This window comes from Pelodiscus sinensis, chromosome 1 (genome assembly GCF_049634645.1).
Source record: "Pelodiscus sinensis isolate JC-2024 chromosome 1, ASM4963464v1, whole genome shotgun sequence".
In the NCBI taxonomy this organism is placed as follows: domain Eukaryota; kingdom Metazoa; phylum Chordata; order Testudines; family Trionychidae; genus Pelodiscus; species Pelodiscus sinensis.
In genome coordinates this window covers 154,857,676-155,093,147 of record NC_134711.1, presented here as the reverse complement: position 1 = coordinate 155,093,147, position 235,472 = coordinate 154,857,676, and the positions used below count along the sequence as shown (strand labels likewise).

The following is a 235,472-nucleotide window of genomic DNA, read 5'->3' as shown; positions in this document are numbered from 1 at the left end:
AACCTTTCTAAATGTAGCTTTGCAGGGGCTAATGCCCTTGTTTGTCACTGTTGCCTAACTCAATCAAGTTGTCTCTTTTAGTGAGTAGTAAAACAAAAGAGAGAGAGACACCTGACAAAGCAAGAATAACAGATGTTCAGTGACCAGTCATGTGAGCATTTGTGAAGAAAAATAGTGTGATTGTGTGGCACCCAATGCTACCTTACGCCTCTTAAAAGTGACACAAACCATGAAATGGCATTGGCATCAGCTGCTCAACAGCCTTTTACTGCCCTTTGCATGAACATAAGTTTAAGGTGGATTAATATGTGCAGAACAGAAGATATAAAAATAATGCAGTGGGGCTATAAAAGTCATGTTCTTAATGTAATCGGATAGTGTTTAATTCTGTGTTTGAAAATATAGTTACTAACATAGTATGAAAGGACACATTCGATGACAGGACAGAGTCACGAACTTGGAAGTCTTTGACAAAGCAAGAATCACAAGCATTGAAGCCATGATTCTGAAAGCCCAGCTTTGTTGGACAGGGCACATCATTCGAATGGAGGAGTCAAGAATTCCTAAGAAACTCCTCTATGATGAACTCTCTCAGGGCAAAAGGAGTCAAGGTAGGCCTCACAAGAGGTATAAAGACTGCATAAAGGCCAACATTGCTCGTGCTGGATTAAAGCCAAAGCAGCTAGAGCAGCATGCAGAAGACCGAACAGGCTGGCGTACGACATGGTACAACAACTACAGCAGCCACGCATATGCCTGATTGATGTTCGTGAGAGGAGAAAAGCAACAGTAGCAGCCACACCAACAGAGCCAGGGCAATTCCTTTGCACCCACTGTGAACGCCCATGCCGTTCAAGGCTTGGACTCCTCAGCCACATGTGAGTCCACAACCGATAAGCCTGTGCAAGCTGAAGACATCATCATCCGACACGACGGACTACCAACAACAATGAAAGGACACATGGGAAGAGGGGCTGGGTGTTTTATGACTCCATCCACTAGTGATGTGAGCATTCCCAGTCTTCAGTAGCAGATTAAGAGTATCCCCATAAATGTTAATCTGGACCATGTATACAGTCTACCATATTTTTGCATAGCACTATCAGGAGAGTCCAATCAAGTTTGACAGGGTCATTCATTCATTATACATCCAACTAGTCTAAATCCCGAGGGTGAAATTTATTTGTTCAGAACCAGTATATAACAGTAAATCACAAAATGCGTGGCCTTAGAAATCATTTCTGAGCACAAGATAGCTGGAATGTGGGACTGAACTGGGGAAAACACAATATTAAACAGTTGTCCAGTGTTCCGGGTACAAAAGTTGGAGTCAAGAACAGCTGAGTTGTTTTTCACCTCTGCCACTAACTCCTGCTGTAGTCTTAAGCAAGTTTCTTATCCATCCTCATGTTGTGTGGATCATTAGTGTTTAGGTGTTGAAAAGTGCTAAGCAGATCTAGAGCAGTGCCTTGAGAGAGGAAATGAAATGAAACTGTTTCAGTGGATATGTGAAAAACACATTTGCCACAGCACTTTGGACTACAAGGGACTTGTAGCATATAGCTTTATATACAAATGCACGTTGCTTGTATGGATGCGCTCAAATTAAACAACATATTGAAACTTTTTCCTTTATCTCCTGAGCTCCTTTAACTCAGTCACACTGGGTTTCTAGGTAAGGAATATTGCTTTTCTATCATGTAGCAACCTGCTCCGTATGAAGCGATGTACTCCCCTCCTGGAACTCTAAGCATATCTTGTCAGGAAAGCACCCATACTCTCAAAGCATAGCACATCATCTCCTCTATTAGTTTATCTATTCTGAGAGCTCTTCTCTTCTCATGTCCTCCCCTTGACTTTGTAACCTGTCCTGATCCATTCCATTAGAGCAGCATCTCAAAAAAAAAAAAAAAAAAAAAAAAAAAAAAAAAGCATATTTAAATCTGTAAGTCTTTATTTTGGACTGATTACAAACAAAAATAATCTTAGTATAAATCTAGGAATAAAACATTTGATGTTTGACTTTCTTAACTCTTGGAATTCTGTTTTCAAACTAACACTCTCCAGATTTGTCTTGTAGTCAACCAACAGTATCTGCAACTTTCACATTCCGTTAGTAATGTATGTTCCAATTACACTGGAACCCAAAGAGACTCAGAAAAGTTGGCATGCTGGTGAACCTAATAAACCTGGATATCTCAATATTTGTAGGGATTTTGGTTTGTTTAGCTATTTATGGGCTGAAACAAAGTGAGATCAGGATTTATTAAACTATTTCCACTGTCCAGGCATTGAGGACTGATCTTGGACTATTTCTTGAAGCATAAGATGGCACATTCACACTTAATTTTTACACTACTGCTTTAAGTACTATCTGCTGGTTAACTTTTCTGATAGGAACATTATATTCTTCACCATCTTCACTCTCCAGCCATTGCATATAATTAGAAGTTGTATAGTGCTTATGTTTGGTTTTGATGCTTTAGGGCCATGGAAGAAAGAAGGAAGGATTGTTTTGTAGCTAAGGTACTGGAGAACTAAGGAGATCTGGGATCAGTTCCTAGCTTTGTTATTTGCAGACAGTGTATATTTGGTCCATAGTCACTAGAGGTACATAGAACCCAAAGCATCTTTTGATCATTTATCTTTTGTATAAGAAATTAGGGCAATTTATTTTCCAAAGTAATTACTTCTGAGTTTTTTATTTCTCTTTCTAGCCAACAGCAATTAGGTTCTTTGACAAAAGTGGCACTTGCCATTGTTCAAATACAGGCAGTTTGGCAATGATAGGAGATATTCCATGAAGTCATCCAGCAAGAATGGAGTGGGTAGGGAAGCAACTCAGTAGCCTGTCACTCCCCCCAGTCTCTAGAATCATACCCTCACATGTACACTCTGTAGAATTGCCTCCTCTTCCAGGACTCAGGAGACAAATATAGAAACAGGAAAACTACTGATGCTCTCACCAGTGACCTTGAAGAAGGTGTATAAAAAGTCAGCATCAAGCAGAACCCTGATGCTTTTCTTCTTTGCTTTACAGGGTAGGTACTTCTCTCTCTTACTTCTAAACCTACTTATTTGTCATCAACTGTGTTATAACCATTTATAATTGGTTTATATGCTGCTATCAACTTAAGTTTTTAGTAGTGATGCCAGTAAATAAACAGCCCTCTATTAGTAACCCTAGAGTACTGTCTTAATGGTAAGGTACTAAACAAATATTGCTCTTGAAATGTTCTCTATTTAATGCTTGCTTATTCATTTAGCCAGCTGGCAGAGCCAAAACGGCAGGTTCTTTGCTGTTATGCAGCTGGTGAACAGATCAGCTATTATATGTTAATCACATTTTCCGTGTTCCCCAACATCTAAGGAAGATTATGTATTATGCATTTCAAACTTTCAGGAAGCTTGGATACCCAAGGAGTTCTAAAGGATGGCCTGAATTTGCAACCCTTTGAGACTAATTGAGACTCAAATATATGCTCTGATTGCCTTCATTGATCCTGCTAATCAGACTTCCCTGTCTGTGTAGTCTACTGGCTAAAGGCAAAGCAGGGTTGGTAAACGAGTGCTCTTGCTTTCCAATCTTGGACCTGATTTATTGATGACATTGGATGAATCATTTAACTACTTTAACTATCAATTACTCCGTTTAGAAAATGGATATACCAAAATTCCCAGGAGTGTTGTAGGGCTCAGATAATGTATACAGTGCTTCAAGTCCTTCAGATACAATACAAGTGTGAAGCATTATTATTATTTTGTTACAGGTTAGGATGATTTGAGATGTTGGCTTTCAGAATATTTGGGTCAAGCCAACATGTGCTGATTACAATAACTTAAAAATATTTGTGTGGATGCAATGGACTGAATAATAATTTATTGTGTCTTGTGATGGTTTTGTCTTGTTTTCTCCCAACAGCCATACAAGGGCCTAATTTTAAAAGCCCTGTACTCATGGAACACCAATTAAAGTAAATGGGAGCTTTGCACACAATGGTGTCGCAGGATCATGTCCCCTGATTTTAGCAGTGCTGTTTTATAATGTTGTAAAATGCCTAGCTGATGTGCTTGTCCAGTATTTACTCAGGGTACGTCTAGACTACATGCCTCTGTCGCCAGAGGCATGTAGATTAGGCTACCAGACATAGTAAAATGAAGCGGCGATTTAAATAATCGCTGCTTCATTTAAATTTACATGGCTGCCGCGCTGAGCCGACAAACAGCTGATCAGCTGTTTGTCGGCGCAGCGCGATAGTCTGGACGCGCGGGTGTCGACATCAAAGGTATTTGTCAGCCACCCATGTAAGCCTCCTGGGATGAGGTTTACCTGGGTGGTCGACAAATACCTTTGATGTCGCCACCCGCACGTCCAGACTATCGCGCTGAGCCGACAAACAGCTGATCAGCTGTTTGTCGGCTCAGCGCGGCAGCCATGTAAATTTAAATGAAGCGGCGATTATTTAAATTGCCGCTTCATTTTACTATGTCTGGTAGCCTAATATACATGCCTCTGGCGACAGAGGCATGTAGTCTAGACGTACCCTCAGTGTTGAGAGGGTGTAGCTCAATAGGGTACCCAAGAACTGAGAGAGAAGCCTTGTAACAGCTATCATGAGCAAACATATATAACATTAATGTTGTGAAAGTAACTTATTTTATATTGTAGCCTTACAGAATCATATACTGGGCTGATATAAAAGTGACCACATTTGTACTCAGACATTTGACACTGAATTGATACCCGCACATTTGTCTCAATTCTGTTTCAATAAATGACTAGATGTGGTTTCAGAAGTCTTTTGGATATGTCTACATGGAGTTAAACACCTGTGCCTGGTCTGTATCACTGGATATGGGCTCACAGGGTTGGGCTGCTGATCTTTAAAATTTCCCTGTGGGCTTTTGGGTTCAGGCCGGAGCTCAGGCCTGGGGATCCTCCCTGCTCATGGGGTTCCAGACTCCAGCCCAAGACTGAAAAACTACAATTTTACTGCCCTGCTGCCTAGGCTCCATGAGCCCATGTCAGCTAACAGGATCCAGCCACAAGTATTTAATTGCAGTGTAGCTGTACCTTTGGTGCCATAACAAGTCTTCTCCTGACATCCTGATACAGCCCTCTCAAGTGATGAGGCCCTAGCAATTCAGATGGTATCATGAGGATCTTGATGTTAAATCACTTCAGGGCTTTTCAGTCAGCTCAAAGTGACACTGAAGTAGTTGTCAGCAGTGACCATACGCTAGTTACAAGACCATAGGCTAATTTAAGGAGAAAGAGATGGATTATTATGTGGCAGCTAAAACAGGGAGCTCTAGAAACACAACTGTGTTAAATATATAAAGCAATACAAATAAAAGTGATTGCTGGTTTTTGTATTTAAGGCATGTATCCAGACATGGATCCTTGCGTGGCTTCTTAAGAATTCCGTAAAATTAATCAACTAAAATAATCAAAACTGAAACCTCAAAGAGGCTTAACTTGGGCCTGTTGCAAATTTCTCTTTAGCTTCTGGCCCTGGCATGGTCATTAAAGCTTCTGAAGTGAATATCTGTTGAAAGAATCAATATATAGGCATAAAAAGTGTTTAATTATGGATTCTTGAGTAAATGAAAATCGAACAAATCTGGTAAATGTGACTGAAAACCCTCTGGGAGTAGACTGTCTTTTATTGTCCGTACAGCATGCTGGACAATAGTTCCCTAATCCTAGCTGGACCTTATGCATAGTACTGTAACAGACCGATCTTTCTGAAAAGATTAAACTTTAAAGATATATGCAAACAAATTAATCTCTGATGACTTCCCTGGAATTAAGGGTTACTATTAAGGGTGACTTTTATGAGCTTTAATATGGAGTGTTTAACAGGTTTCCATTATATCAATGCTGCCCACATATCTCAAATGAAAATAGCAGAGGCATCATGAGCTATCCAGCTAGCTTCTAAGCTTCTTGCACTATTTTTCACATTTGTGTTTTCCATTAGTCTCTCTAACATATGCCATTTACTGTCTTTCTTCAGCATTAGGGTCATTTCAATCCCAATAACTTTGCTTTTTTTAATATGGTCTAAAAAGGAACACTCATGGACAGTCTAATCCTATAGTTCTTGCTCAGTCAAAATTCCTGTACAGCTCAGTTGGAGTTCAGCCTGAGCGTGTGCGCGTACTACAGGATTTATCTTGAGAATGTTAAGGACAAGCAAATATTTAGATAAGCAAAATGGTTAGGAAACAAATATTTGTTTGGCTCCCCACATCTCTGTTTCTGGAAGAGCATGTTAGAGAAAACAACATGTACACTTAACGGTTGCCCACTGAGCTGCCTCAAGACTATGAATCCATTGTTTTAAAATGTGCTTTGATACTAAAACAAATTGAATCCTGTTTAATATTCATGTCAAGAAAACTCATTTACGTGTAACATCTAGCAGTTAAACCATCCTAAGAAGATAGGATCGAATTTTCAAACAACTCAGCCAACTCCTAAGGACTTCAGCAGGAGAAGAATTAGGCAGTTCTGAGTGGATTTGAAAATCTCCCCCTCAAATGACACTTCATTGTGAATGACTCTCAAGCAGGACTGAAGTGCATCAGTTTTCACATGCAAGAGCTCAGATCTCCATTTATATTCTGAACTTCCATTTAAAATGATAGTTTACCATTTGTGCCAGTGGAAAAAAAGGCCTAGATCAAATTCTTCCATGGAGAAAATTGTGATTCATAACTATGGCTACTACTCTGTTGACTTCAAAGAGCTTTGAAGGGAAGAGGTTAACTCAGGATACAACCTGATCCATAATCTTTGGTTGACTTATCAAGGTAGCATTTGAAATTTGTAGGCACTGTTATTACAGGCTTCTCTGACAGCTTTAAACCCTATCATTTTGTTCTGTATGTTTTGGAACATACCTCAGATTTGTTCTAAAACACTAATATTTTCTATTTTATAGCCTAGATCCTTTTGTTCTCTCTCTGGGTTGCACTCTAGAAAACTTGCCAAGATGATGGACATGTCAGATTTCGGGGAAGCTGCACCCTTCCTCAGGAAGAGTGATAAGGAGATAATGATATTACAAACTGTGGCATTTGATGGTAAGACAGAAGATGCTTTCCTCTGCTGTTGTCCTGTTAATCTGAAATAGTTGGTGAATTGAATATTATCTGGATTTATAGATGGGGAACATTGTGACTATAAGCTCTTCAGGAGAGCGACCTTTTCATATTTGTTAAAAAGTATAGCACACTGACACAACTATAATAAAAAAAAATTGCTCTCACCGGACTCTATTATTTACATATCCACCTGACTTCCTATTGTCTACATATCCACCTGAAATCTAGTCTGTATACATGGACTTAATTTTTAATGACACTGTCTGATTTAAATTTAGTCTACAGGCCTCATTTTATAAGATTTGTTTCCCACACTTATTTTTCTTGCAGTGCTTTCATACAGGATCCTGAGACAGAGTAATGCATAGGATTCTGCATTAGGAGGGATTTATTGTGTAAAGAGTAATATTTTTAGACACTTTGGAGATAGCGTAATTACTTCTAGCTCAGGAAAGAAGAGGCTTGTAGCTGAACACACATTGTTACTACTATTAATGATTTACATAACAAAGACCTCAATTTAACAGAATGTGACAGTGTGGTTAAGCCACATGGTTGGAAGGCAAGAAATATGAGGGTATGTCGTGGAATGAGGAGTAACGGTAGTTCGGACTAGGAAGCCTAGTCCGAACTACCTAGTCCGTGCCGCGTCTAGCCGCGCGGCACGGGGTTCGAACGAGCCAGGATTTAAAAACGGCGGCGCCTGGTTTATGCAAATGAAGCCCGGGAAATTCAAATCCCGGGCTTCATTTGCAAGTGCGGTATGCCTACATTACCCTCCTAGTTCGAACTAGGGGGGTAGTGTAGACATACCCTGAGACATCTGCTCTTGGTTCTGATAGTGGTTTGCTGTAGGACTTTGGAGAACTTACTTAATACGTGCCAGGGTTTTCCCAGCTATCGATTGGTGATGTCCACCTATCTCCAGGGTTGTTGACAGTTAATTAATGATTGTGAAATATTTTGTATACTCTGATGAAAGAATCTGTAGAAGAGAAAAGTTGAATCTGCAAATGGGAAACAGAAAAGGAATATTCAAGGACTTTATACCTCACCTCTACATATGCAGTTCCCACGGCTGTTGGTGGATGTTAAGCTGTTGGTTTGAAGGAGTGATATTGCTTTAAAGTGTTTTGGTATGCTTACAGTATGAAAGGAATCTCAGCAATATTAATCAATAGCTATGCAACATGATTTCATTTAAATGCAACTGTTGAACTATTACCTGTTTGATTCCATAGGTAAGAAGAAGTGTTGGATTCCCGATGAAAAGAACGCTTATATAGAAGCTGAGGTTAAAGAGAGCAGCGGTGGCAAAGTCACTGTAGAGACTGTGGATGGAAAGGTATTGAATCTTTTTTTATATGTCTATCAATGTGTGCTGGTTGGTATAAACAGAATCAAATCATCACAACCTGTGTATGTGTGATTCTTTTTTTGTTTTGTTTTGTTTTCTGTACATTTTCTTTTTGATATTGAAGAGCCAAAATATGCAACAAACCAACCCTATCTCAGAGAAAACAAATTAAACTGCAATATACTTAATGATTTCCAAGATCATATAACTTTCTGTAAAAGAATGAGCTAGGGAGACAATGTGTACTGGGGTTTGTGTAATATGGAGGTTGTGCTGTACTGGGGCTGAGGAGATGCGTATTTTATTTCTGGCTTTGCCAGGGCACATCTATACAGCAGGGCTAAATTCGAAATAAGCTACGCAACTCGAGCTACGCTAATTGCATAGCTTAAGTCGAAATAGCTTATTTTTCCTTTGGCGCCGTGTACAGAGCAGGAAGTCTGAGCTAGAGCACTCTTCCTCCGACTTTCCTTATTCCTCGTACAATGATGGTTACAGAAGTCGGACTAAGAAGTCCTCCAGCTTGATTTTATGTTGAAATAACTGCTTGTGGGTAGAAGCAGACTGTGTTATTTTGGAATAACACCAGTTATTCTGAAATAACACTGCAGTGTAGACATAGCCCCACTGACCTCCTCTGTCTCTTTTGGGGAAGCCACGTCCCTTCCCTGTACCTTTGTAACCCTGACACCTGTCTGTCCCGCGACATGGACCATTTGTTGCACTTACCTGTCTTTGCAGACCGTCACTGTAAAAGAAGATGATGTTCAGCAGATGAACCCCCCGAAGTTTGATATGATTGAGGACATGGCTATGTTGACCCACCTTAATGAGGCATCTGTTCTGCACAATCTGAACAGGCGCTATAGCCACTGGATGATTTATGTAAGGGTCATTTGTTAAAATCAAGTCTTTTGAAATGTGTTCCACAAATGCCATGCAGTGCTAACGGCTTTACCTCTACTTTCTACTCTGCTTCCAATGCTGACTGACTCTTTTGGGGAGGGGGGGGTAACTCCCACATTTTAGAAAGGAAATGGGTTGCGGGCTCAATTTTGATTCTGAACAGGAAACTAAGGATCAAAGCAAACAAAGGCAGTGTTTTTGCCGCCAGTGGTGGGATGGGGCAGCAGAATGGACAAACACTGGAGACCTGGTTCATTTTATACCATTGTCAGTCCTAATTAAGAGTCCTCCAAAGCCTAGACATGCCTGGTTTCTTAGGCATCAGTGGCTCGCATTTATCTGGTTTGGAGGATTTAGCTTTTTGTTTGAAGGAGGAGGAGCAGTAATAGCAATTGAGTGTAAGGGAAGCTGGCTTTTTATTTTACTCTCAGCAGCCTTCATCCCTCTCTCCCTTCCTATCTGTCCTTCATTCTTATTTGGCTCTAAATCCTTCCCTGGTACCATGATTCCCCAAAAGAAAGATCAATGCAATTTCTATTAGCCACATAGACAAGGTTCAACAGCAGTTACCTTCATGGGCCAGATTTTGCCCTCAGTTTGATATTTGCAATTGTGACTGAAATTACTAGAAGTTACGTGTGCTCCTCTGCTCTTTAGCTTCTTATATATTAACCAGGGTTCATGCTGTTTATCTTTCCTTTGTAAAATTCAATGGATCAAGGACAGTGAGGCTATGTCTACACTACACATTTTTTTTCTGGAAAAAGGTATGCAAATTGCACTCTGCAATTTGCGCACCTTTTTCCAATTCTTTTTTCGGAAGAGGCTTTTCTGAAATTTGGCCCATCTACGCTGGGCCAAATTTTGGAAAAACCTCCTCTTTCGGAAGTGAAATGAGGTTACAGGGCTTCCGAAAGAGTGCATCTGTTCTTCCAAAAAAAAATTTCAGAAGAGCAGACGCGTTCCCTGTCCCTACTCCATAGTGTAGACATAGCCTGACTTGGAGGCTGAGGTTGTTAGGGATATGTCTACACTGCAATTAGACATGCGTGGCTGGCCCTTGCTGGCTGGCTTGGACTTGGGCTATGAGGATGTTTAACTGTAGCAAAGACATTCTGGTTCAGGCTACAGCTTGAACTCTGGGACCTTCCTACCTTGTAGGGTCTTACAACCTGGGCTTCTGCCTGAGCCCAGACATCTATACTGCAGTTAAACAGCCCCACAGACCAATTCTGTGAGCCTGAGTCAGTGGTATGAGCCAATCACAGGTATTTAATTGCAGTGGATAGATACCCTAGGTGCCTAAGCCATTTTTGAAAATGAGACTTACCGGTAGTCATCTAAGTCAGCTAGGCTTTTCAGTGCTGAGTGGAGCAGTGCCTAGATACATTTAAAAATCTGGGTCAAAGGCACTATGTAAGAGCTAATGGATGACTGATATTAAAACTGAGATCTCTCTCTTAAATCTCATTCTATATAAGGGTCACTTACTCTCTACTTGGGTTCCCTTTTAGACCTATTCAGGTTTGTTCTGTGTGACTATAAACCCCTACAAATGGCTTCCAGTCTACAACCCAGAGGTGGTTGGTGCATACAAAGGCAAGAGGCGGTCAGAGGCTCCTCCTCACATCTTCTCCATTGCAGATAATGCATACAACGACATGCTGCGCAGTAAGTAGCATCCTTTGCATTTCAAACCTGAAATTTCTGTGTTTTGCCTATGTGAGTGATGCTGATTTAAAAATAAAATTGGATAGAATTTTAAATATGAGACCTAGCAGCACTGAGTATCCACATACTGTAAAATGGGGTTTAGAATTCAGAACTGGAAGATTAGGAATATGTACCTCAGGTTCTATCCTGGATACTGCCACTGAGTGACTGACTCTGACTTTGGGCTAATGTGCCACTTAATTTTTGTGCTTCACTTTCTCTGTCTACTGGGTGTTTTGAAGGCCAATCCATCATAGGTTATAATGGAACTGTGTTAATACCCCCACCCAAAGTCCATGAGTATTCACTCAAACTTAAAAATAAATTGGCTTCGGCTGTGCAGGAGGAACTCTACCAGAATTTAAATGGGACAAGTTCCTCAGAATAGTTGTGGAGGAGACCTCTCTTGCATATATCTAATGACACATGCCTGAAAGCATAGCTTTGGCTATGCTCATGCAATTACTTTGTGTGAACGAGACAAGGAAACTAAACTTTAAATTCTGCACCTACTCATATCTTATAATAGCTTGTTTCCCCCCCCACACACATTGTCTTATGCAAAGCTGATCTGGCCCAAAAAGGAAAAAGTCCAACAGTTCCTAAAATTCCCTGATTCTTGTTTATAACCCCCTCTTCCAGAAAAATACAATACCCTAGTGGCTTGTTCAAGTCTTGTAAGAAGAATAAGCTTATCCAATCAAGGGATAGAATATAAAAATAGGTTTCAGGGTAATGTAACTGGATTAAACTAGTTTGATCACCTCCTCTACTCTGCGGTTGCAGTCCCAAATGATGAACATTCCTAAAGAATGTTCTGTGCTGAGTGTGGGAAGAGCGGTCTGTGTGACCATTGGAACTTTGAAAATCTACTATTATGTGGAAAATATGATGATGTCAGGTATTGTTGTTGTTAATGTTAATAATAATTAAGAATAATAGATCCTGAGGGGTGGAAAAAGGCATGTACATTTAGATTAAATAGGAAATAAAGGTCTTTAATCTTGCAACTTCCAAATTCTCTGGGGGAAAATGTGCCCCACACTCTATTTTAAGAATACCAATGTGCAAAGATTTCAGTTAATCTAATGAGCGGCAGAGAAGGAGGAAAAATACAAGTTAAAATGAAAATTAACTCTAGATTCATGAGCACCTTCATGATGTGTTATGTTAAAATAAGTATCTGATTTTTTGCTTTGACACATCCTTGTCTGAAATCGTTGTATCTGCCTCTTTCTTCATTATGTCCTAAAAGCTGCACTATTTCTGTAGTTAGGCTGGTGCGCTTTCAAACAGTAATTCATTGCAGAGGATTTTTAACAAAACGAGGAGAAACCAAACCAGAAGTAAAAATGAGGGAGAGCCACAAATCCACAGAAGTTACTACACAGATACCAAGACTGCTTTCTAAACCAGGAGTTATCAAACTGGGGGGAGGCACCTAGGGGAGTGCAGAATGCATTCAAAGAAGGGGTCATGAGACTTTTGGGGGGAAAAATTAGAGCACATTTAACCCAAGGCAATGAAAAATTGGCAAAGTTGATTCCTCCAGACATATCAGTGTCTCAGATGGCGCTGTGCATTTGACTCTAGATGGTGCTGTGCATTTTGACAGATTTCTGTTAAGATTACATAGCATTATGCAAAGTTGTTGCCATTTGTGTGTTAATCCATTTGCTATGATGTGGCATACACATTTAATTGTAAGCATGGACCACAATGGCAGTTTTGCTTTTGCTCGCATGCCAATGGATCATTGTCTCTGTTTTGAATCAAAGACTGACTGATTTAATATTTAGCAAAATTGCATGGTGGATTTTTTTAAATTGGCATATGTACTTGTGTGGCAAAGATGTAACCTATTTCACACACAAAAAAGGGAGATATTATCAAATACATTTGAGAACCACTGGTCTAAACTATACATGCATCATCTATGTTCCTCTTTCACACTAATCACTGTGAAATCTGAACACCTAATTATGGGGGAATGAATACTGGATCTTCTGTTCCCTGTCCACATGCACTGGCTCTTGAATTGGTAGAAAATCTCATTAGCAGTTAGTAGCATTAGGTTTGGTATCCACTAGAAATAAATATTTGATCAAGTCTGATTCCTTCCATTAGAGGGCAGTGATGGTGTACACATGTTATCTACTGCGAGTAAATCTTATTATGGGTGGAAATGCAAAAAAGCAATTACTGGAGCATATGATTTTTAACATATTCTTTTAGAAGATGCAGGAGTCTCATCCTGCTGTTGAAAGGGGACTAGCAACTGGAAGAGAATGGGAGAGAGTAGAGAACTGGGAGATGTTGACATTAACATGGCTGTGAAGGGAAGTTAGTTTATCAGCTTATGGCACAATTATGGTCAGACTGGGCCACATAAGCTCTGGGTGTAATTCACTGAGGTCAGTGGAATTAAAATAAAGATGTATTTGGGCCAAAGTTTGGTGTTTTTTTTTAATCTACGATGAAAATTTAAGTTGTTAATGTACTGAGTGCACTTACAATAATCATGCATATAAAAGAGCTATCTCTGTGTAAACATCAAGGAGAGGGAGAGGAGTTGTTTCGAATGGTCCAGTGAGGCATGAGCAGAAGGGCCAATTGGCAGTGAGCAAAGCTATGCTTAGGATGAACAGAAAGACCATTTTGCTTTTTACATTGTGGCATAGTTTCCTGGGGAAGTGGTGGAATATCACTTGATTGCTGAAATTAGATTGGAGAAATCACTGTAGCATTTAGTGTCTTACTAATACTTTTAATAATCTCCCTTTCTTCTACTTTTCTTTTTCTTTAGATCGAGAGAACCAGTCTATGCTGATCACGTAAGTGGTTTGGTTTTTTTTCATCTGGTTTGGGAATCTGTTATTGCATTTCAAGAGGACCTTTCTTTTTGTAATGTCTGTGAATGGATGGGAAGGAAACTCAGTTAACTCTTGACTGCTGAGCAATTTTCAGGAGGATGACATCCTGAACATCCATTTTCAGTGTGCTTAAGAACACAGTACCCAGTCTAGCACTTCTAGGGTGACTATTTTGCATGTTTTAATTCATATAAATGGTGAACTATCTATCACTTGAAGTCTTTAAACTATGATTTGAGGACTTCAGTAACTCAGCCAGAGGCAGGGCTGCCAACAGAATTGCCAGACCCCAAGGAAAGGGGGAGGGACTAGCTACGGGTCCCTACAGAGGTGGGAGGGGGTGAGACTCTTCAGCGCTGCCTGGCGCACACTGTGCGGCGGCTTTGGCAGTGATTTAAAGGGTCTGTGGCTCCAGCCACTGCCATGGTGGCAGCCAGGAGCCCTGGGCCCTTTCAGATCACCAGGCCCTAGGGCAGCTGCCCCAATTGCCCTCCTTCCCGGCAGCAGCACTGAACAGAGGTTAGCGATGGGTGAGGTTCTGTGGCCTGCAATGTGCAGCTCAGACTAGAAGATCACAACGGTCTCTTCTGACCTTAATGTCTCTGAGTTAGTGATTGGAAGCTGTTGCCATCTGATGGCTGTGCGGTAGCCAGTGTGAAACGAGTAGCTCAGGACTTAATTGAACGTGACCTGTTCTCTAACCTATATGTGGTCTTTGCAGTACAGGCACGAGGCACATTGGGAAAGCAACATGAAAGTAACTTAAAATTTCTTACAGGTCTTGTTCTATTGGAACCCGGATCCCTGCCAGCTCTTTCAATAGCTTCCTGCTGGCTTTTGCTGCAGCTCAGCCAGCTCTTGCTGGAACTGCACACCAGGGCACATCCGCTTACTTTCCCCTCTGGATAGATCTCCTCTTTGCTCAAAGTAGCTGATTTGGCACATTTCACCAGACCAAAATATATTTAAACGAGACAGTCAAGAGTTAGGGAGGGAGCTTACCAGGACAATTAAAACAGGGAGCATGGTCTAGTGGGCAGAGCACAGGATGGAGAGCCTGGTTCTCTGGATGCTATTCATAGCTCAGCTACTTGCTTTGTAATGCTGGGCAAGTAACTTTGCCTTTTTGGGGTCCATTACCTATGGGCTGAACATTCACCTACCTCAAGTGTTGAGACTTGACGTTTGTAATGCGACGGACTGCAATTATTTGGAAGTCACTACACAGTGCAAATTATTGTCATACTTGTGAGCTCAGGCAGGTGAATACTCAGTTATTGCTGTTGCAAACATTCCTCCATGTTTATTCCGTCAGTGGTATGATTGCCACCCAAAAGCCCAAGCATTAATAACAGGAGCATAATAGGCAGCTGAGAAGAGCCTGTCAGAAATGAAGAGTTGGCAGGATTGGAGGGTAGAAGGACGGGTTATGGATGTTTTTAATGGTGTCATTGTTATCCCTTTGCTTTTAGTGGAGAATCTGGTGCTGGCAAGACCGTGAATACAAAACGTGTCATTCAGTACTTCGCCACAGTAGCAGCACTTGGGGAACCTGGTAAAAAGAGTGTGAGTACGCAAAAGGCTATTTTGTGACTTCCAAAATGTTCCTATTGTGTGAAACCTACCTTTTGAGACTGTAACCACATCAGATCTTACAGGCTAAGGAGTAGCAGGCATGATCACTATGTGGACAGGAGATCCAAAAGGAAAAGTCAGGGCACTTGGGGAAAAAGATGTTAGACTCAATAAATGGCATTTCTCCTTCTAAGTCAGCACTAGTCTTTATGAATAACATGGCTTTTGCTGAAGCTGTTGCCTTCCAGATGGGACAGCAAAACCAAGGCTTCTACCACTTGTGATTTTTAAAGACTGCATGGCACTTTTCACTAGAAAGCAATAGTGTTGGTGCCCTGACTGTATTCTAGAGCTGATCAAAAACTTTTCTTTTCTTTTCCATGAAAATTTTAGACAAAACTGTGGGCTGTTTTTGTTTTTAATAACTCTTGTTGCAGAATGTTTTGGTGTTTTGTTTAAAAAACTAGAAATGCTTTTGGTTGTCAAACTTCAAAAAATTCTAATCAAAAGTTCTTTTTATTGTTTATTTGGGGTGGAGAATGTAAAAAAAAAAAAAAGTTGACACAAAATTTCCACCCAGTTCACCTAAATTCCAATTTGGTAAGTTACATTCTGTCCATCATCACTGCCTGGAATTCCATTTGAATATTGTTGTGTAGTAGTTTTGTGAGCTGCTCAACCTCATTTTACCTCTCTATCAAATGCGCTTCTGTGGCGGATTGAGCGAGTCCTCAGTACTGCACATACAAGGCCCAATTGTCTGTCAGTAACTGATGATGACACAAAACTAAGCATACACTCATTTTGTGCATGCAAGACGTTTACCAGGTGGCTGAGGACCCAGTAGCCAAACCAAGTGAGTGCCTGATTTTGAGGGGTGGAGTCAGTTGGAGATACACACTGGGTCATACAGATTTAGAAACTGAAATTGGTCATCGTTTGATAAATGAGGTGACACTTTAACCCCATTGTCTTAATCATGATCCATATCTATATTACAGCTCCAGAAGTTCAGATACCACAAGATCCAGTTTCCTAAAGCTTTTCTATTTCTGCTTGCACCTATACATCTTTGTTCTCTGATGCTGTGTCCTATCTCTGTGTCCAGTTTGTCTGTTGTTCAGATTGGAATCCATTTGGGGCAGCTGGTTTGACTTAGGAATTGTGGGAACAAGCAAGGCTGGTCCCACACTTTCCTATTGCAAGATGTGCCAGAAGCAGGGAGTTACAGAAGCAGAGGGAGGCCAGGGTGTGTGCACTAGGAGAAGGAGCGTTATCAGTGAGCCTCCTCTGCCCACAGAGCTTGCCTGGTTTGTGCGTTCTAGATCTCTAATCCTTGCTAATCTTTCTGTTGTTCATGAACTCTTTCAGGGTAGTAAACATGTCCTCCTTTTTCTTTTCTCTTTGGTATGGCTCCGTTGGTAGCAACCAGCCACCAAGACTGGGGTAAGTAGATGACTATTTTGTCTCATATTAAACTGAGGTTCATTACCTGCCTCGGTCAACTCAATACCAATTTCAGATGGAAAATATAAATCCGTTATATATATTGTCCCATATTTCTCTGAGCCTTAGACTAGTCACTTGATAATTCACTTCAGCACATTGTCATAAATTAATTTAAATTAATGGGAGTTCTGTGGTGTTCTAAATCCTCTAGCTGTGTTTGAAAGTCTCACCCATTTAGGGATTTTGAATGCCTTCAAGCAATAGTAACATGTGTGCTATTAGTCTTTGCTTCTCACTTTATTCTGCAGTGCCTCTCTTTCATGCACACACTTCCATACGCACCTGTACTATCACATTTCAAAAAAAGGATTGGTTTACTTATTTTCAGTGACCATTAGGTGTGAATCTACAGAACAGCTGTTAGGTTTCAGGGACTTGAGCATGTGAAGGGCTGAGAGTCCTGCTCTTGTCTCTGTCCAGATTGTACTAACGATAGATGTGAGCAAAATCATATGCTGTAATTGAAGTACGCATGTTGAGATAGATTTATATACTGTGTTTCTATGCTGAAGTTTTTTTTAACAGTGGTTCAACCCTTTGATTTTTTAGGGAACCTTGGAAGATCAAATCATCCAAGCAAATCCAGCCTTAGAAGCCTTTGGCAATGCCAAAACTCTGAGGAATGACAACTCTTCACGTTTTGTAAGTCCACTGAGTAGTTCTAATGTCTTGTTAATCTGCTCTTAATTATAACCTATATAATCATAATCATAATAATGTGTAATGCAATCATAATAATGTACACATCTTATTTATAAAATATAAGAACATAAAAATGGCCATACTGGGTGAGCCCAAAGGTCCATCTGGCCCAGTATCCTGTCTTTCCACTGTCCAATGCCAGGTGCCTCAGAGGGAATGAAGAGATCAGATAATCATCAAATGATCCATCTCATGTTGTCCATTCCTAGTCCCTGACAGACAGAGGCTAGGGACTCCATTCCTGCCCATTCTGGCTAACAGCACCTCTCATTTCCTTCACTGATGCTTGGATTGCTTTATAGTTTAAGTATAATTAACAATGATCAAGTGATCAAAGAAAAAAAACTGTTGATGATGTAAACAAAATACCTTATATAACAGACAGCGGTATGCATATGCCAGCACTTTGCAACACAAAGACTGAAAATGATTAAACAAACATATGTGTGCATATGTGTGGTTTTTTAGGCTTTGACATGGGTAAGCATAATATATAGGTGTGTTAAGCACTACATTTAGTACCTTCAACATATCTTGTTAGAAAATTTCCTCTCCCTACACCAGAAAGTTAACCGAGCCCTAAGCAATCTGACTGTCATGCACGAATTGTATTTTGATATTTCTTGTGTCTCTTCACAGTTTATTTGCAGTAATTAAAATCTTCTTTTGCAAAATTAGGGTAAATTTATCAGAATCCATTTTGGAACCACAGGCAAGCTGTCGTCTGCTGATATTGAAATTTGTAAGCAACAATTGTTGTTCTTGCTATAGAATCACAAATTCCTGTCTGACACTTCAGAGAGGAAGCTTTCTCTTAACTAAACTCTATTATTTAACCAGATTTACTGGAGAAATCCCGAGTGATTTTCCAGCAGCCAGGTGAAAGAAGCTATCATATCTTCTACCAAATTCTGTCAGGAAAGAAAGCAGAACTTCAAGGTAAGCCTAAAATATTGGGTGTGCAAAAAGACAGGCCTTACCTGATTGGAGAAATGGCCAAAGGAAAAAAAAATACTGTTATGTTCAAAAGGATCTTTATGCTTCCACATGTCAAAAAAATGAAATTGTCTGTCAACATGAAATGTCTGTGGATCTGTAAATCATTTAAAATGAGGTTGTTTTGACAGCAGCAATATACAGGGTAATTTCCTTCTTGACATTCAGGTACAGAATGGACGCTAATGTTGACAAGTGTTACACGATAGAACATGAGAATGAATTTCCAAGCTGGATTTTTTAAATATTTTGTTTTCTGCTAGCTATAATAAACAGTAATACATAACATTTATATAGCCAGGAATTACAGAGATTTTAGAAACAATAAGTCTCAAAACACCATCTGAGGTAGAAAGGTTTTTAGTATCCCCATTAAAATGTGAGGAAACTGAGGCAAGTAAAATTTAAAGGATTTGACCAAGCTCATTCAGCACATCTGTAGTGAAGGCAGAAAGAGAACCCAATATAGTTTTCACATTTGTTGCAGAGGATGCAAATTCCACAGACATTTGCAAAGTAGAGTACTTTCTATAATATTTATCTTTATTTTTTGTTTTTCATTGTGGGGAAAAAAGGAAGCAGTAGAGCAGAAGTTTAGTTGAACTCTTGTTCATTGACAACAATGTGAATTTTTTTTTTCTACTCACCTTGGGATAGTGAGAATTTCCCTTAAACACAAGGCTAGTTAAAAACAACTCAAGTGCTTCTTGCAAGCATGGCAGAGGGCAACACACAGAACACCCTTACTTGGTCCTCTACCTTATTTATTGTCCAGCACCCCTCTCTTGCATCATGCTGAGATCTGATTCTCTGTCTGTGCATCTATCCTATTATCTCTAAAGATCTGGATTGGGCATGTGCCCAGGAACACATTTACACATTCATGATTACTTACTGTTGCTTACTCTGAAACAGCTTTCATTTTTTACAGACACATTTTTGTTCTTGCTCTCTCTCCAGTTCTTGGTCTCTAGACAGAGGCGGACTGGCCCGGTGGGATACCAGGAATTTCCTGGTGGGCCATCGGCCGAAGGGCCGGCTGGTGGCTGCTGGAGGAGGAGGGGGAAACCTGGCAAGCCACTCCTGGGAGCCGCTGCCAGAGGTCTGGCTCTGCACGGCTCTTTCTCCCCTCCACCCCTCTCCCACTCCAGAGGCATAGCAAAGGGAGGGGTGGGAGGGTAGTTGCCCCCGCCCCCCAGGTGCCATGCTAGGGGAGCGTGCCGGGTTGGGGTGGGTCTGGGAGCTGGGGTCTAGTCTCACTCAGTCTGCATCAGAAGTGGGGCAGACACAGGCGGGGGGTGGGGAGGAATTCCTCTTCTCCGAACTCAGCCGCTTAGAACAGAGATGTGGAATCTCCTGGCTCCGGGGGATTGCTCGAACAAGCAGCCCAGGCTCGTTCCCCTTGCTGTGAGGCAGCGACCACAGAGCCCTTCTGGCTGCAGAGCGTAGCGCTCCCTTTCTCCAGCCTTCTCGCCCACCCAGACCCCTAAGGACCTTCCTCGCGTGCTCGTGTCCCCCTGCTCCTCCCAGGCTGTTTCCAGCGGCAGACATGCCCATAGAAACCCTCTGCCTGGAGAGGAAAATGGGGGTGCCCAGGACATTTCCAGACATGTCCGATGGGCCAGTTGGCGCCAAGATTCCCACAGAGAGGATGTGGGGTTGGCAGCAGGGAGGGGGTAAATCAGACTCGTGCAGGATCTGGACTTCTGGGGCCCGATCACAGACTCCAGCCCCGCAAACTGGAAGGCAGAAGGTGGTGGAGAGGAAGGGAGAAAAATAGGGGGAAAGGGTGGGAGAGGAAGGGACTTGTGTTGAGGGGAAGGTGGTGGGCATCAGGGAAAAAGAGGGCAAAGGGGGCAGGGGTAGTGAGGGAAGGGGGAGGCACCAGGTGGGTGCAGGGGTAAGGGAAGGTGCAAGTACCAAGGGATTCCGGGGGTGAAGCAGAAGGGCAGACACCTGCAGGGGAGGGACCAGCACCGGAGGAAAGAGGCAGGGCTGGTGTGTAGAGGGAGGTGTTAGGAGAGGGGATGAGGAGGGGTAGCTCACATGATCAGAATGGGACTACTGGAGGAGTGGGCTCAGGGGGGAGAGAAGGGCTTGTGGAGGGGGACAGGTCTCAGGAAGGCTGAGGGCAATGAGAAGGGCAGGAGTCTGAGTCAGGACAGCAGAGGCGGGTGAGGGGTTGGGGGGCAGCAGGCACCAGGGGAGCTGATGGAGCAAGGGGAGGAGACATGGCAGCGGAGGGAAAAGGTAGAGGTTTATTAGGTATTTATTAATAACTTGGGTGGCACATCCAAACAAGCCACATGAACTTAGTACTGGTGCACAACACAAAATTCATTCTGTTCATGAGAGGAAACTCTTAGAGGGAGCACTTTCCCCCTCTCCTCCTACTCTCGAGTTAATGTGACACACATTGGGTTAATGCAATTGCAGGATAGTTGCCTGAGGGGGATGTGGTGGGGGCCAAACTAATACCTATTGGAAGGAGGATGATAGGAAAAGTTCTTAGAGAGGAGTCACATGATACCTTTTACTTCTGGTCATGTGTCCATCTCGCCCCGAGAATGTTACTCCAGAGGTGTGGCTAATGGGAGTCAGGGGGTGTGGCTAATGGGGGTTAGGGGTGTGGTTAACGGGTCAGGGGTGTGACTAATGGGGGTCAAAGAGTAAATTTTTTTTAAAATTATTTGATGAGGAAAAAGTGGGCCTTTCTCAACCCATTTCCCGGGCCTATTTTGATTGCCAGTCTGCCCCTGTCTCTAGACTGAGAGAGGGTGTAGAGTGCAGTGGTAGAAGTAAGAACTCGGGGAGTAGATTTTTGGGTTTGATGCCACGGGGCTCTGCCACTGACTTCATGTGAAATGTAGGGAAAGAGGCCCTGCCACCATTACCCAGGTGATAAAAGGGCATACTGCCTCCCTGTGAGGCACTGAAGCTTATATAATTCACATTTGTGAAGTATTTTGAGGTCATTGAATGAAATGGCCTATTTTTCACCATTATCTTCTGATTGCATTGCTGTCTAGCAATAACAAATATTGGGAGTGTTTAGTAACAAATCACTGGTGCTGCTTGCTGTGCATGCGCAAAGGCAAATGAAAGATAAGGATGTTAAATATTGAATCATTTACTAATCGAGTAGTCGATGGAATTTCCATCGACTAATTGACTAGTTGATAGGCACTTCCGCATTCCTCCTTTGAAATGTACAAGAGCCCCAGCGGGAAGTCCCGCTGACTCTGGGCTGCACGCAGCATGCCAACTCTGAAATGACAAAGTAACTTATGCAGAAACTCTTCACCCACTTTTTATGCGCAATATTTATAACCTGTGCAACGTATCTTCTCTCCCATGGCCTCCACCTATATGTCTTTGATATACATTTCTTTTACATAGCCACAAGCAATTTTTTTCCTTCAGTGTGCTGAAACTGAACTCAGCGTTGATCTTCGCATATGATTACTTTTGCTTATAGGAGGAATCAAACTCTGAATATGCATTTGCCATATTCTCTGAATATTGTTTGATACTAGAAAGGAAGGAGCTAACAGTTGCTGAGATTTTTCATTGGTATTGCTGTGGCATCTGAGGGTACGTCTACACTACATGGCTCCGTCGACGGAGCCATGTAGATTTGTTTATTGGGTAAAGGGAAATGAAGCGGCGATTTAAATAATCACCTTTTCATTTAAATTTACATGGCTGCCGCGCTGAGCCGACAAACAGCTGATCAACTGTTTGTCGGCTCAGCGCGCTAGTCTGGATGCTCCGCTGCCGACATCAAAGCCCTTTGTCGGCAGCCCCGGTAAACCTCAATCCACGAGGAATAATGGGGCTGCCGACAAAGGGCGTTGATGTCGGCAGGGGAGCGTCCAGACTAGCACGCTGAGCCGACAAACAGCTGATCAGCCGTTTGTCGGCTCAGCCATGTAAATTTAAATGAAGCGGCGATTATTTAAATCGCTGCTTCATTTCCCTTTGCCTACAACCCTCATCTACATGGCTCCATTGATGGAGCCATGTAGTCTAGACACAGCCTGAAAGCCCCGATGAGGTTGGTGCCAGATGCAATACACACATCTAGCTAATGACAGTTCCTGCCCCCAAAGGCTACGTCTAGACTGGCATGATTTTCCGCAAATCTTTTTACGGAAAAGTTTTCTGTTAAAAGCATTTGCTGAAAAGAGCGTCTAGATTGGCACAGACACTTTTCCGCAAAAGCACTTTTCGCAGAAAAGAGTCCGTGCCAATCTAGACGCGTTTTTCCGCAAAAAAAACCCCCGATCGCCATTTTCGCGATCGGGGCTTTTTTGCGCAAAACAATACCGCGTTGTCTACACTGGCCCTCTTGCGCAAAAGCACTTGTGCAAGAGGGCTTTTGCCCGAACCAGAGCAGCATAGCATTTCCGCAAGAACACTGACAATCTTACATGAGATCGTCAGTGTTCTTGCACAAATTCAAGCGGCCAGTCTAGACACAGCCAAAGAGTTTACAGTGTGTGTGAATTTGTATGGAGAGACAGAGAAGTGAAACAATGGATTCTTTTTTCATTTAGAATCAGTTTCAAGCCATTTAGAATGGCACTGCTTGACTGCAGTGGTTCTTTTGCAGATATGTTGCTGGTATCTACCAACCCCTATGACTTCCACTTTTCTTCACAAGGGGCAGTGACTGTAGACAATTTGGATGATGGAGAAGAGCTAATGGGAACAGATGTAAGACCTCCTTAGTTTGGCATTTGCTTGATACATTAAATGAGGGGGGTGTTGAGAGAGAGAGTACTGTCAGTGACCCAGTCATATTCTCACTGGGATTTTTACCGTTGATTTAAATGGAAGCTGGAGTGAGGGGTGAGGGGAGGCACATGTTAATTGTTTCACACCATGAAGTATGAAATTTGATCATCATTACAGTTTGGGTATAGACGCCTTGCAAGTTCATGGACACAAAATCCTTGTCATGTTCATATAAAAGGCCCAAGTGGTGGAGAAGGGGTTGGAGGATTTCCAGTGTCACTAAGAAACACCTGCCTCGATGAGTGGTCTGAAGGCTGAAAGCTCCTGTTCCAGAGAGTATCTCCAGAATAGTGCAACTCTAGCCATTCAGAGATGCTCTTATAGAAAAGCAGGATGCTTATTGAAGAGGCAAGTGACAAAATCTCTCTTCTTTCCTTTTTAAAGCAAGCCATGGACATCTTGGGATTTATTCCAGATGAAAAGTATGGTGCCTACAAGCTCACAGGGGCAATCATGCACTTCGGGAACATGAAATTTAAACAGAGACCCAGAGAGGAGCAAGCAGAGGCTGATGGCACTGAAAGTAAGGCACTAGAAATAATTCAGAAGCCATTATGCACTTTCTCTGGTTAGAAATTGATAGACTTAATTCCTTTTTCTGTCCAGGCAAGTTTTCAAGGTTCAATTACAATTAATTTGAAATCCTGTTTCTCTTGACTAGATACTGACAAAGCTGCTTATCTGATGGGAATTAACTCCTCTGATTTGGTTAAGGGTTTGTTGCACCCACGCGTGAAAGTTGGGAATGAGTATGTCACCAAAGGTCAAAGTGTTGAACAGGTGAGCAGACACTTTGACAGCATTTGATCTCTCCTACAAGCTGACAACTTTTTATAGTAGAACTCTGCACCCAAAAAAGATAACTACAATTATTAATATAATGTCTCTATGCATTATACAAGTGCTGCGCTCTTTTGTAATTTAGGCTCTTTAGACTCCAAAACTGTACTTTATCTCAGACGTATTTTTTCTTGGCAAATATTTTTTCCCTGAATGTTCCAGCCCATTCATTTGTGGAAATAGTATCTCAGACACATACAGAAACTCATTTTTTTAAATAATTGTATTGGGCACAGGTAGATTTAAAACTGAATTGAGCCCGGTTCTGTCAAACTTTGGGCAGCCCTTAAGTTTTTTCACCTTATCTTTTCTTCGAGATTTGTCCTGGCATAAAATGGACTCTCTTGCCTAGCTCGACTCTTGTTTTTCAGCTATTCCTGAGTCTTAGATCTTTTTCCCAAGTAAGCCGCTCAGCCCTATAGTTTGCTGTGTGCTGCATTGCAATGTGCTTCTCTGCCTCTGGTAATTAACAAAAAAAAGATGATAGAGTTAGTGAACCCATGGAAAATGCTACCAGGGAATCATGGAAGGAGGAGACTTTACAGTAGCATTGTTTCCTTATATCATAACAGTACCCGCTAAAGGAAACCTTCTGTGTAAAACACACAAGTCAGTGTATCTAACTCTGGACCTGAATTACACCTAGAAGAATTGAGCCATGGATTATTATTTATTCATGGATCACTTACATGATTTTAGAACCCAAAAGCCTTGGTCTGGATCAGGTCAATACATTAGTATCTCTTAATTTACCTATTAAAGAAGGGATTAAGTTAGTGCTGCTACTTCTCTGGAAAGTTGCAGCAGTATGGATGATGCTAAGGAGCTTAGTTTACAATGAAAATGAGTCTCTGAAGACAAAGTCCTGGTGTGGGATCCAGAATCAGAGCGCCATCAGATATAAACTGTCTTATATCCTGTGCATCTTCTCCTCTCGGCTATTTGAGAGGATAGTGAAGAGCCATTGCCTGGTGCTATTTAATGTGTTTAGTTGTGTTAGGTTGTTTTAATATATCCTTAGCTAGTCATCATGGGTAGAACTTTGAGGACCATGGTACCTTCCAAAAAAATAAGAAGCAGTTAGTCAGTAGTAAACTTTGGACCATTCAGACCCATTAGGATCCTCTACAACTGTGCAGGACTTCTTCTGTTCCCAGCACAGGCAGGGAAATAGGGGCCCTCTCTGACCTCATCACCATGAGTCTGGGTTACAGAGCTCTCCTGCGTCGGTACAAGAGGACACAGCCACCGGCACTTGTCTGCTTCACTCTCCAGATTCCAGCTGCACTCCAGGGTTACCAGGTTATCCCAAGTGGTAAATTGCTACCCAGCTCTTCCGCAAAGGGTGGGGGTAAGGCTGGGATTTGGCCCCAGATGGATAGATTGAATGAAATACATTATTGCTAGTGCTACAGAATTAAGATGCAGCACAGGAGTAAACTTTCCTAATGTTGTTAGACGTTCATCATTCAGAGTTAGGATTACTGACTTCAGACTACAAGCAGAGGTTTAATACTGTAAGTGCCCAGAGATGAAAAGCATTGTGTCCTGGAAATGCATTCTGTCATCCTGATTACTATCTGATAACTGTGTTTGAAAACTGTCCTTTAGGTTCTGTACGCTGTTGGGGCCTTATCCAAGGCAGTGTATGATCGAATGTTCAAGTGGCTGGTATTACGAATTAACAAGACCTTGGACACTAGGCTGCCAAGACAGTTCTTCATTGGGGTCTTGGACATTGCTGGCTTTGAAATCTTTGATGTGAGTATTGGTTGGGAAGGACTCAGCTGAAGGTCACCAAAAGCTATTTAGCAATAGTTCTTGGATTTCAACATTCTTCTAAATGGACAGGTAGGGTAAAAAAGGAATGGAGTCAAAAAAGAGACTCACGAGTGCACGGAGGCACTCACTACCTTGTAAGATTAGGTATGCAGACCATGATTGAATTGGGGAAATGTGGGACCAGCTCCAAAGGTTAGATAGGACTTCTGCATCTTATCTGCCCTTGAATCGTGTATTTGAAGTTGACTGGAATAAGGTGTGCTTTAGGGTATTTTACTCAAAGCAGCCTTCCTCTTGGAAAGGAACTACTTATGTGCTGTGATATTGCTCATGTGAAGGGTGTGAGCAAAGTATCGTGGTCACGCAGGCCTCTTCCTCAAAATGTATTATTGAAGTCTTGGAGAATAGTGTTTACAAGGAAGAAATTCAATATAGCCCAGTGTAACTAGAAAATATACTGAAAGTTTTCCCACCATGGAGCCCAGTCTTCCCATTGGTATCTTTTCCTACTTTGTTTTCTAGGGATGACCTATACGGGGGGCTTAACTGGAGTTAATTCTTTGTTCACTGAAGACCAAGTCATGGTACTCAACTCATTCACATTCAGAGACCTGGTTGTGGTCTTACTGCTTGAAATAATGTAGACTGTGCATGGCAATAATTCTCTGTTTATTTGCCAGGTCAATGTAAACCACTCATTTTGTTAGCCTGGTTTGCCAGCCCTTGTCTGACTCTTTATGATGCTGCTTTCTATTGCTATTGACTTGCCACTCAAATCGAAAGAATGTTGGTGTATATTTTGGTGTTTTGGCAGCCCTGAACATCTTAAATGTCTCTAATGATCAAATTATCTAACCCAGAAAGTAAATTTGATTACTCCAGGGGTCAGAAAAGAAATGCACAGTGCCGCACAAATTGGCTAACATGTTGATTTTGCTTTCCTGGGAAACACTAAGTTTTAACTGCTGCCAAACTAAGCATGTTGAACTTGGCAGACCAGTTTTCTGATCAAATCTGGAAATTCTAATGTTCCTATGTACTGCACATTAGGAAGCAGTCAGCCTGGCAAACAAATACCCCCCCCCCCCCCCCCCATAGCCTCTCTGGCATTTACCTGCCATGTAGTTTTAAGTTTAGACCATTTTTAGACCATTTTTTCCATATCTGATCCCTTTCACTGAACTCTGTTCATATTTAATTTTGTGTGAATGTTTCTTTTTTTCCCCTTTGCCCCAAAGTATAATAGCTTTGAGCAACTTTGCATCAACTACACAAATGAAAAACTGCAACAGTTTTTCAATCATCACATGTTTGTCTTGGAGCAAGAAGAATACAAAAAGGAAGGCATCGAATGGGTGTTTATTGATTTTGGCTTGGACTTGCAGGCCTGCATTGATCTAATTGAAAAGGTATGCACCGGAGCACAAAGTCATGTATGTTCAGACCTGTTTTCATTCATAATGCTCTCTTCAGAGACCCACGAACGCTTATGCCCAAATAAATCTGTTAGTCTTTAGGTTGCCACGGGACTCCTCATTGTTTTTGCCTATACAGACTAACACGGCTACCCCTCTGAGATTTGTCAAACTAAATGGTAAGCTGATCAAGACAGGTGCTATATTCCACCTGTGTGTAGAGCACTTCATATGATGAGCTCCTGCTTGTGGTCTTTAGGCATTATTGTAATAGGAATAATATAATAAATATTAATGTGCAAATCCCTACCTGCTCTATGGTCCAAAGCAGGGTTGCAGAGTTTCTTCTGAACTTCAGTCCATTCATTCCCTATGGTGAGTCTTCAAAAGTCTGCTAGCTGTTTTAACAGAATAAACATGAGTCACCCAGTCAGTATGACGGGGAATTCCATCAAGTCAAGCCTGAGAAACTACTAAAATCTGCTAATCATAAAAATGGAATCCAAAATATTTTTTGTTAAAAATCTGTTTGGATCAACAGCCATTGGGCATCCTGTCTATCCTGGAGGAGGAGTGCATGTTCCCAAAGGCTACAGATATGACGTTCAAAGCTAAACTCTATGACAACCATCTTGGCAAGTCACCTAACCTCCAGAAACCTCGGCTTGACAAGAAAAGGAAGTATGAAGCTCACTTTGAACTTCTTCATTATGCTGGTGCGGTAAGTTTCCAGTCTCATCAGAGAAAGACATTGCACTAGAATTATTCCACATGGATTCATCCCATAGCCACCAAGGAAAAAAGTTATACTTTAAAAATACCCGGGGACAGTGAGAAGTAAGTATAAAATAGCATATTAAGACGTAGGGAGCCAGGTGCATCAAAATGTGGCTATAACAGCCCAAATTAAGTAGGCATGTGGTGGTTTAGTGAAGATTTGCCCAGGTGTATCTAGGCATGTCTGTAAAATTGCTCTAATTTACTCACCTTCAGAAAAGTGACCATATAAAAATGTTACATCTTACTTGGTTTATTAATTCCCTGTATGAATTCAGTCATACTATATTGGTATTCAGTCAAGATTTTACTGCTTTTAACTTCTGATAGTGCTGCAGAGCCAACATGGCTAAAAATAAAATGAATTCTGTTCTCCCTCTTGCACAGTTAACTGGATTATTAACTAAAGTCTAAGTGCGGAATCATTGGTGGATGCGTGGTAATACATGAGTTAGAATGAATCTGATTTCTCGTTCTAAGTTGAGTATTCAGAACTTTTCAGAACATCTTTTACTCCAATGGAGCCAATGTGATATGGAATCATTGAGAAAACGTAAATACCCAATGAGACCACTTTTAAGACTCACTATACAGAGTGCGATTTAATGTTATATTTAATAATAATATAATTCAAATCCAGTTTTTAAATAGTGCTTTTCATCTAGAAAGCTCGAAAGCACTTTACAAAGGAGGTCAATATCATTATCCCCATATTACAGGTGGGAAAACAGAGACACGGAGCGACTGTATGTTGCTTAAGGTCACCAGATGGGCCATTGGCAGAGCTAGGAATTATAGCTTTGTGCCTGCAGTTAAGAGATTTCTTTCAGAAAATCCAACAGCGTTCTGGAATATGAAAAGGTCTATTATTATACTATAGAACTGAAACTTGTCTGTTACACTAGCAGTTCTCAAGATATGGTTCATGGAATACCTGAGGCATATGGACTTTTTTCTAGTGCCCTGCAAGGTCACAGAACACATGGAGACACAGGAAAAAAGAGAGAATTGCAAGACTGAGAAGGGATATAGGGTACGTCTAGACTACATGCCTCTGTCGCCAGAGGCATGTAGATTAGGCTACCCGACATAGTAAAATGAAGCAGCGATTTAAATAATCGCCGCTTCATTTAAATTTACATGGCTGCCACGCTGAGCCGACAAACAGCTGATCAGCTGTTTGTCGGCTCAGCGCGATAGTCTGGATGCGTGGGTGTCGACATCAAAGGTATTTGTCAACCACCCAGGTAAACCTCATCCCAGGATGAGTAGCCTAATCTACATGCCTCTGGCGACAGAGGCATGTAGTCTAGACGTACCCATAGAGGATTCAGATGGGGAATTGTTGGGAGTGGGAACCAAGAAGTAAAGAACTGGAGACTAAATGAGACTAAATGGTATGGCTCACGAGAGTGATTCCCTATGAAGTGTTGTACAGAACAAAGCTCATACCATTAATTTCAAACCAAGATGTAAAGAACTATAGATGCTTGTGAAGAAGAAAATGTTAGATAGACACGCTCCACTGGTAAAATTGTTTATGTGGTTTATATTTTGTGCCGTGTGATTCTTTTTTAGGTGCCTTACAACATCATTGGCTGGCTTGAGAAAAACAAAGACCCACTTAATGAAACTGTGGTGGGGGTTTTTCAGAAGTCTCCCAACAAACTGCTGGCAAGCCTGTTTGAAAACTATGTTAGTGCTGACGCTGGTAAGTAGAATCCTCTCACAAGGATTTTCCTTCACTTCCATGATACATGCTTGAAAAGGAACTTAAAAACTGAACGTATACTATCAGCATCTGCTGACTGACATTGTCAGGCATTTTCTTTTTAATTAATGGGCATGGCTTCTATACTAGTGTGCCCCAATAGTTTAAAAGGAGTTTAATGTAACTTGTCCATGTGCTTGCCATTCACATGTATCATCCTCTGAGCAATTTTGGCATACTATTTTGTCTGCACAAATGCTGAAGTCTGTGCATGCATATCCTGTATGTATATTAGCACATGGTTTGACCATGCCATTGGGGACTGAAGAATACAAAGTCTCACTTGTGTGTGCAAATGATGTGCACAAAATGTATAAATGACTGCATATCAAAAGGAACAGGCCACATCACCAAATTCTGAACCTCTCTCTAGCTGAATTACAAAGTTTCCAAACAGTGTCCAAACTCAAGAGAAACCTACAATTTAGGAGAATGCACTTGCTGTGATAACAAAAGATCTTATGAACAAAATATGCTGTTGGATTAGTGATGGACAAACAATGAAATCTGTCTAGAGCATCTCCAAACTTCTCAAGTCTGCAAAATTAGGTGGGAAAAATGTGCAAGAATAGGTCTTCATTAGATTCCTAGTACTGTAGTTCTGAAATAAACTCTCCTTTCCTCAGCTGTTTTATTTGAGGTAAGGCAAGTCACAAGCTTCCCTAAAATTGATGTTAAGGAAATAGGACTGGTACTCATTACAGAGATGTAACTGTTATGTCCTAAAGTCACAATCACTTACAGCCTATTTATTATGGACCTCATTTATGTAGATGTAGTTGTCATGAATCATAAGATCTCTTGTGAAAGAAGTAAATAGACTGCAGACTTCATACTATGGATTAGAGATGGTGCAGAATAAAAATAACAAAAAGCCTGCCTCTAGCAAACCATTGCAGGTACCTAAGTGCCTATTTGCCTCTGGTAGTCCTATTTGCCACACACCATCAGTCCCAGAAGTGCTACCCTGTCTTGTACATAGTGCCAGTCAAAAAGCATAGCCATTCTTGGTACTGTCACTCTCAAGAGAAATATGTATTTTTGAGAACATCAAACACATGATACTTTTCACTTCCCTGGACATGGCCTGCTGTTCTCAGGTGAAACGTGCCAGGCCATTTACACTCTACTGTTCACATGTTATATATCCAGGTTAGTTATTTTATTTAGTCTGACATTATTCTGAATAGATCTGATTATATGAAATAAAAATAAATTAAACCTGAACTCCCTATATTTTGTCAGAAATTCATTTGTATGACTTTATTATGAGGCATGTTCAGAAATGAATAGTTAACACCATATGTGACTATAGAGAAACTATAATGCAGTAAATTTGCTACTGTTTCTGATGAAAACCACAGAAATGAAGAGAGTACATAGCACATGTCACCAAAAGCCTTAAACAAAATGATAGCCATTATAACATTTATAGTGTGGGAATATTGAATTTCTTTTTTACAACACCTGAGGACCAAAGAAACTCACATGGCTTTGATTTTTACCTTTATTCCAAATATTAATTACATTGTATTTCTGGAAATGTTTTTACTGTCATTATCTCTTACCTAAATACCGATAGCTATTCTTCATGTATTTTGTTTTTTAGTTGATCACAGTGGAGAAAAGAAACGCAAGAAAGGAGCGTCCTTCCAAACAGTGTCATCAATGCACAAAGTAATTTTTTTAAAAAGTCTTACAATTTTTTTCTGTAATTTCAACTATGAGGGTACATTGTACAGGGCATCCCCACTATAAGTCGCTCCGGTATACAGCCGTTCCACAGTAATGTTGTTGACACTTGTACGAACTGATGCATGGTAAGTCCTTCCATTCCCTGAGCTTGTCACGCAAAAAAACCAGCCAAACAATTTGCACAAATGGAAGTCATCCGTGGGAAAAAAATTCCCTGCTTTAAGTTGTTTCACTACAAATCCAAGTTTTTTGGAACGTATCTTGGACTTAGAGCAAGGACGGCCTGTATTCAAAAAGAGGAACCACAATGTCTCTTGAAGTACCTTCCAAATACAACAGCAATTTCTTTGAAGTTGTTTAAGGCTACAGATAATAGGTTTCAGTATCCTGAGCATATCCTCTACATTCCTCTTTAATCCAATGTTAGATACTTTGGATGAGATACTTCTGTCTGTTCAATCACAGTTTTCTTTACAAAGTTTTATGAGAATAGGCCAATTCTTAATACATTGTGCAAAGCAATCAACCACAAAATCCCATCAAACATTTTAGGGATGAATTTGTTTGGATCCTCCTGCTCTCTTCAGTGAATCTGAAGCAAAATGGTTGTTACAGAAGTATTTTGTGACTTCAACAACATCTTTTATTCCTGGAGAAAACATAGCTAAGTCTTTGGCTAAAAGATGCATTAAATGGGCACTGCAGCCATATATTATTAAGGAAAATTCTTCCGTTTCATCTTCTAAGTATCTCCTCATGTTTGCAGTGTTGTTTGTGACAAAACTGCATGTGACAGTTTAATTTTTGTTCAGTTTATTATAGCTTTCACTGTCATTTCTTTTGAATATTCTGTTGTGTGGGCATTTCCTGGTATGCCTATTGTATCTGAAAGATAATGCAAACCCATCTTCTATTGTCACACATGTACATATTACTGGATCATTGTGTAGAGTGCTTCACCCATCAAGATTTAAACTGGCAAATTTTCTCTCAGTATTTCTTGCACAGTGTTCAAGTTCTTCCTCATGCGCTGCATCTGGCAACCTTCTGTCAATGTCTGTTTTACCTGATGGAGTGTAGCCTGGTCATAGGGACTCAAACAATTCATTGAAGATGTTTATTGTTAACAGTGCAGAAAGGAGAATTTGTGGCATAAATTTGTGGCAATTTTTTCATCTATGGTGTCTTATTGGTATTTGCTGGACCTTACTACAAAACCCATCCATGTTGGTAGTTTTACTGTCTCTGAGGGTACATCTACTCAGCAACATTATTTCAAAAAATGAGTGTTATTTCAAAATAACTTAGTCCACGTCTAAGCAAAATGTTGAAATACTGTCAAGCTGGAGGACTTCTTAGTTCAATTCCTGTAACCCTCGTACAAGGAGTAAGGGAAGTCGGCGGAAGAGTGCTCTATTTCAAATTAAGTGCTGTGTTAGACGCTCCCAGTTTCAAAATAAGCTATTTTGAAGTAAGCTACACAATTGACGTAGCTCAATTTGCATAGCTTATTTCGAGTTAAGCCCTGCTGTGTAGATGCACCCTGAGGGCTTCAGGTTATTTGCAACACGCACATACGATATTTCTATGAGGAGGTAATCATACTTGCACTCAGTGCAATAAAACAGGTAGCCCAAACCCTGCTGCTGGACTTCTGTCTGCATTTTTGTGTGGGGCTTTTTTTTATGTAGTCTAAGTTTGGTCATGAGGTGTATCAGCATTTCTGAATTTTGTCAGTTGTTTTGGCAGCTTGGTGACTTTCTAATTGTTATAGTCCCTCGGACTTCTTCCCCGGCCTCCAAATTCTTTTTAGGTGGGCATCTAACTTCCCCCTGTGTCTACAAGAATCTCTCCGAATACACTTATTATGAAGATATGTATTTCATTTGACATATGCAGAGTATTCCCTCTGAATAGTCAGTAGGGGTAGTGTGAATTGTAAGTCTGCCTCCTTTCCTGCTTATTAGATAAATATGTATTTTATAGCATTGCTGCTCACATATACACTTATACATGTATGATATTAGTTTTCTAATGATTTAGCTAATTTTTTATTATATCCTTTTTAGGAAAATTTACATAAACTGATGACTAACCTAAGATCTACGGCTCCTCATTTTGTGCGCTGCATTATCCCCAATGAAACTAAAACTCCAGGTATGGAAAATCCAACAATCTATTTGCATTTTAGTCCTGTTGTTTTTATTCTAGAATCCATTTCTAAGTCATCAGCTCACACTTAAAAGCAATTTGATAGTTCACCTCCTCCTATGATAGCTGCCCTTTCGAGGCATGCTCTTCCAACTCTTCTCACCTACTGGGCAAAATGAAGGTTTAATCCTTATGGACAAATCTCATTTAATTAAATTCTTGAATTTTTTTAAGGGGCAATGGATCCATACCTTGTCCTCCACCAGCTTCGCTGTAACGGTGTCCTGGAAGGAATCCGTATTTGCCGTAAAGGATTTCCAAACAGAGTGCTATATGCTGATTTTAAACAGAGGTAACGCTGAGACCAGCTCCTGACACGTCCCCTTTCTTCAAATGAGCCAATTGCAGTCAAAATCTTTGTAGCCTCTTCATAAAAATGAGCCAGGGCAATTCTTCCCTCTCTGTTGCATTCATACTAATTTTCAGTTCAAAATGCCTGGAATTGGAGAGGAATTATTCTGCTCTTGGATTAATTCTGAAATAATTCCACTGGCATGGCTGAGGTTACCCATATTTTTTACAGTTTAATGAAAGCAGAACCTGGCCCAGCCTCCTTGGCCCCCTTTGCTTATTCTTCCCCTTTTTATTAACAGGTACCGTATTCTGAATCCAGCTGCCATCCCAGAAGATAAGTTTGTGGACAGCAGAAAAGCTGCTGAAAAACTGTTGGGCTCTTTAGATATTGACCAAACCCAGTATCGTTTTGGACACACAAAGGTAACTGGAAAAGAACTTGAGATTCCTTTTTTGAAAGCAAAGATTTCAAATCTGCGGAGTTCAGACCTAGATCTAAATGTTGTTGAAGTTAATGTTTTATATGGTAACATGACCATACCAAAGCCCATATTTGAAAATAAAGAGAAAGCAAATGCACTGCTTAACATAGCAAGAAAAACCCAGCTATAAGTTCTTGTCATGAATATTGATGTTTCCATTGAGAAGTAGCCTATATCTTGATGCAGCTATTTTAAACATTCTGTCTAATAATGGCAATAAAGATGCAACATGAGAGAGGTGAGGGTAGTGAAGTTGATGTGGTTTGCGGCATTGTGGGGACACTTGTTATCCAGGATTTAGATGGACACAAAAATCTCTTCTCATGTAAATCACCACACAGCTGTCAGTGATGGTAATATATGGTTACGAGAACCTGAGCGAGATTAAAACAAGAGTCTTACCAGTAAAAGAAATTATACTGTTAAGCTAGTAATACAAACAATAGTACAGATGAGTTCTGCTTTACATGTCGAGAGGTAGTTGATGCTCTGCGTATTATTTTCTAAAAGAATAATGCTGCCAACAACCGGTAGCTGATAGCACTTTCACTGCCAGTGTAGACAGGACCAGCACTGATTCAGCTGCCTTATTTACACAAAGTGAGACTTGACTACAGTTTATGAAATGGTGCTAACCACAACTCTGTCCTGTCTACCCCAACAGTGAAATTGATGCTAGCACCAGCTCAGATACACCCATTTTCAGCAACAGGAGGATGATTTTCTACATTGAACGAGGCTAGTGAGATCAACAATTATACCACAGCAGATTTGCTCCTATTTTATTTTGCCCAAGTGAAAAAGTTTAAAAACATTCCAGGGGTCTAACATCAATTAGTAGCATGGTTGTTAATGAATTTGGTACAGTAGAAATAGGCAAGATCAGACTATGATGAGTACTGTGGTGATGTCAGTATAAATTTATAACACAATCCCTTGACACAGATCTTTATAGTACCTAACCACCACTCTGCTTCTATATTGTTACCAGTCTTCCCTTGACCACTAGAATCAGAATAAAAATTGACTTATATTGCCCCATATTTTGTGAGTATGGAATTATTCTGAGCTTGTTAAATGACATCTGCTTATATTTTAGGTATTCTTTAAGGCTGGTCTCCTGGGCCATCTGGAAGAGATGAGGGATATGAGGCTATCCAAGATCCTCACAATGATCCAAGCAAGAGCACGAGGCAAATTGATGCGCATTGAGTTCCAAAAAATAGTGGAGCGAAGGTACAGACAATCGAGGGTTATTCCCTCCAGTCTGGGGGATGAAACCATTACTATTGCAGCTGATGACTAAATAAGGTCCTTATAGAAGCACTTACGTCTCTAACTGAATTATATTATGGATAATAAAGTATAGATTTACAACAACATATTGTTCACCCACAATTTTGACTAAAATCAGTCAGCTGAAGATGTTCAGTGTTTTTGGCAGTCAAGCCATAAGGAAATGTTTTGTCTGTATCAGTACAAGTTCCTACTGCTGTTCAGAGCACAAAAGTACAACTGATCTGGAGACTTGTTCAAAGCATGTTCATATCTCCCTCAACTCAGTCTGGCTTTACTTTTTTTTTTTTTTTCTTTTTTTAAACTAGGGATGCCCTCCTTGTGATCCAGTGGAACATTCGCGCTTTCATGACTGTGAAGAACTGGCCCTGGATGAAGCTTTTCTTCAAGATCAAGCCCCTTTTGAAGTCCGCAGAAACAGAAAAGGAGATGGCCAATATGAAAGAGGAATTCTTGAAGCTGAAGGAGGCCTTGGAAAAATCTGAAGCCAGGAGGAAGGAACTGGAAGAAAAGCAAGTCTCTCTGGTTCAGGAGAAGAATGACTTGCTGCTTCAGCTGCAGGCAGTGAGTTAGCAAAGCTATTTTTGGTTCATGTTTTATTTAATGTTCTTTCAGATATGACATCTTGCAAACCAACCAGTCAAAGGGGACTTAGCTTTAGGTATTTACACAAACCGTTGTAAATTATGCAGCTGCTCTGGCTAGGAAATTAGGTTAAATTAACAATAAATATAAATTCTCATGTTTGTGAGTGCAAACGGATAGCCTGCCAATGCAAAAATTCTGGGTTCAAGGTAATATTAATGTCCAAATTAGTTGTGAATTATATTCCGTCAAATTGCTCGCCTGAGAGGGCATGCCTAACATTAAAGCCTCCATCTTGCTTCCATTGAATTTGTCAGGAGTTTTGTCTATGAGAGTGTATGCGATGAGGAAACCCAGAGTTATCATTCAAAAAGCCTTATTAACCTCGTTTTAAGAACTGGTCTGGTATACTCTTAGCATTTTCTGTACTAATGTGAACTGGTCCGTGCATCATGAGAACTAAATGAGTGGAGAATAAATGGAAAAGAATGAAGTTGCTAACTCCCAGACATTTTTGTCCTTTTCTCTGTCCTATGCCAGGAGCAAGACACTCTGGCAGATGCAGAGGAACGATGTGACTTGCTGATTAAATCCAAGATCCAGCTAGAGGCAAAAGTCAAAGAACTGACAGAGCGGGTGGAAGATGAAGAGGAGATGAACTCTGAGCTAACATCCAAGAAGAGAAAACTGGAAGATGAGTGCTCTGAACTGAAGAAAGACATTGATGACCTTGAAATAACACTGGCAAAAGTAGAAAAAGAAAAACATGCTACTGAAAATAAGGTACCATTAGAACTTGGTCATATATCTCCATAGAGGATTTACACATAGGGTGGACTACATTAGGGCAGGAGATACAAGAGATCTGCTAGTTGAAAGGCATAGACAGTAGGCCACCCAGCAAGACCAGATTATATACACAGTTGACTGGTCTCCAGTTTCCCAAGCGATTTCTGCTGCCGCTAAATCAAAGAACTCTGTCTGGTTTTGCCATAGTAAATAACCCTGGTCTAACTCACCTCTTACTCTTATAAAGTCAAAGCTTCTCCTTTCTCCCCCTCTTTTCCCCCGACCCCCGAGTGAAGCTGGAAAAAAAATCAGGGCAGTTGGAAAGCAGCTGTCCCCCCCCCAACCAAACTACTGCAACAATTTGCACTAATTGCAGTTTCAGCTGAGAAGCTAACATTAAAATGTACTCCCCCTTCACTGTAATACCCTAATAGTCGAGTTAACTGCTTTTACAAAAACAGCCATCTCCAACTGATTTAGTAGAAACTACTTTCTAATTTTCCAATATGAGTATTGGTGTAGACAGTTCCTTCAGAACAGGTTTCAATAATCCTCTTTTGTAATTACTTACAAGTAATCCCTCTCACTGCTATTGCATTTCTTCTACCACACCAGGTCAAAAATCTGACAGAAGAAATGGCAGCTCTGGATGAGACCATCAGCAAACTTACTAAAGAGAAGAAGTCTTTGCAGGAAGCTCACCAGCAAGTTCTGGATGACCTGCAGGCAGAGGAAGACAAAGTCAACACACTGAGCAAAATTAAACTGAAACTAGAACAGCAAGTAGATGATGTGAGTTTGTTCTTCTCTCCATGTACATAATACGTTTTTCTCCATTGCTTATAGCTTCCAGGAATCTGGGGTGCTTGGAAACATTTTTTTGTTCTTTCATAAATGAACTAGATTAATGTGGATGTACAAGTGTAACCCTCCAAGAGAGAGGGCATCTACAATAAAAATGTCTCTCTATAGTTAAACTTTTGAAAGAAGTAAAACAATACGAAGAAGCAATTCATTTACTTTGTATTTGCCGTATATTTGACCTGTAGTCAAACAGAGCTGGCTGGGAGAAAGAGGGCTGTAAAGCCTGCACAAGCAGGGAATGTGAAGTGGCCCTTGTATCATATTAATCCCAGTTTATGTTCTTGATATCGGCTGCTGGCAACTGGAAAGCAAAAATGGGAAATATGACAATAGTACTTTAACTCTTCTGCTTCATCATTCATTAGGGTGTGGCACAAAACTGGACTTTAATGACTCGTTTCTCATTGCCATAGCTTGAAGGCTCATTGGAACAGGAGAAGAAAGTGAGGATGGACTTAGAAAGGGCCAAACGCAAACTGGAAGGGGATTTGAAACTGACCCAGGAGAGTCTTATGGATTTGGAAAATGATAAGCTGCAGTTGGATGAAAAGTTAAAAAAGTAAGACACTATTTATATTGCACAAAATAATAAAGGAACCTGGGATTTGCCATTACAGATCCATCAAGCCCAGAATCCTGCCTGTGACAGGGACCAATACTAATGCCTCTTCAGAGAAAGGTGAACCAAGAATACTGGGCCGTACTGAATTAGGGAGAAGAGAATTCCTTCCTAGCTCCAGCAGTTTGTACACTGCAGCATGAGATTTGATTTATCCTCATTTTCATATGCATAAAATGAGTAATGGTAGGCCTTTTAGCTGATTGGAGGAAAAGGCTTACAGAAATCTAAAAAGTATCTACTCCATTTAATCCTCTAATGGTATAGTTGTAGAACCTCAGCCCTATTAAGTATATTTATCCAATGAGTTTGAAAAGGAATTTCATTACAGGTTCAGTCTCTCTGGTCTGGCACCCTTGGGACCTGACCAGTGCTGAACCAGAAAATATGCCGAACCATGGGAGGTCAATATTGTCTAGCAGCATTACCAGCAATTCCACTGCTTATTGGACTCTTAGGGGTAAATTAGAGTTAAATAACAGCACAGAACACTGAGAGCCAGGACTGTAAAACAAACTTGGTGAGACCATGGGAATCTTGGCCACACTCGTGATAAGCGGACATCTGGCTAACTAAAATCAGGCCCTATCAAAAGTCTAGCCAGCACTGATACTGTACAAGGTAAGGACTCTTTAAATGTAGTTGCACATCATATGACTGTATGCAGGCTCTTAGATTGGGAGTACTGCCACATGGAGGGAATTTGATTGTTTCAAACAAACCTTAGCACAGCTAGTGGCAATTCACAAAGAACAAAATGAGGTTTGGAGTCACATGGGCAAGTCATATGTCCATATCTGAGTTTGTGATATTACAGAAGCAATATTCTTTCCATTTTGGGTCTGATTGTGCCAGCAATTTTATTCCCTGATCTTTATTAGGGGACTATAAAAATTTGCTTTAGAAAATCTTTGCTTGGACTGGTAGTTTAAATCTGTCACTGCAGAACTTTCTTTTCTATGACAGGAAAGAATTTGAAACAAGTCAGCTGAACTCCAAGCTGGAGGATGAACAAGCCATAGTGATACAACTCCAGAAGAAGATCAAGGAGTTGCAAGTAATTTTTTTGTCTCCACTTCTTCTGTGTGTCTTAGATACTATACTACTGTGGGGCCCGCGATCTCTGGGCTAGTTTCTGGCTTGCCAAATAGTTCTTATGGCTGACAGCTTCAAGTCACAGTCTTGTTTTGAGCTCAGTTGTGCTTTCAGAAACACATGTGATGTAGAAGGAGATGCATCCATGTACCCAAAGTCAGGAATGAACCCTGACTAAGGCTAGAGAAGCATAGAGAGTGAGGGAAGGAGAGGAAGTGTTTTGACCTCAGATGTTTCTTCCCTGGATACATGGTGTAACCATGCTTTTGTGAGTCACAATTGAAAAGATCAAAATCAGGATACATTGCTGGGAAATAGGATAGATAGACCCCCAAATGCTGTTGATTATTTTCCCATGAGGTATATCAAACCAACCACAAAAGTCAACTTGTCCCCCACTACTCTGGCTAACAAGAAGTCATAAAAGCAATTTCCTGAGGCTCTCCAGTCACACCATCCAAAACACTGGATTCAGAAATGAGTGGTTCTTTACAACCAGTCTAATCAAATAAAGGAATCTTTGATTCTAAATGACCAACCTCACAACCAAGTCAGTACATAACTTAGAATCTTACCCAATAATTATGCTGTTGCCAATTCTATAGTATCTAAAATCTAAAGGCTTTTTATACAAATCAGATATGGTCACACATAGCACAGAGAAGAAAGAGAGTGAGCTGGCTGACCTGAAGCACAAATGCTGAGGCAGACAACACTGAAGCATGAACCATAATAAAGAAGTTTATACCATCTGAGGACGCTCAGGATTCCCTCTCCAAGCCTAGCGCAAGAAGTAGAAGCTGAGGCTAGTTTGCTAAAGAAGAACCCATTTTGGGAGGCCACCATCAAGCACAGAGGACAGAGAAGCCCAGGCTTAACTAGAAGGGCCCAAGGTTAACCAATGACATGGGGATTTGGGAAAGGCAATAAATAGGGACCTACCAAATTCATTGTCCTTTTTGGTCAATTTCACAGGCACGTGATTTTAAAAATGGTAAATTTCATTATTTCCAATATATAAATCTGAAGTTCCACAGTGTTGCAATTGTAGAGGATCCTGACCCAAAAAGGAATTGAGACAGGGTTTGCAAGGTTATTGTTTGTAGGGGGGTTGCAGCATTGCCTTCAGACCTGGACAGCTGGAGGCCAGCACTGAAGACCGAGTTACTGTCAGCATCTGTGCAGAAGGAAGGATGGCCTGGTATGGTATTGCCACCCTTACAGAACTGAGCCCTTAACCAGAAGCCACCATTCTCTGACCATCCTTCAGCAGTACAGAAGTAAGGGTGACAGGGGTCTGGTATTACTACTTCTCTTGATTCTGCACTGCTACTGGCAGGATGCTGCCTTTAGAAGTAGGCACATGACCAACATTGCATCCACTACTCTCCAGTTGCCCATCTGAAGGCAGCAATGCAGATGTAAGGGTGGCAATATTGTGACCCTCCTGGAATAACCTTGTGATTCCCCTTCAACTTCTTTTTGGGTTAGGACTCCCAATTTGAGAAACTCTGGTCTTCCCCATGAAATCTGTATAGTAAAAGGTAAAAGCAGACAAAAAGCCAGATTTCACAGGAGAACACCAGATTTCATGGTCCTTGGCACGTTTTGCCTGTCTGTGAATTTGGAAGGGCCCTAGCAACAAGGAGGGAAACTGAGAGAGAAATCAACATGAGAACAGGTGCAGGAGAACCAAAAGAAGGAAATTGGACACCAGGATGCTCAAAGCCTGGATTTCACTGGTGCAAACTGAAGAATCAGACTGAGACTCTGGTTTTTGCAGATCTTGAGTTACAAGGTGTCAGAGCTTTGTGGGTTCATGAAATGATACACTGTGTAGGGAAGGGAAGGGAACTGCAGTGATATAGCCCAGAATTTGTCACAAATGATTATTAAGATATAAAATCCAGAGTACTTGCTAGAATAAATGGTGCTGATCCATTGAAGCTTCATTACACTCCTGCATTCTATAGCTGCCTGGGTTGTTTCCTGTTCTTCTCTGGGGTGTGCAAGATGCTGCACTAATTATGCATTGGCTCATTTTCAGGGCAAAATGTGTGACTGACCAGCTCTGCTGGTCCCAGTTCAGAGGTAGAGAAGGGATGGAAAAAAGAGTTTGTGAGGCCTGTCAATCACCCATGCACTCCTCAGGCTCTCACATCCCAGGCAAAGGTTGAAGAACACTGGCAACACAATAACTATTGCAGTAAGGAGGAAAAGCCTATTACAGTTTTCTTGAGCAGTAATCAAGAAGGGGGGAGATACTTCTCCGTTCCACTTCCATATTTACCGCTTTTCTTCTATTCCTGGTCTGCAAACCTTGTGCTCGAGCTTGCAGAGAAAGCACCTACTGGTTTGAAAAGGAGATAGAACACAGCCTTTTCCCGACTTACCAAGCAATTGATTGTAACTCGGTTCGTTCGTAAGTTGGACCCCATTGAGTTACATGCGACCGCGCTGTTCATCAGCGCGGATCGCGTTCGTAACTCGGGGTCCACCATTTACGACAGCTTTGGTCGTAACTGTGAACGGTCGTAAGTCGACCGTTTGCAACTCGGGGACTGGCTGTACATAAGGTCCTATTCTAACTCAAACACTGATATCTTGGTCACTGGGCAACGTACTTCCCTGCTTTGCCATGGTTTCTCCCTTTATAAATTGCAGTGCATACAACATCGAGCTGGTGTGAAGGGTCATTCTTTATGAAGCACTTTGAGCTCTTCTGACAGTTGTTATGCAGGTGAAGGGTGTTCCATGCATGTGTGTCTTTGCCTTGTAGGCTCGTATCGAGGAGCTAGAAGAGGAGCTGGAAGCAGAAAGAGCTGCCCGAGCCAAGGTGGAAAAGCAGCGTTCAGACCTGGCTCGAGAGCTGGAGGAGCTGAGTGAGCGACTGGAGGAGGCTGGAGGAGCCACTGCAGCTCAGCTGGAGATGAACAAGAAGCGGGAAGCTGAGTTCCTGAAACTGCGGCGGGACCTCGAGGAGGCCACGCTGCACTATGAGGCGACAGCAGCCACCCTGAGGAAGAAGCATGCAGACAGCATGGCAGAGTTGGGGGAGCAAGTGGACAACCTGCAGCGTGTCAAGCAGAAACTAGAGAAAGAGAAGAGTGAACTGAAGCTGGAAGTGGACGACTTGTCATCCAACATGGAGCAGATGGTCAAAGGAAAAGTAGGGCTTCCAAGACTTTGTATACAAACCTACAAACAGGGGCTTGTTTTAAATTTTCCAGGGAGGCAAAAGAGGGTCAGATTATTCAGGACAGAGCAGAAAGGGTCTGGAGGCTTTTCACATCTAAGTCATCTGTTTCACCCCAGGCTAATGACAGCGATTGAGTGGGCTATCTGAAATGAGTCCTTACCAGTAATATGTTCAAAGCACTATACTATTGTGATAAAGGACCCCTCTTAGCATTCTCAGAAGAGCACCCAAGGGCTGGAAGGTGATGGAGACTAAACTATTCCTCCTTCTCACAAAAAAGTCCCTCTGGGTCACCTTCATTAGCATGAAGGTGTGGTGGGAGGGGGGGGGGGCGATAGCTAACGCAGCCATTTCCTGTCTTTTTAGTGTTGGTAGAAACAACAAGAAGTCCTGTGGCACCTTATAGACTAACAGATTTATTGGAGCATAAGCTTTGGTGGGCAAAGACCCACTTTGTCAGATGCATGTCACATAATAAATCTGTTAGTCTATAAGGTGCCACAGGACTTGTTGTTTATGCAGATGCAGACTAACATGGCTACCCCTTCCATACTAGTTTTGGAAGATTAATGTGGGTTTAATTTCCTATGTGGTTAATCCCATTCAGCAATTTAAACGTTTTAAGAAATGTATGCCTAGGGTATGTGTCTGTGCATGTGATACTTTTTGAAATCATTGCAAGATCCTTCTAGCACATTGTTTCAATTTAGAATCCAAGGCTATCTTTAAAGAAAACAACTATTTCTCTGTCCTGTTAAACCACCACCTCACACTCGTTTTATTTTTAAAAGTTTAATTTAAATATAAATGTCTATGCAGGATCATTGCTTCTGGGTCATCTTAAAATCTGGGCTAATTCCAAAGTTCCTTACTCAAGTTTTTCTCGGCAAACCTTTATTGAAAAAAACCCCATAGTCAGACTGTAAAAAAACTGGCAAATGTCAGAAAAAAATGAAGTACACTCTTGCTGTATAGTACAATATTAACAAAATGCAAAGCGGGTGTTCTTATTCCAAAGCTCATTGACCAGAATCTTTACCTTCTGCCTTCCAAAATTCAACTTGTCTGGGATGAAAATATCATTATTTTTTATTGTGAATCTTTGTATTAAAGGTTAAACCAGTTAAGTGTGAAACTGAGCTGAGAAGTCTTCAGCCTTCTATATCTTTTCTCTTGATTCCATTAGTCGAATGCAGAAAAACTTTGTCGGACGTACGAAGACCACCTCAATGAGACAAAGACTAAATTGGATGAGATGACTCGCCTAATGAATGACCTCACCACACAAAAAGGAAAGCTGCAAACCGAGAATGGTAGGTAGAGGCAGCATCAGTGAACTTCTTTGAGTTCATTGCAGGCATGTGCTAGACCCTGCAGGGAACTGGAATTCTGTTGCATACATATCAGTGGAGGTTAAAAACACCTATTAAGGTATAACAGAGACTGGTCAGGTGTGGTATTGCAGGTGGGCCTTGCCTCACTTCCTGGCATTCAGGTTAGGGCATTGTGCTTCTGAACAGGCCATTTTTGCAACGAGACAGGAAACCAGTGTCATCTTAATGATAATGCAAAATTCTGTGTCACTTTTTGCAAAAGTAGGAGTGTTAATCTCTACTTCTTGCCTACATTCCCACTCGGATCCCTATTTTTGTTAACCTAAATTCCCACGTATTTTCACTTGGCCGTTACGTTTTTCACTTCTTGCCCTACGCTAGTGTGCAACATTGTTGTGCACTGTAAAATGGCTGTTGTGTGCCGCCGCCACTCTGGCTGTATTCACATTACCGTTAAAGTGTTTCCATGTATTCCTCGGACCTATCTCATGGATGTTTTGAGGTTGATGTTTCTGAAGTACTTTGCAATGTTGGAAAAAAGGTCTATGGTAATGGTGCAATGTATGGTAATAAAAATATGAAGGAAAACAATTACAAATATGTCTATTTCATTGAATGATGCAAGAGTCCAGCTAAAATTAATGCACAACTATACATGCCATGTGCAAATAAAATAAAAGAAACATTTTGTTGGGTTTGAGCATTACATATATCTGAGCAGGCTGACTCAGATGCTCTCCTTAACATGAAATCAGCCATATTCATGGCTTTTTTTCTCTTTAGGAGGGTTGGGCAGGTATAATTAAATCCTGAATTTAGCCCAGTGGGACAGCAAGCAGCTCATGTTCCAACCTTGCTTGATTAAAATTCCTTGGCAGGTGAATTTGTAAGACAGCTAGAAGAGAAGGAGTCACTGATAAGTCAGCTTTCCAGAGGGAAGACGTCATTCACTCAGCAAATTGAAGAAATGAGAAGACTGTTGGAAGAGGAAACCAAGGTAATGCTTTGGCTATTTCATCCCCATTAGTTTATGCATCAAGTTTGGGCAATGACACATTTTATTAACTCAAGTTAAAAAAAAAGTGAGATGGCTAGATTGCTTGTTGACTGAAATGAATGGGAATGGATTAATTTTTAATGTAGAGGAAAACATTTGAGCCTAAGCATTCTGACACAAGTACTAAAAGGAATTTCTGCATGTGATCAGGACAAATCAGAGACTGGGAAAGGGGAGTTGCAAAAAAAATGTGTTATGCTCTATCTTTCTAGAAAGAATTATTCTAAAATGTGCTCCAAGCAGTAACAAATATTTTTAAAATCTTAGAATTTTCATTTGACTGGATCTTTATGTCAATGAATTAACCTCTTTGGCCTCAACATTGGGTTGGACATGTCACAGGAACAGGTTTTTTTAGTGGCATTTAGGAGATTTCTTCTATTTGGACCAGCAATATCATGACAACGTCCTTTCTTGTACTCTTCCCCTGCCTTCATCTGTGGCCAAACACTCGGAGACAAAGAGGAAAAAGAACTGAACTTTTTGAAATCTAGAAAGGATTGTTGGGGATCTATTAGTAGGGGCTTATTGTGTCCCAGACTGGTTTACCGTGTTCAAATGGAATGACATAACCTTTTAATCCTGTAGTCCAAGAATGCCCTTGCTCACGCACTGCAAGCTGCTAGGCATGACTGTGATCTTCTACGGGAGCAGTATGAGGAGGAGCAAGAAGCCAAGGCAGAGCTGCAACGGGCACTGTCCAAGGGAAATGCAGAAGTGGCACAGTGGAGAACTAAATATGAGACTGATGCCATTCAAAGAACCGAGGAATTGGAAGAAGCCAAGTAAGTAGTTTGTATCAGCGTTGCTGTCTTCCTGTCCTCCATAGGGAGAACTCCACTCTATCGCATTTTTAGTCCCCTGCATCTACAAAGTTAGAGGATCACGCTGCTAACGGTTTGCACACTGTCAGCCGAAGAAGATATGCCCTGCCTGCATTGTGTTTGCTGTCTCCAAAAGGTTAAGAGAGAGAACTAATCAGAGAGACTAATCAGGAGTCGCACTTACTCAATAACTGGCTTGGAAGCTGTTGTTCATAGTTGTCTTATGGCTTTGCCCCATTTTTTCCCCTCTGTGTTAGAAAAAAGCTAGCGGCTCGCCTGCAGGAAGCCGAGGAAGCAATTGAGGCAGCCAATGCCAAGTGCTCTTCCCTGGAGAAGACAAAGCACCGGCTGCAGAACGAGCTGGAGGACATAATGATTGACCTGGAAAAGGCCAACTCAGCAGCAGCAGCCCTGGACAAGAAGCAGCGCAATTTTGACAAGCTCATCAGTGACTGGAAGCAGAAGTATGAGGAGACACAGGCAGAGCTTGAAGCTTCCCAGAAGGAAGCCCGCAGCCTGAGCACTGAGCTGTTTAAACTGAAGAATGCCTATGAAGAGACTCTGGACAACCTGGAGACCGTGAAAAGGGAAAACAAGAACCTCCAAGGTAGTCCATGCACAACAGGTTCAGCAGTAGTTCAGGGAGAACCTGGTCTTTCTGCGATGTGGAGCTCTACTGGCAACTTGATCTGTGGAAAGGGATAAAATTAGTCTCACTGCTGATTGGAGCAGAGAGGAGTAGATGTTCCCTCCATCATTGAAATCTGTTCTATTCTCCTTCTCTAAATCCAGAGTTAAAACAGATCTGATGCTGTTGAAAGATGCTGAATTCACAGCATTTATCCAAAGGAACCGGAGCAGCATATAGTTAGGGCATGCTTTTCTACACTATTCTGCCAAAGTACCCCAATAGTACTCTATAGCAGGGCCTATCTTCATGGGATAAAGAAGAAATCAAACCCTTTCTATCACTGGTCAACTGCTAAGTCTGCTGAGGAAGGGCCTAACTGGTACTAGTTATGGTGCTTTTTGTAGCATGATATACATCTCCACTAGTATAGGAGAGAGGTAACTAGTGGTGTTCCACAAGGGTCTGTCCTGGGACCCATCCTATTCAACTTATTTATACATGATCTGGAGAAAGGGGTAAATAGTGAAGTGGCAAAATTTGCACATGGTACCAAACTGCTCAAGATAGTTAAGACCAAAGCAGACTGTGAAGAGCTCAAAAAGATCTCACCAAACAAAGTCATTGGGCAACAAAATAGCAAATGAAATTTAATGTTGATAAATGTAAAGTAATGCACATTGGAAAAAATAATTCTAACTACACACAAAATATGATGGGAACTAATTTAGCTACAACTATTCAAGAGAGAGATCTTGGAGTCATTGTGGACAGCTCTCTGAAAATATCCACTCAATGTGCAGTGGCAGCCAAAAAAGCCAACAGAATGTTAGGAATCATTTAAAAAGGGATCGAGAATAAGACAGAGAATATCTTATTGCCCTTATATAAAACCATGGTACACCCACATCTTGAATACTGCGTACAGATGTAATTGTTTCATCTCAAAAAAGATATCTTGGCATTAGAAAAGGTTCAGAGAAGGGCAACAAAAATGATTGAAGAGAGATTAAAAAGAGTTGGACTTTTCAACTTAGAAAAGAGGAGACTAAAGGGGGACATGATAGATGTCTATAAAATCATGACTGGCATGGAAAAGGTGAATAGGGAAAAATTATTTACTTGTTTCCATAATATAAGAACTAGGGGTCACCAAATGAAATTAATAGGCAGCAGGTTTAAAGCAAACAAAAGGAAGTTTTTCTTCATTCAGTGTGCAGTCAACCTGTGGAACTCCTTGCCAGAGGATGTTGTGAAGACTAGGACTTGAACAGGGTTCAGAAAAGAGCTGTATAAGTTAATGGAGGTTAGCCAGGATGGTAGGAATGGTGTACTTAGCCTCTGTTTGTCCGGAAATGGATGACAGGAGAGGGATCGTGTGATTATTACCTGTTGTATTCATTCCCTCTGGGGCATCTGGCATTGGCCTGTTGGAAGACAGCTACTGGGCTAGATGGACTTTTGGATTGACCCAGTATGGGCATTTTTATGTTCTTATGTTATGTAGAGATAAGTAGTTTCACTTAAGCCACTGAACAGCCATTTAGTACTAAATTTTGGCCACTATTCCTTAATGAGTATTTTGAAATATCCAGTTCCGTTGTATTATAATTGTTTTTAATGGAACTGTACTAAGTTCTTCAGCTTTACTGGCTTGTCTTCCAGTGGTTTTGTTTTGAGCTGTACCATCTATCTGACATGTATTGACCAGAATTAAATTTTAAAATAGTAGGTCCTACATTGAAAGATCATGGAATCATAAAGAAACTCTCAGATGTTTGTTACTCTCAGAAAATCCAACCAGTTCTTCATAGAGACCCAAAGGAGTTGACATCACAAAATAATCCCAGCCATAACAGGTGATATTTTTGGGCCTCACCTGAGTGAGCACAAGCATTGAATGAGGGGTGGAGACCTAACATACCCTCACATTCTTTAGAGAGGAATCCTTGGAATAGGAGTGAGGAATATAGATGGAGTGCTGCATGTGACATTTGAAGTTTTTCAGATAGAGCTGTTCCAGATGCCAGCAATTTTTAAAACTGGTTATGAGAGAGTCCCCACACCAAAGATGCACTGGTTTAATTAAACAGATTTAAGTGAAATTGAGTGTAACTTCTGTGTACAGACAAACCTTTTGAAAGTTGTATGGGCATGATTTTGGTAATCACTCTCTGTGCTGGGTGGTAAAATCATAATGTTACAATTGTACCTACTATGTTTCTGGGACTTTCTGATACCTGAATTATTGTCATTTCAGAGGAGATTTCTGATCTGACCGATCAGATTAGTGAAGGAAACAAGAACTTTCATGAGATAGAAAAAATCAAGAAACAGGTTGAACAAGAGAAGTCAGAAGTTCAGTTAGCCCTGGAAGAAGCTGAGGTAAGATGAAGTTTTGAAGGGCGTGAAGGAGGTTTGTCTGTTACTGCATCACTTTCTGCCAATTATTTACTGCCTATTAAGAGATATCTTTCTCTGCTCCTCTGTACTTACACCTCAATCTTGCTGGCCTAAACTTTCAAAAGAGACATGATTTTGACAGCATCAGTTTTTGGGTGCCTAAACTGAGGCACCCGTAAAGCAACCTGATTTTCAGAAACTGCAAGACCCCTTCCTTTGCAAATAAGGCCTCTTCAAAGCACCTCAAATTGGAGCATCCAAACTTCCAGTCATTTGAAAATGCAAGCTGCCCAAAGCAATGGTTTGTTCATCCAATTTAACACCTTACTGAATAAACCAAGTATCATATATTCATCAGCAAATTCTTCTCTCTCATCTTCCTCTTTGAGAATTAAAAGCTAAACGTTATGATTTTTTATTCTAAATAATGTCTTATTATGGATTGTATGGAGATCAGAGCCCTGCGTTCTTTCTACAATGATAGTCTTCTAAGAAAACAGCATCAGTCTCATAAACCCAAATTAAAACAGCCTATTTAGAAAATCTTTACGTCCCAATGCTGTTTGGTAAAAATCACTGAATGTCATTGCAGTAATTTTCTACAGTGATAAGGATGCATACATCCAGGGAGGACCCATATCAATTTCTGGGTCCTGATTATTCATTTTAAAGGACAGCTTGTAGATCTTTTGAGGTTTTGTTGCACTGAAGGGCAAGGTTTGTGCATCAGTGTATCATGCCTAGTGTATAGCATGTGGAAGGGGATTTTTCATTAGTCAAGTATTGAATTTCTTGTGTCAATATCTTATTTGCTCTCCTCTAAACAATGTTTGCAAAACTAAAATCAATCAAATAACTGTAAAATACTAATACATTAAATATGTGTAACTTTTTTTGGTCTGTTACAGGATGTTTTATACTTGGCAGGGATTTCACGGCCATGTAGACAGGTGTTAAAATCAGAGCAGAGGAAATAGCATCTTTTTCCATAGCTCTGGGGTGTCGAGCATGATTATCTGTACTGTGTACATATTTATCTCCTTACAGAGAATACATCAGTTCTTGGGGATATGACAACACACCTGATTTTCATGAATTATGCAAAATACTTCCCACACCCACTAGGGATGTGAACGACGAGTCAACTATCCGATGAGCAAATGCTTATCGGATAGTCAACACACCAGTTGACTAGTCGCTTCCCACCCCCCTTGGTGCCTCTATCAGAAAGAGGCAGTAAGGGGGTGGGGAGAGGAAGGGTGCTTGAAAGCAGCAGCACTGTGTGGAACCTGGGGTGAGCTGGGGACTCCCCAGCTGGCTCCATGAAGCACTTTCGCTACACTTCATAGGTGCCTCCTCTGGACCACTTCAAAGGCCCCATGCTCCCCTCAGCTCTTTTGCCTTTGAAGTGTAGCAACAGCCAAAGGCTGTTGCTACACTTCAAAGGCAGAGGTGCCTTTATCGACTAATCAAGTAGTTGATGCAAATTGCATTGACTATTCGATTAGCCAATTAATCTAAATTTAACATCCCTAACATCTACCCAGAAGCTCAGCAGGATTCTAAGTCTATGAGCAGATCAGGCTAATGAGTAAAGATTGTGTTATGTCCCCAAAATGATGATGTATCTTATTTAAAAGTTGATTTTGGAGTGCAATTTTTAATGTTTTTTTTTCTTGCGAATCTGGGTTGCTGGCTGTTGCTTTGATGTGCATTACTTTTGTACTGTTGCCATTGGTGGCTTATTAGTGTGGCATGTTTGTTTAAATGAATATAGATGGTGCATGGTGACAAGAAATAAGGGATAATTTGCTTATCAGTGTCCCCTGAATATCATTATTCTGTTGATATCATTTCTTGTGACAAATATAGATCAGTGAGTGATTCTGCTCTCTTTATAAATGCCCAGTCCAGCTAATCCGCCTGCTTAAATCAGAGGAAGTTTTGGCTCAGTCGGAATGAGTCTGAACTTCCACTGTCTTCAATGGGAGTTCTGCTTAAGCTTGCAAGTGTAGGATCTTATTGTTTAACCATAAGCTATTATGTAAAATCTCTTGATTGCAATGTATGGAGTATAAACAGATCATGTGATTTAATAAGAGGTTGCCATATCATTTCTGTATTTCAGTGGCAAAGCAGAAGATTTTGTTAGTTAAATCAAGAACATCTGATATTTTTCATCATTTCCTTCTTTTTGGTGTCAAATCAGAGATTGACATACACAGATCCCACTGACAACAATAGGAGCTATGGTTGCTCCTGGAGCAAAATTTGGCAAGGAGGTAGAATAGATCTCTTTAATTGATGACAGTCAGAGTGAGGATAAAATACAAACACATCTACTTACTGATTTAAGGCTGATAAGGAAAAGGTAGGAAACACAGATTTAGAGACGTTTTGCAAACAATCCCGTGGCTCAGTCGCTCCCACCTAAGTCTTTGGAAGTTTTGTCACTGACTTCAGGGGGAGTAGCATTTCCTTTTACCATTACCGTGTAAAGCTTTTCTACATACAGTTTTGGTATTGGTACAAAAACTGTGTAAACAAGGCCTAAGACATCAGTTCTCAAACTGTGTTTTGTTTGACCACATGTAGTCTGATGGAGGTGACTGCTTGTGTTCCCAGCTGCCAAATTTCATTAAAAGACAAGTAAACACATTAGGAAAGCAAGGTTTCTCTTCTCCAGAAGCAAATGCTGTTGCCACAAGTAGATGGTGATGGGTGAGGAGACCGTTGGAAATGAGAAGGAGGTTCTCCATGTTTAATCTGTGTTGCAATTCACACTTCAAAAAAGTCTACGGATACCCTAAGAGTCTTGTTCAGTTGTGTGCATTTTATTTCAGGGAGCCCTGGAACATGAAGAAAGCAAAAGTCTTCGTTTTCAACTTGAACTGTCTCAGATTAAAGCAGAGTTTGAAAGAAAACTGGCAGAAAAGGATGAGGAAATGGAAAACATAAGGTATTGTGTAGTGAGAAAATGGTTTGTACGTTCTGATCCCACCGATAGTTCTGATGTTTCTTTAAGGCTTCTGCCAGTTTTTCTGATCATCCTGGAAATCTGGCTGGAATAAAGTTTTTCATGCAAGCTTTGGGTATTTTCATTTATTGTATTAAGTTGCTAGTCACAACAAGCCTTTAGGCTATCACTAGCCATATCCTTATATGTAGCTGGAGAAAGTGTCTTCTTTATTTGGAAAAACTTAAAAAACAATACATAGTCTAGCAGCACCTTAAAGACTAACAAAATATGTATATGGTATAATGAGCTTTCGTGGGCACAACCCACTTCTTCAGATGAATGGGTTAATTCACCTGGTTTTCACATGCTTCCTAACTGTATTCTGAGTTATGGTACTGCAACCAGAATTAATCCCACTGTTGATTCCACACACTTCCCTTTTAGGTTGATAGAAGAAATTGCAAGTACATTTAAGGATGGCCAAACTGGTTAAAAAGAGTGGACTACAACATGTTCAGCTGTTGATTTTGTTTTTAGCTTTGAACGTCTCTCTGCTTGCTTCCTTCGGCCAGAAATTAAAACAGCCAAAGTGTGCATGAAAAACTTTGTTCCAGGACTCCCTGAAATAAAGTGCACACAACTGAAAAAAGCTAAAAACAAAACCAATAGTTGAACATGTTGTAGTCCACTTTTTTCCAACCAGTTTGGTCATCTCTATATGTACTTACAATTTCTTCTGTCAATCTAAAAGAGAAGGGTGTAGAATCCATAATGGGATTAATTCTAGGTACATTAGCATGACTCCGAATGCAGTTAGGAAGCATATGAAAACCAGGTGGATTAACCAAACAAAGACAACACTTTCTCCAGCTAGATATAAGGGCGTACCTTGTGATAGCATTGGCTTGTCTTCACAAGCAACTTAACACAAAGTAAAGCTCAGTGTGCCTGTTAATTTGACCCCTGTGCAAATTCATTACTTGTGTTTGTAGTGATAGTAATAACATAAATGAGCGAGGTTTATATGACAGACCTTGAGAGACACTAAACCAAAGAATCTGTAGTGTGGAAATAGACTACTGGCTTTAACACTAGCATCAAAGGCTGCTGTTATACTAATGCCTTGCCACACTCTGCCCACTGTCAGGAGGTGCTTATGGTGCCACATCTGAGGATGGCTCTGAGACTAAAGCTGGTTGAAAAATGGAAAAACCATTTCAAAATTTCTCAGTTGTTTCCCTTTTGGGACAATGTATGTGGGATTTTTTGATCTTTATCTGAAACATTTAAAAGTGTTTTCCCTGTTCATCAGCATAATAGAAAATGTCTGATATCCAGATTTTGTTTTCATTTTTCACTGTCTTTTTTCCTTGTGCCACCCTGCAACTTCTAAAAACTTCTCCATGTTTTTGAAGAATTACAGTGGCAGTTTTATTTTGCCTGTAATTCTGTAATTTTCCCAATGTTGAGGAAGTTCTGAAAAGTTAATGGCAGAAGGGAAAAAAGCCATCTAGAAATCATTCTGCCTTATTCACTAGCAAAGAGGAAAGAGAGGGGAAGAGTTGAAAAATTAGCATTCATGAAGTTTGAAATTTTCACTTTTGATTAAAAACCAGAAAAGTTTGAGATACTAAAAGCTTCTCACAAAAGAAAGTTTGCTTTTGAAAACAGATATTTTTTGGTTGAAAACAATTTGGCCTATTCTAACTGGGATCCATCCCTGTGGACATGTTCAGTGGACATGTTCACCTATAGACCTGCATGGGTTTCACCTCCGTAAACCAGGAGTCTCTGGTCCTTCAACATCCATGGTCCAGGACCATGGATGGTTCCCGAGCTAGATAGCCTTGGTGGTCTGGTGTCAGGCATCATGAGGGCTGGTAGAAGAGCCAAGGTCATGGCTGTATCAGTGTGGCAGGGGAGCCCGCGCCATGGCAACCCATCAGCATAGCAGGGGAGCCTGAGCCACCTCAGCCTGGCGTAGAAGCCGGGAGCAGTGGCAGGCAGCCTGGCCGGGCTGGTGGTAGAATGATTGGCTGGGGCCAGAAGTGTTGCTGACAGTGGGTTGGAGGGCTGGTACCAGGGGACTTCCCCTGGTCTAGCAAATCCCCTTGTTCAGGACTGGGCAGGTCCTGAAGGTGCTGAACCATGTAGGTCTAACCTGCACCAAATTGCTGTTCTGCCTGAGAAGTTTCTTCCCTCACAACCTCCCTTCCATATGGGGTTCTGCTCTATTGTCCATCAGCAGCAGGCCTTTAAAGTTGCAAAATGCACCCTGGAAGTCTTTGGGCTGGCTGCTCAGGTACATGCCTTAAAACATGGCTGCGGGGTTCTGAGGAACATTCCTAATGGTTTAGCCCATAACTAAATAGAATCAAGGACACTGCCTTGGAGGGGAAATAAGGACATAAAGGTCTGAATGTGTTGCTGAGCTGGATGAATTAATAGGGAAACACAGAGCCACTGGAAGACACCAAATCAAGGCACTAGGGGTATGTCTACACCGCCACTCTAGTTCGAACGAGGGTGGCTAATGTAGGCATTCGAACTTGCAAATGAAGCCCGGGATTTAAACCTCCTTGCAGGAGGAATAACGGTAGATCCAATTAGGAGCTTTAATTCGAACTACCTAGTTCGTGCCACGTGTAGCCGCAGGCAGGTAGTTCGAACTACAGGGCATTTAAAAATGGCGGCGCCCGGGAACATACAAATGAAGCCCGGGATATTTAAATCCCAGGCTTCATTTGCAAGTTCGAATACCTACATTGGCCACCCTAATTTGAACTAAGGTGGCAGTTTAGACATACCGTTGAGTAGTAAATACAGGCAGGAAACAAAATGATCTGGTGTGGAATAAAAAAAGAAGCTAAGAAGCTGGGTGGCCTAGTGGATAGTGCACCACACTAAACCCAGATTTTGTATCTGAGTCTGCCATTGGACTGTTTCCCTTTTGTGAGTCTCAATCCCCCGTGCGTAAAAAGGGGATAATAACACTGCCCTCTGTGATGGGCTCTGAGAACTGCTGAAGAAGAGCCCAGCAGAAGAGCTCTAATCAGCAATACACATTCAATGGGTGAGAAAAGCCTGGAAAGCCGTAACGGGGGAAGAAACCTTAGGCGTGTGATGGTGGTTATGAGTCTGCAGAGTGATTCTTGAGCTGGGCACATGGAGGCATCACACCACAGAGTAGGCAAGTGATAGATCCTCTGCCAGTGGTTAAAGTAGATTGAAACCAGAGCCCAAGCTCTCACGCTAGCCACCAATGAGGAGCACCCTTATCAGAAGGAGGGGGGGCTGTCCTCATCCCACTCTCTCTGTCTTTAAAGTGCTACCAGACTATTTGTTGTTTAAGTTTATCTTGTACAGACTAACTCGGCTACCCCCTGAAGTTACTGTAGCCTGTGGTTTTTACTGTCTTCAAGACGCACACACATGTAATACTGCAGTTAGTTCTGACCAGCCCGCTGCATCATAAGTTGATATAAATGCAATAACCATGTTGAATGGACTTGTGAGAGGTGATGAAGAGTGAACAGCAAAGGGGTGCAGTTTGGCTCAGCAGCAACAGAATGGGGAAGATTTAAAGGGACAGTAGTTACCAAGGAGAACAAGGAATTACCTGAGAATTAAGGCAGACTTATTAGGAAGCTAGGCAATGAAAAAAGTTGCTTTTTTCTTGTTCCTCCTGTGGCCAACTGTGGGAGGAGGGATGCTCCAAACCAGTTAGGTCTCCACACAAGGGGGCCACTCCAGCCCAACCGCAGTAGGTGGGCGGGGGAAGGGGCACTCCTGCCCAGCCAGGCTGAAGTGCCCCCTCCCCGCCTTCTCCACCCTTTAATAGCTTACCCAGTTAAACATTAGATTTAACCAATTAACCAGTTAAACAGGATTTTATATCCCTAGCCCTGAGAATGCTGACGTAAAGGGCAACTCTGTTATGAGTAATATGAATCTCTCAGCATTTATTTTGCATAACAAAGAACCGGGAAACAGACCAACTAGGTATTGTTATTCACTGCCAGAGGTAGCCTTTAAAAAGTTCACCAAACATATCAGATGTCGTACAGTCTTTACCTTGAATCACTTCCTGGTAGAGGGCATGGATAAAGAATCTGCTGAAATTTCACACCCTGCAGCTCAGAATCATATATTCCTGAGTTCTAATGACTCAGTATATTGCAGAGGTCAAAGTACATAGCTCTCTGTGTCTGTTTCACCATGTATAAAATAGGAATAGCCCTTGCCTATCTCTCAGAGAGGGTGATTGATGAATAGTGATTGATGGTTACTGACTGTACAAAACAGCACAGATGTAAAGTACTGACGTAGTGCTAAGAATTAAGTAGCGTTTGTTAAATTCAAACCCAGAGAAAGGATTTGTGACAATTGTGGGGAAAATCCAATAACTCCAATTGTATCTAAAGGGGGGACTGTGTAGGAAATCAAAACTCTCTAAAAGAAAACTGCTGTAAGGGTTAAAAAGTTTTCCAGGCCTCTCTCCCTGTAACAGAGAGAAATCAAATTAACTCTAATCAAGACCCTTACAATGCCTCCTATCTCAAGTTCCTGGATACTCCTAGTCTGTCACAATTTGTCATGTAAACCCTTATCTTTGTCACAGTTTGCCTTGTAGACTCCTCCACTCAAGTTCTCATGTGGCTTTGTGTACTGTAAAAACTTACTTCTAGCACTCCTGGGGTGAACAGAAGTCTCAGAGTACTTCTGCTGAGACTTTGATATGTTAAAGAAGAACAATCAGCAACTGAACTGTCTAAGCATTCTGTATATAGGATACCTGAATCTGTCTCTCATGGCTGCTGCTTCACTCTTGGAAGTGACAGCCTGCATGCATGCATCATAAAGTTTTCTCTTCTAGGTTTCTCTCCTGCCTCACTGATTTGACCTCCGGCCTCGGACCCTTCTGGGGGCTCTGTACCCCAGGGGAGCGAGATTTCCCCCTCACCCTCCCCAGTATAATCGCTTCAGTGATGCTACTTGGATGTTTCGGCTATTTCTACACTGCACACACATTTTGAAATAACAGAAAGCGCATCTACACAGCAAGCCCATAATTTCAAAATAATTTCAAAATAACGGGCTTCTTATTCCAACTTCTGTATCCCTCATTTCATGAGGCATTAGGGAAGTCAAAGGAAGAGTGTTCTTCCCTCGATGTCCTGCTGTGTAAACAGAGCCAAAAGTTGAGCTAGCTACTTCGACTTCAGCTATGCAATTAATGTAGCTGAAGTTGTGTATCTTAACTCGATGTTGTCCCGCAGCATAGATGTACCCTTAGGGAGGAAGAAGAGGGGAATAACGTGGCTTGGTGTGTGGCACATCATAACCCAGCCTCCTATGGATTAGAATACTTTGTTCTAATTTTGGATGTTGGGTACAGTGTGTGGTTGGTGCATTGCATCAGTAGCCTCTGATATGTCAGACTGGAAAATCTGCTGGTCCCTTAAACTCTGACGCTGAGTGGGAGGGTAGCAGACAGACCTCGTAGTCACAATGGGTCATTGTACTACCACTCAGCTATATAGAAATATGATGTCATTGCTGAAAATGTGACTTTTGGGAAATATAATGTTACTGGAGGTAATTCAAACTTCTGTGGAGGGAGGGAGAACATTCCCTTACCCATAACGTCCTTTGAATGTTACTCCAAAATTAGGAGAAACCAACAGCGTATCATAGAGTCGCTGCAGTCCACCCTTGATTCTGAAGCCAAGAGCAGAAATGAAGCCATCCGGCTGAAGAAGAAAATGGAAGGGGATCTCAACGAGATGGAAATCCAGCTAAGCCATGCTAACAGGCATTCTTCAGAGGCAATAAAGTCTGCACGTATCCTGCAGGCACAAATAAAGGTACCCTCTAGAGCTGCTAGTCCGAGCCATCCAACCACAAGCAGGGACTGGGTTTTATTAATATGTAGCTATTCAAACAGAATCACACACGCAGAGCAAGTGCTTTCACTGTGATGATTATTAGTACAAACTGTGACTCTGTCCCAAACGAGAAGGTGCAGTTAGAGTGCCACGCGCAGTGAGCCCAATCCTCAGTGTGCATTCGGTGCAAAATTCTTCTTCGATTAAAAACCTTTTCAAAGAGCTTGATAAAAATTGAAGCAACAGTACAAGGAACTTGTAGCCATTTGACACAGAGTCTGAATGGCCAGAGCAAATGTGTAGCTTCAGCTACATCTCTAGAAGCCTGACAGTAGGTTTCCTATTAAGCCCTAACACCAGGTTAAAGTCAGGTTTCCTGGAGAAACTCTTAACCCCTCCTCACCTGTGCTCCATAGAGGATGAATGACAAAGCCACACCTGAAGTTCCATTGGCTTGGAAGACTCAGTCCAGGCCCGCTAGCCATCATGGGGTGAATTAAGCCTACGGCTTCTCACAACATGCATTTGTGAGGAGGGCAGGGAGGGAGTCTCTTTCAGTGCTTTTGTAAGCAGGAGCTAAGCCAGTTGTGAGGCCTCCTGGGCGAGCCCCCCACAACACGTTGTCCAGTCAAGTTTTCGGAGGCTTTGGCATCGAGCTACAAAGACTTGAGTTCAAGTCACATGGTGCTGGTGTGTGTGAGCTCGCTGCTGCTTCTGTTCTAGGACCTGCAAGTGCAGCTGGATGATTCGATTCACCTGAATGATGACCTGAAGGAGCAGCTGGCAGTCACCGACAGACGGAACAATCTTCTCCAATCGGAACTTGACGAGCTGAGGGCCCTGCTAGACCAGACGGAACGGGGGCGTAAGCTGGCAGAGCAAGAGCTACTGGAAGCCACCGAACGCGTGAACCTTCTCCACACCCAGGTTGGATTTCACTGGTGGGGTTTTCAAAGTGGGGTGCACACTAGTCTCAACAAGCAGCAGGTGGCTATTGGGGAAAGCTGAAGATTCCACGTGCCAGTAGGACATGAACTCCATTGCCGACCATCCACTCTCAGGGAGGTTTCATTCATTCCACTAAAGGAAACCTCTCTCTCTTTCTCTGACACCACACTGCTAACATGCCCTAATAGACACACCACAGTATTAAAACACAGTTGGCTGTATCTAGACTGGCATGATTTTGCGGAAATACTTTAAAAAGTTTTTCCGTTAAAAGTATTTCCGCAAAAGAGCGTCTAGATTGGCACGGATGCTTGTGCGCAAAAAGTGCTTTTGCGCAAAAGCATCCATGCCCAGTATAGGTGCGCTTTTGCGCAAGAAAGCTTCAATGGCCATTTTAGCCATTGGGCTTTCTTGCGCAAAAAATTAAGGTGCCTGTCTACACTGGCCCTCTTGCACAAGTGGGCTTATCCCTGAGTGGGAGCGCCAAAGAATTTGTGCAAGAAGCAATGAATTCTTACATTAGAACATCCGTGTTCTTGCGCAAATTCAAGCGGCCAGTGTAGACAGCTGGCAAGTTTTTGCGCAAAAGCAACTGCTTTTGCACAAAATCTTGCCACCCCGGTGCACCCAGTTGGGTTTGTGAATTGCATGGATACTATTTTGATCAGGGTGGGGGAGCAGTAGATGAGACCTTTTTTATGTAAGCCGCTTGGGGAAACCTTCAGTAAAGCATGCAAAGTCCATTCATTATGTATAGCTACATTGAGCAAGACAGTACATTGTAATAGCAACAAGGGGCTCCATACCACATCAAAGGTCTTCATCAATATAGGGCTATCAGATTAAAGGAAAATGAGGACGGGGGCAGGGCAAGGAGGATAGAAGGACATAGAATAAGTGATTTGCCATTGTTGCTTGTTATCTCCTTTTTGCACAAGTGGAGACTGTAATTCTAGCAGGCTGTGTCTTCGTAGACTAGTGTTTCTACTTCAAACCCCTCTGAGCCCATCTCTAAATAATTAAACACCAGCTGGCTATGAACGCTTGTCATGCATTAGCAAAGCTTGTACTGCAAACACATTATGTGCTGCCTCCTGAACTGCATCCACAATATTGGCTTTCCACTTTAATCACCTTTTAGAATGACTGCTTACAGGGCCTTCATTAATCAGAGTTGAAAGCACTGCACTAGTCCTTCTATTTCCGTGTTTGGCTGAATTATTGTATTTAATAGTTTAGTTCCCTTTTGATTGTTAAATATGAATATTCATGGCTCTAGGAATTTTATATAAAAGAGAAAATACCCACAGTCTAAAGATCATCTAAAATATAAAGTCAGTCCCCTACCACATTAGTAGGTACCTTTTCCCTGAACTGTCTCCCAGTGAAACTTGGGGAGCTGCAAAAATAGATGAGCCTGGTCCTTGGTTTCTTGTAGGACTTAAACAATTTATGTCCTTAATAATCCTTTCCCTCTTTTTTCCTTGGAAGAACACAAGCCTTATCAATCAGAAGAAAAAACTGGAGACCGATATCACTCAGATGCAGAATGAAGTGGAGGAGGCTATACAGGAGTGCAGGAACGCTGAAGAAAAAGCAAAGAAAGCGATCACTGATGTAAGCAAACTGGCTTCTTGTTCCCTTTTTGCAGGCTTAGCATCAAGTTCTGCCAACACACTTAGGGTATGTCTACACTACAGCGCTAATTCGAACTAAGTTAGTTCGAATTCGTTAATTCGAACTAAGCTAATTCGAATTAGTGCATCCAGACTTTAAAACTAGTTCGAATTAGCGTTTTGCTAATTCGAACTAGCATGTCCACACTGAGTGGACCCTGAACTGAGGTTAAGGATGGCCGGAAGCAGTGCCAGCAGGGCATCAGATTAGGACTTAGAGCGTGGAGCTGCTGTCTCAGGCTAGCCGAGGGCTGTGCTTAAAGGGACCCGATTCCCACCCTGGACAGACAGTTCTCAGGGGTTCCCTGCTTGCAAAGCAGTCCTAGCTTGGAGTGCCCTGAGTGCCCACACTCGGCCCATCACAGCACTCGGCCATCAGCCTGGCTGCACTTGCTGCAGGCTGCCATCCGGGGGGGGGTTAATCGGGGGGCTGCAGGAGAGCTTCCATCCCGAGCAGCCCGCAGAGCCACCCCAGTCCTCCCCATCGGGGGCTCGTACCCCATTCCTCCCTCACCTCCTTCCACTTACCCCTCCCTAGCCCTCCTTCCCGATGTACAAAATAAAGGACACGTGTGTTCAAAAATAGAAACTCTCTTTATTGAACAGAACTCAGGGAGACTGGGAAAAGAAGGTGGGAGAAGGGAAGAGAGAGGGTGGAAGAGGGGAGGGCAACTAAAATGATCAGGGGTTTGGAACAGGTCCCATATGAAGAGAGGCTAAGGAGACTGGGACTTTTCAGCTTAGAAAAGAGGAGACTGAGGGAGGATATGATAGAGGTCTATAAAAGCATGAGTGGTGTGGAGAGGGTGCATAAAGAAAAGTTCTTCATTAGTTCCCATAATAGCAGGACTAGAGGACACCAAATGAAATGAATGCGTAGCAGGCTTCAAACTAATAAGCGAAAGTTCTTCTTCACAAAGCAAATAGTCAACCTGTGGAACTCCTTGCTGCAGGAGGCTGTGAAGGCTACAACTAGAACAGAGTTTAAAAAGAAGTGAGATAAAGTCATGGAGGTTGGGTCCATGGAGTGCTATTAGCCAGGGGGTAGAAATGGTGTCCCTGGCCTCTGTTTGTGGAAGGCTGGAGATGGATGGCACGAGACAAATGGCTTGGTTATTGTCTTCAGTCTATCCCTTCCAGGGCACCTAGTGTGGGCGGCTGACAGCAGACAGGCTACTGGGCTAGATGGACCTTTGGTCTGACCCAGTACGGCCATTCTAAGCTCAGGGCTCAGGGTCGGGGGTCTCACTGGACCACCCTAATTTTCATGCAAACCTGCTCCTGGGTGGCCAGGCTGGCAGCTATCCTGTCCTAGATGGCCACTTTCCTGTGCCTAGTGCGGAGGTCGTGGATGAGGTCCACGATGTCTGCACTAGACCAGGCGGGTGCCCGCCTCTTGCAGACCCGGGCAGGCTCCCGGGAGCCGCCAGCCTGGTCCCGGGAAGAGGCGGAGGGCTGGGTGGCAACGGGTGGCTGGTTCAAGCCATGCCAGGTGCAGGGTCTGCTGGCTGGGTGCTGGCAGGCTTGCACCTGGCATGGGCACCGTAGCCAGCCCGTGCTCCTTTAAGGGCTCCGGGGCCGGGAGGGGGGCAGAAGAGTTTCCCTGGTGGTGCCCAAAGTGGCCACCAGGGCAAGCTGGGGAGGGCTAGCCTCCCACTAGTTCGAATTAAGTGGCTACACAGCCCTTAATTCGAACTACTTAATTCGAACTAGGCGTTAGTCCTCGTGGAATGAGGTTTACCTAGTTCGAATTAAGCGCTCCTCTAGTTCGAATTAAGTTCGAACTAGCGGTTTGTATGTGTAGCGCCTATCAAAGTTAATTCGAACTAATGTCTGTTAGTTCGAATTAACTTTGTAGTGTAGACATACCCTTAGTGCCCTCTGAATGTCCATTTCCGTGACTTGGAAAACCTGTTTAGTCGATGGCTTCAGAGCTGGCTGAAAGAGGTCAATGCTGCCCTGGTGCAGAAAAGATTGAAGGAAGCAAAAGAAAAACATTCTCTCCCTGATCAATTTCTCCTTCTCAGGGGCATATCTGCTGATTCTGAAATTCTGGGTTAGGTTATGTCACCTCCAAACAGATCTGTGCAAGCCCCCTCACCAACTTCCTGCTTGGCAGCTGCTAAATCCCAAGAAAGGCTCTGATAGCAGGGGCTGCATTCCAGGTTCCCCAAAGAGTCACATTGAAGTCAGGTGTCAGCGAGAAAGGTGGGTCCCACGTGACACTACTCTCAGCACAGGACTTATGATCAAGAGAAGAGAGCTCATAGATATCTCTTGGTGAGGACTGAGAGAAGTCAAGCTACTGTTGCCTCAGCTCCAGCTGAAATGGAGAAATCAACGTTGCCAGAGCAGTTATATGAACAAACAGGAAATCCAGAGACCCTGGTTCCTCAGTATAAAGAGTCTCCAGGAATTGTATACCCAAAATTCCTGGAGGGAGTTCCACCTGTGTCCTTTTCCCTGCTATTCCTCAGCTGCCACTGGTCTCTCTCCTCCACATCTGAAGAGGTGAGAAACCACTAATGTCCCCAGTTCAGTTTCAGCTTAGTTTTTGCCTTCTGATGGCTGTTCAGTAAACCATCCAAAATAGGTAGCTGGAGCTTGGTGTTACCATACCCATCTCTTCAGAAATAGACTCAGTGCCGGGAGCAATGTCAACAGAATGCCCCATGACATAATAGGGCCTGGCCTCTGAATGCTTTGTCCCAAGACGTGGTGCTTCCTGGTCACTGCTGGCACAGACTGGAATAGCCTGTCACTGCCCAGACTCAGAGATTTTGTCTGTTAGCCCAGCCGACTTGCCCATGCATTGCATGCAGATCTTTGTTTAGTACAGCCTGTGTAAAATGTATGCCTCAAATGGCAGTTTTATTCAGCAGACCTGAACTGCAAAGCCACCTGCAGGTGCTGAAGTAGGAAGCTAGCTCTTAAATCACAGAATTAGAAGAGAGAGATGGAAAGACCTATTGGGTCACACTGTCTGTCCCTCCAATCTGCTGGCACAGGACAAATCACTACAGAGTGTTCTCCGGTACTTTGTTCAGTCTAGTGTTAAATGACGCAAGCAATGGGGCTCCCCTCACTTCTCTTCAGAGACGCTTCCACAGTCCAACAGGCCTCTCTTGTGATGTCTTTCAGGCAGCAATGATGGCTGAGGAGCTTAAAAAGGAGCAAGATACTAGTGCCCACTTGGAGAGAATGAAAAAGAACATGGAACAGACTATTAAAGATCTACAGAAAAGACTGGATGAAGCAGAGCAAATAGCAATGAAAGGTGGCAAGAAGCAGATCCAAAAGCTGGAGGCCAGGGTAGGTTTTGGGTCCAGATTTATAGGCTCCTGCCTCATAAAACCAGAGGCAAAAGTGAGCCTGTACGGTGTACCAGTAAGAAGTGGTGCTGGTACCAGCCTGTACACAGCTGATAAAAATGTTGCCACAGAAGCATTTTAATGTTGCTACTGCTTCACACCCCTCTTCCCTGCATTGGTGGCCCTGTCAGTATGGTCCATGGCAACGCTTTAAGGTTGCTACCCACCCCTGGGGCTGCCAATGGGGTGGGGCTGGAGATGAGAGGAAGTGATGTTAAAATGCTGCCACAAGAGCACTTTACGGACCTGACTGGGTAGGCAACTTAAAAGGGATTCTGGCCATCACTACTGCAGCAGCAGCTGGAGACCAGGGCCCTTTAAATGCAGAGCTGAAGGGTTGGCTGGGGAGGCTGGTCCCAGGCCCCACCCCTTCCGGAGGCTGGAGTCAGCCCCCATACTGATAAGATGTTTTTTTTTTTTTTTTACTTTCACCCCTTCATAAAACTCAGACAAAATGGTTGCTCTGGACAGAGTTGCCTCTGACCTCGGTTTAGGGACCATCTGTAAAGCTCAAAGAACTCTTTAGAGTTTGATCTAAAGAGTAAATTCTTTGAAGAATTGCACTGAAGCCACATGGTTCCACCTTTCCACGTGATTTGGCTGTCATAGCAATGTGGTAGTTGCAGTTCTCGCCAAATTTATGGTGAAGCCAGTGCTTACAATAAGGTATGAAATCTGAAAATGGCCAAAGCCTCTATGCTTCCTGCACAGCTTGTGAACTCTGGAGTTTTTGTATGTTTGTATAGCACCTAGAGCGTCAGGGTTCCAGTTTTGACTGGAACCACAAGTGCAATATAAAAATTACATAATAAAATGTAGAAAACAGTATAGAAAAACAACATATGCATAGAAATAATGATCTCCTGCTGAAGCACATACTCGGAGATATGTTACGAAGGGTCCTGCAAGGATAAATGTCACTTAACCTGTAGATTAAACTACCTGCTGCTTTAAACATAAAGCCTTTGCTCTTGCAGGTGCGTGAGCTGGAAAATGATCTTGAGAATGAACTCCGTCGCAATACAGAGGCCCAGAAAGGAGTCCGCAAATATGAGAGACGCATAAAGGAGCTGACTTATCAGGTACTCTAGCAAACCCCTAAGCAATACACTAAACAATAGGTCCCTGGAAAAATGTTTTCATTCAACTACAGACTTGAGTTGCATCCTTCTCTCAGTGAAAGTCAGCATTGCCTAAGGCAGTGGTTCCCAACTGCTGGTCCACAGACTGGTGCCGGGCCGTGAACCACTGGTTGCCAGGCTGTGGCACTCTGCCAGGCCATGCCCATGCTGACTCTCCAGGACTGGGGCTGGGGTATACTCTTGGTGTGTGGCCAACAGCGGCTGGAGCTGAAACCAGCTGCTGTGTGACAGCTCTGGAGCTGGGGCTAGGGTATACCTCAGCTCCCTGAGCTGCCGCACAGCAGCTGCCGCAGCTGAAACCAGCTGTTCACAGCAAAAGTGTGAATGGGTTTTCCAGTCCACAGTATTAAAACAAGGTTGGGAACCACTGGGCTAAGGCTTTGTCTGTGCTAGTGAATTTTAGCAAAACACTTTCCAGTACTACCTTCAAGTAACCTATACAATTGTTAGCACTGCTAGGAAGGTTAATATAGTTGGAGCTTTGGCATTTTAACACAGTGCAGCGTAAACCTGCTGAGGGGCAGCTATTGGTCCAACTCTCTCACTCAGGTATGGACTCTGCTAAGAGCAATAAAATGGATTAAACTTACTTTTGTTGTGGGGATAAAAAGATACCTTTCCACATGCAGAAGGAGATGATCTTTACTAGAGAACTATTTTTACTTCATAGAGTAGAAATGCCCTTTATCATCTTTGCATTATCCATGAGGGTGTCTGGATCACTAGGCTTGCTCCTTTCTAAATATATTTCCTGATAGCTCTTTCCACTGTTTTGTTTTCACTATTCAAATACATTCCAGGGGACATTGATCCACTAGAATATTTTTCTTACTCTAGTCATTGTGATAAGCGATTAACATTTTTATTTAAGTCCTACATTTCCAGTGTGATACAAATAATTGCTTCATGAAATGTGCTCAGTTTGTGACCTGCTTATATCTTCTGTCTATACATTCTGGCTACGTCTTTACTGGCATGAATTTCCGGAAATGCCTTTAACAGAAAAGTTTTCCATTAACAGCATTTTCGGAAAAGCACGTCTAGATTGGCAGGACGCTTTTCCGGAAAAGCACTTTTTGTGGAAAAGCGTCCGTGGCCAATCTAGATGCGCTTTTCCGCAAAAAGGCCCTGATCGCCATTTTCACGATCGGGGCTTTTTTGTGGAAAACAGAACTATGCTGTCTACGCTGGCCCTTTCGGGCAAAAGTCTTTCGGAAAAAGACTTTTGCCCGAACGGGAGCAGCATAGTTTTTCCGGAAAAGCACTGATGATTTTACATTAGATCGTCAGTGCTTTTCCAGAAATTCAAGTGGCCAGTGTAGACAGCTGGCAAGTTTTTCCGGAAAATCAGATGATTTTCCGGAAAAACTTGCCAGTGTAGACGCAGCCTCTGTGAATGCATTTTTTCTGTTTGGTGCAGGCAGAGGAAGATAAGAAGAACCTGACCAGGATGCAGGAGCTGATTGACAAACTGCAATTAAAAGTGAAAAGCTACAAGCATCAAGCGGAGGAAGCTGTAAGTAATGGGCACAGTTGTAACATGGAATTTTTTTTTTTTAATATGATTAAGTCATACCCTCACTGGCACACACATCCTTGGTCATTTAAGCCCACATCCTCAAAGGTATTTAGGTACCTCTCATTGAAACCCATTAGAGTTAGGCACTTAAATAACTCTGAGGAGCTGGATCTAGGGGCCTCCATACACTAAAAAACATTTAGCAGCTTTATTGAGTATATTCAGCTTAGCTGAAGTTCTATGTAAAACTGAATTACACTGTATACTTCCTACACATTCTATTTTAAGCAACTTGCACCTAATGTTATAAAGGCCCCACAACAGGGCAACTGCCCTGAGACCCAGCATTTCAAAAGGGCTCTGGGTACCATTGCTACCACAGTAGCAGCACCTGGGAGCTACAGGCCCTGTAAATCACCGCTGGAGCATCTTGCGGTGCACTCTGGGTGACTCTTAGAGCTGCTTGGGGAGGCAGAGCTGGGCACAATGTGCTCCAGGCAGTGTGAGGGCAGAGGGCAGCTGCCCCTACCCCTTCTGCTTGAGGTCCTGCCCCTTCCAGGAGCACGGATCTGCCCCCACACCTCCTTGGTCAGGGGCCCAGTGAAGCTGATGTTGTATAATGTATATGGATATTTTTCAGGGGCTGGCTTTCTCTGTATTCAGGGAGAAAGGTTTTGGCTCAACCAGAGTGAAACTTTTCAGGACATTGTATTAACCTGCTTGCTAAGTTGGTGAACTTAAAAAATGCCCATCAAGTAGCTCCACTTCAGACTATGTTTGCATCACAAGGGTTGGTTAAGCCCCACAGATGTTTACTACTTAGTCACATCTGAACCTTGCCTGACATTGGAGATTACTGTTTTCAAGCCCACAGGGGGAAAATGTGTCTGATCCTTTTTCTTACCAGGAAGCACAAGCCAATCAGTATCTTGCAAAGTACAGGAAGCAGCAACATGAACTGGATGATGCTGAAGAACGAGCTGAAATAGCCGAATCCCAAGTTAATAAACTGAGGACCAAGTCAAGAGACGTTGGGATAAAAAAGGTAAGGTGTTTTTCTGCAGAATAAGGGAGCACGCATGCACACACACACACACAAAGGAAGGAGCATGGATAAACACAACTCTAAAAAGGTACTTGTACAGGAGACGAAAATGATTCCTTGTCATAAATGCAATACAGATTGAAATATGAGTTTCAGTGCAGCCTTTTTTTTTTTTTTAATGAAAAATCATTGGGAGGGTGCCCTGAACTTTCTGACCTGCCAAAGAAACATGTTCTTACTATATCCCAGTGCAAATTTGTTACTTAAGAAGCTATACCCAAAGAGGATTTTTATATGGTTATTCAAAAGCACCATCTCTCATAATGTAACATGGATTTCTACTTGTCTTAGGGTCTTTTACCACAGTACAGTGCAGCCTGCCTGGCACTGGCAGGTTTTTTGGTTACACACAATTGCCCCTTCATCTTGAAACTACACTTTCAGTGGAGGTGATAGCTTTTGGAGTTGAGTGCAATGTTAGTGATTAAGGGTGTTAGCAATTGGCTGAATAAGCACTCAAGGCATTCTTATTTTATTAATATTTGCATGTGGGTTTGCATTTGGTATGAAGGGAACTTACCAACAAGCTGTTAAATAAAGGTTCCAAATAACTAATCCTTAAGGCTGTGGTGTGATTTCTCACTCTTTCAACTTGAAGCCTTTAATTGCCCAAATGCTACCAGGGGCAAATACACTCCTTATCCATACATGGGGCATTGAACAAGAAGTTAGAATGATCTTTATTTTGTAGTCCACCTGATTTGAAGGCATAATCTAAACACTCTGGTGTCTAGACTGGCAAGTTTTTCCAGAAAAGCGGCCGCTTTTGCGGAAAAACTTACCAGCTGTCTACGCAGGCCGCTTTGAATTTGTACAAGAACACTGACGATCTAATGCAAGATTGTCAGTGTTCTTCCGCAAATACAATGACTCTCCAGTTTGGGAAAAAGCCCTCTTGCGCAAATGCTTTTGCGCAAGAGGACCAGTGTAGACAGCTGAGAACCGTTTTGTGCAAAAATGCCCTGATGGCAAAAATGCTTTTGCACAAAAGTGTCTGTGCCAATCTAGACGCTCTTTTCCACAAATGCTTTTAACAGAAACACTTTTCCGTTAAAAGCATTTGTGGAAAATCATGCCAGTCTAGACGTAGCCTGAGGCTCAAGATTTTAGAAATGCGTGTCACGGATGACCAACAGCAGCCATGATGGGACAAAGAAAATCTCTCTCTTCCTCTACCCAGAACGTAAAAAGGAGACTTTATGCAATCACCCTCTTCTTTCTTTTATGAACTCCATTGTGTGGCAAAATTTTTCCAATTTCCTTTGCCTGCCTATACTATAATAAGTGAAGCATACTGGGCTAGAGCCTCAGGAGGTATAAATCGATCTCTCTCAATGACAAAGCCACACTGCTTTACTCCAGCTAAGGATCTGCCTCCTATACTTTTATGTCGTGCTGGAACTGTTGGTGAAAAAGTTGCCTTCCTTAATGTGCAGCATTTGAAAAAAAAAAACCAACAACTTTGGTTTTTTTTTTATTCATTGGGAGTTTCCACAAGTGCATTTCTCCGGTGAATGTCCAAATTGTTCCAGTCCCGTACATTCATGTTACACACAGAGCCAAGCTATTGCATAGATTTGTTGAGATCTATCTTACATTTCAGTCTTAAAAATTATTATAATGTACACAGTTACACATAATTATCTTAAGTTTAAAATATAATTTTTTGAGTCGTATTAATTAACAACAGCATCCATTGTTTCCACTCATCAGTCATGTACCTTGTTCCCGCCTTAAGAAGCTCAGTCTTAAGAACAAATAGATGCTCTAGAGAATGGAATACACAGCTTTCCTTGAAGCAAAATGCAGGACAATGTAGCACTTTAAAGACTAACAAGATGGTTTATTAGATGATGAGCAAATGTAGATGTTCAAGAGGGATCTAAATGCTGAGAGGGTAAAGGCCTTATAGATATAAGCTCCTTAAGTCTGTGCTATGCAGCAGGAGAGTATGGAAAAAAGGCATGGAGGTGCTGAGGGAGGATGGCAGATGAATGGCTGAGGATTAGAAACACCAGCAGGAGGGAGGCAGTGGATGTGTCTACTTTGCACATGCTTTTCTCCCTCAGGGGAGAGAGGGTGAGAAAAACATGTGACCACCACTAGACAGGTCACTTAAGGTATATCTACACTGCAGAGTTTTTCCAGAAAAACAACCATTTTTCCAGAAAAACAATACTTAGTCCACACTGCTATTGCGTTCTTTTGACAGAAAGTTGAAAGAACAAAGGGGTTTTTCCGATGGCGGTAAACCTCATTCTACGAGGAAGAAGCCTTTTTCCGAAAAAGCTTTGTCAGAAAAAGGCGTGTGTGGATGCGGAAGAAAGTATGTGGGGTTTTTTTGGTTTGGTTTTTTTTTTTTTTTTTTTTTTTTTGAAAGACAAGACTTCCAGGAAAAAGCACAGGTGCTCCGGTGGCCTCTCCGTCCACAGTAATCACAACTGAAATGTGAGAGAATTTCCTATGAATGTGGACGTGATCTTTCGAAAAAGTAGATAGCTTTTTCATTGTGCTTTTGCTGTGTAGACACTCTCTTTTGAAATAAGTTTTTCCAGAAGATCTCTTCCAGAAAAGCTTCTTCCGAAAGAAGCCTGCAGTCTAGATTTAGCCTTAGTGAGCTACTGGTAGGTGCTTAGATGCTACAGTGATGTTAGTGCAAGGCAACATAAGAACCTACAAGGCCAGCAGGGCAATGTGCAGCAAGGAAACTTTAGGTAAGTAGTAAAGGGCAGCATTATGTATCATGCTGAAGTTGCTATCCTTGAATTACATGCAGTAGCCAAGAGAGATTTTAAGAGGCAAGTGACATGGTTGAAATAATTGGTGCCTCGGTGTGCACTAATGTTCACCAGTGCTCTTTGATCTTTCCTGCTGTGAAATGGGAGTAGATCAAAAAGCACTAGGGAACTTTTAGTGCATGGCAACAATGTCTACGCAAACACTTAGTGCCCAGGAAGATGGGGAGGGATACATATACACTCCAGCTTGCTACAAACTAAGTGTTGGTATAGACAAGCCTTTGTGAGAATAATTTCAATACAATGGGCTATATGACATGTAATACAGGCAGTCCCTGGGTTACGTACAAGATAGGGACTGTAGGTTTGTTCTTAAGTTGAATTTGTATGTAAGTCGGAACTGGTACATATTGTAGGGGAAACTCTAGCCAAACATTTCTCCAGAGCTCAGTTTTATTCTCCCACACCTCATTTCCCTCAGTCCTTTATTCTCAAGCTGAGGTGTCTGCTGAGAAAAGCCGCTCCGCCTCTCCGTGGTCTGCTGGGGCGGGGGGGGGGCGCTAGCTTCGTGTCTCCCTGGTCTGCTGGGGGGAAGCAGCTAGTGCGGGGTTGCCTCACCCCGTTTGTAACTAGGGATCCGATGTAGGTCGGATTCATGTAACCCGGGGACTGCCTGTACTGAACTGTCATACCTCGTTACAGTGCTGCATGAAATTCATAAGCTGTTAATAACATAACACAGTGGTATAAGGATGAGAAACAGATGGTAGTCCCAGCTCATGGAAATCTGTTTAGCACCACTGACTTCAAGAAAGCTAAGCCAGTTTGTGCCCAGTGAGAATTTGTCCCTTCAACAGGTGAAAGGGAAAAGGAGCTTTTATTTGGTACCTGAGGATTCAGTCCTTAAGAAACAATGTAAATATATTCATTCATAATTGACTTATAACATCTCTCTCACAAAATTGCATTTCAGGTTCATGAAGAGGAGTAAACATATTGTGCTTTGAATAACTTGAAGACCGAACGGTGGTTGATGCTCCATACTAATTGAGCTGCACAGCTGAACAAAAAAGTAGAATAGGCATGTTAAAAAATAAAAATGAAACAGATTTTGATGGTTTTCTTTCCCTTACACTTGTCAGGGCTCGGTCCCAGAGCTCAAAAAATTGCTTGAATCCTGATGACTTGACTGCCTTGCTCATTATCTTGGAACTAGGCCCATTTGTCAGCAATGCAACTGAATAAACAGAACACAAGGACAGAGCAATTCACATTTCCAAAGTTAACATTCTTCATACAGAGAGTTTGAGTGACAAAGACCAAGCATGTGTGGGGGGCAGCCTTCTGCATTTCTGACTGGATGCCACTTACATTTTATATCCTGTCAGCCAGAGTCCCATACCCATTTCATGTCTGAGCAGAAACTGACGCACCCCCAATCTAACCCTCCCTCCTCTGCTCACCATTTTGATTTCCCATGTCTGTGAATGAGAGTCACTAGTGGTTTTGGCTCATTATAGCTGTGACAGGAGACCACCACCACCATTAACTGACTGCAGGCAGAAGGTAACTGAGCTTAGGAAACAGCCCTAGGTATCCAAAGATGCAGGAGCTTGTACAAAAGAGAGGACGGAACTGAATGTGATGCCACATGAGTCACCTGTGGTTCCAAAACCAAAGACTGGCCTGCATTTTAAAATAGTATTGGCATAGCAGACAGGAAAAAGTGCAACACAACTCTTTAGTTGGGCTTGTTTTAGGAAGAAAGAGAAGGATTTTTGGTGTCATTTGTGAATTGAAAATCATCTGGTAATCAGACAGAACAACCTACAATTCAAAACTGGGTTTTAATTCCTCAGGGTAATATAAGCAATGTTGACCCATGGCTTTTTTTTTTTTTTAAGGTTTAGACTTTAAAGCCAATTCTAGGTTTCCATTAACATTTTCCACTTTGGCTTTCCATATTCACTCTGCATGTCAGAACTTTCTTCAGTGCTTGTGTATTTGCTGAACAGCTGGGGCAATGTTCAGAGTGAGTTTTTCTTTTAAAAATTAACTAGGTTCAAAAAGCCTTTCAGAAAAGTAGCAGTTAGGGTTAAATGTGGTTCTGATATTGCACTGTTAAACACATGCCAGGCATGGAAACACTGACTTTCTTTTTCCTCACACGATATGGCTAGCAGTATTATGTACAAATGAGTACCTACTACTGGTAGAGTCTCCAAAAAATTAAATAATCTAACAAACAAGCCTCACCTCCAACTCTTAAAAAAAAATGTATCTTAGCAAACATCCAAAAGGCATGATTTCCAGCCTCTCCTGGCTGAGGTTTGTGCATAATTACAATACTTTACAGGTTTCCCCACATCAGTTACATGCCAATGTGTTAATGGCACCATGGTGTCCTTGGCCTCTGTTTGCCAGAAGCTGGGAACAAGCAACGGGATGGATGATTAACTGTTCTGTTCATTCCCCCTGGGACAGCTAGCATTGGACCCTGTCAGAAGACAGGGTACTGGGCTAGATAGACCTTTGGTCTGACCCATTATGGCCATTCTTATGTCCTTTAATAGCACCTACAACTGATTTTAAAATTTTAGCTATTTTAATTTCAAGACAACAGTTTCTTATTTCTTTGTCCTAGGCATCACCATCAGAATGATTCCTTGGAAACCATACATACTTGGAAACCATTTTAAGTATTACACATTCAGTGTACAGGTAAAGGTTTTCACTGAATGAGGAGATGTCCTTACTACTTTTCAGATCAGATAATTTGGCCCGTTAGCTGATTGGGCTTGTATAACATAGTAATAGATGAAGTATAAATAGGTAGCTGTATTTGGTAGTTCCCCATAAAAGTAACAGTAATTTATGCAAAAAATGGCAACTTATGCAAAAAAAATTCTCATGCCTAGATTGTACAATTGTAGATGTTTTCAGAGCTGACGGTCCTGGCATATTTCATTAAAAAAGTGTTTACCATATCAAATTTAAATAACAGGCTTTTTAATGCCAGTATTTACAACTATGCAATGTCCCCTGACACTAAGCCTTCTCTCACCATTTTGCTGCAAGGACAAATATTTTCCCTTAGAACTGTGCCATTCGTGAGTACAGCTACGACATTCAAATGTTCTGCATATGGTGCCAGAGTGAGGCTGTATGAAACCACTCTCTCATTTCTTTTCATCCACCTCGTTATGTTTTGTTCTGTTGCTGACAGTTCAATGCATCTCAAGTGCTTCCTTCTTTATGTTTGCGAATGCCTCTGTATACATTCATACGTGAAAGAGAATGCAAGGAATTTTCCTTGGTTCCCACTTTCAATTTACTCGAAACCTCAGACAACTATTCTGCCTCTGCTGAGCAAAGTTTGCTTCATATAGTCTTCCAAGAAACTGTTTCCTTGATTTATTTGAGTCCTGAAAGTCAAATCAAATACAAAGCGTGCCCCACTTTATGATGTATAAAATTAGTCTGTTGGCACCACCTCGGAATTTAAAAAATGCCTTTACTGATATCATTGAAGCAGCAAGATTTTTTCACTGTTAATATTAGCCAAGTGCAATGTAACCGAAACGGAACAAGACTAGAGATATGCTCCACACATTTTCGCATTAGCACTTGCATTAATCCTTCAGTGTGTTAACTTATTCCATACTGTAGATAAATAAGATAATTATTACATTAAAATCAAGATGTAATCAATGTTACTTGTTCTGAAAGTTCACAGTAAATTCGGCACGCTCTCATTTTTAGGCTGTTATGCCCTTTTGATCATCTTAAACCATCTTCATTCTTTTTCCCTTTTATCTGTAAATACTTAAATATTTCATACAGTGTCTTCATACCCCACCATGGTCTCCTATTCTCTAAACTACACACATAATATTCCATTAATCTCTTACGCCATCTAATTCTTTTATCATTCAAGTTCCCATCTTTGTATTATCTAATTATGTAATACCAAAGGATATCACAGTTACCTGGAGCCCCTGTTATCGTCTAGTATTGTAAGCTAATCCAGTGGCAGGACACAGTGCAGTAGAGTGCCAATAATAGAGTATAATTAAAACAATGTTGCAGAGTGTTGCTTTCTGGCAACAAACATGTAATTGATGCATGGGCCACAACAGACTTTGTTGAAGCCAAAAGGTGTCTCCCCCATCCCATCCCTTCCACCATCCCCAGAGATCACAGACATAGCTGCTTCTGAATCTGTTTTCATTGTCAATCTCAGAGAGTTCCTTCAGATAATTACCAAAACAAAGAATGGTGGACATTTTTTCAGTGTTGCCAAAAATTCAGATACTTTCTCCTTTTATCTGCTTTCTTAGATGAAACGTACATTCTTCTGTTTAAAAATATGGTGATAGGGACAAAATGCTTCTTTAGAATCTCTTTTATGTCCTTATATTCCAGTTTCATTGGTTCTTGAGGAAAACTCTGAAGCACCACAAAAGTGATTTTACACATCAATGTCAGGTATCGGTATCATCCATAGCATGTACATAAAAATACTGCTCGAGTCTCTTAGCAAATCTTGTGAAAGCTCCTATCTTTTCATTACATTGTAAACTGACCATATACATCCCTCTTATATGACCGACTGTCTTCTCCGCTATGATAGAGGATACACAGAGAAAAATGAGATAAAACGCTAGTGTTATTTTGCAACCTTCCAGCAAAATTATTTAATCTATTCACTGAATTCATAATTTAATAATACACAAAACAGAGAAAGAAAAGCAGGCTGCTCCCTAAGGCAGCAAGGCACAAATCACATCTTCTAGCTTTAAACTGGCTCTTTTCAAACTGACTCCAATTAGGTGCTTTATTAGAGACCCTCTGACTGATTACAATTCTAATGCAGTCCACAATGTGCCATAGTTGTGGTCATGGAAGTAATGGGGATTAATTAAGCTCACAATTCTATATTTTTTGGTTAGTCTCCAAAGTGCCACAGGACTACTCGTTGTTTTAGACAAAGTTTATGAAGAAATTAAGGTAAGAAGAGGCAACTTTTCCTGATGGGCCACCAGAATTCCTCATTGAGAAAGGAATTTGGCCTATGTCAGAATTAGGGACTGAAACCCATAGATTCCTTTATTGCATGGAAAGAAATAAAGCAATACAAACAGCAAGACCCAGTCTAAACCTAAGTCTTAAGTCAACCTAATTACATTGCTCAGCAGTGTCGAAAAAGATGCACATTCTGTGTTGCAGCTAAGATGATGGTGGAAGAATTCTTCCACCAATCCAGCTTCCATCACTAAGGCTATGTCTACACTCGCGGGTTCTTGCGCGAGTAATATGCAAAAGAGGCTAAGCGTGGAATATCGCCGAGCCTCATTTGCATACCTAATGAGCCACCATTTTTTTCACAAGAGGCTCTTGCACAAGAAGGAGCATCTACACTGCCCCTTCTTGCGCAAGAAAAACCCTCTTGCGCAATGTCGCTCTTCCTGAAAAGTAATAGGTGTAATGGCATTGCACAAGAGGGTATTTCTTGCACAAGAAGGGGCAAAGTAGACGCTCCTCCTTGCGCAAGAGCCTCTTCTGAAAAAAATGGTGGCTCATTAGGTATGCAAATGAGGCTCGGCGATATTCCACGTGGAGCCTCATTTGCATATTACTTACGCAAGAAGCCACGAGTGTAGACCTAGCCTCTGGGAGATGGACTACCTGCAGTGATGGAAACCCCCTCTTCCATCTATGTAGGAATGTCTATATTACAGCAGCACAGGTCTATACCGGTACCAGTGTAGCTGCTGTAGTATAGACATACCGGGAGGCTATGTCTAGACTGGCATGATTTTCCGCAAATGCTTTTAACGGAAAAGTTTCCATTAAAAGCATTTGCGGAAACGAGCATCTAGATTGGTACGGACGCTTTTCCACAAAAGCACTTTTTGTGGAAAAGCGTCCGTGCCAATCTAGACGCGCTTTTGCGCAAAAAAGACCCGATCGCCATTTTCGCCATTGGGGCTTTTTTGTGCAAAACAAATCTGAGCTGTCGACACTGGCCCTTTTGCACAAAAGCTTTTGCGCAAAGGGACTTTTGCCCGAATGGGAGTATCATAGTATTTCCTCAAGAAGCACTGATTTCTTACATGAGATCATCAGTGTTCTTGCAGAAATTCAAGCGGCCAGTGTAGGCAGCTGCAAGTTTTTCCACAAAAGCAGCTCCTTTTGCGGAAAAACTTGCCAGTCTAGACACAGCCTGACAGTGGGCAGGGGATGGCCTGTAACCTCAAATGACTTGGGATCTGCAGCAAACCTGAGCCAATCCCTGTGGATCCCTAAAAAATGTGGATCTGAGAGTCAGGAAAGAGCAGCTGTGCTGAGATGTAAATAAGTGAGTTTTCATTTCAATAACAGAGATTGGATGCCAGGGCAAATGATGAAGGGAGTGGGCCACTTGATCTCCCACCCCCACAGCCAGGGGACAACTCCCATCTCCCCCAGACCCTGCCCTTCACCCCCATCCCATCCTCTTCCTCACCCCTGCCCTAACCTTACTTTCCCCCAAACAATACGGCCCGGGGGACCAGCACAGTGAAGGGCAGCACCAGCAGTGTGGTGGAGGGAGGACAAGTCAACCCCCTTGCACTCACCACAGTGGTAGGGTAAGTGGAGCAGCATAGCCCCAGCTCACTTTGCTCCTCCAGCTGCATCACTCTGCTTCCTGATGGTGAGCATGGGGATGGTCCTGTGTTCCCCCCGAGTAACGCAGCAGAGGAGTAGGGTGAGCCTGAGCTGTATAGCTCCACTTGTCTCTCAGCCAATGGTGAGTGTGAGAGGGCAGACCCATACTGCATGTGCTAGGTCCTCTACTGGACCCCGCAGATGCCCACGGACTCTGGCCCTTTGTCACTCCTGCTCATGGCATTTGGGGGCATGTGCCCTCTCATGCCTCCCTCATATATCACCTAAGATGGCACATATCTGGACACGTTATTGCCGGGTTAAGGCTGGATATGCTGGCATGCACCTTCATATTCAAATGGAGAGCCTGCCTGAGGATTGTTTTTTAGCTCAGTGGGGTGCAGAGTGCTCTTGCAGAGAAACAACTTCCTGACCACCCCTTAGATATCTGTAGAGCAAAACGGGCCTGCCCTGGGTCACTCAGCCAAGACAACATCTACAATAGAGCAAGGCAGACACTGCTTGCAGTCTAGGGGTCATTCCCACTGGGGCTGCATATTAACTACAAGGGGTAGCAAAAACAGGAGAATTTTAATTACAATCTATGATTTTATAGCTTCACTCTTCTGCCAGCTTCTTAACTCAACTAAATAGAATACAGCCAGTCCCCAACTTACGAACGAGTTATGTACCAAGCACTTGGTCGTAACTCGATCTGTTTGTAAGGCAGATTACATTCACTTACATACGGCCGCACTGTTTGTAAGTGCAGATTTCATTTGTAACTGGGGTAGCAGCTATATAGGAGGCTGGTCGTAAATACGAACGGTCATAAGTTGATGCATTCGTAACTCGGGGACCAGCTGTATGCTTGTCAAGCATCCAAATTCTAACCACAATTGTAGTTGTATTTGTGCATGCATCTTTTTCTAACATTTTGTGGAAGGATTTACAAAAATAGATAATGAAGCGATACACACCTTCATAACACACCGTGTAACGGCAATCCCCCCGATGATGAGGATGAAGATAAGCATAAGCACTACTACAGAAGTTATCCAGTGGTGAGGTGAAGTGATGTTTTCTAAAAACACATAGTTCATATTAATTTCAAATAAACGGGAGATGTTAATATTTCTCAAATGTCTCAAAAGTTTAAAGCTTATGAGTTCCAGCTAAGTGAAATACTCCACCAGGCAAGCTTGTCTTAATACTCACACCAGTCCCTAATGAGCATCAATCTGTCGCTCTTTTCCATTTTATAATTCATAAAGTTGTAACCAACCTGTTTGTTCCATTAACTCAATTGTAATCTTAACACTGAAGTGACATTTAATGTTTAATAAAAGCTTTAAGATCCTACAGTCTTAAGAGAACATGAGCTTTCAAATGATAAATGCATTTCAAAGCCTAATTGTTGAAACCAGGCTCCCTTACTTACTGCCACAGTCTCTAGTGAGAGCTGTGTGTGTGGCCTCACCACAAGAGGTTGGTGACTTCCAGAACAATCTAATTAACATCAACTGGCCCCATTTTGTAAATGCTGACCTCACAGAGAGTGCTCACTGCCATGAGCAGCCCCCCAGCTTTGCAACAGGACCACTCAGCTGGTAATACAGCTGGCTGGGAAATGGAAATCCCTTCCTGACACAAATCAATAATACATGTTTGTAAGGAGTATTTAGTCATGGACCAGGATGAAATAGCAAACCAGAATTGATTGATTTTTTGCATGAAGGGTTTTAAAGAAAAGAAATTGTTTCAGGAGACCCAAAACAGAACTGTTGGCTTCCCAGCTATCAGCCTAAAAGGACAAGGAGCTGTTCATTTCTATTTTAGCCATTAGCTATATTTATGAATGCATTATGGCCTTTTAAAGAACTTGGGGACATCTGCATCTTCCAACTATAGCCCCTCCCCATTGACTTCTATGCGGGTGTGACTGCTACATCTCCCACTTACCCCATGCTTTGTACATACTTGTTAAGCTTGCCCAATCTGAACCAGGATTTGGACCACATTGGGAAGGTGCAAAATATGTGACAATGCCCTAAATGCTTGGAAAACCTCTAGGAAGTGCCATAGGATGGAGAAAGTTAGAATTGCAACCTGGTAGGTGACGTTAGATGTGGAAGAAAGTCTTCTTGGACCAAATTCAGTTAGTGATATAAAGAAATATATCTTAATAATCAGAAAAGTCTAAACTTGCTTTTCTCATCCAGAGCAATATTTCTCTAATAAAATATCACTGCGTTCTGCTACCACTGTAGGAATAGAGGCCCACGTCAGATTTGGGTAAACTATGGCTTTAAAATGAACTGGGATATTAGCATGAACAACTGACCCAAAGCATGGAACCAAAAAGAATGAAACCTTCAGAATGAAGAGTAATTGCATTATATTCATAGCAACCCTTCAAATTACTAGTGTTACCAAAGTTTGGGCTAAAATAAGAGAAGTATAATTAATTGGGTGCCAGATGCAGTAAAGAATTGGCTATATAAGAAACACTTTCATCTGCCCTTAGTGAATGTCTGACAATTGATCATGACATCACCTGTTTGTTAAAGAGCATATACGAGTAACCTCTTAAAGGGATCCTTGTTAATACTTCTCTGATCATGCTGGAACCAACCAATATGGATCTAAGCACCATGAGTTTAGCCCATTTGTAACATCTTCATCAACTCCTATAAATATTTTGTTACTGTCTGGATGTAGTAAACAGCTTTCTAGGTATGTGTAGAACAATTGTATAAATAGCATTAAGCCTTGGAGGAAAGATTGTATAGTTAAATTAGTTTCCTGGCAATCCCCTGCATAAATAACAGTAATTCTAAATCTTTATCCCTCGGAGGACTTGAGGTTTTTTTCCCTCAAATTTTGCAGTTTTTAAGTTGACCTTTTTCCCACAATCTTCAGTGTTGAAATTGCTGCAACTTACCAACTTTCAACATTCTTACAGTGAGTTGTGTATAGTGTGGTGCTGAAATATTGCACACATATTCTCCGCTGTCTGCCAGAGTAAGATCTTGTAAGATTACTGATTCATTGATTTTCTTCCAAGAGAGTCGTGTTTCATACAGTTCAGGGACTGGTGATGAACTTTTGAAGGATGCCAAAATTGAGGTAGATGCATTTCTGATTATTGTCCAAGTGACTATGAAGTCTTTAATATTTGGAGACCTTTCAGCCTTAAATTCACATGGAATTGAAATGGTATCTCCTTCCTTTTTGGAACACTGCTCTGAAATATACAATTATAAAAGCAACAATTAATGTGAACGCAATGGGTGAGCAAGCTACTGTAAAGGATGGTTCAGGCTTTTGAAACTTTTTCATTTGATAAGCTTTTGTGCACTATTTCTGAAGCAATCTTTTGATATAAGTTTACTCATATTTCACTATGAGCTTTACAAGATATCCTACTGCAGAAACCACTTCTTGAAAAAGTCGTTTCAGACCCTGCAGTTCAGCCTCAATAGTTGGTTTAAGATCAAACAAACAAAAATAGATAAAGATTGCGGGGAGATAAATGATTTTTTCTTTATGCCAGTCACAGTGTAAATAGATGGTGACTCTGAGGACCAATGTGGGGGACTGCAGCCCACATTGCCTCTCGTCTGGTTAGCAGAAGCCACGAGGGTCTCAAACAGTTCAGATAAGCAGCCAGAAAACTGGATGTTTATCCAGACCAAACCCCAAACCCTTCTGAATTTCACTCAATGTTAGTAAGGACAAGTGCTAGGATCATGTGATCTTTAAGACGTGGGATTCCTTTAATGAGCAATGTTAATACATCACCACACACATTCAGAACAAAAGTTTGCTCTGCAGTGGGCCGAGTGGACTGAGAATAGTAAGAATTCTGGGCATGTAGCGGAGGGAGCGCAGAGTAGTGAAATCAAAATCAACCATGCAGATCCGACAGGAAAACTTTGTCTTTCATTGCTGTTGCTCCAATTAAGAAATATTTTTAGAGAACTAAGACCCTCAGGAAAGTGGTGGTGGTGTGATTTGACAAAAAGGATTTGTAGTGAGAGTGCAAAAAAAGCAGCAGGAATAAATAGAGCAGTGATTCCCGACCTTTTTTATACTGTGGACTGGCAAACACATTCAAAAACTTTTGGCAGACTGGTATAGAAAGATTTGCATATTCATAATGGTAATTAATTTATTTGCATATTCAGTGTAGCAAATAATTTTAAATGGTCATGTGGTATTTTACATTGCGTCTGAACGCACACAATACCTGTCATCGTAACACATTTGTTTTATTATTATTCTCCCCACCCAAAGTATTCGCTTTCTACCTTAAAAAAACCATACATAACACATCGCTAGCTACCCAAAGTATTTTATTAAAGCAGCCCAAGAAAACATGAGGCTGCTGCTGGAGAGAGGGAAGGGGAAGGAGACAGGGAGGGCTGCTGGCTTCCTGGGCTTTTTATTAAAGCAGCCAAGGAAAACATGAGGCTGCAGCTGGAGAGAGGGTAGCAGTGCTCTGGCCCCTCCCATCCCAGCCACATCCTTACTCACTCCTTCCTCTGTATGCCCCTCCCCTATCAGCATGCTCTTGTCTAGAGTCAGAGCAGGGAGCTTCTGCTGCTGAGGAAGTGCCCTTCCCCCACCAGTAAGCTCTCTGCAGGTGGGGCTCTCTTAGCAGCTGTATGGCCATGCTGCCACGCAGTTTACAGGGAACCTCACCAAGCTAATTATCAAGCCATGGGGGCGTGGCCAGGCAGTGTGCCACAACCTGGCAGCGAGCAGTTCGCGGCCTGGCATCGGTCCGCACACCAGCGGTTGGGAACCACTGAAATAGACCATAGGTTTCACTTCCATGTGTTTTCTGCCCAAGTGTACTTTGTTATTTAAATCTAGACACTCTATTTGTCTGCTCCTCCTTTCCCCACTCATCTCTGGCCCTTTGGGTTTGGGGAGAAGAGCAGATAAGATATGAGGGAAGGGAGGGATGGAAAGAAGACAGGGAGGCAAATGGTAGTGAATAGACTTGGATAAACAATAGGGACGGGAGTGAGCTAGGGACAGACTGGTAACTAGAACAATAGATGCTACTGCTTCCCCCATCTCACTTCTCCTACTTGTGCAAAGCAGGCAGAGTGAAAGGAGAACGCCTTAGGTCAGCCAAAGGGAATGCCTGGCTGGGTCACAGTGATAGAAATGTAGCCGTGTTAGTCTGGTGTAGCTGAAACAAAAAAAAGGACTATGTAGCACTTTAAAGACTAACAAGATAGTTTATTAGGAGATGAGCTTTCGTGGGCCAGACCCACTTCCTCAGGCTGGGTCACTTGATCAATGGGAGAGAAAGAAGAGGTGGATAGATTGGGAATTTTTTAAAGCAATAATAAATAATAGGACATAATTTTACATTGTCTGTCTAGGCCTGACACGTGAACAATATTTACATTGTAAGTGCTTCGTGGCAGGAAGCATCTCTATGTGATCTTATTATGTACAACAAGGTCCCAAATCCAGACTGGATGCTATGTAATATACAATGAATAAGTGTACTAAACAAGGTTAGCTGTCCTCTGCATACAAAATGAACACCAGCCAAACTACAGTCATTTAAAGTTGGCTACAGGCAAGTCTTACTATTGGGTGATATTTCATGATAGGTTTGCATTGACACTTCAACTCACATTATGCTTGTGTTACAAACTCCAGCCAGGGTCCGTTCTGAGTCTGAAATAGTTCTGAATTCATTGCACAACTTGGAAGGTGCAAAAGCCCCCTGGTCAAAACCTAAGCATGAAGTTACCACACACAGAATAAATACATTGTATGGTTCTGAAATAGGGGGTGAATGTTGAGAGGTTTGTTCATCTCAACCTCACTAGTAATGCTGGTTTTATAATTAGTTGAGTTCTACAGAAGGAGATGTAACCTTAACTATTCTCTCTACCAATCCAGCACAATGTAGACACATTGCACTCATTATGGCTCACTTGTCCTGGATTTCGTATATGTTTAAGGGATGAAGAATAGTTCAATCCTACCTTCCATTCTCCATTCAGCAGTCCAGTTTTGGTCGAAAAGTTGAATGTGACACTGGTAAGAAGAATTTACATTTACAATGTTCTGCTCACTTCTAACGAAATAAGGAGGGCCATCCCAGGTTACGTCCATTTTGGTTCTTTGCATAGATGTATTGTTGTATGCCCATGTTATGTTTGGTTCAGGATAGATATAAAAGGCAAGACATTTCAACAATCTCTCTGTGTCTCGCTTTTCATATTCCATTGCATAAGATGGAGAAACTGTAAAGACAGAAAAAGTCTGGTTCTTTCATCATTCATTTTAACTTCACGTGATTGGCTTTTGGGAATAGTATAGGAAAGAATCTGCACAACACCAAAGCAGAAGTCAAAACCAATTATTTGTGTTTATTTCAGACTACAGTTTATTTCATTTGCCCCACTGTCAATCACCAGTCTCCAAGCTTGTCTCAGAATCCATCCTCCCCACTTGCTATTTCAGTTCACTCACTCTCCTGCAGTGATTTTAACCTCAAATGAGCAGACCATAGCTTTCTATCCTTTGCTTTAACTAGGTGTAATTGTATCTGAATTGTTAGATGTCAGATTAAGATATGGCACACGACCTGAAAGTTTTAACCAGCGCCTAGGGCTGAATGACCTAGGGTCGAACTCTGAAGAGCTGTTGGGAAGATAAGAAAAAACAATTGGGCTATTACATTAGGTTAGAGTAGAACTTTGAAATGCAAACCTGCATAGTTAGACCATTAGAATGTACGTGTTTACTCAGGTCTTGAGATGTGAACAGTCAAGTCTTGTCTGTTACTATAGCCTTGATTCAAGATTGAAAGGCAATATTAACATTTGTGATGAAATGTGATTGAAATAATATTATTGTCTGTGTCTCGCTGAAGACTATGGTAAACTGTATGTGAACTGTTTAATGGATAAATTACCCTATGCTAATCATCACCATGTTTGTAAGACAGAAGGTTATGTCAAAAGTCTGTTCTCTCAGGAAGTTAAATATAAAGGCCCTTTGGACATGATCCTTTTTCATCTCATATCTGCTTGAATGCTCATGTGGAAAACAATAAAGAATGAGATCCCAGGCTATTCTGGTGCCCCTATATTGGACATTGACTTAATACCTCTGGATTGATGCTGAAAGATCTATCTGTATCTATAAAGCTCAAGAACTCTATGAATCTGATGGCACAATAGATTCCTCTAACCAATTTCAATTCACTTATTTGTCTTTCTTTTTATAAATAAACCTTTATATTTTAGATACTAAAAGATTGGCTTCAACATGATTTTTGGGTAGGGCCTGAATTGTATATTGACCTAGGGAGATGGTAGAATCTCCATCCTTAGAGGTTTTTAAGTCCTGGCTTCACAAAGTCCTGGCTGGGATGATTTAGTTAGGGTTTGTCCCGCTTGGGGCAGGGGCCTGGACTCGATGACCTCAAGAAGTCTCTTCCAGCCCTAGGATTCTATGATTCTGGGTGTGTGAAAGGGTTCTCTCTAAGCATGCAGAAAAAATTTCCACCCTGTATACCTCCTACGCAGAGCCACGCAGCTACATGGCAGGCAGTAGGAGGCAGCAGCTGGGGCTGGAGGAGCTATGAAGTGGGAAGCTGCGCCAGCAGCCGGGGCCAGAGGAGCTGCGAGCCATGAAGTGGGAGGCTGCAGTGGGGGCCGGAGGAGCCACAAGCCACATTGGAGCCTGGGCGGGAGAACGGCAAAGGAGGTACCGGGGTCATACCATAGGGGCTAATAGCGGTGACCTGGCACAGAAGCTGGCCAGGTCGGGGGCAAAGGCAGCAGCCAGCTGTGGTGGTGGGAGGTACAGGGCACAGGTAAATTCCGGGGAGGGCAAGGTGCGGGATTGGACACAGTTCTCTGGGAAATGGGGGGAGAGGAGGCACAGGTCTCTGGGGAGTGGTGCTTGGGCTGTGGGCCCTAAGCCCAGGTACTGGCTGTTTGTGTTTGGGGGGCAGATAGCATAGCCCTGGCTTATATACTGGTGGCATATGGGGAAGCAGATTGCAAGGATGGGCACAACTAAAGGATGTGTGTAAGGGTAGGCAGTTAGCCAGGCCTATACTGGTACCCGCTGGTTGTGTGTGGTCCTGATGGGGGCACAGTGTATGTTCGGGGGTGGGGCCAGCAAGCTAAGTGGTTATCAGGGTGGGCGGGTGCAGGGTCATGCACCTTGTTAATTATCTCTTGTTTTAGTATTTCTTGTTACATAACAATTTTAAAGTGTGTGTGTGTGTGTGTGTGTGTGTGTGTAATTTTGTTAGTAACTGGTAGGTGCTACAGTGACACACTCAATCAAGAACACACGACATCAATATTGGTGCACAAGACAAAACTCACTCCACTCATGGATGGAAAATCTTAGAGGAAACACTGGTGTGTGGCTGAACCTTTGGAATCAGAAAAACCTATAATTTGATGAGATTGGTTGTAAAGAACCGTTCATCTCTGAAACCAGTGTTTCTGATGGTAGTATTAGACCTGAATGCCTCAGAAACTGCTTTTATGACTTCCTGTTAGGCAGTGTGGCAAGACGGAAGTTATTTTTATGGCAGGCTTGGTAAATCCTATGGTAATAACTACCAGCATTTTGGGATAGATTTGCCCTGTTTCTCTGCAGTGTGACATAAATTTGATTTTCTCAGTTATGATCCACAAAGGGTTACAGTCAAGGGAGCCAACATCCCTGATGGGCCCCTGGACAACATGGGGGGCATCGACTCCATGCTCTCAGAAAGGATGGAGCCTGGAGCAGAAGAAGCAAGGCCAGAACAGCCAGTCCTCAGTGCTGCCCAGACTGTGGCATCCCCCTTTCCTTAGTGCTGCCTTGAACGTGCCATGCAGTGCTTCAGCAGTGAAAAGGGCCCAGGGCTATGGGTACGCTGGTCACACTAAGTTATTTTTTTTCTATAGCTGAAATGCAACAGTAAAGTACAGAGCTGCCCTTTAGTGCCGATAGACCAGTAGTTTTTCCAGCATGAGGTATTACAATTTCAAGTGGCAGGTAAGAGCATAAGATCTGCTATCTGCACAGTTTATGTATCTAAAATATCTGCCTGACCTGTTACAAGCAGCCCAACTTCCACTTCTGTTTTGTCTTGATTTGTCCCCACATAGCAGGTGTAGGAGCCCTCATCACTCAGGCTCAGGTTACTCAGTTTCAAGGAGGCATTTCCACTGGGAATTTGGTCATGGAAAAGGGACGTTCTCCCCCTGTACGCAAAGTCTTGGCTGTGTAGCTGATCCTCCTTGTAGTAGTAGCTGTGCACATTTTTGTCTCCTTTCTTCCAGTAAATTACCTCACCGTCCGCACGTGCAAAAGAGCACGGTAGGATACAATCTTCGGAAAACGTCCCAGTTACTACTTCAAGACCTTGAAAACACAATGCACATACTATAAAGTGCCTGAACATTTCCAAAATGGGCTAATGAACATAAATTAGTAATATCCGGGCAATTCCTTCCATCTTCCTCCCCTTCTAATAAAATTACAAACACGGTCCAGCTGAATTGATCTTTTGGCCCTAATACATGCACAGCTCCCACCATTAATTTGTTTACAAACATATACCCATTTGTAGAGTTCCATGTCACCCTCATGCATCCATGAAACAGGGAGGATGGAATAACCGTTACATATGCCTTCCTCCAGTATACCAGTATTCTAATGCATGACACTCATGTTCACATATTCTTGACTCTGTGCCACTGACATTCTAGACTGCAGCCTTCCAGTGCCCAAAGCAGTGATTAGGATTTACGTGGTGCTATTCTGCTCCAGTTTGCTGTACCTAAATTAGCTAATTAACCATACAGTTCTAACATTTATAAGCTAAACATAAAATTGCTGAAGGTTCACCTCTCTCTCAGAGAGTGGGGAGTTTGTTGGTTTCAAGTTAGATCCTGGCTGCTCTCTCTGCTGAGACCCTAATAAACTTTGGAGCAACACTGGATAATTGAAGCTGCCAGTATAACCACAGAATCATTAAATTGGTGCCTGATTGATGTGTTTGGAATTGGAACCAACTTTGCCTTTAACTAGGGTGACTGAGTGTTAACCACTTGTACTGAAAACTGCTACTGTCATCCCTGCTCAAGGGTGTGTTATCCTCATGTACTCCCAGGGCCTATAGAACAGAATATATCTGCTAAGAGATCATGAAGAGTCTCAAGTGGGAGGGCCTGCTGCTTTTGGACAGAAAATTCCAGCACACTAAGTCCTACCCAAGAAACCCTGTTGTTATTAAGACTATTGCTTTTTTGTGCTTCATGTTGTCTTCATATACAAAAGCAGAAAAGATCATAGCCAAGTTTGTTTTCTCATTTGTTGCAATGCAATCTATTTATGTGGACAGACTTATTTTTTTTTTTGAGGGCTTTATATCAATTCAACTTACCGGTAAGTTGATTTTACCATGATTTTTATCTTGATCATATCACTTTTAAGTAATTCAGCTCTTGAGGAGGGGAAAAAAAGCTAGATTTTAAACTTCTTGATCATTTCCATGAACACACAACTAAAACTCACCTGAAACCACAACATACAAATGAAACAGAAAGATGAGTATATTCTGCACCTTCATGTCCTCTTTGAGTCACAGCAAGTTCATTTCTCACTGATAACCTAGAAGATAAAAAAGAGTTTACAATCTGTAAAATGCTTATTCTATTGTACTGTATAAGCCATTATTATGTCTGAGGGATAAACATGTGAGTCTGTAACTTTAAAAACAACCAGTAGTCCTGTGGGTAAAACTCACTTGGCTAGATGATGAGCTGGAAGCTGCAGCTCATCTGATTAAATGGGTTTTGCCCACCAAAGCTCATGATACTATGTATATTTTTGTTAGTCTCTAGGGCTATGTCTAAACTACAGCCCTCTATCCGCAGAGAGATGTAAGTTAGACGTATTGAAAGTGCAAATAAAGTCGGGAATTAAATATCCCGTGCTTCATTTGCATAATGGCAGCTGCTGCTTTTTTCGAAACGCGGCTTTTCAAAAAAAAAAAAACAACAGCAGTTTAGACGGGGCATTTTCGATAGAAATGCCCTGTTTTGAAAGATCCTGTACTCCTCAAAGTGCTTCATTTGCACTTTTGATATGTCTAATTTACATCTCTCTGCCGACAGAGGGCTGTAGTTTAGAGGTAGCCTAAAGGTACCCCAGGACTACTTGTTGTCATGATTACATGGTTACATTAATATAGCTCCAGAGGTGTGAGAGCTTTTCTAGGCAAAGTCCAGATCTTTATCAAGCATTTAAAGTCTTTGCAATATTGCAAGTGCATGTTGTGGAGCCCCACTGACTTTAACAGGACTCCAGGCTATCACAGGGGTGTGCCCACAGCTAACAAGGCTATGACCATGGACCTAAATGTGAAATGTAAAAACAACTCTCCTGCTAATCCCAAACTTTCAAAAATCAGGAGTCAGTCCCCATAATCATAAGGGGTTTAAAAATCGCAATCAAAAAGGGGAAAAAATTGTCTTCCGGGGTTTCTGAGTCTGCAGCATGCATATTTCCTCTGCAATTTTGAGGACTAGAAATTTGATTTAACAAAAATAAAAGCTGGTAGTATCACATAAAATAAAGTTACTAATCTTTAATCTGTTGTGCGGAACCATTAAAAACAAGTAACACTGATTTTAAACAAATGTGAAACAATTATTGTGGGCAGCAAAATGATGCAATTAACAGTTGTATTTGGAGTTCAGAGTTTTAATCCAACAGCCTAATTCTACGCCACTTTTAAGCCATACTTAATTTGTGCCAGTGCTGAGCCATGACATTTCTAGGCTTGGCAGTTTATAGCCCTGGAAACTCTGATCTTGCTACATCAGTTATGAACCTTAAGGGGTGGGGGAAGCTTGAGCCTCAGCTTTTCTTTCATTACAAGTTAGGCCTTGTATTAACTTTAAGACAATATTGGACTCTAAAGTTTTTAAAAAGTTTGTTCTGTAGCTACATACAATGTAATGCACTGACTGCTGCTTTTATAGAAGTGTTCTTCTTCGAGTGGTTGCTCATGTCCATTCGAAGTAGGTGTGCGCGCCACGTGCACCACGTCTTCCAGAGGGTTTTCCCTAGCGGTACCCGTAGCGCCGGCGGGGCGCCCCCTGGAGTGGCGCCGCCATGGCGGGGCATAAGTACCCCTGCCGGCGCTGCCCCACCTCAGTTCCTTCTTACCGCCGTGTCGGTTGTTGGAGCATCTCTCTCTCTCTATAGCTGTTAGGCTTAGACAGTTAATGGTTCCCGTTTCTCACACTGTAAATAGTTGTGTGGTTAGATAGTTAGGTTTTTTGTTTTTCGTTCCTTCCCCCCTTGGGGGTAAGGAATGCCAGAGCCGCAAGGCTTCAGGGCGTACGCTGACTGCGGGAAGTTTATGCCCAGGGGCGACCCACACGACAGCTGCCTTAAGTGTCTGGGTGAGGCCCATTTGGCAATTGCCTGCAAAATCTGCAAGTCTTTCAAGCCTCGTACGAGGAAAGAAAGAGTTTCCCGCTTGAAGCTTCTCCTCATGGAGACGGCACTTCAACCGGCACCGCCGGACCAGCCTGCGGTGCACAGCGCATCGGCCTCTATGCGCGAGGCCACACACCGGCACCGGGCATCGACGTCAAGATCCCGGCACCGGTCTCTCTCTCCACCATCTAAGAAGGTGAAGAAGTCCCGGGGCAGGTCTCCGTCTAAGAAGTCGACGTCGGCTTGACACTGCACTGGCAGTTCACCAGTGCGTGTCTCCCCTCTGGTGCACCGTTGGCACCGAGGGGGTCTAGTGAGCCCTGGTTGTCTGCCTTCTCATCGCCCGTCTACACCCGACACCTTTGAAGCGGCGCAGGACCTAATAAGTCTTACAACTTCCCCGCCGTCGTCAGTTGACTCGGATGGGTGGAGATAGCCCCCGGTGCAAGCTCGGAGGGCACCGCCATCGCCCGTGCATGGCCAGGGTCGGCAAGCTACAGGGGCTTATGCATCGGGACCAACCACAGTGGGGTCGGCTCCCGCTACTACTACGGCACCCTTCACGACGCCGAACCGTCATTCTCAGGGAGCGTCGAGCCATGGCAGGTCGTTGCTCTCCAAGTTGCCAAAGCTTGCGTCCGTCTCCGTGCCATCATCGGCACCGGCATCGACCCAGTGGACTACCCCGGTACCGGGCCTGGGCACCCCGGTACCGTCTCAATCGGGCACGACTCAGTCGGCATCGAGCCTGGGCACCCCGGTGCCATACCTGCTGGCCACGCAATCGGCACAGGGCCTGAGCACCCCGGTGCCGCAGCTTCAGTCAGCGCAACCGACACCAGGCCTGGCACCCCGGTGCCGCAGCTGCATGCGACGCACCCGGCACCAGGCCTAGGCACCCCGGTGCCGCAACTCCAGGCATCGCAACCGACACCGAGCTTGAGCACCTCGGTGCCGCAGATACTGGCGATGCACTCGGCACCGGGCCTACGCACCCCGGTGCCACAAACGGTACAGCCGGCACTGAGCCTGAGCACCTTGGTGCTGCAAATTATGTCGCAAACGGCACTGGGCTTGGGTACCCTGGTACCGCAGTTTCTGACTGGGCAGCCGGCACCGGGCCTACACACCCCGGCGCCACAGTTGACTGCTTCAGCGGAGTTCGCTGCACTGGGTCTGGGCCTCCCGGTGCCGCAGTTATCAGCGGCCCTTACGGCACCGGGCATGGGTGCCCCGGTACCACAGATGGTATGTCCTCGCTGCGCCCACGCGGGCAAGCCGGAGTCGATGGCCAAGTTTGCGCCGCAATCCTCATCGGCCCCCCCTTGGTCTGAGTCCAATTACTCCTCGGATTCGGACGCGGTGTCGGTGTGGTCAGGGTCTTCGGGAGCTTCCTCGATCCACAGGTCCAGATCCAGGCACCGGAGGGGCCACAACCAGCAGATGTGGCCCCCTCATCCGCAGTGGCCCTTTTGGAATCCCTGAGCCTATCATCAGTGGCAGGGACAACCACCACTATCTATGGGGTCGGAGGCTTCGGGACACCGTTCCCGCCCCTCTATGTCCCTGTCTAGGGCACCCCCCTCCTCCCTTCGAATGCCGCAACAAGATCCTGCGGCACCACAGCCACCGGTACCGGAGACAGGCCCTCGGGAAGCTCAGACTGTCCAACCGGCTCCGCAGTTGGTCATGACCACTTCCCTGTTGATTCAGGAGTTGTCGTCGTCATCCCGACCTGGGATGGGGTGCACACCTTGGGTGCCACAGAACCCAGGGCCTCTGGTCCCCTTCCGAATGGTCCCTGCACATCAACGTCCGGGAACTGCGGGCGGTGAGGAGGGCCTGCGAAGCATTCCTGCCGAGGCTCTCCCACCGCTCCATTCTGGTACGTATGGACAACACTGCAGCGGTTTTCTACCTCAACAAGCAGGGTGGGGCGCGTTCGCCACCCCTATGCAAGGAGGCCCTGCGTCTATGGCATCTGTGCGTCACCCACAATATCACGCCTCAGGCGGAGTACCTTCCCGGGTGCAAAAACCTACTTGCAGACACACTGAGCAGATCCTTTGGAGCACACGAGTGGTCGCTCAAGGACTCTGTCCTCAGCCAGGTTTTCCACAGGTGGGGCTATCCCCACCTAGACCTGTTTGCCTCGGCTTGCAATGCAAAGTGCAGGAACTACTGTTCCCTGCTGGGGCTGGGGGAATATTCCCTGGGGGACGCCCTGATGACCGTGTGGCCAAAGGGCATTCTCTATGCTTTTCCCCCATTTCCATTAGTTTCCAGGGTTTTGACCAGAGCGAGAACTTTCAGGTCCTCGATCATCTTCATAGCCCCCAGGTGGCCCAGGCAGTTCTGGTTCCCCATCCTGGTGGACATGCTGACACAAGACCTTATAGCACTCCCTCCAGTTCGGGATCTGCTAACCCAACCTTGGGACGGGGGGGTAATGGTTCACCCGGGTCTCCGATCTCTTCATCTAACGGCCTGGTTTATCCGTGGTTGAACCAACCAGAAAGGGAATGTTCCCGACAGGTACAGATGGTGCTCCTTAGCATCAGGAAGCCCTCTACTAGACAGTCGTACGCTGCCAAGTGGAGGTGCTTCTCGTCTTGGGTGTCCCAGAGAGGAGTACAACCGTCCTCGGCCCCTATTCCAACTATTCTTGACTATCTCTTTCAACTCCGTTCTTCTGGCCTGTCCTTTTCCTCTATTAAAGTCCACGTGGCATCTCTCTCCGCCTTCCATGTTGGTACGGCAGGAACCTCTCTTTTTTCTAACCAGGTGGTTAAAAGGTTTCTTACTGGTTTGGAGAAATTGTATCCCTCGGTGAGGGCCTGGAACCTCAACCTGGTCCTTCACAGGCTTATGTCCCCTCCTTTCAAGCCTTTGGCTACATGCTCATTGAAGCACCTTTCATTGAAGGTTGCTTTCATAGTAGCCATTACGTCTGCTAGAAGGGTATCAGAGTTAAGGGCACTGACTATAGAGCCGCCCTACCTTGTTTTTTCACATGATAACGTAAGGCTACGGCCTCATCCAACCTTCTTCCCGAAGGTGGTTTCTCCTTTTCACCTATCTCAGGAGATTTATTTACCGGTGTTCTTCCCTAAACCTCACGCATCCCCTAAGGAGCGCATTCTACACTCCCTGGATGCCAAGCGAGCGCTGGCTTTTTATATTGACCGAACCAAGCCCTTCCGTAAATCCCAACAATTATTCGTTGCATTTGGGGATAAGGGAAAAGGTTCACCTATTTCTACACAAAGGTTTTCCAGATGGGTGGTGCAATGTATAGCAGAGTGTTATCAACTGGCTGATAAAACCCCACCCAGGGTGAAGGCACACTCTACCAGGGCACAGGCGTCCTCGGTAGTCTTTGGTGCCCAAGTGCCTATCACAGACATTTGCAAGGCAGCCACCTGGTCTTCCCTCCACACGTTTGCAACACATTATGCGCTACTTCAACAGGCCAGGGAGGATGCAAGGGTGGGCTCTGCAGTCCTCGAATCTGTGATGTAAATATGTAAATATATAGATCTGGTTGTCTTTGTTCTGGGTTGGTGACTTGTCACTGTTTATTTGTTCAAATAAATCTGTTATTCACCTTCCTTTATGACTCTGGTGCTATGACTGTTCCGACCCCTCCTCCTTGGGGTTAGCTTGGTAGTCACCTACTTCAAATGGACATGAGCAACCACTCGAAGAAGAAAAGAACGGTTACTTACCTGTAACTGTTGTTCTTCGAGATGTGTTGCTCATGTCCATTCGACTCCCACCCTACCTCCCTTTCGTCGGAATATCCGGCAAGAAGGAACTGAGGTGGGGCAGCGCCGGCAGGGGTACTTATGCCCCGCCATGGCGGCACCACTCAAGGGGGCGCCCCGCCAGCGCTACGGGTACCACTAGGGAAAACGCTCCAGAAGACGTGGTGCACGCGGCGCGCACACCTACTTCGAATGGACATGAGCAACACATCTCGAAGAACAACAGTTACAGGTAAGTAACCGTTCTTTTTTCCTACTTCCCTTTCCTATATGGTTGAGGGCAGGTGTTTCCTGTCAGCAGAAAGACATGGATAGATTTGCAAAAGAGCATTGTGTCCCATCCTGGCAGTACCCTCTGAAATCACATATGAAATGAGAAGATAGCAATGATTAAGTTAGAAGTTTGGCTGGAGCAAACAACTCTGGCAGCAGCAAAAGAGAAGTCAGGAAATTTAAGTTATACAGCTGAAACCTCCAAGCAAACCAGCAGGTATTAGCCTATTGCCAATATATGTAAACAGATCCTGTAAAGCTCCTTTGTAGAATCTGCACAACTGACCCTTTGAGAGTTCTTAATCAATTTTAATCTCGTTTGCATCCATGTTATAATTCACAGTGCTGCAGCATCTTTCATCCAGAAAGTTTGCAAGTCAACTTTGATTACATAAAGGAAAAATGGAAACAAATTCACAGACACATATATGCCAAATCAAGGTTACCAAATAAACTGTGCCCATGTGGAGGTGGAGAGGATATGTAGATGCTAGAGCATTATCTGTTTTTAGAAACACAGACCTCTATCATTTGAGCCAAAAGAAAATTATCCTCCATTAGTCACTACTATTATGGCTGTTACCTCTTTGAGGGTATGTCTACACTAGCCCCATAGTTCAAACTAGGAAGGCTAATGTAGGCATTCGAAGTTGCAAATGAAGCCCGGGATTTTAATATCCCGGGCTTTATTTGCATCTTTCCGTCCGGGCGCCATTTTTAAATCTCCTTAGTCCAAACTAACTGGCAGTCCTTACATGAAATGAGGTGTAACAGTTAACTCGAACTAAGGACTTAGTTTGAGTTAACATTTGACTGCCGCGTGTAGCTGCAGGCAGTTAGTTCGGACTAAGGGGATTTAAAAATGGCGCCCGGACGGAAAGATGCAAATAAAGCCAGGGATATTTAAATCACGGGCTTCATTTGTAACTTCGAATATCTACATTAGCCTCCCTTGTTTGAACTAGGGGGCTAGTGTAGACATACCCTGATAGACAATACTAGAGGTCTTGCTGGATTGTTTCTCTTAGGAAGAGAAATTGATAAGAGAATTGTGTTATTTCACATACATTGCACATAAAGTCTTGTTTTCCTGAACACGGTAGAACCTAACAGCAGGTAATTTTCATGCTAAGAAATCTAAGTCTGCCCTTTTAGCCCAAAAAGAAGTTGTCTCTTGGCTTCCTCCCAAGGCCATGTTCACACCTGTATCTCCTGCTTTGTGCTTCTCCTACACTCAGCTACAACCAATCAATTGCCAAACCAGTGTATGTTTCACAATCAGTCCCAGAGAATTCCCACACTCTGTGGCTGGTTGCCTCAGGCAGTGACTCGATTTTTTACAGCTTTCACTACATTAAGGAGTATCTAATTTCTCCTTCCATCTGGTACATCCACCAGCTTTAACAATGTCTGTGATTGTCTATAAGCTTGCTTCATAGCAGCCATTAACACCTCCCAGCTATTAGAAAAGATAACTCAGTAAACAGGGTAAACACCTAAGAAAAGCATGGAGACAGCAGGACCCTTTACAGCGCTATTAAACACAATTACTTACCCCTTATCAAAACTAGGACACTCACAGCTAACCTGGATCTCAGAGGGCATATGTGAAATTATGGACATGTAGCCTAAGGAACTGAACTGACCATAAGTGCTGGCATCCTCCAGCCCTGGGGGAGTCCTCACCCTGCTTCACTGCCCCATTATTCCAAGTTTGCACCTTTGTCCTGTCTCTTTCCATCCCTCTACCCTGCCACTTCCTGCCCCCAAATATGTCCGGTGCCTGCTCCTCCCTCCCACAACTTCTGCATGCTGTGAAACAGCTGACTGCAGTGGGCACTAGGCTCTGGGGGAAAGGGGGAAGACTTTACGAAAGGGGCCTGTCAGTAGCCAGGAGACACTGCTGGGGTAGAGAGCTGGCTGCTGAACACCCACTATGTTTTTCCATGGGTGCTCCAGTCCAAGAGCATTCACAGAATTGGCACCTATGCAATTGTCTGGATTGTGTTGCGAGAGATGTCCTCCTGGTATCTGTATCCACTGATGTTCTCAGTGAATGTATTAACAGAACTGAAGCACTGGGAAAGCAGGATCAAAAATTGCTACCTCTTGGACCAAGCTCTGTGTTCCACTTAGGACAAAATAAATGACTGCCTCTCCACTTGTGGGTTCCAGTACCAGCTGTTCCAATAATCAGTCCTTTGTGGTATCTAGCAATTTTATCTCTCCATTACTTGCTGAGGTGATATTACCCCGCCAATATCTGGATAGTTGAAATCACTGATTATTCTTGTGCTTCCCACCTCTGTGGTCTCTCTAACCTCCCTTACCTCTTTCACTATCACTGCCGCCTTTTACTATTCTCTACCAATAGAGTCTATACAACAAGTCCCTATAGAGGATATATCTATACTGCAATTAGTAGTCCTGGAGAAATTCTGCAGTTGCTGCATTTGGAGCCTTAGTCAAATTGCAGGATTCCCCCAGAGCTAAAGTGGGCTCAGGCCAAAGATGTGTTTAACTGTGAAGCAGATATTCAAGTTTGCATCCTGGCACCTCCCAAGAGGGGGAGAGTCCGAGAGTCTGGGCTCCAACCCAAGCCTGAACACTTACACCACAATTAAAGAGCCCCTTAGCCCCAGCCCCATGGGCCTGAATCATCTGAACTGAGCCAACCACAGATGTCTAGCTGTACTGCAGGCATATTCTATGTAGTTTGCATATAGACGCTGTTTCCTAAAAGGGGACAAGCTTATAAAAGGGTCAGAGACAGAGATTGCTCTCTGGAAATATATGAGTGTTTAGTTTTATTTTCTGTAACTGAAACTGGGAATGCCTTATCTAGTTGAACTTTTACCTGCTCTAAATAGATTTGCTAAGTCAGTTTTGTTTCAAATTTCTCTCTACTTATTCATAAATCTATTGGTTAAAGAATTTAGAAGCTGAATAGGATTTTCCAGCAGTCCCATTTCTGAGGAGAGGAGCACAGGAAAAGTTGAGAGCCAGAAGAATAAAGAGTTGAGAGCCCTAAACAACCCATGCTTGTCTCCAGTCAAAGGACACAAAAGAATACATTCCCAATGAAGTGTATTGAAAAAGAGTAAGGTAGTAAATACCGAAGGCAGAGTAACTGTGTCCTGGTCTACACCAGAGCCATGTCTATACTAGCAAGAAGATGGACGCTGCAGTGGTTGATCTGGCATTCAATTTAAGGGGTCTAGTAAAGGCCTGTTAAATCAAATGCAGAAGGCATGCCTGTCAACGCCAGTATTTCTCAGTTTGCGAGGAGTAAGGGAAGTTGCTTTGAAGGTGGCACGAAAGATCCAATTAAAGTACATCAACTCCAGCTGCGCAATTAACATAGTTGGTGTTCCATATTTTAATTCACACTTCCGTAAGTATAGATGTGGCCTAGAGGAGCTTAGGTCAAACCACAGTAGGTCAATTTTCTAAACAATGAATCCACACCACTAAGCCTGTTCCACCGACTTTAAGGGGTCGTTAAAGTCTATTTCGGTACACCTGCTTTTCACAAGGAATAACAATAAATTTGATCTTGCATGCTTTGCTTTAGGTTAGTGCAGTTGCAGCGCTGTGACAGCTGACATTTTTGGCCTCCAAGAGGTGTCTCTCAGTGCCTCGCTGGGACCACACTGACCAGTACCTTCAACTCTACTGTTCTCCAGGTGCCCAGGAAAAGCTCCGGGAAAATTTGAATTTCATTTCCTGTGCGGCAAGCAGACTTCAGAGCAGGCAGCACACCTAACCAGCACACCTGACTATGAATGCTCAGGGTTGCAAATGAGCTTCAGCCTGGACCTCATTGTTGTGTGGGGAGAAGAAGCAGTTCAGGTAGAACTACAAAGCCGCAAAAGAAATGCTGATATCTATGCCCCAATCACACACAGCTTGGTAGAAAAAGGATATACTAGGGATGCTCAGCAGTGCTGTGTGAAAATAAAGGAGTTCAGGCAGGTGTAGCAGAAGACAAAGGAGGCAAATTGATGGTCTGGGTCCTTGCCCCAAACATGCTGCTTCTAAGAGCTGCTGCATGGGATTCTAAGGGGAACCCGACCAGTTTCCCAACCCAGTCTGTGGATTCCTTCCACGACACTCCTGGCAGCAGCACGGAGGACAGTGTGGCTAAGGAAGAGGAGAAGAAGAAAGGTCAGCAGGCGAGCAGAGCATCCGATCTCACCGACAGCCAGGACCTTTTTATAATGTTGGAGACAATCTCCTACCAGGACGTATCGCTGCTGGGCCTTGATGGTGGGGAGGGCACTTCTGGCAAGTTCACATTTTTAATCATGGTACAGGGGGGTTAAGGCAATTGGGTCTGATCTGTGGCGACCACTCTACCTACACAGCGGGGGCTCCCCGGAACAGTTTAACATGTCTAGAGACGGAGTGGGAATCCTCTCTGTTCATCTCCATTAAGCTCTCATTGAGGTACTCTTTCATCCTTCGCAAAAGGCTTCTGGGGAGGCCATCCTCTGCAGAAGAACACTTTTCCATAGCAGTAAGGGGTCTGGCATCATTGCAGCACAAAACATTGCAGCATAAGGTCCAGGTTTCTGGCTGCATTCCATCAGCATCCCTATCATGCTGTGTGATTCGGAGAAGACTGATACCGCGCATGGCAACCGCGCATGAAGCAGGGGAAGCTATTGTAACGGGTACCACAGCAGTACACCTCCGTTCCCTCATCCCCAACAAAGCATTGTTTGAGCTCCTGCCCAGATGCCATCCCCGGACCCCCTCCTGCCCACAGGCTCCTCAGTGTCCAGGTGATCCTCTGCCCTTCCACCTGCAGGCTCCTGGGGGAAGGGAAAGTTGCACTCTCCCAGCAAATGGGAGGCGCCAGACACATGGTCACCATGTGAGAAACTCACCTGTTGCCACCATGTCCACACCACCTTCCACTCCTGCCCACAGGCTCCATGCTGCCCCAAGCTAGAGCTCCAGCCCAGCCCTGCTGCTGCCTACCTGGCCTCACTCCTGCCCGTGGCTGCCACTAGGGCTTGAGCTCCGCGGCTGCCACTACCAGCCCCAGGGGCCAAAATATCCCTGCTGCTCCACCCACAACTCCGTGCCCCCCCAACACTGGGCTCCCGCCTGAGTCGCCACCTCCACCCCACCCCTTTTATTCCTCCCCCAGCCTCCCTGTACCTGGCCTCTGTTGTCCTGGATCATCTGTGGTCCAACACCCAGACCAGAGTCCAGGTTAAGGGAGGTACAACCCGTAGTGGCGAAATAACAATGACTGACAGCCACCTGATGAGCCTCCATACACCAAGGTTCCCCACATGGAGATGTAATACAATTGATGCTGGACATCTTTTATCACCTCACGTTCTTCTATTGTGGTTCAGTGATTGTGGCACTATTTATGTGTTTATCAGAAGTATTAATAAACAACTGTGAAAATAATTTGTGAATGTTTCTTGTGTTATTGTTTCTTGTGTCACTATTCTTCGTGTGCCCCTAGGCTCTCTCGCTTTAATGATATGCATAATATAACACTTTCCCTAACCCTCCAGATATTGGAGCCAATCAAGGAATTGAACCCTTGACAATCACTGCAGCCAGAGCTGTTCCATCTATAGGATGGTTTGGGGCAACTGCTCCAGATCCTGCACTTTGGGGGGCCCCACGGTGTCCAGGGTGGTCTGGGGGATTAGCAAGGGACATGGCACTGACAGCAGGGGTTGGGCCTGCCCCTGCGCTCACTGACAGTGGGAAGTGGAACAACCTGGCCCCAATCTGCACCACTCCCCAAACTGCATTGCTCAGGGGAGGGGACCTGGCAGAAGGGGTGGGATCACTCCCTCCCTCTTTGGTGGTAAGAAGCAGAGGAACATGGCTGGAAGTTCATGGAATAGAGCGGGCTGGGGCTGGGGCTGGGGCTGGGTCGCTCTGCTTCCTCCCACTGCCATGGGTGAGTGTGGCGGTGGGCCCAACCCCTGCTGCCTGTGCCAGGCCTCTGCTAATCCCTTGGGCTGCATTGCTGGGAGAAGGCGGCTTAGAGGAAGAGGCAGAGTGTGGGTGGGGTGGGAGCAGGGACTAGGGCAGATAGGGAAGGGATCTTGGATTTGTTCCAAACTCTGGAGGTGGGAGTATGCACTAGTGATCAAAGAGCCTTCTGCCAATTCCCTTCAATCTTGGTTCTTTCTGCTTCATCCCCTCCAGTCCCATCTCTTCCACACTCTTGTCTTTCTCACCCCAGTCCTACTCTCACATCTTCCACTCTGCCAATCATTCTTGTCTCTCCCACCTGCCCAGTTCCTTCTCCACAGTTTCCCTCCCCCCACCCACCAGTCCCAGTTTCCTCACTCTCAGCTCCTCAATCTGTCTCCCTCTTCCTAGCCTCACAAGTCTACCCTCTGGACTTTAATCATACAATTACCTGTTTATACTGCTCTATATACCACACCTTGAAATACAAGAATAATATTTATATTCCAGTAGGGAGGTAAGCAACTAGTGCACGGGGCCAGCAGGGGACTCAAGCAGGCCCCTGCTGGCCCCATGCTCCCTGCTTTTGAAATGTACAAGAGCCCCAGGATGGGGGGCCAGCAGGGGACTCAGGACCTAACCCTAAGCCCCCTCTCTTGCACATTTCAAAAGTCGGGAGCACGGGGCCAGCGAGGGACTGCTTGAGTCCCACGATGGCTCCGTGCTCCCCACGGGCGCTTTGCTTTTGAAATGTACAAGAGCCCCAGGATGGCTCTTGTACGTTTCAAAGGCAGGGAGCACAGGGCCAGTAAGGGATTGCTTGAGTCCTCCCACTGGTCCCATGCTCCCTACAGGTGTCCACCTTTCAAATATAGCCAAACTGGCAGGGCTCTTCCTACATTTCAAAGGCAGACTCCCCTTATCCACTATTTAGTTGATTTAATCTTAATTTAGCACCCTTATATTCCAGTTGATTCATTATGCGGGCAAAATGAGAAAGTAAGCAATTGTCCTGTAACAGTGTTCTGTGTTTATATGTCTGATTTTGTAAGCAAGTAATCTTTTCAAGTGAAATGAAACTTGGGATAGGTGAGACAAAGAGTCCTAGAAGGGGTACGGTAGTCTGGAAAGATTTGAAACCACAAGTGGGTATAAGATCCCATAGTACTGATGAAATCCCATAGAAGTAAAAGTAGTTTTAAGATCACTGCCATCATAATACATTTGGGGTTAAATATATGGTAATTTCATGTGTGTGTGTCTAAGGGGAAAGTTTTGCTATAATATAAAATTACTTTGCCCTAATATCACCCTGGATAAAGTAATTTTGAACTGACTCTTAAGTAACTAAGGGCAAATCTACATGAAGTTGGTGGCAAACTGAGGTGTAGATCTGCCCTGCACTAGCCTGCAGGGCTCCAGTTGTCTGTATGGGCCCTGCCGCCCCACACACAAAGTTTCTTAATAATCTAAGTTACAACTGTAAATCCAATGTTTCTGTATGCAAGTCCTATAACTTTTCTGCTTCTAAATTCTGTTTTTCAACTTGTTTTGTTCAGCTGCCATGAGCGATTACATAATGTCATTGGCACAGAAACCTAATTAGTATTAGTAAGAATCTGTATTTCAACTATCCATAATTCTGTGTTGATACCAAAAATTCACCCACCTGGAGCAGCACACAATTAAGTTTGCCTATGTGACAAGAAAAAACCTTGAATTAATTAAAATTATTTTTGATATACAGAAAAATCCCATGTGGAATTTAATCTTTTGAAGTTTGTAAACACCCTCATTTAGCTATCTTTGCCTTCTGTAATTTATTTGCTTTAGATCCTATTTTTCTAATAAAACATTTACAATAATTTTCCATTCTGTACTTTAACAAAGTAATAGAAATCGAGGGACTCATGAGAACCTCGGTATAAGTATCTCATTAAATAAAACTATTTAACCAATGTGTGTTTTATAACATGTTTCCCATAACAGGACAGCAGTTTCAGTTAGGCAAAACTGTAACTCTGAATATTTAACTCTCTTTACTAGATAAGTCTCAAACTCCTGGCTCATGAGCCATCCCCCTTCAGAGTGATTGCACAATCATCCAGTGTGCTCCACTTCTCCATGGCTCCTGATGCTCTGGGGAGTGCGGGGGCTTATTGACCGCTGCTGCCACACCACACCCGGCTCCCTCTGTGATTCCCAAAACTGTGTCCTTGGGAATAGAGTGCCATGGGAAGAAAGGGCAAAGGTGATGGTGGGAAGGGGTGCAGTTTGGGGAGTGGTAACGTACAGGTCTTGGGTGGAGTGTGCAATTGCTCCAGCTGGGTATGACTTGTGGGCTGGAAATTTGAGACCCCTGCTTTATAAGCTTTGACCTAAATTTTACCAGTCTAAATCTCATGTAAGTCACTGGTTGTAGTGGAGTAACTCTGTATTCTTACCAGTGAAAATAAGAGTACACTTTGTCTCTATAAACCTTCTGGTTTCACAATGAAGATAAGGCATTTCAGCTGATCATTACTTCTTTAAGATTGTAACCTGGTAACAGCTGGTTAAAGTATGCATAAGGCTTATGAGCATTAGAAGCATTCAAAGCTTTACAAATTAAGTAAGCCAAACTTGGAAAGTTGTAGATATCCAAAGCAGTATATTAAGCCAGATTACTTTTGTTGTACAAAAAAACCCCACACACAACTACAGTGTATATATATTTAAAATCCTCCACTAGCTTCAAAGAGACCAAACCCTACATCTCCTCTATTTTGATAGCCCAAACACTGGATCCATTTTACATGTTAGAAGCCTCTTTATATATACTGGCCCTGTATTTCAAAAACAGCATGGAAAAAGGGCAACATGATCCTGCTATCAGCGTTTCAGAACCAAGTAATTTTGTTCTACAGTGATAGATCCTTTGTTATTTCAGAATGATCAGAAATCAGCATGTATGTAGCAACTGAGCAGAAGTAGTCAAAAGTTGAGCTGTCTTCTGGGATCCTGTAATATGTTCACTTTGTCCTACTTCCTTTGGCACATTTTTTCCCCAAAAAAGCGGTGTAGGCCAACATTGTAATCTTTCTCCTTTAATAAAAAGTCAGAAATGGCTTAGAATTCAGTATGAGTACTAGCAACTTTTGCCAGTATAGTAACCTTGCTGAAGGGTGTAATTTTTAAAATTTTTATTTTAGTTTGACATTTCTGAACCAGCAAATGCCCTAGCAGAAGCACTTACACTGGCAGAAAACAGCTTTTGCCACTGTATTTAAACTAGCAGAAACTGTACCAGCAAAAGCACTTTTTGCCACTATAAACTGCATCTACACTTAGGAGGGTTCAGCCACCATAACAGCAAAACTTAAGTCAAACGGACCTTAAAGCCAGGTACTCTCATTTATGATTCATATGATATATAGTATAATTGATAAAAAGAATGAACACTGAATTACACACTCCATTTCCCCTCTATTTTCCCACCCCACTGTAGCATTCCACATTCTAGCAGGGTGTCTGTGTGGCCTCCACTTTTTTCATGCCAGGGGCTTCTTCCCCTCACCTTCCTTTCTTATTGACTCAGTTTGGTGAATTTCTGCAGCTGACGAGCGAGACAGTCTGGCAATATGCGATACACACTATTGTAGTTATATAGCAATTTGCGTAGCTTTTTCTGAAAAAAGGCTCTAGTGTAGACATAGCTAAATTCTTGGGAAGCAAGACACAGTGCTGAAAGATGTTCCAAAGGTAGGTTCCACAGCAGCAATAGCAGCTACCTATGTAGCCCTTCAGTGTCATCTGTGGAGACAGTGGGCCACCCAGCTTACAACAAAGCAGCAGCTCTATAAAAACATGGTTGTACCAGCTGTATTGTGGATGTTAAGAGTGACAGCTTCACATTTCTGATTCTTCTTGTCTTTGCCAGCTGTTTCATATTAAGTAGCAAGCCAAGGGCAGCCACCAAAGTATTAGTAGATGAGTAGAACAGTTTCCACCATCAGCATTAATTCTGTTTCAATGACATTATTAGGAAGATCAAAAAATTACAGAACACTTTTACTCTTATCTGTAATGATCCTTATCTGCTTCTTTTAACTATCCAATTTTTCGGTGCTTATAGATTACCAGTTTTGTCTGTTTGGTTTTCCCTTTGATATTTACATACCCCCTCTGCTTCTTGTTTCCTGCCCCCTTCCATTTTTTTCCTTCCCCCCTGTCATTTCTCCCCTATTTATTTTGGGTCTGGACATCTTAAACTCATAATTCTGGCCATCTGAAGAAGTGAACTGTGCCCACGAAAGCTCGTGATACCATCTTCATGTTTTGTTAGTCTATAAAGTGCTACCAGTCTATTCTTTTTTAAGTTTATCCTGTACAGACTAACCTGGCTACCCCCTGAAACTTTTATTACAGAATGCCACCACACAGGTGAGGGAGGGTTATATCTTGTATTTATTGCCCTCTAATATCTTGGGATAGACACAGCTACAACTATAGGGCATACAACAAAGGAAGGCATCAAATTTAATGATCTGAAGTGAAAACAAAAAGACACAGAAACAAGTCCAATAAAAGATATTATCTCACTCATATTGTCTCTCCATTATGTCTATATTAGAAACAGGATCAACAATCCACTACAACTCTTCTTAATGACTGTCTGATATTTTGATTCACATTAGTTTTGAAAAGTTTAGGCAAGACAAACTTAATGGTATAAAATTTAAAAAATCAGATCCTGTATTAAAGTTTAGATAGAAAGACCTATGAGCCTGAGTTCAATCAACAAACTAAATCATAAGAAACACATGGACATGTACTAAAGGAATAAGTAGAACAATAAGGTAACAAGGCATTTTAGTTTTGAAAGTACCCTTTAAGAAGTCAAACATATAGTTACATTACTGACCAAATACATCTATTCTTATAGTGGCACAATTCACATTTCAGTCTCTTTAATCATCTCTGTATTTTTGTTTTTCTTAAGCGTTTGGTCTAAATTGCAAAAATATACTCACAACAAATGAAATCAGTGTTTCAAGTGGCAGCACACAGTCAGCTGTTCAGAAATTAAATGTACGTTTATCTGTAAGGAGTAAACATTCCTTTGAGGTCAAAAGTCTCTTGAGCAATGCAATAAAACGTAAGGCGGAAAGGTGTGTGACTCTTACAGTTACCTAATGAATTCCTGTCACCTGAATGATACGGGGCACCGGAGAAATCTGATCTCACTAAGTGTTTCTATACAGCTGGGGTTGGGTCTGCTGCCAGCCTGAGACAGACACAAGGTAAAATGAACAGAGGGGGAAATGTATCCTTCGGAGCAAGTGGAAGCCACCTGGATGCCCAAATCTCAGCACGCCCCTCTTCTTGAGACTGCAGTGCAGGAGAGCCTGGAGACAGGCAGGGGGAGGTGCAAAGGCAACTTTCACTGGGACAACTTCTGCGGGTGAAAGGAAGGGGCAGAGCCAGCTCCCCGCCGCACAAAGCCTGCAAACCTCGCAGCGAGCCCGAGCCGGCTGCCCTCCCACGTCAGCCAGGCACAGGGCGGGCTGCGGGTGACCCAGCGCATGGCTGGACAGTCCCCTGAGAGGGGGCCGTGCCGCTCTACGCCAGCCCCGCCCGCCAGGGAGAGGGAGGCAGGCGGGGTTGGAGTAGAGCGGTTTCCTCCAATCATCTCTCGGCTCTGCCTTAGCTCCGCCCCCCCTCATCGGCAGCGAAGAAGTTTCCCCTGCCCCGCCCAAGAAGAGGGAGGGGGAGACAGAGAGAGCAGCGTCCACCCGGAAGAGCATCCCTGCTGCCTTCGCGCGCTAAGGTGTCCCTCGAGAACCCTCGAGCGGAAGTGCCACTCTAAAGGCGCCACCTGAAGGAGGAGGGGGTGGGGGGGGGGGGGGGTGCTGCGCATTCCGGCGCGGAGAGGTGATTGGATGAGTGAGCAGGGAACCCGGGAGGTGATTGGAGGAGCGGAACCAACAGCGCGGCCTGAGCCACAGCGGGGAAGTGATTGGTGGCTCGGAGTTGCGGGGGGCGGAGTTTGTTGCCCCGGAGACGCCGCGGCTGGGCTGGGGCCTGGGGTCTGCGTGCAGATGGAGGAGGAGGCCGGCGGTGCCCGCCGCGGCGGGGAGGAGCAGGAGGCGGCGGAGCGGGGCCCGGGCGCGGCCTATCACATGTTCGTGATGATGGAGGATCTGCTGGAGAAGCTGAAGCTGCTGAACTACGAGGAGGAGGCGCTGCGGCTCCACCACTTGCGGCCCCTCTCCAGGTGACCCCTGACCCCGGCCGCTGACCCCTGACCCCGCTGCCGGCACGCGCCCTCTGACCTGGGACCGTTGTCAGCGGCCCTGCCACGCGCGGGCGAGGGTCCGTGGACGGGGCCCCAGGAGGGCTCAGGGTGGGACGGGCGCGGGAGGGGCCTTTTGCTCCCCCGGCCCTTGGGCAGCTCCCAGCGCTGAGGCCTAGTTCACACTCCTGCTTTACAGCGCTGTCACTTGATGCGCTGGGGGGGGGGGGTCTGGGGGGGGGGGCTTTGCACCCCTGAACCAGTAAATTACAGGGTTGTAAAGTGCCAGTGCAGAATGTTTGCGCTGCATAGTGTATGCATGGGCCAGGGAACTGCATGTGGGACCAGGGCTTGCTTGTGAGTGAGTAGGTAGCACACACCCCTCTCTCCCTCCCCGTCCCTACCCCCCATCTCTGCCCACATTGGTGGAGCATTGATCTGTCTTTGAAACCTGGGCTTCTGGTGTACAGGTGGGGATCTTAGGGTCTCTATTCACCAGAGAATTTGTCTGTTCTGTGTCCTTCTGTGGCAGTCTTCTTCGCCTGCCAACATGTCCAGCTGTGGGGTGTTCCCAGCTTTTTACAGTCCACGGGTCCAGTAATGGTGGAAGAACTCTTTTTGCTTGTGGCTTCACTGTGGCAGAACACACACAAGAGGTCTGTGAGATTAGTGACATTTCAGCATTGGCTTCTGTCCTTTGGAAGGTGACAGCAGCAGCTCTTAGAGGGTCCACCAAGGCACTTGCAACACATTTGATGCACTTGATGCTTCCAGCCAAAGCTATGGATTCTCTATATATAGAATCATATTTCGGGAGCAGGGCCACAAGCCCAGGCTTGTGGGATCACATTATTATGAAGACTTGGGAGACGATCAGTGGCTTCAGAAAATTTTACACGTGGAAGCAGACATTCATGAAGCTGTGTGAGAAGCTTTCCCTGACCATTCTGTGCTGGGATAAGCACATGAGTGAGGCCATATCATTGAAGAAATAGGTAGCTAGTTCCATCAGAAGCTGGCTACCTCACACTGCTACAGGTCTGTTACTAACCATTTTGGTGTTGGCATTTTGCTTGTGAGGATTGTGTCTTTAAAAATGGCCAAATCAGCTTAAATCTATAGCTGCTGAGCTAGATGGAACATCTGACAGTGGATGGTGCCATGTACTTCAGGGAATGAACAGAGTTTAGGGTATTTATCAAGTGATCCATTGCCAGCTTCTGGCAGTTAACATCCAAAACGTGGCATTGTACCATGACTGTCTTGTCTAATAGCCATTAATGGACCTGTCCTTGAACTTAGCTAACTCTTTTTTTTGAACCCAGCTGTGCTTTTGCCATCACAGCATCCCTTGGCAGTGAGTTCCACAGGTTGTGTGTGGATAGAAGAAGCACCTCCTTGTGTTTGTTTTAAATGTTCTGTCTGTTAATGTCATTGCATGATCCCTGGTTATTGTAGTATCTGACTATGGAAATGACACCTTCCTGCTCAGTTTTTCCATGCCATTCACAGTTGTAGAAGTTTGTGTGAGAACTTATTACACCCACCTTTGGGTTAATCACAATTCTAATTTTACTGAAATAATTGCTGACTCTGAAGAAATCGATTTCCCACACAGAGCTAGGTCCATTGATGATACTCATATACCATAGTTCTTCCCAAGGAGCAAGTGAATGTCATCTGCATAGGGCACTATTTCATACTTATGCAGACCTTGGTCAACCACACAGGCAGATTCATGGACACCAGTGTGGAGTGTACTGGCAAAGTGCATTGTATTAGGGTGCTGAGGTGAACAGGCATTTACCCTTTTGGACAAACATGGGCTATTTCTCCAAGTGACGGGGTCTCTATGTCCAATAAGTTTAGGAGATTCTGCTTTTCTTGCCCGGGCTCATTAAATCATAGTTTAACTTAAGAGATGCTGGCAGTAGAAGATTGTTTCACACTTAGAATGATGATGGTGTGCACATTTGACAGACTCAGAGAAAGACTGTGCTGTCTGCAAAACCACTTGAATGCCGGTGTTGCTGATTCTGTCCATATCGTAGTAGCATGCTGCATATTGCACAACACCTGTAAGGCATCAGGAGAGCATTTTTACTTGGAGTAGACTGAAAATGCTGCTGGTTTGCAGGTCCAATACAGGCAACCATAAGCAGCACCAGTTATTATGGGGGCTGTATCCAGACAGGCAAAGGATTTCACACATGACTTCTATAATCTCATCCTAAGGTCACGGGTGACGGAAATAAGGGTATGTAATGCTGGTGAACTGTTATGTGCCTTGCATTTTATTGCTACTGCTATATTTTATGTGGGCTTTGCAGTATATTAAGGGCTTCCTGGAGGTTTTTTTGTGTACATGAAGTTCATTTTGGAGGTTTTTTAAAACAATTTTTAACTTTTATATCTAGGTCTAAAAGTTGGGGAAGGCACTTTGTTAGTTTGTGTTTGAAACCAGACTATGTTAACATGAACAAGACACTGTTTTAGAGCATGCCAGCAGCGTCCAGTGTTTAGCTGGAAGGCAATACACCCTTCTAATGTGCTCTTCTACTCCCTGTGGAAAAGTACTTAGATGCAAGTCACAGATCAGAGGCTGCTTGGGTAAACATAAGCTGCTGGGAAAAGGGTGAAGTTGGCACAAATTGAGTAACCATTTCTGGTGGTTTTTCATTTTTCACTATAAATTATGTGAATATTATTCTATGTGCAGTTTGGCAGTATTGCAATGATACTAGTTCTGTATGAGTTTTGATAATTGTTTAAAATATCGTTTTAAATTTTTGTATTGTTATAAATAGCTGTACATGCAAATATGCATAAAATAAAACACATTTTTTTATCTTTTTGTAGATGATATATAAGATGGCACAGTGAAATACATACAACTTTTACAGATTTGTTAAAATATGCTTTGTCCTGTTAAGATCAGTGGTTCCCTAATTGTGCTCTGCAAACCCCTGGTGGTCTGGAATGGTACTACAAGGGGTCCATGGAAAGTTTCTTTTCTTTTCTTTTCTTTTCTTTTCTTTTCTTTTCTTTTCTTTTCTTTTCTTTTCTTTTCTTTTCTTTTCTTTTCTTTTCTTTTCTTTTCTTTTCTTTTCCCTCTCCACCTCCCCCTCCCTCCTCCTCCCCCAGGATGAGAGGGATCTGTGAAATTTCAATTGATTGAAAAAGTGTCCATATGCTCAAAAAGGTTGGGAACTACTTGTTTAGATTATTTACTTTCAGGAACATTTTGCATAAACTCTTGCAAGATGATCACTTGATAGTGATATCTTTAGAATAATAGGGACCAATTCTGAATTTAAAGAAGTCAGTGCAACGAGGGAAGAGAATTGAGCCCATTGTATTTTAAGGGCCTGAGTGTGATGTAGAAGAGTAATTTTATGTTTTATAAAGAGTAAATAAAAGCTTAATTCAGTTCAGAGTAATTGAAAGCTGGAGAGGAACCTACATGAGCAGGCTGGAGAGGAAGGACCAAAGTCTGTTAAATTCCTGGAGGGGCTTTAAAAATAGCTTGCAGATTATCATGTTAAGACATACTTGATGGCTTGCTCATTCACTTGAGGCAGGAGAAGTGAATTGCCTGTAAAACGTTCAGTCCCTTGGCCCTGGCCTATAATAGGGCATTATTTCGAATTAACCCCTTTTAGGATGAATTTATAAGCAGAGTATCCACAATATCAAGTCCGTTATTTCAAAATAACAGCCTACTATTTGAAATATTTACTTCTGCTTTCCTGGGGGAATAATGCTAATTTTGAAATAACTATTTCCCAGAGTAATTTGAACTAATTGCTTCCTGGGGCTCTAAGTCAAGACAGCATGTCCATGTTAACGGAGTGTGCCTTGGACTAAATTTGAGGCTTCCCTGTCGTGTGGACATGCTGTTTTGATATTTGGGGAGTTATTAAATCAATTTTAGTTATTTCAAAATAGTTTCCTAGTGTAGACATGCCCTTAGAAATTAGTCCTTCTCTTTGTGTCATATACATGATAGATAGCAGTGACTTGGGTGATCTCATTTTGTAATTTTATTTATGATAGAAACTGCTAAGCTTGAATAGTTTATCACAAATTGTTAAGGAAGCTGCTTTCCCATGCTGTGTTGCCCTATAACTGAAGGTTCTCAGTTGTTCAGAGAATCCCATATTTAACTTTTTTCCCTTTTCAAACAGACACTACTTTGCATTGCCGACTAATCCTGGTGAGCAGTTCTACATGTTTTGCACTCTTGCTGCTTGGCTGATTACGAAAGCTGGGCATCACTTCGAACAGCCACAAGAATATGATGACCCCAATGCAACAATATCAAACATACTTACAGAATTGCGATCATTTGTAAGTGTTGAACATATTTTTGTGTTCAAATGTGTTACATGTGCTTATATACTTCAGAAAGTGTACTAATTGTGTCTTCAATCTCTATGCCGACATTTCTGAAGACTTACAGACTTGTGTTGTTTGTAAATTTTATACCACAAAATTTAACATGTAGATTATAAAATCTGGAGCACTAATTCCCTGTACTGGGACTGCAAAAATTGGTTCATTCTCTGTTAAGGTTTCTCTTCGTCTTGGCTGCTATCCTCACACATCAAGCTCTGACTAGTTCATAGGTTCCAAGGCCAGAAGGGACTGTTATGATCACCTAGTAAGACTGATTGCCTGTATAATAGGCTATAGAACTTCCCTAAATTAATTCCTGGAGCATAACTTTTTTAGACAAAACATCCATTCTTGGTTTAACAATTGCCAGTGATCCAACCAACTCTTGATAATTTGTTCCAATGATTAGTTACCCCCTCTATTAAAAATTTACACTTTTTTCCAGTCTGAGTTTGTCTGACTAGCTTCCAGACACGAATTTTGTTATACCTGAGTTGCTTTCCTCATACCCAGAACTATAAGCAACTGTGGGTTTGAGCTGGAGCCTTGATGTCTACACTGAAGTTTTATAGCCACAGTCCTGGTCCTACATGTCAGAATCCACTTACACAGGCCAGCCAGGGTTGTTTTACTGCAATGTAGACATGTGTTAAAAGACAGGAAACAAAGGGTAGGAATAAATAGTAAATTTTCAGAATGGAGAGGGGTAACTAGTGGTGTCCCCCAAGGGTCAGTCCTGGGACCAATCCTTTTCAACATATTCATAAATGATCTGGAGAAAGGGGTAAGCAGTGAGGTGGTAAAGTTTGTGGATGATACCAAACTGTTTAGGATAATCAAGACAGAAGGAGACTGTGAGGGACTCCAAAAAGATCTCACCAAACTGAGTGATTGGGCAACAAAATTGCAAATTAAATTTAATGTGGATAAGTGTAAAGTAATGCACATCAGGAAAAATAACCCCAACTATAGGTACAGTATGATGGGGGCTAATTTGGCTATGACAAATCAGGAAAGAGATCTTGGAATTATCGTGGATAGTTCTCTGAAAATTTCCACAGTGTGCAGCGGCGGTCAAAAAGGCAAATAGGATGCTAGGAATTATTAAGAAAGGGATAGAAAAGACACAGAATATCTTACTGCCCCTGTATAAAAGTATGGTACGCCCACATCTTGAATACTGTGTACAGATGTGGTCTCCTCACCTCAAAAAAGATATTTTGGCCTTGGAAAGGGTTCAGAAAAGGGCAACTAATATGATTAGGGCAGTGGTCCCCAACGTTTTGAGGTTGCTGGGGGCGGGACCACTCACGGGCCTGGGGGCGGGGCCAAGCATGCGCCGCGCGCCCGGGGCCGGCACCGGCATGCCCCGTGACCCCGGGCAGGGGCCGCCCAGGTATACCCCGGGCAGGGGCTGCCCATGCACCCAGGGCTGGCACCTGCTGACCGCCCGGGGGCAGGGCCAACCGAGATTGCTCCACGGGCGCACATAAATGGCCCGGCGGGTGCCATGGCGCCCACGGGCACTACGTTGGGGACCACTGGATTAGGAGTTCGGAATGGAGATTTAAGTGATATTAAGAGAAAAAGATACATTTATAAACAATAGAAAGCAAAAGAAAACATGCTTCCTAGTGACTCAAATTTTAAATTCCAGCAAACTGTATCTTTGCCTAAAACAGTTTCTCATTTACAGCCAGTTAGCAGCAGTTCCTTCCCTGCAGTCCAAGAGAATACACTTTCACAGTTCTCTTCCCCCCTCCCCTTTTTTTAATGGTCCATTGAAGCTTTGAAATGTATGCCTTTGAAGTATATGCCTAGATAAAATGTCTCCCTCCTTTGCTTCTTTTCCCATTGATTCCCTTTGTCCATATGCTTCCATTATCTTTTCCCTTACCTTGTTTAACTTGTGTTGAAGATAGGGTTGCCAGATGGTTTAACCAAAAATACCGAACTCCCCTTCCCCTCCCCCCCCAAAAAAAAACACCAGGGAAAAATTCTGTTGAAGGGGAAAAAGCGGGGGGGGGGGGGGGGAGGGGGGTGGAAGAGACTCCAAGAGTTATTAAGCAAAAATAAAAAATTAAATTAAACAGCATTAAAACAGCATGGCCCCTTTAAGTGCATGCAGAGTCAGAATAGGGATAGGAAGAGAAGAGGTTGAACACTAAGACTCAGGGAAGGCATTGCTTCCTCTTGCTCAGGTCTTTAGGCTTTTTTACCGTCGGCCATCTTGTTTTCTTAGTTGAGCCAGAAGGGAACTTCCCTGTGGAACCAGGTAAGCGGGGGGGGGGGAGGGGGGCTGGGCCCCATTATTGAGTGTCGTAGGGTTGCCAGGTATCTGGTATTTTCGCCTCCTGGCAGGGGGAAAAAAACAAAATACCAGACATTTTAGGTGTCCGATATTTTCTGAATTTTTTTTTACCAGACAGGAGGCGAAAATACCAGTGTGTCCAGGTCAATACCAGACACCTATCAACTCTAGTTGAAGACGCAAGCAAAATAAACATGTTTGTTCTAGGCAAAAAGTGCTATCTGCTATGCTTGGATTGAGTATATGTTAGGAACATAAATTTCCAGCACATGTATAACTCTTTATATTCTTCCTGTACGTGTATAATATAATAATCAGCAAGAATAATAATTCATAAAAATAAAATACTGCTTGATACACTTGTGTAGTATAATATTATATACAATCAGTTGATTTGATTGCTCATTCTTTGGAATTCAAACTCCCTGTTCTCCTCCTGTGGACTCTGATTTTCCTTTCTCTGCTAGATTGAGGAGCCCATTGAGGAGTACTGTATTTGTTTCCCATGTAGATTACTTATACACTGTAATCAAGTCACCGCTTAAGCTTTTCTTTGCTAAGCTAAATAGACTAATTCACCATAAGACATGTTTTTTCATCTATAACCAGTCTCGTCTCTTTTCTGAATGCTCTTCCACTTCTTAACATCCTTCCTTAATTGTGGATACTAGAACTGGACACAGTTCCAGCCGTAGTAAAACTGGGGCCAAGAATAGGGTAAAATAATATCTTCTCCTATGCAGGTTTCCCCTGTCAATATATTAAAGGATTGCATTATTGCTTTTAGCTGCAGCAGTGTCCTGGGACCTCATGTTCAGCTGATTATCCACAATGTCCCTCAAGTCTTGTTCACAGTCACTGCTTACAAGGATGGAGTTTCTTCCATTCTATAAATATGACTTACGTTTTTTGTTTCTAGACGTGTATGTTTACATATAGCCATATTAAAATAGCAGCTAGTGAGCTGGGAAAACAAGCAAGCAATTCAGATTGTTTTGTGTCAGCTACCAGTTCCCTTCATTGTTTATCTCTCCCCAGTTATTAGTTCATAGGCAGACTTTCAGTGATTATTTGTTTTCTTCCAGTCATTGATAAAAATGGTAAAGAACATAGACAAAAACTGATCACTGCAGGACTCCACTAGAAACTTGCCTGTTCAATGGTGATTCCCCATTTGCAGATACATATTGAGACTGAGTCCATTTAATGTGTGCCATGTTAATCTTTTAATATTCTAATGTTTAAATCAAAATGTTGTGTGGTATCATGTCAGAGATTATAGAGTTGTAAGTCTATTATATCAACACGATTATTTTTATCCACCAAACTTGTAATTTCATCAAAAAGACATATCAAGTTAGTTTGACAGGATATATTATACACTCTGATTGGCATTAATTAAATTACCCTCCTTTGATTCTCTATGAATTGGGTACAGTGCAAGCCACTCTATTATCTTGTCCGTGATCACTGTTAGAAAGACAGGCGATATTTATTTGTGTCATCCCGTTTATTCTTTTTAAATAGTGACCCAATATTCACTTCCAGTTTTCAGGAATTCCAGTGTTCTGAGGCTCATTTAATTCAGTTTTAATGGTCCATTGAGCTCCTCAGTCAACTTGTATCCAAGAATTTTAAAAAAAGCTATCTGGGCTTGCTGATTTAAAAATGTCTAATTTTAGTTGCTGCTGGAGGTTTTTCCTCCAAATAGAGAACAGATTTTTTTAAATTGAACATTTATGCCTTTTTTGCATTATTATTGAGACTTCTATTATTTCCATCCCATAATTAATCAGTACAATATCTAGGATTCTCTTTGTTCCCAGTATGCATAAAAAACACCTCCTTTTTATTGGCCTTAACTTGGTGGACTATAGACTTCTTGTGTCCTTTTATTTTGCTTACTAATTTTTCTGCAATTCCTAGCTTCTGATTTATATTCATTACTATTGACTTCCTCTTTCTTCCATCTTTAAAAATTTGTAATATGTATAGCTGCCTTTATTCCCTCTGTAAACCAAGTCAGCTTTATTAATATAGCCATTTTCCTCAGTTGTGGAATTCTAGCTTTTTGGGCATCTAGTAAAATGCTCTTGAAAGTACCCTATTCATATGTTTTCTGATTCAATTCTTTTTTTATATAGCTGATATAGTTTATGTCTGTTCTCAGCTTTGTGAAATTGTCCCTTTTCAAGCACTAAGTATGAATATTAATTATCTGGATTTATTCTGCTATCTTTAATTTTTAGTTCTGTGATCAGTTCCTCTTTATCTGTCAAGACAACGTCTGCTGTTGAATAGAAGACTTTTTGAATTAGAAATTCCAATGATTTTCTACTTCTGGCAGTATGAGACCTCCAGTGCGTGTCATTCAAATTGAAGTTCCCCAGGATCACAAAAGCTTTCCCTCCTCTCCCTCCACCAAGACGACACAGATCGGTACGGAAGGAGCTCTCCCATAGTGTGATTGCATAGTCCGTAGCAGACAACCAACTTGTACTTTATCTGTAAGGAGGACATTGATCCATGAGCATTCATTATCATATCCTTCCAAGTTATCGGTGACTCAGAAATGCCATTTTTGACCTAGAATACCACTTTCCCTCCCATTTTGTCTACTCAGACGTTCCTAAATAGGATTTAACTTTTATCATGCACTTTGGAGTGGTTCACAGACATAAGTGCCATCTATAGGATAACACCTATAATTAGGTTTTTCCAAATAAGACCTTGTCTTCACTAAAAGGGAAGATCACCACTGATGCAGTTGATCTTCTAGAGTTCAATTTAGCGAGTCTAAATTGAACTCAGAGGACACCGCTACCAACATTCAGTACTTTTCCCTACTCTGGGGACACCACCAACTTTGGCTTAAGGTATTCTACCTAGTTGAAATTGCGTACCTTAAACCGAACTGCTGAGTCTAGTGTAGACGTGGCCTCAGTAACAAGTGGAAGCACCAGGATCACTGTGACAGTCTTACCATTGAGTCACAGACAGTCCTCTTGGACACTCCAGTCTGTCTTGCCACCAGGCAGGCTAGACCTAATGAAAAATGGTAACTTACACCAAAACCCACACAATATTCAGAATGTTTCCAGTCCTAAGAGTCTGTATCATTTATTCCAAATCAATATCGATCTTCGATCTCACATCAAAGACCACACGGGAGCCAATTTTGTAATGAACTACAGGTTGAACCTCTCTAGTCTGGCACTGTCTGGTCTGGCATGATTTTAGATAGCTAAAGGTTCACTTACTATGGGCGTGGCCAAATTTCCCGAAGTTCCATAAAGTGTGTTTATTCTGTGCCGTTATTTAGCTCTAATTTAACCCTAACTGTTTTCTAAGAGGCTAATAAGCAGTGGAAGTATTGGTAATGCTGCGAAACAATATTGACCTCTCATGGTTCTGCAAAGTCTCTGGTTCAGCACAGGTCTGTTTCCAAGAGTCCCAAAAGATGCATGAGAACGTGCCGTGCACATACAGAAGATTTTTCTCTTAAACCTTTGTACAAAAGTTATTGTTCCTACTCCTGTTGAAATCAGTAGCAAAATTCCATTGATGTGATTCAGATTTGGGCTTATATTTTGGGGTTCTTTATTTTTCTGTTGAAAAATAAAAGAACACAAATTGCTCTTTTTTTTTTTTTTTTTCAATAAAGTATGAATTACAAAAAATAACTGATGTGGATAGATCGGCCATGGTTAGGAAATAGCGGAGAGTTGCAACCAGAGAATATAATATCTATTAATAACCTATTGTAAAAGAGAAATTATATAATGAATACTGTTTTAAAATGTTTAAAGTATCATCCTATGGAAACATTTAATAATGGAGCATTTTCTTGTAATGATAAGGATTCTCTTCTATAAACTAAATGGCAAGATACACAACTGTTTTTTCTCTAGGACAGTAATAAACAGAAAAATCGTAAATAAGAATATGAGCAAACAAAGTGAACAGTGAGAACCTATTACTTTTCCTCCCATGGCCTGATTTCTAATCTGCTTGCTCTTTGTTTGCTTCTTATGTGCCCCACCTGCTTCCTTGCTTACCCAGCTGCTTTGCTGCTCCAGAACTACTTTTACCCTTCGAAAGATACTCCCAAGGCCCACCTCTCATCAGCTGTTGATTTCTCCTTCCCCATATGGTTGAAGATCTTTTCTTCAAAAGTGTGTGTTGGGGATCCCATGTGGAGGGTATCTTTAGTGCCATTCTGTTATGAAATTCTGCAGCTTATTTCTCTAATATTTTCCCTAAAATTGGAAACAGTCTTATCTTATACAGCTCTTGCAGGTCTATATATTACTGCTGAATCATGACATAATTATTGTAGCAAAAATACTAGCTAGCCAATTGCAGTCAATGCTCCCTCGAGTTTGTATAAACCCAGATCAAATAGGATAAACAAATGTCAAGCTCTGTTCAGTGAATTCTTGGAATCCTCCATAATTATAGATTTAGAAGGGGGGAAAAAAAACAGAAACAAGATCCCCATTTGTTTTGTCATCACTTGACATAGAGCTTTTCAAATAGAAAGTTCCACTCTTAAGTCCTGTCCTATATGGAAGTTGGCACCCCAGTTCCTTACATGGATAAATTCTCTTTTCCCAAAAGGAGCTGTTCTACGAGTTAATGGGACTCAATCTCTCCGGTGAGAATTCAACAGGTGGCCTAGGCAGGAATGTCAGTTGTCTGCTTTTTTGTGCTGGCCATAGAACTGTTTAAACGGAAAATGGGAACAGTGGTCTCTGACAAGAATGAAACTTGAAGAAACAAGTCAGAAAATAGCTTTATTTGCTGATTATATGAAATTATTTTTATCTAACGCAAACATTTCTCTAAAACTGGTGTTTAAAGGAATCCATGATTTTGGGAAAGTGGACTGAAAGTAAAGTATGTCACACCTGAAATGTTAGGTATGTATTTGCCAAACTCTAAAGTCATTTGTCCAGAAAATATGGGGTACAGATCAGCAACAAATTCAATAAAAAAAACCTGGAAATTCAAAATCTCAAACAAGGTAGAGCACTATTATTTATTATGTCAGGGCACTATTTCATCAAATAAAAAAGATCTGCTATTCTGGGAGAAGTATTCATTTCCATCCTTGGGGGAGGAAAAAGCTACAGTCAAAAGGAATATTTTGCCAAAGATTTGTTTCTTGTTTCAAGCTTTTCCTGCTGCTCTGGGATGATTACTGAATACAAAGAATGTTAGAATTTATATGGAATAAGAAAAGACCAGTGCTACAGCTACACTACCATCAATCTACTGGTGGTTGATTTAGCAGATCTAATTAAGATAGCCCTTACTGTACCCCAGATGAGACGAGTAAGGGAAGTTGGCAAGAGAAATTTTCACATCGACCTTGGTAACTCAACCTAAATTACGTTGACTCCAGCTATGTTATTCACATGAAGTTGTTGACTTCCTGTGGTAGTGTAGATATAGTCCTAGAGTGAGTGGAGATTTTTTTTCTACAATTCATTGAACAGGGTGGACTAGCTGTGCTAAATACTCTCTGATGGCACTATCAAGTCAGCCAGCGGAAAGCAATATTGGATTGGGGATATATTCAAACACAGGGTTATGGAACAAGAAAATTGTAAAAGTGTTAATATTGCTAGAATACACAGATTAAAAATAATAGTAAACTCTCCTTTCATAAATAGCAACAGTTATTATATGGATTTGGGATAGCGCTGAAGATGAATTATTTTCCTTCATTGAGGACACCCATTGCAAATAAACCATATCATGAACCAGAGAGATTTAAAACACGAGTGAGCCATGGAATACATATAGTTGGCCAGTTGCTCAGCAAAGAAACTGTTCTAACTTGCTAAGAGATGAAAATTAATTTTAACCACCCTTCTGTCCCATGGTATCACATAAGACATTATATGTCCTAACTTTCTGGAAAAAACAGTTGTATCCAGAAAAGTAACTGGTATTCAAGTGATGGTGTCTGGCCAATTAAGAAATATAAAAATAACTAATTTTATATCAGTCTTTACAGACAACTTTCCTAACAAAAATGTCTATGTTGGTAGACAAATTACCCAAGGAGAATGGGATTTGATCTGCAAAAGGGAGCTATCAACCTTTAGTTTATAGCATGAAAAACATTTCTTTAAGATAACTCTGTTGACAGGTTAACTATGTTAACCTCTTGCCAGTCAGGTTAAAAATGTATCCCCATTCAATCTTTATATGAGCATTGGAGAAACTGTGGTAAAGGTGGTTTTTATGGGTACATGATGGATGTGTTCAATCATTAGTATTGGACATGATTCATAACTAATTACAGCTTGTTGGATACTTAATCCTCCTGTGATTTTTCTGGTGGAAATGGCCACCCAAAAGGAAATGAATTAATTTATCATCTGCTAGTAGCTGCTTCACTATTTTTCTTTTTCCACTGAGGGGATATCAATAGTCTGTCCAGCTCTAAAGGAATTGTAAAAAAATATGGGAGTTTGTTGTAGAAAAATAATACTGGTTATGTACCCAGCATAAGAGACAAGAGAGTACATGGAAATCAAATATCTATCTACAGTAAATCTCCATTAGTCCGGCATCCAATGTTCTGGGACTCCGGATGGTCCGGCACCATCAGGAACCCGGAAGTGCTGGAGCAGCCGGACAGGCTTCCCACATACAGCTGCTGCTGAAACTGACCAGCAGCTGAATCGGGAAGCCAGGAGCAGAGCAGCTGGGGTGCTGCCAGGTTGGTCCTGTAGCGCTGCCCCTCGGGGCTGCGGGACCAACCCGGCAGCACCCCAGCTGCTCTTGGGGATGCCTGGGGCAGAGCAGCTGGGGTGCTGCCGGGTTGGTCCCGCGGCGCTACGCGACCAACCCGGCAGCACCACAGCTGCTTTGCTCCAGGCGTGGGGATTCAGCCGCTGCTGAAACTGACCAGCAGCGTCAGTTTCACCAGCAGGCTGAATCCGGACGCCTGGGGCAGAGTAGCTGGGGTGCTGCGGGGTCTGGGGTGGCATCCCCTCCCACCCTACTCCAGACCCCTCATAGCCCCCCCTTCTGATAGTCCGGCATATCTGATAATCCGGCACCCCCTGGGTCCTAAAGGTGCCGGATTATCGGAAGTTTACTGTATCTACACAATTCTCAACTTGAATTCATTTGCCCAAAACAAAACCAGCATTCCTAATGAGAATTATTGTAATAGACATGCCTCATTTGTTAAATATGTGTAATTAGTGGTTTCACTGCATAAAATAATTGGAAACAACATGTCATGGAGTAGTGTAATGATGCTAACTCTGAAATATGGTAATAAAAATCTGATGATTATATTACAGAATAAAGTTTCTCTAAATTAAAGCTCCCTGTTATGATTATTGTTTTGTCTCTCATATTTATATGGCAAGAATTTGTAAACCTGTTAAAACTTAATAAAGAGATAGTTAATTTTAAAAATGGGTAGAAATTATAGAAGCACCAGATGCTGTGAATACTTTGGTATTAGTGAAGAAAATCTGGTTACCTGTCTGACAGAAAACAGTAACTGCTGGCCGGTGATCATCTCTCTCTTTGTTTTAGGGAAGGTCTGTGGATTTTCCTCCATCAAAGTTAAAGGCAGGCTATGGAGAGCAAGCATGTTATGCTCTTGATTGTTTAGCTGAAGAAGCCTTGAAACATATTGGCTTTAGCTGGAAAAGGTATAGTGTACTTATAAGAATCCCTCTGTAAAACTTGTTTTCAAATGAACAAATGCCAATTGTACAAGATAGCAGATCCCATGTACACATAATAAGCCTATAAAAAGTGTTAAATCTTTATTTGCGGTTACACACTAGGCTCACAAGATGAGTACAGTCAGGCTTGTAATATTGGAATACATTAATTCCTAATATAAACTCCCACTTAGTTGGGTGAAATTACACCAGATCTGAATTTGGACAGTTGTTTGCTTCTTTGATCTGACTAGATTAGATTAGGTAAATTAGTTCAATAGCTCTTATTTATCATCCTGTATAGAATTATTTTTTTGCTCCTCAAACATTTGAGTGAGTGATGTTTTGTAATAATCTTATTACCTAATTTTTTACTCTCTCAATAGAAAGTAAAGCATACTTTTGAGTCTAGATTCAATTAAATAATAAACTGAATACATATTGTGATCAGGTGGAAATTTTGGAAGAAAGGTAAATGGAAAAAAATTTCCAGGAAGTGAAAATTCATTCAAGAACACTTTTAAAAAAAAGTTTGGGTCTGAAATGGTAGAGAAAAAATGAGTGTAATGGTTAACATATTATACTGTTTACTATTATGTATTACTTAACCTCACAAGGTTCAAGCATGAGTCCCCAGAGATTAATTTTTTTATTAACAAAGTTTAAGTCATAAGAGAAAATGAATCTGAACCTTCACAACAGAGAAATTCTAAGGTTTGGCACAATAATGAATCCATGCTCTGAGTTCTAAGCCTAAAGTAGCCACATTTTTTTCAGGTCAAGTTTGTTGTGTGTTGTGTCTACATCAGATTCTTCATCACTGTGCTTCATTATACCTGGGCATAGACAGCATCCATAACTCTCACGCCTAAGAATTGTAGAATAGTGATAGAGATGTAGCCATGTTAGTCTGGGGTAGCTGAAGCAAGATGCAGGAAAATGTAGCACTTTAAAGACTAACAAGATGGTTTATTAGATGATGAGCTTTCGTGGGCCAGATCTGAGGAAGTGGGTCTGGCCCACGAAAGCTCATCATCTAATAAACCATCTTGTTAGTCTTTAAAGTGCTACATTGTCCTGCATTTTGCTTCAGCCTAAGAATTGTGTTTGCTTGTAATTCTTCCTGAGAAGTACATTTACTGTGTGTTTTGAAAGCTATTCTATTCTGTGAATATTTATATTATTTCAGACCAGCATACCCAACAGAGGAGCTAGAAGAAGAAGCAATAACAGAAGATGATGCAGAATTGACCCTTAATAAACTGGAGGAGGAAATTGCAGTAGGTCCATATGACTTTTCTTTTCCTGTTTTACTTGTACTTACCAACTGTAAGCTTTTTCTTTTAGTTCTAGTGTTCTGTATTTTATTGTTTTGGTGGGTTGTTTTTATTTGTTAATTTTTCCATTCCCTCCTCTTTCCTTCCCCCCCCCCCCTTGACTTTCCTGTGTTTTCAGCTCCTTTTTATTTCCTCTTGTTCTTATTTTAATTTGGGGCATGGTGCTGTAGTTTGTGAACCTTACAAGGCAGGACATCTGTATTCATCTGCATGAGCAGATATTGTAAAGCCTCATAGAAATTTATTGTGATATAGAAATAAAAATAAATATATTATTTCCTATGGGACTGAGTCCTGAGGTGCTTTGTTTCTATTAAGGCAAACTCTAATTTATGTTAATAGATGTTTTTGTTTGGACTTCAGAAACTGGTCTATTGCCAAAAAGTCACATACCTCTGCACAAATGCAGGGCTCACTCCTACAACTCTTTTTACGCAAATAGTCTAGAAACCTAAATAGTAGTTTTAGAACAAGATATATTTTCTGAATCAAGCATTTGCAGTCTGAGGTCCAATCCATCTCCAAAAGAAAGAGCTCTGTAAGAAAAAACAGTGTCTACAGAACAACAAGGAGTCCTGTGGTACAAGTTTCTGTGGATAAAAACCACTGTTTGATGCAAAATAAATAAATTGCGCAAATAAATCAGTTAGTCTTTAAGGTGCCACAGGACTACTTGTTGTTTTCATAGCTACAGACTAACACATCTACCCTAAAGACTAACACATCTACCCTTCTGAGTGTATACAAAGGTAGACTTCATGTATGATTCAGTTATTTCTATTGTAAATTAATTCTTTGCTGATATACATCAAAGTACTTTTTCAGTTAAGTTTGAAAGTTGTTCTCGCCTAGTTCCAAAGTATGCAAAATATTGTAAGGTTGCAATATAAGATGTACAAATGTATTTTTAATTTATGTTGATAGCTGTATATTGAGTAATTATTTGATTGCTCTGGGTCTATTTTATTCAGGTATTTTTGTAGGATTTGATGTCTTAACTGTTGATAAATTAGTGGTCTGACATCACAGAATCTTTTCTTCTGGATGAGATCACGTTAGCATCTTCAAATGGCCTCCGTTCTACATGTTTTGGGTTTTTTTGGTGTCATGGATTTGCAGCCTCTGTGGACGCAAAGACTGAATATTTTTTTTAAATCATTGGCTTAAATAGTACTTATCCCCAAATATGATGCTAACTGAAACATGATGTTACTCAAACATGAGTTAGCTTGGCACTTGATTTGTCAAAAGTCATTGGAGAGAGGTGTACGAGGCTGAATAAGCAAAACTCACAAAGCTAAAGAATTAAGGATAAAATAGAGACGTTTCCCTGTTGGGTCAACAAACCACCTAAGGGAAGGCCAGGTGTTCTAGGTAGATGAAGTAAAGACATTGACTAATACGCTATGCAAGCCTTTTGATCTGTCCCCCTACCTTCAACAAGGTCTCACTAGTGAGAAGTGCTGTGCCAATAACATCTGGCTCTTTGACTGCAGTCTCAGTTCCTACTCCAGCAGAGTCTAAAGGACTGCAAGAATTGAAGAGCTTGCAGATCCTTGTTATCTTAAGTATCTCATTTTTATTTTTGTTTCTATCAGCTGGGAAACAGCCAAGCCTTTTGTTCTTTAATCTTAGGGTGGGAAAATGTGGTTGTATAGATGCATGTGAGTACCCATACAATCTACACAAAGAAGGCACAAGAAAGAAAATTTTATAGATTTAAACAATCCTAAACTCAGCTTCCTAACAGTGCTCAGTAAAATGTGTTCTCTTTTTGAGAAACCTAAAAAACACTATGCTGTCAGCTGTAAACTGTAAGAGTTGTCAGACTTCCACTTGCTGGAGTATTTTATTGGGGGCTATATGATTTGTGCTGGTAGCAAGGAAAACCACACAGTTAAAATCTAAGAGGAAGCTTTTATTTGGCTTTGAAGTTATGATTTAAAAGAATTTAAACAATAATTTGTTTTCAATTATAAAATATTCAGCCAGCTCTAAGTTTAGATTTCACTGCCATTGGTGGTAAAGCTCTTTCTTTGGAATTTTTAGCCAATGGGAAACCACCTACTTAGATTTCTTTTTGGAATTATAAGGAATATTTGTTGTATTAATGTGAAGATTTAATTCCCATCTGGCATACTTTTATATTTAGTTTAGTAGTGTTTAGATTTAATGATACGCTTTCTTGATTTTATGTTTAATAGTTTTATTAAAATGTAGAAAACTGGTACTGAATCACATTTCATTTAATAAGTAACACGTTTGAAGACTCCTTCGGGAGAATTAGACGGTCTATTCTACAGCCCTATTTAGCCTTTGAGTCTTACAATATTATTATTTATATTACTGTAGTACCCAGTCATAGATCACACCCTCACTGTGTTTCATACTTGGCAAAAACAGACCCAGCAGAGCTTAAAGGTAGCTGGATTGTGCTTATGGACCAAATTTTGCTCGGGCACAAAGTGTAGATTTAGTCATTTACACCAGAGCTGAGCTGATCATTGGCATAGATCTGTCTTGTGGTGTTAATGTGAGATATCATATTACTTGTGCTGAATAGACTGTTACTTCCATTTGGCAAATGAATTAAGGATGTAATTTTTCAAGAGTCCTGGGAATCTGTCTTATTTTTCCCTTTAAAATTTCAGCTAAAATCTAAAACTTCTATAAAAGAAACATGCTAACCAGAGATGCTGCATGTGTTAATATGAATTTTAATAAACACAAGCTGTACTTTCAGAAACTCCTGGCTATTTTACAAAACCTTGAAAAATATTACTTGTTCTCCTTTGGTTCAGAAAAAGCTGAGATTTTTGAAGGAAAACAATGCAATATTTACTAATTAAATATTTTGCAATTTTTCTTTTAAGGAAGAAGAGACAGACAATGAAGAGAACTTTATTGATCTGAATGTTCTAAAAGCACAAACATATAGATCGGTAAGCTGTTACCTATTAGCATTTTGATAAAGAATAGCAGATCTTTACATTTAGTTTTGCAGTTTGTTATGAATAAAGGCGGTCACTTGATTTTTGTCACTTGAAAACACTGATAGTCTAAATACAAAAAAAAAATTACAGAGGACCGACTTATTGTAAGACACTATTATGTCAGGTTTCTAAACTGCAGAATCTTTCAAAATTATATGAATCCTTGAAGAATCAGCTTCCAAGAACTTTAATAACACCATGTTCCTATGTTGTATTTTTCTTAATTGGGTCTAGAATAGTTTCATATTTGTTATTTTACCAGTAGTATTTTATTCATTCATTTTAATGCTTAATAAAATCAGAGAAGAGGTTTTAAATCCTAATACTTACAGGTACAAAAACAACAATCATAAACTAATAAAATCAAACAGTTGTAAGTTTTCCTAAGCATGAACATTTCTCCCTGTTCTGAATATCTTAAGCCATTGTAACTTGATCGCCTAGCAATTGTTTTCTTTTGAAATTTAGAAAACTTGACATGTTTGTTTAGGATATGAATGAATCCACAAAACAAGAAGAGATTTTAGAGTCCACAACAGATGCAGCGGAGTGGAACCTGGAAGTGGAACGTGTTCTTCCACAACTGAAAGTTACAATTAGAACTGACAATAAGGTATGTAAGATAATGTGTATGCCTTGGTATAAACAATTTATGATGATCTGCTCCCCCAGCGGGGCTTTTGTGCATTTCAAAGTCATGGAGCCTAGGAACAGCGGGGGACTCAGAGTCCTCCACTGATCCCGGGCTCCATGTTACACTGTATGCCTCTAGGAGCCTGGGGTCAGTTGGGAGTCCCCAGCTGCGCCTTTGAATCACGCAGCTGCATGGTTCAAAGGGACAGCTGCCAGACAGCTGATCCACAGACCAGCTGATCCCTGATTCTAGGGAAATGCCGCAGGGAGCCCAGGATCAGCTGGGGAATCCCCCGCTGATCCTGGGCTCTATGGCTCTAAAATGCATGAGAGCCACAGGCGCTCTTGTGCATTTCAGAGAAAGCATCCTCATGCAACCCAGAGTCAGCAGGTCTTCCCGCTGGCCCCGGGCTGTACGCAGAGTTCCACATTCCTCCTTTGAAATGTACAAGATCACCAACGGAAATTCCATCGATTAGTCAGTTAACCCCATTTTAACATCCTTAGTTTACAGTGAGATGTTTCAAAACTACTAGTAACTTCTTATCCCCTCCAAGTGATCTGAGAGAATTATTTATTTTAATGATTTTTTAAAATATGCTGTAGTAATTACTATTGTACTAATATCAGAGCATTTTAGTAATTTGCTAATGTGTGCTTGCATTCCAGTGGAAAAGTTAAAAAACATGAAAAACACTTTTCATATTGAAGCTTTAATTTAGCTTCTTAAAAAAATGTATTGGGACAGGATACAGAAATACAACAAACACATGGATTATTGTTGGACGATAGTTTTGTGTCAGCAACATAAGGCACAGTTTCTAGTTCCAGCTGTGCTACAGACTTTTCTAAGTTTGGGCCACCTCCGTTCCTCTGTTAGCCTATTTTATTATATGGCAAAGAAAGGGAGCATGAATCTTCTCTTTTTTAACGAGGCTTCATTCCCCTGCAGTATGTGCTATGAAAGGTAGAATTTTGTTAAAGCCACTCAGTGCAAGAGTCAGGAACAAAGAAATAATGCAAGATAGACAATGCATGGCCTGTGGTTCCATGTGGCTCCACATCTCTTCCTCCTGTGTTTAATATGGGAGCTAGTGATTTCATTATCCTAGGCTGTGTCTACACTTGCATGAATTTCCGGAAATGCTTAAAACGGAATACTATTCCGTTTTCAGTTTTTCCGGAAAAGGAGCGTCTACATTGGCAGGCTGCTTTTCCGGAAAAGTCCTTTTTCCGGAAAAGCATCTGCGGCCAATGTAGACGCGCTTTTCTGGAAAAGAGCCCCGATCGTCATTTTCGCGATCGGGGCTTTTTTCTGGAAAAGACTACTGGGCTATCTACACTGGCCCTTTTCTGGAACAGTTTTCCGGAATAAGGACTTATGCCCGAGCGGGAGCAGCATAGCTTTTCCGGAATAGCGGCTGATTTTGTACAGTAGAGAGTCGTTGCTTTTCCGGAAATTCAAGGGCCAGTGTAGACAGCTTGCAGCTTATTCCAGAAAAGCAGCTGATTTTCCGGAATAAGTGTCCCAGTGTAGACACAGCCCTAGTGTTTGTGCTTTAATGTTCTGAAAGCAACCTACCTGGAGGCAGGTTTCCTTTTCGGTCTGGCCTTTCCCTCTCAGTATAAAATATAGCACCACTCTTCGTACTCCACAGTTTCCTTAGATATACATATATGCACAGAACCAGTGGAAGGTTGGCAGATTATGCACAGTACCTGTTATAAAATAAATAGTATGCACAAATCCAAAGTACTACTACTTTTTTGTAGTTTATGTATGTTTGCTTTGATCCAGCAGCTAGAGTTGTGTTTTTCTTACCTTCTTTCTTTCCCCTGCCCTCCTAAGGAAGGGGAGTAAGGTAGTCTTGCTATTTCCTTCCTCCTGATAACACTGTAAATGAATTGGAAAGAAAGGTCTGAAAGTTTGAACATTGGCAGATCTTTTGACATTTAGCTGTTCTCTTTCTTTGCCTGCGACCTAGCAGAGCTAGTGGAGTGGTAATCAATAGTCTCAATATTTGTGCCTGGAAGGCATCATCACAGTATTTTCTAGCAGAAGCACTTTCATGAAGATCAAATACACTCCTGAGAATACAGCCTCAGATCCATCTGTGAGTATGTTCAGTATTTGGTTTTGGACATGAATGTCACAGTGTGACATTTAGGAGTCTGACAAATTACTTCATCCTAAAGCGGCTGCCTGAGGGGGATGGAACATGGCAGCTGTGTAATTGCACAGAGCAATAGTGCTCAATAGATATGGGCAGATATGACAATAACTGTGAGTTGCACACAAGTCACTTTAGCTCTTTGATGCTTACCACCATTATCTGAATTTATAATTTAGGCATTATATTAACTTTCTGATGTATTTTTAGGATTGGAGGATCCACGTAGATCAAATGCATCAGCACAAAGATGGAATTGAATCTGCTTTAAAAGAGACGAGGGTATGTTTTATACATGCAGAGTATTCTACTTTAATAGCCTCTCAGATGTTTTTTTTAAACTGCCCTCTTTGATAGATATTAATTGCTTGAATCAGTTTTCTTGAGAATGTTTTACAGCACTATGGAGAAATGAAATCAATATGATTGAGGGCTGGGGATTGACAAAGGAGAAATTATTCAGGAAGTAAAGTATAATTTGCTAAGAATAACTAATTGGGGACACAACTGCATACAAGTATTTGAAGTATGTTCATCCCGAGAATGACGAGGAACTATTATTAAAGACAGTATAATGGAGAACACTTCTTAATAATGGGAGGAAATTTTTAAAAGGAAAATTTATACTAACTACTGTCATCAGAATAACTTTCTGATGGTGAGACTTCATAGACAGGAATAATCGGGGAAATGGTAGGAGCAGTGTTTAAGAAATTTGAATCTCGGCTAGACTATCTGCTAGAGAACCTTATCGTAGGAGCCAAGTGTCCCAGTAATTCTTTTTTCATCTTATTCCTACGATGCAGTATCCTTTCTGGATTAGAGGGGTTTTAACAATGTTTGTCTTCTATATAAAGTATAATCTTACCTGCAGAATATCATTTTCCAGGGTTACTTTGACAAACTTCATAATGAGATCAGTAGGACCCTCGAAAAGGTCAACAGTCGGGAAAAGTATATCAACAACCAGTTAGAGCATTTGGTTCAAGAATATCGTACTGCACAAGCTCAGCTGAGTGAGGTAAAGCACTGACCAATTGCTGAGTTGCTTACCCTATGGCCCAAAGATCCAGTGCAGCCTGTGGAGTTCACATCAGCTTTCTCCTTCTGACTGAAAGGTCGAAGACCAAGGCCTGGACACACAAAAGGAATTGGATGTGGTGACTTTAACATCACATCTAACTTTTAGTAGGGATGTGAAGGACTAGTCGACTATCCGATAAGCAAATGCTTATCAGATACTTGACAGGATACTCAACTAGTTTCTTCCGCTTCCTCCCCCCCCCCCCCACACCCCCTCCCCCCACACTCCTGCTGCCTCTATAGAGGCAGCAAGAAGGCAGGAGAAGAGAGGGCATTTCAAAGTGGCTGCACTGTGTGGAGCCGGGGGTCAGCTGAGAACTCCAGCTGACCCCGGGCTCTCTGCAGTGCTACCACTTTGAAACACCATAGGGAGCCTGGCGTCAGGCTCCTCGGAGCATTTCAAAGCAGCAGCACTGTGTGGAGCCTGGGATCAGCTGGGGGCTCCCCTGCTGACCCTGGGTTCTACATGGCACTTTCACCTTCTGAAGTGTAGCAACAGCCTTAGGGCAGAGGCACTAGGCAGAGGCCCCCTATCGAGTAATCGAATAGTCGATGCAAAATACATTGACTAGTCGATTAGTCAATTACCGATACTTAACATCCTTAACTTTTATGCACCTAGAAAATCACTGTGAAAGAGGGGCAATAGGCTTCCTATACAATGATTAGGGAAAGAGGGACACCTTAGACTGCAAATCATAAAAATGTATATGCTTGGCAGGGAGTTGTCTGAACTAACCCATGGTAGATGCCACTGTGTGCTAAATCCTATCCATTTTATGAAAATAGGTGCCTATATCCAAGCTGCAGAGAGATACCTAATGATTTTTGGGGTGAACCCTTTCCTGGAGTTAGGCACCTATGCCATTTTAGCAATAAGCTAGGGGAGGACAAGAACTTCCCTCCTAACTTTTATCTCAATGGTTAGGGTGCTCACCAGTGATGTGGGAGACCTCCAGTTCAAGTCCCATCTCCCTCTTCCTAGGTCATGCATGTTCTTACCACCAGGCTACAAAGTCAGGCTGTCACTGTTTCATGTACTTTCACTCACTAGCCCAAATGATTCTTTAATTAGTTGTACCCAGAGCAACAGTTTCAACAGAAGGGGCAGCCATACATCAGAATATCCTATAGTACAATTGTTAAGGCACTCAACTGAGGGAGGGATGACATACCTGTTCAAACCACTTCTTCCCCTCAGGCAGAGAAGGGACTTGAACTAAGGGTCTCCCACATCTCAAAGTGAGTACCCTAGCCACGGAGCTTAAAGTTTTGATGGAGCATCTTCTCCTTGTCCCTGCTTCCCCCTCCCCCCCCAGATGTTTTGTATGAACTGGGGCCCAGTCCAGCACGTGGATGTAGCAGAGGTGCAGTTAAACCCAGAATGATGACAAATTACATTTCCTATTTGAGAAAAAGAACCTGAGATTCAGGACTGCTGAGTCCTATCCCAATTCTGAACAACCTTGGGTAAGGCACTTGAACTTTCTGTGCTTCTCTTTATTCACCTGTTAATAACTAATACAACTTGCTTCCCTCACATATTGTAATCTTTAGTTGCCATTTGTTAAGGTGCTTTGAGATTCTTGAATGATAAATATATGGGCCTGATCTTTCAAATTCTTCTCCATTGATTACATTGGCACTACATGTATGAGTTAGGATTTCTAGAACTGGGATCTAAAAGAGCAAATAATTATAAGTTCTCTAAGCAATACATGTACTTCTGCTTTGTCAATAATACAGAAAGTGTTCTCTCTACCAGGCCAAAGAGAAATACCAGCAGGGAAGTGGAGGAGTAACAGAAAGAACTAGAACACTTTCTGAGGTAAAATATGTTCTCACGTAATTTGTGTTATGATTTTAATTCTCAAAAGGTCACCAATCTTTCATTCATTGTTTTCTAACTTCTAGAGTAGTCCACTGGGCATAGTCATTTGACACTTTTATGTTACCATTTTATGAAATAGGATTTTTCTGACATAGAACTTTTTCATATCAATGTTTAGAATTTGTTCATTACTGAAAGTGGCTTAGAAATCTAAGTGCAGTATTGAGAGACAGAGTCTGAAATTTTAGTCCCATCTCGGCTACTGATTCTTTCTGTGAGATGGGCAAGCTACTTCACATCTCCACCATAGTTTTCCTTATCAGTAAGGACAGTAATATGTAAATAAAATATTGATTTTACTTACTTCCTTACAGCTATTGAGGATTAATACTTTAATATTTGTAAAGTACTTTAATATTTATTTTTATTTAAGAAGTTAACATTTGGTACAGCAAGTAAAAAAAATTTCCAACAAAAAGGTTTTTATCAGAAGATGTGGTTTTGTTCAATTTTTCTAATGGAAAATGTGACATTTTATTTATCTGAAGCATTATTTTAAAACCAGGTGTTTTGTTTAAAAATGTTTTTGTGGAAAATAAAAATATTTTGTTTAAAAACATCTATTTGTTTTGTTTGCAAATGTCAATCTTTTGTTTCAACATTCCAAATCAAAAAATGTTATGTCACTTAATAATATTACTGTTTAGACTTTAAAAAACCTTAACCACTAGAAGACTAAAGTTCTGTAATAGCCCTATCTCATAACACCACTAGAAAACATTAGAAACTGTCAATATTTATTGTTTTTTTTAAAAGGGCAATAAAAACATGACACACACAAAGTGGGTCATAGATCATAGAATCATAGGACTGTAAGGCTATATCTACACTGTATTGTAAACTGGAAACAAGGTTACCAGGATGCTAAAATAGCACGTCGGCTATATTTCGGAATAGCGGACGCATTCAGAAGACACTGGGTAGCTATTTTGGGATACCAGAATATCCCAAATTGATGTGTAGACATACCCTAAGGGACTTCAAGAGGTCACCTAGTCCTGTCCCTTACATTCAAGGCAGGACTGCCTATCATAACCCATCAAAGATGGGTGTTTGTCTAACCTGCTCTTAAAAATTTCTAATTATGGAGATTCCACAAGCTCCCACTGGCTATTTCTAGTGGTTAACCCCCCCCCCCACGACAGGAAGATTTTTCCTAATATCCAGCCTAAACCTAACTTGTTGCAGTTTAAGTCCGTTGCTTCTTATCTTATCCATAGCGTTTAAGAAGAATACTTTTTTTCTCCCTTCTCCTTGTAGCAGTCTTATATATATTTGACAAGATGGGTGAGGTGATATCTTTTATTAGTCCATTGTCTCTTGGTGAAAAAGACAAGTTTTCAAACTAGAAGCTCCATGGAGCCTGAAAGCTTCTCTTTCACTAACACAGGTGGGTCCAATAAAAGAAGTACTTCATCATCTTGTCCTTGTAGTACAAATCTGTCTTCTGAAGTGTAGGGCCCTTACAGAATTATGCCTTTTTAAAATAATATTTGTACAATTATATTTCATCTTATGTTTTTAATATTGCCTCATCCTAAAACCAGAAGTAATTTTTAAAAACAAAACACCATTTGAACTTGAAATCTGTATGATCTGCTTGTGCTTTAGTAATTAGTGTGTGGCTTATAAAGAATAATACATGTCTGTGTGGATATTCAACAATATTCTGATCTCTGCTGCACCAGTGCATATCTGGAGTAAAGCCAGGTACAATTTAGATTTTCATGATATAGCTGTGATCAGAACTTGGCCTAGTAGAACATACCTGTACATCTTAGGTGTGCAGTGAATATGTTTTTCTCCCTCTGAACATATTGAAATATAGAGGTAAATGTGGTTTAGTGGTTCCAACCTATTCATTTCCTTGTCATGGTCAAAGTTCTTTATTAGCCAACCAGGTTGCAGCCTTTTCACAATCAGTGCTACAGACACAATATTACTGTAAAAGCAGACCTTTCATTGTACAATACCAGTGCTGATTTTTTGTATTTCTATACAGAGACATCACAACAAAATATGTACACATGCCAGCAACTTTCATTGACTATCTTTTTATTCTGATACCATCTCTCTGGATTCCTTATCCAACCTGATTTTTGCAGTAATCATTATCACCTGGCAAACCACTTTCTAGCTCAGAAAACACAATACTTAGTCTTTTGTAATGTAGATAGACATACTACTCCATCAGCCATTCTATTAGGAGAATAGTGCTTCTTGACTTCTGTCAGTTACTGAAATTATTATTACTGTATAATGAGAGAACCTTCAAAATAGTAACTCAAAGAAACTGTCAAAATGCTGCTTGTTGCATGACTTGTATTGCTGTTCTTTTTTCACATTAAAAATCCATCCTGGTATTAGTAGTTTGGCATTGAAAAGTATTATTGTTCTATTTATGGAGCTGAGCACAGATGAGTCATTTTGTAAAACTAATGTATTTATTCAGAATTTTGTAAATTGAAGTTCAAAAAAATGCACAATTAAAATCGGTTTCTTCAATTTCAGATCACTGAAGTATTAGAGAAAATAAAGCAGGAAATGGAAGAAAAGGGAAGCAGTATGACTGATGGAGGTAAGTATACACTTTCCTCAGAAAAATCTCCCATGACCTGAGAAACAAGTATACATTCAGGCCTAGGTTAAGCAAAAATAGTGTGGCATGCAAAAAATAGAACAAATGCAGCAATCCGTTACTAAATAGGTGAACACATGAGGAGTAAAATTTTCAGATTCCTAAGTGTGTTAGGAGCATAAAAGCTCTATTTTAAAAAAAAAAAAAAAAAAAAACAACTGTCTAAATTGCATTGGGTTCCCAAATTTGGTTTTCTGAGAATTTTATTATAAAATTCTCAGAAAATTCATGGGCTCTCTTAATTTGAATAACTAACCCACTTTTGGTAATGTAAAGACCCAATGCTGCTATTTAAATGTTTAATACCATCATATTGCTCATGGCAGGAAGCATTGTATTTGGTGGTAAGTGTTTACAGGATTGGGCCTTTGCTGGTAGAAAAATTCTTTCTACTTCTGATGGCTGAACTGTTTCTGTTTTAAATAGGTTTATATAACTTTTAGAATCAAAATGGTTTGCTGTCTTAAAGACTATTTTGGTTGATAAACCTGCTCCATTTCAAATATTAAAAAGTATTGTGGTGAAGACATAGAAGGTATCAGACACCTGAATAGGGTTAAGCACAGGGGCCGCAATTGTTTTTAATTACTGATGCCTAACTGGTACAAACCACTTGCAGTAGCTATCTCACCTGGAAGTAAAAACCCTCTCCTCACTTCAGACTTAATCACCTGGTCTCACTCCATCCCCTGTGCCCAATGACAGTAGTGATGGGTAGAACAATCTCCAGAACCTGCAGCTTGTAACTCCCCTATTCCCACCCTCTATCCAACCCTGTCCCCACATGACTTGCTCCTCAGATAGTGGTGTGGAGGGGTGAAGAAGCAGCCTCTGCTTTGCAGAGGTAAAAGCAGGTGAGAGGAAAAAGGGATATCCCAAAATGGGGTATATGGAATACTGCCTCAGCCTCTCCTAGCTGATGTCTTCCACTGTCATCTGCTGATGGGGTTTGGTGGAGCAGCAAGCATTCAAGACACCAACTGAGAGAAAAGAGTGAGCGTTATTGCTGTGCAAAAAATATTAAATAGGAAAACCTGCTCTCGTTTTTATGCACATTATTAGATCCAACACGTCAAAAAGGCAGCAAAATTATTACCACTTATTTCTATTTTAAATGTTATGTGTGTTGAGAATGATGTCTCAGTAACATCACGTCTCCAGAATATAAGATTCTTTTGTTCACTCTGCAGTTAGCAGAGGGAGTGAATTATAAGAAAAGTAATGCTTTTCAAGTATAGGAGACTAATGCTTTTTTTTTTTTAACAGCTCCTTTAGTGAAAATTAAGCAGGCCTTAACCAAACTGAAGCAGGAAACGGTTCAGATGGACATACGGATTGGCGTAGTGGAACACACATTACTCCAGTCAAAGCTGAAAGAGAAATCCAATATGACTAGAGATATGCATGCAACTATGATTCCTGAAACTACAATAGGTGCCTATTAAAGTTGTTTGGAATTTACTTGTATTTCAGACACACCAAATGTTTTTATAACTTGTTTTTTACATTATGCTTGTTGTGCAATTTAGAGTGTTGCAGATGTGTACATAGCACTTTAGGCTCTATAAATGGAGCCATGCTGAATTTTGTGACATGAATGCTTTCAAACTTATTGCAGGTTTTTATAAATACATTAATAAATTCTCATTAACTAACTTGTCTCTTCCACTGTTCTGTCGTATGTTAAATAGTATAAAAGTCTATTGACACAGCCTATAATCTTCAAGCCTTGATTAGATATTCTTTGCTGAAAGAAAATTACTTGTGGAAGGGTTGAAAAGAATTTAAAATGTCTGCTTTTTATTTCCATTTACATATGATTAACATTGGAATTTAATTGCTGACATTGGAATAATACAACACTATCCTTTCTAGAGACCTGGGTTAAATCTGATTCTGGTTGCAAGTGCAAGTAAGTTGTTTGGTCCCCTCCCAACTCCTAGTTGAAGTTATGCACAGAACAAAATAACCTCCTTGTCTGACATAATTGGGAATGATTGATGGATTGTGCTAAGGAGGTTTCGATGTGATTAGCAAGGCTATTGTAAGACAAAATCTCAGTACTTTGCAAGGCAGCTGTTAGCCTCATGATTCCATCAGGACTGGTGTCCCTCACTTTGAATAGCATGGCACTGCACTTGAAAAATGCTTAAAACTTTGCTTCTATTCCTGGCTCTGCCATTGACTTGCTGTGTTACCTTGTAGTGTTCATGTAACTTCTCTATACACCAGTAAAATTGATCTATAAAATTGTGATAATGATCATTAAAGCTCTTTATATTGGTTGTTGAGATCTGTGGATGACAAATGCAAAAGTTTATTTAATTGAAGCCATGTATTGGCAATATTTTATGAGAGACTGTGAATCTATGTGTAGTCACAATTTGGGAAATTTGAGTTTGGTGGGATGTGCCTTCCTCGGTCTTATGGGTTGAACATTATGGTGTATGTCATTGGAAAGGTTATTTTGTAGTAGTTTAACCTGTAACCTTTCTGCCTTAATCAGATGTGTATTCTTAATGCACTGGTTTCTGAAATAAGTACTTCCCCTAGTTTCTTTCTATAAGGTCATATCACCATAGCTACATACCTGTATATGTGAGCACAGCCATTAGTAGCTCTTGGACGGTGAGAAAAGAGTGTCATCCTATGCAGGATTGCTGCCACTTCTCCCATACAGAGGGGTGGGTTGTGGGAGAGCCTTGGCTCCACACCTCATCAAGCAGGTCTGCCATGTCTTGTTGGTGTAGAGGAGGAAGTAATGGGTGTCAAATATCAGATTCATACAGATTACTCCTTCCCTGGAGCAATGGGGGAGCTCAGGACTAGACTGAGACAGTCCTAGCCTCATCGCAGGGTAGCCCAGCTAAACCTTGCCACTAACTCAAGTTAAGAGCAAAGCCCTAAGTAAAAGAGTAGATGCATGACCCCTTACTTTTTACTATTATTCCTCCATGAGTGTTCCTCTAGTTTGCATATGGTTTGTTGTTAGGTGCTGACATTTTAGAATGCCCAAAGCCCCATTTAGCAGATACATCTGAATTAAACACAACTTAAAAACAGATTGGTTTTATGGTGTTTTTTCTTAAACGTGATCACCATAGCTTGACCCTACTTTCCCTTAATTTGCATGGGGCTGGATGCTGCTCTGTTACACCATCATAAACGCAAAGTAACTCTCTTTACCTCATTAACTGTTCCTAATATACATCACTATAATTGCAATCAGGCCCCCTGGTAGTCAGAAATGTTGTGATGTCCAATTGGGGTATGTGAAGCAGAAAGAGAAATGCAGGAGGAAACAAGCATAGCAGCAGAGATGCCCCTCCTCCTGTGAGAGATTAAGACTGACAGTGGTTTGGATGGCAGTAGTGATGAAAGAAACTTTGACCTGGAGTAAATAACTACCCCTACTAAAGCACTATCGTGTAATATTAATTGTGTACTGAGTATGTACCAGCTACATTACTGGAGTTGTGTGACATTAAATACAGCTAATGAATATATCCATGTTTCAGTGTCCTTTCCAACCATTAGAATAGCATAAAAGTAACCTCATCAGTTTAATAATATTTGCATGATCATGTGGCATGCTCACATGACTCAGTCAGAACCCGTTTTGACTTGATATCTGACCTTTTGGCAAGTTTCTTACCTTTGTGCCTCAGTTTTCCCATTTATAAAAAAATCCAGGTAACCACCATTCTTACAGAGTAGTTTTGTAGATGAAAAGCATCATACAAATGCTAGGTATTATAATTAGCTGCACAGAAATCAATTGAGTCACACTGGAAGCCAATTTTCAACCTCTTTTTCTGCCTGCCAAAATCTTCCCACCTTCGGCTTAATTTAGAAAAGTTGTCATTCATTTTCCCTCCTGAATCCACTGCTATATAGAGCTGCTGCGGCATATGATGCCTCAAAAATCTGAATTTCACTCAGGGATAGAGTAATCACATTCTATACAGTCTGACAAGCTCATGGAGATCCTTTTTAGCATTGACTGTGACTGAATAAAGGGGGTGGGTGGGTGTGCACACTCCCCTCTCCCTGTTGTGCTGCTATTAATCAGCTTGCATTTGTGGAAAAAATGGTGATGGAGAAAACCTCCCTTTTACATGAAACAAGGTTCTGAGGTCTCAGCAACTTCTCCTGGAAGGCTGAATGAGCTAAATAAACATCACATGGAAAGCTCAACATCTTGGTGTAAAGATATTTTCATGTAAAGGAAGGAAAAATTAGTTTGTACAAAAGTTACTTTATACTGAAGTAACAGAAAATATAGCTGCTGGGGGAGTGTTTTTGTTTCTTCACAAATGAAAATGAGGGCCCTACTTTTGCACTTTGATCATTGTGAAATTACCATTTATATTTCCATATCCCATATTGATATGTGGCCCTACTTTACAATCTGATCAGTGCAAACAGCTGATGAGCCCTGCATAGCAACGCGGGCACAATTTTGCTTTAAAGGCATTTTTATTGAGCCAACAAATAGTTCCAGTATCCTCCCTATAAGCAGAAGGATAGTGAGGGAGTTCTGCCTTTGGCAGTGTGAAAGTCTGCTCTTTTTAAAAAAAAAAAAAAAAAAAAGCAATTAGCCGTGTCATTTATTTTTATGGATGAATCAATGCAGGAAGCAGAAACAACATTAAAGCTAAATCAGTCACTTCACATGAGGTTCATGTGCAATGCTTGTATCAACACAAAAGATTCAGTACTTATAGCTAATAATGAAATTAAGATATGGTGGTTTTTTCCCATTCAAATAATGCACTGTTTTATGAAGCTGCAGCAGCTGTCCTGGAAAGTGACACAATATATCCTTGTTCCAAAGCATCTTTTATAACTGTGGGGGCAGAAGTATAATTAATAACATTAATATTTAGCATTTATGCAAAACTCTCCTCTTCCAAAGTGTGTTATAAGCGTCAGCTGTCTGAAATAGTACAGAATGTAGAAAACATCTAATTAGAATAAGCAGTATCCGAAATTGTCAGGTCTAGGGACGCATTGTGTTTACAGTTGGAGCAGTGAGCAAGGTCTGACAGAGAGGTACCAGGAGTGCTTGCGGTGCTTGGATAGGGAAGACAAAATCCCTTTCCTTGTGATCATGAGCACCGCTACAGGCTAGTGCTGCCAATCATTGACCCTAGCTGGACAAACATAGAAGGCCCAGCCATCAGGGCCTTACTATCGTGTAAGATGTGTCCTGGAAAATGTACATGTGGTGGAGCTGAAAACCTAGTGTTTGTTCCCCTAGCCAAAAATCCTCCTAGGGCTCCTTCTGCTGTCAAGACTCTCTAAGCCGCATCAAATGACTGACTGTGTTTCTGGCATGATACAGCGTACAACATCTTGCTGCTTACACTCAGTTTCAGGCTAGAAGGCTCTGAGTGTAAGGGTGTGTCTACGCAGTAAAGTTCTTTCAGAATAACGGCCCTCATTCTGAAATAACCATGCGAGTGTCTACACAGCAATTGCAATATTTTGAAATTATTTCAAAATAACCGGGGGCTTATTTCAGCCTCAATCTCCAAGGAATAACGCCTCTTCCGAAATAGCTTTGAAATAGGGGCTGTGTAGACAGGGCAGCTGCAGTTATTTCAAAATAAAGAGCCTCCAGCTCTTCCCAGGGTGCCCTGCTGGCCACTCTGTCTGCACTCAGCCAAACTCTATAGTCCCCCCTTCCCCTGGAGCCCTTAAAGCTGCAGCCTCGGGAAGGGGCTTGTGGCAGACAGGAGGCCCTGAAAGACCTGAGCCACCCTGCAGCTGCCACTACCATATATTTGGCAAAATGAGACAGTCTGCTGCTCCCACCCAGCCCTCCACCTCTCCCAGGGAGCAGTCAGACAGCTCCCAGGAGCCTGCCCATGTGCCTTCCTGGTCTGGTGCGGAGATCCTGGACCTCACTGAGGTCTGGAGCGAGGAGGCTAACCTCCAGGATCTCCGCACCAGAAGCAAGAACGTGGGTGTTTATGGCCAGATGGACAAGAGCCTGGCCAACAAAAAGCACATCCGCAGCCAGGAGCAGGTGCAGATGAGAGTGAAGGAGTTCTGCCAGGCATATGCTAGAGCCTGAGAGCACAGCTCCCATTCTGGGGCAGAACCCCACACCTACCCTTACTATGAGGACCTGGACCGCACCCTGGGGGGCAAGGTAGTCCATTCCCCCCCTCTGGTAGTGGACTTGGGGCTCGAGATGCCTGTCGTCATCCTCCTGGGGGACAGAGGCGTGGAGAAGGAGGAAGAGAAGGAACAAGACGAGGCCACCACTGTCACCCTCCTGACCCTGAACCCAGTACCCCCACACTCTGGATGTGTCCCAGGCATCGTCCGAGGCCGAGGAATCCACATCAGGTGAGTGCCATCACGATCCCTACACACACAGGGTGAGGGCGCAGGAGGTGAGGGGCTGGTGCCTGCTACTCACTTGGCCTTTGCAGCCTGGGGAATCGCGCAGCAGCCTGTGCACATGGGAGCACGTGGAGTGACAAGCCAGGGCACACAGCCCCAGCAGGCTGCACCAGAGGACACTTATGCTATTGGCCATAGGGTGTCCGGAGAGGCCTGCCATGCTCATGACACCGGGGTGGGACACCGTCCCTCCATCACCCACCACTAGAAGGAGACTGGGGACATGGACACACACCCCCTCTACAGTGCCGCACACAGGTATGCCCGCACTCTCAGGGCAGCATTCACTCCCAGGGACAGGGTGGTGAGGTGGAGGAGTGTCTGCTGCTACACACACCTCCCCCTCCCAACACCCTGTGCCCCTCTCCCCCATCGTGCAGGGATCCAAGTCCTCTCCCTGTGGGACCCAGCCACTGCCAGACCTGGTGGGCATGTGTCACGGAGGGAAGCCCAGTGGCCCCATGGCCCCCCTCCCGCCCTCAGGATCCCAGTCTGGCTGGCACCTTCACATGCATGCTTGTCCCCAGGATGGGGGTGGAGGGTTGTGATGCTTCCCCACACCTCCAGGGAAATCTAGGCTCCTTGCAGGCGAGGGCCCCCTGGCTGGAGCACACACAGTTCTCAGCTCAGGTGAAGGCGAGGTGCTTGGAGCAAGGTGCTCGCTCTCAGCTCAGAGATGAGGGCCAGGCTGCAGACAGCATCTCCAGAGATGACTGACCATCTCTATTCTCCACAGCCGGACCAGCTGCGAGAGGAGAGTGGTCGACATACTCAGGACAGCCTCCCAAACCCGAGGGACCCACAGGCGCCAGGGACCCATGGGTGAATTCCAGAGGGAGCACCTCACGGCACTCCGATCCATGGAGCAGACCATCGACTGCAGGAAGACATCCAGCTGTAGCAAGTCCATGTTGGCAAAGCCAGTGACAATGGCATCCACGTTGCCGAGGTGGATGCCCCATGCAGCAAGATGGTGTTGATGGCCCACACCACGTGGAGAAGGAGACCAACAAACAAACAAAGAATCAGAGGGTGGCCAGAGCCCTCAGCAGGTCCCCGAAGTCTTAGAGTGCCATACCTGGTCATGAGCAGGGCCCTGATGGTCGATCTCCCCAGGCGGAACTGGTTCCCAATGAATCAGCAGCTGTCCAGCATGGTGAGCTTCCAGAGGGCTATGGTGACCTGCTTCTCGAGGGGGCTGGCAGGTCTCATGTGAGTGTCCCATTGTCTGAGGGCAAGGGCAAGCCACTCACACAGCTCCAGGAAGGTTTCCTTCCTCATCTGGAAATTCTGGAGCCACTGCTGGTCATCCAAGCGCTCCATAACGAGCTGGTCCCACCAGTCTGCACTGGTGTCCAGCTGCCAGAAGTGGCTGTGCATGGGAGGACAGGCGGGATCCCGCAACATGAGCCATGCCCACAGAGAGGCGAGGAGGGTCTCTGTGGAACAGGGGATTGGGTTCTTTCAGGGCCTGGGCTGCAGGCTACAGAAACTGTTGCGTGGGTTGCAGCACAAGCTGAAGTAGCCATCGACTGCCCAGAGACAGCTCCAGCTCCATGTCTGGCAAGCTGAGATATCCATAAGGGCAATCACAGCAGGCAGAAGAAAAGGCTTTGCTGTCCCTCAAGGAAGTAGGCAAAGGAAAAAAGCTCGAGACACTGCTGTATAGGGGTATCCCTTTAAGCAAGCGCCTCAGATAGCCTCTGGCTATGTCTACACTGCGTTCTTGTTTTTTGTTTTCGGAAAAAGATACGCAAATTGTGGTTCGCAATGTGCATACTTTTTTCTGTTTGTTTTTTTGGACAAGGCTTTTCTGAGATTTGGCCCATCTGCACGGGGCCAAACGTGGGGGAAAAACTTTTCTTTTGGAAGATCCCTTATTCCTCATAAAATGAGGAATAAAGGGATGCTGAAAGAACACACCCGCTTTTTCGGAAACTGTTCCAAAAAAGCAGGTGCATTCCCTGAAAGTGGCAGAGTTTTACCAGGATACCTCTAACTACCGTCTAGACATAGCCTCAGGCAGCAGCTCCAGGAAGTAACTGCTGACCTGATGCTCTGCCTGAAGTGATTCCGGATGGCCTTAAATGTGAGTTACTGTCCAATCAGTATGGACGCTCTATTTCGAAATAGCTGAGCACTATTTCGATGCGCTTTTGGTAGGTAGACGCACTATTTTGAAATAAGCTATTTTGCAATATTTCTTCCAAAATTGCTTATTCCAAAATAATAAGCGTGCAGTGTAGACATAGCCTAAGTGTCACACCAGGATTTAGGCTTTTCCGCCAGATCTCCTGTCTGCCTTGATGTCAGGGCAATGGATGTTTGTCCATTAAGCTTCTGCTCCTTCAGCAGGTCTCTGATGACTATGTACGTGGGATAACAGCTTTCTAAAGGTATATCTGCACTGCATGGCTATAGCTAACCCACAAGCTGCCTGTTATTTCGAAATATTTTGCCAAATAATGGGCACACTATTTTGCCATCCCGGTAAACCTTGTTGCATGAGGAATAAGGGATGGCTCGAAATAGCACGTTATTTTTAAATTTGGCGCTGTGTAAACATCCCCAATTTCAAAATGAGTTATTTCAAAATTGTTTCAAAATCAGATACACAATTTGCATACTGCAAATCGCATATCTTATTTCGAATTTAGGGTGCTGTGTAGATGCACCCTAAGTGAGCAGGTAACAACCGCAGTGCCCTGGTCTCCATCTCATCTTGCTAAGATACCCACTCATATCCATAGCAGCATGTGAGTAGTACTTGTTGGGTTAGCTGGGAGAGTAACTATACTACAGGGATCTGATTCTTATCACTTACGCTGGGATGTAAATTCCTTGAAAGCAAAGGAATTCTGCTAATCTGTAAATATAGGGACTTAGCATTGAAGTATCTCAGGATTTGTTCCCAGTTCTGCCACTACCTTGGTAGGTAGCCTCCAAAAAAGTCACCATGCCCATTGAAAGGAAAAGGTAAGGTAGGTGCAATTAAGAGATTACTATAGTGTATCATGTAAAGAATCTAAACAGAGATGGGCCTGAACCAAAACCCTAGGGCTGTGTCTACATTGGCAAGATTCTGCTTTTGCGCAAAATCTTGCCGCCTGTCTACACTGGCTGTGAGTATTTGCGCAAGAACACTGACGTTATAATGTACAAAATCAGTGCTTCTTGCGCAAATACTCTGACGCTCCCGCTCAGGGATAAGTCCTCTTGTGCAAGTGTTCTTTAGCAAGAGGCCAGTGCAGATAGGTAACATCAATGTCTTGCGCAAGAAAGCCCGATGACCAAAATGGCCATCGAAGCTTTCTTGCACAAGAGAGCGTCTACACTGGCACGGATGCTTTTGCGCAAAAGCAAATCTTTTGCGCAAAGGCACATGCCAGTATAGACGCTCTCTTGCGCAAATACTTTTAATGGAAAAACTCTTCCGTTAAAAGTATTTGTGCAAAATCATGCCAGTGTAGATGCAGCCTAGATGTAGATACTCCCAGCCTCTGGGCTGTTTGAAATCTGAATCCAAATTTAGGAGCTTGGGTCCCTCTCCAGATATGACAAATGCTATTTAAGTCAAATAAATAGATGCTGTTTCTTTTCATTCTGGCTCAGGTCCCACTTCCAGACTGTCAATGCTGCAGTGTGTCTGCACAATGCAGCTGCACGTGCATGCCCACACACACGCTGCACTTACTCCCGCCTGCTGTTCTGCTGAGACTGGTGAAGGGGGAATTTTGTGCTTAGGCAGCTTAGAAGCTTGACTGTGAATGCCGTATGTCCTGACTCCTGCAGCCTCTGGGCAATTCATTGCCTCATCTGGGTTTCAGTTAAAGTGAGATTACATCAGTTTTGCCTGTCCCAAGGAAGGGTTGCAAAGTAGTGAGTGGAAACTGGAAGAGCTCGATTATTTCTGGGAAAGTCCCTTAATAACACTAGACCCATGTAGTTCAAGGAAGTAGACAAGAGAGAAAGCCTTTAAATGCTGACACCCATACAATGGTGCATCATGCTGCACTTACATCTGGATTAAAAATATATATATTTCATTTTCTCCCTGCCTGTTTCTTCCTCCCACTCTGACACATTCTTCACTGCAGCCAAATCCCCTTTTTTTGCTAAGATTAGTCAATATCAAGTTAATATTTCAGGAGGGTACTAAGGGCACTATGCTGCTGGAGGTATTTACCTTTTATCTGCAAAATAGCAGCCCTGGCCTATACCATGTGTATTTGTAAATTATCACTGGATAATTTTGAGCTTTTTTCTCTTGGGCAGATGCACCTTGGAGTGTTACTTTTTTTCCCCCTCTTACATACGACTTCTACAGTTTTTGCTGGATACATTATTCTTTTTTTTTCTTTACTGCCTGCTGTAAGTTGTTGTGTAGTATGATTGTGCGTAGTTATTGTATTCTGCCCCAAATTTGGGTGGTAATTTCTATATACAACTTAGCCAGCTATTGTGAAGGTTGCTTGATGGGAGTACTTTAAGGCTATCAGATGCAAGATGCTATAGAAGCACAAAATAATAGGGTAGCAAAATATCCCCAGAATGAGATGATCCCCTGTGATCTCATTCAAATCATTTTTGTTTGTTTATTTCTGCAGCTGCTGCAACTGGCATAGTTCAAGTTTCTTGCCCTGTTGCTGGGGTTCTTCTTCTTCCTCTGCTTTTTTAACTGTAGGTGTTGCCCACTCTCTGAATATTGCTATCTCATGAGTGTTGAAAACAAAGAGACCATTAGGCAGAGTGTGGAGCTGCCGAATTTGACATTTGGTGAAAAACATGGCATTTCTCTGCTCACCTCTATGTTGAAAACAGCATACAAGTGTCAGCCAAGTTTTCTTATAACTGTTATTGAACATAGTTTCCCTGTCTGTTACAAAAAGAAAACAGTTTTCAACACCTGCTTGTGAGTGGGATGAAAGCGGGGTGACATTTCTGGATGCATAGTTTATTTGTCAAAGAATAGAGTAATTCAGGTCAGCTGAAACAATATGGGAATTTGAATCAAATACAGCAGACAATTTCAGGAGGGGGAAACAATTAGAAAAAGACAACATATTCTGTGTTGACATTTTCTAAATGAAATGGTTCAACTTTTTGTTTTGTAACGCTGTTTCATTTTAAAATGTGGATTTATTTTAAGAGTAACAAAAAGGCAAATACATCTGCACCACGATAAACAAAACAGGAAAAAATGTTTTACGTTGAACAAGATGTTTTCTTTGACCCTAAAAGATTTTTCTTTTCAGCAAGAAAAAATGAAAAATGTCCACTTTGGGTTGACCCAAAACGAATTTTTTTAAAAAAAGTCACTACAGCCATTTAACCAAAAAGTCCATTGTTCACTTAGCTCTAGATGGGTGGAATTGCAGTGCTGTACACATGATGTCACACAAGCTTTTTCAGTGTAGGCACAGCAGAGGGAACAATGGCAAGTTTATGACCTTGAGAGTGTTGTTTGCTAGTTTTCTGTCTGGCAGCCATTTCATTACAGCTTTCAGCCAAATATTTATGCAGTGACCTGCATTCAGATAAAACACACTTATTTTCCTGTTGTTCTTGGAGGGACCACATTTAAGTAGCAGGGAATTAAGCTGTTGTACTGAAAATGCAAGATCTAATGCTAGGTGAGACAAGTTGATAGATGTTTACAAGTACTTTCATCCTCTGACATTTCACACTTGCATAAATTCATTTTCATTAAGTAGAATTTTGTCACATCTCTGTTGTTTGTGTTAAAAGAGAGACAATTGTAATCTAGTTCTTCCTTCTGTGTACCAGATTGATTTCTGGATTATACTCAACTGATGGAGACCAAGAAACTTCCTTTGAAAGACTATTCCATAATACTGTTGACTCTACTACTACTGTGCAGATTTTCCCTGAGAGATTTTTATCTCACTCATTTCTTCTGGTTCTTCCTCTATTTATCACACATGGAAATAGTCCTCCCTCCCCCCCCCCTCCGTTTGTCTCCCTTTAGATAATGTTTGTAAAAAGCGCTTTGAAGATGTTGATTGCTATGGAAATACAATTATTACAGGCAGTTAATGAAAAGGATCTTTCATGTCTATAGAAAGCCTTCTCTTCAAAGATCAAAAAGCACTTTACAAACTGTGAGGTTAGTATAATTTATGGGTCAAATCTGTATTCCACGCTCAGGCAAAACTTTCATCAACTTCAATAGCAGAATGTACTATGCGATACAATATACTATAATGTGCAGAGCTAAATTAAGTCCCAAACCTTGGAGTCATCTAATTACTGAGCTTTCATTAAAACATGGAAGTTTCTAGTTAATGCAATTACAAAGAAAATCTTGAAAATTGGACCTTTGTGTAACTGCTGCAATGGGCCTGTCTGAGTCTACAGCCAGCCTGAAACAATAGCTCTGAGCTATGAACATGCATCTGAATGAGGTGTTAACTCCAAGACCCAGGAGCTGCCAACACTACTTCTATGGAGGCGGGAGAAAAGTATGGCAGACCCACCCCAGTGACCCAAGCAGATACTCCATGGCTGCTGGGCTAAGTACTGGAGGGTTCTCCCTGTTGCTACCACAATGTCTTTGTAACAAGAGAACAGATTCTGCCACCATTGTTGCTCTGAAAAGAAGGAGGGCCCCTGCTGCCATTTCTTGAGAGTAAGTGGAATGCCTATATACCTGTTTCTCAGGGAAGGAAGGTTGGTTTCCTGCTTTCACTCCAGGTAGAACAGAGCCACAGCATGGAAGGCAGAGCCATGATCTGGGAGCCACAAGGGGCCCCATGTCAGAGTGTGAGTAACCCTCAGTTGCCTTAATATGCCCTTGAGTGCATGGGACTGTGTAGTCTGATTTCCCCCCTACATTACTGCCTTATTTCAGTGAATTTACCCCAGCATAGAACCAGAGTAACCTAGCAGAGAATGAGACACACCTCTGAGAGGAGACATTAGTTTGTGTGACTCATCACAGGACAGTGAATAGTCAAGTGAATTACAAAGAAATGGAGGTGGGGCAGAATATAATTATCCAAACTGGAATTTTGCCAAACACTGAGATTGCAAAAGATGCCATGAGATCTTTAGTGGATACTGGTGGTAAAGACCTCACTTTTACATTTTATTCTAAACGGTGATCTTATTCTCTCCTTGCTGCTTTATCAAGCTTCACTATACATACTTTGATCTTTTAACCTTATTTTCTATGCTATTCTCTTTAGATAATCTATGTTGCCCTTTTGTGATTGATCAATATTTAATCTGTGGTTTAATTGTTTCCTCTGGGTGAAAACACATTTATTAAAGACAATGGTGCCATTGCTCATCTGTTCTTACTGGCCATGTGAAAATAAAAAGGCTTCTGTTTCCAGTAGCTGGTCAGGTTAGTACTAGAGATCACACACTGAAGCTTTTCACCCCTTGTTGCCATACAGCTGCCAGAATTCAAGGTCCCTTTTTATTTAATCTGGCTTCTCAGAAGTACAGTAGCAGGAGTCTCTACTCAGCTACTAGGATTCAGCTCTGGAATAACTCCAGCACCAATTTTACCTTCTCATGCTAAGCAGACATCTTTCCATAACGAGTCATTTCCTTTTAAAGTAAAGTGTGTTACACAGTAAAATGGCCAAAAGCATCAAAAGTGAGTCATATTTTGGACGCCTTGATTTTTGTTTGCTCATCCCGAGTCAAAGGGACCTGAAAGCGGAAACAGACTACAGGCACAACCTGAAATCACCTAACTCTGCAGAGTGTAAAAACGAGAAAATAAAGCCAACTGGGATCACCAACAAAGGTGAGGTACAGGTGAAGACAGAACACTCATGGAGCCAGAAGTAAGAGCATGGGGGAAGATAGATACAGAAGCCCAAGGAAGAGAGAATCTCCAGAGCTGAGCAATTTGCCCTGTGAAATTGACAGATCAAGGCAATCCACTGCTGAGAAGTGGCCTTTACCTTTGGCAGGAAGAATTCTCTGGTACCTTTAGTGAGGCTGTTCTTATGGAGTGGAGTTGATGGAAGCCAGATGGGTGGGAATCAAGAAGAAAGTCAGAGAAGAAGCTACAGCTCAGGGACTAGAAGACCTGCTTGGCGATGAAGTCTCAAAGACCAGTAGGGGAATGTGGTAGTATGTGGTTTCAAGGAAAGAGGAACAGTTTGCTTAATGGAGGAAACAGCAGAGAAAGTGAATAAATTATGAGTAAGAGTCAAGGTCGGCCCTTCTGCTCGCCTGTTGCATTTCCCATCATCCCATTTGCCAGACATGATAAAAGAAAGCTTAGGGGAAGCTAGGACCTGGGCAAAGAGATGTGTTACGTCAAGGGGTTAGATGAAGACAGAAGTTAGGTGAGGTCAGAGTTGGATACACAAGTACAGCCGGTCCCCAAGTTACAAACGGTCAATTTACGAAAGTGCGCATTTATGACCAAACCTCCCATTTAGCGGTCGTAAAGGCAGTCCCCGAGTTACGAACATGACCTGCACTTAAAAAAAAGCACAGTCGCATTGTAACTCAATGGGGTCCGACTTATGAACATTTCAAGTTACAGCCAAGTGTTTGGTCTGTAACCCGTTCATAACTTGGGGACCGGCTGTAAAGGACATCTAAAGAAGAAAGAGAGGTGGGGGCGGAAAGGGAGCAAAGCGGAGCCTAGAAAGCTAAAGCCACTGTAATAATACTGTGTTTTACAGAGTCTTCAGTTGTTAGTAGCTCTTTCAGTCCTGTTCCCTGAATAGCTGGAGCTGTTCCAATTATTATGCAGAGAGTTATTACAGATCTGCTGCCTCCACAAAGAGCCAGTGAAGAGAAGTGTAAGCTGATGCAAACGTACAAGCAAGACCCTATTTGCAAAGTCTACAAGCCAAGATAACATTGTCATTGTATGCCTGACTATTGCCTTTTACCTAAGGAGGAAAGGGCAAAAAAATGTTCTACAATAGTTCTTTCCAGGGCAATGGATATTTATGCTGAGGCACAAGCTGCATGTTATGCCTCTGTGTTACTTGTTCCATTGGGAAAGAGAGGACTTCAGTGTTCAGGGCTGCATGGTCAGTAACCTTGAGCAATAAATACAATCTTTTTGGGGGGAAAAAGGGTTCATTTTATATTTTCCAGTTCACAAATGCTAATTGCAATGTGGACATTTGCCTGAATCTTCCTGACTTCCTCTTGCAGAGTGAATGGGTGTAGTTCCACTGAAGTCGGTGACACCGGGAGGGAATATGGCTGATAATCCGTAAAATGCCCGAGAGGTACAGCGCAATAAAACCAAGTGACTGCATTGAAAAAAGTTCTTTCCCTCTACTTTGTTTTAATCACCATTCTTCTTTGGAGACTTGGGACTTGCAGAAACTCGCAAGCTGGAGGAAAGTTGAAGGAGAGTTGCCAGGAGGCTGTCTCCTCCCCCAAGGCGTTTGATCATTTCACTAGTAACACGACAGCTATGAACAAGAGAATGGCAGAATTCCAGCCACTTTAACCTGTGGCACTATTATCTAATAGAGTATTACTTTACCATGGGATCTGAGCACCTCAGATGGATTAACAGAGTCTATTTTTACAATACCACTGAGGTGAGGAAGCTCTACTGCCAGGGTGATCATTCACGCAGCGCCACAAGACTGGACATGATTGTACTTCTGGGAACAGCGCGGTCCTGTCCCCATCTGCGTGACCTCAACTTCACCAGCATGACCTCACAGAAAGCAACATTTTGAAGGGTGTGTTGCCCCACCCCTGCTGGTGTCACCTCACATGCGTGGCGGGCGGGGAGAGGGAAGGAGGCAAGGTCTCACCAGCAGGGGTGAATCAGCATACTTTTCAAAATGGCATCTGCCATTTGCAAGCCCAGCCAAACAACATTTTTTTTCTCAGTACTGGATAGCGGACAGAGTGCCCAAAAAGAAGAGTGTCCAGCTTAAAAATGGACAAATGGCCTACCTAGAGATGGGGAACTGGCTAGATTAAGTGCTTTAGGCAATGTAGTACAGGAAGTTATGGCTAAGCAAGGAATTGGATTCAGGTCTCCCGAGCCCCGTTATGGTATCCTATTCTCTAGACCAGTGGTTCTCAAAGTGTGGTCTGCAGATGGTGGTCTGCAGGTTCATCACCATCTTGCAGGTAAGCTGTGGGCTCAGGGCTTGCCCCCCCCCATGCATCAGAGAGCCTGTGGTGGTGCTCCAACCTTGCCCTCCTTCCCCCCAAGTGGTTGGAAAGCTAGCATCAGCTTCCCGCTGCAGGGGGAGTCCCGAGCTTTGCAGGACAAAGCCGCTTGTGGGAGGAGGAAACAGCTGGGTGCACTGGCATTCCCCCTAGCTGGGGAAATGGCTGTGCAGGAAACGGCTCACCTGGAGACTTTCTCCACTGCTCCCATTGGCCAGAATAACAGCCAATTGGAGTAGGAGGGGGAGTGCCTGGGAGTGGTAAGCTGTACAGGCTCCCAGATAAGTGCCTCCAACCCCAGATCTCCCCAACCATCCCACACACCACCCTGCTGCCAAGATCCCAGCACATCCAGCGTGCTCTTGCATCCTCCCTTCTTCCCAGATCCTGCACCCCCAGTCACCTCCTGCACCCTACCTCCCAACCTGACACCCCCCCACCTCCAGCCTGCTCCTGCACCCAACCTCCAGGCCTGACACACTGCCCCCATCCCCAGCCCGCTCCTGCATCCTACTTCCTACCCAGACCCTCCCCCTCAGCCCATTTCTGCACCCAACGTCTCATCCAGACCCTGCATCTCCACTCCCTCTTGCACCCATTTTGTCATCATCGGCAATTGGCTTGTGGTCTGTGGAAAGGTTTGCATTGAGCAGGGTGGGCCACAGGTCAAAATGTTTGAGAACCAGTGCTCGAGACCAGTGTTTCTTAAACTTTTTGAGACCACGGAACACCAAACAATAATATTTTTTTATGTGGAACACCTATGAAAATTTTCTTCAAAAAAATATTGTTGTCAGACCAAAAAAGACAAAAACCAAAGAAGTAACAAAAACAAAGAAGAGGTCGCGGCACACCTGTGAGTTGTTCATGGAACACCAGTGTTCCACGGAACATAGTTTAAGAAATACTGCTCTAGACCATCCTTTCCATGTAGCTGGTCAAGCTATTCATTACAGATTTAGGGCCCAGTACTGCAAACATTTAGGTTCAGGTTGAAATATACTATCTTCTTATCTGAATGACTTTGCATATATAAAATCTAGAAATCTAAATACTAAGATGGATGAATTTGAGGACCTGATATTAAATGAAAGTAGTGATAAAGTAGGCATCATAGAAACTGGACGGAATGATGACAATGGGACATGATAAGACCGGGGCGCAGAATATATAGGAATGATAGAATAGGTCATGCTGGTGGGAAAAAAACAGAGTCAAATCTAGCAAAAATCTTAAATGAATTTCCATAGTGGTAGGAATGTAGTACCGAGCACCTGACCACGACGGTGATGGTGATTGTGAAATGCTCACGTAGATTAGAAAGGCTTTGAAGAGAAAACTCAATAATAATGGGGGATTTCAATTATCCCCATATTGACTGGATACTTGTCACCGCAGGACTGAATGCAGAAATAAAGTTTGTGGGCACCATTAATGTCTGCTTCTTGGAGCAGCTTGTTCTGGAACGCACAAGCGGAGAGGCAGTTCGTGAATTAGTTCAACGTGGCGCACAGGATCTGGTCCAAGAAAGTAAAATAGCTGAACCACTCAGTAATAGTTACCATCGTCTAATTAAATGTAATATCCTTGTAGCAAGAGAAATAACAAAAGAGGCTCACCATGATAGCATTTAACTTCAGAAGGGGGTACTATTCAAAAATGAGGAAGCTAGCTGAATGCAAATTAAGAACAGCCACAGAGGTGAAAATTTCTTCAAGCTGCCTGGAAACTTATTAAACACATCATAATTGAGGCTCAAATTAAATCTATACCCCCAAATAAAAAGAACTGTAAGAGGACAAAAAAATGCCAGCATGGCTGAACAACAGAATAAAAGAAGCTGCTACAGGCAAACAGGCACCCTTTAAAAATTGGAAGTCAAATCCCACTGAGGAAAATGGGAAGGAGCATAAACTGTGGTAAGTCAAGTGTAAAAGTATAGTTAGATAGGCCAAAAAAGAATATGAAGAGCAATTAGTAAAAGACACAAAAACTAACTACAAAGAAAAAAAAGTCAAGTACATTAGAATCAGGAAGCCTTCCAATCTCTCAATGGGATGCGACCATGATTTAGGCACTAAAGGAGCATGCAGGGAAGATGGCCATTGTGGAGACGCTAAATGAATTCTTAGCAAGTGAGGACGCAAGGAAGATTCCCACACCTGAATTATTCTTTTTAGATGACAGATATGAAGAACTGTTCCCAACTGAGGTATCAGTAGAGGAGATTTTGGAACAAATTGTTAAACTAAACAATAAAAAAAGCCATCAAGACCTGATGATCTTCACCCAACAGTTCTGAAGGACCTCAAATATGAAACTGCAGAAATACTAACAATGACATAGTGATAGAAATGTAGCTATGTTAGTCTGGTGTAGCTGACCCACTTCCTCAGATCAAATAGTGGAGGAAACATGTAACCTATGCTACATGTCACCATAATGATGACATGTAACCTATCACTTGAATCAGATTCTGTACCAGATGAGTCGAAGATATCTAAAGTATTCCAGTTTTTGAAAAATGCTTCGCAGATTAACCTAGCAATTACAGGCCAGTAAGTCTAAATTCAGTACCAGGCAATCTGACACAGTAGTAAAGAACAGAATGATCAGACATATAGATTAACGTGATTTGTCAGAAGAAGCATCAACATGGCGTTTGTAAAGAGAAATCCTGCCTTATATATTAGAATTCTCTGAGAGAGTCAACAGACATGGACAAAGGTGATCCAGTGGATATAGTGTATTTAGATTTTCAGAAAGTTTTTCACAAGATTCCTCACCAAAGACTCTTAAGCAAAGTAAGTAGTCCTGGGAAAAAAGGGAAGGTCCTCTCATTGATCAGTAACTGGTTAAGGCTACATCTAGACTGCAGGCTTCTTTCAGAAGAAGCTTTTCCAGAAGAGATCTTCCGAAAAAACTTCTTCCAAAAGAGTGTCCACACTGCCAAACTGCATCGAAAAAGCAATCTGCTTTTTCAAAAGAGAGCGTTCACACTGAATGGATCTCGCAATTAAGCTGTGCTTTCTATGGACAGAGTGGCCACCAGAGCACCTGTGCTTTTTCCTTTTTCTTCTTCTTTCAAAAGGACTCCCTCTTCCCCATCCACACACGCCTTTTTGCGAAAGAGCTCTTTTGGAAAAAGGCTTCATCTTTGTTGAAAGAGGTTTACCAATGTCGGAAAAAACCATGTGTTCTATCGATTTTTTTTTCAAAATAATGTTATTGCAGTGTTGACATAAGTGACTTTTTTCAGAAAAATGGCCGTTTTTAAAAAAAAAAACTCGGTAGTAGAAACATAGCCTAAGACACAAAACAAAGAAAAACATGGTGGCTACGTCTACACTGGCCCCTTTTCCGGAAGGGGCATGTAAATTTCACCAGTCGTTGTAGGGAAATCCGCGGGGGATTTAAATATCCCCCGCGGCATTTAAATAAAAATGTCCGCCGCTTTTTTCCGGCTTTTAAAAAAGCCGGAAAAGAGCGTCTACACTGGCCCCGATCCTCCGGAAAAAGTGCCCTTTTCCGGAGGGTCTTATTCCTTTGAAGTAGGAATAAGACCCTCCGGAAAAGGGCACTTTTTCCGGAGGATCGGGGCCAGTGTAGACGCTCTTTTCCGGCTTTTTTAAAAGCCGGAAAAAAGCGGCGGACATTTTTATTTAAATGCCGCGGGGGATATTTAAATCCCCCGCGGATTTCCCTACGACGACTGGTGAAATTTACATGCCCCTTCCGGAAAAGGGGCCAGTGTAGACGTAGCCGGTCAGTTTTCAGAATGGAGAGGGGTACAAAGTGGGGTCTCCCACGGATCTCAGCCCAGTGCTGTTAATCATATCCGTAAGTGATCTGGGAAAATAAGAAAACACTGAGGTGGCAAAGTTTGCAGACGATATGAAATTATTCAAGGTAGTAAATCCAAAGCAGATTGTGAATAGTTTCAAAGGAATCTCACAAAACTGGGTGACTGGGCAACAAAATGACGAATTAAATTCAAGGCTGATAAGTACAAAGTAATACACACTGGGAAACATAATCCCGACTACACATACAAAATAATGGGGACTAAATTAGCTGTTACCACTGAAGAGCGATCTTGGAGTCACTGTGGATAGCGCTCTGAAAATAGTGCAGCAGCCATCAAAAAAGCTAGCAGAATAGAAGGAATCATTAGGAATGGGATAGATAATAAGATAATAAATATAATAAAGTCTGCGGTATGCGCACACCTTGAATACTGTGTTCAGTTCTGGTCATCCCATCTTGGAAAACATATTTTAGAAATGGAAAGAGCATAGAGCAAGGCAACAAAATGATTAAAGATGTGGAACAGCTTCAGTAATAAGAGGAGATTAAAAAGACTGGTACTAGTCAGCTTGGAAAAGAAATGACTGAGAGAGGTTGTGAGAGGAGTCTATAAAATCATAAATGGTGTAGAGAAAATGAATAAAGAAGTGCTATTTACCACCTTCATTAACACAAGAACCAGGAGTCATCCAGGATTTTTAGAACGCCCCACAGTGGTAACTTAACTATTTCACTCCAGGCAGCGTCTGGAATAAAACAATAGGAACACAGCAATTCTGTCTGATCAAGGAAGGATTAAGTGAAAGTAAGCATGCTCTCTTCTAAGGGCATTTCTATAATTTCCAGAAGATTGGCACCGCGGCAATCAATTCCTGGGGGGTTGATTTAGTACAGGGCAGGGCATCCTAGGCTAGTGAGTGGGCTGCATGAGTGGCCTTCCTTCATCTCAAAGGGCCGCAAGGTTGTTGTAACCAAGACTATCTCTCAGTATAAATTTTGCTAACTGTGCTTGCATACCTAGAATTTGCGGGGTGTTCCAATTGAACGGTAACAGTGCTTTGATTGGATGCAGAAGAAATGCATGGCTCTCACAGTCAATGTTTTGTGCAGTCAGCATGCACCTCACCTCACATGCCCTTGCATTACATGCATGTCACTTTAGCAATACCGGTAAAAAAAAATAACAGAGATGGAAACCAGCAGAATCTGACAACCCTGTGCGTGGGCAACAGTAAAGAAAATGTCTCATGTACCACACATAAAACCCCAGGGCTACGTCTACACTGGCCCCTTTTCCGGAAGGGGCATGTAAATTTCACTAGTCGTCGTAGGGAAATCCGCGGGGGATTTAAATATCCCCCGCGGCATTTAAATAAAAATGTCCGCCGCTTTTTTCCGGCTTTTAAAAAAGCCGGAAAAGAGCATCTAGACTGGCCCCGATCCTCCGGAAAAAGCGCCCTTTTCCGGAGGCTCTTATTCCTACTTTGACATGCATGTCACTTTAGCAATACCGGTAAAAAAAAATAACAGAGATGGAAACCAGCAGAATCTGACAACCCTGTGCGTGGGCAACAGTAAAGAAAATGTCTCATGTACCACACATAAAACCCCAGGGCTACGTCTACACTGGCCCCTTTTCCGGAAGGGGCATGTAAATTTCACTAGTCGTCGTAGGGAAATCCGTGGGGGATTCAAAGTAGGAATAAGAGCCTCCGGAAAAGGGCGCTTTTTCCGGAGGATCGGGGCCAGTCTAGACGCTCTTTTCCAGCTTTTTTAAAAGCCGGAAAAAAGCGGCGGACATTTTTATTTAAATGCCGCGGGGGATATTTAAATCCCCCGCGGATTTCCCTACGACGACTAGTGAAATTTACATGCCCCTTCCGGAAAAGGGGACAGTGTAGACGTAGCCCAGTGGTGTAGTGGAAATGCGGAAGATGATTGTGAGGTCGAGGAAATTAGGTGGTGTACTACAATCATTCCTTTTGTGCCTGCATTTTCTCACAGGCCTGGATGTGCTAGGCAGCCATTTGTGCTTTTTGCTTCTTATTATTCTTTTGTTATTCTCAAATTTAGCTGTTTGATCAAGATGGTACTGTGTTCGAATGCACTGTTGACTTTCAACAAGTTCTGGGACAGGTTCCAAGGCCATGCACCTGGGCTTGGGAAGATCACATAGCTATCTTTGCTGAATGTTTCCCACCTGATAATGCTAATTATTTGGCCTGGGAAAATATGCAAAGTATCAACAAGCTAATTATTGGATGTGGGAAAATATGCAATGTATCAACGATCTTGTTAGGTTCTCAGAACAGGGGTGATTATTGTAGATCCAACAGTATATAAGTGCTGGGGATATTCCTAACATTAGCCTTCACCTAATTTGTGTGCTTATTGCCTCCGAATCCCTTAAGGGAAGAACCATCGCCTCTTGGCAATACAGATGGGTCTTGTGGCCCTAGGGCCACAGGTTGTTCACCTCAGATTTGACAGGTCTTGTGAAGACCTCGCTCTCTCGTCAGCTGCAGTACTCCACCAGAATGAGAAGCAAAAGGGAAGTAAAGAAGAGAGTTGCTCCCCTGCACTGGACACCCTAAGGCAACTTGACCGAAGGTATGTTGACTCGTGCGATGGTATTCATCTGGCTGAAGTTGCATAATTAGGTTGACAATACCCCATAGTACAGAACTACCTTAACAATGGAGCTTATTAGATGTAAGCACACATAGACATAAGTAATAGGTGTAGAACATCTCCGATATTTTCCTAACATCTTGAATTGGTACTGAGTAATTTATAGCAGGTTCATAGTGGCCCGTTGCTCACCAGCCAGGGAGAAAGGGTGTCAAGAAAAAGGTCGCTGAAAATGGCTTTAGAGGACTATTCCCAAGTACAGGTTGTACCTCCCTGGTCTGGAACCCTCGGGACCTGACCAATCCTGAATGAGGGAATTTGCCAGACTAGGAGAGGTCCCCTGCCACCCGTCCCCCAGCCTGCTGCTCATCAACACTGCCAGTTCCACTACAGCCTCAACTGGCCCCTCCATCTTTGTGCCCTCCCACCCCCCCGACCACCATTCCCAGCCAGGCTGCTGTTTCGCTGCCACCAGACCCGGCCGGGCTGCTGCACCACGGGCTTCAGCCCCATTGCAGGCTGTAAGGGGCTCTGCTCCCAGCCTTGTGCTGCCACGGGCTGACAGAGACTCAGGCCCCAACCCCAAACTGCCACGGACTGCCATGGGCTCCGGCCTTGCTGCCCCTGGTCCTCCTGCCACTGGGCTCCTGGATCTCCCTGGTGCAGGAACATCCATGGTCCAGACCAGAGAATGCTGATTTTGGAAGGTGCAGCCTGTACACTCTATTAGCTAATCATTTATAACTAGCTTCCACAAAACATATAGGTCATAATGATCCCTACTGGATCATCACTTTTCTTACTTTCAATAAACTTTTAATATTAGAGGCGTTTAGATTCAAGGTTTTCAGTTTCAATTGTTTACTTTTCTTCCTTTCCTCCCATTCCGATTAGCTGAAACTGTCAACTTGTTCTGACCTTGCTTCTGAAAGCCTGTCTCCAAATTAACCCTGAACGATTGTGGTGTTCTATTTCATTAATTCAGCATAGCTGCATGCACATAATACGGTTGCAATTAGCTGGATCACATTCTGGGGTACACACACGCTTCAAATCCAGGGAAACAACTCAATGAAATTAATAGGCAGCAGGTTTAAAACAAACAAAATAAAGTAATTCTTCACATAACACAACGTCAACCTGTGGAACTCATTGCCAGGGGATGTGTGAAGGCCTAAAGTATAAATGGATTAAAAGAATAACTAGATAAGTTCACGGAGGATAGGTCCTTCAATTATATTAGCCAAGATAGCTGGAGATGCAATCCCATGCTCTGGGTGTCCCTAAGCTTCTGCTGGCCAGATTCTGGGACTGGATAACAGGGGATGGATCACTTGACGATTACCCTGTTCTGTTCATTTCCTTTGAAGCATCTGGTATTGGCCAGAGTCCAAAGACAGAATACTGAGCTAGATGGACTATTGATCTGACCCATTGTGGCTATTCTTCTATAATCCTGAGTCCATCCCCCTGCCGCTGCTTTTTTTTGTATTTAAAGTAATGAATTTGTGCAAATGGATCCTGATAATTTTCAAATATATTCCGTATGTCTAAGTATTCACTAAATGGCTGTAAATATATTGTTCTGCTTATGAGTTATTCAAAAACAATTTTTGGTTATTTATTACTAGGGAAATGGGGCTAGTTACTTAAGTCTCGCATAACATTGTGCCTCTCCCTGGCTGGGAAATTAAGCTTTTAAAACAGCAGAACAGCAAATGATGAATAATGCAGATAATGCACTTCTGGGGTGATTTTTGGACTAATAATATTGTAATAATCATATTCATGTAGGGCATAATTCCATTATTTATAATGGAAACTGCACCTCCATCCAGAGCATTTGAATTCAGTTCTGAGACGTGTTAAGTTCACAATATACACACTGAGAAGTTAAATATAAACATACTCTTACTAGAAGTGTGCAATTTAACACCATTTCTTAGACTTCAGAATGATAACACAAAAGAACCCAAACACATACACACAATAAAAATCAGGCTGTTCCCTAAAAAACAGAGAGACACAACCCACACCACCTTATTCTAAACTTGCCGGCTGTACACTGACTACTGCTGCAGTGTTAGGTCTGGATTACATACATACTTGCAAAGGCTCCTTGTCTGCAAGCAGGATTAGGAAACCCTTCAGAGTATGTACAAAGTCAATACAGTTGTCAACACACTGGACAAGACAAGAGAGAGACCATGAGTATTCATACCTAACAAAAATCATCGTGAACTATAATGCCTTTCGTTGTGAATATATTTTTCAATCAACTTTACTGGTCAGCCACTAATAATTATTGATGATTACGTATCCAATTGTGTGAAAGCCACTACACAGATGTGTAAGAATGAGACACATACTTGTGTGTAGAAGTTATTCTAAAAGTAGTTGGAAAGGAAATAAAATCACTTACAAGGAAGCTAACCAGCAAAACACACACAATATGCAACCTTTTTGCAGCTGCCAAAAGAGATCAATCAAGTTGCTTTTTTTAACCAGAGCGGGAAATCTAACCAATAAAAGCAACTTGGATTCAAGAAAGAAATTCCTTTAAAAAAAATTAAGCTGGAACAAGCCAAAATCTTATCCAACGTCAAAACAGGCTGTCAATTAAGCTAATACATTGGGCCAAATTCACTGATGGAATTAGAGGGAGTAGCACAGTTTAAATCATTGCAGCTGTACCTATGGCCTTTGCTTCAAAACATTTGGGTTAGAGTTGCAGACTTGCTAAAAGTTATGTACATTGTATATGTATCCCTCCCTTTAAACCTCATGACACTTTTCTTAAGAGTAAGGGATTTGCTGTGGACTCCTTGGCCACATTCTTCCTTTTCCACCATACTGTTATGTTGGTTGGGTTGCTATATTACAATGGAGCCATAGGCTCATGGTGTGTGAAACTGTTTGCAAACCTAAACAATGGGAAATATGTTTGCAGCGCTTTTCCTGGCATCTCTAAATGTTTTTTTTTTCCTCCACACCAACCATTTATCACATGTCTGTAATGTTTGCCTTTATCTTTATGCACATTGCATGGAGGCCACTCATCTGAGGCCACCACGCCTTCTTTAATGTAGTACTGTGCAACTTTTAAAAACAACAAGTAGTCCTGTGGCACCTTAGAAAAAAACAAAAATAGCCCACTAAAGTTTGTGATACTATAATATAATATATATAATACATGTGTAATTGTTGGTCTTTAAGGTGCTGCAAGATGACTCATTTTTAAATGTCGTTTTTCAAGTTACAGACTAAGATGGCTATCTCTCTGAGACTTTTGTACCATGCAACATTTAATCAGTTACTACCCGTACCTCTTTGTTTCCCTATTATATCCCACGGTTAGTAATTTTTCTCTCTATATATAAAAAAACTTTTCCTGAAGGACTGATGTCATTATGTCACTCTACATCCCGCTGCCTGCCTCCGCCCTCAGCCACCCAGCCTCCATCCTCCAGTCCCCTCCCATATGTGCCTGAGAAGTGCTGCCCTGACTCAGGCTGGCCGGAACTGCGCATTGCTGGGGCTGATACGGGGCATTGGTGAGAACACATGATTCACTCTCACTCGTGGCTGCGTGCTGGCTGACGGAGAGACTCCTCCCCCTACTGCAGGGCTTTGAGGGAAATGCCAAGCAGGAGACTGCTGGGGTGACTGGCATTAGGAGAAAGATGCAGGCTGCGTGTCTCCTAGAGCTGCGCTGACGGGGTTCTGGTGGCTGGGGAAGAACGGTCACTCCACAGAGTGGCTGGGAATTTGCCAGGCAGGACCCTTGGTGCCCCTGCTTCTCCCCTGGTGGATGGCTGGTCCCACGTCATGCGGGATGGGGCAGTGGTGCATTCCAGTTACACTCCCACTGATGCAAATCAATGTCCCCCCACTTGGCGTCCGTGGAGTGGGGCTTGGGCTGGACTCTGCACCCGGCTGGGGCTTGGCCTAGGAGGGGCTGCCAGGCCTCTGGGGCAGGGTCTTGTAGTTCAATCAGCTTGGGGGTAGCAGGACAGTCCGGACTGCCTGACTGCAGGCAGAGAGGGTTTCACCCGTGGCTGAGGTGAGGAAGCCATGCAGAATAGAAGTGGAAGGGGGAAGCACATGTGTCCATGGTAAGTTCCAGCCCAAATAAAATAGCTCAGCTGCGCCTCCTGCGTGCTCCAGGGAACTGTGAGCCACATGGCTTCCTCTGTGCTCAGGGAAAGGGGGGTGGGAGCCACATGACTTGCGTGGCCTCCCCCTTCCCTTGTGCTCCAGAGAGACGCAGGCCGCATCTCGGGGTAGGGAGTGCAGTCTCACCACTCCCTCGTGCTCGGGGAGGGGACAGAAGTCACAGGGCCTCCCCCTTCCCTTGTGCTCCAGAGAGACGCAGGCCGCATCTCGGGGTAGGGGGTGCAGTCTCACCACTCCCTCGTGCTCGGGGAGGGGGCAGAAGTCACAGGGCCTCCCCCATCCCTTGTGCTCCAGAGAGACGCAGGCCGCATCTCGGGGTAGGGGGTGCAGTCTCACCACTCCCTCGTGCTCGGGGAGGGGGCAGAAGTCACAGGGCCTCCCCCATCCCTTGTGCTCCAGAGAGACGCAGGCCGCATCTCGGGGTAGGGGGTGCAGTCTCACCACTCCCTCGTGCTCGGGGAGGGGGCAGAAGTCACAGGGCCTCCCCCATCCCTGGTGCTCAGGGTGCACACCTCTCCCGGAAGCCTGCTGCAGAGCAGGTAGGCTTGGCTCTAGCGGCAAGTTCTGGCTGCCCCAGTGTGACCCCGCACTGCAGCTTTTGGAGTGGGGGTGAGGAGTGGAGGGCTCAGTCCCCGGCAGTGGCTGCAGCACTGCCTCACCAGCGCATCCTGCGGTGGCACCCCTGCCTGGATCCCTCCCACCCAAGACGGCAGAGAGCCTCCCTGAGCACAAGCGGATCCTGCAGGAGATCCAGAGCACGGACACGGCCTACATGGGGCCCACCCTGTGGTGAGGGGCTGGGAGGGCGGGGGTCTGCTGATGGTAAGGGGCCTCCTGTCTGGTGACACGCAAGGGCTGGGCAGGGGCCCTGCACTGACAGCTACCCCCAGAGACACCCAGGCTCTAGCGAACACTATGGAGGCACAGCCCTTTGGCGGTTTGCTCCCACTGAGCCTCAGAGCCCCTTGAGCTCCTCAGGAAGACCTTGCCCTCCAGGAGCTCCTTGTCCGTCCCTCTTTCTACAAAGCATTGCCACTTTCCTGCTGGGGACCCAGCTCACCGCTTCCCCTTTCTCCCTGCTCACAGCGCTGTACCCTGGCCTGAAGGGAAGGGGTGCACCCACTGGAGCATCAGAACTAATCCCTTGACTCAGGCAGGCTCTCCTGGGCCTGCCACAAGCTGGGAAGGTTTGGCCACACTGCACACCCAGCCCTTTGGGAACAGTGTGGTTACACTGCACCCCGGTCACATTTCTGGCTCTCTGAAGCGGCCTCTCCATACTTTGGGTTCCCTGGGCTTGCCATGGAGCAAAGCTGCCCCAAATGCTGTCCACATGGCATTACACAAACTCCAACAGGCCCATTCAGAAAGGATGAGCTGAGCCCAAGTGTGCAGCTCAACGAATTTGTGGGAGGGGGCAGAGTGTGTAGGGAGGGAAGAAAGAGGGATAGGGCGTATTTGGAAATGGGAAGAGTGGTGGGGGGATGATCGGGGTGAAGGGGATTATAGGAATGAAGGCAGGGGTTGGGCAGCATGGGGGTGCAGAGTGGGAAGGGTTAGCGAAGGATGGGCATGTAGGAATGGAGGAAGGAGGTGGGGTAGGGATGGAAGGAGGGGAATGGTCAAGGTAGGGTGGGCTGGGGGAGGGGTTAGGGAGGATGGTGGATATAGGGATGGAGGATGAGGGTGTAGGAATGGAGGATGGAGGTGGGGGTAGGAATGGAAGTAGGAGGGTGGGCTGTGGGCCATGGAGCTCCGGGATAAGGCTTAGCAGCCCAGATTACCCCTTTTGGCTCTCTTCTCACGAGACCCAAATCTGGTTCTCAGTAGGGCACAGGCGTGTAAAGCTGGGGGCTTCGCGACGGTTCCATGTCTCTCCATTGTGCCCTGTCTGCATGGAGCATATCCCAGCCTCATAACTGGAGCTCACTTGCCAGCTAGAAGTGCACATCTGGAGGAGCACTGCCGCCCTGCAAAGACAGGCAGTGAGAAAGCAGGTTGAAAAGCAGCATGTCACTACCTGGCTGCTCACACAGAACCCAGTTCCTGGCCCTCACCAGCGAGCTGGGTGCCCAGGAGCACCTGGAATGAAAGGGACTCAGTTGGAGTTGAATCCCATTTGACTGAGGGTACGTCTACACTACAGCGCTAGTTCGAACTAACTTAGTTCGAATTAGTTAATTCGAACTAAGCTAGTTCGAACTAACGCATCTAGAACTAAAAACTAGTTCGAACTAGCGTTTTGCTAGTTCGAACTAGTAAGTCCACATTGAGTGGACTCTGAACAGGGCTTAAGGATGGCCGGAAGCAGTGCCGGCAGGGCATCAGAGGAGGACTTAGAGCGTGGAGATGCTGTCTCAGGCTAGCCGAGGGCTGCGCTTAAAGGGTCCCGACCCCCACCCCGGACACACAGTTCTAAGGGGTGCCCCTCTTGCAAAGAAGTTCTGGCTTGGAGTGCCCTGAGTGCCCACACTGGGCACATCACACCACTCGGCCATCAGCCCAGCTGCACTTGCCGCAGGCTGCCATCTGGGGAGAGGGGGCAATTGGGGGGCTGCAGGAGAGCTTCCACCCCCAGAAGCCCGCAGAGCCAGCCCAGTCCTCCCCATCGGGGGCACGTACCCCATTCCTCCCTCACCTCCTTCCACTTACCCTTCCCTAGCCCCCCTTCTTATTGATGTACAAAATAAAGATAACGTTTCTTCCAACATTGACTCTGTCTTTATTGAACAAAACTGGGGGAGACTGGGAAAAGGAGGTGGGAGAGGGGAAGAGAAAGGCTGGGAGAGGGGAGGGCAACTAACATGATCAGGGGTTGGGAACAGGTCCCAGATGAAGAAAGGCTACAGAGACTGGGACTGTTCAGCTTAGAAAAGAGGAGACGGAGGGGGGACAGGATAGAGGTCTCTAAAAGCAGGGGTTGGGTGGAGAGGGTGCATTCAGAAAAGTTCTTCCTGAGTTCCCATAAAGAAGGACTAGAGGACACCAAAGGAAAGGACTGGGTAGCAGGCTTGAAACTAGTAAGAGAAAGTTGTTGTTCTTGACAAAGCAAATAGTTAACCTGTGGAACTCCTTGCTGCAGGAGGCTGTGAAGGCTACAACTAGAACAGAGTTTAAAGGGAAGTGAGATAAAGTGATGGAGGTTGGGTCCATGGAGTCCTATTAGCCAGAGGGTAGGAGTGGAGTCCCTGCCCAAAGTTTGTGGAAGACTGGAGAGGGATGGCACGAGACAAATGGCTTGGTCACTGTCTTCGGTCCATCCCCTCCAGGGTCCCTAGGGTTGGCCGCTGTTGGCAGACAGGCTACTGGGCTAGATGGACCTTTGGTCTGACCCAGGACGGCCATTGTAAGCTCAGGGCTCAGTGTCGGGGGTCTCAGTGGACCCCCTTGATTTTCATGCACACCTGGTCCTGGGTGGCCAGGCTGGCAGCTCTCCTGCCCTAGACGGCCACTTTCCTGTGCCTAGTGCGGAGATCGTGGACAAGGTCCACGATGTCCGCACTAGCCCAGGAAGGTGCCCGCCTCTTGCAGTCCAGGGGAAGCTCCCGGGAGCCGCCAGCCTGGTCCCGGGAAGAGGGGGTGGGCTGGGGGGCATCGGGTGGGTGGCTCTGTGCCGTGCCAGGTGCAGGGTCTGCTAGCTGGGTGCTGGCAGGCTTGCACCTGGCACGGGCACCGTAGCCAGCCCGTGCCCCTTTAAGGGGTCCGGGGCCGGGAGGGGGGCATAGAGTTTCCCTGGTGTTGGCCAGAGTGGCCACCAGGGAAACCTGGGGAGGGCTAGCCTCCCACTAGTTCGAACTAAAGGGCTACACAGCCCTTAGTTCGAACTAGCTAGTTCGAACTAGGCGTTAGTCCTCGTAAAATGAGGTTTACCTAGTTCGAACTAAGTGCTCCGCTAGTTCGATTCAAATTCGAACTAGCGGAGCGCTAGTGTAGCACCTATTAAAGTTAGTTCGAACTAACGTCCGTTAGTTCGAACTAACTTTGTAGTGTAGACATACCCTGAGTGTGTTTGGTTTTCGGTTACATGTGAGGCCCGCAAACCCACAGGGCATAGCCCTTCCCCATGCTTGTTGCCAGGAGAGGCTTCAAACTCTGCACACGAACCAACTATTTTATTGGCATGTGGGGCAGGAGTGGGAAGAGTGCAGGGGGGAGGGGCTGGCTGGCAATTGAAGGGTGTGAGTGGGCAGGATGGGCCAAAAGGGTTGGGATACAGGGGCCTGATCAGAGATGTGGTGGGGCGGGAGCAGAGAAAGGTGCCAGTCATTTGGGGCCATGGAGAGTGCAGCCAGGCTCAGTGCAAGATTAACAGGCTTTTTGCTCGTGAAAGTGGCCAGTGAAAGGGGGGTCGGTGAACACAGTGAGCAGGGGGCGCAGCCTCCTAGTGTTATTTAAAAATTTGAAGTCTTAGAGATTTTCCTAGCGTTTCTACAGAGAGGATCGATTCATTCAAAAGGGGGTTACAAAAACATTTGGATGCAGACGTGAGATAACAGATAACAATATAGCACCGTGTGGCCAGACAGCCCGCCTCCATATCATCCATCTTATTTGCCTTCCTGAAGCATACAGGACAGAAAAGGAGCAATAAAATCAGCATAGTCTATGCTGGCTCATCTGATCCTGAGAAGCTGAAACACAGATATGTGGATAGAGAGCAGTTAAGTCAATAAGCTGGCCTCGAGGCTGCGGCTGGCACCTATGTTGATTCGAACACACACAGTCCCTGGAAGGGGAATTTCCCACTGAGAAAACAATGTCCTGTACTTCCACTTTAATCATCTCAATTCTCTCTTACAAGTGTAAATTAAGTTCACAACTTCCTTGTAAGAACTGGTCTCACAGCAGACAGACCAGCATCAATTGGCATAAGATAAGAAAGAGAAATACATGACCCCATGAGTATAAAAGATGGGTCCAGCACACACTCACTTTGAGTGTCATTCTACCCTCTACCTGCTGGTCGGGTTAGGTGTTTGACCTCCCGAGGTTCTATGGGGACGCCCACCTCGTATTTTCATCTTTCCTAGGAATTGAGGGACCGGCCCTGGCCTGACATGCTGGAGTCGAGAGGCACAGAAGGGGGTAAAAATGGTACCTGGATGTGGTCCTCTGTCTTAAGTGTACACATAGAAAGAGTAAGCTGTTACTTGGTACCATTATTTCTATTTTTCTATCTTTATCTTCTTTGTAACCATTTTTAAGACCTATATTTTGCTAATAGTTAAGAAATAGAACAATAGCCATTGCAACCATATGATTTATAAGCTTCCTCAATAAACCTGTAACTGTTTAAGTTTTAACCTGACTCCTTCAGTTGCTGTAACAGAACCAAGCACAATTTAAAAGAACTTCAGCCGGTCTAAAGGAACAGTTATAGGAAGAGCTTGGGCGTTTGGATCTGTGTCACTCCCAGGTGACAGGATCCACTGGGGCATCTTTCAGTCTTTCTCCAAGGCTGCCCACTGCGAAGGAATTATGAAATTCTAGCAGCTGAAATCTAAGATGTAATAAGCTCTTCCTATATAACGGGGCGTCTGTTGGCCTGCTGGCCACCCTCTGCGATGGGACCCCGGTCCTAGCAGTAAAGGCACAGACGTTAAACCTTTTCTCGGAAACATACACACACACACTGCCCTGACCGTCGGCTGACACACCGATTTAGCTAAAAAGGCATTTCAGATTAAACAGGTTCTGAATGTTGGGTTTTCATCATAATCCTGTTAAAAAATTAACCCATAGCTCCTGGGCAGCATGGCCGATTGGTTAGCACAGGAAGAAACTGGGAGTGGAAGGATATAGAGTTCATTTCTGACCAAGCCACACTCTGTGAGCAATGCTGTGTAAATTGTCCCATGAAAGGAGAAGCTCCAGAAAGCTCCATGATTCAGAGACACATGTCTGAGTCAAAAATGCCTCCCTTCCTGCTTTCTGCTGGGGAGCAGTAATTTATTACCTAGAACAGGAACAGACTACTACTGACCCTGCTCTGGCTCAGATACTCTGAATGCATGATCTTGGTATCTCATACACCAGACATCTACAGAGCAGCTGGGAGATTACTTCCCAATATGAGTATATAGACACATGGCAGCCCTGTTCAAGATAGATGGCTAATTATAACAGCTAGCCACCAGTGTACACACCCAGGGCCCAGAAACTATTGTAGTTTGGAAACTAGCCTAGGCTGCCACTTTTGCCTTTACGCTTTTATTTTTAGCTGGCTAGCTCAAGCAAAACTAATGAGTGTCTGCCTACATGAGATGCACTCTCAAGGCTATGATGTAGGTATAGCCTTAAGAACTAAAGATGATGCCCTTCTGCACTCTTGTAAGCCAGGTCACAGTCTAGCCTTGTGTGACCTTGGGCTAATTACTTAAACTCTGTGGCTCAGTTTCCACCCCTGAAAAGTGGTAATACTACTCCCTTACCTGTGAGTTCCTCAGATGAAAGGGGTTCTACAGATGCCATCTGTGATCATGTTTATGCCATTCCTCAGGAGACTAGATTTCATTTGTTATTCAGATCATATTTATACCTGTTGTGTAACACTGTTCTGCTCATATATGAATGGTGTTGCTTTCACAACCCCTCAGGAAGGAGTTCTCAGGTTCTCATTCCTTACCTTGTGAGTGCCTCAGAGCAGATGTCATCCACTCTTGGTAATATTTGGTGTTTCATCTTAAAACCACAGTGCCAGGAGTCATGTGATTATATGAAGGTCTCAGCTTTCATTAAGAAAAGAATATTTAATTTCTAAACCTCGTGGTATGGGGAAAATGTATGAAAATGTGAACCATAAAGGCTCAAACCAAAAGATGAAGGGAAAGACCCGGAGTTGATTATTGTTAATCAAGATTTTTAATCTCATGAGGTCAAATTGTCTTTCCTACATATTTCAAGAGTACCTACCTGCCCTATGAAAAAGAATACTAGTAGAACACTGTGCTTCCCGAAAGATAATGTTTCTACAGATACTAATGTAGGAGAGGCATATATTTTGCTACTGCTATATTATGGCACTCTTGGGGCCTCCTTCTACCTCCGCCCACTCCTCTCCCCAGCTGCCCATGATGAAGAAGAGAGAAAATTTCTTTTTCTGTTTCATTTTACATATTTCATTGCTACAAAGGAGGCAATGGTGCTGCCTTGTCCAGGGCTTGTACAGACAGATTGTAAAACTTGTAGTCGCAGAATAGGCTGGCTTGCAAAAGATCTCTAGGGAGGGCTGACTTGCTAAGTGCAAGATGTGCAAAGAGTGTGCTCCATACTTTAAGTATGTGCGTGGCTAGTGAACACTGTGTGGTGAGCACATTGCAGCAGAGTGAATGCTGTAGGTTTGCTCAGCAGCTAAGCTGCCTCTCTGGCTGGAATAGGATCCTTATGGAATAAATCCTATGGAATTGAATTGAAAATTCTTATTTTCCCTTCCTTCCTTGGTTTTTTTTTAACCATATTATAGAACTGAACACAAAATTACATCTGTGTTACAGACTTCTATAGACATATAGGCTACATCTAGACTGGCCACAAATTCCGGAAAAGGGATGCAAATCAGGTAAGTCAGCATAGGGAAATCCGCGGGGGATTTAACTATCCCCCGCAGATTTAAATAAACATGTCCGCCGCTTTTTTTCCGGCTTGGGGAAAAGCCGGGAAAAAAGCATCTAGACTGGCGCGATCCTCCGGAATAAAGCCCTTTTCCGGAGGATCTCTTATTCCTACTTGAAAGGAATAAGAGATCCTCCGGAAAAGAAAGAAAGAAAGAAAGAAAGAAAGAAAGAAAGAAAGAAAGAAAGAAGAGATCCTCCAGAAAAGGGCTTTATTCCGGAGGATCGCGCCAGTCTAGACGCTTTTTTTCCGGCTTTTCCCCAAGCCGGAAAAAAAGCGGCGGACATGTTTATTTAAATCCGCGGGGGATATTTAAATCCCCCGCGGATTTCCCTATGCTGACTTCCCTGATTTGCATTCCTTTTCCGGAATTTGTGGCCAGTCTAGACATAGCCATTGGCTGTGTCCAGTTTTTCCGGAAAATCAGCCGCTTTTCTGGAAAAACTTGCCAGCTGTCCACACTGGCCGCTTGAATTTCTGGAAAAGCACTGACTTCCTACTGTAAGAAATCAGTGCTTCTTGCAGAAATACTATTCTGCTCCCGTTCAGGCAAAAGTCCCTTTTGCGCAAAGCTTTTGTGCAAAAGGGCCAGTGTAGACAGCTCAGATTTGTTTTCCACAAAAAAGCCCCGATCGCAAAAATGGCGATCGGGACTTTTTTGCGCCAAAGCGCATCTAGATTGGCACGGACGCTATTCTGCAAAAAGTACTTTTGCAGAAAAGTGTCCATACCAATCTAGACGCTCTGTTCCAAAAATGCTTTTAACAAAAAACTTTTCTGTTAAAAGCATTTCTGGAAAATCATGCCAATCTAGACGCAGCCATAGAGATGTGATCTTTTTTATTACAAACTTCCATCGTAATACAGCAATTTTTATAGAATCCTCTATCCCTATTAAATTCCATAGGAATTATGCATAAGAGGAGGCCAGTCCCAAGTAAGACTAAGGAATGTTGGCCTGTCTCCATCAGCCCACAACTGCTCTTCGAGAATTTGCTTTGCCTGTCCTACTATGCTTGACTGAGCTCTTTGTTATTGCTGTAATTCCAGAGCTCTTATGGTAGATCAGTGATTACATTGCACCCAAGGGGTGTGTCTAGACTACATGCCTCCTTCGACGGAGGCATGTAGATTAGCCAGATCGGAAGAGGGAAATGAAGCCGCGATTAAAATAATCGCGGCTTCATTTAAATTTAAATGGCTGCCCCGATCTGCCGATCAGCTGTTTGTCGGCAGATCGGGGGAGTCTGGACGCGATGCCTCGACAAAGAAGCCTTTCTTCATCGACACAGGTAAACCTGGTTTCACGAGGCTTACCTGTGTCGATGAAGAAAGGCTTCTTTGTCGGGGCATCGCGTCCAGACTGCCCCGATCTGCCGACAAACAGCTGATCGGCAGATCGGGGCAGCCATTTAAATTTAAATGAAGCCGCGATTATTTTAATCGCGGCTTCATTTCCCTCTTCCGATCTGGCTAATCTACATGCCTCCGTCGAAGGAGGCATGTAGTCTAGACACACCCAAGAAGGCTAAGTCAGACTCTCCCTGACAGACACAAAGATATTTTTTTATTTAACATCTGCCTCTGTCAAACCCCACCGTGCTATGCATTTAAAAGTAAGTAGCTAATTAAGGATCTGCTTAGGAACCCAATGAACTCAATAACAAAATTCTCATTTAATTAAATGGCCCTATGAGTATAGGGGACTTTAAATTTAATAGGCTTGCCAGGGGCCCTGATTCCACTGGAGGAAAAAAATGTGTGACCAACTCCCCATAGGAGTAGCTGTAATAATAATAATAATAATAATATTTGGACATTATTCATTGTATTGTACTAAGAAGCAAAAGGGAATAAAAGAAACAAGATTTTAAAATTTCAAGATTTTTCAAACACAAAAAGTTTTGCAAAAAAGTCTGGAGGCAAGCCAACATTAATCCATTTCAGTCCCTGTGCAATAGAAACAACTTTGAAAAGTAATACTTTTTGCCAAATTATTTTTCTATTTTTGACCAGTTTCACTGAAAACGTTGCTGGATTTTGAACCTGACTTGATGTTTTCATGGACCCTATTACTATGTTGGTCCTCAGATTTACATACATGTGTCAGATGAAACCGAAAAAGGAGTATCCCTTAGTCCTCTCTCATGGCTAGCAGACAGAGAGGCTCTATATTATCTTTATTTAGCATTGCCTATCCAACAAGGTTTATCCTCTGGAAATCATGGTGTGACTGTAATTATTTATGAATACTCTATCTTGACGTTGATCCTATTTACCCACCTCTTGCTTAAGACAGGACCCCTTTGATAATCACTTAGAGCAGGAATGAGAAAAATTTGTCTGCTCACCTGTTCATACTTTGTTTGAAAGAAGTAATAAGGGGCAGGGTTGAGTTTTCCACTTAACTAAAGTCACAGTCTATAGAGCTGTGATGCATAGTCTTGGCTAGTTAGCCTATATCCCAGAACTTGGATAGTGAATAGCTCATAACACTAGAGATCAGGCGAGCTGGGTTCTCTTCCTAGCTCTGCTATTGGCTCCTTATGTACCCTTATTCAAATTATTTAACCTCTCTGTACCCAAATTCCCAATCAATAAAATGAAGCTACCGATTCCATGTTCGTAAAGTACAACAGGATTTACAGATGAGTGCAAATTGTTATTTATTATGATTATGCTGTGCTGTGACTTCTGGACATGGGGCTGCTAAAGTGAGTGTTATGTTCATGGACAGAGTTTATGGTTAACGTATTGTGGAGATGCCAAGCATACAGATGGAGGTCTGACTGCTCTCTTCTCGCTGAAGGAAATAGCACTTGCTCCCAGTCAGTCTGACAAATTGTTATTGCGGATAGCCTTTGAAGAGGCTTCAGGCATGCAGACCTATTTATGCTTCTGAATGACCCTGCCAGCTACACAGTCAGCTGCCTTCTTGACAGTTCTTTGCATCTGTGATACTTATCTCCACCATTTCCAATGTGACTACATCTAATGGTCAACTGCACTCTAGGGAATAAGAGTCTGAAATTGCACGTCAGTCCCTACTGCTAGCTACACTCGAGACTAGATTAGATAGCCTATTGAAAGTTACTGTGCCTCGTAGGCAGGGTGTATATTATGTACATTTTTACAACCATACATGGGTATGTCATCCATTATTACAGAACCGTACATTAAATATGCAGCTCATAGACAGCACAGTTCTGCCTCTGCATTTAAGAATTGCTGCTGCACGTGCCTCAGGAACCAAATGAGCATAAGCACATGGTATCTCATGACAGCAGAAGAAGACAGTGGTCACATGATCATCCACTCCCCTGGTGATGGAAGAGGACTTGGCACACCACCTCCTTGGCAACGAGCAGTGTGTGTGACACACCAGCAGAAGGGAGAAGGAGTATCGCAGACTTCTGGTGCAGAGTAGCAGTAGCGCATGCTGCAGACACACACTCAGTTTAATGGCACGCTAAAGATGTACACAAAGTGTCATCCTTGGGATTCAACAACACAGATTACTATCGCAGTTTACAAATAAACACCTGCCACTAAAGCATGGATCTTTCCCACAGTCAGTAATAGGCCTCCTGGCAGCTGGAAGAGAATGTGCTCTGTATGGTGTGTGTTAGCAGCAAGGTGTTTGGGTGTACTATATATATACTGCCTTTGCCGCGGAGTGTGGGAATGCTATATATGCTGCCTTGGCAACAGGGATGAGTGGGTGTGTGGCAGCTGTACCCCTCTGGACTCTGCAGCAGAAAGGCAGAGTGCATACAGTTTTCTCTCATTGGCAGCATACTATACAACTTTACACAAATCTGACATTGTTCCAGAACTCTGGTCTGCAGCTCTGTGTCCTGGCAAGAAGCAAGATAGCACATGGTTTAGACTGGAAATGGCATATATACTTTTGGAAGGAATTATCCAGAAAAATAGTCCTAAATTTGATCACATTTGGTGAAGAGACATCAAATACACTTAAACCTTTTTAATCCAGCAGCCCTGGGAAACAGGGTATGCAAGATTAAGGAAGTTTTGCAGACCATGAAGGGCACTGGGGCAGGATCTGGGAGGAAGCAGATGGGGTGTGAAGCAGATGGGAGAGCGCTTAGCTAGTGCTCTGCTCCTGGGGACACATGTGGCTCTGCAACCCAGCACTATGGGAGCATCAGGGAAAAGCCTCTAGAGAAGCATTTCACTGCACTGCTGTTCCCCCACATGAGGGAAGGGGAGGCAAGAGTGCACAGAGACAGTTCCTCCTTCCCCTGCCAGGGTCCATACTATGGGGCTGCGTCTAGACTGGCAAGTTTTTCCGCAAAAACTTGCCAGCTGTCTACACTGGCCGCTTGATTTTGCGCAAGAGCACTGACTTTGTAATGTACAAAATCAGTGCTTCTTGCGCAAATACTTTCACGCTCCAGTTCGGGCAAAAGCCCTTTTCCGGAAATGCTTTTGCGCAAAAGGGCCAGTGTAGACAGCTAAAAAGTGTTTTGTGCAAAAAAGCCCCGATGGCGAAAATGGCAATCGGGGCTTTCTTGAGCAAAACCGTGTCTAGATTGGCACGGACGCTTTTCCGCAAAAAATGCTTTTGCGGAAAAGCGTCCGTGCCAATCTAGATGCTCTTTTCTGCAAATGCTTTTAACGGAAAAACTTTTCCGTTAAAAGCATTTGCGGAAAATCATGCCAATCTAGACGTAGCCTGGGTGTTTCCAAATTAGGGATACCCAGAGTATAGAGGTTCAAGTGTAATAACAATAATAATAACAATATTTAGCTCTTCAATAATGCATTTCATTAGTGGATCTCAAAGTGTTTTACAAAGAAGTTTCCTTTTATAGATGAAGGAATCTGATGGCAGTGAAGTGACTTACCCAAGGTCACCTAGCAGACCAGTGGTAGAGCATTGTTTTATTATCCCAAAGAAGACTGATTATAATGGTGAATGATGTTTGAAGATTGCAATCTTTCTCTCAATTTTTTAATTTTCTGGGAGGTAACACTGGGGCTATGTCTACACAACAAAGAAAACATTTAACACCTACCATATTGTTATTTTATTAGCTTTTTCCCCCATCTCTGCTGCTGCCTGATCATACCTGAGATACCAAATGAGATCAGCGATTGACCAGTTAGTAAGGATGTTAAATATCGACTAATTAAGTAGTCAATGCATTTTGCGAACTGTAATTTGCATATCTTTTTCCGCTTTCTTCCGAAAGAGGCTTTTCCGATATTTAGCCCATCTACACGGGGCCAAATGTCAGGAAAAAACCTTCTTTTGGAACATCCCTTCTTCCTCATAGAATGCTTAAAAAACGCATCTGCTTTTCCAAATTTTTTTTTGGTAAAGCAGACGTGTTCCTTAAACATGGCAGAGCTTTTCTGGGATGGTATCCCGGAAAGCTCTGTAGTCTAGACATACCCAGAGACAAAGTTAAGGCTACTCGGTAGAGCTGCCAACTGTCTCATCACACAGACTCAGATACCCTTACTCCTTCCCTTCCCTTCCACTCTTGTCCTTCTCTAAGGCACTGCCCCCGCTCACTACACTCCTCTCCCTCCATTGTGCACTGTTCCCCTCCTTCACTCACTTTCACCAGGATGGGACAAGGGGGTTGTGGTGCTGGAGGGGGTATGGGCAGGGGCTGAGGGATTTGAAGTGTGGAAGGGGGGTCTGGAGCAGGCAGTTTGAGTGCAGGAGGGGATGCAGGTTCTAGGAGGGGGCTCAGGGATGGGAGTGCAGGAGGAAGTGCGGGGGGGGGTGCGGGGTTCAGGGTTGGTGCAGGGTGCTGGGATACGGGAAGGAGTGTAGGCTCTGGAGTGAGGCCAAGAGGTTTAGAGTGTAGGAGGGAGCTCTGGGCTGAACCTGGGGTATGAGGTTAGGGTTAGGCAGGAGAGGGTGTGAGGTGTTGGCTTTGGTAAGAAGTTTGAGTGTAGATGGGGGCTCCGGGCTGATGCAGAGGCATTGGGATACAGAAAGGGTGTGGGCTCTGGAAAGGGGTTTAGAACTGGGGCAGGAGGTTGAGGTGTGGGATGAGATCAGGGTGTAGAGTCCAGCCAGGCAGCACTTACCTCAGGCATCTCCGAGTCCTGGTCAGTAGCACAGTGGGGCTAAAGCAGGCTCCTTGCCTGCCCTGTTCCCACGCCGCTCCTGGAAGTGGCTGGACCATCCATCCATGCAGCCTCTAGGCAGAGTGGGGCAGGTGGCTCTGTGCACTGCTCCCACCTGCAGACACTGCCACTTCAGCTTCTATTGGCTGCAGTTCTCTGTTCCTGGCCAATGGGTGCTGCAGAGTTGCCTCTTATGGCAGAGGTGCTGTGAGGAACTGCCCTCTCCTTCCCCCATACACTTAGAGGCTGCAGGGAGGGATGTGGCAGCTGCTTCCAAGGAGCCTGCCTTAGCCCTGCTTCTCCACCAGACTTTTAGGGTGTGTCTACACTGCACCTGTAGCTCAAAACAAGATACATAACTTGAGCTAAGAAAGTTGCGTATCTTATTTCAAAATAGCTTCTTTTGTAATTTGGTGCTGTGTATACAGCTCCAAATTTCTAAATAAAGCACTATTCCAAAATGTCCCTTAATCCTCATGCAATGAGGTTTACAGGGATATTGGACTAGTGAGCCGGTTATATTTCGATATAACAGTCTTGCTCTTAAGATGTGGAATAGCCAGGGCTCGACAAATAATACAGAAGAGCCAAGTTCGGGCGATCTGCGCATGTGCAGAACGATCTGTACATGCGCAGATCACCGGACAGCACGGCTGGAGAGCGGGGCTCGCTGTAGTTCGGCGAGCCCTGGGAATAGCTCATTCAGAATACCAGAAGTATCCCAAAATAGTTCCGCACTGTAGACGTAGTTTGTTTTCAGGAGATTTTGGGAGATCAAGCCCAATTCCAGGAGACTCTTAGAGAAACTGGGAGGGTTAGCAAACCTACTACTTGGATGAATTTAGCTCTGATGTTTGATTTGTGAGCATTAATTCTCTGGAGAAGTGACTAACCAGTTTGTCCAATAAGTCAGAGGAAGAGTGCTCTATTTCAAAATAAGCGCTGTTTTGAAATAAGCTATGCAATTGACATGGCTCAATTTGTGTAGCTTATTTCAAATTAAGTCCTGCTGTGTAGAGGCACCCTAACAGAGAAAGGGTGTAGGTAGGAAAAAATTTAAAAAACAGGAAAACATTATTCTAAAACCTCAAAATTGGCTGGTGACTTTGGGCAAGGTGTAGGCTATGAAACTATTAAGTCATTTTGTGAAACTGACTAGATAATTTAGTGATGCAACTCTTCTGATTTGATCACATGCCTCCTTGGGGCTTTTCTTTTCCTGGAAAACTCCAGAGGTGTTATTAAAATTATGTTAAATCTTGGAACTACACTACATGATGCCTGATGTGCTGCCATCAACTATGATCATTCTGACTGACTTAGTAGACTATGCTTGTTTGATGGTCTGGTATTAGATGATAATCCCAGACTTCTTTTTTTTCCCTATTTTTTTAAGAAAGAGTTTAGCTCTCATGGCTTGTGGAGAAAAGCTAGAAAATGTGTCCCAAGTTCAGCCAAAAACCTCAAACACCAGATGCCAATCTGTGATTTCAAGAAGACTTCCTTGTTTTGGGAGAAGGAGAGAAAGAGGGAGCAGAGACTGATTCATGAATTTTGAACTCCTGCAGTTGGCAGTACAGATGTACTTGTTGATAGCAGAGCTGTCCCACCCATGAGATGCTTTGGAACAGCTGCTCCCAGCCTCGTGCTTTGGGGGCCCCTGTGGTACCACCTCACCTCTCCTATAGTTAGGTCGAAGGGTGGTTAGAGGGATTATTGAGGGACCAGGCATGGGGCGGCAGCAGGGATCCAAACCCCTACTGCAATTGTGGGAGCCAGAGCAACATGGCAGCCTGCTCCATTCTCTCCTAGCCCACTGCAATCTGTTTCATTAGGCAGCAGGAAGCTCCACTTCATTAGGCACCAGGGTGCTCCACTTCCTAGCACTGCAGAGAAGTGCAGTGCAGTGGGTTGGGAGTAGGGATGTCAACGTGTAGTCGACTACACGATTAACTGATAAACCTGGGATAATCAGTTAATTCTATCAACTACAGGCACTCCCTCCCTCCCCCCCCACCTCTGTATCAGAGGCAGCAAGAGGGGGGAACCAGGAACCAGTGTCCCTTCCCATTGACTACATGTACTCCCCCCTTCCCGCCTCTGATACAGAGGCAGCAGTGCAGAGGGTGAGGAGGGCAGGAAGGAGCTAGTACATGTGGGAAGCTGGCTTTCAAGCCAGCTGCCCACACATATTGGCTCCCATGGAGCTGCTGGCCCTCGTTCCGCCTCTGTATCAGAGGCACCAGCATGGTGGGAGGCAGGTGGAAGTCAATACACATGGGGGCCAGCTTTTAAACCAGCTCTCTGTGCATGCCAGCTTTGCAGAACAGCTTCCCCCTCACCCTCCCACCCTCAGCGCTGCTGCCTCTTTCAGAGCGAGGTGGCAGGGGGCTCCCCAGGAATGGGGCTGGGAAGGCACTGGCTGTTAGCCCTGCCCCTGGGTACTATCATATAGTGGACAATATTTTGGTGTGGTTTACACGATTATTCAGTTACACAGGATCTAACATCTCTAGGTGCTTCAGAGGGTAGCTGAGTTAGTCTCTACAGCAGTGGTCCCCAACCTTTTGAGGTTGTCGGGCGCCAGGGGGCATGGCCGTTTGCCCGCCGGGCGCCAGGGGGTGGGGACACTTGCGCGCCCGGGGGCGGGCCCCCCGGGCCCCCCCCCCAGCCGCACGCCCGGGAGCAGGGCCCCCCCATAGCTGCGTGCCCGGGGGCAGGGCCCCCTCCAAGGGCCGCGCGCCCGGGGCCAGCGCTCCCCCCCTCCCGCTGAGTGCCACGTGCCCGGGGCCGGCGCTCCCCCCCCTCCCGCCGAGTGCCCGGGGCCGGCGCTCCCCCCGCCAAGCGCGCTCCCCCCGCAAGCGCCCGTGCGCCATGTGCCCGGGGCCAGGCCAGCCCCAAGCACCTGGCGGGCGCATTGAAATGCCCCCGCGGGCGCCCTAGCGCCCCCGGGCACCGTGTTGGGGACCACGGCTCTACAGGATAAACTTGAAAAAACAACAACAAATAGTCTGCCTCTTTTGACTATCCAGCCTTTAAGTACTTAGAAACGATTTGCTTTTCTTATTATATTCCAGCTCTTTTCCCCTGGATATTTTTTTACCCACTGCCTCTTCTTGTTACCTCCCCTCTCGTTTTTTCCCTTCTTCCACCTCCCCTCCCGCCTCCCCTGTGTATTTTGGTCCTAGATGTCCAACACTGTGGTCAGCTGAAGAAGTGGGCTGTGCCCACGAAGGCTCAGGAGCCCATCTACATGGTTTGTTCGTCTAGGAAGCGCTCCCAGAGCATTGGTTGTTTTTATAAGTGTGTCCCTAGGGAGGGCAGCAGTGCAGAGCGGAGCAGCCTGTTGAGTCACTCGGGCTCCCACCTCCTCAGTGAGTGTGGGAGGCTGTAAAGGGGGGGGGGGATCCCTGCTGCCGCCCTGCCCAGGCTCCCTGGTGAGCCCCCCTCCCCGCCCTGCAGCGCCCGGCTCAGGGAGGGGTCAGGGAAGGGAAGGGAAGACTGGCACAGGGGGCGGGGCTTGCGGGAAGGGGTGCGGCAGGAGGCGGGGCCTGGGCGGGGGAGGGGCGGCCCGCGCGCTTGGAGCGGTGGTTGGCCCCAGGTCCGCGCGCGCTCGCCCGGGGGGGATTCTTCCGCAGCTCGCGCGGTAACCGAAAGTGAAACCCGCTGGCCCCACCCACTGCGGAAGCGCGTCGGTTCGGGCGGCTCCGGGCTGGGCGGTTGGCGGCGCGGGACGCTTCTCGCAACGAGCGGCCTCCTCTGCGGCCGGGGCCATGTGGGCGCTGGGGGCCTGGATGCTGCTGGGGGCCCTGGGCACGGGTGAGTCCCTGCGCGCCGCCCCCCCCGCCCGAGCAACGGCTCCCGGGCCCTGCCCTGCCCGCGGGGCGGCCTGGCGCTGCCTCCCAGCCCGAGGAGGCAGGTGCGGGCCGTGTGCGCTGCGAGCCCGGCGCGGCAAAGGTCCCTGGGAGAGCCCGGGTCGCCCCCGCCTCCGTGTTTCGCCCGCAGGGGAGGGGGGGGGCGTTGCTGCGGCTTGCGGAGTGTGGGGGTGTCGCCTGTAGGGTGGGGACCTGTAGGACGCGTGGGGGTGGGTGGGGGGGCTGCTCCTTCCCAGCCCGCTGCTTGCCTTAGGAGCAACTTGAGACCCGTTTGTCTGCGCCTCTGCGGGGGGCTGCTCCGAGTGAGCTCGCTGCCTCTACGGGCAGCTCCTGCGGGAAAGGGAACTGACTCTGTGTTCCTTGTTCGACGGCCCCAGGCAGGAGGGGTGGCGGGTGCCCCGCTCATTTGTCATCGGGGGGTTGACGGTCCTGGGTTACCTTAGAGTGCACGAGAGACCTGTGCTGCACAATCTGAAGTGTCTAGGCGCACAGGCCACAGCTACACAATTCTTGTAATTGCGTGTGGATTTAAAAATACATTCTCTGGGCATGTATGGCTTCCTCGGATTGCGAGAAGAAAGCTCAGAGCTGAAACCAGGAATCAGCTATATGATAAGCTGGCTCTATTCAGCAACACGCCTAAATGTATGGTAGTCCCTTTAGCTTCAATATGACTGTTTTGTACAGGATTACCTTGCTAAATTAGGGCACAGGGAGAACTCTCAAGTGTTTTATGTTAATACATAATTTAGAGCAGGGGGCCCCAATGCAGTGCCTGCCATGGCAGTTATGTGCGCCCATCTAGCGACCAGAGCCATTCTTGCGCTTCTGGGCACGTGGCACATGCGTGGCCCCGCCTGCGGGCGCCCAGCAGCCCCAAAAGGTTGGGGACCACTGATTTAGAGGAATAGTTAATACAAGTTAATACAGTAGAACATCAAAATTATGAACTAACTGGTAGCGATGCCAAGGACTAGTCAACTATCCAGTAAGTAAATGATTATCAGATAATCAACTAGTCGCTCTCTCCTCCTTGCTGCTTCTATCTGAAAGACGCAGCAGGGGGGGAGTCAAAGCAGCAGTGCTGCTTGAAGCCTGGGGCCAAATTTTTGGCTCCCCATGCTGCTGCCAGTTTGAAACGTCCTCATCCCCAGGCTGCTCGAGGTGTTGCTTTCACCTTTGAAGTGTAGCACAGCCCTAGGGGCAAAGGTAGAGGCACCCTATCTGCTAATCAAATAGTCAATGCAAAATGCATCGACTATTCAGTTAGATGATATTCCACATCCTTACTAACTGGTCAGTCACTGATATCTTGATATCTCAGGTATGATCAATCAGCAGCAGAGATGGGGGGAAGCAAATAAAATAACAATATGGTAGTGTGTTCAATGTAAACTACAAAAAGGCAGGAAAGTGTAAAAAAAAAAATTACAAAGAAAGGAAACGATTTCTGTACTTTTTCATTTAAATTAAGATGGTAAAAAGCAGAAAAAAAATCAAATATATATTTTAAGTCTGTGCATGAAAGCATAACCATAATATCAAGAATCTCAATGTGCTAGGCACCATATAGAAGTCCCAATCTTGGGACCATTTGTTCATAAAACTTAATCATGTGTATGAGTAGTTGCAGTTCCCTGACTTGGCTGTAAAATCACTGTTTTGATTATCTTGCTTCTCCTGGCACATGATTTGACTTCCACTTCAGACATAGTAGCCAATACCCTTGAGAACGTCTAGGGTTAAAAAGGAGTGTTTTATGCCATTTAAAAGCCTGTACATCGGGGTGGGCAAAAAGGCCTATGCGGGCCGGATTCAGCCTGCCAAGTGGGTGGCTCCAGCCCACGGAGGCCCTGCTGCTCTACTGCCCCCAGGTCAATTACAGTCTGGGGGCGGGGGAGCATCAAAGCCTGTGCCTCTTCTCTTGGTGTGCCTGCCCTCAACTCCCTGGTCCAGACCCTCCCCAGCTGCAGCCTCAGCCCAGGGCATTTGAACTGGACTGGCTTGCCTGGCTGCAGCCCCAGCCTTGGCCCTGTGCCCTGACCATGGTTCTACTCCCCGTTGTGGTCTTGGACCCAGCTATTGCCCAGCTGCCGCCTTTCTTCCAGCCCTGGTAGCCAACAACATCTGCAGGGGTGGGAAGGGGAATGGACAGGGATACAGGGGCATTAGGGGGAATGGACAGGGATACAGGGGCATTAGGGAAAATGTTTGGGGACCATTATTTTAGATAATCTAAGCATAAGTTTATCAGCTAGTCGAGTAGTGACTCGACTAGTCAGTTCTTTTCCCCCATCCCCGCTGCCTCTATCAATGGGGGGTGGAGGGGGAACAGGAGCTGATGCTTTAAAGCAGTTGCCTCCTGCACTGTCTCTGGGGGGGATAGGGAAGGCAGAGGTACAGCAGGAAAATGACACGAATGGGGACTCAAGCAGTCCCTGCTCACACCAGTTCTCACTGCGGTGTTTCAGCCTTTGAAATGGCTGAAGCGCCTCAGTTGGAACATGGGACGAGCGGAGACTGCTTGAGTCCTAGCTCGACCTGTGCTCCCTGCGGTGCCATTTCCCCCCCAGCAGTATCTCCAAGGAGTTGCCTGTCCCTCTCCCCTCGCTGCATCTATCAGAGGCAGCAGGTTGAGATAGAGGAGGCTATGCAAAGCAGCTCTTGTCCACAGGGTCCCAGCAGGGAGCTGGCTCCCTCTTTTCCCCCGCAAACAAGGGTTGCTGCTGCCGTGGACGGGTATTGCTGGATGAACTCAAGTGGCTTAGGCGAGGTGGCCCTTATTACATTTAAAATGCAGAGCTGTAGCGCAGGTGGCTTCTGGAGCCATCACGAGCTATACGATTAGCTAGGCAACCACAAATTAACACCCTTCATCTAAATCTTTTTGGGTGTGCAGCCCCTCTATACAAATTAAGATATAATTTGCAAAGTAAGTTCTGACCCCCCCGGGTGTTGACTCCACCTTCAGAATATGGAAGGTACAAAAAATCATTTTTGTATAAACCATCCTTCTTTCCTTCCATGCTTCTTTAGGGACCATGGCAGAAACAATAGTGGTGTTTATTTCCCTCCTCTGTCCCCTTTCAGCTGCGAAGAAAAATTCTACAAAAGAAGAGCTTAACTCTTATTCCTGTGGGAATTCTGCGACACGGCGCGTGCACAAACAGCAAAATTCTTTGCTTCCCTGCAGAAAGTGATAGGGAAGCAAAGAAAAACTATGTGGGGAGGGGCTGGGCATAGTTTAGAGGGGAGATGAGGTGTGTGGAAATACATGAGGTCACCTTCCACTGCTTCCTACCCCCACATTTCTACAAGCGCAAATCTGCCCTCCTGGAAGAGGGTACTGCTTGGAGGCCACCTCCTCAGTTCTAGTGTTGATCATGTTCCAGTTCTGTGTACTAGGAACCAGCCTATTTTATGTACAATAGTGAGTCATGGAGGAGGGCAAGGGGGGAAGGCAAGTGGGGTTGGCAGAAGAGACAGTGGGGAATGAATGGAGTGGGATTGGGTTGGGCAAATGGGAATGGGGGGAAGGAGATCAGTGGGGAGAGGAAGAGGGAGGGAATGGGGTGGTAGATAATGGGATGGGGCTAGGAGAAGCATCAGCCTAGCATGTGGCATTCCCTTGACAGCAGCTGGCCCGTTAAACTTCCACTCTGATGAGCCCTACCTCCTCTGCGCCTGGACCTTTACCTGCTGAGCCCCAACCTGCAGTACCTGGACCAGTCTGCTGAGCAGCTCAACCTCAGCTTGCTGTGCCCTGTGTTTCCACTCCCAGATGCCCACTGATCCCCACCCACCTTCACCTGGCCTCCCCTGGAGAGTTCCATTGCCCCTGTACCTGGAGACCCCACGCGTTCAGCTTGCCCAATGCACAGTCTCTTATCCCACGCTAGGGCTGTAAGTGACTAGTCGACTATCCGATAAGCATTAGCTTATTGAATAATCAACTAGTGATGTGACTAGTTGCTCCCCACCCCACCCCCCTTGCTGCCTCTATCAGAGAGAGGCAGTAAGGGAGGGGAGCTGGCTTAAAAGCCGGTTCCCTCCAGCACCGTATCCGGGAGATGGAGGCAGAGGCACAGTGGGGAAACAGAATGGGGACTGAAGCAGTCTCCACTCGAGCGGCTTCTGCTTGAATTCTGTTTCTGTAATCTCATCTTGCCTCTTCCTCTCTTCTTGGATATTTTTTTAAAATTCATCTATCCTTCCTTCCTTTTCTTCACTTTTTTCCCCTCAGCGTTTTTTGTCTTGCCGCCTTATCTCATTTTCTTTGTTGTCATCCCTTATGAAGAACATTAGTCTGTGCTTGGTGGCCATCCATTAAACTTTTCAATATTTCAGTAGCTTTCTTCTTGCGCAGGTGTTGCATAAATTCTGGAATACTGTCTAATCAAACTTTTTTCTTTTTCTTCCAGGTTCTTCCCAGTTGATGTTCAATGCAACCAAGTCTGTTGAATCAAGCATTTGTAATACAACGGTCATGCTACCTTGCATCGTGAATAATCTAGAACTAAAAAAGACGGAGAGGATGTTTATTAAATGGAAACTGGGACAAGAACTCGTTTTCGCTTATGAGGGAGTTAAAAGATACAGCCACAGAACCAAGGATTTTCCATCTGCTATGTTAGCATTTGAGGACCGTTTACCTCAGGGCATAGCCTCTTTGAAATTATCAAGGACTGAGGCACCTGCGGGAAACTACACTTGTGAAGTGACAGAATCGAATAGGGAAGGAGAAACTATAATTGAACTTACATACCGTCAAGGTAAATTGTCTGTGATTTTTGTAAGCCTGCTATGAAAGAAAACAAATGAGGCTTTGAGGGAAAGGACACAAAATATCAAATATGAAAATGAGCTATTAAAATACTTAAGACTATAAAGCCCAGTCTTTACTCAAGTAGTTTTTGAGAGCATTGGTGTGTCAGAGTCCAGGGGAATATTTCTGTGACAACAGATAGGTCTGCAGGCTGCCACTGTGTCCATTAACTTTTAGGGATGGTGAAGTTTTCCCACCTTCTTTAATTTTTATAGTGGAAGGTATTTGTGCCATGTTCATTTTAGTTTAAGTATATTGTGATCCATTTTCTAGATTTAGAAACACAGTGCTGGAAGAGAACTCAAGAGTGCATGTAGTCCACACATCCCCCTTGAGTGAATGAACTGAGGTAGAATCAAATATGTCTAGACCAGGCATGTTAAACTTGAAGCCTACGGAGGGCCTTACAAACGGAAACTGATAGCTCTCAGGGCCAGCAAAGAAAATTTACTTCTATCAGAAAGACAAAATTATTTATTATTATACATTGTTTTAGGTATATTTTATAATTTCTCAGGTCGTGTTTTAATATAATACAATAATTTCATGTGTAAAATTATTTGCTCATATAAAAATTTTTATTTTAAATATAAATTTAAGGTACTTTTTTATATGATACATAACTTCTTTTGTTGAAATAAAAAAAAGTATAGACCATGGTTAATCAAATAGAACAGGCTTCTGTGAACATTTCAGATTCTTTGTAAGTGAGATTTTGCATAAACATATAATGTTCATGAAATTGCAAAAAATGACATGTGGACATGGAGAATAATTGATCAGTATCCTCTTCATAACACTACTGAAAACAATGATCTAGGGATGATAATGGTTAACTGGTATTCAGGAGCACTCTGCAGTGGGATGCTCCGGCCCCTCTGGGCCTCCACATAGGGCCTAGAGAAGCCCCTGTCCATGGCAGGAGGGGCTGCTCCAGCCTCTCCCATTTAATTAGTTAACCTGTTAAACTTAACATATTACATCCCAACTATGGTCAGGCCCTTCTGTCTTCAGAGCTGTACAATGTTGAGCTTTATACGCTACACTTGTACCATTCATTGCAGAGATCTCAAATATGAAAATCTTATATTTCTAATTTGTTCTTAAAATTTCTGGTTATGGAGCTTCAACATTTCTTGCTCATTCAGAACTCCTTAATTCATTCAAGACTTATTAATTTCATCTGCAGTTTAGCCAATGTATGAATGAGTGTGTTTGGTCCAGAGTTGTGGTGGTTTTGAGGTGTTGTGACCATAGCATGAGCTATTAATGCACCCCACTTATTGTCAACCATTTTAAAGGAAAATGCTGTTTAAAGCATTTTCTGCACATCACGTGTAGCAGAGCTTTTCTTACTCCCCGGAAGAGCTGGTGCAGAATGATCTTCACGTGTGCAGAATGATCTGCGCAGAACCGCGTGGCTGGTAAGCGGGGCTCGCCATTGCTTGGTGAGCCCTGACGTGTAGCATTCAGTTACTGTAAAATGTTCTGGTTTAATAATAATTGGCATTAAAACCATTTCTCAATTCATGCAGAAGCTCAGTGGTCTCGGAGCCTGTGCGAGCTGGGATTGCTCAGTCTCGGTTTGCATCTGTTCAGGGAGCTACCCCCACTACAGCTTTGCAGAGCACCTCTCCTTATTGACTAATCATGTAGTCGATACAAATTGCATCCCTACACGATTAGCAAAATACTCATTCCTTAACATCCTTATTCAGTAGTGTAACTCAGTTCTCAACAATGATATCTTAGCACTTTAAATACAGGCAGTCCCCGGGTTACATGGATCCGACTTACATCGGATCCCTACTTACAAACGGGGGTGAGGCAACCTCGCACTAGCTGCTTCCCCCCAGCAGACCAGGGAGACGCGAAGCTAGCGCGCCCCCCCCCAAGCAGACCAGGGAGATGCGGAGCGGCTTTTCTCAACAAACACCTCAGCTTGAGATTAAAGGACTGAGGGAAGTGAGGTGTGGGAGAATAAAACTGAGCTCTGGAGAAATGTTTGGCTAGAGTTTCCCCTACAATATGTACCAGTTCCGACTTACATACAAATTCAACTTAAGAACAAACCTACAGTCCCTATCTTGTACGTAACCCGGGGACTGCCTGTATATGAGTACTTATCCCCATTTTACAGTGATGGAAACTGTTCCACGGGGATGTGAAGTAACTTCCCTAAGATCACAAAGGAAGTGCTACCATATCTTCTTCGTAGAATAGTGTAATGCTGTCTCATGCAGTATGGGTAAAAGTACTAAATTATGATACACAGATGGAGCAGCCTCTGTCTGCAGGGAGCTTGAGCCCATCGTGAGTACAGGCTGCTTCAGAGCAGGTTGGGGGGAAGGAGCAAAGGCAGACCACGGAGCCGGTACTAGGGGGAAACATATTTGAAGCTAGTTCCCACTGGCTCCTGCTCCTCCCCCCGGCTATGTCTGATATAGAGGCAGCAGATGGGGAACGGGGTAGATGCGTGTAGTCAACAAGATGAACCGATAAGCGAGGTCTTAATGGTTATCGTATAGTTGACAACAGGTCAGCATCCCTATGGAGAAAAAAAAATTTCATTGGAAAATCCTGGTTAATGGAGAATATTGTGGTGGCAAAGAGATAACTGGATTAGATAATGTATGTGAGGAAATGTAAATCCAAAATTAAGTGTGAGATTTCTAATTACAGAAAACACATGCAAGTCAGACCCCCAAAATAACAGTAAGTTTCTTTTCATGAACTTAATTTTTTTTAGCTTTTTTGCTTTTTACTTACTTTTAAAGATACGTTTGTGAATATCTCAGTTTTCCCCAGTTACATTTTAAAAAGTTTGGCTATGATTTTTTATTATGGACTTTAGAGTTCTGTGTCTGATAGTGGGCTTTTTAGTAGGCAGCTCCTGGTATGCTTTTGTGGGGCAAAATGGGAAGGCAGTTAAATGTGGCTTCGTAAATCCAAAATTAAGTGTGAGATTTCTAATTACAGAAAACACAAGCAGCTTAGACCCCCAAAATAACAGTAAGTTTCTTTTCATTAACTTTATTACATATTTTTTTTAGCTTTTTTGCTTATTACAGTAGACTTCCTATAATCCGGCACCCTTGGGACCCAGGTGGTGCCGGATTATCAGAAATGCCGGACTATCAGGAGGTACTCTGGCAGGGGCGGGTCTTGTCGGAGGGAAAGCGGGGGCGTGGGTGTGCCGAACCCTCCCTCCTGCTGCAGGGAGGCAGAGCCTGGGAGCGGTGGAAGAGGAGAGGCGGTGACAGGCAGGCAGCCGTATTCACAACGTTCTGGTCAGTTACAGTCACTCCGGCTGGATCCACAGCCGACACGCAGTTAATGTAATTTTCCTCTCTACTGCCGGGAGGAGGGGGGACAGGGGAAGGTAGGGGTCGGTGGGAGAGGGGGAGAGGGAGGAGGAGGGGGCGAGGGTGTGCCAAAGCAGCTGCATTCAGGACGTTCTGGTCAGTTACAGTCACTCCGGCTGGATGCACAGCTGACACGCAGTTAATGTAATTTTCCTCTCTACTGCCGGGGGGCAGGGGAAGGTAGGGGTCGGTGGGAGAGGGCGAGGGTGTGCCAAAGCAGCCGCATTCAGGATGTTCTGGTCAGTTACAGTCACTCCGGCTGGATCCACAGCCGACACGCAGTTAATGTAACTTTCCTCTCTACTGCCGGGAGGGGGGGGGCAGAGGAAGGGAGGGGTCGGTGGGAGAGGGGGAGTGGGCGAGGGTGTGCCAAAGCAGACGCATTCAGGACGTTCTGGTCAGTTACAGTCACTCCGGCTGGATCCACAGCCGACATGCAGTTAATGTAACTTTCTTCTCTACTGTGGCGGGGGGGGGGGGGGAGGTGGGAACAGGTAGATCCGCAGGTGACAGGCTGCTGCTGAAACTCACAAGAGATCATCTCCCCTCCCTGTCCCTGCTGCTTTTACCAGTAGACCAATAGTCCAGGATCAAAAGATCAAGTGAGTGAGCTTGCGCAAAAAACCAGAGGCAGCAGTTGAACCCAGTGAACCGGAAGGCATTGAGTCAGTCTGCCATTAGCATTGTGACCTACTGGAGAGTGCTGTTTTGACTTTTGAATATTTTTGCCCATCAGAGTGTACATAGTGATGGAGTCAAAAGTGAATGAAGGTGCTAGTAGTAGTGGTAAGAAAACTTTAAAAAGGAAGCATATAACCCTGACACTGAACCAGAAATTAGAAATTATAAAGATGCTAGAAAGAGGCATAAATCGGAACGTTATCATGAGTAAATTTAAAGTTGGATCTTCGACAATCTATGACAAAGAAACAGAAGGATAAATTGCAAGTATTTGTTGCTGAAAGTGCAGCACCTACTAAACATACTGGGCTACGGCAAACTCTGAAAATGGCTAAGATGGCACAGTTGGTTGTAGCTTTGTTTAAGTGGTTTAGTGCAAAGCGTTCTGAAGGTAAGCCCATTACTGGGCCAGTGCTCATAGAAAAAGCAAAACAGTTTCACAGTCAAATGAATATTAGCGAATCATGTGTGTTTTCAGAAGGTTGGTTGTGTAATTTTAAGGATCGGCATGGGATCCGTAAATTAGATATCAGTGGTGAGCAAAAGTCTGCCAATCATGTTGCTGCTGAGGAGTATAGTGCTATTTTTGAGCAGTTGGTGGAGGAACACAGGTTGTCACCTTGTCAAATGTACAATGCTGATGAAACTGGGCTCTTATGGCATTGTTTGCCAAACTCTACTCTAGTTGGCGGTGGTGAAAAGGCTGCTCATGGCTTCAAAATGAACAAAGACCGCATTACAGTTCTGGTATGTGCAAATGCATCTGGCACGCATAAACTTAAGCTTCTTGTCATAGGGAAGTACAAAAAACCAAGGGTATTTAAAACTCTTATGAGTTTGCCAGTGATTTATGAGGCACAGGGGAATGCTTGGATGATGTCAGAAATCTTTAAGGACTGTTTTTTTTAATCCTTTTGTGCTCGCAGTTAAGGAGAATTTTAGAAAGGAGGGTCTACCGGAGGATAGTAAAGCTGTTATTTTGCTCGATAACTGTCGAGCACATCCGCCCGCTTCAGAGCTTGTAGCGAAGATATTTCCACTTACATATTTGCCACCAAACGTGACGTCTTTGCTCCAACCGATGGATCAAGGTTTGATACAGAACTTTAAGTGTTTCTACAGGGGGACTTCTGTCCAAAAGTTGGTAAACTCAGACTGCAGTGTTTCTGAATTTCAATCTGATTTCAACCTTAAGGATGCTGTGTATGCGGCTGCATTGGCTTGGAAAGACCTAAAGAAGGTTACTGTACGAAAATGTTGGAGGAAACTTTGGCCTAGCATTATGTTTTGTGATGATTCTTCTGATGAAGAGGAATTTTGTGGATTTAATGTAAGGCCTAAGCACATTAGTAATACACAAGAAATAATTGAAAATGTCTCTGAGAAGAATGCTGTTGCAAAGCTCTCAGAAAATGACATTGAACAATGGCTTGCCATGGACAAAGATGAACCAGTTGTAGAAATTTTGAGTGATGCTACGATCATTGAAAGTGTTTTGAAGCCACAAAAACCTCAACAACAACAAGAAGAAGAGGAAGTGATGGAGAGAGCAAAATATACCTGGGGAGAGGCAACTGAATTTATTTCCAAATTTGTAGAATTTGCAGAGTCTTGCAGCCAATATAATGCAGCTGAAGTGATGAACCTTCATATTATTCTGAATAACTTTTATGCTAAGAAGTCACAGACCTCTAGGCAAGCTGATCTCCGGGATATGTTTGCAAGGGCACAGAAGACAGTTCAGCCTTTTTCTTCACCTTCACCACCACCACCACCACCACCTCCACCAGAGCCTACTGTTGTTGACACTCCCATAGAAGCAGAGGAGTATATTGAAGAGGGGGATGATAACAGGGATGAAGCAGCACTGGTTTCATCGGATGATGAGTAATTGTGCAGCATGGCACAATAAAGTTACAGATTTAAGTTTCAGTGGTTTGTTAAAATTTGCATTTTTTAGTGTTTAAGTGAATAATTAACAGACTGTATAAATATCAGCAGTGTATATATGCGCACACCCCCACCCCACTGACTCCTACCTTTCCCTGCCCCCCCCCCCCCCCCCCAGCAGTAGAGAGGAAAGTTACATTAACTGCGTGTCGGCTGTGGATCCAGCCAGTTAATCAATTACTCACAACTTGAAGCAGCTGCCGGAGCACTTCCGGGTTGCAGTTGGTGCTGGACCATCAGGCGTACCGGACCACTGGATGCCGGACCACCGGAGTTTTACTGTACTTACTTTTAAAGATATATGTTTGTGAATATCTCAGTTTTCCCCAGTTATATTTTAAAAAGTTTGGCTATGATTTTTTATTATGGACTTAAGAGATCTGTGTCTGATAGTGGGCTTTTTAGGAGGCAGCTCCTGGTGTGCTTTTGTGGGGCAAAACGGGAAGGCAGTTAAATGTGGCTTTGTAAATCCAAAATTAAGTGTGAGATTTCTAATTACAGAAAACACAAGCAGCTTAGACCCCCAAAATAACAGTAAGTTTTTTTTCATGAACTTTATTACATATTTTTTTTAGCTTTTTTGCTTGTTACTTACTTTTAAAGATATGTTTGTGAATATCTCACTTTTCCCCAGTTACATTTTAAAAAGTTTCGCTATGATTTTTTATTATGGACTTTAGAGTTCTGTGTCTGATAGTGGGCTTTTTAGTAGGCAGCTCCTGGTGTGCTTTTGTGGGGAAAAATGGGAAGGCAGTTAAATGTGGCTTCAGAAATCCCCTATCATGTGTGCTTGGCTACATGGAAAAGACAAAGTCCAATATTTCCTGGCAGAGAACTCATGTGGATTGCTACATTACTCGTATATTTCATCATGCTTGATAGTGTACTGTTCTCCACAAAAATCCCAACGTGTATCACTTGCGATTGTGCCTCTGCTAAAGGATGAAACAAAGGGCCATTAATAAAATCACTATTCTCAGGCCTCTCACTGTGACAGAGAAGCTGATATATTTATTTTCTTCCCTACACACTTTCTTCCTAATTCCTTCAACCCTTTTGTGATTTCTTCATCCTAGCCCTGTTCCTTGCATCCCTCCCCATACCTACAGGAAACATGAGTCCCCAAGCCTGCTACAATCCTACTTCCATGCAGCAATTGTCCTAGCAACTCCAAAATAGCATGCATCTGAAGTGCTGAGCCGTGTGCTAAGTCATAAGGAGTTCTATGTATCGAGTCAAGGATGTAGCAGCTTGTCCCAGTGCAAAATGGTGGTTTAGTTGTACAGGCAGTCCCCGGGTTACGTACAAGATAGGGACTGTAGGTTTGTTCTTAAGTTGAATTTGTATGTAAGTCGGAACTGGTACATATTGTAGGGGAAACTCTAGCCAAACATTTTTTTTAGTTTTGGATAGCATAGGGAAAGGTTAACTCCCCTCTAATGTTTGTTTTGCTGTCTGTTCCCCTGTTCAGAAGATTTCACATCTATTTCTGTCCCTGTGACAAACTCAGGACTAAAGGAGTAACTCATCAAATACCAAACAGCTCTGCACCATGCTTTGAGCTAATAGCTTTATTTCCACACACCACCCAGGGTTCTAGGAGGAGGGTCCTTTTTTTGCTAACACAATGAGGCCAGCACTTTGTTTGTTTTGGTGGAGTCTTTGTTTGCCCAGGGAGCCCAGCATGTATAGGGGGAGGAGGGGCGGAGAGGCTGCTTTTGTCTGCTGTTCGGCAGCCTGTTGCTCAGGGGAGGGGGCAGCCTGTTGCTGGCAGGGGGGAGGGGGGAGGCGTGCAGGATGCGAGGCCGCGGGGGGGGGCAGCGGGCGTGGGGAGGCACTTTTCCTCTGCCCGGCAGCTCTGCGGGATCCCTGTCCCTGTGGCCAGCTGCTGCAGGCAGAGGCCAGTTGGAGCCAGCCGAAGAGGAGGAGGAGGTGGATTCTAGGACCCAGGTGAGCGAGCCCCGGGGACGCTGCAGCGCTCCGGGAGCCCGGCATGTATAGAGGGGAGGAGGGGCGGAGAGGCTGCTTTTGTCTGTTCGGCAGCCTGTTGCTGGCAGGGGGGTGAGGGGGGCAGCGGGCGTGGGGAGGCACTTTTCCTCTGCCCGGCAGCTCTGCGGGACCCCAGTCGGAGCCGGCCCGAGGAGGAGGAGGATCCTAGGACCCAGGTGAGCGAGCCCCGAGAATGCTGCTGCGCATGTGCGGGAGTTGCCTCACCCCGTTCTTATCTAGGGATCCGACGTAAGTCGGATCCACGTAAGTCGGGGACTGCCTGTACTTTACACTTTGTTACTGGGTTTGGGATTATGGCTGTTAGATTGGCGTGTGTGAACAGTATAAATATAGCATGGCTTTTAGAGATATTTTAGAAATTGTGTTCTGTAACTGGGAGGCAACGCTTGGCAAGTATGTTAGATGGTAAAGGCATATGACTTTACCTGGATAGAATCTCTTCTTTTGTTCTCTGCTGCTTTGCATGTGCCCATAAACAACAGAGTGCAGTTGTCAAAAGTAATGTAACTTTCAGATGGCTCTGCTCCTATCCAAAACTACTGAGGAAGGGCTGGCAAACTGGCCTGACACATTAGTGAGAGGAAGTTAAACAAGAGACAGGTGAAATCAGAATGTACTGATGAATAGAAATCAATGTAGAGATCAGTGTCCATGATGATGGTAAAATGTGAGAGACAAGGAGAAAACCTTGTGAATGCCTTCCTCAGTCCACATGTAGATAAGGAACATAGAAAAAAAATCAGTATTTAGGATCTTGAATGAGTAGGAAACAAGCTATCATTTTAGCCAATTGCATCAGAAAATCAGAGATTATAATTACAGTTTTGAAGCTGAGAGTGTTGTCCACAGACTAAATTAAAAGGATCAGTTACAATATAAACACAGTAACCTCCATTCTCCCTCCTTCCTTTTTGTGTCTCAATTCAGAGTCCTGGTTTACATCATTAGAAAATATTCTGATAATTTTCTTCCTGGTCTTGGCTATTCTATCTTATTGGATTCACTTAGGCATTACTGGTAAGTATTACATTTTTTGTTTAAATTCTTAATAAATGCTGACTGTTAGTGCTAATATTTTATATAACTGATTAAGTGAAATAAAATGGCGTAACAGCAAATGGAATCTAGTGTTTTAAAAGAATAGATGGCAAGTAGAAGCCAGTTTGGATTAAGGATGCTAAAATGTTGTTAATTTACTAGTCGACAGGCACTTCTGCATTCCAGTAGGGGCTCTTGTACATTTTGAAGGAGGAACGCAGAACTTCATGTGCAGCCTGGGTCCAGCGGGATGTCCCACTGACTCCAGGCTACAAGTGGGTGCCTGCTTTGAAATGCCCAAGAATCCCCAGCGGGGGCTCTTGTGTATTTCAAAGCCATGGAGGCTAGGGTCAATGGGGGACTCTGTCCCCTGCTGACGCCGGGATCCATGCTATGGGCTCCTCTGCCCCTTTGAATTGCGCTGTGGCAGCAGTTTCAAAGGGTCAGTGGCTGCACAGCTGATCAGCTGTATAGTGGCGCCCCATTTGAAACTGCTGCCTTTGAGCGATCCTGGGTTTGTGGGGAGCCCTGGCTCCCCTGCCCCCCTCTAGGGAAATGCTGCTGGGAGCCTGAGATCTGTTGGGAATCCCCAGCTGACTCCAGGCTGCCCTTTTGAATTCTCGCAGGGGTGTGTTTTAAAGGGGCAGCCCACCACACAGCTGATCCTGGGCTCAGCTGTGCAGCTGCTGCCTTGGGGTTTCATAGAGGCAGCAAGATAGGGGAGGGGAGAATTGACTAGTCAACTAGTCTTTAACATCCTTAGTTTGGGTAGCACTTTAGAAGAAGAAACTTAAGGGGTGACCTGATTATAGTTGCGGAGAATCTCCAGGGGGAATAAATATTTGATAATGGATTATTCAGTTTTAGTGGAGAAAGATATAGTATGTTCCAATTGCTACTGTTGAAGATAAACAAATGGAGACTAGAAATAAGTTGTACATTTTTAACAGTGAAAATAATTAATCATTGGAACAATTAACCCAGGTTTGTGGTGGGCTTTCTATTACTGACTATTTTAAAATCAAGATTAAACGTTTTTCTGAAAGATCTGCCCTAGAAATTGTTAGGTAAGTTCTAAGATCTGTTATACAAGGAAGTAAGATGAGATTCTTACAGTAGTTCCTTCTGGACTTGAAATGTATGAAGCTATGAAGCCAAGGTCACACAGAATGTCTGTGGCTGAGCACAGAATTGAATGCAGGTTTTCCATGTCCGAGGCTAGCGTCCTAATCACCTGAACAACCAGTTTATGCAATATATATAAAAAATTAAAACTAAGTATCTTATTGAAGTGATAAAAAGGTTTTATGGAACTGATCCAGCTTGCAGCAAAATTAGTGGAAGGTGTCTTGTAAGCAAGATGTAAATTACTTTGTGATTAGGAATTTACCTGGGATAACTGATTAGGGATGTAAAGGACTAATTTACAATCCAATAAGCAAATTGGATAGTCAACAGGATAGTCTACTAATCTTCCCCCCTTCTGCCTTTGTCGGGGAGGGGGGAGAATAGAGGGTACTTAAAAGCGGCAGCACCACATGGAGCCCATGCAGCACTGCCACTTTGAATGCCATGGGGAGCCTGGCATCAAGCTTCTTGCGGCATTTCAAAGCAGCAGTGCCACGTGGAGCCCAGGATCAGCTAAGGACTCCGTAGCTGATCGCGGGCTCCACCCGGGGTTCCGTGCAGCACTTCCACTTTGAAATGCGGAGTGGAGACTGAGACTAGCTGGGGACTCCCCGCACAGCATTTCAAAGTGGCAGTGCTGCACGGAACCTGGGGTCAGCACTCCCCAGCTGACCACCATGCTGTGCTTCCTGTTTAAAATGCACAAGAACCCCCTTTGGGGACCCCTGAACATTTCAAAGGTGGCATGCTGTGTAGAGTCCAGGGTCAGCTGGGCAGTCCCCAGCTGATCCTGGGCTCCACGTGGCATTTCAAGGTGGCAGAGCCGCTTGGAGCTGGGATCACTGAAGACTCCCCAGCTGACCCCAGGCTCCAACCAGGGTACTAGCTTTGAAATGTACAAGAGTCTCCAGCGGTGTGGCTGTTTTGCATTTCAAAGCAGAAGCAACTGTAAGGAGCCCAGAATCACCGTGACTTACCGCTGGCCCTGGGCTCTACGCTGCATTCCAACTTTGAAATGCACAAGAGCCCCTCCCCGAGGCTCTTGTACATTTCAAAGATGGAACACAGAAGTGCTTGTCGGGATTTCCATCCACTACTCAACTAGCAAATTAATCTCTACGTAATATCTCAGGTTTTATTACTGTCAATACTGCAGCTGGAAAGATGTACAACATCAAGGTGCTATTCTTGAAGGGATCTTTTTTCTGATTTTATGGCAATAATTTAAAAGCTGTGTATTCTTGTGAACAAGTACTATATTTCTAAACAAATTCTCTCTGATTTTTGTTTTCCTCTAGTATCAAAATTTGAAACTGCATTTTGGAAGAAGAGATTGTTATTTATTGGAGGAGTCGTCATCACAGTCCTTGCTCTTATTGGTTTTATTCTTTTAGTTCCAGGTAAATGCAATAAGTATTTGTTCCCTGACATATTGGGGGCCAGCGATAAGCCTATGGAAAGTTTTTCATTCTGAAATGCATGATGTCAGCACCTCTGAAAATCAGGCCTGTAGTTTATCTGTGCACCATCAGTAAAAATGGTTAAAAGAAAGATGGATAATTTGTGATGAGAAGGTAGAGGGTATGGAAATTTCTAGATAGAATTATGGATTTTAGGTAGCACTTAATTGAATAATCGTGTAACCGCATCAAATTTTAGCGGTTACATGATTATTTGATTGGCTACCAGCCCCACACCTGGTGGCTGTCTGCTCCAACACTCACTCCCAGGAAGCACCAGCTACCCCATGCACCAGCACCCTGTCCCCCCCTACTCCTTCAGTCTGCAAGGAGTCTGAGCTCCCTGCAGACAGTAACTGCACTGGCGTACCACACTGGTGTCTGTGGCAAGCCTGGGCCCACGGGTTCACGGGCAAGGGATTCTACTCCTGGTACTTCCTGGTCCCCAAGACCAAAGGGACCCATCTTAGACCTCAGGGGACTCAATGTCTTCATTGCCAAGGCCAAGTTCAAGATGGTGACTTTGACCTCAATCATTCCTTCCCTAAATCTTGGAGAATGCCTTGGATCTAAAGGACACCTATTTCCATATGTCTATTGCCCCTCACCACTTTATGGTTTGCCAGGACTATTATCAGTTTATGGCCCTCTCCTTTGGCTTTTTTCTAGCTTCTTGAGTGTTTACAAAATGCATGGCTGTAGTTGCTGCTGCTCTGAGAACATGTTGGATCTAAGTGTTTCCCTACCTGAATGACTGGCTTGTCCTGGGCCCTTCCTCGGACTAGGTGCTGGCCCTTTCCTGGTCCAAGACCTTTTCTGGGAACTGGGACTTCTTCTGAACATGGCAAAGTCTACCCTGGTCCATACCCAGGTTATAGAGTTCGTGGGCACCCACCTGGACTCCACATAGGCCTTGGCATCTCTGCCCAAGTCCCAGTTTCTGGCTATCAGAGATGCCATCATGGCCATACAGGTGTTCCCAATGATCACAGCCAGGAATTGCTTGCACCTCCTGAGCCTTATGGCTGCCTTCACTTGCGTCATTCTGCACAGCAGGCTTTGCATGCGCCCACTGCAGTTGTGGCTGGTGCGGGTTCACAATCCATCCTTCCACTCTTGGGACAGAGTGGTGACAGTTCCCCCTGACATCCTCCACTCCCTGGATTGGTGGACCCAGGAGGAGGTGGTCTGCCCTGGAGTCTTTCTCCAGGGCCCTGCCAACCCTTTGCTTGGTGACTGATGCATCCGACATTGGGTGGGGTGCTCATGTCAGCGACATGCAGACCCAAGGTATATTGTCGTGGGAGGAACCCTCCCTGCATATCAATGTCAGGGAGTTGCTGGCACTCCATCTTGCGTGTCAGGCCTTTCTTTTCCCGGCTCAGCGGCAGAATGGTTCTTATCCTGTCTCACAACATGTCAGCAGTTTCCTACATAACAGGCAGGCCCGGGGCTCTTACTACATTTAAAAAGCGGAAGCGCAGCATCTGGGACCTGGCACAAACCAGGACTTTGCTGTCCTGATTTGTGCTGGGTCCCCAGCTGCACTTCTGCCTACCCTGCCCACTGTGGAGATGATGTTGGGGGGGAGTGGGCTTTAAGCAGATACAGCAAGCAGAAATGGCGAAGGGGGAAGAGACTAGTTGACTACTCAACTAGTCATTTACATGCCTGCTTTGTTGCTGAGCATTTCCTTCTTGAGGGTCTCTTGGCTTTCCACATTGCAGCAGTATTAATAATACAGCAGCTATCCTTCTATAGTTTGCCAAGACTGTAGAACTAGCATGTCTTCTACATTCTCTTTTGTCTTGTGTTGACTAATTTTGACTGTGATATTTTGTCTTGATTTTCTTCACAAATTGTCATCAGAACTGGCTAATGCTTAATAAATAGCTCAAAATAGTGAATCAGTGCATTCCATTCTATGTCTGGGAGAAGCATTAATTTGTCCCCTCTATTCAGTGACACTGAAGACAAAAGGGAGAATTTTTTATAGATGAACTGGGCAGGCTTTTCATATGTGGAGCTTTCTTGGAACTAGCTGGTCCTGATTACAGACTCATCCATAGTTTTACTCGATGCATGAGGTAGGCACTCCATCCCCTGCCTCTCAGCTTGCTCCTTCAACCCACCTCCCTCCCAGACCCTGCATCCCCACCCCTAACCAGGGTCTGCACTCCACCTTCTACCCAGATTCTGCACTATTTCCCGCACCTGCATTCCTCCCCTGCTGCCAACATACCCCAATTGCATGGTGATCTTGTACCCTCCCACCCCAGCCAGATTCCCAACAGCCCCCTCCTTACACTGAACCCCTACCCCAGAGCCTAGGGAGCCCCACTAAATCTGTTGGTCCTGGGCCCCCAGAATAGTTTATCTAGCTCTGGGGAAGACCCAGAACCTCTGTGTTCTTCACTATGCAAGGCTTTTTGTTTTTTTTTTTCTCCTCACTTGGGGGACAGGTCATTGAGGGGTTTTTCCTCATGTATATATGGTCCCGACCGAAAAAAGGCTCTCCACCCCTGCCTTACGTATAAACTGGATCCACTATTATTCAGATCCCTCTTTTTTTAAAAAAAAAGATTATAAATGAAAGATTCCTCCTACTGTAGCTATTTGTACCACTTTTTAAATATGATCAATTGTAAACCCAGTTGTGTAAGGAATGTAAATCATAAGGGTTATCTACCACAGCTATTTAAATGAGTATCTGAAACATACCAAACAGCTTGTAACAACATTTTGAAATGTTAAAATTAATAACTTACAGTAAGCTTCTGATAATCTGGCACCTTTAGGACCCAGGGGGTGCCAGATTATCAGATATGCCGGACTATAAGAAGGGGGGGGCTATGAGGGGTCTGGAGTGGGATGGGAGGGGATGCCACCACAGACCCCTCATACGCTACCCCTTACGATAGTCCGGCTCTGCCCCAGGCGTCCCTGATTCAGCCACTGCTAGTCAGTTTCAGCAGCAGCTGAATCGGGGATGCCTGCAATAGAGCAGCTGGGGTGCTGCTGGGTTGGTCCTGATAAGCCTAGGTCCATTCCACGAGGCGTACAGATAGTTCGGAACAGCTACGTAGTTCGAACTATCTAGCCCGTGCCGCGTGTAGCCGCGTGGCACGGGGTTCGAACAAGCTGGCTTTTAAAAATGGCGGAGCCGGCTTTATGCTAATGAAGCCCGGGAAATTCAAATCCCGGGCTTCATTAGCACGTTCGGTATGCATACATTACCCCGCTAGTTCGAACTAGCGGGGTAGTGTAGACATACCCTTTCATATACAGATTAAAAGACTTAATGAAAGGGATTTTTATTTCCTGTTCCATGCTCACCAAGAATTCCAATTGTTGTTGACTTCTGAATGTAGAGCAGCTGCGGTATTAAGTGTAAAGACGTGTAATAATCTTAAAATTTGTTGACATGAAATAGACCTTACTGAGATGTTGTTTTTAAAAAATAACAAATATAGTAAACATACAAGTGACATTTCTGTTTGGGGTAAGAATGTCTTTTGAAATGTATATTCTGTTTTGACTTCTTAATTGGTAATTCTGAGTTCATAAGAGGCACTTTCTTAAATTTTATACCTGGAGTTCCATTTTTATAATGTTTTGAGAAGGGCAAGGGTCAAAAAGTTATTTCATGTTCACAATTGAATTCGCAAGGGATTCTACAATGTGACAACTGCTGAAAGTAGTATCAAACCATGTTAATATAAGTATCCAGTGCAATGGACCAGATCCTGTAAATTGAAGCTGAGGATTTGGCCCATATGTGGTAATATATTTGGAACTGGCTTAGTTGAGATTCTCCCTCTTATGAGACTAGCCCATAAACTGGACTGGGCCACAGACTTTACCAGAATAAAAGAATGTCTTTAAGTGTCAGAGGGGTAGCCGTGTTAGTCTGAATCTGCAAAAGCGGCGAGGAGTCCTGTGGCACTTTATAGACTAATAGAAGTGTAGGGGCATAAGCTTTCGTGGGCAAAGACCCACTTCGTCAGATGCATGGGTCTGACGAAGTGGGTCTTTGCCCACGAAAGCTTATGCTCCTACACTTCTGTTAGTCTAGAAGGTGCCGCAGGACTCATCGCCGTTTAATCTAAGTGAAGTTCAATATAATCTGTTTATGCAGTGCTCAGAAACCTCAGTATATCTTGCAACCAGACACATTCATAAAAGGAAAAGTTGTGAGACAAGATATTAATTATACAAGATAAGCAATGGAAACTTTTTTAAGGGGGGATGAACAGAACTGAGGAAAGAATTGAACAAAATCTTATTGTAAGCAACACAGTATATGAAATTAAATTCCTACAGGTTGAACCTCTGTGGTCTAGCTGTCTCTTGTCCAGAAGCACTATGGATGTTGAGGGACTAGAGAGCCCCAGTGATGGAGGTTACTGGCAGCTTGGAGCAGAACACGACGACAGGGCCAGTTGAGCCTGTCGGGCAGTGTAACCTGCAGTTGGTGGGGTAGGGAGGGAGCTTGTGGGACAGCGGAGCTTGCAGCTAGCTGGGCTTTCAGGAGCTCCGGTGGGGCTGCAGGGCTGCTGCAAGGTCAGGGGGGTGGCAGGATTATGGGGAGACCAGCGTGGCTGCTGTAACTCATGGATCCAGGAGGCTGGGGAAGCTGAGGCTGGGGAGAAGAGACTAGTGGGGAGGCTGGCACCACCCCCACCCCCAACCCCCAGACCTCCTTGGTCTGGCAACCTTCTTTGTCCAGAACTGGTCAGGTCCTGAGGGTTCCAGACCAGGGAGGTCCAACCTGTATACCTGGTACTTAAGTTTGAGCAAAGATTCCCTTATATACAGAACAAACATTTACAGTCCCAGCAGAAATCCAAACCTGCTGTTGACCTTGATGAGGTGAAAGGAAAGAACACAAAATCTTCATCTAAGTTTGATGGGTTATATCGTTACTGGGTGGTTTTTTCTAAAAAATATTACTCAATTGGATTTGATCTAGATCTGCCTTATAATTTGCAGAGTTTCAAGCTGTGGAAATGGAGAATTAGGCCAAAAAACTGATTTCCTTCTCTTGTCCTATTGCCTGAAGAGATCAGTGGTCAAGAAATGAGTTGCAGGGCTGGCATGGGATTTCCAGATCTCTAAAAGTGTGAGGTTACTTGGCTTTGCACGTGTTTAATGTCAGCCATGATTTTTCTCTTTTACTAATTTGTACAATTGTTTACAGGTGGTTTTGGGCCAAAAAATCAAGCTGGACTTAGCTTAATTGTACTTCCTTCTGTGATTTTAGTGCCACTTCAGTACTTTCTGCTTCAAATAGGTGAGGATTTCATTTATTTACTATTTCATGAAATGCTTCTCTATCTACAATTAGAAATACACACACATTTGTCATTCATAAATAAGGCACTATGAGAATATGCTAAAGTCCTGATGATCCTAATATCCCCGTGGTCACCAACCGGTCGATCGCAAGCTACTAGTTGATCGCGAGGCCTCGACCAGTAACTTGCGAGGCATCCTGTCTGCCCCACCCCCATTTCCCTCCCATCCCCGAGAAGCCCCACTACTTACCTCAAGGAGGGGTGAGTTAGCCCCGCGGGAGGCACGCAGGGGGTTTTGCGGCGCGTGGGGGGCCATGGTTGGCCCCGGGGCAGGTGTGTTCGGGACTTCCCTGGGCTGCGTGGGGTCGGCCCCGGGGCAAGCACGGGCTGGTTTCTCTGGGGGGGAGGGGAGAATCCTGGGAGGAGGGAGATGCAGGGAACTCTCCGCCTCCACTGGCACCCCAGCCCCCACTCCCTAGCCACAGAACGCTGTCCCCACTCCCCTGGCCCCAGCCACAGTACTCTGTCTCCATTCCTGTCCCTACTCTCCGAACTCTGTGCCCACCCCCCCGGCCCCAATCCCCGAACTGTCGCCACTGACACTGTCCCCTGCTGCAGAACCCTGTCCTCTGTCTTCCCAGCACCCTGTTCCCTCTCCCCTGCCCCCGCCGCAGAACTCTGTCCCCACAAAATGTATAATTATAAATGCTTCATTTTAGATTTAAATAGCATGAATAAAACAGACCATTTATTTCATAACTATAAACACCTGATTTTAATGTTATGTATCGCATAATTTAAAAATAAACTGTTTATCAGAGTGTGTAAGGAAGGGCTGGGGATAGCAAGTGATGGACAGGAGGAGAATAGAGAGGGCGGGGCTTCAAGGAAGGGGCAGGGCGGTAGATCTTCACCTGTTCTGAAATTTAAAAAGTGATCTTGGGTGTAAAAAGGTTGGAGATCACTGTAATATCCTATGAATAATGGTGTAACCTGAGATCAGCTGCCTTTGGTGCTCAAGAAAAGAAGTGTGAATTGACTGCTTGGGAGATGGAGTAGGGATAGAATGCTTTGGGTAGCTCAGGCTCCTCATTCAGGATCATAGCATTGGGTTGCATCTGACCCTGGGGGATTTTTTGTTTGCTTTTATGCTTGTTGTTTTTCTTATTGTGTGCCTTGTCCTTTAAGGGGAATGCCTGTCTGTCTCCAGCTTTCTTTAGTTATCACTCAAGCTTCCCAGGACTAGGATTCAAAAGATTCTGGTTCTTAGCCCAGTTTAGATCACACACCTTTCATGTTTTCTTCTGTTGTCCTTTCACAAACTACAGTAGACTATATGTTTTCCATCCCCCCAGTGTCTGGAAGCAAGTTATCACGGTTTGACATTTTTCTGCTAGTTGTGGAATCACTTGGTTATGTGATTGCCCTCATCGGATTTGCCCTGTGCGTAACAGGTAAGTGATATAGCTTGTTTCAATGTTAGTAATTTGCAATAATGAGAATCGCTTATTTTAAAAAAAAAAAAAAAAAGTATTTTGTGTCTGTTCATTTTTCCTTTGCCTGTATGTAGTGGTAACAATTTATATGTACGTTAACACTGGAATATTTTGTAAAATGTTTTTTCTGTTTAACGTTTTAGCAGCAATTCGCTATAAATGTAATCCAGGACCCCTGTGTTACTTACTACAAATGTATCTGGTGAAGGAAAAAGAGCGCTAAGGCATTAGGTTACATAGTCTTACTAATGAAACTATACTGTCTAGCATGACTGTGTCCTGAAAGATGTTACCTGAAAAAGGAGTGTTTTATTTTACTATGTATTTTGCAACATTGCATACCCTGAAGAGTCACCTATAACCAGCATTGACCTTCATGACTCTGTTATTTTGATTGTGCTTCACAGTCTCAAAAAGAACACACACATGCGCAGAGGCAGAATCCATTTCTTACTCATTTAAACATAGATCAGGATGTTATATTTAGATAGATTACTAATCAAATAGTCAATGGAAATTCCATTAATAATCTAAGGTCTCCTCTGCCTTTGAACTGTAGCAAGCTTGAGCTCAGCAACATTATTTTGAAATGACTAGCTTTACAGGCAGTCCCCGGGTTACGTACAAGATAGGGACTGTAGGTTTGTTCTTAAGTTGAATCTGTATGTAAGTCGGAACTGGCGTCCAGATTCAGCCGCTGCTGAAACTTATCAGTTTCAACAGCGGCTGAATCTGGACGCCAGTTCCGACTTACATACAGATTCAACTTAAGAACCCCAGGCATCCCCAAGTCAGCTGCTGCTGAAACTGATCAGCGGCTGATTCCAGGAAGCCCGGGGCAGGGGCTTCCTGTAGTCAGCCACTGGTCAGTTTCAGCAGCAGCTGACTTGGGGATGCCTGGGGCAGAGCAGCTGGGGTGCTGCTGGGTTGGTCCAGTAGCGCTGCCGCTCCTCAGCACTACTGGACCAACCCAGCAGCACCCAAGCTGCTCTGCCCGAGGCGTCCTGATTCAGCTGCTGCTGAAACTGACCAGCAGTGGCTGAATCAGGACGCCTGGGGCAGAGCAGCTGGGGTACTGCCGGGTTGGTCCAGTAGCATCCAGAGCGGCGCTACGGGACCAACCAGCAGCGCCCCAGCTGCTGTACCACAGGCATCCGGAGCAAAGCCGCGGAGCACGGGGGCAGGGGGACAGCCCAGACTCGCCGTGGCTGTCCTGCTGCCCTCGGGCTCCACGGCTTTGCTCTGCTTTGCTCCCCGTCTCCCTGGTCTGCAGACCAGGGGGACGGGGAGAAAAGCGGCGGAACACGCGGGCAGCGGACAGCCCAGACACGTCTGGGCTGTCCGTTGCCCGTTTGCTCCGCCACTTCCTCTCTCTGGTCTGCTGGAGACCAGGGAGACGGGCCCCGTTCGTAACTGCGGATCCGACATAAGTCGGATCCGCATAACTCGGGGACTGCCTGTATTTTGAAATAACTTAGTCTGCGTCTACACAGCAGGCAGTTATTTTGAAATAATGTTGAAATACTGTCAAGCTGGATGACTTCTTACTCCATTTCTTATATGCCTCATTGTACGAGAAGTAAGAAGAGTGCTCTATTTCAAAATAAATGCCATGTAGAACTCCCGATTTCAAAAAAAGCTATTTTGACTTAAGCTACGTAATTGGCATAGCTCAGTTTGCATATTTTATTTCGAGTTAAGCCCTGCTGCGTAGATATTCCTTAAGATTCTGAGTCTGCCAACACTTACACAAATGCATGAAGTATGTAAATGTTTGCAGAAATATGACCTAAATGCTATCTCATCCAACATTTAAAGAAAAAAAAATCTGACAACTTTGTTGCTAATCTGTTTCATTTATCATGAATATTGGGTAGTATTTTTGTTTATGGTAGGGTGTAACATTTTCAAACAGAAGTGTTTTTTCCGAAACTGATGGTGTCCCTTTTACAGTCCCCAGTTACAGGATAAGACCGACTTTGTGTGTGTTTCTGAATGTTATGTTCAATATCTTTTAAAAAATTGAACATTTCAATATTTCAGTAGAAACTAGAGATCTTGAGTCTAAGCCTATGTGTAGCTTTAAGCAGATGAGTAGTCTTACTAAAGTTAAACTTAAGTTCTTTTCTTAGTAGGGGCCAGAATGAGTGTGCATTTTGGTGGGGAACCGGGTTAGGCTTTAATAGCCAAGTTCTTCTCTCAGTTTGTTGATGTAAATTTGGGGGATTTTTTGGAGAGACTCCAAATTTAGACTTGTGTGATTGAGAGCAAAATTTGGCCCAAAACATTTACTGTGTTTTTAATTCTCTCTCAAAATTATTTTTATTGTATTATATTTGCACAATACTGTAAATAGAGATTTTAACTGGTAAGCATGAGATTTATTGGTATGCTTACCAGTTAGCTGGCCCTTGCCAACTAATTCTGGCAGCAGCTAGCCACATTGGGCTAGAGCACCCTTGGCCAAGGTGGGGCCTGGCAATGGGACACAATGGCCAGGGCGGGGTTGGCCGGCAGGGCAGACTGCAGGACCTAGGTTATGTTACCAGTTGTAAATAGGCAGTAGAAGTTTTAATCTAAAGGAGAAAAACACTGAATAATTAAAAAAGCTCTTTACAATGCAACAGATGGCTGTAGAATATTGATGCAGAATAAATGTATCTAATTTTTTTTAAATGACAATAGCGGAATCTATTCTAACACTACACAGAAAAAAATCCTTGTAACTTCTGAAATGTCCTTTTCTAGCTGATGAAAGAATACACACATACAGGAAACAGAAAAAATTCAGTTGAGAAATTACATCTTGTATGTTTCTTTGCCTGCTTGAAATAAAATATATAAATGTTTAATTTGTTTTCAACAGCATGCCCTCCAAAAAATGGTAGTGTTGTGATTATTGGCTTAGTCATTATTGCTTTTGTGGAAGTTGCTGGCCTGATTTTGGGGATTGTCGGTAAGTGGCACCTAATATTTTGTATTACGTTCTCACTGGTGTTTTAAACTGAATGTTCAAGAAAAATATTACCTGAATTCATTTTTTGGAAGTGAAAATAATTGTATTTAAAAAAGCATGTGATCTGATAGGTAGTTTAAAAGCATATATAGGGCCCTTAACTCCAAATACAGTTTCTTCTTCTTCGAGCGATTGCTCATGTGCATTCCAATTAGGTGTGCGTGCGCAACGTTCATGCGTTGTCGGACGTTTTTCCCTCAGCAGTACCCTTAGGGCCAGCGGAGAGACCCCTGGAGTAGCGCCAGTATATTGGCCCATATATACCCCCCTCACCCACTCAGTTCCTTCTTACCGCCCTGACGTTGGAAAAACCCTCAGCTCATCTAGCAAATAGTTGTCTTCGGTATTGTTCTCTGTTTGCTCGACTTAAGACACTTTCACATTTCCGTTGCCCCCCATCACCTCAGATTCCTCAGATTTACTATGGTATCAAACCACTACCAATTCACAGCCCTTCCATTTGGTATCTCCACGGCCCCTTGGGTTTTTCGCTGCACTCAGCAAAAGGGGCATTCAGGTGTTCCCCTGTCTAGCCGACTGGCTCCTGAAAAGGGGCTCGCAGTTCTGATTCTTTGACCTAGGTCTTTTGTTAAACCTGGACAAGTCTTCCCTAACGCCCAATCCGATAATAGAGTTTGTGGGAGCCACCTTGGACTCTACCTCAGCGAGAGCCTCCCTGTCAAGCTCCCAGTTCCTCGTGATACAGGCAGCAGTCAGGGAGCTCCAGAACTTTCCAGTTACCACCACCCGAACTTGCATGCGCCTCCTGGGCCTCATAGCCATATGCACTTATGTAGTGCAATACGCCAGACTGCGCATGCGCTCACTACAGATGTGGCTATTGTGAGCCCACAACCCAGTTGTCCATTCATGGGATAGGGTGGTGACAGTCCTCCTGTCCTTCTCGCACTGAACTGGTGGACCAACCTGGCAGAAGTCTCCGTGGGGGTACCTTTTTCCAGGTTGATACCGCCCACCCAAATCGTCACAGACGCGTCGGACACCAGCTGGGGAGCCCACCTGGGAGTCACTCACACTCACACTCACACTCACACTCACACTCACACTCACACTCACACTCACACTCACAGTATGTGGTCTCTGGACAAGATCTCCCTGCATATCAACTTCAGGGAGCTCCGAGCAGTCCAACTGGCTTGTGTAGTTTTCCTTCACCACCTAAGGGGCAAGTCTGTCCTCATCCTATCGGACAGTACCACTGTGGTGGTGTATATAAACAAGAAGGGCGGGGCTCATTCCCTTCGCATGCGCTTGGAGAGGCGATTCACCTGTGGGAACTCTGCATCGGGGCCAATATACACCTGACAGCCTCATACCTCCCGGGCTTCCAGAACGTCCTGGCGGATGAACTGAGCAGGTCCTTCACAGGACACGAATGGTCTTTGAGGTGGGATGTAGCCCAATCTGTCTTCCATGCATGGGGGTCTCCCCATGTGGACTGCTTCGCTACAGGGCAGAACAGGAAGTGCCACCGATTTTTGCTCCCTCATGGGACAGGGCTCACTGGGAGATACTCTCCTTCTCCCCTGGCCGCAGGGCCTACTATATGCCTTCCCACTAATCCACAAGGTATTATTGAGGGTGCGGGAGTTCAGTGCATCCCTGATTTTAATCGCTCCAGCATGGCTCAAGGAGCACTGGGCCTCAATCCTCCTCAATCTGTCATGCGAGAGACCCATGACCCTTCCACTGCTTCCAGACTTGATTACTCAAGACTCGGGCAGGCTCCGCCACCCGGACCTGCACTCGACAGCGTGGAAGTTCCATGGTTAATGGCTGAGGAGCTTCATTGCTTGGAACGGGTCCAGGGAGCAGGAAGCCCTCCAGTAGGACCACATACCTGGCTAAGTGGAAACGGTTCTGTATCTGGGCTGCCCAGAACGGGGGTAATACTCAAGGCGAACTGCGATCCCCTTGATCCTGGATTACCTGTTAGACCTCAGGCTCCAGGACCTCTCTTCCTCCATCAAGGTTCACTTGGTGGCCATTTTGGCCTTCCACCCAGGGGAAGTGGGGAAAACCCTGTTTGCCATCCCAGTGGTCAACAGGTTTCTGAAAGGGTTGGAGAGGCTCTACCCACAGGTCCGCCAGCCTGTCCCCAAGTGGGACCTAAACCTGGTCCTTTCCAAACTGATGGGACCCCCATTCGAACCGTTAGTGACGTGTTCCCTTTTATACCTGTCATATAAGGTGTGTCTCATGGTGGTCCTCACATCTGCCAGGCAGGTATCCAAACTCAGGGCACTCACCTCGGATCTCCTCTACACGGTCTTTTTTTTAAAGACGAGGTTAGGCTCCACCCCAACCTGGCCTTTCTGCCTAAGGTGGTGTCTTCCTTTCACACCTCGCAGGACATTTTCCTCCCGTTTTTTTTTACCCGAAGCTGCATGTGTCTGGGAAAGAACAGGCTTTACACACTTTAGATGTGCTCAGGGCATTAGCTTTTTACTTAGAAAGGACAAAGCCATTCAGGAAGTCACTGCAACTCTTTGTAGCCACTGCCGAATGGCCAAGGGGCTAACCCGTGTTCTCGCAGCAGATCTTGTCTTGGATAATGGTTTGTATCCAGGAGTGCTGTGTCCGAGCAGGAGTACTGGTCCTGCTCACTAGAGCGCTCTCCACGAGTGCTGTGGAAGCCTCCACCGCTTTCATGGCACAGGCTCCCATCCTCGATATTTGCAGAGCCGCAACATGGTCCTCTGTCCATACCTTCGCCAATCACTATGCGCTAATGCATCAAGCCAGGGAGAACGCTGCCCTGGGCAGGATGGTCCTCCACTCCTCTATAGTTTCAACATCCAGCCCTTCTCCGTAGGTTCTGCTTTGGAGTCACCTAATTGGAATGCACATAAGCAATCACTCGAAGAAGAAAGAATGGTTACTTCCCTCGTAACTGTGATTTTTCGAGATGTGTCGCTCATGTCCATTCCAAATCCCCGCCCACCGCCCTTTCTCTGGTGTATTCTGGTAAGAAGGAACTGAGTGGATGAGGGGGCCAGCAGGGGTATATATGGGCCAATATACTGGTACCACTCCAGGGGACTCCTTGCTGGCCCTAAGGGTACTGCTGAGGGAAAAACTTCTGATGATGTGTGCATGCTGCGCGCGCACACCTAATTGGAATGCACATGAGCACCACATCTCGAAGAGTCACAGTTACAAGGTTAAGTAACCATTCTTTCCTTTTCGCCACTGATCTGAAATGCATTCCCCTCCCCCCGTGAACCTTCTTCCTAAAAAAACTCTTTTCTCTGAGGAGCAGGGAGAATGTCTGGTAGATATTTTGTGAATGGAATTCCTGTAGTGAACAATGTGGTCCACTTACGCTTTTCCGAAGGAAAACTTCCAGGAAGGCCTCTGGCCATTAATATAACTCTAGAATTGGTGTTATGAACATAGCCTGATTTGTATTTCTCATATTGCATGTACTGGTCTCATCATCCAATACTGTCAACTAATAAAGTAATCAGTCATATAATCTAATCCTGTGCTTTTGGAGTATATGGTATATACTTGTAGAAAAACAAACTTTTCTAGGAAGTAGATCCAGGAGAGGATCAAAAAGTGAGTAGGTAAAATGACCAAGACAGGAAGGAAACTTATATGCAGAAGGAGAATTGGGAGGGATTACGGTAGTTTGGGAGAGAGCTTTTTTCTTTGTGTATAAGAGTCAGGTCCAGAAGGAACCTGTACCTCTACCTGAATGATGGAATTTGCGGGATCTCCCAGGACGCTGCCTCTCGCTGACTCTGTGCCAGCCCTGCTGCTTGGCTCTGGCTTGCTGCTGCTAGCTCACTGGGCTGTCCGGGGACAGAGCTACCCAACTGTCATGGCCCGGCTTCTGTCCCACCCGCTTCTGTCCCACCCTGCTTCTCAAGGTTGGGACTACACAGCTGCCCTACTGTGCCGTGCCAGGTTAGGGCTCCACGGCTGCCTGCTGTGCCGTGCCGGGGCGGGGCTGTACAGAACAAGGCTCATCCATCTCAGTGGTGGGTCTGCCTGCTGCTGGACTCCCAACCACCTCGCACTCCCGGGTGCTGGGGTCTCTAGTCCAGCAACATCCATGATTCTGCCAGACCACAGATGTTGCTGGATTTAGGAAGTTGAACCTGTAGTTATGGGACAAATTCTGCATTTGGATATTTGCAGAGTGGAAGTTGTGGAGCTGATCTATAATATGTTCTGAATTTTGTATGAAACTTGGTTATTAGGATAGATACTTATGATTGTATGTGATGATTGAAATGTTTATTGTATTCATACAGTGATTTCTTTTAATCGAAAGGCTGTTAGGAAACTGGCAGGAAGGCAGAACAATGACTACGTAAATCATTTCCCCATAAGCAAAGTGAAAGTCATGTGATGTTGCCTGAGCTCTGAACTAGGAAGATGCTCTCCATCCAAAGTTACAAGACTTGTTTTGCTAAGGCTTGGAGCTAGAACAGTTCGAAAGGACAATAAACAGTTTAAAATTATTCTCTAGAGAGAGGGAGGCAGTTTCTATGTAGCTGTTTGCTGAGAGAAGACTGGCAGAGACAGACATTTTGCAGAATGGTCTGAAGAAGCAAACATGAACTGCCCATTACTATAAGGTGGTGCGATTAGGGTAAAATAAACACACACCGCCATTTTGTTGTGTAAAAACTCTCTCATATTCTATTCTGCTCTTGCTAAGATTAAACAATGATTTAATCTGGTCACCTGTATTAACTGCTGGTTAAAAGCTCTCAAAATGAAGACTTGCAGATGCTGATCCCCTTGGGACTGCTGAGTTGTTATGGTTAATATTCGCGTACTGTACCCTGGTCCTGGCCCAACCATAGGTGAATCAGAATTCTACCCCAGGAGATGTAAAGGCATGAAGCTTGACACCTGAGACCATGAACTGAGAGAGAGGCCGGAAGAGGCAACAGAGTAACTATAACACAGCTTCTGTTGATTTTGATGGGCATTGCCTGTGCATCTCTCGGGGACAGAGTTTGGCTTTGGTGCAATATGCTAATAATTTAAAATAGTTTCGCCTTTGTGGTTTTATATCACAGGTTATGTTGGTACAGTTTTAATAGATACAATTATAGGAGACAGGAAGTAGATTTTATTTTGGTGAAATCCCATTGTAAGATCAGTGTTTGTGATGCATTTTCATGTGGTGAGCTAAGCGAACAATAGTTCAGAGTCCAGCCAGCACAAGACTGCTGGGCTACGTCTACACTGGCCCCTTTTCCGAAAGGGGCATGCTAATTTCACAGGTCGTAATAGGGAAATCCGCGGGGGATTTAAATATCCCCCGCGGCATTTAAATAAAAATGTCCGCCGCTTTTTTCCGGATTGTAGAAAAGCCGGAAAAGAACGTCTACACTGGCCCCGATCCTCCGGAAAAAAGCCCTTAGAATAAGTAGGAATAAGAGATCCTCCGGAAAAGGGCTTTTTTCCGGAGGATCGGGGCCAGTGTAGACGTTCTTTTCCGGCTTTTCTACAAGCCGGAAAAAAGCGGCGGACATTTTTATTTAAATGCCGCGGGGGATATTTAAATCCCCCGCGGATTTCCCTATTACGACCTGTGAAATTAGCATGCCCCTTTCGGAAAAGGGGCCAGTGTAGACGTAGCCCTGTAGTAATAATAATGCTCTTGTAGATAGCTCTCAGTGCATTAGTTGAATAAATACGTGGAGCACATACACTAGCAACATTTAATTCCTCTACAGAAGTGTGATGCAGTCTCCTAAAATTTATAGATCACACAAAGTAGCGAGATAACTAACCAAGGATTTTATTTTACTATTGTTTCTTTCCTCCAGCTTTTGACTCTTCTGTTAAATGTTGAATTCTTTTATATGACTAACACCATCCATATTCATTTTTATGTTCTGTAATATTTTTTAGGCTATACCAAGAAAGACCATCAACCTTCAATGGTAAGCTTAAAAGTAATACATTTGGGGTGACTAGATGGCTCAGAGGTATGGCAATGAGATACTGAGCCTTTCACAACTAGTTTGAATGTAGACTAGTTTGATGGTAGCAAGTAAAACTTACTGCTATATGGTAGGGATGTTTGGGTGTAAACGTCTAACTGATAAGTGCATGCTTATTTATTAGTGGTGTTAGTTACAGTCAGCAAAGCCTCCTTCCCCAGAGCCAGGTGGTCAAAGGCTGCTAGCTTCACCCCCAGAGAGGAGCCTGCTGCTCAAGTAACTGTAACATCCCTACTATATGGTAGCTATCCAGTGGTCTGGGTTAATGAATGAATGCTCTTAGTCCAGTTCCTGATTATCTACTGCCTCTGTAGTTGGTTCCTTTCATGGCTAGCTTCTCTGACAGGCTAAGGATTTGAGTAGGCATGGAATAATAGAACTACCCTCTCCATCTCAAGTTGGAAGGACCATTGGGTGGTCAGACTGTATAAGGAAACTTGTTGTTCCACTGATCATGCTGCATATTTTGTGTGTCTGGATACCTGTGCAGCTTTTTGGTACTAAGTAGTGTGAAAACTTAATAAAACAAGATTTCAATCTCTTTCATAAATTATTTCCTCCTGCTCCCTCAAAAAAATGTTTTGTCTAGATTTTTTTATTGCTGAAGGTCTAATACTTTTTTGTGTTCCCAGCTACATAAATGTTATAACATTAATAATTTTTTTTACAATGCCCATAATATTGAGGAGGCCATCTGAAAACAGAATGGCTGTTTTCTTTAGATAATGTAAAATAAGTGTGTTTGGTGGTCTTTCTAAAAGTAATCCTGATTTTGCAGCCTGCCCAAGTGGTTTGGTGTGTGGTGTTTGTTTTTTGGATACTAGGAGCAAATTGCCTCCTAAAACTATGATTACCCTGTTTTCCATAGGATAACCTCATATAAACTGGCCTTTTTTAAGCATCAGAATTGCTATCATTTTAGATGTCTGATTACTGGGTGGACTCATGCCTAGGTGCCCCAGTGTTTGGCTCGGGATGATTCCAAGAGAGAGAGACAGATTGTTTTGTAGGAGCTATAAGGGGTACATAGGAATTGAGAGGCCCAATACAATTCTGGTCTGAAAATCAGGTGCCTGCTTCCTTCAAGACACATTCAACACATTGCGATGAGTTAAAGGGGGTTCTAAAAAGATGTGCAGTAGCCTTTTAAATTAAAGCATTTAAAAAAAATTTGTAACATACGGGCTTTTGGTAACTTTACACTCAGAAGTTTATGATTTGTTGTTAGTAGGACAGATTTCTAAAATAACTCTTGACACTTTCTTAAGTGCTAGGGGAAAAGGGTGTGGATTTGAGACTGTCAACATTAATCCTTTAAAATCTACTAAGTTTCCTGTTTGGCCATATTGCTCTGCCGTTGCTTAGTTTCCTACTGGATAAAATGCACAGATATTTGCAATGCCTCTTTCTAGAGCTATTCATTCTTGCTTTTTAAACTTGGTGCTGTTTGCTTCCTGGAACACTGAGAAGATTTGTGGAGAAAAGCCGTTGCTACTTCATTTAGTATTGTGACTTATTGTGTATCTCTTGCCACTCTGGAGACATTTTCTAGGACAGTGAGACTCCTGATGTGGCAGGAGATAACATGAAGAAAGTGCAATCATTGATGGATTTGAGTTTCATAATCATAGTTACTAATCTTTAACGTCTTTCATTTTTGTAGAATCACTACTTATTGTATGTCAATTAGAGTAATTTAACTATGGTGAGCCAAAAATAGACATGAAGGGGTGGGTGGGTGGGGGTGTGTGTGTGTGTGTGTGTGTATATATATATAAATATTTTTAAATATTTTACAGAAATCTGTGGAAGAGCCACTTAATGGTAGGTGGTAATCAAAATCTTAAGTTTTTACTTAAAGAATTATAAAAAGCCTTTTAGAGATGTCTCAGAATTTAGCTAATTACTTAGTTCTGTTGCTTGGGACAAGGGCTCTTTGAATCACTGAGAGTTTGAGGTATCACTGATAATGTGATACCTGCAACTATGGGCATAAGGGAGAATACTATGTGTACAGTATCTACAACTGCTAGACATTTTGCTGATTGCTTTAGAATAAAAGTAGCATCACAGCTGCAGCAATATTCCTATCTGCTTTATAAAAAGGCCGCCTATTAATAAGGAAAAAGGCAGGCTGTTGTTGAGCCAGTCATCTTTATGGGGTGCTGTGAGACAAGGGGCTTTCGTAGTGGGGTAAAGCAAAATCTCACTATTCAGTGGTCTTGGATTTGGATGGTGGTGGTGTAAAATAATATGGGAAGGAAACACTGGAAATACTTAGGCTACGTCTAGACTGGCATGATTTTCCAGAAATGCTTTTAACGGAAAAGTTTTCCATTAAAAGCATTTTCGGAAAAGCGCGTCTAGATTGGCAGGACGCTTTTCCACAAAAGCACCTTTTGCGGAAAAGCATCCGTGGCCAATCTAGACGCGCTTTTCCGCAAAAAAGCTCCGGTCGCCATTTTCGCAATAGGGGCTTTTTTGCAGAAAACAAAACTCTGCTGTCTACACTGGCCCTTTTGTGCAAAAGTTTTTCAGAAAAAGACTTTTGCCCGAACGGGAGCAGCATAGTATTTCTGCAAAAGCACTGACAATCTTAAATGAGATTGTCAGTGCTTTTGCAGAAATTCAAGTGGCCAGTGTAGACAGCTGGCAAGTTTTTTCCGGAAAAGCGGTTGCTTTTTCGGAAAAAGTGGCCAGTCTAGACACAGCCTAAGTGTGGAGGTTGTTTATAGTGGAAGAAGGGTAGACCTAAATTTGTGGTCTTTAGACTATTCAAAATTCACTAGTTGGCATACTGGAAAGTAGTGATGTTTCAAAACTAATCAGAATGCTAATCATGTAACATTTCTAATTATTTTCTTGACTAATTACTAATCCTCTGCTTGGCTTTTAAAGACGCAAAAGGAGTGATGTTAGAATGATGGTAAGTCGAATGTTATGTGCCACTGTAGATTTTGATCGATTAACTAACATTTACTTTGGGATTTTAAAATTAAAAAATCATCCTGTACAGAGGATGCTGCTAATATGTGATACAGCATAGGATAGAGATTGCATGGAAAGTACAATCTTTTAAGTTACATTGCATTGCACTGTGATTGTTATAGCTGACCTGAAGGCAGATGTTTGTTTGTTTGTTTTTTTTTACACTGCTTTATGATTTAGAGGACTGAAAGGTATGTGTGCTTTTCTAAGTGTTGGATTATTTCTGCTATTTTTTTATCTTGGAAATAGCAGAAATGTCAAGTCTTATCTTTGTTTAGCTGGAGGTCTCCTTTGTAACAATAAGAAATGAAAACTGGAACATCTCTTAACCCTTACCAAAAGAGCTGGAGGTATAGAATCATGAATAAAAAAAGACTTTTAAGTGGGTGAATTAAAGAGGTGTTAAGAAAAAAGAATACTGTTCACTTAAGTAGATATCACTTTGTAATGTCATAAGCTTCCGAATATGCTTATCTACAGAGTCTTCCAGTAAAAAGAGGATCGCCAACTGAATTTCTAATTAAAAAAACCAAGCAGACTTATTACTTTTTTCCCCCTGGTTGTGAGGTAAAGTGTGTATGTAGAGCTTTCAGTCTCCTTTATGAAATATAACAAATCAAAGACAGGACAAAATGTTCCATTTTTTTCCTCTCCTTTGCTGATTATCTTTAAAGAAACATTGTCAAGTAGTTAAGGCCTAAGAATGTAAAATCCCAATTATTTAACTAGTTAAACCAGGCCGGTGGGGCTGGAGCAGCGCGCTGCCCCCAGCAGTTAAACATTAACATCCCTGTTAGGGCATAGCTTTTTAGACTTTTGTCCTTTAAAAATAAAAATGTTCAGAATATTTTTTTTAAGAATATACTAAATGAAATGAATTTTAAGCATTCTCCTGATTAGTTGGAAACTCAATCACTTTTTAATACAGGCAGTCCCCGGGTTACGTACAAGATAGGGACTGTAGGTTTGTTCTTAAGTTGAATCTGTATGTAAGTCGGAACTGGCATCCAGATTCAGACACTGCAGCGCCACTCTGGGCACTACTGGACCAACCCGGCAGCACCCCAGCTGCTCTGCCCCAGGTCCTGATTCAGCCGCTGCTGGTCAGTTTCAGCAGCGGCTGAATCAGGACGCCTGGGGCAGAGCAGATGGGGTGCTGCTGGGTTGGTCCAGTAGCACCGAGCGGCGCTACTGGAGCAACCCAGCAGCACCCCAGCTGCTCTGCCCCAGGCGTCCCAAGTCAGCTTCTGCTGAAACTGACCAGCGCTGACTACAGGAAGCCCCAGGCAGAGTTGCTCTGCCCCGGGCTTCCTGGAATCAGCTGCTGATCAGTTTCAGCAGCAGCTGACTTGGGGACGCCTGGGGTTCTTAAGTTGATTCTGTATGTAAGTCAGAACTGGCGGTCAGTTTCAGCACAGGACCAATCGGCAGCGCCCCAGCTGCTCTGCCCCAGAGTCCAAAACAAAAGCCTGGTCTGCTGGGGGGGGGGGGGAGCACACTAGCTGCGCCGCCCCCCCCCCCCCCAGCAGACCAGGGACACGGGGAGCAGAGCCGCAGCGGCAGCGGGGTGCCGCGCCTCTGAGGCTTTGCTCTGGCAAAGCTTCAGAGGCGCGGGACCTCGCCGCGACTGCGGCTTCAGTCTGGGTGCCTGTGGTTTGCTAGGGACCGTCCCCAGCAGACCACAGGCACCCAGACTGAAGCGGCAGTGGCAGCCGCGGCGATTCCCCGCGCCTCTGAGGCTTTGCCAGGACGGTCCCCAGCAGACCACAGGCACCCAGACTGAAGCGGCAGCAGCGGCGGTTCCCCGCGCTTCTGAGGCTTTGCTCTGGTCTCCAGCAGACCAGGGGCACCGGAGCAGCTTACGAACGGGGCTTTCTCGCCCCGACCTCCGGGGCGAGAGAGCCCCGTTCGTAAGTGCGGATCCGACATAAGTCGGATCCGCGTAAGTCGGGGACTGCCTGTAGTACATTGGATCCAGAAAATGACTGTGGACTATCCAAAGAGATGTGCAAAAAGTTAAAGCAAAAATTATTAAATTTCATTTTTAAATCTCTAGCAATTGTAATAATCATATATGTGATTAGTAGTACAAAGTGTGGCTTACAATATTGTGTATTAATTTGACTGTCACTTTAGATTGTTAAATTTTCACTTATAAACTGTTCTTGGTCTCGAATATGCAGATTATTCTTGCACTTAGAAATTATTTTATCTATAATAGGTTTTTGAGGGAATGCTATTGGTTAAATCTGCTTACCAAAAATCCTTTTGACCAATTTATAATGTGAAATACTATTTTTTAAATTAAGATTTAATGGCGCATTTAGTTTTCTGTTCACTGATGTATTTGATTGAAAAACTACCTTTGAAATGGTTACAATATTTAACTAAAATAGAGTGTGGTGACCTTATGTTTTGTCTGCTTTGACTGTTGTTGCTACAATTCTCCCAATACATTACTTGCACACTGGTATCTTAAGGACTACACTGTTAAATCTACCACTTTATCCAGTGTGGTCATGGCAGCAGTTTGAGAATGTTTGACAGCCATCAAACACTTAAGAAAGAAATGCACACCCTTACAATGTGAGCTTGCTTAAAGAATGACAAATTTGCTTTAATGGAGACAAGAGTGGGGTTTGGTTTTGTTTGGTTTTGTTTTATGAAGTGCACAGTTTAACAAAGAAAGTTTGAGCTAAGGCAGCCATCAAACATTTAAGAAAGAAATGCCCACCCCTACCAGAGAAGAATCTCTATAATTTAGTACGTACCCTGAAAATTGTGATAGCAAACCATGCATTTCATAGTGTGTCTGCACTGCTTGACTTTATCCGGTAGAGAATTCCCTTGATTTTGTGAGTTTGTCAGCCTTTTCAGTTATTGTTTTAATGGTCCATGTTCTAATCTTACATATAGACTACTACTTTTTCTTAATTCCTCCCCTAGTGTGTCATATTTCTTGATCTCAGGCACCAACCACGTAAGTCAGTGGTTGGCAGCCTGTGGCCCAGTGACCACGTGCGACCCATTGGCATCCCATGTGTGTCCTGTGCACACCCTTTCTGCCCCTTTCATCCACATCTCTTGTGCACTGTGGGCCCCACACTTGCTTATTCCTCTCTTTCCCTCCCAGCACTTTTGGAGTGCCATAAATTAGCTGATTTGTGCCCTGTCCCTGCCCCTCCTTCTTCCTCCCAGAGCTTGAAAGGCACAGATTGTGGCATTCAAGCTCTAGGCGAGAAGGAGAGGGATGGGCCCCAAATCAGCCAATTCATGGCATCCCAGAAGTGCTGGGAGGGAAAGAAAGGTGCAGTGACAGGGTCACGCTTGGGAGAAGAGGCAGGGATTTGATTTTTGTCTAGTAAGTATACATATTTTTTTATTTGAAGTTGAAGACAGTTGTATTAATATATGTCTGATTAAAGCATTTCTACTTGTTAGCATGCCCTATATTAATGTATTTAATCTTATTCTTGGAGTCATGATTAGTTCACATGACTGATTCAGTATTGCAGACCACTCACTAGCCTTGGTTGACCATCGCTGACATAAGTACTAGGAGACACTATTCCTACTTTACTACTCCCCAGAGGCTGAGCATTGCACTTCAAGGAAACTCAAAGACCCTGAGTCTAATGAGAATTCTAAATTATTAGAGGGTTTTTCCCAACCATTTTTTCACTTGTGCAAAGCACACATGGAACTAGAGGCAGCTGGTAAGATTATTGGCTGACACTAATTTATTGATCATTTAATATTCCAGCTTGTTTGTAAATACAGTATACTGATGAATTTGTATAACTCATAAATTATATGATTCATTCAAGTACACATAAGGACTGCTTTTTCAGCCTCTATGAATGCATCTGCTCATACGACACAGTGAATAACTTTACCAGCATCCCTTACAGTAGTGGTCACCAGCCTTCTTAAGCACAAGATCACTTTTTTAAAAGAACTGCAATCCAGGAACTACTTCAAACCCTAATACTCTTGTGCCGCCTCCTTTATGCCCCTTCTCCGAGGCCCTGCCTCTGCTTACTCCATCCTTCCTCCCTCCTTTTCATCAGGCAGGGGCAGAGAGTTGGGGTGCAATCTCTGATCTTGGGTTAAGGGACTTGGAGTGTTAAGATGGGCTCTCAGCTGAGCCTGGGGTAGGGGTTGGGGTACAGGAGGGGGTTTATGACTGGGACAGGGGTACAGGCTCTATAAGGGAATTTGAGTCCAGGGGGCTCAGGGCTAGGGCAGGGACTTGAGGTGCAGGAGTGGGTTTATGACTGGGGCAAGCATTCAGAATGCAGGCTCCAGGTGGACACTGCTTACCTTAGGTGGCTCCTGGGTGGTAGTACAGTGGGGCAACGGTAGGCTCACCCCTGCCCTGGTGCTGCACCACTCTCAAAAGCAGTCAGCAAACTCCCTCCATCCCAAGCTCTGTTGTGCCCCCTCTATTCTGTGGTGATAGACTACAGGGTGGGAGAGGGAGCACCCTGACATCAGCACCCCCTCCTCTCCCTTCCCAGCAGGGGCAGGAGGTGCACAGCAGTGGGGGAAGAGGCAGTTGAAGTGTCAACATTTGATAGCCCTGGCCAAACCAGTCAGGATCACCTGTCATGCTCCAAGACCCACCAGTAGATCCAAATCTACTGGTTGGTGACCACTGCCTTACAGTGATAAAAGCAGTTAGTCATTTGGTATAACTGAAAAAAATACAGTGAGGGAAGGCTCTCACAGGAAGTATATGACTCCTATTTGAGAAATCAGGATTGTGTTTTCCCCCAGCAATGATCTAACATTGCAGGCCATTATACTGTGCATTCGGTGTGTCTACATTTTCTTTAAATGTCATAAGTCAAACAGCAAAATGGGGTCAGTGCAACAGCATTTTACTTCTGAAGGCAAAATCTAGGTTGATGCACAATTTTAAATAAATAGTTCAGTGTTTTTTCTGAATCCTATTTGTGCAAACCAGAATTCTTCATACTATCTAAAAATACTGGGTGCAGACTTATTTAAAAAAAAAGGGAAAAACAGGTCACTTAGGCACCTGCTGTTTTTGCCTTTAAAAATCGCCCGCTGAAGTAAAAGATTAAAACAGATCGTGCCAGAGCTGCGTAGAGAAATTATGCTGCAGTTGTACTATACCTTACTCAAGCCAATACTAGCCACCCTCAGTTTTATGAGTGTATTTATTTACACTTTTTAAAATTATGAAATTTGAATTTTGTGCTGCCGAACTAAGTGTAGGTGGATGTGGGTGAATGTAAATCAAAACATTTCTTGAATAATAGTTTTTGCTTTGTAATTTTCCAGGCTAACCTGTGAGAGTGACAGAATCTGCTACTGAGATGGTAATATGTGAAAAGAAATACATTTGTTTATACACCATGGCCTTTGATGATGCACTATTCAAAGAGAAGAAAATCAGGAACGTAGCTGTTTTGCATGTTTGGAAAAAATGATTTACATGTAATTCTATAATCACAGCGGCTGTAGTTCCATTCAAAAGAGAGATATTTTTTTTTCCTGGTGTATGTGTATGGGGGGAGAGCAGAAGGCACTGTTTATCAACCACACAACTTCTTGATAAGGTCACCATTAGTGATACCTTTTCCAAAAACTATCAGTCAGTTTTGAAACTGGGCCAGGTCAGTGACCAAACGATACTAGTACTATGCTACTGGACCAATGCTTTGTGATAATTTAAACAAATCAGTATCGTATGAAATATGTCACCGTTTCTTTCCTGACTCACCCTCACATTTAAAAGATCTACTATGAAGTTTATATGACACAGGCTGTAATTACATTTAGATTATTGGGATTTTTTTGTGTGCATAGGCAAACTGTGTTCATGCCTCTATTGTATGTCTAGGAAGCGGCTGTTGTACAAATGTTACTTTTTCCACTTTGTATTATAGAAAACAGTGGCACTTACCACACTGAAACAAACTGCGTAAACAAAACCTTGACTTTTTTAATGAGTACCCAAGTTCCTTCCATTCTCACGTACTAAAATAATCTCCCTGTGTATATATAGTAGTTGTGTGATATTTTAATTGTTTTTTGTGACTCTCTTTGTAGTCTTTGAAATACTATTCAGCCCTGAGTTAATCAGCCCTACAGTTGTCGAGCACATCACCCATTCATTGATTTCATTGTTGAACATGGCTCTTAATATCCATATTTTACAGTCTATGGTACTGAAACCAGTCTCAGGCTTTCTCCTTTACAACCTAGAATTTCAGCTTGCTGAGAAATAATTTAAAAAAGCTGAGCATTTAAGAGTTAGCAGCATTTTAAATTTACTTTCTCATTTTGTCCCTTATTCCCAAGAATACATGCATAAAAACGTGAGCTATGTTAGCATCATGGGATCCTGCTACTTATGCCTTAATTGAAATTTGTCATCCTAGCTTTGTGATATTGTCATTAATTATGTCATAGACAGAAGACTCTTTCAGGCAGGGATAAGTAAATTGAGGTTCTGAACATATTCAAGTTTTACAGATAAAAAATGTATTAAAACCTAATTATAATCACTTCTACATGTGTAGTCTGTGAGGCCTTGCCTGCTCTTTTCATAGCTATACTTTGAGGGTTCCCCCACTGCAACTAGTAAGCAGCTTTCTGCTTTAACAGATTTTTGTTTAAAAACCCTTTTACATTTCCTGTTGTTGTGACTGTAGCAATCCAGGGCTATGCTACAGTTTGATACAGAGATCTTGTTTTACATAGAACTAACTTTAGAGTCTGATCCCAGAGCCTTTATTCACATAGGCCCTGTGAGAGGACTATACACTTCAGTTAACCCAAGCTACACTCTTACAGAAGTTAATGGGATATGCACATGTATAAGTGTTAAGTGTAAACTTGAATCTGCTTTGTATGGTCCTACTCAATATTGCATTATTTCTTTAACGGTATATGGTTTTTGGAATGTGGTTTATCATTAGGGTATTTGTATGGATTTCAATTCTGTATGTCTTATTTAAGCCTTCTCTGTCATAGCAGCCATCAAAATAGTCCAGGTAAGATGTGAGAGACAGTATGGCTCATTAATAAGAGGCAATTCAGGGATTTCCATGATATTTTTGCATGGGGTGCCTCATTTGTACATATTTAGTTATTGATACTTTCTAGTAGTATACAGCAGCTCCAGGCAGTAACAAGCTTTGAAATTTCATTTTTCCTTACACTTAATATAGCTTTATAATTAACTCTCAGCAAATTGAAGTTTAGCAGCCACTCTTGTGCTGAAGACAAATCCTTTTAATAAAATACTACCAAAAAAATCAGTAGGATTGAATTCTGTACCATGGTACCATGTGCTTGTCTCTTAATCATACTGCTGTATGCAAAGGCTCTCCTTTTGGTTTCTCTTGGGCACCAATTAAAAAGTGTTAGTTAATTTTAAATTACTGGAGGGAAGATGACATTAAATGACTAATTCCAGTATATATAAAATAAGATTCTTGTTATTTGACATTTTAGATATCTGCAATCTTTACCCACGTGTGTTTATTTATGAAATATAACTTTATAAATATTGTGCTATTATACTTAATAAAACCACATTAAACTGTTTCTGTGAGTTTTTGTTTCTGATGCACTAAACTAGTCTTAATTTTTTTAAGCATAATTTCATGGAATTATGGCCTGCTTTTCCTATCATAGTGACTGTGTAAAGTAACACTGCTTAATCAAGCAAATCATTCTATTATCATCACAGACCTGTTCCTATTGAAATCTTCACAACTGAAAGTGTTTTTTATTTTAACCAAAACTAATGTCTGAGCAAATTCAAAATTAAGCTCTTTAAACTGTAAAAGTCTCAGGCCAACATGTGTAAGCAGTTTGATTATCTTGGAGCTACAGAGACTTTTGCTGTGGTGTATGTAATGGAATTCACAGTGTAAATTGTCTTGCCCTTTGTACTACTGGGAACTCAGTGGCAAACCTTTCAGAATCTGAAAACACCTAGTACTGAGAGGTCACAGCTATCATTGAAGTCATACGATGCTGCTTACAATACTGAAATTGCAAAGTGAGTGTAGTCACTTGAATAGAATTGGGCCTCTTTTTCACTGCCCTCCTTAAAGCCAAAGGTATGCAAGTATGAGCACTTCACTTTCTAAAACTTAACTTTTTTTTTTAATTTAGAAAATAATTCCATAAGAACAGTTATTCAAGTACTAGTAATAGGCATTTGTATTACACCTTTCTCGTAATGATCCCAAAGATATAAAGATAAATCGCTATAAAGATAAATTAAATCTTGGAGTCTCTTCACTCACCACAGAACTATAGCCCAATGGTTTGGAAAGTACTTCTCATTTAACACACAGAGCAACTTAACACCAAGTCATCATGGAAGACTCTGGCTAATACTGTATACAGTAAACATTTTAGGTGGGTAAGTTGTAAGGGAAATGTTTCCAGGACAGAAAGCTCTTAGCTAAATCCTTAGGCTTTTTTATGAGGGCAGTCACTTCTGAGGACTCCAGTACTAGTTTCATTCAATTTTTAAACTTTTGCTGCCATTATTGAAGCATCTTTTCTCAAGCTTTCTCTTGATCCCCACTCTCATGCACACTGTTTCTTAATTACTTCAATCCAAACTGTCTATTTCCTGGTAACTTTTCTCCCTATGAACTGCCCCTTAAGCCCAGGCTACTAGCTGAGATAAACATTTGGTTTATGTTGGAGTGGCAGTTTTTATGTTGGAGAGGAAGGAAGGAAGGAAGGAAGGTCCATGGCTGAAGTGTTAAAGTGAATGACCTGGAAGAGGTGAGTTCAGTTACCCATTTGCTACGTGATTCCTGTGCTCTCTGGGTAATCTTTCTGATGAGATTCTTCATCGCCATGGTGGATTGCAGCAAGGGTTTCCTGTAAGCTATGTGCTCAGGTGACCACTCAGGAGCGATTCAACTAGCAATTAGCAGTAGTGCTCTAAGCTGTCTTAAAAGTTGATGCAAGGCTAGAGCTTTCATAGACTTCTTTTGAAGGAGGTTGAAACAGCTCAAGCAGCTGAGACCTAGTACTGTATTTGAATGGAGCTGTTATCCTCTGCCCCTTCTCCCATTCTTCCCACCAGTTCTCAAAGCTAGGAATAGTTAGTTGGGTATGGAGGGAATTAGTAGCTGCTGTAGTTACAACCAGATTTCAAAAGGCAACAGCATGACTGGGGAGAGATTCCACTCAGCCATCCTCATTTTTTAGTAAACATGGCCCATCAATAAGTGTTAGGTGACTAAACCCTGAAGAGGATCCGGACCAGAGAAACTTAGTTGCATTTGCAATTTTACCCAATACATTCATGTTTGTGGACAGAGCGACAGCCTCACTTTACTGAAGCATCTTTTTTCCCTGTATCTCCATACTGCTGTCTCCACTTCTCTGCTCTTTTTCTCATCCTTTACCATCTGCTGTTAGTCATCTTCATACAAATAAACTCATACCAAAGTTGTGTGAGCAGTGTTCCCTGTAAGAGATGCAGTTGTGTGGCCACTAAAGAGAAATTAAAATGCCACCCAGCTGATTATAATAGTGCCCATAACTAGGTTTTTGTTTACTGTTGCACATCTTCACATGTCCTGGTGCATGTAAAAAAAAGTATTGTTCATATAGCTGGAAAAGATTAGAGAGAACATCACCTATGAGCATTTCTTTGACCCTTACCCTCTTTCCTTGTCTAATTGCCCAGTCTCGTTACTCTTCTCCCCAAGGCTGACTACTTCCTCTGCCCTAGGCTACCTAGACTCTGTGCTTCCATGGTTTCTATACCATCTCTAATGCTCCCAGCAGGCTTTTGGAAATGTATTTTTTTTAATGGAGTGATAATTGGCAAAAATAGGAATAAACCGCTCAGCCTGTTTGCTGGGCTGCTAATGTAAGCTTGGCACAATGATGAAAGGCTGGTACTCTGCACCAAGGAATGAATAGCTTTTAATAACATTGAGTGACAGAAACTAACAGTAAGCAAATTATGATTAAAGAAATATTATGGGCCATCATTTCGCCCATCACAGCACTGAACAGATTAAAAATGGTCCTACCCTTAAGGCACTTTGTCTAAGCCCACTGGGGGCATTTGTGATGGAGTTAAATGTTATCACATGTGTATGAGATAATAGCTGCTGGATGTGCTCCAGGAGTAGTTGATGCAAGTGAGAAAGGATGAAAATTGCAAAAAAGAAAAATGTAGGTCAACAAGCTCGCTATATTGAGAGACATACAGTACACCTCACTGCTATTTTCTTCACATAGATGCTTTTCTAATCACACCTACTTGGGTCAAGACTAAATTCTGCTGTTGGGTCTGCCCCTCTACAGCCAGACTACAACTACACTGCAGGCTTTTTGCGCAAGAACACCTATTCGTGTGCAAAAACTTAGAGCGTCTACACTGCATGTGCATTCTTGTGCAAGTAATTTTACAGTACAGCGTTGGAAAACAGAGCTTCTTCTGGAAGAGTTATTCTCCCCACGTGGAATAAGCCCTCTTGCCCAAGAGCTCTTCTACAAGAAGGCAGTGTAGACAGGCAACATGAATTTCTTGTGCAAGAAGCCCTTCTGGCTAAAATGGCCATTAGAGCTTACTTGCGCAAGAGAGCGTCCACACTGCCATGGATGCTCTTGTGCAAAAGCACATGGCAATGTGGATGTGCTCGTGTGGAAGGCCTTTTCCACAAGAACTCTTGCGCAAAACAGTTCCTGCGCAAGAAGCCTGCAGTGTAGATGTAGTCCCAAAGTAAATCCATTGAAGCTTCTTAATGAAGTTATAAACTCTACAACAGAGTAATATCGGGATCTGGCCTCAAGAATATAGCAAAGAGAATACAGCAGCCACAGAATCTTACAGTGCTTTGTTGAAAAGTCCAAAAAGAGTCACAGGAACTAAAATTACCCAGAAATTACACATTCTTGGGCAAAGATGGATTTTCCACGTGTGTTTCAGACAGCTGTTAAGATGTGATGTAGTTCAGTGTTTTTCAACCTTTTTTTAATAACGTACCCTTTTAAAAAAAAAATAAGTACCCTCAGTACCTACACTTTTCAGACACATTTTTTTCTACCATTGCAACACATATGTTTAAACAAACAACTTAATCGTAGCCAGGCAGGCGATGACATTTTTGGGTGTAAAAAGTACAAAAATAAGTGCTTTAAAACTTGAAACAAAAATGCAGTTTTCTCCAAATTTCAGTTGTGTTGACATACCCCCGCCCCTCCAGACTTCTCTCGAGTACCCCTGAGGGTACTCGTACCACTGGTTGCGAAACACTGATGTATTTCACCATTAATGGACTATGGGCCTGGTTCGCCACTTCTTCATTCCAGTTTTACACTGGTGTAACTCCATTTATTTCACTGAAGATACATTAGCATAAAACAATGGTAACTCAAGCCTTTAGTTCTTTTTCAAGTGATGTCCCCGTGGGTGCTCCACATTAGGTGCTGGGCTTTCCCTGGTGCTGCAGGACGGAGATGTGAAAAGCCGTAATCAGTCGGACTGCGCAAGCGCGGGGGGGAGGGGAGGGCGTCTCGCGCTGTTCGCGCTTTCCCACGCTGCGTGATCCAATCTAATCCAGTTCCTCTCAACCGCCTCAGGCTGCAGACAGAGCAAATCGTCTCTCCTTCTTGCTCAACCTTTGTGAGATAAGTTATTTTTCCTCAGTTTTCTACTCTTTTTATATTTCACGTTTGTTTAAAAAAAAAATTCTGTTATAGACTGTTTAATTCTTGTTTCTCCCCCCTCTCCCGATTGAACTTAGGAATCTTGTACAAAGTTTTAAAAAAAAGGGGAGGGATAGAAAAAGAAAAGAGAACAACATTGAAATAGAAAATCCTGGGCTCTCCCGGATTTAAGAAATGCTCCATGTGCATCCGCTGCCTTGGCGAGAGCCAGGTACCGCAAAAATGTATACATTGCTCAAAACTTACAGCCAGGGCCCGCCATGGCCGCGAGATGAGGCTCTGTATTATACTCTTTGATAAGGCGCTCCAGCCGCCTGGCTCAGCCTCTCCGCCTCGGGCCGCTCAACAGACTAAAAAATAGAGTGCCTCTTCCCCCTATAGGGCTCCTTCTAAGAGGTCCAGGCCCTCCCCAAGTAGATCTCTGCCTTAGATCCAGAGGTAGTTCTGCTGTGAAGAGTCAGTCGGGCACTTCTGCTTTAACCACCCGTTCGCTCTCTAAACCATCTAAGACTTTGCCTGGTATTTCGCGCCATGTGGCGGGAACTTCTCCAATAGCGGAACCAGCGCTCTCGGCACTGAAGTCATCGGCGCCATCTCTATTGACGGAACAGCAGGCACAGTCAGCACCATTATGGGCTACATCTACCTCCTCTTCAAGTCCCTCCCCAGAGGAACCTACAACTTCGGCACGGGAGCAAACAGCTCCTACCCCAGCGTGCGATTGCTCGGCGCCAGCACCGGCCTCACCAAGGGTACACTTGGCATCACCATCGGCACGCACTCACCATGACTCCGGTGCAATACATCATCGCTTGGCACTGACCTCGGTGGCGGAACAGAAAGCCCCAGCTAAAGCACGGGCAAAGACCCGCCATATTTGCAGTCCGTCCTCACCTTTGATGCCTCCTGCTTTTTTTCTGTTTCCATCACCATCTTCACCTCCACCATGAAACAGAAAGTCACCATGGCTGTCCAGGAGTTACACCTCTCCTGATAGACGCTCATCTCCCTTCCTGACACCTCCTGGGGATTCCAAGTCTATTCTCTCCGCTTATGAGGAGATCCTACTCTCCCTCCCCATCCCTCTGATCTAGAAGATCATCCTAGGGGCACGAGCATACTGGACACCACCGTTATGGGCGCTCTCCTTCACACTCATCCTACTATTACCGCGATTGATATGATTATTCCTGTTACCATAGGGAATACTCACCACATCATCGGCGTTACCACTCTTCACCCAGATCCCCGCCTCGTTCGATGACGATCTGCTCCTCTTCCAGACACTCCCCACTTTCCGTCCCTCCGCCCATTGATCAAGGCTCATCACCTCATCATTCACCTCCTACAGTTCAAGAACAACAGCCTCAGACCACTACTGAGCCACATCCTCCTGAAGTATCCCCTACAGATTAATCCTCCTCCCCAGACGAATCAGTCACCCCTGGAGATGTCTCCCCACCAGACCACTTGAGAGAGTTCCAAGATCTGTTTAAGAAAGTGGCAGCGTCTCAGGAAATCCAGCTGATTGAAATTAAAGACTGTTACACCTTGGTTCGGTGATGTGGTGGAAGCCTCAAGGGTTAAAGCCGATTACCCAATGAAAACTACTGGATGATGGTGTAAAACAAAAGATCTTTATCAAGTGGAATGATTCTTTTATCAAAACCAACAATTAGAAAATGGTCTTTTTAACTAACAATTACCCAATGCTTTTACAGGGTAGAAAACTTGAACACAATTATACCTAACTGATTACAATTCCTAGATTACAATTTATTTATATTAAATCACTATCCCTAATTTGCTTAACGCAGCGCAGCATACAAACAAAAAATACAAAAAACAAAGCCAAAATAATAACAATAAAAAGGCCACCCACCGCCAATCCTTCCAATGTTACTTTAGGACAGCTGGCGGAGTTAGTCATTGATTTTTGCTGTTACAGGTTAACAACTCCTGGGTTTTCTTCTAACACTTGTACCTAGACTAAAACATAACACTATCACACAGCACAAAATTACACTATCTATACAATGCAACTTGCTTATACCTCACAAGATTACAAGATATGATTAATACAACTTAACTACTGACTAAGCTAACAATTGATAGATTTAAGTAATACTTACAAATCCAGCAATGATAACAACATGAAGACACACAAAAACTCGGAGCATGCTCAGGACTCGTGTACCCCTATCTTTGACTCAAAGGGTGGGGAAGGCAGCCTCAGGGTGATCAATCCTTCAGCTGGGCAAAAAAACCCACGTGCCCTCAATACACGGAACCTCCGTCGAACAAAGGGGTTGAGGATCTTTTATAACATATCCTGATATCCGGTACCTTATTAGGGTCAGTTCCCTGGCTGGGCCTGATAGGCTGGTAATGAGGTAACGTGAAATACTGCCCTATAGGATTTTTCATGATGCCTGCCTGATGGCCCCGTGGACAGTGCTGGGTGTGGGTATGGTCAGTGTGCATGGCAGTTGCGTCTTATCTCCCTATGCCTACCTCCCTGCCTTCAAGGACTGGTCAAGAGAGTCTTATTTATCTCTTGCAGCTGTGTTCTATTTTTTTCATGCTCATCTCCCTGTTCTATGATGCCTACAAGGCCAAATTCCATTTACAGAAAGCTACATTGTGCTTCCCATGCTTTTCTGAGTATCTTACGGTCTGGTTTCAGTGAGGGGCCTAGTGAGGCAGGATGGGCGATACGCGAAGGCCATGGTCAGAAAAGGCCTGCTTTACAACAAAGACAAGCAACATCGTCGCCTAAAAAATTTACAGACCACCCATACTACAAAACTGGCTATACCTTTGGACGAGGCTATCCTGGAAGTGAATAATGATCTCTGGCAGACTCCCGCCTCTGCTCTTCCCACTAACAAGTGGGCTGATAAGAAATATTTTATACCCCCATAGGGATCAGACGTTCTTTTTTCCCACCTTCAACCCAATTCCCTAGTAGTTGATGCAGCTCAGCAGAGATCCAAGGCTCCGTGCTATAAATCAAATGCATCAGACAAGGAGTTAAAGAGGCTTGACTTATTTGGCAGGAAGGTGTATACCTCCTCAACTTTGCTTCTGAGGATTGCCAATTACCTTGCTCATTTGTCAAATCACAATTTTGACAATTATGCAAAGCTCACACCTTTGATGGAGGCCCTTCTGGAATCTGAGGCCACTTCTAAAATCTGTGGTTCAGGAGGGTTATGCTGCCACTTGAACCAGTCTCCAGATCACTATGGATGTGGCAGACACCGCAGCCCACACTACTGCCACAGCGATAGTTATGTGCAGCGCCTCATTCCTCCAGGCAACAACAGGCCCAAAGGAGCTGCAATCTAAAGTGGAGGATTTACCATTTCAGAAAGATGTTCTATTTGCTGAAAAGACTGATTCGGTCTTGCATTCTAGCAAGGACACTAGGACAACATTGAGGTCACTTGGGATATACACTCCACCATGTAGGAGGAAACGTTATACGTCTTTCCAAAGACATTATGATTATTTCCACCCCAGACAACACTGGCAACCGCAATATCTATAGTTCGACCAACCATGTCAGAATCAACACCAGAGACCAATGCAACGTCAGAATCAAAATAACCACACGCAAACTCAACCCGGCAACAAGCAGCACGTTTGACATGTTGGTCGAGAGTGAACAGATAGCCTCTCCAAGCCCCGGTCACATCTTTCACCATCGCTTAAGGCCCTTCTACAACCAATGGGCCAACGTCACTGCCAACAAATGGGTTCTAGAAATAATCCACTCGGATTATGTCATTCCATTCCGTTCACACCCACTCACAACCCCACCATTCCCGTCCCTCTTCTGGGACCCCTCTCAAGAAGATCTATTGCGAACTGAGATTTCATCCTCCACATAGGAGCAATAGAGAACGTACCACCTCAATTTCAGGGGAGAGGATTTTACTTCCGCTATTTCCTGGTGCAGAAAAAAAAACTGGCGGATGGAGACCTATATTGGATCTTTGACATTTCAACAAGTATATTCGAAAACAGTGCTTCAAGATGGAGACATTGACCTCCATTCTACTGGCCCTGGTGCAGGGCAACTGGTTTGCTGCTCTCAACCTAAAAGATGCCTATTTCCACGTGACAATTCATCCCGCTCACAAAAAATTTCTACGCCTCATAATTGGCACAGACCATTTTCAGTATCAAGTGCTGCCATTCAGCCTTGCAACAGCACCGAGAGTCTTTACAAAGACATTCACAGTCGTAGCTGCTTGCCTTTGATGCAATGGCGTTGTCATGTATCCCTACTTGGATGACTGCCTAATAAAAGGATGTTCATCGATAGAAACTGCAGGCATGGTGCAGAGTACGATCAAAACTTTGTGTGTCCTAGGTCTCCTCCTCAACGAGGAGAAATCCACCTTGACTCCTACTCAGAACCTAGAATTTATAGGCGCGCACCTCAATTCAGTTACAGCATGGGCATGTCTATCCATGACCAGATTTCAAGTAATCCAAAACCTGTTGGATGAACTCTTATACAAACGAGTAGTACAGGTTATTACAGTACTCAAGCTAATGGGTCATATGGCCTCCATGACATACGTCATTCCCCACACCAGATTACACTTCCAGCTGCTGCAACACTGGTTGATCTCAATATACGATCCCATCAATGTACGCAAGCGGGTAACCGTTCCATTTGTTGAAGCAAATGATCCTTTCTGTTTTGGCGGCTAATATACAGCTTTATTGATCAATAAGGCACAGAGTGAGCCAACGTGGTCTCAGCAGAGCCGGGCCTAGTAAGGCTGCCTAATACAATCAATCCTAGTATCTTTATACCCTTAACCAAACAAGTCTGACATCAGGACATCCAATTACAGAAATCATCAATTAAACTCAGAAAGCAAAACCGTTATCAGCAAGATCGAGGGCAGGTACTAGGGAGTGAGGCTCCTTCCTTAACCAGCTCAATTAACACATTCCAATAGCTCATCTTGCAGGCCTCTGTCCTGGGGTAACAGAAAATTCACTCTGGTATACGTGCAGCAGCAAGAAGCTGAAATGATTTCTGTTATACAAGATGGCTTCTAGCTAAATATGAAAACGGTTTCCATACATTCAACGTCTGGTCCTCCCTCTACTGGTGGACAGAAGATGACAATGAACTTTCAGGCACTCCATTTCATCACCTGCTCCCTTGTTGTCACATGACCACAGATGCCTCCCTCATCGGCTGGGGTGCCCACATGGGAAACCTATCTATCCAAGGCCGTTGGTCACCGCAAGAGTCTCTGCTGCACATAAAGCTCCTGGAATTGAGGGCTGTTGCCGGCGCTTGCAAACACTTCTGTGCACACCTCTGGAACTCTACAGTCGGCGTCTTTACGGAAAACATAGCGATGATGTATTATATAAATCACCAAGGCGGTACGCGATCCCGATTCCTGTGTACGGAAGCAACCCGATTATGGAATTGGTGCATTGCCAACAGCACTACTCTTGAGGCGTCCTACTTACCTGGCATTAGCAATACGATGGCAGATTCCCTCAAAGGAATTTCCCAACACACCACGAATGGGAAATCGATCGGGATGTCCTCCATTCGATCTTCCGTTGCTGGGGCACACAGAGAATAGACATATTCGCTACTGCCAGCAACAGGAAATGTCACCATTTCTGTTCCAGAATGGGCCTAGGTCCCCAATCCTTGGGAGACACCTTCTTCCTCAATTGGAAAGGTCCCCTCATGTACGCTTTTCTGCCTATCCCTCTTATCTTCAGAGTCCTACAGAAGATCAAACTCGACAGAGCCGCAGTAATTCTGATAGCACCAGAATGGCCTCACCAGCACTGGTATCCACTCCTCTTACAACTCACACAACTTCCACCATATCATCTTCTGTTAATCCAGAATCTTCTAACTCAAAAGCGAAGCTCTGTCCTTCACCTGCAATTGCGCACTCTTCATCTCTCAGCCTGATACCTAGTTAGCTGAACGCCTCTGAGACCCTATGCCAGTGATTCCCAACCTTTTTCCCCAGGGAGGAACCCCTGAAATAATTTTTTATATCCCGAGGAATCCTTACCTATGAAAACGTTTGCTTGGCCAGAAAAAGTTGACAGCGGGGAGCGCAATTCAATTACTGCTACATTTTTTGAAGAAAATTTATTTGTAAAGAGCTTGGGGAGGGGGTGAGTTTGAGTGTGTGTGTAAATGTGTGTGTGGGTGTGAGAGAGAGAGAGAGTGAGAGAGAGAGAGAGAGCTTACAGTGTAAGAAAAAAATTGGAGTATTTTTCCTGTCTTTACCATGAGATAATTATTCTTACCCATTACAAGGGTCTAGCCCTTCCAACTATGTGGAACCCCAGCGGTGAGTATTAATTGTGTCAGTTCGAGGTGCTTCTCAATTATGCTTTTGCAGGCTTTCCAGTTTGTCAACCTCGTGGATCCCCTGGAGATGTCTCCTCCGTGAAGCAGTTTGAGAAACACTGTTTTAGAGGTGAATCTTTTAATGGGGCACTATAGAAGAATGCTAAAAATATAGGCCCAGACTCACCTGCGTACGCTAGCTTCAGTGACCAAAAGAAGTCCTTAACTTGGCTTAACCAGCTAGTTAAAATGGGTTAAGGGTGCACTGTGTTATCTAAGCAGCATAAAGTTTCAGGAACACACCAATGACTCTAGTCTCCAATCTCATCATCCATAAATGCTACACTCGGCTCAATAGAAACTCACTTAAACCCACTCTCCTAAAGTACTACAGTAGAGGCTATCTTAATGTAAGGTAAGAGCACAAAAATGGGCACCTTTCCCATTGCAACAATGACAAACTGCATACCTCACAGCCCTGTGATAATTTTCACATGCGCTCAGCGCACTACATGGTAACCACCATCAGCCCTAGAGATGTAGCTTTATTAGATTTTCAAATGTCAAAGATATGTGTAAAAGGAAACCTCACTATTTGAAGTCTAGAACAGCTTCTCACAATCAGCATGATGTAGTGGAAATAAAGGGAATATCTGAAAAGACCTGGGAAAACATCTGATTGATTGAAGTCAGTCTCACTAACCAATCATAGAAGCTACAGCAGACCTATATCTAGTCTATACCCCTGATAGTCTAGGAATGTTCCCACAATGTATTGCCCAGGGTTTTTACCCAATCTGCTTCAAAATGTCTTTAGTGATGGGGCTTTTACAACTTCTCTTGGAGACTATTTCACCATCTAATGCAACCCTCTGTCAGGAAACCTCACTGCTTACGCTACATTTTCCCCTTGTTAATTTTGCTCCCTTATTCCTCCTCATGCACCATCAAATAACTCTTCTATAGCCTGGATGCTGTAGTTTTCAGCTATTTCCTGAGTGTTGATGTTCCCCAGTGGCACTTTTCCACTACTCATTACTTAGAAAACCCATACTTAATCTGGAAAGTACAGCTTCTGAAATATTGATTAATGCATCTTAAATTATTAAAGCCATGCAAAATCATCATGCATTTTAGTACTTTTTTTGATTTAGTCAGTCACATGTATTTTCCTTTCAGTAACATTTGTAACAGGTGCATGAATGGGCTTAAGGAATCTGCAAAGAAACTGTCTGTACAAATGCAAACATTGTTCGTATTAGGCATGTCAGCATCCATCAGCGTTTTTGAAATGCAAGTTAAGAATATAAACCCAGTGGTAGAGAAAAGTAGTAAGTAATGAATAAAGAATGCCAACTATTTACAAAAATGGTATTCTATTCAAATGTCCAAAAGATAAGTCAGTATGTAGGAAAGGCTTAGGCATTGTTAATGAGTAAGTTATGCTAGGACAAGCAACATTAATATATGTATTTCATAGAACTGGAAGGGACATTGAAATCTAGTCCCCTACCCTCATGGCAGGACCAAGTACCATCCCTGACAGATTTGCCCCAGATCCCTAAATGGCTCCCTCAAGAACTGAGCTCACAACCCTGGGTTTAGCAGACCAATGCTCAAACCACTGAGCTATCCCTCCAGATGCCTTCTGAGACCTAGCCTTCAAACCGTATATTTGAAACCAGAAGAATGGGGTTAATGAAAGTAAAAAGGCAGCATGGGAACCCTTGGAAGAGTGACTAGCTTTTTTTTTAAAGAAATATTTAACCGAGGAGCAGAAAAAGAGCCGAGGCATGCCATAGATGAGGTGATAGAACACATGCAGAGAGCTGCACAGCACAAATGGAAAGGCGTCTGCAGAATGGGTAAATCTGCACAAAGAAATGGGTAAGAGAGCAACGATAAGAAAATCACTGTGAACATGAGAAACTTGCCAGACAATGGAAAATAAGACAGGATGTTAATTTCCTTTAAATGGGTGTTTGTTTTCCCTAGTTCTGAAAAGTTAGGGTCTAATTGCGTGAGGTGCTGTACATCTCTATGGGTTGCCCAGCACTTTCTCACTCCCCCTCACCTAAGTCCCAATAGACTAATGTGCTTGAGCATGCACCTAACTTTAAGCATGTGAGTAATTTAATTGGCTTCACTGAGATCAGCCCATCTTCAAAGTTAAGCATGAAGAGCTTTCATGGATCAGAGCCAGCGTGCTCAGCATATTGCAATATTGAATCTTACAACTGCACTGGATGAACTAATTGTCACCTGAAATTACACAGCCATCTGCAAAGAGAGACCACCAATTTACAGGTAAAAATCGAGCATCAAATATCTAGTGCAAGGCGTTATTACAAAACACTGGAGTAGCAAAGTAAAATTGATGAACTTACAAGGCTTCGTATACTTCTTCAGAACAACACATGATATTAGTATAATCAGCAACATCATAGTAGATATGACAAAAGTCCGTAGGTATGGATTGATGTTGTCTGTGATAGAAACTTTCCTGTCTAAAAAAAGAACAGTTTAGTAAAATAATGTTTCCTATTTAAAAAAAAAGAAGAAAAAAAACTTCTGTTGCAAATTTTGTTAGTCTTTTAAATGCCACTGGACATTCTGTTGTTTATACAGACAAGTGACTTATTTACTAAGAGCAATCAAATTATTGTTATATTTCCTTTAACCAAACTATAAATGACTATATGAATTGTAACATTCCTTGTTTTTCTATGTAAAATCTCCTGATTCACAAGTGTTGAATGGAGCACTACTTTATTCCATAAGGCTGAACCTTTTACTTCTAATCAATCAACATTTCAGCAACTAGTCCTGTGGCCTCCCCCTCTCTCCTGTGGGGCTGGAGCACCAGCTCCCCGTTGTGGAGGGAAGGGGAGCCCCAAGACTCACAGGCTGGAATCAGGCAAGCTGGAGACTGATCTGACCCATGGGCTTTGCCTAGTGGGGCAGGAGGGAAGTGAATCTGTGTGCTGCTGCTCCTGCTCCCCTGCCACCTTCTCCCCTCTAGGTGAGAAAATGGCAGCACAGAAAAGTGCTGCCAGGAGGCTTTTCCCCAATTGTAGCAGCAGTGCCTGGGAGTGGTGGAAGACACAGAGCCATGTGTGTTACCAGGAAGCTGCACCAGGTAAGTGCCCTTCTCATCTCCCAGACCCTGCACTCCCACCCCACTCCTGAACTCCACCTCCTGCCCAACCCTCTTAGCCCTACTTGGGTCCTGCATTCCTCTCCTGCCCAGACCCCACACTCACTCCTCTTCTGCACCTTACCTCCTGCCCAACCTTCCCACCCCCAGCCCACTCCTGCACCCTCCAACCCAGACACCCAGCAGCCCCGTCCCACACTGAACCCCTCATTTTTGGCCCCGCCCCATACCTACTGGGGCTGCACATATCTAGCACAAGGCCTCCCTAGGTTTAATTGTGTGAGGGGAATATGAGGAGTATCTTTCTGTTTCTCAGTTGGGGGCCACATCAGTGAGGTGGGTTTTTTGTTTGTTTTGTTCCTTACTTTTGTGCTGCCCCGCCTCCCAAAAAGAGGTTCCTCATCCCTGACCTAAAGCCACAGCAAGCTGAATGGAGCAACCTCATAAGCAACCTCATAAGCTTAGGCTTCACTTTCTCTTGTAATATTTCAGGTAAGATTTCACAAGGTACAAGGAAGGGGGAAATAAGCACTCCGTTCACACTGCATTTCAAAATCTTGGGGCAGAGTCCTCTCTTGTTCTATGTCTGTGCGATACCAATTACATTGAATAAAGAATAAATAATAATTATCTTTCTGTATCTCTGAGCTATTTTTCACTGTCAACTGCTTCATATTCTCAAGGGATGGCCCAATAGTGATCTGAATGTTCAGCTTGTTTTCTATTTATCATGCACCCATATTTCCCGTTGGACACAGCTGAGCCTAATGAGTACCGTACCTTGGACTGCTTAAG

General features: G+C 43.5%; 4 protein-coding genes and 1 long non-coding RNA gene across 13 annotated transcripts; 3 read left to right on the top strand and 2 right to left on the bottom strand.

The window, feature by feature from the left end:
* The first annotated feature begins 1,944 nt into the window (after positions 1-1,944).
* Positions 1,945-72,703, top strand: MYH15 (myosin heavy chain 15). The gene is made up of 43 exons (XM_075908240.1): positions 1,945-3,041; positions 6,951-7,092; positions 8,355-8,458; positions 9,212-9,355; positions 10,891-11,047; positions 13,896-13,923; positions 15,435-15,528; positions 16,963-16,983; positions 17,596-17,688; positions 18,427-18,490; positions 18,589-18,687; positions 23,360-23,463; positions 23,929-24,067; positions 24,206-24,324; positions 25,996-26,145; positions 27,405-27,575; positions 28,123-28,302; positions 29,937-30,069; positions 31,739-31,806; positions 33,894-33,981; positions 34,210-34,327; positions 34,629-34,752; positions 35,911-36,047; positions 36,416-36,671; positions 37,233-37,475; positions 38,097-38,273; positions 38,759-38,904; positions 39,931-40,021; positions 42,839-43,228; positions 44,445-44,571; positions 45,471-45,589; positions 46,238-46,434; positions 46,731-47,080; positions 49,362-49,486; positions 52,348-52,463; positions 58,138-58,330; positions 59,075-59,278; positions 60,791-60,916; positions 64,117-64,287; positions 65,324-65,428; positions 66,909-67,004; positions 67,915-68,052; positions 71,824-72,703. Exons 2-43 carry the CDS (start codon positions 7,002-7,004, stop codon positions 71,839-71,841), a joined length of 5,814 nt encoding a protein of 1,937 aa, XP_075764355.1. The 5' UTR covers positions 1,945-3,041; positions 6,951-7,001; the 3' UTR covers positions 71,842-72,703.
* Positions 72,704-74,583: 1,880 nt separating this feature from the next.
* On the bottom strand, positions 74,584-105,831 carry HHLA2 (HHLA2 member of B7 family). 2 transcript variants are annotated; one of them, XM_006116806.4, is made up of 7 exons: positions 105,016-105,697; positions 88,074-88,169; positions 86,607-86,918; positions 83,522-83,782; positions 80,446-80,748; positions 78,482-78,585; positions 74,584-75,474 (listed from the first exon to the last, which is right to left on the bottom strand). In XM_006116806.4, the coding sequence occupies exons 2-7, from the start codon at positions 88,126-88,128 to the stop codon at positions 75,451-75,453; spliced, it is 1,059 nt and encodes a 352-aa protein (XP_006116868.2). In that variant the 5' UTR covers positions 88,129-88,169; positions 105,016-105,697; the 3' UTR covers positions 74,584-75,450. The 2 variants fall into 2 exon arrangements, with proteins under 2 accessions (XP_006116868.2, XP_006116867.2); XM_006116805.4 differs by lacking the exon at positions 74,584-75,474 and having other exon boundaries at positions 77,962-78,585; positions 105,016-105,831.
* A 54-nt stretch (positions 105,832-105,885) lies between these two features.
* Positions 105,886-135,090, top strand: IFT57 (intraflagellar transport 57). Of its 2 annotated transcripts, none has more exons than XM_075908250.1 (11): positions 105,886-106,259; positions 110,465-110,627; positions 120,556-120,674; positions 121,879-121,969; positions 124,900-124,968; positions 125,510-125,632; positions 128,034-128,105; positions 128,713-128,844; positions 130,672-130,734; positions 133,309-133,375; positions 134,702-135,090. In XM_075908250.1, the coding sequence occupies exons 1-11, from the start codon at positions 105,925-105,927 to the stop codon at positions 134,878-134,880; spliced, it is 1,413 nt and encodes a 470-aa protein (XP_075764365.1). In that variant the 5' UTR covers positions 105,886-105,924; the 3' UTR covers positions 134,881-135,090. The 2 variants fall into 2 exon arrangements, with proteins under 2 accessions (XP_075764365.1, XP_006116864.1); XM_006116802.4 differs by lacking the exon at positions 105,886-106,259 and adding an exon at positions 106,568-106,933.
* A 42,794-nt stretch (positions 135,091-177,884) lies between these two features.
* Positions 177,885-221,043, top strand: CD47 (CD47 molecule). Of its 7 annotated transcripts, XM_075908187.1 has the most exons (14): positions 177,885-178,153; positions 182,631-182,981; positions 185,717-185,749; positions 186,014-186,046; positions 189,532-189,564; positions 191,968-192,057; positions 194,505-194,606; positions 199,867-199,959; positions 201,319-201,417; positions 204,326-204,415; positions 210,380-210,411; positions 212,271-212,295; positions 213,370-213,397; positions 218,770-221,043. In XM_075908187.1, the coding sequence occupies exons 1-13, from the start codon at positions 178,108-178,110 to the stop codon at positions 213,393-213,395; spliced, it is 1,053 nt and encodes a 350-aa protein (XP_075764302.1). In that variant the 5' UTR covers positions 177,885-178,107; the 3' UTR covers positions 213,396-213,397; positions 218,770-221,043. The 7 variants fall into 7 exon arrangements, with proteins under 7 accessions (XP_075764302.1, XP_075764310.1, XP_075764316.1 ...); XM_075908195.1 differs by lacking the exon at positions 213,370-213,397; XM_075908201.1 differs by lacking the exon at positions 186,014-186,046 and having other exon boundaries at positions 177,886-178,153.
* A 3,847-nt stretch (positions 221,044-224,890) lies between these two features.
* On the bottom strand, positions 224,891-234,047 carry LOC142819691 (uncharacterized). The gene is made up of 3 exons (XR_012897527.1): positions 233,908-234,047; positions 226,370-226,501; positions 224,891-225,108 (listed from the first exon to the last, which is right to left on the bottom strand). It is a non-coding gene; the product is annotated as an uncharacterized LOC142819691 (long non-coding RNA).
* Positions 234,048-235,472: the final 1,425 nt, after the last annotated feature.

What these genes read in the sequence shown, in the direction of transcription:
- HHLA2 (XM_006116805.4), bottom strand. Translation starts at nt 88,128, where the DNA reads ATGAAGGTGCAGAATATACTCATCTTTCTGTTTCATTTGTATGTTGTG. An exon ending in AGTTGGGCTGCTTGTAACAG is followed by an intron (nt 83,783 to 86,606) that starts GTCAGGCAGATA and finishes CTGTCTTTACAG; the next exon opens with TTTCTCCATCTTATGCAATG. An exon ending in TGTAAGAATGTTGAAAGTTG is followed by an intron (nt 78,586 to 80,445) that starts GTAAGTTGCAGC and finishes ATGTGTTTTTAG; the next exon opens with AAAACATCACTTCACCTCAC.
- IFT57 (XM_075908250.1), top strand. Translation starts at nt 105,925, where the DNA reads ATGAGTGAGCAGGGAACCCGGGAGGTGATTGGAGGAGCGGAACCAACA. An exon ending in CTGCTTTAAAAGAGACGAGG is followed by an intron (nt 128,106 to 128,712) that starts GTATGTTTTATA and finishes ATCATTTTCCAG; the next exon opens with GGTTACTTTGACAAACTTCA. An exon ending in AAGCAGTATGACTGATGGAG is followed by an intron (nt 133,376 to 134,701) that starts GTAAGTATACAC and finishes TTTTTTTAACAG; the next exon opens with CTCCTTTAGTGAAAATTAAG.
- CD47 (XM_075908187.1), top strand. Translation starts at nt 178,108, where the DNA reads ATGTGGGCGCTGGGGGCCTGGATGCTGCTGGGGGCCCTGGGCACGG. An exon ending in CTTAGACCCCCAAAATAACA is followed by an intron (nt 186,047 to 189,531) that starts GTAAGTTTCTTT and finishes TTCTAATTACAG; the next exon opens with AAAACACAAGCAGCTTAGAC. An exon ending in TTTTATTCTTTTAGTTCCAG is followed by an intron (nt 194,607 to 199,866) that starts GTAAATGCAATA and finishes AATTGTTTACAG; the next exon opens with GTGGTTTTGGGCCAAAAAAT.
- MYH15 (XM_075908240.1), top strand. Translation starts at nt 7,002, where the DNA reads ATGATGGACATGTCAGATTTCGGGGAAGCTGCACCCTTCCTCAGGAAG. An exon ending in CTGGCTTTGAAATCTTTGAT is followed by an intron (nt 26,146 to 27,404) that starts GTGAGTATTGGT and finishes TTTGCCCCAAAG; the next exon opens with TATAATAGCTTTGAGCAACT. An exon ending in TAGAACAGCAAGTAGATGAT is followed by an intron (nt 38,274 to 38,758) that starts GTGAGTTTGTTC and finishes TCATTGCCATAG; the next exon opens with CTTGAAGGCTCATTGGAACA.